This window comes from Thrips palmi, unplaced genomic scaffold (genome assembly GCF_012932325.1).
Source record: "Thrips palmi isolate BJ-2018 unplaced genomic scaffold, TpBJ-2018v1 HiC_scaffold_12, whole genome shotgun sequence".
Lineage (NCBI taxonomy): Eukaryota > Metazoa > Arthropoda > Insecta > Thysanoptera > Thripidae > Thrips > Thrips palmi.
Genome location: NW_023144623.1, coordinates 10,613,105 through 10,851,548, shown reverse-complemented (window position 1 = coordinate 10,851,548; position 238,444 = coordinate 10,613,105). Strand labels below are relative to the sequence as shown.

General features: G+C 53.1%; 28 protein-coding genes across 50 annotated transcripts; 16 read left to right on the top strand and 12 right to left on the bottom strand.

Annotated features, from left to right (window-relative positions):
• The first annotated feature begins 1,694 nt into the window (after nt 1-1,694).
• On the top strand, nt 1,695-12,970 carry LOC117640628 (leucine-rich repeat extensin-like protein 3). Its single transcript, XM_034377321.1, has 8 exons — nt 1,695-2,416; nt 8,290-8,458; nt 8,578-8,711; nt 8,802-9,066; nt 9,194-9,424; nt 9,530-9,751; nt 9,987-10,185; nt 10,281-12,970. The coding sequence occupies exons 1-8, from the start codon at nt 2,085-2,087 to the stop codon at nt 11,615-11,617; spliced, it is 2,889 nt and encodes a 962-aa protein (XP_034233212.1). The 5' UTR covers nt 1,695-2,084; the 3' UTR covers nt 11,618-12,970.
• A 466-nt stretch (nt 12,971-13,436) lies between these two features.
• On the bottom strand, nt 13,437-21,646 carry LOC117640627 (large proline-rich protein BAG6). 2 transcript variants are annotated; one of them, XM_034377320.1, is made up of 17 exons: nt 21,527-21,646; nt 20,703-20,779; nt 20,419-20,536; nt 20,131-20,334; nt 19,699-20,031; nt 19,528-19,627; nt 18,230-19,440; nt 17,722-18,138; nt 17,313-17,630; nt 17,113-17,195; nt 16,952-17,032; nt 16,567-16,855; nt 16,358-16,485; nt 15,983-16,252; nt 15,702-15,899; nt 15,472-15,631; nt 13,437-15,396 (listed from the first exon to the last, which is right to left on the bottom strand). In XM_034377320.1, the coding sequence occupies exons 2-17, from the start codon at nt 20,763-20,765 to the stop codon at nt 15,194-15,196; spliced, it is 4,176 nt and encodes a 1,391-aa protein (XP_034233211.1). In that variant the 5' UTR covers nt 20,766-20,779; nt 21,527-21,646; the 3' UTR covers nt 13,437-15,193. The 2 variants fall into 2 exon arrangements, with proteins under 2 accessions (XP_034233211.1, XP_034233210.1); XM_034377319.1 differs by lacking the exon at nt 21,527-21,646 and adding an exon at nt 21,109-21,501.
• LOC117640631 lies at nt 21,595-35,452 on the top strand. 5 transcript variants are annotated; one of them, XM_034377323.1, is made up of 16 exons: nt 21,595-21,726; nt 24,988-25,037; nt 28,976-29,250; nt 29,317-29,399; nt 29,474-29,569; nt 30,222-30,634; nt 31,428-31,521; nt 31,597-31,869; nt 31,949-32,083; nt 32,173-32,406; nt 33,362-33,463; nt 34,099-34,201; nt 34,290-34,382; nt 34,473-34,702; nt 34,787-34,975; nt 35,087-35,278. In XM_034377323.1, exons 2-16 carry the CDS (start codon nt 25,003-25,005, stop codon nt 35,276-35,278), a joined length of 2,547 nt encoding a protein of 848 aa, XP_034233214.1. In that variant the 5' UTR covers nt 21,595-21,726; nt 24,988-25,002. The 5 variants fall into 5 exon arrangements, with proteins under 5 accessions (XP_034233214.1, XP_034233219.1, XP_034233216.1 ...); XM_034377328.1 differs by lacking the exon at nt 21,595-21,726 and adding an exon at nt 23,061-23,153; XM_034377325.1 differs by lacking the exon at nt 21,595-21,726 and adding an exon at nt 23,083-23,293 and having other exon boundaries at nt 35,087-35,452.
• Nucleotides 35,453-35,510: 58 nt separating this feature from the next.
• LOC117640632 (zinc finger protein 316-like) lies at nt 35,511-39,157 on the bottom strand. Of its 2 annotated transcripts, XM_034377329.1 has the most exons (7): nt 39,022-39,094; nt 38,857-38,923; nt 38,531-38,600; nt 37,503-38,443; nt 37,242-37,416; nt 36,828-37,168; nt 35,511-36,741 (listed from the first exon to the last, which is right to left on the bottom strand). In XM_034377329.1, exons 4-7 carry the CDS (start codon nt 38,415-38,417, stop codon nt 35,980-35,982), a joined length of 2,193 nt encoding a protein of 730 aa, XP_034233220.1. In that variant the 5' UTR covers nt 38,418-38,443; nt 38,531-38,600; nt 38,857-38,923; nt 39,022-39,094; the 3' UTR covers nt 35,511-35,979. The 2 variants fall into 2 exon arrangements, with proteins under 2 accessions (XP_034233220.1, XP_034233221.1); XM_034377330.1 differs by lacking the exon at nt 38,857-38,923 and having other exon boundaries at nt 39,022-39,157.
• A 155-nt stretch (nt 39,158-39,312) lies between these two features.
• Nucleotides 39,313-42,218, top strand: LOC117640637 (DCN1-like protein 1). The gene is made up of 5 exons (XM_034377344.1): nt 39,313-39,491; nt 39,924-40,137; nt 40,216-40,384; nt 40,462-40,675; nt 40,771-42,218. Exons 1-5 carry the CDS (start codon nt 39,489-39,491, stop codon nt 40,960-40,962), a joined length of 792 nt encoding a protein of 263 aa, XP_034233235.1. The 5' UTR covers nt 39,313-39,488; the 3' UTR covers nt 40,963-42,218.
• A 69-nt stretch (nt 42,219-42,287) lies between these two features.
• LOC117640640 (NADH dehydrogenase [ubiquinone] 1 alpha subcomplex subunit 2) lies at nt 42,288-43,176 on the bottom strand. The gene is made up of 3 exons (XM_034377347.1): nt 43,016-43,176; nt 42,562-42,668; nt 42,288-42,484 (listed from the first exon to the last, which is right to left on the bottom strand). The coding sequence occupies exons 1-3, from the start codon at nt 43,102-43,104 to the stop codon at nt 42,396-42,398; spliced, it is 285 nt and encodes a 94-aa protein (XP_034233238.1). The 5' UTR covers nt 43,105-43,176; the 3' UTR covers nt 42,288-42,395.
• Nucleotides 43,177-43,369: 193 nt separating this feature from the next.
• LOC117640626 (condensin complex subunit 3) lies at nt 43,370-50,370 on the top strand. Its single transcript, XM_034377318.1, has 20 exons — nt 43,370-43,643; nt 43,755-43,979; nt 44,058-44,198; nt 44,280-44,367; nt 44,451-44,678; nt 44,796-44,937; nt 45,032-45,250; nt 45,324-45,443; nt 45,525-45,762; nt 45,845-46,024; nt 46,104-46,244; nt 46,328-46,435; nt 46,551-46,647; nt 46,726-46,907; nt 46,999-47,116; nt 47,231-47,451; nt 47,533-47,703; nt 47,821-48,030; nt 48,156-48,292; nt 48,396-50,370. The coding sequence occupies exons 1-20, from the start codon at nt 43,536-43,538 to the stop codon at nt 50,143-50,145; spliced, it is 4,824 nt and encodes a 1,607-aa protein (XP_034233209.1). The 5' UTR covers nt 43,370-43,535; the 3' UTR covers nt 50,146-50,370.
• Nucleotides 50,360-52,651, bottom strand: LOC117640636 (DNA-directed RNA polymerase III subunit RPC6). Of its 3 annotated transcripts, none has more exons than XM_034377343.1 (7): nt 52,633-52,651; nt 51,686-51,836; nt 51,499-51,610; nt 51,180-51,428; nt 50,849-51,100; nt 50,611-50,772; nt 50,360-50,483 (listed from the first exon to the last, which is right to left on the bottom strand). In XM_034377343.1, exons 2-7 carry the CDS (start codon nt 51,781-51,783, stop codon nt 50,409-50,411), a joined length of 948 nt encoding a protein of 315 aa, XP_034233234.1. In that variant the 5' UTR covers nt 51,784-51,836; nt 52,633-52,651; the 3' UTR covers nt 50,360-50,408. The 3 variants fall into 3 exon arrangements, with proteins under 3 accessions (XP_034233234.1, XP_034233232.1, XP_034233233.1); XM_034377341.1 differs by lacking the exon at nt 52,633-52,651 and adding an exon at nt 52,149-52,298; XM_034377342.1 differs by lacking the exon at nt 52,633-52,651 and adding an exon at nt 52,041-52,131.
• On the top strand, nt 52,336-55,173 carry LOC117640634 (pre-mRNA 3'-end-processing factor FIP1). 3 transcript variants are annotated; one of them, XM_034377335.1, is made up of 10 exons: nt 52,336-52,623; nt 52,749-52,839; nt 53,000-53,172; nt 53,271-53,397; nt 53,486-53,587; nt 53,703-53,821; nt 53,938-54,059; nt 54,384-54,510; nt 54,704-54,852; nt 54,942-55,173. In XM_034377335.1, the coding sequence occupies exons 1-10, from the start codon at nt 52,477-52,479 to the stop codon at nt 55,084-55,086; spliced, it is 1,302 nt and encodes a 433-aa protein (XP_034233226.1). In that variant the 5' UTR covers nt 52,336-52,476; the 3' UTR covers nt 55,087-55,173. The 3 variants fall into 3 exon arrangements, with proteins under 3 accessions (XP_034233226.1, XP_034233225.1, XP_034233224.1); XM_034377334.1 differs by having other exon boundaries at nt 53,700-53,821; nt 54,707-54,852; XM_034377333.1 differs by having other exon boundaries at nt 53,700-53,821; nt 54,942-55,166.
• A 144-nt stretch (nt 55,174-55,317) lies between these two features.
• On the top strand, nt 55,318-59,346 carry LOC117640629. The gene is made up of 8 exons (XM_034377322.1): nt 55,318-55,521; nt 55,641-57,322; nt 57,407-57,637; nt 57,725-57,842; nt 57,916-58,028; nt 58,125-58,240; nt 58,337-58,477; nt 58,568-59,346. Exons 1-8 carry the CDS (start codon nt 55,444-55,446, stop codon nt 58,864-58,866), a joined length of 2,778 nt encoding a protein of 925 aa, XP_034233213.1. The 5' UTR covers nt 55,318-55,443; the 3' UTR covers nt 58,867-59,346.
• Nucleotides 59,105-61,279, bottom strand: LOC117640638 (iron-sulfur cluster assembly 1 homolog, mitochondrial). Of its 2 annotated transcripts, none has more exons than XM_034377345.1 (5): nt 61,139-61,279; nt 60,142-60,439; nt 59,889-59,942; nt 59,547-59,652; nt 59,105-59,471 (listed from the first exon to the last, which is right to left on the bottom strand). In XM_034377345.1, exons 2-5 carry the CDS (start codon nt 60,223-60,225, stop codon nt 59,323-59,325), a joined length of 393 nt encoding a protein of 130 aa, XP_034233236.1. In that variant the 5' UTR covers nt 60,226-60,439; nt 61,139-61,279; the 3' UTR covers nt 59,105-59,322. The 2 variants fall into 2 exon arrangements, with proteins under 2 accessions (XP_034233236.1, XP_034233237.1); XM_034377346.1 differs by lacking the exon at nt 61,139-61,279 and adding an exon at nt 60,624-60,755.
• Nucleotides 60,735-65,368, top strand: LOC117640633 (mediator of RNA polymerase II transcription subunit 26-like). Of its 2 annotated transcripts, none has more exons than XM_034377331.1 (3): nt 60,735-60,973; nt 61,854-61,928; nt 62,003-65,368. In XM_034377331.1, the coding sequence occupies exons 1-3, from the start codon at nt 60,911-60,913 to the stop codon at nt 63,590-63,592; spliced, it is 1,728 nt and encodes a 575-aa protein (XP_034233222.1). In that variant the 5' UTR covers nt 60,735-60,910; the 3' UTR covers nt 63,593-65,368. The 2 variants fall into 2 exon arrangements, with proteins under 2 accessions (XP_034233222.1, XP_034233223.1); XM_034377332.1 differs by lacking the exon at nt 60,735-60,973 and adding an exon at nt 61,284-61,527.
• A 932-nt stretch (nt 65,369-66,300) lies between these two features.
• On the bottom strand, nt 66,301-68,878 carry LOC117640635 (probable deoxyhypusine synthase). 4 transcript variants are annotated; one of them, XM_034377338.1, is made up of 9 exons: nt 68,290-68,878; nt 68,067-68,190; nt 67,882-67,991; nt 67,623-67,787; nt 67,297-67,554; nt 67,030-67,222; nt 66,833-66,936; nt 66,631-66,756; nt 66,301-66,549 (listed from the first exon to the last, which is right to left on the bottom strand). In XM_034377338.1, the coding sequence occupies exons 2-9, from the start codon at nt 68,170-68,172 to the stop codon at nt 66,457-66,459; spliced, it is 1,155 nt and encodes a 384-aa protein (XP_034233229.1). In that variant the 5' UTR covers nt 68,173-68,190; nt 68,290-68,878; the 3' UTR covers nt 66,301-66,456. The 4 variants fall into 4 exon arrangements, with proteins under 4 accessions (XP_034233229.1, XP_034233230.1, XP_034233228.1 ...); XM_034377339.1 differs by having other exon boundaries at nt 68,067-68,174; XM_034377337.1 differs by having other exon boundaries at nt 68,067-68,878.
• A 599-nt stretch (nt 68,879-69,477) lies between these two features.
• LOC117639866 lies at nt 69,478-150,644 on the bottom strand. The gene is made up of 23 exons (XM_034375811.1): nt 150,338-150,644; nt 129,960-129,989; nt 98,545-98,785; nt 93,533-93,604; nt 92,821-92,938; nt 92,605-92,719; nt 91,921-92,049; nt 91,229-91,552; nt 90,473-90,663; nt 90,005-90,266; nt 74,906-75,030; nt 74,556-74,829; nt 73,605-74,479; nt 73,333-73,533; nt 73,172-73,247; nt 72,899-73,072; nt 72,718-72,807; nt 72,353-72,631; nt 72,082-72,225; nt 71,779-71,992; nt 71,471-71,587; nt 70,870-71,070; nt 69,478-70,684 (listed from the first exon to the last, which is right to left on the bottom strand). The coding sequence occupies exons 3-23, from the start codon at nt 98,732-98,734 to the stop codon at nt 70,509-70,511; spliced, it is 4,347 nt and encodes a 1,448-aa protein (XP_034231702.1). The 5' UTR covers nt 98,735-98,785; nt 129,960-129,989; nt 150,338-150,644; the 3' UTR covers nt 69,478-70,508.
• An 18,392-nt stretch (nt 150,645-169,036) lies between these two features.
• LOC117640107 (replication factor C subunit 4) lies at nt 169,037-171,723 on the top strand. The gene is made up of 7 exons (XM_034376361.1): nt 169,037-169,254; nt 169,450-169,626; nt 169,720-169,818; nt 170,624-170,820; nt 170,912-171,228; nt 171,323-171,406; nt 171,485-171,723. The coding sequence occupies exons 1-7, from the start codon at nt 169,133-169,135 to the stop codon at nt 171,572-171,574; spliced, it is 1,086 nt and encodes a 361-aa protein (XP_034232252.1). The 5' UTR covers nt 169,037-169,132; the 3' UTR covers nt 171,575-171,723.
• Nucleotides 171,719-174,179, bottom strand: LOC117640106 (major facilitator superfamily domain-containing protein 9-like). The gene is made up of 5 exons (XM_034376360.1): nt 173,994-174,179; nt 173,629-173,760; nt 173,421-173,550; nt 173,127-173,336; nt 171,719-173,049 (listed from the first exon to the last, which is right to left on the bottom strand). The coding sequence occupies exons 1-5, from the start codon at nt 174,045-174,047 to the stop codon at nt 172,346-172,348; spliced, it is 1,230 nt and encodes a 409-aa protein (XP_034232251.1). The 5' UTR covers nt 174,048-174,179; the 3' UTR covers nt 171,719-172,345.
• Nucleotides 174,176-176,765, top strand: LOC117640108 (E3 ubiquitin-protein ligase NRDP1). 3 transcript variants are annotated; one of them, XM_034376362.1, is made up of 7 exons: nt 174,176-174,292; nt 174,666-174,755; nt 174,838-174,980; nt 175,074-175,230; nt 175,310-175,441; nt 175,576-175,731; nt 175,819-176,765. In XM_034376362.1, the coding sequence occupies exons 2-7, from the start codon at nt 174,666-174,668 to the stop codon at nt 176,086-176,088; spliced, it is 948 nt and encodes a 315-aa protein (XP_034232253.1). In that variant the 5' UTR covers nt 174,176-174,292; the 3' UTR covers nt 176,089-176,765. The 3 variants fall into 3 exon arrangements, with proteins under 3 accessions (XP_034232253.1, XP_034232254.1, XP_034232255.1); XM_034376363.1 differs by having other exon boundaries at nt 174,188-174,311; XM_034376364.1 differs by lacking the exon at nt 174,176-174,292 and adding an exon at nt 174,401-174,424.
• Nucleotides 176,766-177,371: 606 nt separating this feature from the next.
• On the top strand, nt 177,372-186,389 carry LOC117640283. Its single transcript, XM_034376645.1, has 3 exons — nt 177,372-177,475; nt 182,757-182,967; nt 185,014-186,389. The coding sequence occupies exons 2-3, from the start codon at nt 182,780-182,782 to the stop codon at nt 185,771-185,773; spliced, it is 948 nt and encodes a 315-aa protein (XP_034232536.1). The 5' UTR covers nt 177,372-177,475; nt 182,757-182,779; the 3' UTR covers nt 185,774-186,389.
• Nucleotides 186,390-189,044: 2,655 nt separating this feature from the next.
• Nucleotides 189,045-191,304, top strand: LOC117639999 (flightin). Its single transcript, XM_034376140.1, has 2 exons — nt 189,045-189,145; nt 189,849-191,304. The coding sequence occupies exon 2, from the start codon at nt 189,854-189,856 to the stop codon at nt 190,481-190,483; it is 630 nt and encodes a 209-aa protein (XP_034232031.1). The 5' UTR covers nt 189,045-189,145; nt 189,849-189,853; the 3' UTR covers nt 190,484-191,304.
• Nucleotides 191,305-191,324: 20 nt separating this feature from the next.
• On the bottom strand, nt 191,325-194,537 carry LOC117639865 (bestrophin-2-like). Its single transcript, XM_034375809.1, has 10 exons — nt 194,351-194,537; nt 194,196-194,279; nt 193,926-194,097; nt 193,492-193,860; nt 193,285-193,410; nt 193,103-193,210; nt 192,832-193,029; nt 191,999-192,219; nt 191,719-191,926; nt 191,325-191,654 (listed from the first exon to the last, which is right to left on the bottom strand). The coding sequence occupies exons 1-10, from the start codon at nt 194,443-194,445 to the stop codon at nt 191,325-191,327; spliced, it is 1,911 nt and encodes a 636-aa protein (XP_034231700.1). The 5' UTR covers nt 194,446-194,537.
• A 165-nt stretch (nt 194,538-194,702) lies between these two features.
• On the top strand, nt 194,703-202,230 carry LOC117640060 (YTH domain-containing family protein 3). Its single transcript, XM_034376285.1, has 5 exons — nt 194,703-195,123; nt 195,279-195,303; nt 195,853-195,923; nt 196,033-197,856; nt 197,943-202,230. The coding sequence occupies exons 1-5, from the start codon at nt 195,100-195,102 to the stop codon at nt 198,006-198,008; spliced, it is 2,010 nt and encodes a 669-aa protein (XP_034232176.1). The 5' UTR covers nt 194,703-195,099; the 3' UTR covers nt 198,009-202,230.
• A 112-nt stretch (nt 202,231-202,342) lies between these two features.
• On the top strand, nt 202,343-207,047 carry LOC117640061 (DDB1- and CUL4-associated factor 11). The gene is made up of 11 exons (XM_034376286.1): nt 202,343-203,364; nt 203,639-203,798; nt 203,873-203,980; nt 204,107-204,266; nt 204,353-204,499; nt 204,581-204,762; nt 204,847-204,939; nt 205,083-205,329; nt 205,407-205,562; nt 205,655-205,761; nt 205,868-207,047. The coding sequence occupies exons 1-11, from the start codon at nt 203,084-203,086 to the stop codon at nt 206,084-206,086; spliced, it is 1,860 nt and encodes a 619-aa protein (XP_034232177.1). The 5' UTR covers nt 202,343-203,083; the 3' UTR covers nt 206,087-207,047.
• LOC117640064 (peroxiredoxin-2-like) lies at nt 207,038-208,472 on the bottom strand. 2 transcript variants are annotated; one of them, XM_034376289.1, is made up of 6 exons: nt 208,454-208,472; nt 208,052-208,368; nt 207,789-207,921; nt 207,436-207,703; nt 207,266-207,359; nt 207,038-207,195 (listed from the first exon to the last, which is right to left on the bottom strand). In XM_034376289.1, exons 3-6 carry the CDS (start codon nt 207,917-207,919, stop codon nt 207,074-207,076), a joined length of 615 nt encoding a protein of 204 aa, XP_034232180.1. In that variant the 5' UTR covers nt 207,920-207,921; nt 208,052-208,368; nt 208,454-208,472; the 3' UTR covers nt 207,038-207,073. The 2 variants fall into 2 exon arrangements, with proteins under 2 accessions (XP_034232180.1, XP_034232181.1); XM_034376290.1 differs by lacking the exon at nt 208,454-208,472 and having other exon boundaries at nt 208,052-208,124; nt 208,212-208,368.
• A 739-nt stretch (nt 208,473-209,211) lies between these two features.
• Nucleotides 209,212-214,849, top strand: LOC117640059 (adhesion G-protein coupled receptor G6-like). Of its 3 annotated transcripts, none has more exons than XM_034376282.1 (14): nt 209,212-209,659; nt 210,237-210,319; nt 210,392-210,523; nt 210,673-210,804; nt 210,891-210,991; nt 211,060-211,203; nt 211,317-211,667; nt 211,744-211,981; nt 212,058-212,277; nt 212,364-212,435; nt 212,789-213,051; nt 213,466-213,719; nt 213,961-214,197; nt 214,290-214,849. In XM_034376282.1, exons 2-14 carry the CDS (start codon nt 210,238-210,240, stop codon nt 214,488-214,490), a joined length of 2,427 nt encoding a protein of 808 aa, XP_034232173.1. In that variant the 5' UTR covers nt 209,212-209,659; nt 210,237; the 3' UTR covers nt 214,491-214,849. The 3 variants fall into 3 exon arrangements, with proteins under 3 accessions (XP_034232173.1, XP_034232172.1, XP_034232174.1); XM_034376281.1 differs by having other exon boundaries at nt 211,057-211,203; XM_034376283.1 differs by lacking the exon at nt 212,364-212,435 and having other exon boundaries at nt 209,213-209,659; nt 211,057-211,203.
• Nucleotides 214,832-216,894, bottom strand: LOC117640062 (eukaryotic translation initiation factor 3 subunit I). The gene is made up of 6 exons (XM_034376287.1): nt 216,742-216,894; nt 216,032-216,278; nt 215,796-215,948; nt 215,571-215,698; nt 215,286-215,486; nt 214,832-215,182 (listed from the first exon to the last, which is right to left on the bottom strand). The coding sequence occupies exons 1-6, from the start codon at nt 216,742-216,744 to the stop codon at nt 214,934-214,936; spliced, it is 981 nt and encodes a 326-aa protein (XP_034232178.1). The 5' UTR covers nt 216,745-216,894; the 3' UTR covers nt 214,832-214,933.
• A 45-nt stretch (nt 216,895-216,939) lies between these two features.
• On the top strand, nt 216,940-221,115 carry LOC117640058 (zinc finger protein 271-like). 2 transcript variants are annotated; one of them, XM_034376279.1, is made up of 11 exons: nt 216,940-217,112; nt 217,263-217,834; nt 217,923-218,051; nt 218,157-218,545; nt 218,642-219,006; nt 219,098-219,263; nt 219,377-219,602; nt 219,677-219,868; nt 219,946-220,167; nt 220,247-220,567; nt 220,659-221,115. In XM_034376279.1, exons 2-11 carry the CDS (start codon nt 217,274-217,276, stop codon nt 220,917-220,919), a joined length of 2,832 nt encoding a protein of 943 aa, XP_034232170.1. In that variant the 5' UTR covers nt 216,940-217,112; nt 217,263-217,273; the 3' UTR covers nt 220,920-221,115. The 2 variants fall into 2 exon arrangements, with proteins under 2 accessions (XP_034232170.1, XP_034232171.1); XM_034376280.1 differs by having other exon boundaries at nt 216,940-217,182.
• Nucleotides 221,107-225,933, bottom strand: LOC117640056 (zinc finger protein 569-like). Of its 2 annotated transcripts, none has more exons than XM_034376276.1 (13): nt 225,697-225,933; nt 225,310-225,578; nt 225,091-225,225; nt 224,524-224,997; nt 224,321-224,451; nt 223,812-224,230; nt 223,453-223,736; nt 223,163-223,356; nt 222,874-223,089; nt 222,525-222,786; nt 222,060-222,440; nt 221,757-221,974; nt 221,107-221,669 (listed from the first exon to the last, which is right to left on the bottom strand). In XM_034376276.1, exons 2-13 carry the CDS (start codon nt 225,502-225,504, stop codon nt 221,204-221,206), a joined length of 3,375 nt encoding a protein of 1,124 aa, XP_034232167.1. In that variant the 5' UTR covers nt 225,505-225,578; nt 225,697-225,933; the 3' UTR covers nt 221,107-221,203. The 2 variants fall into 2 exon arrangements, with proteins under 2 accessions (XP_034232167.1, XP_034232165.1); XM_034376274.1 differs by having other exon boundaries at nt 225,702-225,933.
• A 220-nt stretch (nt 225,934-226,153) lies between these two features.
• LOC117640063 lies at nt 226,154-227,327 on the top strand. Its single transcript, XM_034376288.1, has 5 exons — nt 226,154-226,386; nt 226,507-226,654; nt 226,729-226,861; nt 226,947-227,049; nt 227,138-227,327. Exons 1-5 carry the CDS (start codon nt 226,273-226,275, stop codon nt 227,261-227,263), a joined length of 624 nt encoding a protein of 207 aa, XP_034232179.1. The 5' UTR covers nt 226,154-226,272; the 3' UTR covers nt 227,264-227,327.
• The last annotated feature ends 11,117 nt before the right edge of the window (nt 227,328-238,444 follow it).

Genomic DNA, 238,444 nt, shown 5'->3' with positions numbered 1-238,444 from the left:
CGTGAGGGCGTGAGGGTGTGAGCGAGCCACGTGACGGACACCGCCGCCACATTTAAGAAGCCGCATGGCAGGAGAGCGCACCCAGTCCACCCAGTAGCCGGGGGCAGGGACAAACATTGATAACTGAGGCAAAAGGGTGTGGGTGGAGGGGGGTTGATTTCAATCTAAATTGATACAAAACTAACATTCCCAGCGCCAGGAACTTATTTTAAGCCTCGAGCGGCGTGATCGGGAGTGGCAGGCCGGCTTCGAGGCGCGGGCCGCGAGGCGCGAGGAGCGCGTGTTTTCACATACTGTATGTCGAGTCGCGTCGGGGAGAGTCGGGGCGAGTCGGGACGACTCGGCCGGGGCGATTGAGAATATTGGACCCGGTTTTCTTTGTTTTGGCGTCCTTATCAACGCGGTCGCGTCCGGACGGGGTGCTGGCGGCAGTCCGGCAGTCGTTGGAGGCGTGCAGGAGGTGACGAGGACGCCCTAGGCCTGGGGCCCTGGGCCAGGGGCCGCCAGGGGTCTCCCGGACGCCAGCATGCCCTGCAGGGCCTCGTCGAGGCTACGTCGAGGGCAAAGTGGCCACCGCGTGAACGGCAGCCTGGCTGTGCCCGTTTCAGCGAGCACAGCTCACGAGCTGCAAGCAACAAAGCGGCGCTGAGGGCGGCAAGGGCGGGAAGCGCCGTGCGGGCAGGCAGGCCGCGCGCACCTGAGCACGGCGGTACGGCCTGCTCGCCGGGGGTCTCGGGGCCATGCCGCTCGGCGCACAGCCGAAGTGAGCAGCCGCAACGCCAACTCCGCAGCAGCGGAACTGCGGCGCGTCGTCACGGCCACACGGACACCGCCGGCAACCGCGTCGCCGTCGTCCGCCGCTGGATTCCGACGCCACGCCCCGCCACGCCCGGCCACGCCCCGCCACGCCCGGCAGATGAGCAGCTTCATTTACTCGTCTGGCTTTTTTCTCGACGTGCTTGCTGCGCGCTCATTGCGGCTGTCCGTCCCGGCCGTCCCGTCCCGGCAGCAGCAAGCTCGGCAGCCGACGGCAGCCGACGGCAGCCCGGCCCGGTCCAGCCTTGTGGCGTGCGTCCTTCACGGCGCGGCCGCCGCGGCCCGTGCGGGTGCGTGGCCTGGCCGGCCTGGCGGTCACGAGCGTGGCGGTTTGACGAGCGTGACGAGCGTGACGAGCGTGACGAGCGTGACGTGATGATCGCGACGCCAGTGGTGGCGCCCTGGCCGCCCTGGCCGCCCTGGCGTTGCGCGACGCGGCTCCGCGCTTGCCGTCAGGGGTCATCCACATCAGAACCAATCAAAGAGTTCAAGTGAACGCCACCTGACCTAGGAGGTGAGCCGAGCCGAGTCGAGCCGAGCAGGCCGGCCGAGCCTGGCCGAGCCCAGCCGGGGCAGGCAAATGCAGGCGCCGCGCCGCGCCGAGCCGGTCGAGCTGGGCATGACGGGGGCCTCGAGGGCCTGCCGCAGCAGCCGCAGGCCGCAGCCTGCCGTAGGCAGCCGCAGGCAGCCATAGGGCGGGGGGAGATGCCCGGCCTGCCCGGCCAGCCCGGCCAGCCCACGCTCCATTCTGAGTCTTGTGTCTTGGGCAGAGAAGAGACAGGGCCCGGCGGGGGAGGAGAGGGGGGAGGGGGCGGTCAGGGGCGGGCGGGGCAGAGCGGCGGAGACTGCAAGCTTCAAGTCAAGTCAGTGCGGACTTGACAATACCGAGTGAAGTGCGCTCTCCGCGCCGCCGAAAGCCTTTCCCGACGTCACGCGTGGCGAGTCGACGAGCGTGGCGTGATCGACGCGAGCGTGCGCGCGTGCGTGTGTGTGGTGCGGCAGTGCCAGTGTGTTAGTGTGCAGTGCCGTGTGGTGTGCAGTGTCGACTGGTGTGTGGTCTACAGCTTGACGGCGACGTGCTCGTCGGCCTAGTCGTCGGCCTGGTCCTGCCGGGCGACCCCCGGCCGTGCCCGTCGGCCGTGCCCCGCGAGGCACCCCAAGGCCCCAAGACCGCAAGGTCCGGGGTGCCTCAGTATGTGAGTGAGGCCCCTGTTCGGCCTCCTGGCCTCTAGGCCTGCCACCAGGCCTCTGCCAGGGCCGCCAGGGCCATGTTGCTGCTGTGGGCGGCGCTGCCGCTCTTGGGGGTGGCCGTCGTGGCCCCCCTGGGCGTGCACGGCGTGCGCGGCTCCCTGCACTGTGCGGAGCGGCGGGACATTTCGCCTTGCACGTGCAGCCCCATGATGCGGTCCACCATCGTGGTGCAGTGCGAGCGGATGACGTCCTTCGGCCAGGTGGTGACGGCGCTGCGGGGCCGCTTCCAGCCCGGCGTCAACATCGACCTGTCCGTCTCCTTCTCCAAGCTCGACGACTTCCACGAGCGCAGCTTTGACGAGCTGGGACTGTCCGTGCTCAAGCTCACGCTCAAGGGGAACAACCTCAGGTGGGTGCCGGCCGGGCGCGGCAGGGCTCAAGAAGACTGCAGTCCCTCTGGGTCCCCCTTGGAAAAACCACCTCAGACAAACATCGACATCAAATACTGCAAGCGACTTTCTAATTTTCTGCACGTGCAAGCGAGCCGCGTTAAACCAAACACTGGCCTGGCGTTGCTGAGGCCTCGCCGCCTCGCCTCATCGAGTCTTGGCGACGTTTTCCGTGTCGACCTCTTCGGCGCGAAAGCCGTCCACTCTCGCGAATACGCCGCTTCCTGTACCTTTGGGACGGACGGGCAGGCCCACGGCGGGCAGGGCCGGGGCAGGACCAGGACAGCCTCGCTGCCCCCTGCCCCTCCCACCGCCATGTTGTTGACATCAACTAGCATCTCGCCGTGACGTCAGCCTAGGAGATACCGCGTTGGCGCGAACGATACCTCATGTCGTTTGCCTTTGTCCGTCCATGTACTCTCATGGCCGTTGCCGCCACTGCCGCCGCCACTGCCGCCACCACCGTCACGCGGTGCTCGCTTCCCTGTGACGTGTCACGATTTTCCCCGGTTAAGGAACGCCGGGAGGTCATTCAATTTACGTCAATGGCGCGCGCTGACGGCGTGACGGCGAGACGCGGCACCACGCCGTCAGTGCCGCACCAATGTGATGACCCCGAGGCAGCCTTTGCGACGGCGGTGTCCGCACCGTCACGGTGTGACGGCAAGGTGTCGGCGGCCTCGGGGGCCTAGCGTCGTGACAGCGTAGCATCGCGTGACAATCGTCTAGGCCGGCCGCGGAGTCCAGAGGCACGCCGGAGGCGATGCTGGGGCGACCAGAGAGGGCGCCGTCGACGCGGCGCCGCGACGCCGAGGTGCGGTAGTTAGGTGACCGCGGCGTGGTCGACACCGTCGGCACCAGGAGGCTCTGCAAGCCGGCGCGGACAGCCGGGCCTCGCCGAGCCATCCGCTGCCTTCGAACTGATATCGGATATTATCATACATGACGGGGCGGGGCGGGGCGGGGCGGGGCGGGGCGGGGCGGGGGGGGCGGCCGGCTGTCCGGACGACGTGGCGTGGCCGGGCGGCCGGGCGGCCTGGCCCGGCTCGCGGCTTATCTCCTGCTCGGCCAAACCCAACAGCCGGCCACGGCCGGGCCGGTCCAGACGACCGGAGAGGCCTGCAGACACGCCAGCAGACGACGCTAGCAGACGACGCATCGCTGCTTCATCACAATAAATAATGCATGTCATTTTCGAAAATTGAGTCAGTGCGACGCCCTCTCCACTGCACCTCCGACCCGTTTTGCCGGTGGCGGGAAAAGAGTCTGGGAAGCTCTGCCAGTGGGGCGGCACGGCGGCATCCGCGGGGAGTTCTGTCAACAGCGGCTGGAGCGGGCAGAGCGGACTTGGCCTCGGCCGAAGGGGCAATGAGTCAGCCCAGCGAGTGGTTAAAAGCATCGCGCACTTTCTGCTCTCTGGCTGGAAAGAGGCTGAGCCCAAACCTCCAGCTCCAGTGGGGTTCGCGGTTCACCTAGAGAGCCGCTTGGTCGGGGTCTCAACACTAGAGGCGAGAGGCAGAAGGCGCATAGCAAAAAAAGAAGGGGGGATTTAAAAAAAATCCTCCGACTTTTGGTTTTGGATTTCATTTTGTGTACTTCTCACGAGAGCAGCCAAATTTCCCTCGCCCGGTTTCGGCGCAACTTGGCGAAGCGAGCTCGTCCCGTCCACCCCCTCCCCCTCCCCACTGCCAATCAAGTGCCGTGCGCGGCGGAAAGACGAGAGGGGGAAACAACTCCCGCAAAAAAAAAACAACAACAATCCAATTGTCTTCAAATGGAAGCTTTTCTTTAGTGTAGTCCCAAACTAAATTATAAATTTCCAAAAAAAAATGTGATTTTTGGTTAAGAAAAATCTACTGCTTAGGCTAAAGTGATTGAAATCGCTGAGGCCTGGCCGTCTCATTTGGCGCGGAGTGGCGGGGCGTTGCTGACGGCAGCGCCACGGCAGCGCCACGGCGCGGCGAGCGCAGCACGGCCGTCCCTCAAATTGAGATTAGCCCCTCTCTCTTTCTCTTTCTCCCTCTCCCTGGCCGTCGCCAATCCACCAGTTGGACCAAAACTTGTTTGTAAACTGAGTGAAGGGGCCGTCGCCGAGCCGCGTGCTTGCGCGTGCTCGGGCTGGTCCGGGTCCGGCCAACCTGTGGGCGCCACGACCTGCCGAGCCGCGGAGACTCCGGGACGCACAGTGGGCCAGAAGACCGGTGGAGGCGGACAAGACTCTAGACGCCTTTTGAGCTCCAGAGTCGCTAAATGGGACTCGAGCCGAACGTGTGATCCCACCAATGGATTCCTCGTTCGGAGAGCAATCCATTGGTGGGGTCACACGCTCGGTTCCAGTCTCATTTAGAGACGCTGGAGCTCAAACAATTCTTGAGTTTTGTCCGTCTGCACCGGTCTTCTGGCCCACTGTGGGACGCCCCGTCAGACGTGGAAGCGGCGAGTCGAGCAGCGCCCGTTCTATTCCGCGGGGAATCGATCTGGGACGGAGTCGTTTTGTACTTTGTGTCGTTTGTTTCCACATTCCACACCCCTTCCAACCTTCCGCGTCACAGCCAATCACACAGTATCTAGTGGCGCTTTTCCGAGCCGAGGGAAATCGCTCTGGTGACCGACCAACCTGGGCTTTTTAGTGTACCACAAAGTGAAAGTTTGGAAGCGTGTTTTGGGTGGCGGGCGGTGTTGCTGCTGCTGCTGTTGTTGTTGTCGTTGGGAAGGTGGCAGCCCTTGTCGGCCCTTGTGGCGGAGGGCAATGAGGCCCGGCCGGGGTCGGCGAAGGTTATCAAGCCCGAAGCGCCGCGGAGCGCGGAGCGAGCGACGTCGCTCTGTCTCTCTCGCACTGCTTGGCTAATTCATCCGGCCGCCTGCCATGCGGCTTGCAGCCAGGCCCATCAGGCGCATCAGAGATGAATGGCACAGACATGAGACATGGCAAGTACGTGCGGCACGGTGCGGCACGGTGCGGCACATCGAGGCACATCTCGATAAAGCCAGCCGCCCCGTCTATTTCCTGTTTTAAAGGCGGCCGCGGCATTTTCCAGTTTACGATCTTCTCGGGCCGGGCGGGGCCGGGCATCCTCGGAAGTGGAAGTGGCCCGTGATAAGCACGCCGTCGTGGATGGGGTGGCTCTAGGCCAAGTGCGCGTCGAGCACGGCGTCGTCGGGCACGGCGTCTTCGGCCAGGTGTCGTGGTGGTCGCGGGGCCCAGTCGGCCCAGCGCGCTGCAGCCTCCGCCTCGTATTTTTAATCGGGGACAAACAGATGTCGATCTGGCGAGGAGGTCACTATTTTTGGGCACGCGCTGATAGGCGGGCATAATGCACTCCGTCGGCCCGGCCGGTCCGCTTTTGGAAGAATGCCGAGACTGCGTGCACTGCGAGGACTGCGCCACTGCAGGCTGAGGGCTGGCTGCGGGGCGACCACCGCACCTCCAGAGCAACGGCCGTGACCTAACCTTGTCCTCGATTCTCGGATTCGAGTTCGCGGACTCCGTCAACAACGAGAGGCAGCGGTAGCGGCACAACGGAAACTCGCTTTTCTAAGCGCTTCCATCGCAGGGTCTGCATCGCTTGTCAGCTCGCCAGGTGAAGCAGGGCCTCGGCGACCTTGGCCTTGACTCGTCGGGGTGGCCCGGCGCGCGGCGTTACGGCGCGGCGTCGGCTAGAACCAGAGCCGGCCAGAAACGGGGAACGAGAACGAGAACGAGGGGCAGATAACGGGAACGGGGCCCACACTGCCGGCTCTGCCCCGCTCTGCCCACAGTCCAGTCGGCGGAACACCATACCAGGAACACGGAGCGCGGGGCCGCACTTTTGGCTGAGCGTCATGCCAGCCCGCGGGCCGACGGGCCGAGCCGATGCCGCGAGGTCCGCGATGGCGGTCGACCAATGGGAGCACGCCCACGGGCCGACCGGCCCCGGCACCGCCCCGGCACCGCCCCGGCCGCGGCCATTGGGCCAGGCCGCCAGACCGCCAGGCTGCGCGCCAGGCAGCAGCCTCATTCTCTACAGTGCTTCCGTCGCTCTGTCTCTCTCGCACCCCTACGGGAAGCCGCACGAGTGCGAGAGAGACAGGGCGATGTTTGGGTTCAGCCAGGCACCGCGTGTGGGGGCGCAGGAGGCGTGCCGAACATGGGCCGCGAGGAGGGAAGTCCTTCGCGGCGACGGCGGGATGCTAATGCGAGGCGTCCACACCGTAAGCGAGCGCGTCCTCGCGGCAAGGGAACGGGGTGCCCGGCCCGGGATCCCAGACCCCAGCCACCCCGGCACCGGTAGCCACACCTCCGCCGTTCTGACTGCGGGACCGCGGTGGAGACGGGAGACGGTGAGCTGAGGTGGAGCCGTGGAGCCCCTGTGGTGGGGAGGGCGGGCCGTCCGCTCACCTGCCGTGCGGACGGGTTGCCTACCGGTCGGGCTGGGACGCCGCCGCATGCCTCGCCAGGCTGGCTGCCCGGTGCCCTGCCCACAGTGAACCAGAAGACCGGTGGAGCGGGGCGCTAAATGGGACTCGAACTCAACGTGTGACCCCATCAATAGATTGCTCTCCGAACGAGGAATCCATTGGTGGGGTCACACGTTCAGTTCGAGTCCTGTTTAGCGACTTTGGAGCTCAAAACGCGTCTAGAGTTTTGGCCGCCTCCACCGGTCTTCTGGTCCACTGTGCAGCGGGTGGCGCTATCGCTTGCACCGCGATGCCGCGCCAGGCGCAACCGGTGAATGCGGCGCAGCAGCGAGACAGCAATACAACGATACAGCGATAGGCGGTTGATAACCGCGCGATAGCAAAGGCAAGACACCGCCAGGCACCGCCGGTTCAAGCGGACCCGGGGGCCGGCACCTCCACTGGAAACACTTCCAGCGAATGTCACGATCAAACCGCCATTGTTTTTGTTTTCCAAGGCGCCTGTCATTCAACGAATGTGGCGTCATGTCCAATAGAATGTGAACCATGATGTCAAGTTCGTTTGAATGTGACTTGCATCGGGGATCTGGGCTCGCCGCGAAGCACCGCGAAGCACCGCCAACTCGTCGCGGCGTCCACAGTGCCCGGTGGCGGTGCTGGCGGTGCTGGCGCGGTGCTCGCGGCCTGACCTGCCCTGACGACCCTGCTTCCAGATAAGAGCCCCGGCCGCACCGACTCGCAGTGAATGGGCAATGAGTACCCGTTGAGGCATTGCCCCCTCCCTGCTGCGCCGGCTTGGCCCGGCTTGGCCCGGCTTGGCCCAGGTGACTCATCTGTTGTGCCTTCCTTCCAGTGGGGAGGCATCCGCAACGGCGGCGGCGATGGCAAGCGGAAGGCGCAATAGTTGTTGGAGCTCGTGCGGCTTCTGGCGGCACCATAGAGCACTGGGCCGACGGGCGGCGAGGATGTTCGTGACTTTGGCCGGACGGTCCGGGACCGAGCTGGACGGGGACGACGGGGACGACGGGGACGACGGGGACGGGGACGGCACGGTCCGCCCTCCGCCATTCTCAGATTAGCGGCAAATGGATGATTGGGGCAAGCCCAGGCAAGCCCTAGCAGGCAAGCCGAGATTCAAACGTAATGGCCAAATTGTATGGTTTTGTCTGACGTGCCCGGCGTTGCGCAGCGAGGCGCGGCGGCGAGGCGTTGTTGACGCGCTCCACGGCCGTCCAGTGCCTCAAGGTGTCCGCCAATGTGACGTGTGCCGGACAGCGCGTCGTCGGCCTGCCGCGCCAGGCCTGGCCAGGCCGCGCCCGCGTGACCTTACCTAACCTTAGATAAAAGTGCATAGGTTAGGTTAAACTTGACCTTCCATGACCCCACCAATCGCACCCTCTGCCCGATGTGTGTGTGATCGAGCCGTTTGTTGCAGCCAGCTGCCCGAGGGTGCGTTCTCCGGGTTGAACGGCACCAGCTTCCTCAGCCTGGCCGACAACGTGCTGCCCACCATCCCCACGTCCGTGCTGGCGCATATGCCCAAGGTCCGCTCCCTGGACCTCAGCTCCTCCAAGCTCATCGCCGTCAGATCGCAGGACTTCAAGGTAAGCGAGTCACATCGACGACGCCGCAGTGGGCCAGAAGACCGATGGAGGCGGCCAAAATTCTGGACGCGTTTCGAGCTCCAGAGTCGCTAAATGGCGCCCTCACACGCGTGTTGCAGGTGCTGACGACCCTGGAGCACCTCATCCTGGTGGGGAACTCGCTCAGCATCCTGGAGAAGGACGCCTTCCCCCGGACCCTGAAGCACATCCACTTGGGCCGGAACCAGATCAGGCATCTCAACGGCACTCTCCGGTAAGCTGCGGCGCCTGTGCGGCACCTCGGCCGAGAGGGGCGGTGCTGCAGGGCTCAGGCTGTAATGGCGATCCGTGGTTGGCTGTGCAGGGAGCTGGAGAAGCTGGAGTGGCTGTTCCTCAACGTGAACCAGCTCACGTCGCTGGACGAGCAGCTCCCGGAGAACGGCATGGCGCAGCTGCAGCTCGTCCTGATCGCCAACAACCGCCTGGAGCGGCTGCCGGCCGAGCTGCTCAAGTGCCCGCGCCTGGAGACCATGTACGCCACCAACAACTCCCTCACAAGCCTGCACGGTGTGTTCTCCCGGTCGCGCAAGCTGCAGCTCCTCGACTTGACGCACAACAAGATCAACTCGGTTAGCAGTGACAGTGACGCCCGAGCTGGTCCGGGTTCGAATACTCGCCATTCTCTCTGAAAATAATGAAATGGTGTCGCTTCTGACGGTTCGAGGATTCAACAGAGTGTGTTTCCGACTTGCGCAGCTGGCCGAAGACGAGTTCCTCGAGGCTGAGAACATCGAGCAGCTCAGCATGGGCTTCAACGAGATCGAGTCCCTCAACTCGTCGCTGCTGCGCGTGCGTGCGCTCACGTTCCTCAACCTGACGGCCAACCGCATGACCGTCTTCAGTCTGCAGGAGATCCACGGGCTGCAGCGGCTCAAGATGGTGGACCTGTCGTACAACAGGATTGCCCGGCTGGGCGGCCGCATGGAGGTAGGTACAGCGATGCAACGATGCAACTTTAGACCCTGGCCCAATTCGCGCCCTCCGTGACCACGGCCGCGACCATGCCCTTGACGCTGAGGGATTTGATTGCAGAACGTGGTGGACTCGGAGACGCGCGTGGAGGAGCTCCGCCTGGAGTACAACGCCCTGGTGTCGCTGGACGGCGCTTTGGGCGGCGTGCAGGGCCTGGAGAGGCTCAACCTGAGCCACAACCTGCTGGAAAGCATCTCCCCCGACGACCTCATCGGCCTGGACCAGCTCATGGCCCTGGACATCAGCTACAACCGGCTGCACACGCTCGAGGAGACGTCCAAGGTAGCGTTCGCGGCGTTCGCGCTGTCTCTGGCGCTTTCCTGAGGCCCTTTCGTCCGGTTGAGGAAAGTTTCGTAGACAAAATCGCGCGATATAATCGTTCCTTTGGCCAGATGTATCCTACGGTTCATGTAAAATTGGGTCTCTTACCGACACTTGCGGCCTTAGGGGACTTATAGCTGCCTCTGACTCTGCCCGGCCACGAGAAACTAGACCGGTAATTTTTTTTCCCCTTCAGACGTTCATGCCCGCCCTGGAGGAGCTGGTGGCGTCGCACAACCTGCTGCAGTCGCTGGAGCGCGACTTCCACGGCCTGCCCGCGCTGTGCCGCGCCGACCTGAGCAACAACAACATCAGCCGCATCCACCCGGAGCTGACGACCAAGACACGGTGCAAGGTGCACGGCGTCAACAGCGTGCTGCGCATTGCCCTTCACAGTACGTAGCACAGGGCGCTTCGCGTAGCGGCGTGGCGGCCTCGGTGGCGGCGCAGTCGTGGAGCTGGTGACCGGAGCGCCCTTTTCTGATTGCAGACAACCCGGTGCACTGCGACGAGCAGCTGGCGCGCACCCTCATCGTGTTCCAGACCAACCTGACGGAGCTGCAGGGCGTGCCGGCCTGCACGCTGGCGCTGCCGCAGCTGGTGCTGGTGTCCGTCGGCACGGTGGGCGGCATGCCCGCCATGCCGGCCATGCCCGTCGGATCGCTGTCCGTCGGCGCCGTGCCCGTACAGGTGCCGGTGCAACTGCCCGTGCTGCCCGCGCTGTACACCGGCATGTCCGGCGTCCCCGGCGTCCCCGGTGTGCCCGGCGTGCCCGGCGTCATGGGTGTGGCCGCGCAGGCGCCGGCCCTGGTGCTGGGTGGCTACCCTCTGGCACCGCTCGCACCGCTGCCTCCGAGTACCACGACGACCACCACAACCACCACAACAACGACTACGACCACCACCCCTCCGCCGCCCCCATCCACCCCCGAGCCAGCGCCTACTGAGGTTGAAACCGTCGTCGAAACCACCGAGGTGACTTCTACCACCACTACCACAACGACAGCACCGACGCCCGAACCCGAAGTAGCCGCACCAGAGACGAAGCCCGCGCCGCAGCCGGAGCCGAAGCTGCCACCCAAATCGGACCTGGAACCAGAACGTGGATCCGAACCGGACTCGCAGCCCGAAGGGCCCGAAGCCCAGCCAGAGACCGTGCCGGTGGTGCCGGTAGTGGTGCCGGGCCAAGAGGAGCGCCTGGCCGTCCAGGCCGTGCAGGCCGTGCCGGTCAAGGAGCTGCCACCCGTCATCCAGCTGCTGCAGCCCGAAGTGAGTGTGCAGCCGTCCAAGGACTTGCCTCCGCTCGACGACCCGACGTGGACCATGGTCCTGGCCCGCCCCATGCCCCCCGTCCCGCCCATGGCGGCCCCACTCGCCCCGCCCCCACCTCCCCCAGTACCTGCCCCGACCAGCACCGCGCCGCCCCCGCCGCCCCCGCCAGCGCTGCCGAGCCCAGAGACCCCCGAGGAGACCGAGGAACTGCCGGAGCAGCCTCGGAGTCCGCCAGTGGTTGCGGTCGCCGTTGATGAAGACGCTGCTGTGGTCGCCACCGGCACCGGTCAAGTCGCGGACCTGGTGGCGGACCCCCCGAGCAACGCCGCGCCGCAGGACTCAGCGAGTCCTCCTCCTCCCCCGCCGCCGCCGCCCCTGCTGCAGGGACTGCAGGGACTGCAGGGACTGCAGGGGGAGCCGATGGCGGCGGACGGGCCACCCCCGGCGTCCGAGCTTCCACCTCTCATCCTCATAAAGCTGCTCAACGAAACCAGCCATCCGATGTCTGTCTCGAGGCCCGTTGCTGCACCCTTGGAGAAAGACCCCGAGGACTAGCGGCCTTGCCAGCGGCCACTGCGTGCCTGGAGTGCTTAATGCACCCTACACTGCGTCGTCTACCGTCTGCGCCCCTTGGGAGGCCGTGGGGCCCGGGGGCCGTGGAGCCCGGGGGCCTGGGGGCCTCCCTCTCGCATTCACAGTATTCCCTTCCCACCCCACCCCTCCCCACCGCCCGAGTGATGCTAGCCCACAGGACACACTCCGCTGTGCATGGTCAACCAGTAACTCTCGTGTATAAAGTTGGTTTACTTATGTGTATGTTCCATGATTACCTATCACAACTTATGGTAAAAAATAGTTCACATATATTAATATATACAGTAATATTGAGAAAAAAAAAGCAAGAGAAGGCAACGCTCAGCATAAATTTTGAAGCTAACGTGTGGTGGTTTTGTGCATTGTGATACTCACTCATGACAGATGTATAGTTTGATTAATGGAAATCCTTCATATGATGTACATATATTAAGCAGAATAACATGAAATAACACATGTGGAAATGCTACAATTGTCTTAAGTACAGATTGACGTTTGTCTGCAACCAATCACCTGTAACAATGTAAGAACATTTCCATCCAAATTGTTAAAAAATTATGACATGTATGATGCATACAATTTTGAACTACGATGGTTTCTTTCAGAATTTCTCCAATGATACGACATCCTGGTGAAAAGAATCCTAGAGAACTTATCTTAAATTCACATTTCTTTGGATTGATTATTCAGTGGTTGCTTCAAGTCTGCATTGCTTTTAGCCGTTTTGTGTTATTTATATTTTTTTTCTGTCAGGAGAGTGCATACCACTTTATATTCAAGAAGTACAAAATTTGACTTTTCTTCTGTAAAACCAACAATGGCTTTAGGTTCTCATTTATTTAAAGCTTCTATTGTGTCACATATTAGACTTGTTAAGGTAATTTAAATTTTAGTTTATTATTATTGTTATAAATATTAAATATGGCGTAATCAGCATAAAGTTACTTACCAGTGACTGTTGAGAAGACTTCATGAATCTGACTTGAAATTATGACTTGATTTTGTTGTTGTTGTTGTTGTGTTAAAATTATTTTGATACAAAGTAGCTGTTTTTGAAACCTTTCAAGTTTATCAACTCATTATTTATCTCATAAACCTGCAGCAACCTCCAAAGACTTCAGATGTAGCTTAAATTGCAGAGCCAATTGTTAACATTTATTTGCTTTCACAACATAGTTTGGAGTATTCCATCGCACCATATGTTTTCTTTTCTTTACCTTTTCCCCATAGTTCTATATTGTAAGAGCTTACTCTAGATACAAAGTAGCTTTAAATATATTTGTAATGTATGTAAACACGTCCACATTTTCCTTTTCTGTGCATTCTTGTCCATTCTGCTGACCCATATGACAAGCCACATCATAAATTTCTTCCAGAAGTTCATTGAGTGAACCATAAGATCAGAACAGAACACAAACATATCCAAAAAGTTAGGCTCGACTTTGCTGCCGTTCCCTCGCAGGGGCAGTGTCGCTAGTTTGACTAGTCTGTCAGCATGTGGCTGTACATGTTGCTGATCGTTTCGCGACCAGTCCTTCCCTTGCTGAACTGCGGTCACGCCTGGGAGTCGAACCCATGTCTCCTATTCGAGCAGCCGCTACTTCTCGGAGAGGCAGCCCGGATGTCTCTTATTTCCTAACACCGCGCTGCGACGTGATGAATGAGTGGCCTACCTTCACGGCACCTTTGTTTAGAGGCGTGCTGGGTGCAAAACACTTCTCCTTTGGGAGAGGGGGAATTACTTCAACAAGCAGAATCTACATATGAATCACAGCAAAAATATGAAGATTAATTGTATTTAAAACTCTTTTATGCAAACACAAATACCACTAGTTATACAAATGTACAATATCCATTCTTCATCTTTATTCTTGAGAATCCTTATTAAAGTAAAAGATGGAAATGTACTGATGGGCACAACTCACAAAATCAACAGCTTCAGAACAGAAAGTTAGAATGTTCACATGGGTATCTGATTTGAATATAGAAATTGTTCTGTAAGGCAGAACTAGAACAAATGATTCAGTCTGACATTTAAATAGGCTATCAGAGTTTAAACAACATAATAAAATAATGATGAACTTTGCAGGATGTGTGGTTAGAACAGACCAAATTTTACAATAAACTTAATTACAATCATTTTCTTTCGAACCAAAAGGTGTATAATAATCACACATCAATTTCACTTCCAAACATACTACTTTTCTCACAGATTTTGATTTAAATTACTTTAAAAAGTTGTGTCTTTCTCAGCAGGAGTCTAACTTGGAGGGAAGATAGAAAATATTTAATATTTTCAACTGTTGTGACACTTTTTCTAACAAAAGACACCCTGTACAAATGTTTCTGATAGCCAATGTGAAAACACGCTATCACATCAAAACAACTTAAATCACAAGACCCATCCATAAGAAGGACAAAGATGGCATCTGTAAAAGTCTAGGCTACTTTTGACAGTAATTCTTAACAATTCTTACAAAGTTAGGCTCTAGGTTTTCCGAGATGACATTCCCGCATTAATAAGTAAGATGAAATACACATCATTTGTTAAAGAAAAGCCTGTGTCAAACATTGGGTCCTGAAAAGACATCAGTCATCAACCATAAGAAAGTACAGAAAAACTATTTTGTTCAATATGTACACAATTATTCTCAAATAACACATGATTTCAAATTGTTTCATGTCAGCTTCCAATGACTGTTTATACAAGGAACGTGATTTGAGTAAGGACTAGGTACCGAACAGAATGCAGTAGCCATGAAATAACTGAAGACCAACTATAGTGGAGAAAGGAGAAACAAATAACAACACTATCTCCAGCGCATGGTAAAGAGCAAATCATTAATAACTTAGCAAATAAATGAGGGAAAACACAAAAGAAATTAAGGTATAGGCGTTAAACCCCATCTCAAGCATAAGAATGCTTGTCAGTTTCCTCAATCATCAGAAAGCAGTATGCGAGGAATAAAGCATTTAACAGTCAAAAGAGATAATGCTACAGGTAGCACCATAATCCATATAAAATGTATGAACACACAAAAATACACCCAAAAAAAGACTTATAAGTAAGAAGCACCTGACTGGAGTTTCTAATTAGTTTTTTTTTTTTGTTTTAATTGTTGAAAAGGGACCCTATGCGAAATGCAGAACTATCCCTCTCCTTGAACATGTGGAAACAACATTTGTACTAAGTGTGAAAGCAGTTGAACTTCACCTCACATCAGTGTTAAGCTGAAGGTAAAATTAATGTACAGATGCATGAAATAGTGGTCCAAAAACAAACTCTGATACTAATACCATCACATAACTATCACATATAAGATGGGAGTGCAGAATAGCACTTCGATAAGAGCACATAATCAATTGCACCAATGCTACAATGCCTGAGCTTAGGTTGTGTAGCAAGACAACAAACCTTTCCAGCATATATGGAAAACAAACAAAAAAAAAAAAAGCTCAGAAAACAATTTTAACTATCTAACCCAATAGCAAGATGTGATTTCCTACCTAGAGCTCTGGTTTGAACAAATCAGACCATCATGATTTGCCAAAGTACTGGGCAGCATTTGGAAAGCGTTCAGCAGAAAAGTCAGGATTGTTGGCAAGGTTCGCCCTAACTGTTGCTCGTAATTGTTCACGATATGCTTCACGTAATCGTGGATCACTACCTGCTTCTTCTTGAACAAGTGATAATCCTGCTGTTGACACTCCTGACGATTGGATAGCAGATTCCATGTTTGCTGTGGAACATAAATGACAATAAGGTACATAGTGACAGAATCAGTAGTACTCCTAACTCCAAACAGCTCACTTACCAGCAATTACTTCACTGAGTGATCCTTGTGGCTTGTCGGCTGTGACAACTTTGCGGCGCTTTGGGGGCATTCCAGCTAAGTATGCATCACTAAGGGGTGCTTGTGAATTTGGTCTACGCTGCTGGCGAGTTGCATCTCTGGCGATGATGGGAACCCATTCCTAGTTTATACAAAGAAGTATTTTAGGAGAGGAAACCAGAAACACAGAAACTACATCAAGTGAATCTTACCGGAGGAAGGATTCTGTGCCAGGCCTCAGGTGCAGGTACAGGTAAAGACTGTGATGCTAATTCTCCTATGTCTCCGGATGATGCCTCTCCTGATGGCGCTACAGGGGCAGATTCTTCTGAACTATGACATGGGATGTCCGAAGATGCAACAGCAGATGTTGTTGCAAGAGGTGGAGATTGGGGATCCATATCCATAGGCTACACACAAACACAATTTAGAATAAGTTAAAATGGTTGTAAAAATGATTCAAAACAGAAAAGCTAACTTTTGAATGAATTACCTCAATATTTCCCTGAAGTACCGAACTTGATAATACTTCAGACATTGAATTTGGCTCCTCAGATTTTGCACTTTCTGACGAGCTGGAAGACTCAGAAGTTGAAGGAACTGGAACAGTCCTGTCCTGAGCTCCATTTGCACCACCGCGATAGACAATGTACTTCTCAATCTCTTGAAATGGTACACTTATACTGTCAGTATAAAGGCGTAACTGTCCAAGATACGCTCTTGCTGTCCATGTAGACAATGAACCTTCTTCAGACATTCGGTTCTGCAAAGTGATAATTAATGTATTAAATTTAGTCTGACTTAAACCTCAAAAGCTAAAATTTAAGAGAATTGTCGCGTTCAAAAACACAAAAAAAGTTACACTCACCATGCAAGCAGTAAACACAGCCTCTACAGCTTCATTATTTGCACAACAATATTTAACAATAGCCCATAGGCGACCCAAATACTTATGAACCAAGGCATGAAGATTGCGTCCAAAATTAGGGGCACGATCTGCAAAAATTAGGACAAAATAGTAAAAAACAAGATGGAAAGTATGAAACATGAAAAAGATTGCTGTAAGTGTTTACTTACCATCATCCAAAATTAATTTGAAAAATATAGGGAGGAAAGTCTGATGGTAACGGTACAAAGTAGCAACAGGATCAACATCTTCACGAACTTCCCCCTCAAGTATGATGTTGAAGTAGGGTCTCAGTTCTTCCAACATTTGGTTAACTCCTTGTGCAAAACTCTCTTGAGTTAAAGTACCTTGACACAAACGCTCTATAACAAACTGGCGTAAATCTGTGCGTATATGATTTACAGCATCCCAATTACTATCAATTAAGGCAGCCAAATCTGACACAGTCACACTGCGAACCTGCATTTTAAATTAAGTCAGTGAGCACACCTAAAATTTTAGTACTAACAATCTTGACAAATTTAAAAAATAAAATTAAAAAAATTAAAAACTTACCACTGCAAGCCTTAAATCAGCAAGAAGAGATTCACCTGCTTGTTCATTGGCTCCAGGGAACATCCAATTAATGATTGGCACCTGACAGAAAAGATTGATAGGATAATTAAGGGGAACAGACTTGATTATAGTAAATGAGTGATTAAACTGACAGCAATTACCTCAGCTTGGTCTCCCTGATTGCTTGCAGTAACTAAAGACTCTATCACACTGGTCAAAGCATCATTTCCAGCTGGCATGTCTCCTATAAATTAAAACAAAAAAAATTAGGAACAAAATTTATTTTTTTAACATAAAAACAAGGCACAGAATTTTACCCACCATGCCTGGCATTAGTCTCAAATATGCTGCAGTGACTTACTTCCAAACAGGGACTGAATGAAGTTCAAGAAGGAAGCTCCAGGTGAGCCTTGGGTTGAGGTGGATGCTGATGTGGCAGAGGCTGCAGGCCCACTGGCAGCAGGTGAGGCAGTGCTAGTGCTGGCAGGTCTTCCCGAGTTAGGCTGTGGAGTGGGCGCTGTGGCTTGGGTGCCACTTTGAGAATTGGTGCTTGTTTGGGTTGCACTGTTAGCAGTTGTTGATGTGCCAGTATTGCCACTGGGTCTTGAGCGGCGCCATGGAGCAAAGAAGTGGGAGTGACATGGCAAGAATGGGTCCATGGGATAAGCAACAGAGTACCCTAGAGAAAAAAAAAACAAGCACAATAATTAACTAGTGAAATAAAAAGAACATAATTACGACAGTTGGCTGCAGACAAGCGCCTTCCCTACCAGGGAATTGGGTAGCAGCAATGTGGTGGACGTGGGGACGCGCGGTGGAGCGGGTCTGGGTCGAGGTGGTCGGGTGTGTGGCGGTGTAGCCTCGCGCCTGACTGGTTTGCCCTGCAGCTGTTCCATTCCCAGCAGCATTGCCAGCATTGCCTGCCGAGGCTGAGGCACTGCTGGCTTGAGACTGAGCGCTGTCCAAGCCCTCCGTCTCGGGCGCACTGCCACGCCGCCTCAAGTTGGGGTTCGGGGTGCTCTCCGGAGCGCTGCCGCGGCGCCGCAGGTTGGGGTTGGCGCTTGGCGACCCTGGAGTCCCTGGTGCACCTGGTGCACCCGGAGTCATGAAGCGATTCAGAGCCTGGACAACGCCGTGCAGGAACTCTTGAGGATGTGGGCCTCCCCAGGGAAAATTAACGTTGAGTGCTGAAGCAGAAGAGATGAATACATTCAATCATTTCAGAACAAATGCTTGGATAATGAACAATAATAAATAAATAAAGTAGAAGATACTTACGATTGCCATCAGTGGGGGCACCATTTGTACCAGGAGTAAAGTTGTTGCTGGTGACAACACTAGCCTCAACTGAGTCGATGGTAATGGTGCTTGGACCAACTTCCATAAAAAATTCAACATTGGCATCAATCATCCCAACTGGTAAATGAACGATTCCTGCCCTTGCTTGACCATGTAGTGGAGGTTGAAGGGGAGGTTGTTGAGGTGGTTGTTGGGGTTGGTCAGGTGCTGCCTGCTGTTGTTGCGCTGACTGCTGAGGTTGTTGTGGCTGATTTGGTTGCTGCGACTGCTGCTGTGGTTGTTGCTGATGAGGAGGATGTCCTACTTGGTGTGCAGCAAATCGGTTTGCAATGGCGTAGGCGACATTCAGAGCAGCAGTCAAACCAGGATTACGGCCAGATAAATCAATGGATGCAGTGACAACTGGGGTTCGGTTGGCTGCACCTGCTGCACCTGGGGCCGCAGAAGAGTTGTTTGTTCCTGGAGCTGCTTCGAAGTTGGTTGCTGGCCTGGTGGAGAAAGTGGTTGTGGCCTCACCACCCTCAGCAGGGAAGGTTGTTGTCATGTACGTCATTTCAGGCACACCCGATTGAGCAGCAGCTCCTGGTGATGCCGCTGCCGCAGTGGAAGTGCTTCCAGGCGCTGCAGCTGCTGTGGCAGCTGCTGAGGCAGCAGCACGAGCCGCTACAGCAGCATTAGCGGCGGCCTCGGCAGCAGCAGCACTAGCGGCAAAGAATGCAGCCGCACCAGTCTCTCTTGCAGGCGCCCCTGCAGCCGCCGCGGCAGCTGCACCTACTGTCGATGGCCTTGTGGCACCTGGACCAGTTGTGGCTGAGGCGTTCGATGTAGCTGGCTGGCTTTGCTGGGCAAATAATGCTGCACCGGGAATATTGACGCCCCACGGATTCATCCCTTCAGTAAGCTGCACTAGTTGCTGGATAGCTGGAGCCTGAAGAGGTCGCATCTGGCGAGGGGGAGGCCTGTCCCAGTAAGTAGTTAGGTCACTGACAGCATGGTATGCATGTGAGAGTAAATGAAGAACTTCTGGCACAGCCTGTGACAACTTCTGCCTTCTAGCCAACTGTCGAGCATTGGTAGTGGGAGGATCATTGGTGAATAAATTATGATAGCGAATTAACAGAGGATTCACGCGAGCTTGCACTTCTCTTAATTGAGACAATAATTCAGCCATATTAGCTGCAGTAGGTGTCCTGGAAAAAATAATTAAAATCGATGAATGAAAGATAGCAATTTTTTAAAATCACAAATATTAACAGAATATAACTTTTGCCACATACCCGCTGTGCCTTGGTTGACTTGAGTTCTGGCTGGTCCCATCTGGAGTAGCTGTGCCAGTGCCTGTGCCACTTGTGGTGTTTGAAGAGGCAGTTGAGGAACCTTAAAAACAAGAAGCATTTAATAAAAAGTGCAGACATAGTTAAGAGACGAGGAGGATCACATCAAATTACCTGTTGCTTGGTCTGCATTGCTCACTGTGATATGGGGAGTGGCAGGGGTACTGTCTGTCTCCATTTCTGAATCTCCTCCTTCCACACTACTAGATGTGGATGGTTGAGAACTAGCGCCAGATGGAGCACCTGTCCTTAGCTGAGTAGGATCTGTTGTAGGACTGTGGCTACCACTCGAATCCCTAGAGCTGTTGTATGGTGTCGTCGTGACAGAGGCAGTGGAAGAATCAGATCTTGAAACTGAACTTTCATAATTGTCCAGAACTTCTGTAGCACGGTCAATCATATGATATGCATTTAAAATCAGTCTTGAAGCTCTATGGCGTCCATCCTCTGGAAGAAATTAAAGCAAAATCATGAAACTATAAAGACCTAACGCAAATGAAGATTGACAGAACGTTGGTGTGTCATGGAAAATTCAATTATTCATACCTGGGTCTCCAAGAACAGGAATAACAACAGATCCAAACATGGTGCCACCATCAACACGCCCAAAATAGCGAGGGCCTCCCTGCCTCCCAGAGCCATCAGATGCATTAGTATTATTGGAACCACTAGCATTGCTGTTGGACCCCTGTCTTGCACCAGGCTGAGGTGGCTGCGACTTCACTAAGTGTATTACCATGCCATGGACCTCTGCTCAATTGAATATAAATTCACAAGTTAATTCATAGACACCAACCCGTAAGTAAGATTGAATTTTACTATTTAAAGGCGTACCATATTCTGATAACCGCTTGTCATCTTGCATTACTCTGCCATGGAAAATGAGGCGTTGCCTGCTGGCTGGAATGTTCATAGTTTCCTCTATTTTAGCTTTGAGCTGCTGTACCGAGGCCTGGGAAGAAAATCAAGAAACCTTAGTTGATATCTTTGTACAAAAATAGTAAGATTGCTCCAAAGTATACAACAGTTACTGAATGACAATGTCAAAAGCAAATGCAATCAGCGATGGATTGGCATTATATACTTCTAGCTGAATAATAATACCAAAAAATACTTACATCATCTGGCATGGAAAATGCATGATTGCGTGAATCCAACGTCTTCACTGTGAGGTCAATCATCTTGAAATATGGACCTGAAACAAAGACCTAAATAAGGTACACAATACAACAATGGTTGATAGAAAATTTGAATATAGACCTTCGCTATGAACTGTCTAGGGGGCTATTTAAATATTCAGTACAGGGTTGATTGGCCATATTCTTTCTATTGAACCAACTGATAATACTTGCAGAAAGCAAACTTTAACTTGTGAATGAGAGATTGTCTAAGTGTTAGACAAATGGCATGTCATTGAGTAAAAATATCATTGGTTCTGAAAGGCCTTCAAACAGCACACATCAGCACCATAGAGGTTAGGACGTTCAATTAACAATAACCAGGCGGAGGATCTCATTAATTTACCTCGCAATGCACCAAACCGAAGTCTAATCCTAGGAGTGGAGCACCCTCCCAGGGTATGGATGTCGTCACCAGCACGACAGGCACTCTAAATCAACTCTCGGAATCATACACTGAGGTGGTCCAATGAGTGACTTCAAGTATATTGGAAAGTATTACATTGACACACACAAGTCAGTTCGACGTAATCATCTTCGTTAACGTAACACAAGATATACACAAATAGACAAATAAGATTTTTGGGGACTATGCAACTAGCCAAGATACCTCTACAAAACAAATGCGTCGAAAGAGCTTCTTGAGCACTTCCAGGACGTCCAGGTGTGCCAAAGCCTGGCTACCGCGCCGGTTCCCACTACTGTCGCACCAGCGCTTGCAGTGCGTTGATAAGTCACTGAAAGTTAATTTCGTATGCCCTTACTGTCGGAAGATGGATTTTAGAATGTCTTGGGAATCGAAGCAACGGCAGTTCGACAGCTTTTAGCTGCAGTTCAACCTTCCTGTTGGCCACTCTCACTGCCGCTTCCAAGTTGTACTGTACTAGGGAGGACGCGAGAACCTGGACAACGCTGAGCATCGCTTTTGCTGCTGGGATTTTCTCTATTGTACACTGCCAGCCAGGTAATTTGCGGTGAACCGTTCGTTTTATTGTATAGCGAGGAGCATACTCCTCGTTCTGGCAGGAGGTAGTTCGAAAAACTAGAGGTTATTGGTGGTTGCAAACTATTTTACCCTGGGAGGTCCCTCCTGCATCACCAAGCACACAAGGGCGAGTACTGCATGAAATGTTGACGTTTTGCCTTAAAAGTAAGGTGGTTTGTTAATTTTAACTTCACTTCTGGACTTTTCAATGGAATTTATGATGGAAGCTCTACATGCACCGTAATGTTGGTCCTATCAGCCATTTTATTTTTGTGATAGGCTAACTTAATTATCCTTGATTTTAAGCCTGTTTCAGCTGTTTGGCCAATGTGTTTGATGTCATGCCATGTCAATCATTGATGTCAGGTTCTAAATGTCAAACTATTGGCGTTTAGTGTTCCAAGTTACCAAGAAATCCCACATTTCTTCTTTTATTTTTAAAGTAACTAGTTTTGCAAATTTTACACTTCAATTATCTTTTAAATAGAATTGTTCTTTCATTAATGATTTATCAAACCATATTATCTAATAAGTTTCTTTGAAGGAATGCGTTGCTAATTCAAAAGTCTTAGAGAGGAACGCGTTGCTAATTCAAATGTATTGGAGAGGAACGCGTTGCTAATACAAGAATATTAGAAAGGAACGCGTTGTCAAAACAAAAGTATTGGAGAAGAACGCATTGTTATAAGAAACAAATGCAAAGATACATGTTGTTTAATCAAAAGAACCACAAAGGAACGCGTTGCTAAAATGAATGTACTGTGAAGCAACGCGTTGCTAGAACATCTACATTGCAGATGAACGCGTTGGTCAAACAACTTCATTTGGAAAGCACAACACATTGGTTGTCTGCCTTATTTTTAAAAATGTAATAGGCTAGTTCCATTTTTATTGTATATAGTAAATTCTACTGCTTTAGAAGGCACTCCATAGTCAAGCTATCTTTTGTGAATGCAGCACATTAGCCAATGTGGGGAAAATTTATACTAGCAGTATCAGTGCAAAGCTCTGTATATTCCATTTCTATTGAGTTATGTAAAGATTGATACATTGTCACTAGGATGCAGTGTAGCATTGTTGCTGTAAACAAACAATCTTTTGTGGTAGCTTAGCAACTCTGTTACCCTGGTGTTTACTTTTGCCTTTTCCTGTAGTATTTATGAAACCGGTCTTACAGTATAATGGCAGTTTTGTGCCTATAGCAAAGGCTTGGTTTGGGATTTCAAGAGCTTTTCTCTAAAAGGCTTTTAAAAACAAGTTTTTATTTTTTTTTAAAAAGTAGAACCGGATCTTAACTACTATTTCCGGTAGTCCGAGTCCGTCCCGTCAGTCTTTTGTTGGTCTCGGTGCCCGGTCTGCCCGGTGGTCTTGTTTCGCCGCAAGCCGCACGTAATTTGCTTGTTAAAGTAAGAAGCCTAAAAGCCATCCAAGCTTAAAAACAAGTGGTAGTTTCAGGATATTTACCTGTATACTCTGCACTACTTACAGCTTATGTGTTTTGAATATTGGATGGCATAACGCTAAGCCCTAGTCAGGTTTATGATTGGTGAGACAGGTTTATTACCTAAATTCTACGCCGGTCTGTACACTTTTACTGGTATGTTCGATTATTATTACAATAACTAAAATTAAAAGAGAAGGTAGACTAGCGTTAAGCTTTTATTGTTAGACAATGTGCAGCTTAGTGTAAAGTTTTGTTCCCACGGAAAGTAAGTTTGAGGTTATGGTTTTCCAAGCTTTACTTTAAAGCTGCTTATACGCAAAAAATTCTATCAAAATCCTTGCTTTCTTTTTCAACCAATACTATGTTATTTTTCAAATGTTTTATACGGTTATTACTCAATATAACGTTTTTGTTTTCTCCCGAAAGGTCAGTGAAAATTAGATTTATCAGACGGTCTATGCATGCCCTCCATTTTTTGCAATCAAAGAACGTTTGCCCGCGCTGTTTTACCGGCGACTTTTGCCTATGCCTAGGTTTTATTCACACTGCTTTCTCTTTGTTTTTCTATGCATTGGCACAGGTTGTTTGCCCGTGTGCTGCGTTTGCACCTTGATATGATCACCTCTTGACATTGTCTGATGCATTGGCACCGATTGCTTGCTTTGCAAAATTTAGCAATTGTCAACGCTTTGGTAACGTTCGCCTATGCATAGGCTAGGGTCTTTCTCGTTTCACAATGCCAGAATAATTTTAACATGGGTTCAGTCATGTGGCAAGACAGACGCATACAATTCAAGCAAGCAAAAGAGCAAGTAGCCCAGTGCGCTGAGCAAATGGCCGTATGCAAATGATTTGCCTCAGCCTATGCATTGGCTTTAATTGTAGACGGCTTGGCGACGTTTTCCTACGCATAGAATAGCATATTTCTTAACTTCACAACTCCAGATTTGGTACTGGCTTCGGTTGTCGGCTCGTTGCTAACATTAGCCTATTGAGCGCTTTGGTGACTTTGCCTACGCTAAACCGCTACGTTAATGTTAGTTTTTGTTATAGACTTTAATTGTTGGGTCTCTGCCAACAATCTAGCATTATCAGCCTATGCATTGGCTGTTATTGTCAGCTCTCTAACAATCCATTGGTAGCCTATGCATTGGTAACTTTTGCCTACGCATGGGTTAAATTATTTCTTGTCAAGCGTTGGTAACTTTTGCCTATGCATAGGTTAAATTATTTCTTGTCAACATACTAGCTTTTAATATGGGTTTTGATGGTTAGACTTTTGCAACAATCTAACACTGTTAGCCTATGCATTGGCTTTAATTGCCAATGCATTCGTGACGTTTTTTATACATGGCGTCAAATATTTGTTGCTTTAGCAATGCTTGGCTATGTTCTTAAATCTTTGCAATGTAAGGTTGTGTGTCTGTGCATTTTTAGCACATTGGTGAAGTTTGGCTATGCACCGGATTACTTCTGTACTCCGGTGGCCATGCGTATGCGCAGGTAACGTTTGTCTACGCACGGGCTAGTATATTCTCGTTTTAAAGTAGCAACTGATGTACGTATTCAGTTTAGTACTTTACTTAAACGCAGTTAATGTTAACATCAGCAGTTGGCGCTCCTGGCAAGGGTCTTTGGAAAATGCCAGCAACGTGAGCAGTGGTAACGGGAAAAACCCTCTTTGCTGCCTGGCATCTGTCTTGGAGCGCTCGTGTCTACCTGGGCTTTGTCCGCTTAATTTGTTTGTCCCCGCTATTTTTTTTCTGTCTACAAAATTTGTTTTCCTTTGTCCGCAGGCTAACTATTTCAAAATGAGCTACACAACTACGTCCTACTACAAGCCAAGGTAAGATCAGAACGCATCACGGCTTAAATATCAAGCAATACTAAAAGTTTTTATTCAAGGGCGATGCATTGGTAGAGTCACCTCAATGCATTGGCCCGGACCTTGCAATGCATTGGCCCGGACCTTGCAATGCATTGACTTGGTCATCGCAATGCATTGGCCCGGGCCCGGTCGTTGCAATACATCGGCCTGTCTAGGCAATGCATTGGCCTAGTCCTTGCAATGCATTGGCCTGCTCATTGCAATGCATTGGCCTGCTCATTGCAATGCATTGGCCTGCTCTTCGCAATGCATTGGCCTGCTCTTCGCAATGCATTGGCCTGGTCATCGCAATGCATTGGCCTGGTCATCGCAATGCATTGGCGTGGTCATCGCAATGCATTGGCCTGGTTATTGCAATGCGTTGGCCTGGTCATTGCAATGCATTGGCCTGGTCATTGCAATGCATTGGCCTGGTCATTGCAATGCATTGGCCTGGTCATCGCAATGCATCGGCGTAGTCATCGCAATGCATCGGCGCGGTCATTGCTATGTATTAACCTGTTTGGCACAACGCAGCAGCAATGCCTTTTGGCAAATGCACTCGGTCAGCAACGTGCTTGGGCTTTCCTTGTAATTTTATTCTTAATAAAAAAAACAAAGTGACTATTTTCACCTTTGGTCTCTGAAACAGTTAAGTTTATAGTTGCAATTAAAACATTGGATTACTATAACGAACGTAAACAATTCTTTAGTGTCACAGAAATAGTGTTATGTTTAAAATAACATTCATCAATATACAAGATTTTTTTTGTCAGTCTCTATTGGTGTGTTTTCGCTATGGTATGATTAATTTAATTTATTTTTTGGCATCAATGCATTGCTTTAAAGTACTAGTCTTGATAACCAATCCGTTTAAGCAACCAATGCATAGGCGTTGTTGAGCCAACGCATCGGCCAACGCATCGGCTTTGCCGAGCCAACGCATCGGCTTCGCTGAGCCAACGCATTGGCTTTGCTGAGCCAATGCATAGGCATTGTTGAGCCAATGCATAGGTATTGTTGAGCCAATGCATAGGTATTGTTGAGCCAATGCCTAGGTTTTGCTGAGCCAATGCATAGGTATTGGTGAACTAATGCATAGGCTTTGTCAAACCAATGCAGAGGCCTCACCAAACCAATGCATAGGCTTTACCAAACCAATGCATAGGCTTCGCCAAACCAATGCGTAGGCTTCGGCAAACCAATGCAGTTGCGCAAATGCATTGCACTTAACGGTCTGCTTTTTTGTACTAGTCTGTACAGCATTAACACCATAGTGTTTTTTTTCCTCTTTTAGTTTTGAAATAATTGGGCCACAACAGTGTTTGTTAGCGTAAATCCTTTTAATTGGGTGGGGGAGAAGGGGAAGGGAGAATGTAGGGAGTAAAAGGGGCGGAGGGACGTGTCGAACAGCGGTCGGGTTGCTTCGGCTGGTGAACAAAGCCGACGATGGACCGAACGCAAAGCTGGCCTGCCAGCTTGTCTGTCCGGCTACTCGGGCGCGACGAGTCGCCTGTATTCTCACCTGCCTGCCTGCCTGCCGGCTGGGCAGCCGTGCTTGCCGAGCCGAGTTGAGCCGAGCCTAGCCGCGCCGCCCGCCGAGCCGAAGCCGAGCCGAATTGACACTGACAGTTAGCGCTTGCCCGTCGCAGAGTACGGACATGCAGTCTCAGTCCGATCTCGTGTTGTTTTGTGTTTGTGATTGATTGCCCTCAAACTTTGCCTGTCGGAATTGTTTTGGCTAGTTTGTTGGACTTAAAGATACTATGTTTCAGTAAGTACATCATATTATTGTGAGACTGTTTTATAATATGTGCATAAAATTACTTTCAAAATTGTTGTCCCATCAAAATCCAATTTTCGTAGGAATATTTCGTTTCGATCGTTCACACAAATAGTTGACTGGGTCTAAATGCAAGATATCCTTACTTGATTGTTTCTTGAAGGAGGAAACATTTCGTCTGGGCTTGACTTTAGATTCACCTTGTCCGTTTTTGTCGCATATTGTAAGTAGAGAAAAAGGTGACAGTGACGGGGTTTGGACTCGCGCAATAGTCGGGTCACTCTCTAAGAGGTCGCTAAATAGTTCGCGTATAAGTAGCGTGAGAGCCGAAATTATCAAATTTTTACATGTGATTTGGGGTGTTTTTAGCTAAATCCAGATTATTTTGAGGCGTAATAGTTGCGTCACCGGTTTGGAGAGTGCTCACTTCCTCGTTGGTATATTAGTGCTGTGCGTAATTAATGTGGATAACTAGAGTTTTGTCTGTTTTGTTACTAGTTTGCAACCCTTAATTTTGCATACCGGCCACTAGGTTAGTGTTGGTTTACAGCTGAGTACCAAACGTGCGCTATAACGCTGCACTTGTTGTCTTCTTTATTCGGTCTTCCTAAACTGGTTTTGTTGCAATGGATATTGATGTTTACAAGCTGACTTTTTCAAACAATTTAATTGCCTAAAGATGGAACGTAAAGGGAAAAAGTAATCTTAGGTTGAGAGGGGTAAGTTGCACCTGTGTAAAACTAGCCGGCCTGAGACATTATGTTTTTTTTAAATTGATTTCTGGTTATGTTTTTAAGTTTGTCATTTTTGTGGTGTTAGAACAAAGTTTTCTGCGTAGCTAAGCCGTTAAAAACGATTCCAAGGACGTAGACTGGAGCTACGCGCTGTCAGACGTATTTTGTTTTGGCCATCGCCGTCCGCTAGGCAGTCAAAATTTTCAAGCAAGGCGTAGGAAGCAGGTTTTTTTTAACACGTTTATTAGCCGTTGGAAATTTTAAATATATATATATATTTTTGTTTTGGTCTTGGTTGGGCTTTAATCTATCTACGTGGTGCTTAGTAAACGACAGGTTTGCATGTGGCTGTCTAGGTTGACAGTTCGTCTGGGCTATGCATTTGCTGTGTTTCACCTATGCATTGGTCTTGCCTCGGCTATGCATTGGTCTTGCCTCGGCTATGCATTGGTCTTGCCTCGGCTATGCATTGGTCTTGCCTCGGCTATGCATTGGTCTTGCCTCGGCTATGCATTGGTCTTGCCTCGGCTATGCATTGGTCTTGCCTCGGCTATGCATTGGTTTTGTCTAGGCTATGCATTGGTCTTGTCTAGGCTATGCATTGGTCTTGCCGAGACTGCGTTTGTTTTGTCTAAGGTATGCGTTGGTTTAAGCAATGCATTGGTCTTGCCTAGGCTTGCATTGGCCGTCGCGGCTATGCATTTGTCTTGCTCAGCCTATGCATTGGTCTTGCTCAGCCTATGCATTGGCCATGTTTCGGCTATGCATTGGTTGAGTCAGGTATGCGTTGGTCGTGTTTGGGCTATGCATTTAGTGGTGCCTGAGCTACGCGTTCCTTTCGTGTAGCGTTGGTAAAATCGGCCTCTTAGTCTGCATAAGGCTAGAGAATAAGTGTGCCTAATTTTAGAGTGTTAGTAACGGCTAGACATAAAAACAGATGTAATTTTGAATTTGACTGAGGTTGCTTAACTTGGTCGCCCCAGTCGGTTACAAAATATAGTGCAAATAATATTAACACGCTCTGGTTCTTGGTCTAAGCTGCGCGTCGGCCCTTTTGGTCTAACATTACTGGCAGTTGACGTGTTAGTCTTTCTATAACAATGCATCGGTTAAACCGCAACAATGCATTCGTCTTTCCTGCTTGGCTCTAACCGCAACAATGCCCTTGTCTTCTCTCAGCTATGCATTGGGCTCATTTCAACAATGCCCTTGTCTTCTTTAAGCTATGCATTGGACGCATCGTTACAATGTCCTGGTTTTCTCTGTCCATTAGATGCGGCTCAACAAGGCATTGGTCTTTCAACGAACGTTACAAGGATTTGTGTAGCATTGACGGCAGCACTTCAGTCCCTTCACTTTTTTCTTAATTTTTTTTCAAACGTTGCTTCTTTTTGTTGCAGTGGACCTCCGGGTATGTCCAGGGGTCGAGGCGGCTACTCAGGCCCGCCGAGGGGCGCTCCCCGGGGCGCTCCAAGAGGTCGCGGTTCGTCCGAGGGCGGATGGGTTTCCCGCGGCATGTCTCGAGGCCGTGGCTACCAGGGCGGCTACCAGGGTCGGGGCGGTCCTAGTGGTCCCGGTGGTGGAATGCCATCGTCCAGCGTGGGGCAGTGGCGCGGTCACCAGGACTCGTCCAGTCATCAGGGTGGCTACAGGAACGACCGGTACCCTTCTGCAGGTAACAACAAACTCCTCCATCAAATTTTGTCCGACCTCGGCAAGGTGTCTAATGTTGTGCTTTAAGGCTCGCGCCCAAGTGACTCGCGGTACCCTTCGACACGGGGCGGCGGCACGGTAGACTACAACAACAGGCGGTACACGCCGAGGGTGAGTGTTGTGGATTGTGTAGGTCGTGGCCGTTTGCAATTTTGGCTTATTTTTATTTGTGCTTTTCGGTGCAGGACGGTCCTCCCAGTTACTCGTCTTCAAGGGAACACCACCGGTCTCCAGAGCCAGTACCTAGGAAGCGCATCCGGACCGAGGGCTACCCACCTCCTGTAAGTTTTGTGGTTTAGTGCTTGTGGTGTGCATTCTTTTCTATACATACAGTGGCCTTGAGCCGAAATCGGGTAGGGATCCAAGATAAGCTCACGGCAAGAACAGTAGAGCCCCTGGGGAGAGACAAGCTTAGTTGATGTGAAGAAGATGATCAATCTTTGAATATGCCATTATTAGATGCCCCCATTTTTGAGTGCTTTAAGTTTGTGTTGGTCTGACAATTCCACACAACTACAGCAACTCCGCATTCTTCGGCACAAAATTTACGAAGAGATCTCACCACTGTGGTGTCAAGCCTACAACTGGACATGTCCTCCTTGTTAATCATTATTCTGAATCAAATGGTGAAATTGCTGCGTTTGTGTTTCCTGCCTATAAATTCTGCAAGCTATGGCAGTGTTTGCTAACAAAGGTTTGAACAACAGCTGACAACAAATGGAATCACATATTATTTTTTCCGTCTTGATGAGGGTCTTTGGAAAAAAAAAAAAAAACAATGCCTGTTAATACCTGGCAAAGCCAGACATTGGATCTTTCCCTGAACTAATTTTTTATATTCTTCATATCCACAGATTCAGAAAACTGTCAATTCGATGGATGAATCCTTATATGTTAACTAAAAATGAAGTTGTGGATTGTTTGAACATACAGGCAGCAAGTCGGCGCAGTCATGAAGGTGGCTATGAGTACAGCTCAAGTCGCTACGAATATGGCTCTGAAAAAAGCGGCTACAGCAATGAGGATCGAGGACGTCCAGTGTACAGGGAAGATAGAAGGCCCTCTGCTGATAGGAGAGATGATTACCATTCACCACGAAGCCGTGACCCATCTGGCTCTTCAATGCCTCCTCCAGCTGCTCCAACAAGAGGTGTTGGAAGTTATCGAGGTGTTCGAGGCCGTGGTATTGTTGCCCGTTCTTATCCTGCGAGGAGACCTACTGAAGTATCCTCCTCCCTTGCTGCTCGCAAAAGAACTTTGATTGAATCATATGCTGCCAAGAGGCGTATACTTACTGGAAGAAGTCAGGATTATTACAAGAAGCTGAAGAGCATAAAATTGAGGAGGTAATTGTATGCTAATGTTGTGAGGAGTTTGATAAGAGATGGGAAGAGAGAGAGCAAAGTGTTAAAAGTGGATTCAGCATCATGCGGCATACATTTTTGTGTATGATATGAGATCTGCTTGTAGCACCGTCTTTATTATTTTGTTTGGGATCCATCAGGTGGTTGCTGAAGATTGTGAATTGCCTTGACAGGCTTAATATCTCAGCAGTATGCCATCATTGTGAGGTTTTGAAACGAAGTCAAATTGCAAAGCCATTGAAGTCTCATAATTTAGTGCTGAGTGCTAGTTCCCTCCTCAATTGGAGATATGAATTTAATTGTGTGAGAAATTTTACTTTGACAAAAGCAATGTGTACTATTGAAAAAGTACTCAGCTTATCTCATATGAAGATAATCTCAGAACTTTGCAAGAAGGCAAAGAAGACTTTTCCTTGGAGTTTGGTGACGGTCCCACCTTTTGTTAATGGTGCATCTTCCAGTGGTAGTATGTAGACTGAGGATTAGCTGCTATTAGCTGGAGTCATTTATCTAATTCTTGTAAACAATCTCAATCCTGCTTATTTGTGTTTCCCTTCTCCACTGCATGAGTAATAATTTGTCAATGTCCTCTTGACAGTTACTGAAGCTTTTGCTTCTTGGTGAGAGATTGACATTAATTCTCTTGGAGGTGGTTTTGAATATTCTGGCTGTTATTTTTCATTTATTTTGCGATTTGGTGCTTTAGGGTATTCTTTCATTAAATTTTCATGCTAGAATAATATACTTAGATTGTTCGATGTGATCTGTCTTGCAGTGCTGCTCTCATGTCTGTGAGAAGAGATGGTATAAAATCCGAGCAAGGGGACAGCGAGGATGACCTGGAAAATTGGGATGATGAACCTGACAAGGTATGTAAGTTTTAATTATTCATCCGTCAAATGTTTTAATGTAAATCCTATTTTTATCAGTTGTTTCTGTCTAAGGATGCTGTGAGTGATTCTGAGGAGAAGCACAAAACTGGAGATGAGTGTGATGAAGATGTGGAAAGCGAAGAACCAACCAGGAAAAAGGTAGTCCGCAAGATAGTAAACAAAGTGGTTGTGAAGAAAAAAGTGGTTTCAGCTGAGGATGGTGGTGAAGGGACTGCGACAGTCAAAACAGAAGAGGAGGGAGCTGGTGAAGATGACAATGTGGATGAAGCTGTTGAGGAGGAGATGGAAGCGGATGTTGATGGTGACAAGGAACCAAAAATGCAGGTTGGTTATTTTTATTTTGGTGGGTGAATACATCAGTTGCTTGTAAATTAATTGTTTGTCAATCTCTTATATTTTCCAGGTGACAATCAAACATGATTCAGAGTCTCGTGCTGTCAGTGATGATGGTGTGCGCAAAACGTCTTCGGGCAAGCCAGGCTACAAATTCATCAAGTTATTGTGTCCTCATTGTAAAGAACGTTGTGTCACTTTTAAGGTAATACATTGTATATTTCTACTGTTTCTCTCTTATCTGCTCTTCTTTCTTGAGATTTAACCAATTATTTTCTTTTGTTTCTTTTACAGGAATACCAGAACCATTTAAGAGGCCTTCATCATGTTAATGCAATGCGTAAACTATCCTTCCGGCTGAAGCAGAACCTTGCGAGGATGAGAGTTGAGCAGAGAATTCAACAGCGCTTGGATGAGAAGAATGATGAACTTCGTGGTGTTGCAGCAGGCAGAACCAACTACTGTCACACTTGTAAACTCAATTATCGGCAAGAACGGACGCGGCACAATGAATCAGAGATGCACAAGGTAATTTTCAACCCCTTTAGCTCAGTTACAGCAATGCCCTTTGTCAACTTAGGTACAAAACTTCTAGGCCTTTCAGTTGCCCTACTGTGTCTTTTCTGATTGCATTATAAACTAATCTTTTATTTTAATTTTAAATATAATCTCTTGGAAACTTGGCAGTCACTGCCTTCTAGATCTGATAGTTTAGGCTTTTGCCATTTGTGTGTTTTTGACCCTTTCACTATCCTTTTTTTAATGAGGTTCCTTTGTCTCTTATTTAAAAAAATAATATTTGCAATCTTTTTAAAAGTATCTATCTTGTTATTTTAATCAATCTTATTGCTCTCAGTTTCTTTGCAAGTATGAAGTCTCTAGCTCCTTGGCCTCTTGGTAGCCCCTTCAAATTTTGCCCATTTTCAAAGAGTTTTTTTCTTATAAATATTTTCTTGTCTCTAAGGTGTTTGCCTTATCTTCTCAATTTTTTGATTTTTTGAACATAGTATTTCTTTTTGCTATGTGATCTTATATTTTCTAATTAAATTTGTTTGAGTTTAGTTGGAACTACTTTCTCAACATTAGGGTTTTCTGAAAGCACTTTGCTCTTAATCCAGGATGCTTGCCTCTGATTGGCTGTAGGGACCTAGGCTATCAGCTGGAGAACTCTGGAGGGATGATAGGAGGACCTCTAGACCTCAGTTGAGTCTGCTGCTTGGTAGCCATTAGTTTATTTTTCTGGCTTAGGTCCTTCTGTTGATATGGGTAACTTCAAAAAAGGAGTGTTCAATAATGCTGGTGTTAGGAGTGTTTATTACTATAATAAGAAGACTGGGGTGGTGAAACCTAAATATAAGAAAAAACAACAGGCAATTGTAAGAGCTTATTTGCTTTGTGACAAGGATTATGTCATTTTTTTTGTTTTATCTCTGTAAAAAAGCCTAAGTTTTCTAATTCCTTTTCTCTTTTTGTGCTTTTGCAGAAAATGAAGGAGTTTTTAATGCCGACCTGCGTCATCTGCCGCATCAACTTCAGAAGTCCTATGCTGTTTGAGAACCACATCTGCTCTCTGGAACACATTAAGGTATGTTTTGATGCTATTTTTTGCCCATGAGCTTCTTTATGCTAGCGTGTTCAGTAGTTTTTCACTGCCTATAAATCGGAATGTGGCACTCTTGCCAATTATTCTTGTCCTTGTTATAATAGGGAGATATCTGCTTTTATTTTAGTGTAATGTGATCGTCCGCGGCCTGCCCGTGCCCGGCCAGGGCACCCTGGGTGTGGCTCCGCGATGGACGGGCCTCTTTAACTTTTTAATATAGCCGTCCTTTCGGAAGTTTTGCTCGCTGGTGGCTCTTGCCCGTTAATTTGAAAATATCTTAGGTGCAATTAGGTAGCAGGGCACCCTACTTTCTTTTTTAGTAAAACGGCTGTGCCGATTTGCTGTCTGGCCCCGGCGTGTGCTTAATCCCTAGCCCCGCGTGGTGGCCCGTCAGGCCCGTCGCATCATCTTGCGTTCTTTTTCTAGCGAAGCATGGCTTACTGGTTGTGTTTTTCAAGATTGCCTCTCGGCGCACGCGTTGCTTCGCGCCCATGTCCCGGACAACAGTTTGCTCTTTTTACTGTCGTCAGGGGCTTGCAACGCGTGAAGGGGACGCTGCCCGGCCCACCTTTAAGCCCTTTAACTAATGTTTATTTTGTTCTTTTGTTGTTATGCAGATCGAGGAGCGAGTTATGAGGGGCCGTGACCGGGACCATCCCACAGAGAAAGAAGTGGACATGGACAGCTTACTTGTGTTGGACAGTGTAGGCAGTGCAGATGGTAAACTATGCAAAATTTTCTTCCTTTTCCTCTTTTTGTATATTTTTATGTGATATTCAGTATTAATGTTTCTTTATGCCTTCTGCAGAGTCTGATTCTGATGATGAAGCCATGGATGACAAATCAGAAGGAAAAGATGGTGAAAAAAGAGAAAAAAAGAAAAAAGCTCAAATCAATTTAGGTTAGTGATCTGGACATTATGTCCTCTTTATTTTCTTATTTATTTTAATGGGTCTGTTCAATTCTAATGAATTTTTGTTGACTCCTGCAGGTGCTGATTATGTGAAGAAAGTTGAGGTCATGTACTGTGAGCTGTGTGCTATTTATCTTCCAAGGACAGGTGAGGAAGATGTGGCTCTGGCTAATCACTGCCGCACTCGCAACCATCTTCAAAGATACGTTCGCTACAAGGATGACAGAGCTTTGCGGAAAGAAGCAGAAAGGATTCACCGCAGGGACAAGGCTGAACAGGAGGCACGCAACAAGGCTCAGGAGATCACTGTAAGGCTCAGTTAATTTACCATTCTTTGAACTAGCTCTTGAAGCATGTTCAGTTTATTATTAAACTTGTTTGTTTTCTTATAGAAGGACACAAAGGCTGAGAATTCGTCAAGTGAAACTGAGAAGACCCCTATGAAAGATAATGCACCTGAGGATAAGCAAGATAAGGGTCCTGGAAGCAGTACGGGGAATGAAGGAGCAAATGATAGTGCGGATCTGGATGATAAAATTTGGGCAGATGTTGACAAAGGATTGGACGAGCTCCTACGTGAGGTATGTAAATCTTTTAATGTGTCAAGCTTATGCTGTAATTGGTTTTTTGTGCCCCAAACCTTTTTTTATAGTGCTTAGCACATCCAAGTTAACATGATTATCTATTTTTAGGTCGAGCCTGGAAACAAGTCCAGTGATGATGATGATGAATCGGGTCGCTATGATCGTTTCCGCTACTCTGACAAGAAGGGTGGTAAAGCATCCAGTGAAGACAGGGAGGTAGCAGACACTTCTAGCAACAGTTTGCCATCAACTACAGAGGTCGTACCCAAACAAGAAAATACATCTCCAAAGGAAAATTAGTTAGCCTTTTGTTTAGTAGCTGTTTTTAAACTAGCTTTTAATTCTATACCAAGTCTAAAATTTTGTTACTTTTTTTTTTATTTTCAATTTTATGTAGTGATACGAATCTTCTGTACATATTGCTGTATGAAGTTGAGTCCAAGAGCAATGAATAAATGTGTGACTACTTTCAAATGATTGTTGTCTTTCCTCCCTTATTTGAAATGAAACAGGTGTAATTGAAACACATACAAAACATTAAGGTGTATCTTTTATTGACACATTAATACTGCCACAGCTGCAAATTTGATTGATATTAATCATCTTTACTGAAACAGCTACTTTAAAAAAAGGAAATTGACAAAATTTCACACTGAATTCCTTCACATTAATCAACATGAGCAGTGAAACAAAGGATCATAGCTCTGCCATGTCAATTGACAAAAATTAGATGAGCTTTATAAAACCAGCCAACCAAAACAACTAAGATAAGCTAGATTACAAATATTTCTATCACAATACATCATGTAACAACAATGAGTCTCCAGTAATAATAACAATTAAAAAAAGAAAACAACAACTTAACATACTTTACACTTAACAATCGCATTGACGAATAAAAACAGCTCAGGTCCCATAATTTGACAATCATATTAACATGTTGGTTGCAGTAAGACTAATGGTAACACTTGTGTTTACCATCCCTTTATGAGTGGCTACTCTTAGTATTTTGATTCCCAGCTAAGAAAGTGATTTAATTGCAGTGAATCTGACGCAGTAGAATTTAAATTAACTCCATAAGGTACAGAAATTGGCACAGATACTGAAAAAGGGACAAGAACTGGCAGAGCCTGCCCTGAAGTTGGACCCGTGTCAATATTAACAGGCTCCGTACCAGCCGCTGACAAATTAGCTAATGTTGTAGTGTCAGAGTGATGAGATAAATGGAGAGGTTCTAGGCCATGCATGGAGATAGGGTGGGACTGTTGGGTAACTTGTTGATGAGACTCATGGAGTCCATGCGCCTTGTGTATAGACATTTCAGGCTGAGCCTGTTGTGGTGCTGGAGGCAGAGGCATCACCTGCAAGTGTTGCAGCTGTTGCACTTGTTGCACTTGTTGCACATGCTGTTCATGAATATGTTGTAACTGTTGCACTGTCTGCCTCTGTGGTGTGTCCTGGTGGTGCTGATGTACAAGCTGTGTGGTTTGAGCCTGGCTTGTCTCAGACAATTCTTGATGATGGGACCGATGTTGCTGTGACTGTTCAGCACAATGGGGAGATTCTTGTAAGTGAAGATTGAGGTGAAGCTTGGAGGAAAATAATTCTCCACAGAAAGAACATAGCTTTTCTTCATCATCTTCATGGCATTTTGCATGCCTTCGCAAACCAGCAGAAGTGGTGAAACCCATGTTGCAAACTTCACATACATGCTCTTTCAAAGCAAGATGCATGCGTTCATGTGCTCGTAGGCTGGAGTTAAACTGCAACAAATGGCAAAAATACAATTAAAAATTGATTGTACCAATTAAAGAAGATAGAATATAAGCTTAAGTAAGTTTTCACTTACAGCAAAAGCTCTTCCACAATGCTGACAGTTGTATGGTTTCACTCCAGTATGAGTACGCATGTGCTTAGCCAAGTCATTATGGCGGAAAGCTCTCCCACAAATTTCACACGAGTATGGTGGAACTTCTGAATGTGAACGCTTATGCCGTATCAATTGATATGAATGGACAAAGCCTTTACCACAGTCAGTTTCATCACACCAAAAGCGAAGAACTCCACCATGTTGCAGTATGTGAGCATTAAGGCCTGATCGTCGAGTGAAGATTTTATCACATATGTGGCAACGCAAATCTGGGTTGGGTTCTCTTCTCTTTTCGGTGCGAGTATGAAGGTACATGTGACCTAAACAATAATAGAATAATAATAATAATCAAAGTTTCACCATACATGCAAATAATAAAGTAAAACATCTCACCAGTAAGACCAGATGCACGAGTAAAGGTCTTGTTACAAATATGACACTGATGATGCTTTTTGTTATCTTTACTTTGATTTAATTCCCCCCTTTCTTCAGATTCCTTGTGACTTGCTATGTGACAAGAAAGTTCCTGAGGCTTACTGAAGGTTGAGGTGCAATGCGGACATTGAAACTGTAATGAAGATAATAAAAGAATTAAGGCATACAAGCACCAATGATAATATTTTCAGGAAACAGCCACTGGAAATATGTCCCTACCAAAGATGATGAGGAAGAGCTATGCTGTAAATTGTTAGCATCCAATGCATCTTCAGAACACACACCCAAATCAAGAGAGTTAGTCACATGTTGTTCTTGTAGCAACACAACTTTCTCTCTAGCTTCTGTTTTGGGACCACCTACAAATGCCCTTTGTTGTGGCTGACCTGGAAGCATCTCCTGTTGAGAGAGCTGACATTGAACTATACTTTGCTGGTGTGTTTCATGAGTTGATTGATGAGGAGATTGAGAAACATGTTGCATAGATTGCTCTGCAGTGGGATGAGATCTTTTTTTCTTTCGTACTTGAATGGTGAACTGCACATTATGTCGATTTGGTGCATCAGGATTGGGTACTCCACCCCGATTAGATTTTCTAGGACCACTGTGCCATCTTCTTATATGTTTAGCAACATCATTATGTTTAAATCCTCTGCCACATATATTACAACAGAAATTTGGAACAGCACTATGAGTATTGCTGTGTCTTATTAGCTGAGGCTTATTTTTAAACCCTTTACCACACACACCACAGATGTGGTCTTTCTGTTCAGAATGAGTAACCATATGTGAAACAAGTCGGCTACGTTTATGAAAAACTTTGGTGCAGACTTCACACGGGAAGGAAGGTTTGGAAGTTCTTACTTCACAATCAATATTTGGAATCTCTTCATCAGGATCATCTTCATCAGGATCATCTTCATCAGCACTCTCAGTTTTTTCACATGCAGACATTATTGTGAATCCTCTCTGAAACAACCCAGGGTTTTGTTGAACAGTGAGACTGGGTTGGCTATCATCGTCTGTTGCAGTACTAGGTGTGGACTCTTGGTCCATGGGGCTTCCTTTCATGGCCGTCAAATCTACCTCAAGAGTCATTTCTTCAAATGCCTCCTGAGATGGTTGGTGTGACATAGTAGGCAAGCTTTGCCTTTTATTTCCTGAAACAAAAATATTGAAAGTGGTCAATTTGTATAGCAATAATCCAGACCTAACTTCCAAAAACTGATGGCATGAAATGTACTTACCTCAAATCTTCATTGGCAGAGCAGAATTGTCTCTGCATGACTTATATTCGTCAACACTTTTCACATACACCTGGCAAAGACAACTGAAGATTAGTTACTTTGATAGAAAGCGCTTGTCAGAATGAACAGGGGACAGTAGCGAAACAGGCTTATGCTCAAATTATTAGAAAAAAAAAAAAAAAAAAAACAGCAAACACTTTGGTGGTTAAAGGACATTATCATACAAGTTAAAATGAAACATGAAGGTAAAACATCTAAGCTGAAAAGGAGTGATTTGAAAACTGCATGTAAACAATATTCTGACACAACTGACATTGTATTCTAACCTTGTACGAGGCTTGAACTTCCTATAAATGGTCTTTAGAGAACTGTGCATAGTGGGACTGAGTGTCACTACAAAAAAGATTAATTTGCCAAGGTTCAATGGAAAACGTAAATAATTCAGCAATGTAAAAAGGGATCACTGTCAATAAATAAAAATACAAGTCAACCTCAGCAGAGCAGTACCAGCGACAGCAAAGCGCTCTTGCGGCCAGCGGGAGAACTAGGGAAAATAAGGGGTAGGTAACATTCGTTGTAAAATAAACACTTAAAATGACAGTTTTTTTGTCACCACTTTCTTCTATGTCGTGTGAGAAAACGGAAGGGGTCTTCAGTTTGACCACAGACTTGTGCTTCCAGCTTTTGAAAATACCACGTATTTGAAACTTAAATCGAATAATAAGGATTTCATTTTTATTTTTGTCAACATAAACAATGCTGCCCTGTAAGGACCAACTGTGAAGGGGGTGTGGTGGGGGTAGAAAAACTTGGTGGTCTAGTATTTTTTTTTGGTGTGGTGGCTCCCCGAGCTAATCTTAACGTTTAACATAACATCAGTATTTTAACTAGGATTTTCGTTTCATGTGTTTATATTTTCAATCTCATGTTATTGTCTAGCTGACGAATCGACGGGAAAATGGTGAGGAATGGCCGATCGGAAATAACATTTGTGTGATATCCATGTCATGACGTCTAGTGATAGTCTGTATTTCAAATGAGTGGTAGGGACGTCATTATGTTTGTGAATACGTCTTTTGGTTACGATTATTTTCCTTTCATAAAGTTTATCGAATGTATGGTCTGATCCCTATACTTCTGATACCAAATTTGTCTCGAACGTGTACTCTTAGTTATCAAGTCAGTGCTACTCTGTTTAGGTTAGGTAATTCTAGAGCTATGTTGTACTCTGTGAAGTCACTAGGGACTTTGACAATGCCAACTGGCACTCGTTAACTATGCTCTTGAGGCAGTAGAATTCGGCCCTACTCAAAATTTGTTGTTTCCAACATGAAGACAGCATTTTGGGTTGTACCTTTGATAGAACTTTGTTGATTTTACTTTCTTGTTTCAGCATAAATTAAAGTCTTCTCAAAGGGACAAAGTTAAAAAGTTTATTGCATTCACTCAAACTGGAGAAGCTACTGCTATTTATTGTCTTGCTCAAAATGAGTGGAAGCTGGAACTCGCATCTGACAACTTCTTTCAGAACCCTCAAGTCTATTACAAGGAACCCAAAATTTCAGTCGATAGGAAAAGGCTAGACCTGCTGTTTAACAAATATAGAGGTGAGCTGTCTACTTTCCTTGATGACTTAAAAATTTTCAGTTGAAAACTATTATTGACTTAATTATTTTGTTTTATAGATCCCCAGGAACCAGAGAAAATGACAGCAGATGGTATCGTGAGATTTCTGGATGATTTAAATCTTAGTCCAGATTCTAAATTGGTTCTCATAATTGCATGGAAATTCCGAGCTGCTGCTCAGTGCGAGTTCTCAAGAGAAGAATTTATGACTGGCATGACAGAATTGGGGTAAGTTGCCTCTTGCAACTTTTTGTTACATGTTTCATGACAAGTGCTTCATTAATTTGTGATCTTTGTGTGTGTAGGTCAGATTCAGTAGAGAAGCTGAAGGCTCGATTACCCTCTTTGGATGCTGAACTGAAAGACAATTTAAGGTTTAAGGACTTTTATCAGTTCACCTTCAACTATGCTAAAAATCAAGGTCAGAAAGGTTTAGATCTGGACATGGCAATCACATATTGGAATATAGTTCTTCAGGGAAAATTTCGCTTTTTGGACCTATGGTGCAAATTTCTGCAGGTAAGAACAGTTTATTGCTTTCCTATGGAGCTTCATGTAAGACACCTTCTTCATCATTGTTAATTGTTTGTAATTTCTTTAAATTTATGTTTTAGGATCATCATAAGTGTTCTATTCCAAAGGATACATGGAACCTACTTTTGGATTTTGCTCTGGTTATAAGTGAAGAAATGGATAACCATGATGAAGAGGGTGCATGGCCAGTTTTAATTGATGATTTTGTGGAATGGGCAAGACCATTGGTCAAAACTTCAAATTCCTTACACACTCATAGTACTCAGGTTTAGTGTTAATTAAATTTATTGTCTCATTTGATAGGCCCACTTGTCATTTGTTGCATAGATTGTTTCCTCATCACTTGGCCTTCTCCACAAAATCTTTGTGGAGTTTTGGACCTTCTCAAGAAGTCATGAGTTACTATTTTTAAAGACACAGAAGAAATGTGATGTTGTTATGTTTGTGATACAAAGTATGTTTAAACTGAAACTAGCCTTACCTTTTTTTTTTTTGTTTGTTAAATTGTTTTGTAAAGATCTCTTCACATTCTTTCGTAAAGGCTTACTCAATATATTCATAGTTTTGAATTTCTGGTGACTTTTCCTGGATGAAAGAATAGTATGAAGTGTTTAAAAAAATGGGGTAAAATGCCCCTTTGGTAGAATAACTTGTAACTTTTGTTTCAAGACAAAAACAATTTTAAATGTTGGGTGCAGAAACTTGTTAACTAGTTTGAACATCTTGAATGTTCTAAGGTGCCATAGCTCAAGCACCCTTTGTGTTGGTCTATTAAAATTTCTAGTGAATGTATTGGACTATTTTCATTAGCAGTTTTTTGAGGGTACACGCTTCTATTATAGTTCAATTCAGACAGAAATATTTTTTATTAGTGTTAGGTGCTGGAAAGGAGGTACAGGATGTAGTTTTGATCTTGAGATGGGTCACTTAAGTAATCATCTGTTACACACTCCAATTATGTAGATAGATGCCTGATTGATTGCACTTGATCCAGTTAGTTTCTATTTACTTGCAAGCCTGCTTTCCACTGTTTGCTGGTCCCCATTCCCTCCCTCTTTTCAATTTTAATCGGCTTGTGTGGAGTTGTGGTCAGCTTGGTTTTTACTGTTAGGGTAGTATTTTCTCAACCCAATCTAGTTTTCATCATGGTCTGATTTCTTACTTTCTTTGAAGTATTGAAATCACCCAGTTTCCAAAAACTATCAGAAGGTATATAACATGTTATTTCCTTTGTTTGAATTGCTGTACTATTGTCCCTGGCTCTAAGTTAATAGTTACCTGTCACATCGAATTCCATTTGATACAAAGATTTAATGACCATACTGCCCAAGTTACACATGTTGCTGTTCTCAAAGGTTTTCTTACGTAATTTTCAGAATTGTTTTTCAGGATTCCTGTGCAAACTTGATGTCTTTTAATAGTAGTACAAGGGTGGCGACAAAAGTGCACTTCTATATTAGTACTTTGTGTTGAAATGAGTGTAAATGTCATTCCTCTCAAAACATTGTATTAAACCTCATTTAAAACAGCAGCTTTCTTATTTTTGTACCCTTGAACAAAATTGTCCTTGTCTCCTGGGATCCATAAGAAGAAGAAAAACAACTAACAGTGTTTATTTATTTTTAAAGACACAATGACCAAATTTTTCACATGGTCAATTACAGTTATGTACAAGAGTAAATATTCTGCTCTGAGAGTTTACCAACTAGGCATGTTTGGACACTAAAGACACATTCTGGAGGACTTCGTCAGCTTTTAACTTAGTTAAAGGAATGCTGCTTTCCCGACCACCATCTGAAAAGAAAAGGATACAAAAATAAGGGCATGTCACACTTTCAAGCTGTCATTCAACAAAAGTAGTGGACACACACCATATCGAGCCCAAAGACGTGGCTGCACCCCACTGCATTCACGGATCAGAATGGGAAACTTGGGATTTTGCTGCTTGATGGATACATAGTACTTTTCAATGAAGTCACTGAAATGGTAGATTTACAAGGTATTTGAGTACTGTAAAAAGTGTGCTACACGAAAAAACAGTTGAAATAAGAAAGAAATGAAACAAAGCTTCCCGAAGTAAGTGGTGACGAGTGCTGGGTCTTAAGCTACATGGGGGATGAAATTACGGGGCCCAAGCACAGATTCAATACGCTGGTTCAAAACATTCCAACGCACTAGAAAATTAATTGACAATAAAGGAGAAAACGACAACTTTATAAGAATGCAGCGACATAACCTCTCCTAGTGCATACAAGATGTAAAATGGCAAGATAAGCAAGAGAGGACTTTATAAGATATCATGAGTTTCAAAAATTTATCTCTTACCGAACACCCTGACTAGCCTCTGACTTTTGACACAAATGAATTCGCAATTCTTTCAATGCTGGGGAAAACTTGATTGCCTTCGACGCCATGTTGGAAACTACAGCGTAAAATGAAATTCCCCATATACTCGAGTAGGCAACCCAGCCACACACTGGAGGAGCACTCACACCAACATGTCATGTTGAAAAGATAATTCAAACTGTAAAATAAACTTTCTTTTCTTCCTTGGCGTACTCACTCCAATTTGAAAATCATTAATTTATTATTGCTCAACCGTCAATCCTTCTCATGTCACAGAAAATGAATTTAAAGTCCATTTTTTGGTGGTAGCTCTGCTCCTCTGGTTTGAAAGCCCTCAGGCGCCTCCCGTCCGTTGCCCGCCAAACGCCAAACGCCAAACCGTTGCTCGGCTCTCTCATCCTATTTGAATTTGGGATTGTGTTTTGTGTTGCGTCTCAGTGGTGGATGCCACAATTTTGTTTTCTTGACCGGTGCTAAGACAATATAACCGGACGGGAAAATGAGTGAAGCCACGAAAAAGAGTTTTCGTGATGCTTTTCAAAAGTCTCAATATAGTGTAACCTCTCACGAAAAGCTCTTTAGACACCTCAAGCAACTTTACGCCAAGGTAACCTGTCAATAATGTCTTTTGTTGAAAGTTTTGAGTCGGACTCTGCAGTTTCTGTGTTTTCTTATCTTATTTGTTAAAAATTGGGCCTCCCTTTATTTTGATTTTTAGATGCCTGCTGATGTGTTTCTGGCTGAGTTCATCCGTTGTCTGCAAGTGGCTCTTATTCATGGAGAAAAGCATCGAACGGTAGAGAATTCATTAAATTTTGCTGCTAAATTTATTGCACTTCTTCTTCCAACGAAGCCACTTGATGATGGAGGGAAAATGATGGATGTTGAGGAGGAAGAGGAAATATGTCCTTTTGTTTTAAACGTCCTTAAATTTTTATTTGAGGTGAGTCAATCTTCTTTGTATCCTTTAGTTACATTCTCAATGTTTACTCTGTATTTGAACATGCCTTTCTCTATGCAGAATCACAACTCGGAGCATCAAGGTATTCGCTTCCGAGTCTGCCAATTCATCAATAAAATTTTAAACAGTTTGGGTAATGACGCCTGCCTTGATGATAACTTATGTGATGACATCAGTGAGTGCATGATGGAGAGACTACAGGTAATTTAAATCTATTCTGACTGTAAACTTCCTTCAATAGATATCCATTCTTATCTTAAATTTTTTGTGTCTTTTAAACAGGACAAGGCACCAGCTGTTCGTATGCAAGCAGTCTTGGCTCTTCACAGACTTCAAGACCCAGCTGATGCCAACTGCCCTGTAATGAAAGGTAATCTTAAATTGATGCAACTAGATCTCAGTAATATGTTCAATGCTAAGTTTTAATATACAATTACTTTTGTTCTGTGCCAGCTTTTCTATTCCACATGTCGTCCGATCCCAATGCTGATGTGCGACGAGCAGTTATCACCAATTTGGCTATCACATCCCAATCAGTACGATGCCTTTTGGAACGTACACATGATTGCAAAGATGTAGTGCGTCGCGCCGCTTATGTCAGTCTGTCAAAATTAGGTGTGGCAAGATTTTCTATCATACAGCGAGTGAAACTCCTTACTAATGGCCTTAAAGATCACTCAGGTACTTTAAACTTAATAAGTTTGCAATTTATTATGCTTTTTTAGCTCTCTTGTCTTGCCCTTTTCATTTGTTCTACTTGTTTTTTTTTGTATTGATTTGATTCTATTCCCTCTTTAGCACTTGTTCGTGAGAGTGTCTCAAAAGTGATGCTGCCATCTTGGTTACAATTCTATAAAGGAAGCTTTTTGGCACTTATCCATGCCCTTGATTGTGAAAATTCAACTGAGATATCCATTTTAACCCTGCAGTCTCTCTTCAAGTAGGATTTTCAAACACATGCTGTTCGATATCCTGTATCTCCAGTTTCGTTTATTCCTCTGGTATTTATGGCAATTATTATCTGTTTGTCTTAGGTCTGAGTCCATTAAGTCAGTTTTGGAGGAGTTGACAAAGTTGTTAAATGAAGACAAAGTAATTCCTGTAGGTTCTCTCAACCCAGACAATGCTTTGTACTGGAGAGTTCTTGTTGAGTATTTAGAAGCTCATCCAGAAATTGCGGAAGAACGTCCTGTTGATGAGCCTCTCCCTGAATTGTTACCAGAGCTATCAACATTTTGTAATTACATAAAAGAGTAAGACAGGAATTTTTTCCAACATGATACAGGTGTGTATGGGTGTAGTATTTATTTATTTTGCCTGTTTTAGGTATTATGAAGTTCAATCAGCAAAAGATGAGGAGCATTGGGTAAAATTACAGCATCATTATGTTTTAACTCAGTTGCTTCAGTTATGTAAAAGTTTTGACTTGGCTGATGAAATGGGCAGGTATGTAGCTTTTCCTTTAAATAGACAAACCTTTAGCCACTCTTTATTTCAAACTGTTTGTTATTTTTTCCTACCCTGCAGATCTAATTTGAAGAGTTTGTGTTTGTATCTCTTAACAAATAACACAGTCTCTGAGAATATAGTTCCTGTAGTAATTGAGCTCATGGTTAAAATCCTACCTTCTGTGGAAGATAGGCTACAAGCCTTGGCTGAAGTCATATCTGAAGTGCGGGAGCCAATGATTGAACAAGGAGTTGAAACTGCTATTGTAGCTGTCCCAACCTTGTCAAATGAAGAACTTCGTCAACGGGATCTGAAGGTATGCTTTAGCTCTATTTGATAGTCCCTGGCTTTTATTATAATCCTAATATGCTATATGCAATATTTTTCTTGGGTTTCAGCAATTATCTATTAGAGTAAAAATAAATGAGCTGAAAGAGGAACAGGATGATGCTGTGAGAAATCAGGACTTTGTTAAAGCCCAGGCACTTCAGGAAGATTATAAAAAACTACAACTTGAACTTGAAGCTTTGATGGAAGCACCAGCACCAGCTGTTGTAGTTCCTCCTCCTCAAGTTGAAGTAAGAAAAATCATGTTTTTTTGTGTGTTTTCAAATGTGAGTAGTTTTAGGGTACTTAGAAAAGGTGTTTGGTTGCTAGGTTCGTGATGCAGTGAAAGATGAAATGGCCCTCCGAAAGTGCTTGCGAATTGTGAGGGAAATGGTTCAATCAGATACAGTGAAGACACTCTCTGCCACTTTACGTTCCTTGATGCAAAACTTTGTCGTACCCTGTCTTCAGGTTAGCATATAGCAAATACAATTGTAATCAGTGTGTTGTTTGTTATTACTGCAGTAACCACTAATCCTGACAATCTTTTATAGGAAGACAACTCCAATGTTATTAGAAATAAGGCATTAGAGTGTTTAGGGATTTTTTGCCTCTTGGACAAGCCTTTGGCACAAGAAAATTTCCTCATGTTTTGCTTTCAGGTAACTCATAACATAGCCTAGTAATGAGGGTGTTAGGGTGTTTTTTAAACCCCATATTTTACCTATGGTACAGTTTGCTCTTCTATCCTACTTTAATATATTCTCTCCACTGCAGATTGCTAATGATGATGTATGTGAGGTTGCCTTGAAGGTTACTTTCGATTTACTTCTTCTCTATGGTTTGGAAACTTTCCAAATTCAAGAAGAAAATGGTGGGCTTCTTCATTTTATCTTTTAACCATGTCATACAACAATATTTTTAATGTAATTTAATTTTGACATTTTATCAGGAGAAACTACTGAAAAAAAGAAGTCGAAAAAGAAAAAGAATCTCTTTGTAACTGATATGTATGATGATGGATTTGACACTGAAGAAGAGGAAAGCCAAGAGACTCAAACACACATTTCTAGTGGTTCCAGTGGAAACACATCCAATTTGATATCTATATTGACATCTCTGCTTGACAGTACCGTAAGTTGAAACAAACTCAGTGTATAAAACAAAACATTGAGAATATCCATTTGAATCTTAAATCTAAGAGAGTTCTTTTTCATGGTTTCAGTCTACATCCATGCGCAACTTAGCAATGGAAGGATTGTATAAACTCTTGATGGCTTGTCGCATTACATCCTCAGCTCTCTTAACCCGTCTGATTCTCATGTGGTACAGTCCAGTTACAGGTAGGTGTTAAGTTTTCTTTCTGTAAACGCATAAACTGATCAGATGAAATTTTGAAGTTACTTAATTTTAGAGAATGTTCTTAATTTTTATTATTTCATTTATTTTATTTGCAGAAGGAGATGAGACTCTTCGTCAACCTCTTGGTGTGTTCCTAACAGTGTATGCCTCTCAGTGTCCTAGAAGCCAGGAAACACTCGAACAGGCATTCCTTCCAACTTTAAAAACTTTGATAAATGCTCCAGTCACAAGCCCTTTGACGCAAATTGATTTGGACAGTGTTGCCCGCTTGTTTGTAAGCCTGACTAGGCCGGGGACAAATAAAAACCATTCTAAGGTGAGGAATGTTGATGTCTCTTGCAATTTCATAAATGTTTTTTAGTATTTTGTTAAAAGTTTTGTGCTTTGTTTGTCTTAGACGAGCCATATTCACAATAACATGGCTCTTTCAATTTGCAATGCAATAATGGATTCTGATAATGCCACTTGCATTTCTGTCTTGCTAAGAGCACTGAACTGTCTAGACCTCTGTCTAGATGATCCTGTGTATCGAGAAGAACTGAAGACTCTTACTTTCAAGGTTCGAGAGGTATGTTTTAAGTTTTGTTTTCAGTCTCTTTATCATTTTTTTTAATACTCTTGTAATATGCTAAGTTAAAGTTTTATCCAGTTGAAGTGCTACTTTTAATTGTTCTTATGTTTACAGATTTTCAGGTCATCTAAAGAAAAACAGTTTGTGCGAAGTTTGGATAAGATTATCTCAGCAGTTCAAGCAGCCATGGAAAATGTATCAATGAGAACAAATGAAGTTGATAATACAGCAGCCTCCAGCCAGCTTGAAGGCACTAACACTTTGATTGACAAGACCATTAATTCAGATGTTCAAGAAGCTGAAAAACGCAGCAATAATGCCAGGGTGAGATTCCTTTGTTATTTCACCTCATGCTTACTGTTTACTTTTTAAATAGCTGGAATTCCCTGACACCGTAAGTTAAATTATGATGTTTTGAAGAATACTTTTTGCATTTTATTTTATTGCAGTTGCTGCACCCTAGAATGCATTCTATACTGGCTGAAAATGAATTTAATGAGGAGGAGGAAGAAGAAGATGATAATAGCCAGAAAACACCTACCGCCACCTCAGGTCTTGTTATTCCGCCAAGTCCACCTAGGAGTCTGTAAGTCAAAGTTTTCATTTAAAATTCATTTTTAAAATAAGATTGCGCAGAAAGGTATGTCTATTTGACACTTTTTAAAACATGTGGTGTGTTGTATTTTCAGGCCCAGTGACAGTGAAGAAGAGGAAAATTCCAGTAATTCCAAAACGCAAAAGAATCCTGTTAATTCTACGACCAATGATACATTTAAGAAACCTGCTAAACCTTCAAAAACCAGAACTCGGGAGCAAATCAGAGCTACATCATCCAGTGATGCTGACAACTCACCTGTCCCGAAAAGAAGGAAGGCAGCTAGCAAGGATGAAGAAACAGAATCATCTACTGCTAAACGTCCAATGAGAGGAGCTGCTGAAAAAAATGCAGAGGAAGTGCCAAAGCCGGTCAAAGCCAGAAGCACCACCCTTGCTCAAGAACAGAAGAGCACTCCTGTATCAGTGAAGAGGAATGTTAAAGGAGTCAGTAAGAATGACACTGAAAGACGAAGTAGCCCAAAGAGACAGATTAATCCTACAGAGAAGGGTGCAACTTTGAAAACTTTCCAAAATATTTCTGCTGTATCACCTTCACGAACTCCTCCAGCAAAGAGGGTAAAGAAAGCCGCCAATGTATCAATTTTGACCACTGAAACGGAAATTGACATTAGTACTGATGTACAACCCTCTGAAACTTCAAGTGCTGGCACCTCAAAGATGTCTCCCCGAAGTCGTCCCAGCACAAGACGAAGTATGTCTTTGCCTGACAGAAACTCTGTTGATTCACCCCCAGCATCAGCTGCTGAACTGCAGCGAAACAAAACCAAGAAGGTAGATAAAATTTCTTCCAAGCGTGTATCTGAAGAAGGAAATGATTCTGATAAGCCGTCCCCAACACGCGGTAGGCGTTTAAAACAAGGTCCAAAGCAAGATCAGGGAAAGTCTGTCGCACCTGTGGCGCTCAATTCTGAAGCTGACTCCGATTGTTCTCCTGTTCCAAAGCGTGTTCGTCAACTCACCCAAAAGAGTAAAACTGTTCAAGGAAACATGAAATCTAAGTCACCAAATGATGCATCAAAATCCAGCTCTGATGTTTCCCCAGCTCTGTCCACCAGATCAGGACGGTCTGGAAGAGTACAGGAGTCCCCATCCTGTGGTGCTAAGAGTTCTCAATCTGAAAATACTACAACTGATTCAGACTCTTCTCCTTTACCTGCTTCAAAGCAAAAGCGTGCTAGATCCAAGTCTGCTGCCTCTTCTCCTAAAGTGGTTGTGCTTATGAAAGAGCTTACTCCCTCATCCTTGGGGTCAGGCAAGGTTCCTCAAGTGAAAGGCATTGTTCCATTGAGAAACACACGAAGAAGTATTTCACAGTCTGAGACCTCAGGTGGTCTGTCTGACCAATCGTCACCAAATGTTCGCTCAACGAGGCGAAGCACTGTTCGAAGTGAAGATGAAAGTCAGTCTCCCCTATCTGCTGCTTCACTCAAAGAGAGACCTAAGAAGAACAGCAAAGCCTCTGTCTCCAAAAGACCGGTTGAACTGGCATCCAGCTCTGATGAGTCACCTGCCAGGAGATCATTAAGAGGGTCAGCGGAAAAAGTCTTGAATCCTAAAGGATCAGCTGCCACGAAAACCACTCGAGCAGTGATGTCTCCAAGCTCAGAAAGTCCTGCTTCCATTTCTCCTCAACCTGCTTTCAAAGTGGGTCATACCAATCGGAAAACAGTGCAATCTGATAGTCCAGCCTCAGTCCAACAGAGCAAGAAAATTCGCAAGAAGACTTCAGATATTGAATCTCCTATGTCTGATTCTCCCGGCCGTTTCTTGAGATCTCAGGTTGAAACTCCCTCTCCTAGGACAAGGAGTGGTAAGTTTTAAATTAACTATAAATGTTTGTCTTGAATTTCCTTGTTGGGATGAGCTTTTGAGAAGGTTCAAATGAATTTCCTTGTTGGGATGAGTTCGTGAGAAGATTCAAAAACTATTTTATATTTTTATCTTGTAAATTTTATTATTATCTTAATATTCTGTTGTAAGCATGGCCTGAAACACATTCTGATTTCTGTTTTAAGTATGAATTATAGTTTCAAAAGACCTTTCTGATCACTATGTTTTATTATTTCATTTTCTTAACTACAATCTTATTCAAGCCACTCTGTCATATAAACACATTTCTTTGGATTAATTGATCCTATGTCACTGCACTGCTTCAAAACCTGTAAAAAAACAAAAAAAAAAAAAAAAAAAAAAAAAAAAAAAAAACAATAAAACAAGTGTGACAGCTAAACAGAAATGTTTTTGCTGTGAGTTTGACAGCCAATAAGAAATAAAGTGAATATTTACCGGGCAAACACCGCAAGGTGTTTGAACTATTCCAGGGGGAGGTAGAAGAGACTCAATAGCCCGGTACATATGATTGCCATCAGCTAGAACAGTACGCTCCGCTTTGCCATCATAAACCAGGGTATTCAAGATGGTTTCCATATCTTGAACTGACAGTTTGACCTATTCCAAAAAAGTTTGATTACCCCAAAGCTCATGATCCTTAATTTAACTTAGTAATCCTCATGAAAACTCATACCTTGCTAATACCAAGTTCTGATATGTATTTCCATACATCCGCAGAGGAGGCACTAGCCAAATTCTGAGCAGCAATTGGGCCATCTTTGCAATTTTTCACAGCCTCTTTTTTTTGACGGAGAAAGTGATAACAATATTGATTCAGAACATCAACAAACTCTGACTCAAAATCTTGATCATTGTACCATGCACCCCCAGTTACTGAACTATCAGGCTCTAACCCATAGAGCATGTAGACAACCTTCCTAGGAGCCTGTAAAATATGTTTGAGAAAGATGTTAGAATATAACTATCTTTAAACTACACCCTTAAGCCATTAAAAGTATACTTACATTTACACATTTTACAGTCTTAATTATTTTTTCATTAACAAGCTTCTTGAGGATCTTAGACAGTGTAGTTTGGACCAAACCAGATGCATTCCTCAAATCTTTAGCCCAGACTCCTTCGTTTCCAGCCTTCTCTATGATACTGTAAACTATTTTCTCTTCATTGTCGGCCCCTTTGATTTTTGAAGAGCCTCCAGGGTTCTTATATTTATAAACTAATTTCTCACCTTGATTGAACAATTCAAGACAACCCTGGAAGAAAAGAATTTAATGATCAAAATGTTAACTTGGAAAAATTTTATTTATTTGACTAAGCTGTAACCTTTTGTAAGAGACTGTTAATAATTTTTGCTCTTTCTTGAGGGTCAGGAACTTCATTTTGTATATCTTTATCAGAGATGCCTTTGGAATTTGACTGCAGCAAGGAAAGTATCCTTAAACAAAATCCACAATCAGTATTGGCCCAAAATTTTCAAGTCTGTTAAGAACATACATAGCAAACCAAATACCTTTGCTCACTTTCTGATGTACTTGCAGCATTGGCTGAGGGTGGGGGGCTGCTGTCTTTCCGAGGTGACACAGGTTCCTGTTTAACCCTTGTAGCCATTTCACCCAGTCGTTTGAAGAATTTAATTACGTATGAAACATGAAATCAAGTTGCTGTAGAAGTTAAAAGGATAAATTAGTGAGATATTGCAACAGAGACAGGGAATTCAACAGACCAAAACATTTGTCACAGTGGCGAACAGTTGTGGCAGCAGAAATAAATGCCATCATTTATCTCTGGTGCCTAGGAAGTTATACTATAGACATTTCGCAAGTGACTTATATAGTAAGCGTGCAAGAAAGGTTATATAAATGTACGGTTTTGTTTGGTTTTCTTCAACCACGAAATCTACAGTTCAGCAACCAAACTACTTGTCATATGATAAATAATTTCTCTTTCAATGTCTTAATTAAATCCAAACTCACCGGCTGAAACCGTTTTCAATAAGTCAGATTTCGCGTCTTTCTTTTCCAAACAAACATAAACACTGCGGCAAAAATGAGATTGCGGCCGATGAATTTGCCATATTTATGGCCGGGAATTTCTCATCAAGGCCTCCCCTTTCCCTCCGCACTCCCCTTCCCTCCCTCCCTTTCCCTTTGCGCGGTGCGGCGTTTTTGTTGAGTGTGAGTCAAGAAAAGGATTTCAAGAGGTGGCTTTCGTGGCCGGCAAGATGTGGACGTCGATTTTTGCGTTGCATTGAAGTTGTGGACAATTTACGTAGTATTCCAATCGACTGCCCGAAAGGCATTTATGTCAGACATGGCTGACGAGCCAAATAATGACGATCAGTGGCTGTATGGAGATTCCTTGGGCGATTCTCAGGATGCCAATAACGAAGCTTCTGAGGAGAAAAAGTTGGAGAAACTGACCTCAGGAGGGGACATAAACACATCCATGGTAATGTACCTCCTTGTAAACGGGCTCCAAGATAACTCTTGCTGGAGGGCTGCCTGTTGATGTGTTCCCGATTGTGAGGTTAATGTGTTGGGCCCTGTTACAATACTCATTTGTTTTCATTTAAGGACCAGCCCCTGAGAGAGGAAAATTCAACAGAGCCAGCAGCTGAATCAGAAAGCAACGCTGCCGAAGAACCTCGAGCTTCAGAGGATAATGGTGTGTAGTTATCTTAGAAACTAACGTGTTTATTCGATGCTCTTATTATTGAATTTTCTGAGAAGGCTACACTGCATTTATCTGAGCCTCAGCCTTCTGTCCTGAAATAATTGATGTTGAATTTAATGTCCCTTAATATCCCAATTTCTTCTGTCTGTAGATGATAAAAATGAGGGAGAGATTGATGATGATGATAATGATGACGATGATGACAGTGATGATGATGTCAATGTTGTCATTGGTGATATTAAAACAACCCCAGCCACTTACTCAACTCTCAATATTAAAAGAACTGGCCTCTTAACTTCATCTGGCGGAATTGACAAGTTGAAGGTACACTGCTTGAGCAAACTCTCAGCCGTATATCTTGTTTCCAGCATGCTATCTGAGCCATCAAATAATGTTGAATTTTTCATTTTCTTTTGTAATAGCAACCTGGGAAGTTCTCTATTGAGGAATTTGAACAGATTGGCACCATAAATGGCATGCCCACTCATGAATACAATCTTGATTCTCTGGAGGACAAGCCATGGCGTAAACCTGGTGCTGACATAACAGGTATGATGGTAGCTATTTCAGCCAAGTTCCCTTCTCTGCCAATTATTTACCTATTCCTTGTTACCTTTTCTCTTTTAAATTCTTCCAGATTACTTCAACTATGGGTTTAATGAAGAAACGTGGCGAGCATACTGTGAGCGGCAGAAGAGGATGCGTGTCCATGAATCTGGAGTTGGCTTGGGACCATTAGGTAGCACATCAATAGCTGCAGCCTCTGCCCCCGGCCCAAGACGGCTGTGAAATTCCTTTTTTCATTGTGAATGACAGTTCAAAGTTTAATGCTGCTCTTGGCATTCTTAAAGCAGGTCCCCCTCCTGGTCGCAAGATGGGAGGCAGCATTGATGTCATTGGAAGTGGAGGTGGCACCCTAGCTTCCCGTCGCAACACAGACAGAGACACTCCTCCCAAGGAAAACGTCATTCAGGTGAGATATTGTTGATGTGGTCTTTATGTTCCAAATATGAATTTATAGCATATGAATATTATATTATTTCTTTGACATTATTCACCATAATTGAATGTTCTATCATGACTTTTCAGGTGATGACTGCAGACCGCAGGGAATATAGTCGAAAGAATCCAGGATTCCCTGATATGTCTGTGCCACCTCCGTCAGGGTTGCCTCCAACCTTTGATGTACCTCCACCAATACCAGTAGCTGGGTAAGCTATGTTCATCTCCCTTTGTCTCATGATGAATTTACCATCTTATACCTAGGAATACTGGTGATGCTAATTTTTCCTCTGTCTCGCATTGAATTTGCATTCCTTTTCTCCCAACTACTTATTTGATATTGTTGATTTGTTGCTTTCAGCTATTGAGGAGCTTTTCAAATCTTGTTGACATTAGAATTTTTCAGGTCTTTTTTTTTCTCTCCTGATTTTAGTTATCTTTTAGAAATCAGCCCCTTAGAGATGAAAAAAAAAGTAACCTTTCATTAATTATTATTGAATTTTGTTTGTGATTATGTCATTTTGGGTTTCCAGTCCATTTCCTTCTCAGCCACGAATTCATCCTCCTGCACCGTATGGCCCAGACCAGTTTTACTCTCCTGACACTGATCCATATTACCAGTCCTATGAACCAACTCAAGAGCAGCAGTGGATGGGCCATGTGAGTTCTGAGCCCTGATTGTTCAGTTTGATACAATAGTTTACCTGTTTGTGTTTTCAAACAGCTTTTTTCTTTAGTAGTATTGTTATTAGTATGGAAAAAGGGGGATGCTATCTATTTAACATTTTTCAAAATTATTTAAGGTATCAGTTGTGTTTGCTTTATCATCCTAATTGTAATTTTGTTTCTGTAGCAGGATCCATTTGGACCTAGAGATGAAGCTCTTTCTGGTATACCTGGGCCCACAAGCTCCAGTTTAAAATCAAAGGATGACAAAGATAGTCCGAAGTCGAGTAGGGATAGAGATAGAGATCGATCGGAGAGGGACAAAGAGAAACACAGGTATGAGTTATTTTAATTCAGTTTACAAAGTTAACTGAGTAGCTATCCATACTGAATAAAATTTTGATTGCTTTTCATAACTGTCTTAGATCTCACCGCCATCGTTCGAGAAGCCGAAGTCCATCTGAAAGAAAAAGGAGGCATAAAAGTAGAAGCAGGAGTCCAAGTCATCGTAGTCATCGCAAAAAGAAGTCCAAGAAGTCTGACAAATCCAAAGAGGAAGATAGTGACTGATCTCTTTTGTTTTTTTGTCGTTTATAAATATCTGTGACATTTCCATTCTCTCCGTCTCCAAATAAATTCTGGAAATTCCATTACAAACAAGTTTTGTTGTCCTGTCCATACTTTCCTTTTCCTCTGTCCCGAAAAAGAATATATTAAACTCAATTAATTGGCGATCGAACACTAACAAAGTAACTGCTTCTTTCCGCGCAGTTTTTCACATTTCTTGTACACAATTTCTCATACTGATGAGGTTGGCGTTGTTTTAGGCGCCAAACCGGTCTAACAACAAATCATAGCAGACAAGACAACAGTTTGTTTTTCTGCGGTGAATTACACGGATGTCTCCATCGATCTCATCGTTTCATCATGGATCGTAACAGTGACACGTCCATGCTGTCTGATGAACTCAAACCCAGGCGAACTCCTGTGCCACCATCATTCGGAGTAAGAATATTCTGGCCCTTTACGTTGATAACCTAACTTGACTCAGTATTTTAGGTCTCTTGAAATCGTGTGAATCTGTTCTTTTAAGCCCCGTAACATTACCGTGTTCTGGGTTGCAGGAAACTGTACCCCGCCCTTCAGTTCCAGATCTTTCTATCATAGAGACACCTTCAGGTGGTGCCCCAAGTCAGATCACAACCTCTGTGGGTCATGTACAATCTGCCCTCAGTCACCTTTCTTACAATGACTGGCGTCAGAAAACAGGAGCCAGTGCCATAAACGGCATCAACCTTGGTCGCCGCAGCACTGAAGCATTTCTACCTACAGCTGTCCCTCCTATTCAGAAATCTCCCAGCAATTATGTCCCTGTCAGCACGGGTGGCAACCTTCATAATCAGGAAAATTTGGACTTTAGGAGGGATAGAGTTGAGGAGCGCGCATGGAGCAGGCCCATTCAGTCTGCAGGAAAAACTGTCTCTTACAACGATTTTAAAACTAGACCCACTAGTGCACCTGCTCCAAGAACATTGCCTGTTGATAACGGAGTTGGACGGGATCATCCCCTTGCAAAGAGTGCACCACCAAACAGATCATCTGGGCATGTTCAGAGCCCCGATACGCAAAGAAATTTCTCTCCATCCTCAGATCTTAACCACTATACTCATCAAGTGCAGCCTATGTCTGCCCCTGCATTACAGCCCAATGGGCACGGCTCACTGTCCAATCAACTTGATGAATTGAGCTTGGTGCCAACCACCAATCTCAATTTGCAGCAGACTGAAGCAAGGAGCCTGGTGAGCAATCCCACCACTCACAGGCAACAATATCGTCACAGTGGCAATGGACGTACTTTCAAGAACCAAATGTTAAATCAAGACCACATTGCCTTGAACTTGCAGCAGGCTGAAGAAAGGAGATTGACGGACAAGCCCACTAGTCTCAGGCAACAATACGGCCCCAGTGGCAATGAACATACTTTTAAGAACCAAATGTTGAATCATGGCCACATTGCTTGCAATGAGATTCCTTCTCATCATGCTGTGCCTATGGGGAGAGAAAACATGTGCATGTACCCTGCTTATTGCCATGCTGGGAAACCTCCCAGCCCATGGTCCTGTGCCGAGCATCATTGCCATCCTCCTGTGGCTATGTCTGCAACGGCACCACACCCTGTTAGCCACATGCATTCTATGCCGGACAGCACTCTTCAGCCTCATCCTCCACATTCTCATGTGTCTTTTGATGACCTCTACAAAATAGTTTTGGCTCAGAATGACCAGCTAAAGGCACTCCAATCTCAAGTGGAGCGGCTTCTCCTGACACAAGATCACAAACCAGCAATAGATGCATGCTGCAAATCCAAAGAGGTTGAAAAGCTCCCTGTAGCCATTTGCAAGTCTGATGGTAAAGTGGCTGTAGAAGAAGCAACTCAGACATCTGATAGTGAGGAACAACAAGAGGATTGTCAAAAGATGTCGATTGGTGTGATGACCAGCTTCATTCATGCTGTAACATACAGAGGCAGAGTTGGGCGCCTTGATGCAGTGCACAATGTTTCTGAGCATGAGAGTGCATCTTCCAATGGAAACCTCTCAAAACAAAATAAATCTTCAAGTGACGATTGTAGCTCTTCTTCCGTGAGCCCCACTGCTACATTACCTCAGAAAAATTCAGGCTGCTCAAATTGTTGCAAAGATTGTACTTCACAGGATAGACAAAATGAAAAGTCAAAGAAGCATATTAGCAAGAATGGAAAGTATAAACAAATTCCTATTGAAACTCCCAAAGCAGTAACCAACAGGTGTGCATATATTTGTGTGAGAAAACATGTTACCTTTTTATCCATTTAATCTTCATTATATCTTTTGTTTTGTTTTTTTCACAGTAAAGCAGCTTGCCCCGAGGGTTGTATTTGCAACAACAATCCAGGAGTTTCAGCGGCTATTACTGCTGTTCGAGGATGTCAGGCAGTGTTGGCAAGTAGGGCTGGGATGACAGCGTATGAGTACTCAACCTTTAATGGTGCTGATCTTCCAACTGTCACAGAACAACCAGTCTCTCCTATGTCTTCAATTCATGTGGATTTACATGATTATGGAAGTTCATCTTCTGATGAGTAAGTTCATAACTTGTATTTATTTTAATAAAAATTTCTATGAAAAATGAAATGCATAACTTCCATTTTTTTCATGACTGAGTTTAGGTCAGGGTCTTCAGAGAGTGATGAGAATGGAAGTTCGAATGGGGATGAGATGAGCCCAACAAAGGAGGAGGGGTCTGAACCCAAGCCAAATGGCTGGACATTTTACAATAATGTTCTTGTAAGTCTCATTTTAAACCATCATGTATGAATGTGAGTTTCCTTTTAGCTGATTCACTGTCTTTGTCATCCAGGGACAGGTCAACAGAATACTAGAAGAGAGAGATTCAGGAGAGCAAACATTTGACCCTCATCATTCAAAAGTGATGCAGCATCACAAATCAACTGATGTCAGTGTTTCGAAAAGGTAAGCAACCATAATTGAAGATAGATAGGCTATGCTACTATCATTATTATCATCAAATGCGTCTTGAGTGTGAGTGTCTAAAATATTTCATTACAGAGTGGCATTTGAAGCTAATGATGTAAAAGAAACCCCCAAGCATTTAAAGGAGATGGCTTTGAAATATTTGAGAGAGAACCACCCTGAAGAACTTGCATCCAATATTTCTTCCAAAAGTAATAATAATGAATTTTTCTGGAAGTGCTTTATTGTAGACATTAATTCTTAGTTTTTCATGTATCCCTAACATTTTCATTGCTTACTTCCACTAGGAGGAAAACAACCCCACAGTGCGAAATTACAAGAAATGGCAGTTTATAACATGCCCGCATCCAATATGTCTTTTGCCACATTTCGATACCTAGAACGCTATAATCTTCTACCCGAAAATTTCAACCCACAACAATATTTAGGTAAAATCTGCTTATTTACTGTGATTTAGGTATAAATATTATTACTGTGTAAACTTGTGATGTTGCTTCATTGTGTCCAAAATTTTACAGAGGCTACAACCAGTGTGCCTGGATGTTATCAAAAATCTCAAGAGCCTCACCACAATCCTATGCCAAGTCGAGGAAGTAGGAAGATGACAAAAGTATCGTCAGGAAAGACGAAGATGAAGTCCACTTTTCCCCAAACTTCATCTGAAGATGTTCATTATCAACTTCATCATATGGGTAATCGACAGCCTAATCCAGTTCACCTTCACCGTCCATCCCCAGGGAATCAACCTCAGTTCAATACACCCACTGGCAAGATCCTAGATATTACTACTTTACGGCAACAACCTAAATTGTTGTGAATTTCAATCTTGCAGTTTTATTTACAGTCAATTAATTTTTCAGTTTGTACATTTTTTAATTTATGTGATTCTTTCTAAAACTTTTTTTACCTGTTAGAAATGTATAATTAATTAGTGCTTATTTTTGATACAATAATTTTATTGACCTATTATCTATTGTTTGAGCTCTTTTCAAGTCTGTTTTGTAATTTTACATGCACCAATTGGAAAGGATTGAATAAACTCACAACAAAGTGCATAAGTTTTTCAAAAATATAGAATATATTTATGACTAGATGGCTGAACAATGGTAAAGAACCTGATACAATTATAGAGTTTACATAGTTTTCTCACTCATAGATGCTTCAAAAAATTTGTAGCAATGTGCAAACAGTGATTTGAATGTCAGTTATAGCATCTTTAGATGTATGAATATCCTTTCAAGAGAAGTGTCATGTCACTCTTATGTCTGTTGAATTAAATCGAAAAGCTCTCACCACAGCCACAAGTACCTTTGATGTTAGGATTGTTAAAAACAAATTCACTAGACAGCTGTGTTTCTACATAATCCATTTCAGTACCAAGGAGGGTCAGTTGGGCTTTCTTGTCTATGAAAATTTTAATGCCTAGAAATTTGTAAAAAATGAGTTAGGCCTGAAAAGTTTTAATAAATCTTATAGAAAAGGGAAAGAAGAACTTACCGTCTTGTACTACTTCCTCATCAAGTTTGTCTTTACCCGTGGCATAGTCTAGAGTGTAACTAAGGCCATTACATCCTCGTTGTCTGACGCCAACCTTGAGGCCCACCTAAGACAAAATATAAAGCTTGTGAGTTGTTATGGTGGTAAATGTAGAAACATCTTAACATAATGACCCAAGTACAAGCCCCAATTATTTTTTACTATTAAAAAATTGAGCTCAAATAGAGATTTCTTTCCACATAAGGGTCCTTATATTATGGAGAGGCTTATATTCAGGCCATTGCAATATAATTTGTAACACTGAAAGGCAACTAGTTCGAGTTCCATAAAAGATATACTTACAAATTCAGGTTTACCTTCTAGAATGGATTTCACCTTGGATATAGCACTAGGAGTCTAGAACATAAAAAAATCCAAGCACAAAAGTTGAAATTGAAGTTAAAACAATATTAAGATATGAGGTATGATCTTTGCGCGCAAGTTAACGTGTAGGTTAAGAAATGCTTTGTATCGTTGAGTAGAGAGGACACAGAGAGAAATCAAACAAAACAGTTCATTTGAAAATTATTTTCCATTGATGACATAATTTACTTACCAGAACTAATGCAGCTCGTGTTGGTAAAAGTTTCCTTCCTTTGACAGCTCTTACTGTGGCTGCTGCAGCTATTCGACTTGCCATAATTATTGAAATGAAATTGAATACTGCTTACAAAAGCTTCAGTAAAGTAGGAAAGTGATCGGGAACGGAGAAAAGAGTGTTGACATCAACTAAAATGTATTTAATTTCACAGAAATCCTTGCACTTTTGAGAAGATACCTCCCTATCCCTTGTTGTTTTCTTCCACTAGCAGACGAAACAGACGCCGCTAGTAAAACTAAGGGTTGGAAAAAATCTAGAAAAGAGGCGAAAAAGAAAGTGATCAGCTCAAAAGTAATTCCAAATTTTAGAATTAAATTTTCAACACATTAAAAGAACGAAATTTAGCGTTCTTTTGTTATTTCATAAGATTTTGAAACAGCCTCTGGTCTCTTTTGGTCAGATTGTAAAAATGAGTAGAGAAGCAACCAGCCGCTCACCCTTTCGAGTCCGTTCGAATGCTTGGAAGTTTGATTCTAAATCGTTTCTTTTCTTTATTTCAACTTAAAAGAACCCTAGTGTGCGCATATTTTACGGTCAAAGAATACGTCGTAGAAACCAGGAACACACCCGGTTTGCATACGTGACGTCAGCCTCGGTTACTCTCGGATCCCGTCGCGAACTTTTATTATGCTCCCAGAATTCCTCAACAGTACATGTCCGCCATAAGTGCTGGTGGCTGTACGCTGGTTGAGGAGCTCGTCATTCCGAGACCCAGTGCGGCCTCATGCAGCACTCCCCTACGGAGATTAAGGAAAAGTTATTGAAGGCACTCGACAGTAATTACAATGTAAGGGTTGAATAAGATTTTTATGTCCTGCCGACTTCGAAATGCGTCCAAATCGGGAGCGTTGAAATACACAGCGAAAGTGGCATGCCCACCTCATACTGGGCTCAAGTTTTCGGATTATTTACTGACTAAGTAAACACCGGGAATACTGCGTAACCCTCTTACCACGTTCAGGGGAGTGTACCGAACCCGTGTGAAGCGAGATTTGGTTAAAAATCCGTGTTGGTACTTTGGAATTTGTGAGTGAAAACTGGGTAACGGAGCTCTTGGGACTCAGCTTGCCCCCTGTCCCACCTCTTGGCTCTGATACGCGGCACTGCGCCTGCGCACTGGCCTTTGGAATTGTATCCGGTCTTGGTACAGCCTTGCGTCATAAAGTTTCCGGCTGGGCTACATAACCTAGATTCATACAATGCTGCCCATATTTTGGGCTTCTTTGGGGGCAAATTATATACTTACGCCTCTCATTGGTTTTATTGCACTCGAATAAAAATTCCTCTCCTCGTACCATTCATTCAAACTCCCATTCAATTGTCTGAAAGGAAGCCAATAGGGTTAGGATACATTTGTGTCAGACTTTCTCCTCTCGCTGTCAGAATTTTCTTTTTCTTTGTAATTTTGGAAGTGGTAGCAATTCTGTTTGCCATTTATTTTCTCTCTCCATCATGATGGTGCGTTCGGTTATCCGCTGTCGATCATTTTGATGTACTCCATCCAATAGCTATACTTTTTCTAAATTACACGACATGTTTTAAGCTTTTAACATTTTTATTCTAAGTTAACAAATATTTCTGCCGCTGTTTCAATGTTTAAAGCAGCCAAGATTTTAAAAAAATTGCTTTGGCTGTTTCTCTAATCTTTTGCTGCCTTCATTTCTCAGGTTGTGGACATGGCAGCAGTTGTCGAGGTCATCTCCATCCTGGAAAGGACTCCTATTACAAAAGATGCACTGGAGGTTTGTTGAGTTGTGAATTTCAAGTGTGGTTTTTAGAGTCTTGAAGTGTCTCTATCTATCCATTGTTTTTGCAGTCAACAAGACTCGGCAAATTTATCAATGAACTTCGCCGGAAGACCAAGAATGAAAACTTGGCAAAGAGAGCAAAGGATCTGGTACGCCGTTGGCGTGACATGATTGTACCTAAATCGGAAACAGTACCCCAGGCTGCTGCTCCCGCAGGCCAGCAGTTCAATGGGGCTAGTGTTCACAGTACAGGTCCTGCAAGTACTGTGGCTAACAGAGTCATGTCATCAAGTGGTCATCTGAGTCCAGGTCTTCCTTTGAGAGGGAACATCAGTCCTGGTTTGCCTGCTCATGGTAGACACCTGATCCGAAGTGCTACTGTGTCTCCGGCCATGTCCCTACCCTCCAGTGATCGAAGCAATACCAGTCCCAGACCAACTTCCCGCTCATCAACTCCAAGACCGTTCGACCAAATTTCTACAAAGCCATCTGTCAGTGCGTCAGTTGTAGATCCTGTGCCCAAGACTCATGCCTCAAATAAGAGATTACGGAAAGACAACTCTCCGGTTGATGATAAACCCTCCAAGAAAGTCAAGAGACCTAATGGATTATCAACTGAACCATCTTCTCATGGCATTGCTAATTCTCTAGGGAGAACAGACATTTTATCCAGCAGGGATGGTAGTAGAGATAGTTTCAGTCCTCATAGTGATCATGGATCAAATTCTTGTGAAGTGATAAAAACAGTTGTGCCTTCTGAGCCCATTGTACAAGACTCATCAGAACCCAAGAAAAGAGGGAGAAAAAAGGGTTCGAAGAACAAATCCAAAGGATTGGATTCAGTTTCAGAAATAGGAAGAGAAGATATTGTAAAATCAAAGATGTCATCCATAGGAAGAACACACAGGGTCAAAACTACACAAGAGCTTTTGGCAGATTTACAGGCTCGAAACACAGGAGTGCCTACTGACAATGTGATACCTCCTGTGGCAGATAATAAAGCTAGTCTCACAAATTGTCTTCTTCCTGGTGTAAGAGGTGGTGACAGAGAAAGAGACTTGGAAATGTCTCGGAATAAAACTGAGCATATTGCCAAGTTCCTTCGCTCACAGTCAGATCTTGAGCTTTCTAATCAAGAATTTCCTATCAATAGAGAAATACAAGAAGATATTAAAGACACCCAAGTGTTGTGTCATGATGAACCTGATCCAAGTGATGATGTTTCGATACCCTCTAGACTTTCCAAAGATGTGAAGTCACCAGCTGGTAGTAATTCAAGAGAAGCCCCTTCTGCTGAGAGACCAATTTCTGTTCAAGAATTACAGACAGATAGTCGACAATCGCCTGCACCTCAACCAGTTGGAGGTGATAGAACAGTTGAAGAGATTTTATTAAGGTTACCACCAATTGATGCAGAATCCATTGAATGGGAAGGTTCTGAGAGTCCTCCTAATTCTCCTCCAATCAAGACTGTGACTGAAGATGATGTGTGTAGATTGCATAGTGAACACATAAATGGTGTAAATGGAATAGTGAACCATAGTAGTCAAGAAATTAAAAATGGCGATATTGACTTTAGAGAATGGCATGAAACGGTTTCAAGAACTTCATATCAGGGTGAAATGTTGCATATACTGCCCTATGTGGTTATTGATTAAACGTTGTGTCTTCTAACAGCATGCAAGAGTTGAGTACCCACTTAGATTCTCTTCCATTTGGTTTTTCTTTTATATTGTTAGAAGAGAGTTATTTTTGTTGAATTTAGGAGCACTTCTGCCATGGTTTCGAAGTGAAATGCAGGTCATTAGTCTTGGATGTCACCTTGAAATCTGAACTTTTTTTCCTGTAATTTTGGTCTGAAAAATTAATTCCATGGGAAATGAAGACATTGTCATTGTATTACTTAAGAATATTGCCAGTATTGAGACAGCTAGCTGCTATGATGATAATGGTTGGATGCAGTGGTTGTTTTGTTGGTTTGAATGTGCCTTCTTTATTTCATCCTGTTTTGCACTTGAGTTAGTTTAATCACACTGGAGGACATTAGATTAATCTCAACTTGTATTGATTTTGTTTTGCATAATTTTTTGTTATTAGAACAACTAGGGAAGCATTAGTTTCAGAACCATTTGGGGAGAATTGTTCTAGAGTGTCCTGTCATTGAGCTACTGCCCATACTAATTTGTAGTAGAACAGTGCGCAGGCTGTAAAAGTGGTGTTAAGGGTGTTTTTGTGATGATTGATGGCTTTGAAGTTCCAATTAGCGAGAAAAACTCTGCCTACTCAACAAGGTTCTTGCCTGTTTTGTCTGCAAACTGCTGAGTAGGGGAGCTTTTCTCAAGTCTCGGCCAGGCATAATAATGGAAGTAAATGAATGACATTATTAAAACAGGTGTTAGGTTTTTGTGAAGCAAATTCATATCCTTAAAATATAACTATCCTTTATTTTCATTTAGTCAGTTGAATGAAGTGATGATGAGTTTTATGCCGGCTGGCCGGTAGCTTTCTTGTCTCCCATTTCCATGTTTCACGTGCTTACCCTACTTCCAGCATATTTCATGGCTACTGTCTCGAATCATGGCTGGCAGCTCAATTCTTCATTTTGTCTTGTCACTAAATTGTAAGAAAATTGAGGGGTTTCTATTTCTGAGTCTGGTGTGAGTTGTCCTCCTAAACTCTCCCTATTTTTGTTTTTTTTCTTTTTTGTTGTTTTTTGTGTTAAAGTTTTAGGTCTAGCCCCCCAGATCAAACTTTTCTCTTGTGCCTTTAACATCTTGTGAAAATAGGAAAAGAACATCATCCAGATAGCTGGAGATGAGAACTTTTTATCAATCTGTGATATTTCAACTGATTTGTCTCGTATTAAGCCACAAGCTTATTTCTCTCTGCTACATCTTTAAGTTGATGTACAAGACCAAACCCAACTGAAAGGCATTGAGCTGTTCAGCCTTTGAGTTGCATTGCCTGTGGCAAATGTGCCATTGCATATGGTTAGTGTATATTGGGAATCATTATTTGTTTAACTTTCACATTGTCATTTATAAATGCATGGTACTTCACTTTATCCTGTCTTGATGAACCAGTTCTTGCATTCTTTGTTAAATTAACTCAACCCTGCTTTAGATGGCAGCCTTTTGTATTTTGTTGAATTCGTGTTGTTACTACATGTAGCTTTATTCTTGTCAAATTGGAATGATAATTTTATACTCTTTGATGTTGTATATGTCTTTCTATTTTATTATCCTGAACCCAATTGGCTTTTCACAGATATCAGCAGCATTTTTCTGAAAGTGTAACTGCTTAACTGGTGGCACTGCATCAATACAGAGAGTAATAGCTTCAACAATAATTCCAGCTTACATAAAGTGATCATTATGTTTGTGCTGATCTTTGTTCATTCATTGATAAAGTGGATGTATTTTTCTGCCAAGTAATTTTATCTGTTTGTATGGTCTTTGGTCATTTTTTGGTTTTGTAAATCCAAGTCTATGGGGTAAAAATTGTCATTTTTAAGTTGAGCATTTCTCAGTAACTTCCTTTAATTCATGGCATCCATCCAAAATATTAAATTTGTTACTGAGTTGGATCATTTGTTTAAGAATTGGTGGACTACTTCAAATTTGTTATTGCGGTTTTTATTAACCTCTGAAGACTACCAGCACTATTATGGTGTGATATATCACTTAACCAAATTCTTATCAAATCGCAATTTGATAGGTATGTGTATTTTCATGGCATTCTAAATGCATAATACATCAAAAAATTATAAAATAACCTGAAATAATAAAGTAAAATGGTTCTGTTAACTTTGTAAAAGATCACAGTTGTAAAAAAAATACAAAAAAAAACTTGATTGACATGACTGGTTCATACTATTTTGTAGCATTTAGTCTTTATAAAGACAATACATAAAATTAGACTGAGGAATGTTGGTTCCACTACAAGTTGACAGTGCTACAGAATGGTTCAGTGTTATAGCACGAGAACAACATCTTGCATCTTGTACACAAAGTACATTTTGAGAAAATTTTCCATGCGGTTCTTAATTTTTTTACAAATTGTCTTTCTGAAAGCTGTAAGCTTATCCTATGTGAAATTTAATGTTTTTTAGTTTAGTGAATGGTGCTGGTGCAAACTTGTTCTTTGTCTAATTTCATGCAAGCCCTTACAACAGTTCTAAGGGATTGTGTGTGTATTTAAAAACAAGAATGAAGCTGTGATAATATTCATAGTTGAATGACTGGAGTGATTTTCCTTTTCCTCTTAAACCTTAAAATTACCAGCCTGTCAGATGAATGATCAATATGTATAGAAAGGACATGAAACACTCTGTGAGTGAAAAGTTTTTACAAAGAGAAAGAAAAAGTGAAAATAAATATGAAAATTTATTTGAGTTTTTTTACTATGCAATTGTTTATTATTAACATAGGACCTTGTTGTTCCTTGACACTGCCCTGAATGGGCCAATGATGTATCACAGTCATATGCTACCAGCACAGATGTGTATATTAACTTTTTATTACTAAGGGACATTGGAAGATTGTAGTTTCGAATAATGTTTTGCAAAAGTTTGAGCCACCAAAAGAGGAAACACCAGAGATGCTTCTGCATAAACCTGTAATGAACAACTCACAAATTTAGTTCAAGAAGGAACAAGATTAGAAACTCATTAAGTAATAAGGGCATAAATCTTTACCTTAACAGGCTTTGCATCTTTGCGAATTTTCCCCCAAGAAATAGCCTCATCGGGTCTAGCACCACTGTCACTCCCATCAAACTCAGAGGCAGTATTTATGAAAACTGAGAAGTCTGCTCCATTTCTCTGCAAAATAGTAGACAGTAAGAATTGGCTAATATCAAAAACATTGTACAATGTATGCTTTTAAAAATAACCTTACCATAAGGTTGGCATTGCAGATATGATGCTTCACAACCCCGCCACCAATAATTATCATACCAGAGTGATTTGCCTTTACTGCCATGGAATTTAATCGTTTTAAATCTGCAATGGGTGACAATTTAAATGATAAAGACCTTGTGACACTACCAGATCCAAAAACTGGAGACAAATTATTAAACATAAACTTGTACCCACCACTTACAATGTCCACAACAAGGCCAGGATTTTTATATGAATGGAAAAACATCATGTCCCCCAAACTTCCATCAGTTAGGGCAGGGCTAAATACAGGAATATGATTTTTGGCAGCCCAGTAATAAATAGAATCTGTGTTGTTTATTTCTTCTCCTAGACGGGCTATGACTTTTGAAGGTGTCCAAAGAGTGCCCTAGGATGATGGAAAAATTTATGTTGATGAACATCTTTTCAAAATTGAACACCTACCAAACTATACACCAATACCTTCTCTTTCTGTTCTTGTAACATAGAATCAAGAATAGGCATCACCCAGTCCTCAAATTTGCAGTAGTTGTCATTTGGGACTAAAAGGTTCCCTATACGGTTGATTCCTTTTTCTCGTAAGGTACGCCCGTCAAGATTAAAATCTCCTATGTAAGTTGGAGCAAGACACTTTATAAGGTCTTCTTCAACACCACCTGCTGTTGTAACAATTGCATCAATCTGGACATACAGAAAAGATGCAATAGGCCAGTGAAAATGCTTAATGTTGGAATAAAGACAGATCGAAAATATGCTAAAAAAAAGAAGCAAACGTCTCAAAAAGTCACCATTTTGTTTTGAACAAGATATCTTAGTGTATCTCGGACACCGCAAGAGACCATGTTTGATGTGTACCCTAAAAATATTGTGCAGTTGCTTCGTCTTTTAATAAAGACATCTTCTTCAAAGGCATCCTTTTTATCCTCTGCCAGGGGAATCTCTCTCAGAGATATCTGGAAGTAATTCAGTGGGGGCAAATGAGCACGATTATTGACTAAATTGTCATTACGTCAAATAAACACCTATGTCTTCATCACAGAAGCATACCATTTTATTAATTTCTTCTACCGCTAGTCCAAAGTGAGTTGATTGAAATCCTGAGTATAGATATGTTCGAAGCAATTCATCATAATCTACTCCATTATTGAAATCATACCCTGACGAACAAAAAATGCAACATGAGGCATTCGCTGATCCGTTATGACTAATATGGCAACACTACAAGCAAATACCTTTCACACAAGCTGTAAAGTCTGTACAGTTTGTGGTTTTAACCAGAACAGCATCTTTCACAGTTTCTGGGATTTCAGCCGATTTACTTGAACTTGTGGATGCCATACCTGAGGTTTCAATTAACTAAACGCACGGTACAAATACAACTAATAAAATGACTATTCAGAGAAAATTCGCAATTATTTTCATTTGTTAAAAGAGTAAAACCATGGGATTCCTAACCTCACGTTTGGCGTGCGTGTGCGCTGTACTGTAAACAGCTGTCTGCTGGGGCTGGTTGGGGCCGAGCCGAGGGCCGAGCCGAGGGCCGACCGAACCAGGACTGGACCGAACCGAGCAACTGAGCCGCCGTCACTCGTGCTCGCCAGTTTTCTGAGATTATGGAAGGCATGCAAATAAAATAAACAGCTCACGATTCTCTCCTTAATAGCAGCACTGCTTGCGCTCTTGAAGATGCCAGCGGCAGTTTGGGAAGGGATGGGATGGGATGGCGCCAGCGAAGCCGGCAAGGCAAAGCGCCAAAGCACCTCGACTTCGCGGGCGCTGAGGCGAAGTGGCTTTGCTTGCTTTGCTTGCTTTGCTTGCTTTGCTTGCTTTGCTTGCTTTGCTTGCTTTGCTTGCTTTGCTTGCTTTGCTTGCTGGGCGCGCATGGCCCTACAGTGATGTTCGAAGTCGCTCTGCTGCTGGAATGAGTCGTCCGCGAATCCCCGATGCTGTACGTAATGTACCCCTGAACTGCGCCTCGAGTTATTTTTATTCGTGTGCGGCCCCGAACCCTTCGGGGAAACGAAGAGGACTTGTCGTCTGTCTCGACCCAACCTTCGGCCCAAGGGGAAAGGTGACGCAGCATGTGTTTGTGAGAGCGTGTAAGGGGGGGGGGGGGGGGGGGCTATCGCCGGTCGCGGCTGTGGCGCCTGCGGCTGCGGGGCGGGACTGCAAAATGCGCCTGCTCTGGTGCGCTCTGGCCCTGGCGGCGGCGGCGACGGTGATCGCCGCTCCGGACAACGTGATCGCGAACAAGGCCGACGAATACGTCAACAGCACCGTGACAGCCAGGGGTGAGGAAGGCCTCCCGGAGGATGGCACGCACGGCGACGCACGTTGGACGTCGGCCGGCGTAATCTCTGGTCCCTTTACAGACTTCTCCTGCCGCGCCAAGTGCCCGCTGGTCGTCCAGTGCCTGTGCCGGAACTGCGTCAAGGGGGCCTGCGTGTTCGACACGCCTGACTGCACCAGGTGGTGCTCGTGCGAGTGCGAGAACGAGAAGAAGTTCAGTGGCGGCATCTGAAGCCTGCGGCCTGCGGTGCGGGGTTGGTGTGTGCATTGTGATTTCCCTGGAAGTGGTGCGAGAGCGGCAACCCGTCTCCCACTCCATCATGCTCCTCCCACCGCAAATCAAACCAAGCGTGATACATACATATAAAAATTCTTTATTTGCTTAAAATTGATGTTTAGTCTGTTGAAGTCTACAGTAGGCTCTGTTACGTCTGATTATCTACCAGATCTGACTTAACATTACACTCAGTAAGAAGATAACTACTTCCACACCCAAACGTTGTATCGATGAAGCTACACTGAAGCCTTTACATGGAGCGACTTAATCTACATACGGTTGCGCACACGATAGAAGCTGATATGACAGAGTGACCAATGTACTACTTGGCCAAAGAAAAGCAGAAGGCACAGAAACTGGATAATTCATTATTTCAGACAATTTTATGAGGGGCAAAAAATTTACAGACAGGCTACATTCCTTCACTTTGGCACAGAAACACGTGTAAATGACAAGTACAAAAATCACCTACTGATAACATAGATTACAGAGGTGTTAGTGTATATTTTCAATGTCCTCCTCTCTCTCATTTGACTGATATTTTTACACTGCTTAAGGTTACACAAGCAAAACATTCCATTCAGACTCCAATAGAACAATGCCGGTGCTTGCAAAGGGATTCCACTATAATATAATGTAACAGCCCTTTCAGTTCAGGCTCCAAAAGGTGTAACAGAATCTGGCACTAAACACATTCATAACATCTATGTACACATATTTTAATCCTAATTTACATTTCAAATTGTAAAATAATATGCACACATAATCAGGTAACATACAAATAAATGCAATGAATAATTTAAATGTGAACAATAATACAAGGAGTGTGGCGCGGCTCAGTGGATTTTCTTTTAGGGTGGCCGAGGGCGGCCCGCCCCACCCACCGCCTTGCCGCCTTGCCGCTCTGCAGCGACACGTTCGGCATTCTGCAGGCACTACCGCCTAATCACGTCTGGGTTCACATTCGCATTGAAGGCTGGAAGAGTTGGCAGTGAATTTGAATACTCTTCGCCCGCGATGCGAACAGATGCGACATAGTAAGCAGACATGTACAAGCAAACGCGCAAAGTCACTGGTCCAAATTAAAAAAATCTGTAAATAGAGTCTATTAAAGCTTGATACAAATATCTTCAGTCTCAGAGTTGTGGATGCGCGGCGACAGGGCGAGGTCGCTCCGCTCGCTCCGCTTCGACAAGTTGCTCTCGTTCAGCTCCTCGGCTCTCGCCTCTCGGGAGCCCCAGCGGCTGCTGCCGCCTTCGGACATGTCGGAGATGATGCCGCTCTCTGCGGGAAAACAAAAACAAGGGCGGAATCACGGCGACGTTCTATCAAACGTCCTCCTGACAAAGGAGCGCCAGCAGACAGTGTTTTCTCGCTGCGTCTCTCTCGCACCCATAAGGCCAATGAAGGCGCGAGAGAGACAGAGCGACTCTGCTAGGCACCCGAGTAGCCGGCACGTTGACACGTACCCGCCGAGCAGAGCGACGTGTCGCCGGGGCGCGACCTGGACGAGTTGGAGGAGGACGAGGCGTTGGATGACGAGGACGACGAGGACGTCGACGAGGACGCCCCGCTGCTGCTGCCCACCGAGATGACGGAGTGCGGGCGCCTGGCGCTGGTGCGGTCGCCCTCCGCGGGGGGCACGGAGGGGGAGCCCCGCAGCCGCGGCCCTGCAAACGAACCCCGCGGCACATGAGCGGGGGACGACCGGAACCGCGGCAGGGGCGGGCACGCGGGGCGGCGCCGGGAACACCCGGCAGCGCGGACCCGCGGCTCGCTCCCCGCTCGGCGCTTTCCGAAAACACAAAAGTAACGTGGACTGCGTGACACTGTGACACAGCTCTTCGGGCCGGAGCCGGGGGGCCTACACGGCGGATCGCGGAGGCGCTACTTTGGGAGCTGAAACTCATCGACAATAACACAGGTGAGTGGACGGGCGACCGAATGCTCGCTCTGGCCCGGCGGGTCGAAGTAGTTTTCACCTACGAGATTCGCAAAGCGACCACGATTCACGAAGGCGTAAAAGCAGCACACAGACACATGCACCATCGGACTCGAGCGATGCATTACCTTTACTCAGCTGAGCTATGCTGACCGAGCGATCACTTATCTGATCCGCCGAGGGACGGATGTCGAGGCACGGTTTGTTGCCAATGCCCATTGAAGACATTTCTGCTAGGCGCACCTCTGAAACGGGAAAGGCAATTAAAGTTTCACATTTTATTTTGTCATTTTGACGGGATATTTAGGAAGAACCTGTGGAGAAATTGACAACAGGGCAACCCTTTCCTCCGCAAAACTAGTTCAGCCACAAAATTCTGGCAAAACAGGAGAAATAGCATAAAAAATTAAGTTTTTATTTTTTGGTGAAGAAATACCTCTGTTTTTGAGTGCCTGTTTCCAGAGCAACTGAGAGATGTCCTCAGTCCATGCCTGCTTCACGTCCTGGGTGGCAGCCTGCAGCGTGAAGATGTCGTGCGGCTTTCTCTTTCTGAACCAGATTTCGAACCGCGTCGAGGTGTCGCCCAAACGGGCCGTGAGCCCGATGTCCGTCATCTTGATGCTGTGCTTGTAGATGTACAGGTCTAGGTTCTGCGCGGCGCACACGAAAATATTTAAACATATGCGTCAAGAATAACTAAAGTCGGGTATAACTTTAAATCTAAATGAACCCAACTTACCTTACGGTCGGGGAAACGCCGCGCCTTGCTGAACAGAATGAGTTCCTCGAACAAGAACACGTGCCTCAGGCACTTCTTGCCCTTCCCCTGCCACACTAGGAACTCGTTCTGGCGGAGGAGGCGACCTTGCTCCTTCACGTTCACCTGCAAACGCCAAATGCATTAGGCCCACCGTGCGTGCCCACGCGAGAAGACGTTTCGGTCCCTCCACTCCGCTTAACCTATCCACTCCGCTTAACCTAACCTAACCTAACCTAAGCTCCCCACTTACGTCGCAGTCCCGCAGCGAGTCCATGGCCAGGAGGTCGTTGCCGTGGCGGAGCTGGAAGCGCACCATTTGGTCGGCCTCCGCCAGTTCGGCGAGCTGGCCCAGGTGCTGCAGCTGCCCCTTGGTCTGGGGCACCACCGCGATCTGCTGCGCCAGCTGCTCGTGCGCGCCGGCGGACTTGAGCAGCTGCTGCAGCAACAGGGCGTACTTGCCCATGCGCTGCACGGGCTTGAGCAGGTAGCTGGCCAGGTCCATCCGATCGCCCAGCTCCACTTGCTTCGACTGGACACAGGAGAAAGACGCTGTTTTGAAACTCTGCCAGGTCGAGTGACAAACGACACTGCTGGTCGAAGACTGGGTGACATTACCTTGAAGAAGATTGATCCATACTCTGACATCAGAGCGTCTGACTTTGGTTTGTTTTTGTTGTAAAGTGCATATAAATAGAATTTGCTTTCCTGAAAGTGAACAAGAACAAAACGGCCGTTCAAAAACACAATACAACATGGTTTGACGCAAACAAAAAGCGCAGACAGCGAGCACACTTACGTGTCTGAGGAAGCTTTGACCCACGCTCAGAGGACTTTTCTCACACCTCTCCAGCTCGCGTAAAAAGAGCTGGGAGTGAAATTCGAAGATTTTCTCAATGTTACCGAAAATGACATTTCTCTGTCCGCGGAGTGCCTGCGGTATGTCCTCTCGCACCAGCTCAGGGATGTAATTCTGTGGCAACAAAAAACGTGCATAAGAATATAAGAATAAAAGTGGTTATTATCTTTTTTTATTTTTGAAAAAAGAATGTATGAAAAGTCATGTACGAACCTCAATAACATATTCAAGGGACCTGACGTAATCCCGTTCAGTTTGGATCATTTCCCGCATGATAAGCAGGAGGGTCCTGAGAAGAGAAAAAAAATTGAAAAGCGGAACTGCAGTGTAGGTAGAAGTGTAAACAAGGCCGCGTCCGGTGTTCGGTCGCTTACTTCTGCGTCTTGCGCTGCTGCTCCGCCGCGGGGTTGGCGGGGTTGGCATTGGCGGGCTCGCCGGTGCTGTTGAGGGACAGGTTGGACGCGTGGGTGTGCAGGTGGCTGTTGACGGGCACCGGCGCCGACAGCTTGCCGGGGCCCTTGTCCTCCTCCCGGTCGTTGTCGCCGTGCTCGTCCTGCTCGTCCAGCTCCTCGCCACTGCAAGCATCCAGAAATGACGTCACGACGCTGTCGCGCACAGCCGCTACTTTACGGTTCGTGGGGCGTACCTCTGAGGGCACGCCTCGCTCGGCTCCGTCGTGTGGTCGACTAGGGACGACGAGTAGCCCAGCTTGTGCTCGTCGGCGGTGGAGGAGTCCGCCGAGCCCGAGCCCGACGCCCCCGAGGCCACCGACCGGTTGCAGTCGTCGTCGAAGGGCTCGGCCGCGTACTGCCAGGAGCAGGACCGGCGCAGCACGTGGCGCTCCGGGCCGTCGGCGTCGTGGCCGCCGTGGCCGTCGTCCTGGTGGTGCAGCAGGCCGTGGTGCGCGCCGCCGCCACGCAGCACGCCGCTGCCGCCGCTGCTGACGCTGTTCGGGCCGCGGCCGCTGTCACCGCCGGCCTGCGGTCCCAGCGAGCAAGAGCACCCCGACGGGCTGGCGTCGCCGCTGGCGTCCCCGCCTGAACAGCAGCCGAAACCTGCAGGAAGAGTCTCGTCCCGGTAAACCCATTTCCCCACAGTTAAGCACCGCGGGGCACCGCCATGCTGACCTGAGTCGGTGCTGGGGCTGCCGTTGACGCCATGACTAGCTTGGCTGAGGGCGTGGCCGTCGTCGGGGCCCTGGTCCTCCTCCCGGATGTTGGCGAGGACGTCGCCGCCGAGGCTGGCCGCGCTGCTCGTGGTGCTGGCCGCCGTGCCGGTGCAGGCGGTCGGCGAGCGGCCTTCCCACAGCCCGAGCCCCCCGAGCGCCCCTAGGCCCCCGCAGCCCGGCGTCGAGCCCACGGAGCGGCGGCGGCCCACGGGGAAGTTGGAGGCGGGGGCGGCGCCCAGAGTGCCGGCCGCCGTCTGGAGGGCGGTCGCGGCCACGTCCTGGTCGCTGTCGGCCACGCGGCACTGCAGCGCGCGGATCTGCTCCAGCGTCTCCAGGCAGCGGGAGTGGGCGATCTGGGAGCAGGCAGGCAAGTACCGAGGTGAGCTTCAATTTTACCCTCAAGGTCTCTGTCCTTCTGTCGGCGCGTACCTTGCACTGCTCGAGGAGGCGGTCGTTCCGCAGCTTGCGCGCCAGCTGCAGCATCTCGGCCAGCTGGGCCTGCTCGGGCGGCGGGTGGGCCATCAGGTGGTGCTGCAGCTGCTTCCAGTCCGCCACGGTGGCGTTGGCGCCCTGGGGGCCCTGCGCCTGCGCCGTCCTGGACAGCGTCTTGGCCGTGTCCAGCGCCCAGCCCAGCGCGCGGTCCAGCAGGTGGAAGCAGCGCGACGTGTCCTCCAGCCGCTCGCGCGTGCCCTCCAGGCGGTCGCTACAAACACAATCCAGTGAAGACAACAAAGAAAAACAAATTGAAAGAAATGAGGGTATTTGAACCCGGGGCCTACCTGAACCCTCGCAGAGTGAGGCGCAGCGAGCGCGCCAGGTCAGACAGCGTGCTGCGCCCATCCTGACTGGCGTCGTCCCCGACACCCGCCGCGTCCAGAAGGTCGCTGCCCTTGTCCAGGTGGCGCTGCAACACAAAGCACCGCTGGAGTCCGGGGTTCCAAAACCGGCAGCAGAAATTTTTTTCTGCCTCTTTGTACACACAGCTGCCGCCAAGCTGACGCAAAGTGCGTGGCTTTCGAGGGCGCGGCGAGTCGCCGACCACAGAGAACAATCGTATGAGCGAAGGTCACGAGCGCGTGCACGCTTCAATGACTGAATAAGTGAATGAATGAATGAATGAATGAATGAATGAATGAATGAATGAATGAATGAATGAATGAATGAATGAATGAATGAATAGAAGGTGCACCAAACGTGCTGATAAGACGCTGGCACACGCTGGCGCCAAAATGGGCGTTTACTTCCGTCGCACAATGGCTCAGCCGGCCTGTCCCTTATCTCGCCTATTTCCAGCCGACCAGCAAAGCGAGCAAAGCGCTTTCAATGACGCAGGACTCTATGGCTTCTTTGCTGTGACTCTCGAGGTGAGCCCAAAGACATAGAGATCAGTTTCCGGAGGTTGGAATGACCCGCGCTGGCGCCCGCTCGGCAGGCAACCCAACAGCCGGGCGCGACCGACACGGCGCCGCGGCGCCTGAGGCGAACCAGTCTAGAGCACTGACCGACTTTTCCGCCGAGGGAGGAGAATCGGCGCTCCAAATCTCGTGTCCCACCGCCCCGTCCCACCCCGTGGCAGCTCCGCAGCTACACACAGTGTATGGGCTCCTTCCAGCGGAACTGACTCATGACATAATGGCGACGGGTTCAACACCGGCTGCATGCGGCCGAAATCCATTTTTACGTTAAACAGTTTGGGAGCCTGCTCCGCCCGCCCCGCCCCCCGCGTTAGCAGCAGATCGGAATCTCAATGAGCTCCACGGGGCAGGAAGAGCGGAAGCGGGGCATGGCCGTGGTCACAACACAACACCCTGAATGAATAGAGGGGATTCGAAGATTTCCGCCTGCGGGCTGTGAGGTGACGACGTGCGAAAGGGTTTCAGTTTCACAGTGAGCCGCCCCTCACTCCTTGGCGCCTTGGCGGACTTTGGCCAATCGCTAACCCCATTCCTTCCAAGAAATCAACCCACGCGTCGGAAACTTTTATTGGATTTTTTCCTAGACTTCCGAAAGCTAGCGATGAAATGCGCCGCTGCATCGTGAGGGAACGAAGGGGCGGAGGAACGCGCGGACGAGAGTTTCGCCACGCCACATCACGCCAGGCCAGCCACGCCAGCCACGCAGTGCAGCCTGGAGATACTTCGATACCTCGAACCTCGAATCTCGAACCTCGATACGGGTGCGAGAACAAACGATCCGCACATGCCTGGTGCAGGCCTTGCCGCCTTGCCGAACCCCACTTTCGGCCTCGCGAGGCATCCTGGCCGGCCTGGGCGTAGCGGCGTAGCCTCGCGTGGGGCTTCTTCCGTCTTAATCTCTCTCGCCACTCGACTCGCAGCGCGTCGCGGCGGCCGGCGTAATGGAGAGAGTGAGAGGGAAGGCGAACGTGCAACAGTCGTCGATAATCCACGCGATGCGTCCGGGCCGTCCGGGCCGTCCGGGTGCATCATTCAATTAGCCTCGCCGTTTGCGCGGGAAAAGGAGGGGGCGGCGGCTCCCGCCTTACGAGCACACAGTGTACACCGCGCGCCGCCGAGTGGCGCTGGCGCCGCTTGTCGCGGCCTCGCCTCGCGGTGTTTGCAGTGTGCGATGCGACAACTGTGTGTTGTTGCTGTATCCCGCCATCCCCGCCTAGGGCAGCCCTGGGGCAGCCTAGGGCCGGCTCAACGAACGGCCACCTGCCCGGACGGGCCGGCACGCCCGGCACGCCACGCCACGCCACGCCACGCCACGCCTTCCGGCTGCCCGGGGCCGCGCCAAGCCGCTGCAGGCCGCCACACTCGCCCCGCGGCGAACGGTTCAAAAGACGAAAGGCGGTGACGCAACGTGTTTTGGGACAGCTTACTACTTTCGGTCAGTGCACCGCACGGCGCGCACCGCGCATGCAGGCCGAGGCCCAACACGCGCGCGCTCTCTGTCTCTCTCGCACTCACGGGGCGCGCCGAAGCGAGCCGCAGGGGTGCGAGAGAGAGAGAGAGAGAGAGAGAGAGAGAGAGAGAGAGAGAGAGAGAGAGAGAGAGAGAGAGAGAGAGAGCTGCAAGTGCGAAGATGATGGACGGTCACCGTAAATGCCGCGCCTTGCCGTTTAAGCGAGAAAGCCGAAGTATTCGGCCGGTGGCGATAAACCACCCGCGCCGCGCCAGGACGCGCCAGGCTGCGCTTGCGCGTTGCGTTGCCCAACCGGCACACTACAGTGTGCGCGCGACTTAACGACGATGCACGATGACGGCGTGCCTGGTCCTCAACGACTCCCTCCCCGTTTCAATCGCGCACGTCCGCGTCCAGCAACACACTTTTACCGCCACAAAAGCCGAACCCGAAGTCGCCATTTTCTTTTTGGCGTGTTGAGTCTATCGGAGGTGTCGCGCCGAATGGAAGACGAGCCCCTCTGCTTGACAAGGGGAACGGCCGCCGCCGCGCCCGCCAGGCAGTCAGCACAGTGGTGAAAACGCGTCGTGTGAGCCGCGCCGCGACCAGCAAACCAAGTGCAAGGGAATCTGCCGCTCTGGCGCTCGACCGCTCTCAGTTTGCACATCTCATTGACCAAGAGAGGAAGTCGTGGGAAACCGTCCGGCCGGCCGTCCACCCGTCCACCACCGCGGCGCTGCGTGGCTGGCGGTGGCTGGCCGTGGCTGGCGGTGGCTGGCCGTGGCTGGCGGTGGCTGGCCGTGGCTGGCGGTGGCTGGCCGTGGCTGCGTGGGGCCTGGCCTGCTGCGGGGGCTGGCTGGCTGGCCCGGCCGGCGCGGCGCACCGCAAGGATGCAGGACAGGCCGGCCGCTCTGCAGGTGTTTACACAGGCCGGCCGTGTGAAACCGTTTGCAAAACTAAAGTTTCAACGGCAACAATTTTTTACAAAATCAGTAAATATAGGTTGGCAAAACATGTTATACTGTAGTTTGAAAAAAAAAAAACACGAAAAAAAAACTTGTCAATAAAAATTGAAAAAAAAAAAATACAAAATGCTGTCCCGTTGACAGTGCAGTGCGCTCGCGGCGTGCTGAAGATCGTCGCGGAGGCCGCCGCCATTCACGGCAATTAATCGGAACTCCGAAAAGCGCGACGACGCGACGACGAGGACGGAAGGCGACGCGACGAGTTCCGAAGTAATTCAGGGCCGTGGCGTGGCGTGCCGCGCCGCCCCGTATCCGTCGTCTCGCCGAAGGCCGCGGGGACGCCGAGCGACGACGGGCTGGGGTACCCGACCCGGCGGTACCCTTCGAGAGCACAGCGCGCTCTCGTCGTTCTGTCTCTCCCGCACTCGCCGGGCGTTCCGTGTGGGTGCGAGAGAGACAGACGAGACGCGGCCGGCAAACGGTGTATTAAAAAGAGCGCGCAGTGAATTAGAGGATAGGTAGCGGTGTTTCTGCCTGGCGGGCTGGCGGGCTGGCAGGCGCCTGGCGCGCCGCTAAATGGGCTGAATGGGCTGCCTGCCTCGCTACGCCTTGCTGTGCCAGGCCTTCCGACTGGAGCCTCCAGTGCACTGCTACTCCAGCCGCGCCAGCGCGCTCCAGAAACACAGAGCACACTCTCCGAACGCCAGACTGAGCACTTTTTGTTGAAATTTTCGGCGGAGCAGCAAGCTCTTGAATGGTACAAACCTAACACATCAGGGGAAGTGCTACCCTACGGGCGACCAAAATTTAACGTCAAACAAATTAATGTCTCTTATTCTTTCCTAGGTATATTTTAAGGTAAGTACCAGCTGCTTAAAAAATTGTGGCTCATTTTAGCGGCCTGTTAAGAGCGTGAGGAAATGTGGTCGGCTGTCACGAGTGTAAAGAGACAGCGTGTTAGGCTAGCGCTCTGGCGCGGTCTCACGCGAAAAGTCTGCCGCTGTCCTCGAGCTCGGTCTCGGTGTGGTTCGATCCCCACGAACGGGGTTGTGCAGTGCCTGCTCAGCGTGCCCATCCCCGGGCCGCCACAGACAACCACATAATTTGCCTTGCCTTGCCCTGCGCTTTGCCATGGCTGTGCCACGGCTTTGCCCGCCCTAGTTGCCGCGGCACACACCGCGGTCTGGGGACGCCGCGGGGCGGGGCGGGGTGGGGCGGGGCGTAAGACGGAAGCGAACGGAGCGATCAGTGCGGCGAACCGCAGGCCCACCATCGCAGGGACCTCCTTGGAGGAGAGCCCGGCCGGCGTCGGCGTGGTCGCGTCTTGGTCGGCATGCACCCGCCCGGAAAGGCTTCCTCCTGGCTTAGACTGGCTGGGCTGGGACCTTTCCCTGCATGCAGCCCCGCGCAGCCAAGCCCCAACAGTGTGCCGCGCATCCTGCGGTGGCTCCGTCAACGGCAGCCTTCGGTTCGCGGCGCGCCTGGCGACGCAAGGCAACGCGAAGCGTGCCGCGCCACGGCGGGGGCGGGGCACTCGGCACACAACCGTACAGATTAAAAAAAAGCCATCTAAGCCTGGCGATAAAAGTTGAAACGGCCCGAGGGAGACTCGAACCAGGGTGCTGCACTACGGAAGCGGCCGCACAGCCATCAAGCGGATTCGAGTTCCGGTCCCGGCAGATGGCCAGCGAGTGCCAGTTCGTCGTGCACATTACTGATTCTGCGCTGCTGTTGACAGTGCGGTAATGATGGAAGGATTTCCGCAGTCGAGCGGCGCACCGACGGGTCCATGGTTCAACACCGACCGTCTCCACAGTTTTCGCTCATTGTCCCAGTTTCGTTTTTTTTTTCACTTATAAATTTGCTGACCCCCAAAAAAATATAAAGAAAATAATTTTACATAGCGGCACTCTCGTTGGAGAGCCTTGAGCGTTGCGCGGCGAGGTCTCTTGATAAGCGCCAAGCGCGGGCCGCTTCTCCAGAGGCATTCCAGCCGCGCCGCCCACCCCTGCCGAGGCTCCAGCCCGGCTCCAGCCACTCCAGCGACACGCCATGTACGCGGGCGCGGGGCCAGCAGGGCCAGCACGGCGCGCACCGGCCTCGGCGGCCTTGCGGACGGCCTGGACAAATACGGCAAACCAGAGCACCTTGCCGCGGCATGCCGGCCCGCCGCGAGCAGCCCGTCCTTGTCCTCACGCTGTCGCCAGCGCAGCCAGCGCACAGCGCCAGAAGACCGGCGCAGGCGGACAAAATCCCGGACGCGTTTTGAGCTCCAACCGAACGTGTGACCCCACCAATGGATTCCTCGTTCGGAGAGCAATCCAATGGTGGGGTCACTCGTTCGGTTCGAGTCCCATTTAGCGACTCTGGAGCTCTAAACGCGTCTAGCGTTTTGGCTGCCTCCACCGGTCTTCCGGCCCACTGTGCAGCACGGGCCTCTAGGAGACTTGAACGCGCGAGTGCCTCGGGTTCCTTCCACCACACCCTCTGTGGCGCTCTGTCGTCCATCGCCATGAAGACCAACGCCATTCCGAACCACGGTTTCGACGCTGTCTCTCTCGCACTCATGGGATGTACCGGAGGGGTGCCAGGAGGAGAGGCAGAGCGACGAAGCCACATCGGAATCACCCTCCGGCGAGAGCAAAAAAAAAAGTGTACGCGCCCACCAGTCGACGCGACGGTGTGGTGGTCATTGGCCAGCCCGCCCCGCAGCCCGCCAGCCCCGCCCACCTCGCAAGCCGCAGCCGGCGGCCCGTCTTTGGACACAACCAGAAACAAACGCCTTCGCGCCTCGCGCCTCGGCGTCGATGATCCACGGGCCGGGCTTCGACGGCGTGGTAACAGCGAGGCCGCAGTTATGTTTTTCTATAATTTTATTCAAATGAGGTTTGTGATTGTCTGCCAGCAACAAGGCGGCGTGTGGCTTGTTTGAACGCGTCGTCGCGTTTCCAGCCTGGCACTCAGCACTACTTAAACTAACCGGACGAAAATGTAGGTTCGGAGAGGTACTTGCCCGCTTTTCAAAAAAATACTACAAACATACTCTCATTCATTTAATCATTCATTCATTCATTCATTCATTCATTCATTCATTCATTCATTCATTCATTCATTCATTCATTCATTCATTCATTCATTCATTCGTTCATTCGTCCATTCATTCATTCATTCATTCATTCATTCATTCATTCATTCATTCATTCATTCATTCATTCATTCATTCATTCATTCATTCATTCATTCATTCATCCATGCATCCATCCATCCATCGCCCGGCCTGCGACTCACGTTGAGCGTGGCTGCCCTGTGGGGCCGTGCCTTGGGCCTGTCCGGCCTGCTGGAGGCCGAGGAGGCCCAGCGCATGAGCGCGCGCCGCTCGGACTGCCGCCGCTGGTTCCGGACGCGCCTGTCGTCCGGAGCGTCCCGTCGGTCCTGCCCCCACGACACGGACGCCGACGAGCCCCAGACGCCCGCGCCGCGGTACAGGCGCGGCGCGTCCAGGACATCGCCGTCGAGCGCGGAGGCGGTCCTGGCGAGCGGCCGCACCGACAGCAGCGTGCACTCCGAGTCCGCCACCGACATGGCGACGGCGTGGACGGCCACCGGGACGCGTCACGTCCGCGTCACTCTCGAGGTCACTGTGTCACTGTCCGCGTCACGGAGTCACGGACGCGGGCGATTGTCGCAAAAAAGCACCGCGTCACTGCACTTGCACTTTCACTGCACTGCACTCAGGGCGGCTCGCGGGGCCGCGGCATGGCGGGGCATGGCCCGTGCGGCGTGTCGCCGAGACACGCGGGGACGATGTGGGGACGCGGAGACGACGCGGAGGCACGCGTGCTCGCTGCGCGGGGGCCGACTGCCGACTGCAGGCCGCGTGACGCACGAGTGGTGGCGCGAGGCGGGGTGGGGCGTGGCGGGGCGAGGCGGGGCGGGCGGTGAGGCGGGGCGGGGCGCGGCCCAAGCGGCGCCCGACCACTCCAAACTGCAAACCTGCACCGCCGCGAGGGAAGGGAAGGGGAAGACGCTTGTTGTCCTACAAGGTGCCACGCGCCCAACAACAACAACAATAGCCACTCTCAAATATTTTTCGGCGATTTCTCAGAAATTACTGAGTTCTATAAGAGTTCAAAAGATAAAAACACTGAGTAAACATAGCCGTTAAAAATGCGATTCTTTAACTTTTACTTCAACTGATGCCAGTCACTGAGCATTGACGATTTCCACTTTGGAATGGATCAATTTTTCATCCGTGCGACTCCCATTGTCTGACGCCTGACCCGGCCTGACCTGGGCCTGCCCGCTGTCCGGGTCACCCGTCGGGCCTGGCACTCTGGCACGCGTTGAGCCATCGGCTTCCTTCTCTACTTTTCCTAGAAGGGCGTGGCCGGGAGGGCCGCCGCAACCCAAAACACGTAGGGCTTTGTTCTTCGGGAAAACAAAAACAAAACCGGCAAGGAAAAGCGCGGTAGGCGAAGGCGGCGACAGGTGTGGGGTTGGAATGGATAACTCTCGACCCTGGGAAAGAAAGAGGCCGCCCCGCCCCGCCCCGCCCCGCCCCGCCGCGCGTGTAGGCATGCGCCGTGGGCATCGCCACGCCTCGTCCTCCGACTGCCTCCGTCTCGCTCGCACACCGTAAATAACATAATTCATGCACAGTTTCATTCAAGGCGTCGCACTCTGTAAGACCGACACACACGCACCGGGTGAAATGCGGTGCATACCACCACCACAAACACGCACACAGACTAGACAGGCACGCGCGCACGCACTCACAACATCATTCGGCTCCCCAAAAAATCTTTTCGTTGAAAAACAATACAAATTTTTTTCAGTCTCTACAAAAATGCGTACCGAAGTTGTAAATACACGCAGCAACACCACCAGCAGTTGTGCTAATTGGCTGCGCGCTGCGATTAGTCCGTCTGCACCGCGATTCCGACAGTGCTGCAGTCTCGGGGAGCAGCGTTTCGGCCGCTCGGCGCCGCTCGGCCGGCCGGGGCGCAATCAGAGCGACACGCGTGCAAATTGACTGAGGGTCAGGTAATAACGAAGCCGCGTCCGGCAGCCGGGTGCTTTCGGCCTCGCCGCGCCAATGTACTTGTACTTGCCAGTGTAGTACCGTACTTGCCAGTGTGCTTTGCTTTCCCGCGGCGGCATGATGAAGTCGTTTAGTCGTTGCGTGTGTTTAAGCCGCAGAGGCCGTGGATTAGCGCGGAATGCAAGGAGGACTGGGACTGCGCCCCGGCGCCATCCGTTTCTCGTGGCTCAGTGCCTCCGTGCTGAACTCGCGATCCGGCGACCCGGGTTCGACTCTCACCGCGTGCCGACTTCATTTTTTTTTCATTCGCCGTGCGGCTTTCCTTGGGTGCCCTGGTCCCGGCCCGAGCCGCTCCTCGGACGTCCGTCGCGGCCCTAATTGCATTCACTCGTCCTTTCGTCACCAGCTTGTCGCGCGCGTGACGCGGCGTGACGCGGCGTCGCATCTGCAATGAGTGGCGCGTAACGGACAAAGAGCCGGAAACGTGCGTAACGCGCGACAGTGTGAGTGTGTGTGTGAGTGTGCGCGCGCAAGTGCAAGAAAGGACACGGAAACAAATGGGTCATGGAGCGTTTTTGTCAGGCGGCAATGATGCCAATGCCAGTATGCACGGCGGTGGCCCGCCCCGCCCCGCCCCGCCCCCCGCACTCGATCGGAGCTTTCTCCAGCGCAGCGCGCGGGGCGGCGCAGGCAGGGTGTGTGGCTGGCCGGTGGCGTCGCAGCGCCAGCTCGCCAGCACACTGATTCCGAGAGTCCTCCTCATCGCTCTGTCTCTCTCGCACCTGCACGCGACGCCCCGTGAGTGCGAGAGGGACAGAGCGACGACTCTCGGAGCGAGTCTGCAGCTCGCCAGGTCGGTTCGGTTCGGCTGGACGGAAGTGCGGAAGCGAAGCGACGCGGCCAGTCTAGCCCGGTCTAGTCCGGCCGAGCAGTTAGACCGGCTGCCGGGGGCTGCCGGAGTATGGAGTTGTTTGATTGAGGGGAAGGGGGAGGCAAGGGAAGCTCGCGGCGGCTCGCGGAATCGGACAAATATATAGAGTTGTTAGTTTGAGAGGAAATGGAGCGGCGGTAGCAAACGAGTGGTGTTATGGTTAGGTTAGGTTGGACGTGTCAGCCGCGCGTTTTCGTCCCGCACTGCAACTGCACTGCAAATTGACTACCAAATGGGCGGGAAAAGTCAGCCCAGCCCTGGGAGCGTCTGAACGCCTAGGCCGAAAATAAACACGCATAGTTTGCCGACACCGGCGGTTCGGTTTCTCTGTGTCTTCGGTCTCTGTGTCGCGCAGTGGCGCAGTCGCGCACCGACGGGTGACGCAACGAGGAACTCGCGCCGCGCCCGCCGCCGCTGTGTGTATTTGTCGTCGTCTTCTCCTAACTTCCGAAATGGTTTAGCGGAGAAAGCTATAACTGGACGGGATCACGGGCGGGGACGGAGTCCGACGGACACAGGCCGGAGCGGGACGGACCAGGGACGGACCAGGACCGGACGACGGACGAAAGCGAACCCGAGTAATTAAGCCCCACCGCGCAGCGCCGCGCAGCGCACCGAGCGCAAGCCGCGATGGGACTCTTTGATTCCGAAACCTTGAGTCGGTTTCATCCAGAGTAAAAATTGAAGCTATGACTCAAAAAAATCCTACCAGTTAGAGGTCACAAAATTTTCTGGAGATTTTTTTTTGTTAAAAGAAAACAGACGTACTTGATTTTTTCAAACATATTTTTGTTTTTTGAAAAGTTACAAAATTTTGGAAACGAATGTTGTTTATCGAAATGAACGAAACCCTTAGCGCGGGCGGCATCACTTCGGCCTCGACTTCGGCCGCCGATTCGGCTCCTGATTCCCGCCTCCCCGAGCGGCCGAACCGAACGAGCCGAACGCGTGTGGCCGGCGACCCCGACCGGGCAGCGGGCACCGCGCCGTGGAAGCTGGCCAAACTCACTCACACAGTGACACGCGGCGACACGGGCGGGCGGTTATGAGGCACCGACTACTGCTTCCCCGGGCCGTAACCTGTCTGCCCATCTTCACCGTATCAATCAGGCATCAGAAAAAAAAATGAGGGGAAAAAAAGGCTGCCTCTCGGACGTCGGCCAGATGAAAGAGGCTCTTGGAGTGGAATGGTCACTGGTTGGTTATGTTCGTCCGAAAACTTAAAAAAAAAACACGATCGTTTTTAAATAATGTTTTTTTGCAGTGCGGTAGTTGTGGCAGCAGCCCACATGGCGAATCGCTATTGACAGGTTCGGCTCGACGTGTCCAGGACGTGTCCGGTCGATATAGGCTGTTCGATTACGGCACCTGCTCCCCCCCCCCCTTCCTGCCCTACGCGGCCAGCGTGCGACCAGCAGCCTGCCCTGCTTGCCTTGCTTGCCCTGCTCCCGATCAAATTCGGCATTCTGGCCCCGCGCGCCGCCGCGCCGCCTGCCTCCGTTCGCTGCACCGGAGCAGACGACGCGCGCGCCCGAGAGTGAGTGAGGGAGAGTGAGAGCGAGCGAGCTGGACGCGAACACGTATCGCCGTTTCCGTCATGTCGGAACGCGTCCTCTGGACACGCCCCACACTGCGAAAAGAAGACCGCGCTACCCACCCGACCCGGCTACACCTTAAGGGGGCAAGCGCCTGCTGGGTAGGCCGACCCGCAAGACAGCCGTGTCGCCTGGCACACCTTAAGGGGGCGAGCGCCTGCTGGGTAGGCCGACCCGCAAGACAGCCGTGTCGCCTGGCACACCTAAGGGGCAACGCCTGCTGGGTGGGCCGACCCGCAAGACAGCCGTGTCGCCTGGCACACCTTAAGGGGGCGAACGCCTGCTGGGTAGGCCGACCCGCAAGACAGCCGTGTCGCCTGGCACACCTTAAGGGGGCGAACGCCTGACCCGCAAGCCAGCCGTGTCGCCGGGCTGCCCACCCGCAAGGCGCCCGCCGATGCAGTAAGCTCTGTAAGTCAAGAAAACTTGAGGAACAGGAGAAAGAAAAAGCACACAAAGAAACGGGAAGACGCGACGACGGCGTGCAAGAGGTGCCAGGCTGATATTCCGAACGGTCGCTCGCTCTGTCTCTCTCGCACCCTAGCGGCCAAGCGGGGCGGCCCGCGAGTGCGAGAGAGACAGGCTGCGGCTTCCGGGCCTTAATTGTCCGGCATCGAAGTGGAGGGGCCGGCCGGCCGGTGCATCACAGTGGCGTGTGCCTGATTGCGAGGAAGGCGGCCCAAGGCGTGCAATCGATGCCTTACGTGTGGCTTTCTCCCGTTTCGCGCTTCGCGATGCTTCGCGTTTGGCGCCGCGAGGGAGGCGCCACCTCGGTGCCGCACAGTGGATTCGCCAGAAGACCGGTGGAGGCGGTCAAAACTCCAGACGCGTTTTGAGCTCCAGAGTCGCTAAATGGGACTCGAACCGAGCGTGTGACCCCACCAATGGATTCCTCGTTCGGGGTGCGAGAGAGTGCGAGAGATAGAGCGCGCGGCGAGGCACGCCCTCCCCTCCCCCGCGACGCAATGCAGGCGCCATTACCCACCGCCTTGATGCGCCAAGCGGCGCCAAGCGCCATACAGTGTGCTGGACGGCGAGCCGCGAAAAATGCGACGGAGCGACGCGGAGAAGGCGCCTCGCCTCGCCTCCACTTAAGGGCCGAGCTGCAGCCGCAGCCCCTGGGGCCCGGGGCAGCCCCGGCCAGCACACTGACTCCGCCCTGTCTCTCTCGCACTCGCGGGGCGTCCCGCAGAGGTGCGAGAGAGACAGCACTCGCGGAATCCGTCTACGGCCAGCCTCGGGGCGCTAATGGCGGGGAAGCGTGGATTCGCGGACACTTCCGACAGTCCCAAGTGGGACAAACACAGCCGGAGCGTCTGCCGGCCACCACACCGTCAAAGTTTGCCGTCACTTCGTCACAAAATACCACTTTCTCATTCTTCTCCTAACCATTTTCTCATTATTTTAAAATTTAGAAAAAATACTTTAGTTTTATTGAATCTCTGGTTGACTTGAATTTTTTCGTGCGTGTGATGCAACCGGAGACGGTACAGTAGCCGCGACAGCTTCTCAAACGACGTTTCGTTTCCCGCCATAGAAGCGGCCACTCGCTGAGCTGCCCCCTGCTGCGCTGCCACGCCACTGTCGATGGCTTGGAATGGAAACTGTGCCGATTGTGAGTTGGAAAGTGCGGAAATGGAGCGTACTAGATGGCTGCATTAGCGAGGCGGCCAGCAGACTGATTCCGAGAGTCGTTTTCGTCGCTCCGTCCCTCTCGCACTCATGGGGCGTCCCGTGTAGGTGCGAGAGAGACGGAGCGCGCTGCAGGGCGAGCAAGGCGAAGCAGAGCGGCGGACGGGAGGCGTTGACAGCGCGGGGACCGTCATCATCGTCCTCTCGCGTCGCGTCTCGCGTCGCCCCGCGGCACCAGTCGGCATGCGAACATGTGAGGAATCGCGGTCGGTTTCGAAAAGGGCCACCCGGACCGAGCGGCCGGCCGACCGTCTCCGCGACCTACTTACAGTGTCGCGCACTCAGCGGCTCTGTCAGCGGCAGGGCGAGGCTGACGGCCTGAGTCGCTCTGTGTCTCTTGCACCTAGACGGGACGCCCCACGAGTGCGAGAGAAACAGAGCGACGAAGACGACTCTCGGAATCGGTCAGCTCTGGCGGCCCGACGAGGCCGAGCGCAAACAACGCCATTTTCCGACGATGCGGCCCGAACACATCAGCGACGCTGTTTGACGCGGAAGGGTGGCGGTCGACGGCGAATCTTTTTGGAAGCCTCTCCTTGCGCAAGGCAGGCCCCTAATGTGTCATGCGGCCGCCGACTTTGGCAACAGCGAGGATGCAGGCAGAGGTCGTGGACAAGGCCTGCGGCGTCCTGGCCGGCCTGGAGCCGCTCGCCGGCCGCTGGGCAGTCCTCCGACCGCGCCGACCCCGCGGTGGAGCAGGGCCGACGAGCGAGGCAACCGCCAAAACGGCGAAAACGGCGCAACCGCGCTGCGGTTTCGGGGGAAAAAAGAGAAAAACTTGACGTCGGACACCGCAAACCCGGTTAGCTGAGTCAAACGAAGGCGCTTTGGGAAAACGCAAATCTTCGGAAACTGGCTCAACTTACCAAAGAGCCGCGGTGAGTCAAAAGAAATTGATTCGCCGCGTCTTGTTTTTCTGGGAGTGTGCCTGCAGTTGGCAGCACTGCCTTTGTGCGCCATCTAGCGGGCGGTGCAAGGCGCCGAGTGTGGCTGAGTGGGGCCCGGCCGGCCCTTTCACCGCCTTATTACACACGCCTAATTGATAAAGCCCAAAGCACCATGCCATACGACTCGCCTGCCAGGGCGGCCAGGCCGGCCAGGGTTCGCAACCTTCCTTCCAGCGCTTCCAGCGCGCCTCGACCGCCGCGGAGTTACGTCACAAACCACCGCCTTCCTAATTAGAGGTCCGCTACTGGGGAGGCTGCAGCGCCGGACGGACGGACGGACAGGCAGACAGACAGACAGATAGATAATACGAAGACAAATGGGCGGACGGACGGGCCGCTGGAAACTGAGACGCGGCGAGCACGTGCTCTCATCATTCTCGACAACAAGGGGTTGTCAAATGGAGCGACGCGTTGGGCAAGAGCGATGCGGGGGGGCGGGGCGGGGCGTACCCCTAACGCGTAACACGTCCGATGGTGCAAAGCCGCGGACGTGCCGCCGCAGTGTCACGCCGTGCAGTAGTAGCGACAATGCCGCCTGGAAACAACGTGCCTACAGTGCGGGGTGCAGAGGGTGCAGTGCGCAGCGCAGTCCTGCCAATAGTCGCCCCAGGCCTGGGACCTGGAAAGAACGAAGAGCCGTACTCCGGTTGACTGACCGGCTGACTGGCTGACTGACTGACTGGCTGACTGACACCAGGGGTTGACCCGGATGAAACTCGACTCGGCACTGCCGCGCCTTTCCACGGGGTTGCCTGTCCTGCCCCACTGCTCCACTGCCTGTAACTCTGTAACGCGGCCGCCCCCCGCGTCGGTCGATCCGGCGTGCGGCGTGCCTTACGTCATTTGCGGACGACAGTCCTGCATACGCGATTCGCGAGTCTTGTCTGCAGACTGTCGCTGGCTCCGTCGCACACATGCCGCACGCCGCTTGCCAGTGCGAGAGAGAGAGAGACAGAGCGACTGCGTGCGCCAGGCGCGAACTGAGAAACTTGGAAACGCTTCGTCTGGAGCAGGTCGCGGGTCGGATTGCGGTCGGGTCGTCCAAAGTGAGGCGCTGCAGTGCATGCTGCACGTCCCCGAGCTCGTCGAGCTCGTCGAGTCTGCCTCCGCTGCGGTTAGGCTCGCTCGCCGCCTGGCAGCCTGCTGCAGCGCTGCGGCGAGCGCGGCCTAAAATTGGCGGCGTTGCCCAGAAAAGCGCGCTTTAATTCCGAACAACCCCAAACGAACCCGCCGCGAGGGCACCTGTTGCCCGCTGCGAGTGGCGGGGGTTCGGCCAGGCCCGGCCAGGCCTGGCGCCTCCACTGGCAGAGACCCCTCGACGCTCCAGTAGGCGTGATTGCAGAATAAAATGTACACAAGGAATCATATCCATCGCATTGCTAGAAAAAGCAAGAGTAGAAAATACTCCAGACGATTCTTCCAGAAATTTGAAAACTGATAAACACCCCTTCTGTCGTCCCAGCACTTTTCGAAAAATTTCTATCATTGTTCTTATGTTTTTCCCCGCGGCCGGGCATTTTTAACGTGCGTTTTTAAAGGGCGCGATCCCATGACGCACCCACACTACACAAGGCAGCGCTGTTTGTGTTGGGTACCTCTACCGGGGCAGGGGGCAGCACCTCGCCTCACACTGCAACGACGCGGCAGTTGGGTTGCCTGCCCTCGAGGCGATTGCCAGAAGCGTCCCGCCTACCCGCACGTTGTCTGCCGTCAGTTGGGTTGCCTACCCGCCGGGCTCAGCCAGCACTCCCGGTCCCAGGCCGGCACGCCGGTTGGGTTGCCTGCCCACTGGGCGCGAGGCGGCGCGTAGCCCGGCATGGCTTGCACAGTGCACTCACTCACCATGGAGACGAAGTAGAACTTGTCGAACTCGAGCTCCTGCTGCCGGATGGCGGGCAGGGTGCTGCCCATGTTGGCGTGGCGCTGCAGCGAGTCCTCGCCGGTGTGCGCCACCCAGGACAGGACCTGCGTGGTCTCCTCGCGGAGCGCGCGCAGCCGGGCCGCGTGGCGCAGCCGCTCGCGCCGTGACTCGCCGAGCTGCTCCAGGCGCACGGCCGTGCGGTCCACCTCGGCGTACAGGCGCTCCGCGCGCTCCAGCGACAGCCTGGAAGGACAAGGACCGAGGTTCGAATACCGAGTACAGGACCGTTTTTACGCGGATTATCGCGACCCGGCTCGGTTCGTTAATTACTGGCTGGTCTTTTGCCACTCCCTGGTGCGGGTTCGATTCCCGGCAGCAGCTTCGCCGTTTCCAATGTCATTTTCAAATTTTTAGTGTCTATTTCTATTTTTATCGCGTTGGGTACCAACCTGACGTCCTCGCTGTGGGCCAGCTTGTCCTGGTAGTCGCGCAGCTTGGCCAGCACGCGGGGCCCCTCCCTGCGCAGCCGCAGCAGCGCGGGCTGGGACAGGGCTCGGCACAGGGCGCTCTGCTCCGAGTGCAGCAGCCCCGAGGGCTCCGAGGACTCCGCCTCCTGGACCTGGCCGGCCGGGCAGTCCACCTGGAACAGGCACCACTTCCATTAGATCCCATCGCAGATGCCGTTATAGCCGCGTGGTCAAGGAGGAGGCTCGCGGACAGTGGGGTGCGAGATCGAATCCGCCGTAGAGATGATCCATTCTTGTTGTTGTTGGTTTTCGGACAGTGGAGACGACGAGGCCCTTGCGTTCAAGTCTCCTGGCGCGGACCACTCGGGGCGGTCGGCGTGCGTTTGGTTGCCTACCCTGCGGGCCGCAGGCGCTGGCCGCTCTGGCGGTCTGGCGGTGCGTAGCGCGTAGCGATGCGAGGTTGGCGTTGCGGAGTCCTGTGCCCGGCGGTCAGGGCGGTCAGGGCGGCCAGGGCACATTCGTGACGCCTGGGCCTCTGGGCCGCGGGGGCCGGAGCGGGACTCCGAACGCGCACCTCCACGCCGTGGCGCCGCCCGCGGTGGGCTGCTTCCGAAACGGCGCATCGTCTCTGCCGCACTCGTGGAGCGTCCCGTTGGAGTGCGAGAGAGACGAGGGCTGCCGCGCCGCCGCCCCCGGCTGGAATACCGGAACGGTTTAAGCAAACACCGCAACACTTACCGGCCTCTCCGGCGTGTTGCAGGGCGTGTTGCAGGGCGTGTTGCTGGGCGGGGCGCCGGGCGTGCTGCAGGCGACGGGCCCCGCGGCGGTCTGGACGCCGTGCTGGACGCCGTGCTGGACGCCGGGCTGGGGGTCGGCGAGCTGCCCCATGACGGCGGCCAGGACGCGGCCGCAGCACTGGCAGGCCTCGAGGAACGGCTCCAGGTCCTGGTAGAAGGCCACCCAGGCGGCGTGGTTGTGCCGAAGGGTGCCGCCGCAGCGCGCGGGCAGCGCGCCGTCCGTCAGGAAGTTGCGCTGCGCCACGCTGTCCCCCAGGATGTGGAACTGCAACAAAAACAAAAGCAAAGCGGCCGAGTGAGCTGCTTCCGCGGCAGTGCTGCCCCGGGCACTGCGCGGTCACGCCGCCACCGCCACGCCCAGCCACCCGACTTGGCTTCGCTTTTGACTTTGCTCGCGTGCGAGGAGAAGGCCGAGAGGGCCGAGAGCCACCCCCGCTTCCTCCCTCGTCCTCGATCCTGCCTCGCCTGCCTCACTTCATCTTCGATCGCTCGGAAAGCCGCGCTCATTGGCCGCGACTGCGCGACCGGGCGTTGGACGGCGACCAAGTCGATCTGCCGAGCGATTCCGGGGCGCTCTGTCTCCCTCGCACCCGGACGGCACGCCGCGGCAGTGCGACGGAGAGAGGGACTCACCTGGACGTCGCTGAGCGGCAGCACCCCCTTCCCCCGGGCCGCGCTGGCCGGCCGCGCCCGCGACGGGGACCCCGTGGGGGACCCCGGCCGCGTCTGGCACACCAGCATGCTGGACAGCTTCACGTCCGTCTGGAACAGAGACAGAAACGTTAACGACGCGTCGCATGTTTGCGGCTTGACGAGATCTCGGCGCAGATTCGACCGACAGACAGCTCAATAATTTTACTCCGCGCTCACAACTGTTAACCGTTTTGCAAAATAAAAACAAAATGTCAACAACCAAGTTGTATTTTTTAAAAAATTCGGTTTTTGTTTTCGTGTTTTGAGGGCGACGCGTTTTCCGACGTGCACGCGGCGGGCGGGGCCAGGGCGGGGCCTGGCACGTGCGTTGCCGTATGTTAAACACGCCTCGAGATAGGCAGCGAGGCGGCCTTAACGCCTTAACGCGGTGCGCGGCGGCCGAGGCATTTGACCCGCGCAGTGTCACGTCGCAAAAAAGCAAAACAAAAAAAACTTTCGTTGCCCGTGCGCCACTTTATTTTTAACTTTCGCTGGCGGACGGCACGTGAGGTCTTCCAGTGGAGGCTCCTCGCAACAACGCGGCGGGCAGCTGGCTCCAAGTTGCTGCTTCCCGAATTTCGCTTTCTGTCACCGAGAGTTTGCCGGTTGGACGGTCGGACTCACGGTGAGCAGGCACAGCGCCTCGTCCAGGGCGCGCAGTCGCCGCAGGCCTTGCTCGCAGTCCGGGAGGGTGTCCATCGCGGCCAGCAGCGTCACGCCGTCGCCGCGCATGTCACGCCTACAGACACACAGCAAAAAACAAATAAAAACACAGCGAATTGAAATTTTCGCCATTCAGCGAAAACCGACGACAGCAGACGAGCGGGCTGCACACTGTACCTGACGACGGCCATGAAGTAGAAGAGGGCGGCGGCCAGCTCGGTGGTGGTGACTCTGGCGGCCTCGGCGGCCTCCACGTCGTAGAGCACCAGCGGGCGGCCGGTGACGTCGTGGACACCTGGAGGCAGGACGACATTAAGCATCGGCGGCGGCGCGGCGGCGCCAGAAATTGTCAAGTTAGCTCGCACTGCAATGATCTCGCTGCAGCCGGCCCATCGACCGGCTAAATTGATTTCCTTCCGCGCCGGTGATCGAAAACCGATCATGAGCAATCGAGCTGCACCGGCCGCGATTGGCGCGGGGAGGGGAGGGGAGGGGGCTTTCCGTGGACATTACGTGCCTTGGCCGCCATCATCCAGTTTCACTTTCATGAAAGACGGGTCGCACGGCCGGCAGCGCGACGCGGCCGCCAAGCCGCGGTGTGCAGCGTGGCATAACTGAACCCTTTCATCTCTCGATTGCAAAGGTCAAGCCCGGCCTGCCCGGCCTGCCCGGCCAGCCCACGGCACGGTCTTGTTGTCCGACACGGGGGCGGCCGGGCCCGGCGCCACGACCGTGGGCCACATGGCCGCCAGCGGCCACCGCGGGCCACCGCGGTACAGTGGGCCAGAAGACCTGAGGCGGCCAAAATTCTGGACGCGATTTGAACTCCAAAGTCGCTAAATGGGACTCGAACCGAACGTGTGACCCCACCAATGGATTAGAGACTAACCTGGAAGCTGCACGCCGCCGGACAGTTGGCGGTCCGAGAGCTCGGCGATGCTCTTGGGCGGAACCACGCTCCCTGCAACAGAAGGAAGACACGTGTGAGAATTAGCGCCACTTCCCTGGAACCTCGTTCCAGGACCTCCATCCAGGACCCGCCTCCTCCAGGACCTCCTCCAGGACCTCCTCCGGGCGGGCCAATTTACGGGCCGCCACGCAGTGCAATCACATTACCGGAATAATTTTCACACTTGGTGCACCCTCCGCGGGGCGGCGTGCCGGCAGCGTGTGCGGCCCGGCCAGGGCGAGGCCGTGGCGAGGCCCAGGGCGGCCTTTTCAATTAGGTTCTACAAACTGTTTCGGGGCCCTCCGCCCGCGCTGCCCGCACGCACGAGTTCGTTGACACACCCGTGCTACTTTGCAGTCAAATCGTTTCATCCTGCCGGCCCGCCCCGCCACTCCAGTGGAAGTAGTTGTTTCGGGCGAGTGGGAAAACAACTAGTCAGGGGAATTCATTTGGGCATTCGGTCCGCCCATTAGCCACGCGGTGCCGCCTCCGCTGTACTTCGAGTTTACGCGCCAAGTTTCGCATCCAAGGTTCCGGGCATGACTTTTCCACGTTCGAAGTCTGCCGCCTGGATGCCCGTATGACTCTCCATTGTTTTGCGTGGCGTGGCGTGGCGTGCCGTGGCGTGCCACTGCTCGCCATAAGTCGCGGCCGGCTTCCGCCCTCAGCAGGCTGACTCCGAGCGGTCGCTCCGTCTCTCTCGCACTCACGGGACGCTCCGCGGAGGTGCGAGAGAGACGGAGCAGTGTTCGGCATCAGTCTGCGGCAGCAGCTACTCCACGGCTTTGCCACTGCCCCGCGGGTCACAGGGCAGTGAGATCTCACGACGCCGCGGCCGTGCCGTGCCGTGTCGTGCCGTGCCACGCCACGCGGCGGCGATCGCGAACGGCACCAGCCGCCGTCACACACCGATTGCAATTGCAATAGCAATGTCGGGATGGACATGGCCGCGCGGCGGCGCCGTGTCCGTGCCGTGTCGTGTCCGTGCCGTGTCGCGCGTGACATCGCCATGACGACGAGCGGGGCAGGGCGCGGCACGGCGCGGCACGGCGCGCAGACCGATAGGGCGAAAGGGATGTGTGTGACGATGAAAGTGAAATGGACGTCATAATGTCGCGCAACACAGTTACACACCACCACCACGATGAGCGACTGCTATTACATTGTCACCAACAGGGCCGTGTGCCTGTGCACTGTCAAACTCCAGACGCGTTTTGAGCTCCAGAGTCGCTGAATGGGACTAGAACCGAGCGTGTGACCCCACCAATGGATTCCTCGTTCGCATAGCAATCCATTGGTGGGGTCACACGTTCGGTTCGAGTCCCATTTTGCGACTCTGGAGCTCAAAACGTGTCCGGGATTAGGACCGCCCCCACCGGTCTTCTGGCCCACTGTGCGTCACCGCGAGGAGACCGCTGCTTGCTTCTCTCCCCGGACGGCACGTCGTCTTCACACTCGTCGTTCTTTTACTCTGCTTGCACTTTTGAGTGACAACGTCACACTTCCTCCGGCATTATCACTCGCAGCGAGTCAAGCCGCCGAGGCGGCCAGGCGGCCGGGCCCGGTGCTCTTGTTTTCCTTGTTCTCTGTTGCTGTTGTTGTTGCCGACAAAAAGAGTTGAATGAAGCGGGACGCTGAGGCCGCCCGCCATCAATGGGTGTGTTCCTGCGTGCGTGCGTGCGTGTGTGTGTGTGCGTGTACGCGCTCGACTGTGTGGGTCAATGTCCAGCCCGTTCGGGAGGCATCAAGAAGACGAAAAAAAAAAAAAAAAAAAGGAAAAATGAAAAAAAAGTGAGTTTTCCTCTTATCTCGAGCGCCTCTCGCTGCTCAAACACAAACAGTGCCCAAACGCCGCACGTGTACCGGCTGGAAAGAGCCCCTCCCCTTTCCCCGAACAGCGACACGTGGAGACACGTGGAGAAGCGAGGCAAATAATGCGAGACAACGCGGACGGATCGGCGGCCCGGGCTGGTGCACTGCATCGCGTCGCCCCGCACTAAGTGGGTGCGACGTCGCGCGGAAGGTCCGTCTGTCTCTCTCGCACTCGCGGGGCGTTCCGTAGGGGTGCGAGAGAGACAGCGTTCAGCCTCACGTTCCGTCACTGCGGCCGCTTCATTAGGGGGTCTGGGTGGCTGGTGTGGTGTGGGGCCCGCAGCACACTGCCATGCGCTGCTGGCAAACCGTCGTCCTCCGTCTCTCTCGCACCCCGTGCGGACCCCCACGAGTGCGAGAGAGCCGGAGCGACGTCGACCTCAGTTCGGAATCAGACTAAGTGACTACCAGACGAAGGCCTCGAAGCGAAATGTCGTCTCTCCCAAAAAGGTTCAATTCGGGCCAAGAGGGTTGCTAACCCGCAAAATTACTACAGTGATATTTTTCAGTGGCCCCGCCAGCCCGAGCGCACACACAGCACAGCACTCCCGCGCAGAACGCGCCAGGTATACGCTCCGACTCCAACAACACGCCGCGCCGTTCGCGAGCCTTAAGACCAACAACGCCTTATTAAGATAACACCAGCCCGCTTCTTTTCGGGCGCAGTGTACCGGGCTATCATCACCGCCCGAGTCACCGCCTGTCAAGGAACGTTCCGTCAACGTCAAGCCCGTCCGCGGAGGCCGAGGCGAGGCGGAGGCAAGGCGGAGGCAAGGCCCGCCGCGCGGGGCACCGGGGCACGCTTGTCGCGCTGGCGGCCCCTAGTGCATCGCGTGCGGGGGCAGTCTGTCTGTCTGTCTGTCTGTCTGTCTGTCTGTCTGTCTGTCTGTCTGTCTGTCTGTCTGACTGCCCCAGTGCGAGAGAGACAGTCCCTCGGTGCCGCTGTCATTCGAATTCATGTGCCCCCTCCCTCCCTCCCTCCCCCCGGGGCGCTGCATTGCGGGTGCAAACTATTTTCTGCCCAGGTCGAGGTAAGGCTCCTCCGTGTGTGTGTGTGTGTGTGTGTGTGTGTGTGTGTGTGTGTGTGTGTGTGTGTGTGTGTGTGTGTGTGTGTGTGAGTAGGGGAGCGAGTGCACCCCAGGCGGAAACGTTTTCATACACGGTCGGCGCGGACGGCGCGGACAGCGGAAGGCGCGGAAGGCAGGCCGGCCAGCCGAATTCCGCTCTCTATGGCCCCGCCGCCCCGCTGCCGCGCCGCCGCCCCGCATCGGCAAGGAAAACACTCGGCGTAATAGAAATGAAGTTGCGGCGTGAAAGTGGCCGTGGCTTTAAGCGCGGTGCGCGCGGTGCAGTGCGAGGCGCTCTATGACTCAATGCGTGGCCTGGGCTGCCTGCCCTGCCTTGCGGGGTCCGCGGGAAAGGCTGCGCGCCGCGCGTTTGTAGTCAAATGAGTTAAATCAAGGTGCACTGTCCGCACTGTTCGGTTCGGCAATAGAGGTTCGACGCCCGGCCGGGGCGGGGAGGGTTCGGGGACCAGGGGGTCCCGCCCAGCGGCCGTGAACCGTGAACCGGCCGAAGCAGGCGGAAGCAAGTCGGAAACTGTCGAGCAGCGCCACTGTGAAGAATACTGCCAAAGTCGGCCGAAATCGACAAAACGGCGCTTTCTTTCACAGTGTGCTTCATTCTTCATTACCCAAATCGCCTCGCTCCCCCCACTGGAAGCTGACAGAAGTTCCCTCTCTTTCCTGCAGGCCTGCCCGCCTGCCGTTCCCCCATCATGACGCTATTAATGCGCGGCCACGGCCCACTTACTTACACTCGGAAATGATGTTTCCCACCCCGCCACCTCGCCGGCCGCCGTGACAGGTGGGTGTGTGGGCGCCGGCCAGGCCCGGGCCAGGCCCGCCTCGGAGTGTCGGTGCCCCAAGGGGCCCAAGGGTCCGAATGGACAAGCCAATCATACTCATCGCAATCAGCCCGAATTAAACGGGCTTTCGGGGCGTGGGCGCGCGAGTGGTGCGGGAATCGGGCCGCCCGATCCAAACCACCGTTAGGGTGACACACACACGCGCACACACAAACAAACAAACACACACACAAACGCGCGCGCACGGGAGCGACCACACACCGCGTCATTCAATTTTCCCGCGCCAAAAACGCGCGCGCTGCACTGATTGGGGTGGAATGGCAGTTTTGCAGTGTGGCCCGGTGTGGCCCGCGGCCCGCGCTGTGCTATGCATGGGTGGGGCCGGGCCGGGCCTAGCCAGGCATGGGCCAGGCCCGGCCAGGCCGCGGCCCGGATGGGTCCGCCCACGGTAACCCTTCCGTCCAGTTTTGGCCCTGGGGTCACGGCTCATAAACACCTAGGCGGGCCCTGCCCAGGTAGCGCCGCCCGCCCCGCCCCGCCCCGCCCCGCCCCCCCCCCGCCCCGCCCTGGGCGCTGTGCCCCGCGGCCTGGTGGTACCTGCCACAGCGCGCCACAGCCTTCCTCGGACACAGAAAACTCGTGTCTTTTTGATGCAATCGGGTACTTCAATCAACGGCTTCATTAAGTATTCATACCGGTGCGGGCGGGGCGGGGCGGGGCGGGGTGCAGACCGTCGTGGGTAGGAGTGTCGATAAGATGGGCTGGCCAAGCCGCGCATGGCATGGCCCGGCATGGCCCGGCATGGCCAGGTGAGAACAGGTATTACACCAAGGACTTATTACCCCTGCACCATCGGCTGCACCCACAGCACTAATAACAACCACCAGCTGCGTGGGCTGCGGCGGTACCAGGCCGGACGGCCGAGCGCACCGCGACACTTCACCATCCCCCAAAGTTCCGGAGGCTAAACGCAACGCCTTGTTATTTTTCAAAGCACTGCTAAGTAGGAGCGTCTCAGAGATTTTATCACTTTTTGGGCAACTCTGCGGGGCCGGCGCTCCCCAACTAGCTGAGGTGGGGGCGTTCCCAAGGCGCGGGGCAGGAACGAGTACCAGGACGTCGAGGGAAGCCCTTGGGAAGCCCTGCTAGATGGGACTCTGCCCATTCCGCGACTACCAGAGGTTCAAAATGCTTTCCACTTGGATCCACTTACCCGAGCGCAGGCATTCCCTGTGCGGGGGCCCCGGCGGGCCCGGCGAGGCGCCGCCCTGGGCCGCGGGGAGCGTCTTGCCGGCCAGCCCATCCTCCTCGTCGCTGTCAATGTGGGGGATGGCCGCCAGCGGGTCCAGCGGGTCCAGCGCCCCTAGGGTTGCCACCACGATGCCGGGGCTGGCGAGGGGCATGCTGCTGCCGGCGGGCCGAGCACTGGGGCGGCATCCAGGACGAGTGGCAACCTGGAACAAACGGGAAAGGGGGAAATGTACTGACAGGTCGACAAACAACGGGCAATCACACGCATCGGATCTCCCCGATCGATACATCTTTGGTCGGAATGCCCGCAATAATTAGACAGCCTTCCATCCCATTTTCGAGAACGGGTCCAAAGTGGAGCGACCTCTCTCGCGCCTCATGCCGTATGCGCCACGCGGCTCCACGTATTTGTCCGAGATAAGCAGTGGAACGAACAGTTACTCGACGCGTCGACGCGTCTCGCCGAGGTGGTTCGTCCCTTTGTGTCATTTCCGTGCCATCCGGGCGTGGCGTCCAATCCGTGGCAAATGGTCCCTATTCGCGAAGCCAGACCGTCCCCTCGGTCGGTAACTGTACCGTCCGCACCACTACGCTGATAAGTGGTCGTCGTGGGGGGCAACGTGATCGGAAGAATGACACAACGGCAGTCACACACGAGTGGCTCGCCACCCCACGGTGGGCCAGAAGACCGGTGGAGGCGGACGAAACTCTAGACGCGTTTTGAGCTCCAGAGTCGCTAGACAGGCCTCGAACCGAACGTGGGACCCCACCAATGGATTCCTCGTTCGGAAAGCAATCTGTTGGTGGGGTCACACGATCGGTTTGAGTCCCATTTAGTGACTCTGGAGCTCAAAACGTGTCTTGATTTTTGCCGCCTCCACCGGTCTTCTGGCCCACTGTGCACCCCTGCCACGGTCCAGCACCCTGGTGGTGGCAAGTCACTGGAATCCAGACTTCCAGACGCGGCCGTCGTCGTCGAGGCCCTCATGCACACTCATGCTACGTGTCGCGGCGTCGCGGCCCCCCACGGCCCCGCAAGCCCTGCAAGGCCCTGCGCTGCTAGTGCCGACGCTAGTGGCGACGCTAGTGCCTCGCAGCCTCGCAGCGGGCCATTGTATTGTCACGCCGGCACGTCCGAGGCTCCGCGGCCGGTGCGAGCCGGGCCGGCTGAGAAAAGCACGTGAAAGTGGCATCACCCCGTGCTAAATGAACCACGACATTACCATCCGAGCGCCTTAATCAAGCGATTGACCGATAACCATCTCGCGGCGCCACGCGCCGCCACGCCGGGCGTCGCCGCGTCGCCGCGTCACGCCGTCACGCCGGGGTCGCGTCGCTCTCCGTCTCTCTCGCACTCGCGGGGCGTCCGGGGCGTCCGGAGGGCCGCAGGGTGGGGCGACGCCGGGCGACGCCTGCTGGACCACGAGGAAAGCCGCGCGGCGGCACGCCAAAGGCACGCCAAAGGCACGCCGAAGTCCACCGGCTGATTTCCTCAATTTCACGGCTGGCCGGGTCCCCAGCCCCCCGTCCGCGGCAGCGCGCACGGTGGCTGAGGAGCAGGGCGGCACACAGTGGGCCAGAAGACCGGTGTAGGCGGTCAAAACCCCAGACGCGTTTTGAGCTCCAGAGTCGCTAAATGGGACTCGAACCGAACGTGTGACCCCACCAATGGATTGCTCTCCGAACGAGGAATCCATTGGCGGGGTCACACGTTCAGTTCGAGGCCTGTTTTAGCGAGTCTGGAGCTCAAAACGCGTCTAGAGTTTTGGCCGCGTCCACCGGTCTGCTGGCCCACTGTGCGGCACGTCTCCGCCACACCGTAACTCGGCGAATTTGCCGATTGCGCCAAGGCAAGCCGAGGCATGCCGCGCGACCGCAGCCCGACGCAGTCTCTACGTTCCCGCCTTACATGTGCCGGCCATGTTCGTCCGAGCGGCATAACGCACTACAGCGCCTCGCGCGGGCCTTTGGGGAAACTCAATTAGCTTACAATGAGTGCCGCCCACGGCACGCGGGCCCGGCCCGGCCTACCGTTTTGACGTGCTCCTAGTTTTGCGCCTTTTGTCCTGTCGCACTGCTCATATTGTTCGCAGGCGGTAATTGTTATTTTTTTTATGATTAATGCAACGCACGTCGTCCGTCCACTGTTAGTGAGTACTTGCCGCGAAACGGAAAGTGAACGGACGAGAATTCTTCTACGTTTTAAAAACATCGATGAAGTCATTTTGAGAGAGCAGGTGCCTTTTCGGTCGTGAAAATGAATTGCGTTTGCCGCCAACGTTTGTCTGTCTGGCTGCTCGGTTCGAGGCTCTGTTCCTGGCGTCCCGCCGCCAATACAGCTTGCGCCACCGCTTCGTAATGCTATAAATTAATAAGTCAAATGACCGAGGCGCTTCGAAGCGATACCATCTAGACTGGCCGCGCTCCTCCACCAGGAGTCTGTCGCGCTGTCTCTCTCGCACGCCTACGGAGGGCCCCACGCGTGCGAGCGGGACGGAGCGGCTAAAAGCTTTTTTTCGGAATGGTCCCGAGGCAGGTGCCCGCGCTGCGCCGAGCCGTGGGGGAGGCCAGTCTGGACCAGTTTGGCTCGTGAATGGGCTGCAGTGTTATTCGCAGGAGATGCTCGCTGCCAATAGCGTCGTCGCTCAAGTCGCTGACGGCGCGGTCTGACGGCGACCCCGCCGCGGCAGCGCGGCATGTAGCGGCCAATCAGGCGCTACCGTGTGCCTAGTGTATTGCCAGTGGCTTCGCCGGGCTGCCTGCTCGGCGTGCTTGGCGTGCTCGCCGGCCGTTCGCGTCCCAATCCCATTGCGGTAGGGCAGGGCCGGCAGGGCAGGGCCGCACGCCGTCTCTCTCGCACTCGAGGCGCGGCCCGCGGCCCGCAAGGGTTGCGAGAGGGACCAGGGCGGCGTGGAGCCCACGGCCCACGGGGCGCCCTGCTCCGGCGCGCTCCGCTTTCAGGCAGATTGCACAACGGAGCGTGCCGAGGGCGGCATTTATTTTGCGCGGCTAAATTTACAGTTGTTGTTGTTGTTGTTTGATTTATACGGCACTCGGCGGCGCTGTTTATGGTTTTTAGTGTTTCGCCTCGCCCATTTGCCCTCATGCGGAAGGTGTCTCTACAATGTGTGTGGCACTGCGCCACTGCGCACCGAAGACAGTGAATGGTTTTCGAGTTATTTTCCGTTATTTTCCATACGGCGGCGAGGTGCGACGCCACGGAAGTCAAACAGCTGCATCAGCAAGCAAGGCTGCTCTTATCTGGCGGGGATGGCGCTTCTCGGCTCCAGATAGGGACACGCTGTTCATTATGCAAGCTGCCGCCAGCTTCTTTAAGGGAACAAACAAGCCTAAAATAGCCAGAAAAAACCCCACGGGTTGCAAAACCCAGGGAAAACAAAAATTTTAAACCAGGGTGAGCATGCAGTTCGGGTTTGCCCATCACTCTTTTAAAGTCCGAACACGTTGAATTTTAATCGTTATTAAACGGGGGCCCCGTCTTCGGACAGAAGACAGAGGCGGGGGCCCTTTCTCCCTGGGGGGCCCTCCACTATTTGGGGTGCAGCCCCAGCCGAACAGCGCAATGCTTCCGTCCTCTGCACTTATGGCCCCCGGTCGCGGAGCAAGAAAACGACAACCGACCTTTCTGAGGCAGTTCGGCGGGCGGCGCGTCCTGCGCCAAACTAGATTTGGTGCGCACGCCGGGCCAAAGCCGTGGACAGTCTGCAAGTGAGCCCCAAAGAGTGCAAATGCTGCCAACTTATGCCCCCCTGGATTGCCCAGAACGAGAAGCATTGTTGGTTTGGTTGAGGCCTGTTGGAGGAGCTCAAGGCGCAGGGGCGCCCCCCAAACCAGTCTACTGCCCATGGGTGCGCACCGGGGGTGCTGCCATACCGGCGCCCCAATGCATTTAGACCTTCTCATTTCGTGGGTGAAAAATATCGCGTCCGTCCGTCAGGCCGTCCGTCTGTCTGTCCGTCCGACTGCCGGCCTGTCCGTCTGCGCTTGACAAAGACATAGCAGGCTGTATGCAGCGTGTAGGTACGGTGCCCATTCCACCGAGGGTACCCCAGGTGCCCCGCAGCGCGCATGCACCGCCTGCTGCTCCCCCCACCGGGCCGCGGGGCCCCCCTAGGCCCCTCTGGGCCGCTCTAGGCCCCCCTGGGCCCCCGGGCCCCTCGGGGCGTTGACCCACATCCTTCCGAAGACATCAGTCACACAAACCTGCGCGTCCTGCAGCGGGTGCACCGGGAGGGGTCTGGGGTGCCTCGGCTTTGGCTGCCTTGGCGGACCGCACACTTGGGCTGGGCGAGTCACCTGTTACAAGTCTAGCTCGGCTGGAAAAGTGTGCCGGGCCGCGTTCCATTTTGGCGGGAAAGCCGGCGGTGACATTTTCCGCGCCCATTTCCGTGCACACGCACACATGCCGCTGTCGTGGGGGAGAAAGTGAGGCAAAATCGGAGAAAACGCATAGCGGCGATTGCGCAACGCACCCTCCTTTCTTTGCATCAGTGTTGCCAATCAAACGCGTTCCGGTTGGCACCCCTGCTGCTGGGCTGCGCTCGCCGCGTGCCGCGCTGCCGTGACAATGTTGCCCGGCCTGGCCCGGCCCGGCCTGGGCTGTTTCCGCGCGACCCGGCCTCGCCAGCGTTATCCGCAGGGACCTGCAGGTGCGACAAGGAGGGCGCCACTATTCGCAGGCTGAACTGACGCGCTTACTGGCAGGCACTGGCAGGCAGCGCGCTTTTTCCGGCACGTGGCGGCGGTTGGTGTCAGCGGCCGGCCGGCGTGCCCCAGCATGCGCCACTTGAGCACGACAGATCATTATCGGCAGGTCAGCTTACAGTGTTACAAATTTTTTAAAAAAAATTGTCCAAAAAGGAGCAATTTTTGGTCTTTGAGTTCCGCGAAGGGTCCACGTCCACGGGCCCACGAACGTCAAGCACACGAAAACACAGGCAGGGCATTAACTTTGAAGTACCCAGTACAAGCTCGCCCATGCTAGAAGCGCCCCAGCGCTACCAACACCTTATACGCCGGGCTCTTCGTCAGGGTGGCACTCCTGCTTTTCCGATGCAACGGTCCACCGAGCGTGAGCCTAATCTAGTCCCGCGCACTCACTCTAAACGAAGCTATCACCGCACCAAGTAGCGGTAATTGTCGACAACACAATTCCCAGACAAAAGATAAACACGTCGACTACAGTTACCGAGGGTCGTGCTTCGAGTAATCGAAATTGGACGATAGCAGCTAAACGGCTTTGACTGTCCGGCCGGGCCGCTATCACTGCAGGCCGATCTGTCCGAGTGTGGGGAGCAATTCTATTTCCAGCTTATCTCGTAAACTTGATTTGATGGCGGAAGGCCGGCCGGCCGGTCCCGCAACAAGTCGTGGTGGACGCTGCCAAGCGCTGCCAAGCCAAGCCGAGCCCGGATCGCCCCTTTTTCTTCGCGAGACGCCGCGGACGCCGCCGAGATGCGTGCATGAGATGCACTCCGTCCGCCGCCCGCCCGTCCGTCCGTCCACCGCAGCGCCGCGGGCCGAGAAACCCGTCACGACGGACACGATGCGTCGCGGCGTCGCCCGGCGTCGCCAACAGCCTCATCGAGGTTTTGGCGTCCGGGACGCGACGCCGCAGAGCGCCGTCAAAAAACTCGGCCGCGTTTTACGCGCCGCGGCGGTGCGGGAGTTCCCTTACGCACCGCGGAAAAGTGAGGTTAGGTCAACGCGTTTTGAGCTTCAGAATCGCTAAATGGGGCTCGAACGGAACGTGTGACCCCACCGATGGATTGCTCTCCGAACGAGGAATCCATCGGTGGGGTCGTACGTTCGGTTCTGTTTACCGACTCTGAAGCTCAAAACGCGTCTAGAGTTTTGGCCCGCCTGCGCCGATCTCCTGGCCCACTGTGCGTCCCTCGCGCAGTGTCCCCGCGAACGGCGCGGCCCGGAAACAGCTTTCGGAGCGCGTCCGTCGTCCTGGCCGTCCAGGCCGTCCCGGCCGTCCCGGTCCGCCCGCGGCACTTCCTTATCTTTGTATCTCCGCGAGGCGACGAAGGCCCCGGCGGCGCTGGCGGCCCTGGCGACGTGCCCAGTGACGCGTCCTGAGTAGTGTCCCACCGCGGGCCCTTCCTCACTCCACTTAACGATAAACCAGCCGCCGGGGAGTACCTTTAACCCATTTTCGCGACAAATTAAAGCCAACACCTCGTGCTGGATCACGTTTTTTCGGGCAGTGTAGGCGCGACAACGCCCTGCTCTGCGACCGAGTCTGCGACCCGGCCGGCGCTTGCAGCAAACAATGCACCGAGACCTGGCCGTTCGCCCCCGCAAGGCCGCCCCGCCCCGCCCCGCCCCGCCCCGCCCCGCCCCGCCACGCCTCCCCGTGACACGAGCGGCACGACGCACTAGGCGCCGCTTCACACCTATTAGACCCCCCGCGGGCCGGGTCGTGCGTGGTGGGGCCCCACGGAGCCCCACGGAGCCCCGCGGAGCCCCACGCGGGGTGGGCGGGGGCGTGGTGGAGCCCCACGGAGCCCCACGGAGCCCCACGGAGCCCCACGCGGGGTGGGCGGGGGCGTGGTGGGGCCCCACGGAGCCCCACGCGGGGTGGGCGGGGGCGTGGTGGGGCGGAGCGCGAGGCCCTAGCGAACTAGGCGACACCCCGCCAAAGCCGCCCCTCCCCTGCGACGCCGTCAAGAAAAAAGTAAAGCGACAAGAAAAATAAAACTATGAAAAAAAAGTTGAGCTAATTTAGACGCGTGTCACTAGGCAGCTCACCGGTTAGTCGGGCCTCGTCAAAACAGAAACACACACCTGAACTTGTCAAGCAGATCATCAATCTAGAGCCGCGACTAGTTTTTTTTTCTGACGTCGTCGTATTTTTATTTCTTTTTACGGCTGACTATCAAAGCGTCGCTGCAGACAAAAGCGCCGCGCGCCGTGTGCTATTTTCACACACCGCTGCCGTAAAACACGTGAAACACACGCCGGTCGACCAAATCGCCCGATTTGGACGTCCGGCGTAAAATGCGGCTGTAAAAAAAGGGGTCCCCAAACGGTTCCAATCACAGCCCACTCGGCGACGCCGCATCACAGCGCATCGCAGTGCCGAGGGCGGCGATTGGGTGGCCCCGGCTCGGCCACAGGGCCAGTCCAGCAGTGGAGTGGCTTCGGACGCGTTTTGAGCTCCAGAGTCGCTGAACAGGCCTCGAACCGAGCGTGTGACCCCACCAATGGATTCCACGTTCCGAGAGCAATCCATTGGTGGGGTCACACGTTCGCTTTGAGTCCCGTTCAGCGACTCTGGAGCTCAAAACGCGTCCGGGATTTTGACCGCCTCCACCGGTCTTCTGGCAAATCCGTTGTGCCTAGGCGCCCCTGCATTGGGCCACCCCCACGCGGTGACCCAGAGACCAGCCGTTCCGGCGCGCCCCGCCGAGTCCAACGAAACGGTGCAGCGTCAAACCTGATGCCCGTTCTCGGTAAGGCCATTAATAGATAACCACGCGCGTGCGTGAGTGCGTGTGTGTATGTGTGTGTGTGTGAGTGTTACGGTACCGAGTGGCGCACGACCGGGCGGCGGGTCCGGCCAATCGAGATGGGGGTCCCGATAGATCCGCGCCAAACGCCGCGCGCGACGCGTCGCCACTTTGAGAACTTATCAACGCGCCTTGCCGACGTGGCGGACGTCGTGGACGTCGTGGACGTCGTGGAGCAGCCAATAAGCCGCGGAGAAGAATGACCCGGCGATGCGGCGATACCACGCCGGACGCGCGTTTTTTTATTCCGGCTGTTTTTCTTAACCGCCAAGTAACCTTATTTATGTTTATCAACAATTCTTTCTCCTCGTCAGGCTCGGGCTGGCCAGGGCAGACAGGCCAGAAAATCTGCCGGGGCCTTCGGGTTTGGGACCAGTAACGTCACAAAGTTGGTCAAAGAGTGACTGAATCTCCGAAAATAGCCGTTTTTGCTGACTTTGGGTGGCCACTGTGTCCAATCTAGTCGCCGTAAAAGGCCTCCCTCGACGCCCTAGTATTCTTAAGACCCTACTCTTTCATGCCCTGTATCGGGAAGACGTTGACCACAACGATTTTGGCTTTGACCGCAACGATTTTCCGACCAAGTTGGTCAAAAAGTAGTTGAATCTCGGAAATTTGCTGATTTTGCTGACTTTGGGTGGCCACTGTGTCCAATCTAGTCGCCGTAAAAGGCCTCCCTCGACGCCCTAGTATTCTTAAGACCCTACTCTTTCATGCCCTGTATCGGGAAGACGTTGACCACAACGATTTTGGCTTTGACCGCAACGATTTTCCGACCAAGTTGGTCAAAAAGTAGTTGAATCTCGGAAATTTGCTGATTTTGCTGACTTTGGGTGGCCACTGTGTCCAATCTAGTCGCCGTAAAAGGCCTCCCTCGACGCCCTAGTATTCTTAAGACCCTACTCTTTCATGCCCTGTATCGGGAAGACGTTGACCACAACGATTTTGGCTTTGACCGCAACGATTTTCCGACCAAGTTGGTCAAAAAGTAGTTGAATCTCGCTCTGACGCAAGCGCTGCGATCGCCCACCGCGGCGCACCAATACCGTTCCGATTGATGACCGCTGTCATCGCGGTGTCAATATTTTCTGTGGTGCCGCCACCAAGTGGTCACCGAGTGGTTACCGCAAGAGACAGCGCGCAGTGGAACACTAAGTCATGTTTCCTCGTACAGTGCTCCCCCTCCCCCCTCTCTCCCTCCCCCCTCTCCCTGTCCCCTCCCCTCTCCCTGGACGGAGTAGTGTACATTGCACACACAGAAGGGTCCCCGCGGACACACCTGGACTTTCACTGATGCTGAGTGGTGAAAAGAGGAGCAGGCACTCCACGCCGTGTAAACATTAGCCCAGGCAACTGCAATTAGACAGCTTCGATTTTTTTTCGCGCCTCCGTGTAAGCAGACGACAGGCACGTTTGGTGGTTCTTCGACATTTTGAGACGGTATTGAAGGAAACAGACAGCCACTGGTCAAACCCTGGCATGCAGCCGGAACCATGCAGAGGAACCACAGTGCGGGCGGCCAAGACTGCGTTTTGAGCTCCAGAGTCGCTGAACAGGACTCGAACCGAACGTGTGACCCCACCAATGGATTCCTTGTTCAAAGAGCAATCCATGGGTGCGGTCACACGTTCGGTTCATGTCCCATTTAGCGGCTCTGGAGCTGAAAACGCGTTTGGGATTTTGGCCGCATGCAGCAGTCTTCTGGCCCACTGTGCCACCCTGGCGACAGGAAAGCATGCAGTGAAGTTGGAGACTCGAGACTCCAACAACAGGGTCGCGGAACAGGGTCGCACAACAGGGTGTGCTCGGCGCGGCCTGAGATTTCCTGACTGCTCCTCAAATGTTTGTCCAAGCGGCGGACAAGCAGACACGGCGACAAGGCTCTCGCGGTTGCACAATGGAGGAAGCAGGCCATTGTTCATTCATTCATTACGAACCAATTCGGATTCAGAGACCCGCTCCGCTCCTCACATGACTGCGTCCAAATGCTCCCGGAGGCTTGGTCCACTTGGTCGCGCGTGGCGGGTGGGTCCGCATGGGCCACACCAACCCCCTCCCCCTCAAAACATAAATATTTATTGATGACAAAAATTTGAGACAATCTTCATGCAGGTATTCATTGCTTTTCAAAACTCGATCGCGCGGGAGGGGGGCCAAATGATGACGCATTGTGTCCTTTTCGGCGTTGTTTCTATGCAGTTTCCTCCCCGACTCCTCGCTGATCCGACCAACGGATCCGACGTGTCCGACTTGTCCGGCCGGCAGTTTATCAAAGGGCGTTACAACACCGCGCGAAAGCCGCGCAAGCGACGCAAGCAAGCCTGCATTCTTTAGCAGCATTTTGGAAACGGTGCGTTTCTCTTATCCGATTGTTTGTCGCCTCTAGGCCCATAGAAAGCGATGCAGTGCGGGCACCGCGGGCACGGCGGGCACCGCACCGAAAGCCAGGCTCGCTCCGTCTCTGTCGCTCTCGCGGGGCGTCCGGCTGGGGTGCGAGGGAGACGGGGCGACGAGGGCAGCGTTCGGACTCGGCCAGCCGGGCGCCGCGGCCAGGGCACCTGCTGCCGTATTATGCCACTGGTCGGTATTGTACGTCGAGGCTGGCGCGTCGTGGCGCGGCGCGGCACGGCCACATGGTCCCTGCCTGCCCGCTCGGGTCGAGGCTGCCTGGCCGCAGGCTTCGCAGGCTCGGCGGGCTGCAGCGAGGCGTCCTTGTCGGCACATCTGTTGGTTCCGAGGAAGACTCGCCGGGACTCCCAGTGTCGCGGTGTCTCGCCAGGCTGCGTCAGGCGGGGAAGGGAAAGGGGAACCGCCGCACATCATGCCCTCACATTTTCGCAGTTTCGACAACTTTCCGGGACCGGCTGCACAGTGGGCCAGAAGACCAGCGCAGGCGGCCATAACTCTAGACGCGTTTTCAGCTCCAGAGTCTCGAAACAGGACTCGAACCGAACGCGTGACCCCACCAATGGGTTCCTCGTTCGGAGAGCAATCCATTGATGGGGTCACACGTTCGGTTCGAGTCCCATTCAGCTTAGCGTGAGTGAGGCTGTCCCCGGCTGTCCCCCGAAGGCGCCTGCCCTCAATGGTAATGGTATTGACTGGGTAGGCAGTCCCGCCGCGCCGCTCCGTTCCACGGGACAGCATCGCAGACTCTCCAGGCTGACGCCACGCGCCATCGTGTCACATTCGTTTGTATGCGATCAAGCTTATTTATGGCTGATTCGTGTTCAAACGAATGTGACACGATGCTCAAAGGAACGTGACACATTTTGTCACATTCGTTTCATCGTGATGTCACGTTCCTGGAATGAGAGTGCCGGTCTGACGCAGAAGAGCGGGCGGCTTCGCCCCGGCTTGCTGCGCCGGGCTGCGCCAGGCCAGGCCAGGCTTTGCGCTTCGCGGCAGGCTTCTACGAACGGGACCCAGGCCGCCTGCCGCTTGCAGGTTTGCAAACGAGCGGACGGAGAAAAGCTCGCACACACACAGGGCCTATGGCTGCCTTTGGCTGCCTTTGGCACGTCGAGACGAGAAGGCCAAGACACACAGCACGTCACCGCGGATTGAGGCAGTCCCACTGGCCGGCGGACGGACGGACGGACAGACAGACAGACGACAGACGGACAGACGGACAGACGGATGCGAATGTCCCGCAAGAATATGACAATTGGAGACGCGCGATGGCGCGACGGAGGTCCGACGGCACGGACGGACCGCGCGATCATCACCGCGCACTTTCACTGGCAACACATTCAACAAATAAAACGGCGTGGGTGTGAGTGTGTGTGTGTAATTGCGCGTGTGTCTGTGTAGTGCGTGTGCGAGCTCTTAGGATGCTCACTTTCATTGCCAGGATTATGGGCGAGGTGATCGTGACCCGATGTTTCAGTGTTTCACTGCCGGCTCGGCTCGGTCCGGCCGCGGGGCCCGGACGCTGCCCGGACGCGGCGCGGCTCCACTCGGCGCGGCCAAGCACCGCACGTCCGCGTCTTCTGTGATGGACCAGCTGATAGGGCGCCGGTCCCGCCGGGACGCCACGCCGCTTTGAAGCCTCCTCGTGCTTCGCCGTGCAGTGCATCACACCGAGCCTCGCTGGCGAAGGTCTCGGGTTCGAGTACCCGGCGGCGGCGCGGCCGAGGCGGGGCGGCCACAAAAGGTGTACGACAGGTGCTTCGACGCTCCGCACCGCTCCGCAACGCTCCGCACGCGATGCGCGATCGGCCGCCAACGAGGCGAGGGGTCGACGCCCGGCCGAACCCGATTTGCCAGAATTCCGAGCCAAATTCCCAACTTTGAATGATGAATCTGTCCCCGACGGCCCGCCGCCGCCCTGTCGTCGCCCGGTCCCCTCTCTCTCGCACTCTGGGGCGTGCCGGCGTGCCGCGGCGGTGCGAGAGAGACAGACATAGCGGGAAACGAAAAGCGCCAATCAAGCCGGCCGTAACATAAAGCCGCCAATTTCATGCTAATCGATGAATCGCGCGGGACGGCTTGGCTTGGCCGGGTTCGCCTCCCGGACGGTCCCGACGGTCAGCGCGTCAGTGCTAGGTACTCCGTCCACTCCGTACGGTCACGCTAATTGCTAACTGGCCTAATAACTCCCGGGAAGGCGCTCCCGTTGCGTGCTTGCTGCCCAGGCTGGCCACACTGAGGCCCAAAGTGACTGAAAGCGGCCCGATTCGGCAACAATGTAGCTAATAATGCATTCCCACGGGCCTGGTTGGCAGGCCTGGCACCGCGGCACCCCGGCCGGCGGCACTGCGCGCACGGGCCCAGCCTGCCTGCAGTGCTGCCGTGCCCGTGCATGCCCAGGCCGCCGCATGGGTGGCCAGCCTGCATGCCAGCGCCAGCGCGCCAGCGCGCCCTGGCCAGGGTCGGTTACCAACTTAACGACGCTGCATATTTCATCGAAATCACACGCGAGCGCAGGCAGGCAGGCGGCCGGGGCACGGAGGTCTCGGCCGGCGACTCGTCGGCAAAACAACGACGCCGGCCTTTACGGTTGGGGGATGCGGTGTGAGTGAGCAAACAATTGAATCGGTCATAGCGCTAGGTTGGCAGCGGTTGATTTATCTGGTCCGGGTCCGTGGCCCCTGGCGGCGTGGTGGCAGCCCTGCGCCCCGCCCTGCCCGCCCTGCCTGCATTGCGGCGCCGCACCGCGCTGCCGGTAGCAAGCAGCACGCCGCGCAAGCTCCAAAAGTGAAAACTTGGAATTAACAGCAATAAGCGGGCAATGCAGCGCCATGCAGCGCGCTGGAAAAGTTGTTGTCGCGGCTAACTAGCTGTCTGCTCCGGCTGCTCAGGCCGCTCCGTCCGGCGGTCGTGACGGCGAGGCCCTGCCCTGCCCTGTGGGTGGCGCGGCGCACTGCACTGGCAAATTGCTTTTCCCACCCGCACGCGGGGGTGGAAGTCTGCAAGAAGGAGGCACTTTCAATTTGGGCGGTTTGATGAGCAGTTCGATCATCGCGAGACATCCACCGCATCGACGCGGTAGGCCCGGCAGTGGGGTGGGTGGGTGGGTGCGACCGGAGATGCCTACTCAGCCCCTGGCAGTGCCACCAGTCAGAGTGGGGGTTAAAAAAAGCAAAACCCTACCAAAAAAATTTTCAATGGCAGTTTTCGAAATTTTGAATGTGTTTAAGTTCACTTAAAAAAAAAATACTTTTCAAAAACTTTAAAAAAAAAAATTAATGTTTAATTTGTTGAGCGTTAGATAATTTGCCTACCGCTGTTCGCGCGTACACACACCACCCTGTTACCTCACGCCGAACAAACACTGGTCCGCCACCTTTCATCGGCGAGTCGGGCTGCCCCGCCGCGAGACCCCGCCGCCTCTTCCCTTTGCCAGCCGCGTTTCGCGTTTCCTGTACGCGAATCGAATCGGCGAAACTCTCCGATGCAAAGCAAACGGCGACCCCGGCGACCTCGCCCGCGATGAAGCCATCGGCACGAGCCGGCCGCTGATTGGCCAAGCCAATAACACAATCCGCCAATCCGCGCGCCGGCCTATCCCTTACACATCACTTTACTTTCCAGAGTGCCGTGCGCCGCTCGCGTGCGTTGGCCACTCACTTTGTCGCTCTTTCTCTCTCGCACCCCTGCGGCACGCTCCGTGAGAGCGAGGCAGACAGAGCGACGGCGATAAGCGCTGTTCGGAGCGAGCCTGCAGTGCAGGAGATGGCCCCGCCGCGCCGCCGCCACACGCATCTAATGGCCTCCTCCAGTAATTATTGCGTAATTTCCCGCCAAAACCGGCGGACTCAAATCGATACGAAACACGCGCCTCAAGACTTAAGAAACCGAAAAAAGTAAAAATAAACATAATAAAGTGAAAAGTTAACACGCTCAGAAAAAAATCTGTCAAGTATAGTGTCAACCATGTCTGATGGGTCTGAGAAGATTTGTAAGAAGCATGTTGGTTCCTCCAGGGATCACCACTGTCGATGCATTTCTGAGGGTGGTTGGCGGGGCAACAGTTCCTCATCCTCCCCCGCAACAAGCAAGTCGCGGTCGGTACGACAAATTGAATATTTGGCCGCTTCCGGCTGCTCGGCGCTGCTCGGCGCTGCGCGGAATACCTAATGCGTGTTTGCTCGCACGACCAGGCGCGCCAGGCCACGCCAGGCGGGCTGGCTGGCTGGTTCGGCCCGACGCGGCGCGGCGCGTGCAGCAACCCGACTCGTTCGCACATTCACGGCGGCTACAACCTCCGGGAAAAACGACACCTGGCTGATCTTAAATAGTTTCTGCCGCCTTTTCCACGGGCGTGATCGCGGCGTCACCGTTTGTCCCTTCGATCGGATTAGAAAGCTCGGACGATCCGCCCCACGGCCCCACACGCCTCGCTCTGCCTCGATTCGGACGGACAAGGGTTTTCCCAGTTACCTGTCTACCTCCGCGGAGGGCCCAAAGCCTTCCCTTGACCTAGGACGATTTACAGCCTCTTCGATAAATCCTCGAGTGTAAATGTCATGATTTGAGTGTGTAGTGCGTTATTGGCAGAGCAACATACGCGAGTGACTGTGTGTGTGTGCGCGCGCGCGTCCACGCAGGAAAGCTTGTGCGCGTGATCTCATATTATTTCCCAGTCAGCTGGGCTTCGATCCGTTGCCCTTGTTCCCCTTGTTCGCGGAGTGTTTTACTGCCACACTGTTAAAACATACGTATTTTCTTCTTACTGCTCTAATCCACCACTTCTAGGCTTTCTTTTTCCGTTTTTTTTTTCGTTTTGGATGCACTGGCTGATTGGCCAAGGGCGCGGCTGTTCGCAGAGCGCACTGCATTTAGTGGCGCCATTGTCTATCGGCAGACACGAACAGCGCGCTCTTCAAGGACAACGCGGACCCTCACGAGAGCGGTCGGAAGGAAGAACCGGCGCAATCACGAAGGCGCGAAGAACACTAGTGCACTCTCCACCAAACTCAAGGGACATAACCTAACAGGAACTATTCTAACAGAACCTAACCTAACAGGACCTAACATAACAGGGACCTAACCTAACAGGATCTAACATAACGGGACCTAACCTAACAGGGACCTTGCCTAACAGGATCTAACCTAACAGGACCTAACCTAATAGGGACCTAACCTAGCAGAATCTAACCTAACAGAACCGAACCTAAAGTGCTTTTCTTCGCGTCTTTCGGCGGGCAGTGTATGGCTTTGCCGGATGCCTCGCGTCGCAAACCGCACTCTGACTGGGTGACGTCACTCCGCGCGGCCCTGATAATGACATAACGCCCGTGAAATAATGCTCCTGCGACGAGTAGCCGGTATATCGTATGCCCGCCGCGTCGCCGCGTCGTCGCCGGGTTGCCACAGTCATTCAAGAAGCCGCTTCAATGAAGCTCTTGCAAAAAGTTGGAAAGAGCAGGCAGGCCGCTAACGACCGAGGCGTCGAGGACGCACCGCGAATGCTCGTCCAGCACACTGTGGGAGTCAAAGGTTGCGTCGGAAGTCCCCCGGGATGACAAGGTGGAAAAATCATATTTCTCCGGAACCGCCAACTTCGAAATCTGTCGCCAACAACATGACGGTGGAGGAAAATTTCGAGTGGCTCATGTTGAACCCGCGAAGGAGAGTCCAGCAGCTACTCGGCTAACAAGGCCTCCCAAAATTCTTGGCAAGTCGGAAATCTCGAGAATGTCACGTGACTTGACAGGGATGGTCCATTCATTGCCCTGCCTCGCCATAATCTCCCACCGGCGCGTGCATTCAAAGACGGGGATACGGAGAGGTGGGTTGGGCCCGGTGCGGCCAGACGCGGCCCGACGCTGCTGCAGCTACTCTTGACCAACTTTGCTTGTGAAAGCTTTTGTCGCGCAGTTCATCACTTCGACCTACACACCTACACTACAAGGGTCAGGGTGGCTTTCGCGACGGGCATTCGGCCCAGTCATTCCCAAAGTGGGCCAATAAGAGTGACTCCTCGTGTCACAATCGGACGAAATTGGAGAAGATTTACGGGCAATTGTCAAAGCCCGGCCTTTTTCGCGTCGGCGTCCTCGTGTCGCAAGATCTTCAGTAATTTGCTTTTCAGGGGAATGCAACGCCGTAGAGGGTTTTTGGCGGACAAAAGCCGATTTCAAAATAAAAATCCGATTTCAATATTCATTTTGAACGTCGAGCCAGGAAATGACTGGCGATCCATTTACCCGAACTACTCGATTTACTTTCCCTTAGCTGGGCGCCCCGCCTTACCTTGTACCAAAGTACACCGGCGGCAGGTACACCGGGAAGTCTTACCTGCGAAACAAAAACAAGAATAATAATTAGCCGCTGTACAGAGTGCAACTGTCAGCGGGACAAGCCACCACCTGTGGAGCGAGCCCATTGCACACACTCACACACACACAGGCCTCGACTCGGGCAAGGACTGAAATCTGTCCAATGATTCAGAACAGCGCTCTGTGTGGACAAACATCAGACCCAACCACACTTTTTCCGCTGAGAAAAATAAAGAAAAGCAAAACAAGAAACGCTGGAAGCGGAAAAGAAAGAGAACGTGTCTGATGTATGGCGACGCTTCGGACGAGTTTGAAGGAGATCGCGCCTGCGATGCGGTGCGATGCAGTGGGGGGAATGACCCTGCGACCCCAGCTGCGCTGGCGGGCCGAGCGGTGGGGCGTGGCGGAGCGGGGTGGGGCGGGGCGCGGTGGGGCCGCCTGAGGTGGGGCGGGGCGAGGTGGGGCCTGCAGTCTGATGCAGCCCGGGCCGTGTTAAACGTTCCTAATATAGCAGCAGGTGGTTCTTTTGTTAGACGAGACACTCGGATGGGTGCGAGCGGGACCCGCGGGGGCCCAGGGGGGGCCACGGGGCCGGGGCACTGCGGGGGCGACTGCAGTGTAGGCAGCACTACGTAGTCAATACGGACGGCGCGTCGTTTCCCTCCGGTCAGTGACTGTCTTTGTCTTTTCGTCCTGAATTCTGTCCAGCCAGCTCTCCCTGGCCCACCAGTGGCCCGCCAGTGGCCCGCCCTCCGCGAGGCGTTTGGGCCTTCCCCGCCCCTCCCCCCGGAGCCGGTCCCATCACTGCAATATCGTACTTCGGGCCGCGGGCGGCAGCGGGCGCCTCCGCCATTAGCCAGTGCTGCGTCTGGAAGCTGCACACACCTCGTGTCTCGGGTTCGATCCCCGGCGAGGCGGTTTCCTTTTTCTTTTCCCCTGCTGCTCCTTCCGAACGCAGTCCTTGCTCGTTGCGCAACGCCGCTAATCGCCCAGCGGGCCGCGCGGCCTTCGAGGCGTAATCAAGTACACTGGGGCAGGGCAGGGAGAGTCCTTGTAGTGCCACGGTGGCCGTGCGCACTAACGCACCGGTCAGCCCGAACGACAAAGTACCGTGTTCGAAACCACCCTACTCATACTTTCATTTCGACGCCGTGGTGCACCCCTACCCCTCGCACTGAGGCGTCGTCGTGAGAACCAGCCTTCTGCCGTCGCCGCACGGCCAGGAAATGCACTGGCGGAGTATTGTGCACTTTGAAGAGGCCCCTTGGCGGGTTGCCCAATTTCATTCTGCTTTTCTTATTTTCATTTCTTCTTTTCACAGACGTCGCGACGTTGCAGTCGACTTGCAGCCGTGGGGGCTGCCGAGTCCCTGTTCCGACTTCCGAGGCCTTCCGACACCCTAACGGTTGTAACTCCCACCGCCTTGCTGCTTTGCTGCGCTTTGCGGGAGATGACGACTCCTAAAAATCCATAATCTTGTCAAAGTTGCGGCCCGGCCCACTGGCAGCCCACGGTGTAAATTCCTGTCGGATCAGCGCGGTGCGGCGCGGTGTTGGCACCCCTGCAGCGGCCACTCGGGGACTCGGTGACTCGCGGGGCGAGGGTGGGCGCGGCCGAAACGCGATACCCCGGGATACAAACAATTTCCGAAATTGGGAGGTTGAATTTGATATGAGGTCGTCAGCAGTAATCCCGCACGCAAAAAAATAAAACAAAGAAAAAAAGGCAATGAAAAAAAAATTGGATCGAAGTGAAATGTAGAGGACAGGACGGCCTCCTTAATTATTCCACGAACTAAACTGTCGATCAGTTTAAGTTGTGATCCATCACCCCAGTGTGCGTGTGTGCTTCAAAAAAAAAAAAAAAGAGAAAGAGAATCCGATCTTCGGGACGTGGATGCGGAAATATTTTGAGCGAACGCCGCGCCATCTTTCGGCACGATGATTAATCTCTGTCAACACCGCTTGGCATCATCAGCATGGGAGAAACTAGAGTAAGACAGGTGTATACACAGCAAAAAGCAAAACGCCTCGTTTTCGTTAAATGGAGCACGATTGAAACGGCGAACCGGGCAACACCATTACCCCGTCACTTTAACAACAAGAGATATAATGCCCCATGTAGAACAGCCTCCGGAGTTGAAACGACCACAGTAGTATCAAGTCACCCGACTACTGCAGCGGGTCTGATTCGACGAAATAAATAAAATGGAGCGCAATGAAAATGAAACCAGTGCGACCGTTGCCGACTGCATACGGCCCGAGCAGAGCACAGCGGCAGAGACGATGCCTTACATTCCCTGTAATGTCAGTGTGTTTACCTGCTGTTTGCACAGCCATCAACAAAAATGTCATGTCGCGTCGCCAAACCCACAGACACACACACACAAACACACACAGGCGGCCCGAAATGGAAATGGATCACTCATGCGGCGGCGCACTGTGTAAACCAATACGGCGCTGTGACATTCAGTGAGATTACTCCACCCAATGGATGACTGCCGCCGCTGCCAGGACTGCCAGGTAGTGAGGACACGTGCGCGACTGCTCCGACTGTGTGTGTGTGTCTTATGCGACGTCGTGCCGTCGAGCCGCCCGCCAGAATTTGGATGCATATTGGGCTGGGTGCCAACCACGATGCCACTGGGCAGGCTGGGCAGGCCGGGCAGGGCGGCGACGGTACCACAGCCAGCCGCCCGCCAAACGCACACACACACGTGTTCCATAGGCCATTCGTCTGCCCCCTTCTCTCTCACACACATTCACATACACTCCCTGCACACATTCATAATACATGCACACTCACTCGCACACACACATTCTCCGTCGCATGCACACGTGTACATTCACTCACACACACATGCACGTACGTGCACACACGTGGACGCGAACGAGGGCAGCGCACTCTTTTTGGTGCGGTTGTGTGTGTCCAAACTCTCCCTCGGCAACACGTGTCCAACATCCACTCGCGGCTCCTGGCGAGCGCGGCATCCCATGCACACCTTGCCGCCTATTAGAAAGAAAACACAAAACAGCAACAACAATATTTTTCAACTTTTTTTTGCAAAGCTCTGCGGCACCTGTTCTCTTGGCCTGCATCGGAGCGGTGCACTCGCGGCCTCTCAAGGGGTCCATTTGTTGTGGTGGCGAGACTGGCAAGAGGAGGAAACCGCGAATCAGGACGGGTAACCCGACAAAAAAAATAAATCACAAAACAGGCGGGACGTGATCTTGGGCGGTACCGGGGCATATTCTGGACCAGTGTGCGTGCACGAGTGAGTGTGTGTTAGTTCTGTGTGTGTGAGCGTGTGTCTGTGTGTGTGCGCGCTCAGAAGATTCCCCGGCCATATACAGGCTGAACTGGGTCTGCAAACAAAGCTGCTGGGACAACGGCTTCTCTCTATGCGTCTAATCTCTAGGCGTGCTCAGCCCGTTTTAGAATCAGTGCACAGTTAGCTTGAGAGGAAACAGGACCAAACGGGAGCGAGCGTCCGTATATTACGTCACAGGTTAGGTTAGTCGCCGTACAAGGGAGGTGCGAGGTGCTGGGCCACCCGCACCGTCTGTCTGTCCGTCCGTCTGCCGCCTGTCCGCCCGCCTGTCCGCCCGCCCGGCAAAACGCACGGCCCAGCGGCCCTTGCCATGATCTCCAAACAATTAAAACCGAAAGTGGCCGAGGCGAGAGTTCCCATTACCATATCGGCGATCGAATATAACTCCTTTCAGAGAAAGTGCATCTAGCGGTGCGTAAGCAATCACCACAATCAACCGATCGGACACTAGTTATTCCGCCTCGGATTTCCTGATGTCATAACTCGGAGGGACACTTGCAACAAACGCCGCCTGTGCAGCTGGCACCGCCGTAGTGCTCCGGACAACGCCGAGACAAACCGCGACGTCCGAAGATTGCCCCATCGAACGCGTCTCGCTCGAATTTGAATGGACTCGCCGAAGGACTGGTGACGTCATTTCGTCGTCTGAGCGCCCGAAGGCCGGCCGAAAGGGACCCAGACGCGTCCCACCGGCGTGTGACAACTCGTTTTCGGGAATCGAATTTCAAATGGGCGAGGAATGGACGCCGGCTCGTTTATCGCCTCCCAAGCCGCGCCTCGGCTAACCTTGCTCTCCCTGGGACTCGGGCAGCGTCGGGGACCCACTCGGGGACCAACTCGGGACTCCGGCTCCGACGCAGGATGCGAAAGGAAGAGGTCTCTATTCATCCTCGCTGACAAAGATGGTGGACTATATGCAGAGCCGTGTGACCCCGGGGGGAGGGGGGCGGAGAAAGCCGTAGTCGAATCATGGAACCCGATCCACTTTATGGGATGACCACCGAAAGGCAGCAGCCAAAGGCAGCAGGCGAAGGCAGCAGGCCCACGGCTCAAAGCGCAATCAAAATGTTGCCGCCTTATTTTTATTGGGAGCTTCGCTGCTTGGCTGCTCGGCTGACTGGCCGAAGCTCAGGCCGCGGTCGGGTCTTGTTGTTTCTCCACGAAAGGGGGGATTAGAGGCCCCGGGTCGTATCGGAGGTGCGAACACATCACTGCAAGGGTGGGATAAATCAAGGGAATCAGGGAAAGTGCGCGTGCAAGGCCTGGCCGGGGCTCGGCCGGTCCGTATACGGCCAATTTTACTCTCTTTCCGGCGGTGCCAGGCGGCGTCGTGCTTCCAAGTGCGAGTCGGCGAACTCTTTATGGGGGCAATATGAGTGCCAAGGACGAGTGAACCCGTCCCGACGGACCTGGCAGACCTGGCTCTTGGCGCGGCTAGCCTTGTCTAACCTAGACCCCAGCCAGCTTTATTCCCATGCCACATCGTCGTAATTGTCAAGCACTTCCAAGACACTTTTTTCTCTCAACATTATACTCATTTTTTCCAGCCCTGTGAAAGCCTAGCCATGGCAAGCGAGAAATAATGGCACCCATGCTGGTTTAGCAGAATTGTTGAACTCTTTTCAGGGTTGCAATAAATTACAGGCTGCTTAGTAGGAATAAAGCTACAGAAACTTTTTCTTCCTTTTTAGCCGTTTTCCGCAGCGGGCGGGCAGGGGCAGGCTCCGGGCTGCGGCTTTTCGAGTCCCTGCAAAGCAATTCCACGGGGTTATGGCCGCGATGATGCATCTTAATTGATTGGCCCGGCCAAAGTAAAAGTCGTCCACTAAACGACGCGCACGTATTCAGATTCACTTTCAGGGAAATGCAATGTTGCCGAAAACGTGACGCGGGCGCGGCATTCCGTTCCAGTCCGGTCGTGATTGACAAGGAGGTCCGAAACGGGCCCAGTCCTCATCGACAGACTCGACCATCGGGCTGAGCTGCAGGATGCCAACACATGTACGTGAAACCTGACCAAATGCGTTATCTTATCTCATTCACCAGAATTGAATCATCAAAACCTTTACAAGAGAATGACACAACACAGCCGAGCCGGGGCATTTTCGTATCAAAATATGACATCAAGTTGTAACCAAATCAAGATTGCGGACCATTTTATCATCACGATGAGTGAAATGGACATGAAACGACCAGAAAGTGACCTGCGTTCATCTCTTGTGTGACACCACACAGCTGAGCCGAGTCCTAACGACGATGGAAGCGTCATTTTCGAATGATAATATGACATCGACTTGGAACCAAATCAAGATTAGGGACCATTTTGACATCACGACGGACATGAAGCGACATGAAAGTGACCAGTGTTCCTCTCTTATGTCAGACGCGGCCAGACCGCCTCAACTCATTAAACTCCTCTCCGTCTTACCTCGCCTTTTCGGGACTCAGTGACATTACTCCGTCAAACGGCCGCTCCCACAGGATACTCCTCATTCCCTGATATCTCACAATCGGAAAAAGGAAAGCAATTTAAATAATGACCGTCGGACCGCGTGGCCGCGCACTGTGGCCGCGCACTGTGGGGCGCACTGTGGGGCGCACGGTGGGGCGCACGGCAATGAAGCACTAGAGAGTGAGCGCGAGAACTGCCCAAACTACGCGCGGCTACGCGGGACTACGCCGGAAACGCGCGTGTCTTTTCGGCATTACACAGTTTCACTTTCTACGCTCCGAATTGCAGGGCCGGGCCAAGGCGGGCCAAGGCGGGCCAAGGATGGCCAAGGCCAGGGCGTTCATCCTCCGTCCAGCCGTCCGACAGTCCGTCCGGCACGCCGGGGAAACTCAGCGCGCCTGGGCACGTGCCATTGGCTCAAAGAAAAGGAAAAGGCTATTATTTTTCTCCCGAAAATTTGGGCGTGCGAGACGCAGTGTGGCTGCTTTGTCCGCGCTCGGCTCACCGCCCTCTTGCAGGGAAACGGGTTCGTGACCTTTAATGGGCACAATGGCCAAAGCCCTTTGTTGTAGTGGATTGGGGAGACAAAATGGACTCGCTCGTGGCGGGCTCAGAGGAGAGGGCCTGCCTGCACAAAACAACAAGCAAGGCCGCACACTCTGTCCCATCCCCTTCCCCTTCCGAGAAGGGACGTCTAGGGTTCCGCTTGGGCAACATGCGGCCCTCAGCTCCCTCCCCAGTTCGCTTCGCACACAAACGGACATTTTTAAGGACGGCGAAAAGGAGTTGGGGGTTCATTTTTTTGTTTCCTTTCCTTTTCAGAAAATGAGAGATGAAGCAGAATCGATGACAAATTATAATGATGACAAAAAATCGAATTGTTTGACGACTTCTGCTTTGGTGAAAAGTTGAGACCGGTTAGGTTCCTCTGGTTTCCAGAAATGAAAAATGATTTGCGAAACTTCACTCAACGACGACAAAACCACAAAGTCACTTCAGCACTTTTGTTTCCTTGACCAGCTCTCGCGCGATCTTCGCTGTGTAGTACACGATCAAAATGAAGAGCCCACGCCGATCGTCGCCGTGGCTTTTTAACGGCTCGTCCTTCAAGGACCCCGAAGGACTCCCGTCGCAATGGCGCGCGCGTCCTCACGGATGGATCCTTTACGGTATTTCAGGGAAAGTGGCGGGAAAGTGCTCGTTGCAGTGCCGCGTCGTTAAATTAACAGCGTCAACTTTACGGCCCTCCGCCCTTCCGGCCGTGACAGTGCTAAGAGTGCACCTTCAATTGTTTTGTGCGCGTGTGCGTGAGTGTGTTTGCGGTGTCGGTGCCGGTTTACGCCCAAGTTCAAGGTGGCGCCCCGTCCGCCCCGTCCGCACGCCTCACAGACTCGCAGACTCACAGGACTCGTTAAAAGGCGGAGCCATGGCGGAGCCGCCGGAAACTTTTATGCTCCTCGACGGCAGAGTTTATAATTTCGTCATCCCGTTTTTCTTCGGGGAGCGGAGTCTTCTTCTTTGTTCTCGAGTAAATTTACCGCCGCGACCTAAAAACACGACCGAGCAAATCCCAACCAATGCCTGCGATGCGAAGGAACCCGGGAGATTAATTCGAGTTGTTTTGGGGTTAATTCATCCTCCAATTCCATCAATCCAGCTCACGTCGCGTCCGTGACCCTCCACACCGACGGCCCGATCTGATCCACCTGAATTTGCTGCCTCGGTTCGGTTCCTCTCCTTTTGTTTCAATAAACTCCCCGACCGAGTGGCCTGGCAGGTGCCTCTGACGGGACCTCCCGTTCACTTTCCTCCGCTCTGCTGGGCTCGCCGGGCTCGCGGGGGATCGGGTCGAAGGGTGTGGAGTCCACACCGTCCAACACACGCGACAAAATGTTGGGCTCGAATAGTCGCCCAGAAGAGGCACTCAATTATGCGGTGAATGCGAGGCATTGTCACACGGCAAATAGAAAGTAACACGTGGCCACTGTAAACACTTTCTACTTCCGAAGAGGCTCGCCCCGCCGGCGAAATATTGTTTTTAAGGAATGAAAGATGGCCTCAGTTTACGAGGGTGACGTATGAATCTTTTCGTTTTTGACGCCCCGCTGCACCTTCTAATCCGGCCGAGTCGTCCTTTACTACTCCAGTCCGGGGAAATGATGCATTATTTATATTCCCTTCTCGGCCGTTTGGCGGCAGGCCGGCAGGCCGCGGCATGACGGAACGTAATCAAAACCGACTAAGATAAAGTCCGGCGCTCTGTCCGGCCGGAAAGCCCAAAGCCTCCCAAAGCGGGGTAGGCATAAAGATGTTGTCCGGGGACGTTTATGGGCAAACATCGAGTGAAACCGAGTCGCCACTTTAAAAGGCATCGGATTATTATATCTGTCCCGGCCTGACCTTTTCATCGAGAAGTTGTGACCACGACCGGGGATCAATCACTGCGATGAGGGAAGTGAGTCATTTAGCCTCGTCACGACCGAGTTCGAGGCTCATTGAAACAGAGTCCTGTGGGAAGAAGACCGTCCCGACCTTCTCGCGTTGCGGTTCACGTACGCGCCAGATTCAGATTCAAATTCAAACTGTCCGCTTTCTTCTTGCAAAGAAGTCTCCTGCTACGTTCAGGAACATTTGCTTTTCACTTTCCTCCAAGGACATTTGCGACTTGTGACTTTTACAGGACGGCCCCTCGGTGCGCCTAGATGTGTCGAGTAGAGGAGGCAGCCGGCAACAAGAACTCGGAGAAATGTAACAATATTCTGGAAAAATAAATCAACCAACGTTGCACGGCGTTTTAAAAGGAACAGGCCCTGCATGCTAAAAACCTGTCACGATGTGTGATTGCAGAGGCCAGGGTCAGCCAGCCCGTCACATTGTTTTCGACAGTGAACTTGACGAACGCCGTAATATACATGTGAGTGAAAGTCAGAAAGAGAGAGAGAGAGATGGGTGTCTCAATTTCACCGGCGTTTACAACAGTTGGCACCACGCAGCCACTAACAGGAATTCGGGCACACGGGCGGCGAGTTCGCAGCGAAGTGCCACTCTGTGCAGACGGACGGACAGACAGACAGACAGACAGACAGACAGACAGACGGACAGAAAGCAGCTGAGGATCAAGTGCGAGGGCCAGTGCATGCCCGCCGCGGGTCACGGGCGCGGCGTGGCGCGTTGGACTTAATTTGCGCCCAAATCATCATCATTTGGGCGGGGCGGGGCGGGGCGGGGTGGGCCGGCCGGGCTGCGGTCAGGGCCGCAAGGCGTGCCAACCTGCCGCGCCAAAAGTGCACCGAGGCCAACCGCAGGCTCGCAGGCTGCCGGCACCCGCATCCAAGGGACTCAAAGAGCGCCTGGCGGGTTGGCAACCCTGCGCTCGGAAGACGCCCGTGCGTTGCGGGGCGGCCTGCCCGCCAGTCCGCAGGCGTTCGCCGGCCGGAGTCCCGGCGGGGTTGGTGGGATTGGGGGGGGGGGGGGAGGACAGTAGCGCTCGTAGCGCACACCGACGACCGACGGCTGGTCAGTGCGCGGCTGCGGACTACGATTCCGAACTCGTCGCTTCGTCGCTCTGTCCCACGCGCGCACGCGGCCAACGCGGCGCCCAGCGTTCACGCGCGAGCGAGACAGAGAGCACTGTTCGGAACGCTGGTCAGCGACGCCGCGGTGCGCGCGGTGCGCGCGGTGCGGTGAGGTGCAGTCCCAGCAATGATGGGCCAAATCCGTATTAAATAGAAAGCGAGGCGAAAGTGAGGAACGGTAGCGCGGTGCGCGCGGCCGGGCCGGCCTTGCCTCCCTCTGCTCATCACAGGCGACGACCGCCACGGCGCGGCCACGCCGCCACAACACACCGCAGGCGGCAGTGCGGCGGCGCGGCCCTAGACACGCCCGCCTCGCCTCGCCCGCCGCGCAGCAAAATTCCGCGTTTCAGCAAACGGACGAGGAAAGTGGTCGCCCTGCCGCCCTGCCCCGTTTTAGTGCCGCGTGCCGCGCCCCGCGCCTCGCCGTCACGTGAGCGAAGTTTCGTCTTTATTGGACGACTGCGGCTCGGCAGTGCTCGGCAGCCGCCCCTGCCGCGCGTTGCAGAGCTTGCAGAGCTTGCAGAGCCCAGCGCGGCATGCGCCAGGCAGGAAGACATTCCCGCGGTGTCACCCGCGCCCTCTGCGCGGGGGGCAGGTCCACTGTATGACCAAAACGGAGAACCGGCAGGCAGGCGCCGGGACTCGAACCCGGCTCCAGAACTGCAACGCCATGCTGCAACTCGCTCCGCTGCGGAGACTGCCCGGTGTCCTCCCTCGCGACCCTCTTGGCGGTGCACCCGGCTGAACCGGGGGGCGGCCCTGGTGGTCGGACTTGGCTCAATAAAGCTTCTGGCGCGAGGTGACTTTTCACAAACACTCGATAAATTCTTTTCGGCAACGGGCTCGCCCTTGCGGGCTGCGGGCCTCGCGACTGGCCGGCCAGTCCGGTCCGACAGGTGCAGGGCAGAGCAGGGCCAGCCTCCGCGCTCCGCAAGTCTCAGGGCTGCTGCCGCAGTGCTGCGTGCCGTAACCTTCGAGGGTCCGAATCAAAAGGGCTTCCATAACTCTCCTTTTCTTTCCCGCAGGCCAGTTCGGCCCTTTGAGGGTCCGCCAGCACGCCGGGCCCGAACACTGACCCTCCGTCTCGCTCGCGCCCGCTCGGGACGCCTCACGAGCGCGAGAGAGACAGGCGTCACACACGTCATGCGCATCTCGTGTTGAGTGAGGTCCGGTCCGCGACAGGTGCCTCGGCCGCCCTGGCCGCCTTGGGCCGCAGGGGCGTTGCTCACTTTCGGCTTTCGTTTGATTATGCACCTCTCTGCACCTCTGCTTTTCCCGTCGATACAAAAGGAACAAAACACGCGCACGCTATTTCTTGTTTCTTCTTCTTTTATTCACTGTTTTTTGTCGCTCTCCCTTTTTTCGAGTGAAAAGAGACTTTGCCGCCATAGCCAACAGCGGCAGCTGGCTCGAGGGGCACAAAAGCCGCACCGTCGAGTTTATTTTCCTCTCCGTCTTCCCCCAATAGATTAGTCGGCTGTTTGGAATACGTTCGCGGAAATGCGTCTGCAAATAAGACGGCTCCAGACCGCCTCGCTCGCCCCGCTCGCAGAACACGCCGAGGAAAGTGACATGGTTTGCCTATTCAGCGCCCCCACCTCGCGCCGAGCCGAGCCACGGCACCGCCACGGCACCGCCACGCCAACAACAAGCAACACACTGTGCGACACGTCGCAGGCAGGCGAAGTAGGTCCTTCACGCTTCAAAGTCCCGCCACAAAGCGGTTGCAGCGCGCCTCTGTAAGTGTGTGTGTGTGTGTGTGTGTGTGTGTGTGTGTGTGTGTGTGTGTGTGTGTGTGTGTGTGTGTGTGAGCGTGTGTGTGTGGGAGAGGCAGCTGCTGCTCCTCGCCGCAAACCCCTTCCCATACGGTCCGAACAGGGTCCCCGACCCCCGTAGAGGGCCACAGGCAGGCCTCCACAGGCCGCCACAGGCAGGCTGCCACCGCCACAGGGCCGCGGCGGGGAGGGCCGCCTCCACCCATGACTCATGCCGGGAGAGGAGCAAGTAGACAGGCACCGCCAGGGCACCGCGCCCCGTCCTCGGGCCTGCAGACTGAGAGTCGTTTCCGTCGCTCTGTCTTTCTCGCGCGCACGTGGGGCGTCCCCTGCGAGCGCGAGGGAGACAGAGCGACGGAAAGGACTCTCGGACTCAGGCTGCTGCCCGGGGCCCCGGGCCCATATGCGCGCGGCAACGCCAAGCTCTGACCCTCAGGACGAGGACGACGGCGAGGAGGCCCGGCAAGTCGACTTGCAGCTTCCAGCGCGTTCGTCGCCGTATTTGCTATGACAGTGACGTCGAACATTTCTCGTCCTATCCGCGGCACACCTCGACAAACAAAAAAAGTCTTTGTTTTTGTTTTTAATCTCCGTCCGCTGCGCTGTGCGACGTGACGCCGTTTTTTTTCGGTGCGTATAGCGGGCGGGCCGCGCGCTGTCCGCCTGCCTTATTATTTGCCGAGCCGGGCCGTGCGCCGTCTCTCTCGCACTCGAGGGCGTGCCGTACGGGGTGCGAGAGAGACAGAGCGACAGAGCGAGGCAGAGCCGCGGGCGGTTCATGTCCCGGCGGCGTGACGCGGCGACGCGATTGGTCCAACTTCGCGCGGCCGCAGGGCACCACAGGGCACCGCAGCCTCTTCAAGTGAGAGTGGCAAAGTGAAGCGGCACACACACACGGACACTCACTGACTCACACACGTCACACACGCGGGCACGTACACGTCACACGGCGCGCCGTGGCGGCGGCGGCGGCGGCTCCGAGGCTCTGACTCGGTCCCTGTTGGCGGCTCGGTTCATTTTTCAAGTGGACCCACCCGAGTCAGTCAGGCGGCACACTCTCCCTCTCGAGCCAATCAGCGACGAGTATTTTTTTTTCGCATCACTGGCGGCGGCGGTTTGCGCGACGGCCAGTCCAAATTATCAAAAGTATACGTGAAAAATACCGACAAAAAAAAATTGAGGGTGACGTGAAGGGGAGTTGAACCTCGGCCGGAGGGCAGTGGAAGCCTTCGTAGTCGGCGTCGGAACCAACTGAGCCACCGAGCCGGCGCACAGAAGTGCGAACGGCTGACCGGTCCCGTGCGGTAGTTGGGCCGGTAATGCCGCAAGCTCCGCGGCGTTTGCGCGTTCAGGGTTTCGAGTGCAGGGCGGCCAGCGGCCGAGGGTGGCGGTGATCGCATACCGACTGCGTCGAACCGCGTAATCGCGTCCCGAAGCTCCGAGCGTAACAAGAAAAATGGCGCGGTGGACGTGTTGCTAATAACAAAACGTTTCTCCTCGTTACCTCCACCCACGTGTCGTTAGAAAGCAGCGTGACTAACGCCGGACGGACCAGCGGACAAGCCAACGGACGAAAGGCAATACCGGCCAGTTTACCGAATCCAATCGCCGGTACAGTTTCACGCGCACGGTACGCGGCTGTGCGATATCACGATGTATCGAAGTCGATACGATATCATGCAACAACAAAAGTGAATTTTGCTAATTTAAAGAAAAATGACTTTTACTTTGCAGAGCCAGTTTTTTTGCGGTGCCCTCGCTGGCGGCGTGTGCGCTCTGGAGCAGCGCGTCGATTCCTTGATGGAGCGGCACGACACGGACGCACGGCACGGAGGCCGACGGAGGCACAGAGACATACCGCGCGGCAGCGGCCGAAGGCCTGAAGGCCCGAAGGCCTGACACTGGGCGCGGCCGCTACCGTTAGCATTACATCACATGGCACGGCCGTCCTGCCCGGCTTGATGCCACGGCCTGCCCGGCCTGCCCGGCCTGCCACGGCCGGCAGACAAAGGACGAAAATGACCGTCATTACTGTAATGAGGATCCCGAGGATGGTAACGGAACGGAGCTCCCGATGACCGCCTAGGCCTCGTTCGAGTTCGACAGGTGTCTGGGTCAGCGCGGCGTCACGGCGTCACACAGTGGGCCAGGGAGGCGGCCAAAACTCTAGACGCGTTTTGAGCCCCGCAGAGTCGCTGCGCAGAACGCGAACCGAGCGTGTGACCCCACCAACGGATTCCTCGTGCGGAGAGCAATCGATTGGTGAGGTTACACGTTCGGTTCGAGTCCCGTTTAGCGACTTTGGAGCTCAAAACGCGTCTAGAGTTTTGGCCGCTTGCACCGGCCTTCCCCTCGGTGCAAGGCCCAAGGTCCGGGACGCGCTGACGGCCTGCCGGCCTGGCGGGCCGCCGCTTCTTCGTCGGGCAGGACGCGGAATAAACGAGTCTAATTGCGACGCGGAAGGGCGAGCCGTTTCGAAAGGCGACAGCGCGACGCCGCGACGTGTGGCGGTGGCAGTTAGTTTCCTTGCAAGGGATTACACATCAGGGAGCTAACTCGGACCCGGGGGGACCTGGCGGGGACGGCCCTGCCTAGGGTCCGTCCCGCAGCCCGCGGCCTGCAGCCTGCACTGCGGCCTGCACTGCATAGGGCGGCACCAGCGGCACCATGCAAAAGCAAGCCTTGCCCAGGGAAAGTTAAGAGGATTACGGCGGTGCTGCTGCACACAGTTCCGCGGTGGCGGACGCAGACGACGACGTGGACGACGTGGACGCTGAAGGCCTGCTCCGAGCTTTCAGCCGCCCTACTTCAGACGCTGCCAGGCATCTGCCGTGTGGTTTGGCACTGCCCCGCTGCGGCCGCTTGAACGGGGCAGTCAACCACCGCAGCCACGTGCACTAATGCGCCACTCCGCGATAGCCAGGTCCTTGGTTCAAACCCGCGTGCTGGTTTATTTTTCTTCGTTCAAATTGCGTTCGTAACTATTGCCGACTTGATAAGAGGTGCCAGGCGGAGCGCCTGCGAACCTCAGGGTAGGCCGACCCGCCGAACACGCGTGCGTCGGTTGCCTACACTGGCAGGCGCTTCCTCCTCTACGGAGTCATTGCTGCGCGCTGCGCCACACGGTGAGTTGGCATGCGGGATGCACACAATAAAAATGGAGCAACGCCGTCGGTCTCCCCTTTTCGGGGTCCTTGTGCCACGCCGTGCCGTGCCGTGCCGTGCCACGCCAGGCGCGGGACCAGCCCACCGTTGCAGCAGCCTTGCGTCAAGAGGCTGCCCATCTGGCCGCGCCTGCACCGCCAGCACCGCCAGCACAGCACCGCCCTGCTCGTCCATAAAATGAGGCTAGTTTCGGACCGCCGCGCGCCGCCGCGTGTGACAGTGAACTCGAGTGCCCCGCCCGCCCCGCTCCGCCCCGCTCCGCCCCGCCCCGCCCCACCCCACCCCGCCCCGTCCCGACCGTAACGAGGCAATACAATGGGAGTACCGCAATGCAATATGACGAACATGCAAAGTGCGGTGGGAATCGGAGACATGCGACGCCTACGCCAATCAGAGCGCAGAGCGGCGCAGAGCGGCGCGGAGCGGTGCCGAGAAAACGACCCTGACTGCACAGGACTGCACAGGACTCGCTCCCCCCGCGGTGGAGCCTCTCGAGAACGCTTTCCGAAGCGCGGCGCGCGCAGCGCACAGTGACTCCGAACTGTACACGCTCTGTCTCCCTCGCACCCGCACAGGCCGGCCCGCGGGTGCGAGGGAGAGACACGCAGAGGAAACGGAAGTGGCGTCGTTAGCGATACAGGTGCATCGCGGATAACGGCCGGCTGTTAACAAGTACACTGTACACCGCGGAGGGCCACAGGGCCACAGGGCCGGCTGGTCGAGCAAGGTCGAACGCCAAACGGCCCGTCCAAGGGCTGCTTACTAGCGTCAATTACCCCCGCGCCGTAAAAACGGGTAATTGTGTCTCGGCTTACCTCGGGTTGAACGCGTGAACAGCAACCGCCCTGCAAACAGAAAGAAGAGGTAAACTTAGTGGCCGGCCGACGATCTGTGCATTAGAGGGCGACGACGCACAGTGGGTCAGAAGACCGGTGGAGGCGGCCAAAACTCTAGACGCGTTTTGAGCTCCAGAGTCGCTAAATGGGACTCGAACCGAGCGTGTGACCCCACCAATGGGTTGCTCTCCGAACGAGGAATCCATTGGTGGGGTCACTCGTTCAGTTCGAGTCCTGTATAGCGACTCTGGAGCTTAAAACGCCTCTAGAGTTTTGGCCGCCTCCCTTCTGGCCCACTGTGCGACGCGCGCGCCGGCGTGGTTGGTTGGCGACAAAGGACCCGTGACGACGGAGACCTCAACGCGAGGTAGTACGAGAACCGGCCCGCTTGGAGTGCGCCTCGACGGAGTGCACGGAGTGTCCCGGGGACGGCGTCTCGAGGGCAGTGTCCCGAGGACGGCGTCCTGCACTGTCGCGGGGCCGCGGTGCCCTCGGCGGTGCCCGCAGACCACCCAGCCGGGTTCATTACGTTTTCACGGCCAGCCCAGCCCAGGCCATGCAGTGCGTCTTTGTCGCCGTCGAGTCCTTCCAGTCCTCGCAGTGGCGTGGCGTGGCGGCGCACGGTGCGCTGTCAGACCGTGTAAAACCGCAGGGCAAGGGGAGAAGAGAATGGATTTGGAGTCCCGGGCCGGACCGACCTCAACGACCTGAAGGCAAGCGCGGGAACGTAGCCACCACGACGGGCATGACAGCGAAACTGTACACACGGTCGCGATAGCCGAGCGGTTATAGTTTCGTGAACCTCGCCCGTGCGACGCGGGTTCGATCCCGGATCGCTTCCTCTTATTTTTTTTTATTCCCACAGTGGACTCTTGCCTCGGTCGCGCTCCACTTTTCGCAGTGTAGTCCGGACGCCACCGCCCAAGTCGCAGCGGGTTCAGCTTATGAGTCAATCCCTGCGCATAACCTTACAATAATCCGCCCACTCGAGGCGGGCGGGGCGGGGCGGGGCGGGCCGCCTTTGGACCGCCGTTGGCTTGCATCCATTCGCACGCAGCATTTCGTCTCTCCGTCCTTCTCTCTCGCACCTCCACGGCCCACCCCACGCGTGCGAGAGAGACGGAGACACGAAAACGCTGTGCGTGGCCGCGTGGCCGCGTCGCCCTGCTGCAGCCCGGCCCGCAGGGATTAGCGGCCGGGCCGTGCCGAGCCGCGCGTTCCCACGGACCGAACGCCAATCGCAATACGAATGCGTTCCGTTTGACAGTCACTCGTCGTTCGCCGCGATCCCGAACGGCGCCCGACCGTTTAGCAGTGCGTCGGCGAAACGAAAATAGAACCGAGAAGCACGGCGCCACGCCGCGTTGGTGCTCCGCCAGCGCCGCCAGCGCGTTAACGTTTTTATCGCCGAATTTGGCCGCGCATCGACGGAGTGGACGCCAGAGCGCTCCGTCTCCCTCGCACCGACACGGCACGACCCATGAGTGCGAGAGAGACGGAGCGACACGACTCCTCGGAATCGGTCCGCTAGGCTGTCCATTGGCTGGCAGGCCGCTGCACGGTCATTTGCATACTCAGCAAACGTCACACACGACAACGTGGCGGCCGGGATAGCACATCAAACAAATTGCATCCACGCCGAGTGCTCTAGTGCTTCGATGGCGAGCGCCGCGCCAGTGTGTGTGTTGTGTGTGTGTGTGTGTGTGTGGTGTGTGTGTGTGTGTGTGTGTGTGTGTGTGTGTGTGTGTGAGGAAGAGCAGGCCGATGGACGCGACGGCGGCGGGAGAGCGGCAAAAGAAAGAAATGGATGAAAAAAGAAAAAGAAACACACAATGTAAAAACAAACAAGCCAGCCAGCCATTCATCGATGAGGGCGATATGGCGAAGGGAGCCAATTACAAACATTAGCGCCCCTTCTCGCAACTCATTAAAGTCCGCCGAAAATAAGAAGGAGGATCACTCCTCCAAGGCGGTGATTATGGTGAGCAGGCCGCCGCGGCCCAGAGGCTGCCAAAGGGTTGAGCCGAGTTGCACTGCCCGGGCCACGTTCCATGTGCCAGTGTGTGTGTGTGTGTGTGTGTCTTTCAGTGTGAGAGCATGTGTGTGTGAGAGAGAAAGAGTGCTGCAGGCAAAAGGGGGCGATGACGCGGTACGAAACCGAGCATCGCCGGAGAACAGTCATTTCGAGCAATGCATCACCATCGGCCCCATCGGTCGTCATTGCGTGAGGTAAGAAGGGCGGGGGCCGTGACGCCATCGTGAATAATAAACAGTACAAGTTTTTTTAGGGCTTCTTTTTTTTGTAAATACGAGGCGGCATGCGTTCATTATGGGGCCTGGGCGCCAGAATGCATGAGAATTTCCCACTCACGTTTAGATCTCCACAGTGAAAGAGAAGGACTCTGGTTCACTTCACCCCTTCGGCCCTGCCTGCTTTAATTACAGGTTCAACTCATCGAAGCGAGGCAAGGGTTCCGGCCGCCACGTCGCTCCGTCTCTGTCGCACTCCCGGCGCGTCCCGCGGGGGCGCGAGAGAGACAGACAGAAGCCTTTCGCTCGGCAGGGCTGCACCGGGCCGCTCGTAACCACCACGTGCCTGCACCGTGCCTGCACTGCACCGTGATTGCTTCAAATCGGCGTGTCACAGACCGACCGGCCGGCCGGTGCGTTCAACTGTTCAATAGTTGCGTCACGTTCACTGGAAGTCCAGGCGCGGAAACGGCGGCGCTGGAAACCGGAAGGGAGATGGCCGATAGGCGGGGTCGTTAGCTCAAAATTGGGAGCGAGAGGAAAGTTTCGATGAATACATAAAAGCGTTTGCGGCAGGTGATTGCGGCGGGTAAGTGTTGATAACGCACTGGCCGCACAATCCTCCCACGCGAAAAAAAGAAGAACAACAGAATGGGCTCAACAAAATGAGTGAATATGTTTACACGCGCACAGATTTTCGCCCAATGACGTGCGCATCCCAGAAATAAATTTACTAATTCTGCTCAATTTTCATCCCGTTTTCAACTTTCAGATATTTAAACAAATCGACTTTGGCACGAGCCAGAAGCACGCGGCCCCATCTCGAGTGGAGGCTTTTCGTTCCGAGTGTACCACCACGGTCATCACAGGGTCGCGTCTGGGCGTGCTGGGCGCTGGCGGCGGGTCATCGCTCGCTGCGTCAGCTGCCTCAGCCAAGTCGGCCTGCCCGTCGCGGCCAGCGCGGCCGGCTCACACCACGCCTTGCACCACGCCCTCCGCGACGTCATCAAGTTTTCATTATTTCAGCGCAATAACACGCCGCTGCGAACCGCAATGTGTAATCCGCGGAGCCGCGAGGCCGCTGCACCCCACCAGGGGTGACCTATACTGTACAGCCCTATACTTGTATAATACCAATACTATAATCCAAATACAAAAAATGCCGCACGTTTAGTGCAGTTCCGGTTTTAAATGGAAATTGTAAAATGTGGTGAATAAGCGTTCAGCGATTCCCAGACGAAACGTTAAAGTGGAATGGCGCTAAGACTGATGGACTAGGTGCTGAGCTCTAAGATGCGCGGTAGTATTTGAGTCTCAGAGCGCAAGCCGGACCGTGATTTCAACTAACTTCCGTATTTTGTAAACCCCTTGGTACACGAAAACACTTAAACGACACAATTATCCAAATATAATTTCGGAATAATACCTATAATACTCTATAATGCCTATAATATTTAATACTTCGTACCCGGTTCGGAGAGTCAGCCCCCCTTGCCGACACCTTGGCTCCGCGTCCGCGACGGCTCGGGCCTGGAAGTGACGCCGGACAAACAAATCCGGGAGGTATTAGCGAAGGATCTCCCCTTCCCTGAGGTAGACTACGCGGCGAACTTACGCACGCACACACACTCACTGAGAGGTTCACGACGGCGTTGCACGCAAGGCGCATATCCAGTGCATCGGGGAGATCCACCGACCCACCCGGCGGCGGCAGTGCCAAGGCGCCAAGGCAGTGCGATCTTTATCCTGAAATAGTGCGCCGGGCAGAACAAAACAGGCCTTAAGTCCCATTATGCAGATCGGGCAGCGTTTTGACGACGACCGTTAGGCGAGGACAGCACGCACCCCGACAGTGTGCCCGACAGCGGGGCGTTAACAATCACACCGGATTGCTCGAATAACAATGAGAGACGAGTGCGCTCGGCGGGCCGCTTGGGTGTCAGTTCGGTGCAGTTCGGCCTGGGGGTACACTGTAAAAAGAACCACGCACCATGTCCCCCCCCCTTTTTTGTCGCGGTGTACCGAACAATATGCAGAGCGCCGCCGCCGCCCTTTTCCCTTTTTTCCGCGAGACGAGTTACTGTTTAAAGAGGAGCCAGCAGGGAATGCTGCCTGCACCGCCTTCCGTTCGAACGCAAACAATACCGAAGCACGCTGCGACCTAGCCCTTGGCCTAGCCCATGCCTTCTTCTTCTGCGCCATGCATAACTACTTTTTAAAAAAAGGAGTTTCTAAAAGCTGTTAAAAAAATAAATAAAATAAGGTGGTTGATGAGGTGAACGTCCCCGTGGTGCCGGCGCTGCGTACAGAGCGGCTGGCTCCTCTAATATAAATCAGGGGAGCAACGGGAACGCGCAGGACACCGTCAGGACACACACACACAAACACACACACACTGGAAGGACGGCCGGCACCATGGCACAAAGCGGACACCATGGTGGGCACCACGGCGGCCACCACGGCCACCAACCACGGGGCGGTAATTAGAGTGCCGTTGTGTGTCCCTTTGAAGCGGGGCGGAGCGGCGAAGCGGCCGGGGAACAGGTTCGAATCCCGGACGCGTCGTGTCATTTTCATCGCTCCGAGTTTTGCTTTTTTTAACGTTTTACTACTAGTATATCTAAAAAAAAAAGCCGCTTTGACTATCTTAAATTTTTGTCATGTTGATTGGAAAAAAAAACTTAAAATTTACTTCAAAAAAGCGCTGAAGCTCTGAAGCCCTCTGAAGCCCTGATGCGCTGCCGAGGCGCCAAACGGCGTCGGCTCCCTTTCAGCTAGGAGCCTCATTCTCGGAAACACAGAGATTATGCAGCAGTTCCTATCCAATTAGGAGACAAAGCGCAATTCCGCACCCTTTGCCTCTTTTTTCCCCGACTCCCTTTTGAACACAATTATTTGGCGAGTGCATTTCCCTGATGGACGCGGCGCCGCGGCACGCATTGTGCGCCCGCCACTGTAAAGAGTGCAGCAGTGGATGGCAGTGGATGCGGGAAGGAGGGGAAAAATAAAAACAAAGCGCGTGGAATTTCACCCCGCGATAACAAGAATGGCTTGCTCATTTTGATAGCGGTCAACTAGTTGAGATGCGGTCACTACACCACTTTCCGTCTTTTGAAAACTGCAACCGCATGGATTTTTTTCGTCGTTCCTCTCGCAAAGACAATGATGTTGTCCTCGCGTTTGCGCGGCGCGCGGGTTCTAAATGACAGATGCGCCTAAAACGCAGCTTCCGGCCGCAGCGCCGCAGTCACGAGGACAGTAAGCGCAGCAAGTGCAGCCAGTACAGCCAGAGAAGCGTCAGATGACTCACTTGTCGCCAAGGCTCTGCTGTGCTTTCGTCGCTCTGTCTCTCTCGCACTCGTGGGGCGTGCCGGCCGGGTGCGAGAGAGACAGAGCAGCAACACCGTTCCACACCAGCCCGCCAGCCATTATGGACCAAATCGAGCGGCACAGCGCGTCTCTCTCTCTCTCTCTCTCTCTCACTCATTAGACCTGCGACCTCCCTCGCAGCACGGCCTGCTCTCAGAGCGTGATGATTGGCGGCAGCAAAGGCCGGGCCAAAACAACGGACGCAGTGCCTCTGTCTCTGTCGCACCCGTGGGGCGTTGCGCACGGCCGTAGGGGCACTGCTGCGACGCGGCGACGGACATTGTAACAGGCTGAGCGAAGACTGTCCGGCGTGATTTAAAGCCAAAAGGTCACACGGCAGCGGTCCGCGTGCCCCGGCCCGGCTTGTTTACAATTCTTTTTACAAGTTTTATGATTGGACGGGGCGAGATAGCGGGTCCCTGACCCACGCGTTTACGAGCGCGATTACAGCACCCCGACAAAAGTCCGCCTCCTCTGCGAATAGCGGCCAGCTTCCTGCAAATAGTGCCCCGTGCATCCCCCTTTCTTGCAAACAGTATCCCCCCAACCTGCATCCCTTTTTCTGCAAACAGTGTCCCCGCAACCTGCATCCCCCTTCCTGCGAATAGCGCGCTCTTTTATTCCTTCCATCAGGCGTTCATTCTCCTGCGAATAGCGTCCATTTCCCGGCGAATGACGCCCGCCGGTGATGCAATTTGTGCGTCCCCCAGATCGTCCATTCGCTGAACTAACTGTCCGCCCAGCTGAGGCTGCCGCCGCGCTGCCGCCGGTCGGCCGGCGAGCCGCCGCGCGAGTCCTGCAAGTTCAATGCCACGCGCGGGGCTCTGTGTGTGTGCGTGTGTGCGTGTGTGTGTGAGAGAGTGCGTGTTAGCCCATACGCCGCGGCGTGTTGTGTGTGGGTTGTGTGCGGCACTGCTGTTTGAACGTGCGATGGTATGTGCCGCGCGCTTCTGAGTTTCCGGGCACCGGCGGCGGCACCGGTATGAGAAAGTGTGAGGCCTACCACTGTCAAAAAAAATAAATATTCAAAAAAAAATCTTGAAAAACTTGAAAAATTTTAGTAAAAGAAATCTTTTAAGTGTCTTAAAAGTCCTTAAAGCTGAAAGCAGACGCGCTGCAGTTTTGACGCCCCTCCACCCGAAATCGCCGCCACTTCCTGCCTCCGCACTGCTCCGCTCGTCCTCACTCGTCGGGGGCGTAAAGGCGGCAATACGTGTAACTCTATCCTCGGTGCACTTGCCGCCTTGCTCGCTGCCGCACTGTACTGTACTCGGGCCGCACCGCACAGGCCGCGCAGGCCGCGCGCACGGCAGGGCATCAAAGGCTGCCTTGACTAGTGCACGGATGCTCTTTACTGCCCATACGGTTTACGCTTCGGAAACTCACACACACACAACACACACACACACACACACACACACACACACACACACACTGTACAGTACAGTGCACCGCAAAGAGCGGCGGCGAGGGCGTTTCACAGTGGAGGTGCGCCTCGCACCCAAAGAGTGAGAGATCTTTCGGGTGGATGGGGCGGAAGGCAGAGGAGCGGCCAGACCGGCCGAAGAACGAAAAAGCGTGATTCTGGAAACGCGTGCTGCTTCCGTGCGAGCGTGCGTGTGTGTAAGTGTGTGTGTGCGTGCGTGGCAAGTGGGCCGGGAAATTAGCGTGCCACGCATCGAGGAGTAGCGAATGAATTAAGAACGCACAAAGAGCTTGCCGAGTGGACGGGCCCACACTGTACTGCAGGGCCGCCTTGCGCGAAGCAAGGGACGACGCGCCCACACTGTGTGGAGTCCCCCCACGAAAAAATAAAACTCTTTTCCCGTCTCATTTAGGTCCCACGCGATGCAGCGGCGGCGGCAACAACAACAAGAGCGACGCCAAAAATGCGCGCCCCCTCTCCGCGTGACGTGTTGCGTGACAACGCGTGACACTGCGTGACACGCGGGGCGACTCGGTGACAAGCCCCGCCTGGCTAGCAGTGCCGCGACGGCTGCCAGAAGCCCCAAAAGAGGAGCCCATTCGGACATGTTAATTTGCTTGCTTTCCACGCGCGTCTGTCACGCGGCCCACAACTTTCCACCCTTCTCCACCACGACCGCGCGGTGGGCCAGAGGGCCGGCGCAGGCGGCCAAAACTCTAGACGCGTTTTGAACTCCAGAGTCGCTAAGGGACTCAAACCGAACGTGTGACCCCACCGACGGATTGCTGGGGTCACACGCTCGGTTTGAGTCCTCTTTGGCGACTCTGGAGCTCAAAACGCGTCTAGAGTTTTGGCCGCCTCCACCGGTGGCAAATCTACTGTGCGTGTGGCACGGCCGTCCGTGGGGACAATGCCGGGCGGGGAGAAAATGCACCGGCTGGACTGGTGCACCCTACACCCGAAAACGCAGAGACTAGAACAGCGGTTCTCAACCTTTCTCGGCTCGCGACCCCAAATTTGGAGCCAAAAATTTCCGCGACCCCCAGGAAAAGTTTCACGACCCCACGGGACCCCTCCTTTAGCATGCCACTGCGTCTGATCCGAGGCGGGCATTTTGCTCCCTCAACGGGCAATTGGTCTTTGGACTTTCCTTTAGCATGCCTCTGTTACGGAGTGCGATTATCAGTCTTAGTTTGGGGGCAGTATTGTCTCAAAGTTGGCCAAAACGCTCAGAAATGTCTTTGAAAAATCATGTTTTGGGTCGATTTTAAGCAGCCACTGCGTCTGATCCGAGCCGGGCATTTTGCTCCCTCAACGGGCAATTGTTCTTTGGACCTTCCTTTAGCATGCCTCTGTTACGGAATGCGATTATCAGTCTTAGTTTGGGAGCAGTATTGTCTCAAAGTTGGCCAAAACAGTCACAACGGTTTTTCAAAGACATTTCTGAGCGTTTCGGCCAACTTTGAGACAATACTGCTCCCAAACTAAGACCGATAATCACACTCCGTAACAAAGGCATGCTAAAGGAAGGTCCAAAGAACAATTGCCCGTTGAAGGAGGACGAAATACCGCCTCGGGTCAGACGCAGTGGCTGCTTAAAATCGGCCCAAAACACGATTTTTCAAAGACATTTCTGACCGTTTTGGTAAACTTTGAGACAATACTGCTCCCAAACTAAGACTGATAATCACACTCCGTAACAAAGGCATGCTAAAGGAAGGTTCAAAGACCAATTGCCCGTTGAGGGAGCAAAATGCCCGCCTCGGATCAGACGCAGTGGCTGCTTAAAATCGGCCCAAAACACGACCCCAGCTACCTCGCCGCGACCCCTTAAAATTTTTTCGCGACCCCACTTGGGGTCGCGACCCTAAGGTTGAGAACCACTGGACTAGAACGACCTTCTGCGGCGCTTCTGAGAAGGCGGTGGCGTCGCCGCTGCGCTTCTCCAAACCGCGCCGCGTTTTCGCCGACGCCGCGCTGACTCCACCGCCGTCAGCACCCGTCCCTCTCTCTCGCACTCGCGCGGCGTCGCCTGCGGGTGCGAGAGAGACAGGGCGAGTGAAGCAGCGCGCAGCGGCGAACAGTGCGACGCAGACCGCCTCGCCAAAATAAAGAGACTCCCTCGGCGGACTTTGCAGTCGGTCTCCTTTGTGGCGGACGATTGCTTCCGCGTGAGACTCCGTCTCTCTCGCACTCACGGCGCGGCCCGCGCCGTGCGAGAGAGACAGAGAGCGAGCCGCGTGAGGAGATTGACAGGCGGTCGGCAAAGGCAGAAAAGGGAAGCGCGCCGCTCTATTTGATTTGCATATCGTCCGGTGATCTGGCGCCGCGGACCAGGGCACTGCAGGGGGCTTCCGTGCCCAGCCGAACCTGCTGCCGGAAGCGGGCCTGGCCAGTCGATCAGAGAGACACAGAGGTAGGCAGCCCGGCGCTGCACTGGAGCGAGCGAATTTCGAAGAAACAGTCCCTCAGTCCATCGATCAGATTCCAAACTTAGAGGAGATGCATGGAAATGAAGCAGCGGAGCGCCGACAAGACGGCGTCCATCAACGCGCGCTCTGCCCCCCCCCCCTCCCCGAGGTGTCCCTCCCTCCCACGCAAGACCGCGTGCAAGACTATGAATAGCGGCGGTGGCGGCGCACGCAGACTGTCGCGGACTTGGGGACGATTCTCGCTTAATTTCGGACAGCGAGGGGCGAGGCGTGGGGGCGGGGCGTGGGGGCGGGGCGTGGGGGCGGGGCGTTCCCTCTGACGCCCTGATGCGTCCATCAAAGCACGACAGGAACAAAAGCACTACGTTTCTCACAAAAATTTTGACTGGGGTAGAAATGGAGTGTTTCGAACCCCGTTTCTTTGATCTTACTGTCTGAGACGGATACCCCAGTGAGCGCGGTTACGAAAGATCGAAAGATGTGGTGGCCGGCGTTCATACACGACTGCCGCCGGCGAAAAAAAAAACCCGCCGTTGCCGGGACTCGAATCCGGGCCACTGCGTGCGCGGTCGGCATGCCGCTGGCTGAGAGAGATACAGAGATTCCGCGGATTTGTCTGGCAGTGGACGGAAGAGAGCGCGCACCAGAGAGGGGCTCGCATTCTACCGCTGTGCGAGCGAGAAAAGTGGTGCCCCTGAGACGCGCAACGCGACGCAATGCCGAGGCGATGCCGAGGGGGGTGACAGCACAGCGGCACACCACTGCAAAGCGGTGCACGGCACGGCACGGCACTGCACTGCAGGGTCACGCAATCCGAGGAGGAGAAGCAGTGCACGGAGGACGAGGAGGAACCGCCCGGCCAAAGAGAGCGACACACACACCACACACACACACACACAGCCTCGTCCAACCCACGCATCTCGGCGTCGCTTCCACGGCACTTACGGCCACCCCGCTCCGCTTGGCTCCGCTTTGTTGACGCGACCAAAGAGCGACGCAATCGATATCTCGATCCGGCCGTCCAGTCATGGCAACCACACTCTCACACACACTCACACACTCTTACATCATTTCGAGTCCCACCCTATGGCCGTCTCCAATGAGCCCACGCGCCTACAGTGTACCGAGGCGAAATGGCCGGACAGGCCAGTCCGGTGTCGCTCGACCGATCGGAGGGCATTACGTCTGCCGATCGCTTTAAAAGGGCTTTAAGGGCACCAACACCTGTGAGGGCACACTGCGCGACGCAACGCAAGCGGCGCTCCATTACCAGGGCCGAAATCGGAGCCCCGGATTACAGCGTGTCGTCAAATCCGGCCCAGTTTTCTCTGTTCCGTGTAACCTTGCCCCTGGACCACCGGCAGCCACACGCATCGCCAGCAGACCGTCTCTCTCCCTCTGGCGAGGGACGAGCGAGAGAGACAGCAGGCACTGTCCAGCACCAGCCGCGCAGGTCGCATGTCTGTCTGCTCCTGACTCGGCTGCTGCTTCCACACTCCGTCTCCTACACTGGGACCCCACATTCCCCGCTCTTCCGTGTCGACGTCATGGTCGCGTCGAATAAGGATTTTCGGAGCCGCACGCACAGCACACTGGGAAACGATGAAAACGGCGAACGGCACGCGCGTTTCAATGGAAATCCCGGTCTCATTTTCTCGCTCGATTTCCATACCATTTGCATATTGATATGGATAACTGTGCAGTACGCTCCACCGCGCAATGTGTGTCTAGTGTCGCGCGCGCGCGTGTGTGTGTATGTGTGTGTGTGAGAGAGAGAGAGAGAGAGAGAGAGAGAGAGAGAGAGAGAGAGAGAGAGAGAGAGAGAGAGAGAGAGAGAGTTGTGTGTGTGTGTGTGTGTGTGTCCGGCCGTGTCGGCGTGGGCGCTTAGCAGTGCACCGCGCCGCCTGGTAGTCAGACCGCCTCGGCCGCCTCCTGCTATTTGCAGCTCTGCGCACTGCAGCCACGTTAGAGCTACCTGCACTGCAGTGTAGTGAAGTGCGCTCGCAGCCTGACGCGCCGCCAAGGACGGGCCGGCAATTTTCCGCCGCGCGATGAATGAATGAATACATTGTCAGACAGAATGAATAGTCACGCAGCGGTAAATATGGCGCGCGGTGTACTCAGGGGCATAAATCCTCGTCAGGGGGGATTTGGGAATGAATGAGTCAGTCGGCAAATGACTCACTAACTGATTGACTGACTGCCTGACGAACTGACTGATCAAAACGAATGAATGAATGAATGAATGAATGAATGAATGAATGAATGAATGAATGAATGAATGAATGAATGAATGAATGAATGAATGAATGAATGAATGAATGAATGAATGAATGGGCTGAAGCACTTGACACGGTTTTGCAAGGCCGTGGTGCTCGTTACTGTAACAACGTGAGACAATGACGGGGAAGTGCGCAAGTCGGCCTGATGTTGGTTTTCATTTTCATTTTCATCCCGACGCCGTCATCGCGCTGCCCTGTCCCCGACGGCGTTTTTAATCCGTATCATCATCATTCCAGGTCCGTTCCTTTCCACCTTTTTCTTATCCGCTCTTATTTTCCCGCGCGAATCTCATTCCCCCTGTCCCTTTCGCGGCTGCAGGCTGCAGGGCTGCGGGCCTGCTGCTCGCGTAACGTGATGAAATGCACACAGTAGTTGCAATCCGATGCACCGCGAGGCGGCGCGGCGGTGCAGCGCTCTCACCGGCCGCAGCGCGCCGTGCCGCGGTGCCGCGGTGGTGCCCACTCCACCGGTCGACATGTTGGATGGCCGTCTGCCTGCCTGCCTGCCTGACCGCCTGCCCACTCCGAAAACATTCGCAAGCCTCGCGCTAATGCGACACGATAAATTTGACAGACGACGTTGGCGCCCGCGGTCGGTGCGCCCAGCCGCGTCCGCCGCCTGCACTGCACAGCGCCTCTGCCTCTCTCGCACCCCCGCGGAGCCTGCGGGCCGCCCCGTGAGTGCGAGCGAGACGCCTCGGGGAATCTCCGTTCCAAGGGCGTCCCAATAAAAGCACGATAGAGTCGTAATTATAGAGACGAGGATGTGATGGACAAGGAAACGAACGGCGTTTTGGGGCCCCGGCCCGGACTCGGCCCGGACTCGGCCCGGACGGACGACGCGTCTCTCTGTCGCTCCGCGGCCGGCGCCGGGCCGGTGGCGCGACAGAGACGGCGAGCCGCGGCGAGCTCTGTTGCCCCAGCAGGCCCCGCAACGGGCCCTACGCCCTGCCCCGCCCTGCCCCGCCCTGTAGGTCACACGGCCAGGAAGGCCCTCCGCGGCCCTCGGCCCTCGCCGGGCCAAACAGAGTCGGACCAGTAGGAGTAATATGTCTTGGAGGAGATGCAGCCGGTCGGGCCTGCGAGCCAGCGGGGCCAGCGCAGCCAGCGGAGCCCGGGACATGAATGTGCCAGCGCGATCGCATCACTCACAGCCCACACACACAGACACACACACACACACACACACACACACACACGCGCTGCAGCGGCATCGTGGCAGTGACCTAGTCGCATCCGGAGGAAAAGTCCGCCTGCGGTAAAATTTTAAGAGTTATTTCCCTGCCTCCACGCGGAGAATGGGAGACGAACAACAACAACAACAACAACAAGGGTGAGGGGGGTGGGGAGGCAGGCGGCGACCACCATATCGAGTGAGCCAGAGATCGAGGCGGTGAAGATCGGTGGAGATAGCGGCCGGGCTGCGCGGCGGGGCTGCCTACCCTTGCCGACGCAGCGCCGCCTTGGCTCGCCGCACCGCGGTGGGGGGCGCCGCTCCAGCCCTCCGGCCGACCGGGGTGAGCGAGGTTAACAATATGCAATCAGATCGGTCAGGAATGGGACGCGGAGGGGCGTGGCGGGGCGTGGCGGGGCGGGACCGGGGCTGTCCGGCGTGGGCACTGCATCCATTGCAGCAACATCCAGCCAGACCCGGCCAACGTCTTCGGTGCGAAATTAATAATACTCGACTACCGTTACGGTAGCGCTGCCGCGGTGCAGGCACGGTGCAGCCGCGGTGCAGGCAAGAGCGGCGCGGCCTGCCTGACGGGCTGGCGGCCTGGCGAGTGGCGGTGCGACGTGTCAGTTTATTCCCCTTTGAGGCCACCGAGCCGCCCCGCGATCTGCATCCATCTCAGACATCCCAGAGAAAAGGAGAGAGGAAACTGCCAACACTTCCAACCTTTCCCTACTAAATGGCTTTGTAAAGGGAAATAAAAATGAAATTAAAAAGTGGGTATTCGAACCATGATAATCGACGTCAGAATCGACCCGTTTACCCACGCGGCTACGCAGAGGCTGCCAGACCCCGGCCCCGCGAGTGCCAGCGAGAGTTTCGCCGGGCCCTGCAAATGGCCGCGAGAGTTTCGCAGGGCAACGCGAGGGCCCGCGAGCGACCCCGGCGCGTGCGTTCGTCATCGCCGTTCTGGTCCGGCTTTTTTCTCGGGCAGAAAGGAGACGCGCTTGTCATCGCGTTTGTCTGTCGGGCCGAAACGGAGCGACAGGTTAGAAACTGACAATTTGCCGACACGGCCCGGCAACATGGAACATCAGTCGGTCGTGTTCGCGAGCCGCAGTAAACACGCATTCGAACGGATGCGCGGCAAACGCGGGGCGGCGCGGTGCGGCCGGCACACACACACACAGACACACAGACACGCCGCACTGACTCTCACTAGTGACAGGCCGACATGCAGAATGGGTTGCAGCGCAGTGCCGCGCGGTGCGACTGTCGATCCGTAAATGTTATGAGTCCGCGGCTAGGCTTGGGGCTGAGCGACCTACTGGCGGACTGGCAAAGTGAAGCGAAGTGGGGCGTCGCGAAAAAATGGCCGCGAATGAAAACAATAACGCGCGAGAAAGCGGACCGGAAAAAACAAAGTCAACCCTCGAGCCGAATGCACCGCACCGCGGCAGACTTCGTCGCTGTCTCTCCGGCACTCACGGGGCGTGCGTCAGGGTGCGAGAGAGACAGAGCGACGACTCTCGGAATCAGTCTGCAAGCCTTTGGACTGCGATCCACCGGCGAACGAACCACTCTGCGACCCAGCAGCGGGCCGCGGTGCTCCGGGCCTGCGCCGCCGCGCCCACCCACGCACATCCTGTGTGCTCCGAAACCGGGTGAGTGTCATCGTGTTGCTCCATCGGGGTGGTCTGCTCCAGGGTGACAGACGCGGAGATGACACGACTGCGTGCGTGTGCGTGTGCGTGTGTGTGTGCGTGTGTGTGTGTGTGCGTGTGTGTGTGCGTGCTGTGTGTGTGTGTGTGTGTGTGTGTGTGTGTGTGTGTGTGTGTGTGCGGCCTGCGCAATGAGGCCCGCAATGCGCGGCGGGGCGCCGAATGCCGTGGCGACACCTTGGAACAGCGCGTGGAACAGCTGCACGGCGTCTGGGCTGAGGCTGGCTGAGGCCTCATTGGCTGCCAGCCTCGGCTGGGCCGCCCGGCCGCCAGCATGACACAGCGGTCCTACAGTGTGGCGAGCAGGTCGCGGCTTCGCGGCGCTGGAGCGGCCGGCCGTTGGCGTTCCCACTGCAGTACGAAAACGGCCCGCACGGCACACTGGCAAAAGGCCCAGGGCGGCCCGGCCGAGGCCCAGATTAACGTGTCATGCAACTCCCTCAAAAAGGTGCCACGCCCCGCCCGCCCCGTTCTAGCGTCGGCCCGGCCGGGCTGCGTGCGGGGCGGCCGCGGGGCGTTCATCACGGCGTCCATCACGGCATCACCGCAGCCGTGTGAAAAGGGGAGCGGCGCCGGGATTCGAACCACGAACCTCGAACGCACGCCCAGGTCCGGGCCCTTGAACGTGCCCCGCAGCGACTGCAGCGACGGGCGGCAACCGGGCCGACTGCCGCTGCCCAAGCCGCTGCCCTTCCCACCCTGACGTGCGTCACTCCGTCTCCCTCGCACTCACGGGCCGGGCTGGCGGTGTGCTGGCAGTGTGCTGGCCCCCTTGGGGTGCGAGAGAGGCAGAGCAGGCAAAGCGACGAGGCTGGCCCCCGTGCCCGCCACAGCGTGCCGTTCTCACGGGATCCACGGAGCGCCTTGCTGGCGGGGCGCCGCGCCGGGGGAGGGGGAGGGGGAATTCAAATTGCCACCGGAAGGAGCAGCCAGTCGTGTCAATGGAAGCAAATTGAACGAATCAGCGAGCAGGCTGCACTCGCTGGCCGCGCTCTGGAAATAATGGAACTCGTTATCGTTACCCTGCCCAGTGTCCGAGTCGGTAACGCACTCGACTGCGGCGGCGAGGGTCGTGGGTTCGCCTCCGGACGTTTCCATTTAGTTTTCGTTGTTCCTGTTTTTCGACTAAGATTCTTTCATCCCGCGGAACTGGCCGCTTGCCCGCCACTCTCCCGAGACAACGCTTTGGACGAGAAGGGCGCCCGTAATCGCGCGCGGACGTCAAACTGTTGCATTTCCATTTGTTGTTGTTGTTGTTGTTGTTGTTGTTGCCGCGCCAAAGCCATCGCGCACGCGTGCAGAGCTGCAGAGCAGTCCCACCCAGCCTCAGCCAGTGATAAATGTCCTCCGGTCCGTTTGAAGTGGAGCGAGAGTGAGAGGACCGAGGTGTGGAGGGGGAGAGGGGGTCGTCGCCTTGACCGCACGGCACGGCGAGGCACGACACGGCACGGTCTCAAAGGAAACCGATTGGCGCTCGACCCAAACGCAAGACCACTCCACTACCCACAACAAGGAGTGACACAGCACCGGCATTCAGCACACGAAAAAAAAGGGTTAAGAAGTTGGAGGAGTCTTGTTTTGAAACGCAGAAAAAAGTACACCAAATATGTACCTGCGTGGAATGATGGCGTAAATCCGCGGTCTGCATCCGGTTGGATGCATGGCTGCATTGCATGGCTGCATTGCATGGCGTGGCCTGGCAAGCAGGTGCAGGCCAAAACTATCAATTCGCCCCTTCCCTTTCCGTCCCCCTTTCACTGGCATTAAACGCGACTATGAAGTTCGCTAATTGAAAGAGACTCGATAAGGTGGATAAAAAAGGGCCGGGAAACGGAATGGAAGTTAGGTTAGGTGCGGCCGTGCCGCCAATGGCGCGCAATTAAACCGGGCTAGCGACAGGCTGGCCACACGCGCGCCGGCAAAAAAGCGCACAACTCATATAAGCCGGAGGGGACACGACAAAGCGAAGGGTCACTGTCAAACCAATAATGGGTACCCCTGACATAAATACAAATGGGCTGGCTGAGAGAGAGAGCGCGCACGTTGATGGAAGTTGAAATCGCGCCGCAGTTTTGTGCCCTCTTTTTTCGCAGTGTACTTTTGTACACCTTTGTCTTACTTGGAGTCCTATTACGAGAGCGCAGAGCGGCGCAGAGCAGCACCGCCAGGTGGCGCGTCACAAGGCTGCGTCTGAACCGCAAATCGGCACCCACTATTTACATTGTTCCCTCCCTCTCTCTCGCCCTGGCAGTCCGAGCCGTCTGAGCCCCTCCACGCGGGCCAGGCCACAGGCCAGGGCATTGCCGGCCGAGCCCGCTGCAATTCAAATGAGGAAACGCGATACTCGTGCCAAAGCGTGGGCGAACCAAGCATAATAAAGAAAACACAAAAACAAACAGAAATTTTATACATGCGAAAAAGAGGGGAAAAGTGGCGCGGTGACAGCATCGGGTAATGCAGCCTTCCTGAGTGCGTGTGTGTGTGTTTTTGCGCGTGCGTGTTGACGTACAAGCCGCGCCGCTTGCATTTCTTTCATAAAAGTGAAAAGTCAAATTAACCGTTGCATTAATCGCTGGCGGCGCGCAAGGCGGTGGAGACTGCACGGCCTTTCGTAATTTTCTCTGTACAGTCGCGCACCGCATTACTAAGCCACACGTCCAGTCCATCCTTTCTCTCGGCGCGATGCAGCGAAAAAAGCTACACAAAGCCAATCAAACTCTGCTTTCTTCTGGCGCAAAACTGTCCGTCCGTGCGTCCGTCCGTCCGTCCGTCCGTCCGTCCGCGCGGCCCCGCGCTTTTCCAAGAACTTATCAGGACGGAACGCACCCAGTGAGTGATAATCGCTATTAGCGCAACACGCGTCGCAAATGAAAGGCCGAGCTCTGTTCGGCAGAGTCCGTGTCTTCGACGACTTCGACGACTTCGCCGTCCGCCCCGAGGGCCCCGTCCCCTTTTCGAACGGCCCGGCCGTCGGCAGCCTGGCGGTCTGGCCGAGGGATTTTGAACGTGACCTGCCAATAATGGCCGGCGCTTGATTTAAGCCCCAATTATTTCTCTGATTTGACCCTTGGCGGCGCTTGGCGGCGCTTGGCGGCGGGCTTTATCGTGCAGCCGCAGGCTTGGCCGCTCGGCTTCGCGCTTCGCAACACACCGCTGGAAAAGATTGAAATCGGACCGTCGAAATCGAAGCCCCAGAGGGAGGCCCTCGAGACAACCTCCTTGCCGGGGCCGTCGCACAGTGGACCAGAAGACTGGTGGAGGCGGACAAAATCCCGGACGGATTTTCAGCCCCGGAGTCGCTGAATGGGGCTCAAACCAAACGTGTGACCCCACCAATGGACTGCTCTACGGACGAGGAATCCATTGGTGGGGTCACTCGTTCGGTTCGAGTCCTGTTCAGCGCCTCTGGAGCTCAAAACGCGTTTGGAGTTTTGGCCGCCGGCGCCGGTCTTCTGGCCCACTGGGCGTCGGGGCTGGACTCAGCCCTTAAATACCGGCACCTGCAAATAATGGCTTCTGGCGCCAGTGTCGCGGCGTATCGAGGGCAGTGGACCGGCGCGCAGTGTAGTGCACGCACTGGGCCCCTGTAAATAAGGCGCGGGGTTGGCGCCTTTCGCCGAGGGCTGCGTGCGCATAGCGACGCATGGCGTGCGAATAAGGCGACGCGGAGTGACCACCCCGAGACCACCCGCACCGCGAGGACGGCGACCTGGACGGCGACCCGCTGCCCTATGCTGGGCTCAAAGTCCGCGCGCGCCGTTTCCTCCGTTCAACATTGTCAAACTTAGTAACATTTTCTCGGTGGTTCAGAAACAAATCTCGCTTGAAAACACGTAGGGCTACCATGCTCCGGTGCCGCGCGATGTCCCACGTCGTGAGAGCAAAAGTTGAGTCGCGGGAGGGACAGACAGCGTTGTTTCGTCGTTCCGTCTCCCTCCCACCTGCACGGGGCGCACCGTGAGTGCGAGAGAGACGGAGCGAACTGGTTCGAAGGGGTCCCGAAGTGCGGCAATTGATTCGCTCATCAGGGCGCTGGCGCGCTGCGGGCTGAAGACAGGCAGGCCAACCTCCCCTCCCCTCCCCTATCAAAATCCATCCCCCCGCATCGGCTTATTCCCGCCGGATATCCTCTGCGTGTGTGCGTGTGTGTGTGAGTGCGGCCGGTGGGATGGGGGCGGCGGGGCGGCCGGTTGGCAGGGGGAAGACGTTGCTGCCCTCATCCTCGACGGCCTCCTCTCGGCGCGGCTGGCGCGGCTGGCACGGACGCCAACAACAACGTCGCCGTGCTCTCGGCTGCGTCCCGCGCCGTCCCGCCGTCCCGCCGTCCCGCGAGCGAGCGCCTGGGTTCGAATACCGATGACTCTCGTTTGGCGGTTGTCGTTCTGCCGCCAAGCTGAGGGTCCAAATTTGTATGTCTGTCCCTCGCTGTGTAGTATCTGTCTCGGCCGCGTGTGTGCGAGAGTGTGTGAGTGTGCCCGCGCAACAGGAACACATTCTTGTTGGCCGTCCTCAACGAGCGCAGCGCGGCCAGCGGACTGGAAGGTCCGTCATTTGGGGCCAATCAGGAAGGACCCTTCATTATCAAGACGTGTCCTGCCGTGCCGTGGGGCCGTGGGGGCCGAGGTGGGGGCCGTGCCAGGCGAGGGCCGGGAGGGCAGAGGGCCGGCCGCCGTTTCGCAGCCTCCCAATCGCGCTTAATTGCGGCTAATCGTGTCTCCAATTACAAAATGAGAATAATGTGCGAGAAAACGTGTGTGCAGAACGCGGCGTAATTCGTAATTTAATGAGACCCGTCATCCGACAGACAATGGGGAATGGGGGTTAGAAAGTAACGTTTTTCCAACCGGTGTCGGTCACTCGGCGACGACGTGGCGGACAGTTATCGAATTAAACGAGGACGGGGCGCGGCCAGGTCACACCGGCGGCGCCACACAACAAAGAACAGCGATAGCCGGGTGGTTTAAGGCGTGGACTGTCGCCCCAAGGCCCTGGGTTCGAGCCCCGACGGGTTCCTTGGTTTCCTCCGGCAAAAAGAAGATATTACTCAACCTGTCTACGGACAGTCATCCTTGTTTATTCCTCGGGTCGGGCAGGTCGGTACTCTTGTTTTTAATTTCGTGTCTCGGTCTTTTTGTTCCGTCTCGTTGTATTTGGCGGCTAAAAGCCTTTCCGAATACCGGGCCGTCCATCCCGTCTAATTAGAAGCGCTTCCTCCAGGCGAAGGAGGTGCAGCCGTGCCGCAGCCGTGGCGCCCTAGGTGTACTTTGTATACTTTGTAGGCGGGCCCGGCCTGGGCCCGGCGTCCGCGTTATCAGGGGTGTCGCCGCGTCGCTCTGTCTCTCTCCCACTCGCGGGGCGTGCAGCGAGGGGTGCGAGAGAGAGGGCGCGGCACTGTCCGGATAAGCCCATTGACAACGCGGAGGCGTCCCGGTGATAGCGACAGAAAATAAACAAACGATACACGACAGGTGCCCCGCATGGGCCGCATGCCGCAGCAATGCCGTGGGCGGCCGTCCAGCGAGAGCAACAAGGACAGACGGCGAGTTTGAAACGCAAAGCTGGAGAGGCGATCGGCATTCCGCTAGGCTGGCTGCGCAGGCTGCGCGCTGCGTGTGTGGAGTGCACGGCGGTGCGGGCCGCGGTGCAGGCCGCGGTGCGGGGGTGCGGGCCTCCTGCTGAATAATGTGAGATATTACACCGTACCGAGCATTGACCGTGGCACTCCAAGGTTATATCCTGGCCGGGCTGGGCCGGGCCGGCGGGCGGGGGCCGCGCTGTTGCCGGTAGCCGTACTGCACCGCAAGAGCAGCAGGAGCAACACCAGGAGCAAGAAGCAGGCGCCGTCAATCCAACCAAGAGTATCACTAGGCTGCGGGCACCAGCCGGTCGCACTGCACTCACACAGACACGCACTCACACACGCGCACGCGTGACGGTCACGGCACTGGGCGGCACGGCGCCGCGGCGCGATGTATGCGGAGACGCGGTGGGCGCGGCATGCGCGGAGCGTCGCGACGTCCCTCCTCGGCCTGCTCCGGCAGAGCACTGAACGCCGCGCCGCCGCGCCCCGAGGCTCGCAGCTCGCACCGCGGCACCGCGGCAGGCACGGCCAGACGGACGCCCCGGCCCGCTCCGCTCCGCCCCTCCCCGGCCATGCGGCAGGCCATGCCCCTCACGACGGAGCCACTTCGGGACGCGTCCGAGGCGTGGCGGCGTCGCCGCGGCGGCCCCGGTGGGCGGGCAGCGCGACGCAGAGGAGCGACCCTCTCGGACGCAGCCAGCCAGCCAGCCAGCCAGCCAGCAGCCAGCCACCACACGGCCGGCCGGCGCGGCGGTGGCGGGGCGTAGCGGCCCATACGGCAGGCGGAACGGAAAGGGTTACGGGGAAGGGCGGAGGCCGCGGCGGACGGACGGGCGGGCGGACAGGCAGACGGACAGACAGACGGACGGACGGACAGGAGGGCAGTGAGCCCACATGCTGTTGGATCTGCGAGGCGCTGCCCCGGTGCGTCATGGACGACGCCAGAAAAAAGGTGTAGCCTGTGGGTGTTTGAACCCGCAACCCGCGGCATTGACTTTGAGTACCTGTCCGTTCCAGAGATCCAGACAGCACCGCCACGCCGACGCACCGCCCCGTGTGGGAGGGCTGTTGTGCAAACGGGGAGCACGCCGTACTCAGTCGCAGCGTCGTCGCTACTCCAGCCGCGAGGGTCCGTCTTCTTGGACGCGCTGAGAGCGTGGAGTAGCGCCGGTGTCATTTCTTTCTTTCCGTGACGGATAGTTGGCGCGCGTTGCCGCGCTGGCGATACCCGGTAATCAGTGCGAGCTCGCCTCGTGTTGTGCAAGTTACCCTCGGCAATTATCCAACCCGGCACGGCCGGCACCCGTACCGGTCCGTCCTGGTCCGTCCTCGCGGCGTTCGCGGCCCAGCTGGGGTCCGGGATGAGTCCGGGGCCAGCGTCGCTCCGTCTCGCTCGCGGTCCTGCGGCGCCCCGGCACGCGAGCGAGAGAGACAGAGCGACGGCCGCGCCACGGGCCGGGCCCCGGAGCGCTCCGGGCGCCGCGTCTTCCGAGTGCCGAGAAGTGCGCGTGCGCGAAAGATGATAAATGAGATTATGATGTGTGATTCGGAAGATGCGGCCCTCTCGCGTGCAGCGCCGTGCAGCGCCGCGAGGAAGGGAAGGGGAGTCTCCTATCAACCGTGCAGCCCAGGCCAGCCCGGCCGTCACAGGTCAACTCTATCTTGTGTTTCCTCTTCCTCCTGAGGCTCATTCCGAAGAGTGCCGTCTCTCTCGCACCGCCACGGGCCGCTCCACGAGTGCGAGAGAGACGGCGACGGATGCACTGTCCGGAATCAGCCTCCTGGTCCTGCAGGCCCTTCACCGTGGAGACAAAGACGTCAGTCGGAGCGCTGCTGCTGGAGTCCTTTTCCGAACCGCCTTCGCTCTCTGTCTCTCTCGCACCCCTGCCGCGCGGCCCGGATGGGGGCGAGAGAGACAGAGCGACGAGCCGGCTGGCGCTGTCCGGCTGTCCGCTCCCAAAGACGCCGTTCAATCACTAAGCTACCCTCTCGATCCTATCAGAAGATGGATACGGCGCCGCTGTGCTGCAGCGCTGCTGCGTCACCCGTCGCGCCGCCAACAAGAGCGGGGTCCTCCAGGAGTGGAGAGTCATACCGGCGGCGTGCTGGCGCGGCGCTGTAGGCTGACTCCGAGAGTCGTCTTCGTCGCTGTCTCTTTCGCACCTAAACCGAACGCCCCATGAGTGCGAGAGACACAGAGCGACGAAAACTACTCTCGGAATCAGTCTGCTGGCGCGGTGCTGGCGCGGTGCTGGCGCGGTGCTAGCACAGCGCAGGCGCAGTGTTCCACTTCATTGAGACGACTGGCACACCAGGCAGCAGCAGGCAGATGCAGGGGTGTCATCAGGTGGCGCTTAATTGCGGCGTGTTTCTGTGCCAGTAGGCTGACGCGAACCGCCGTCTCTCTCGCACGCACGGCGCGCCCCGTGCGGGCCCGTGAGGGTGCGAGAGAGACAGAGCAGCGAAATGCCCGTACAGCCGGCAGAAGCGTGTCACGGCCCGCTAGGATAAGATAGGCGCGGCCTCGATTCGGCGCCGAAAAGGCCGAAAACCGAGCGGCGGAGCGACGTGACGCACCAAGAAGGCGAAAACGACTGCGCTGCCTCAAGTCCCTCAAGTCCGTCATGTTGACCGCCATGCTCGCGTTCGTCAGCCTGCTGGTGGGCGTGCACTCGTGTGCCGCGTCCCTACCCTTGCGTCGCGCCGCGCGCCGTGACGCCGTGGCGTCCGAGGCGGCGGAATGCTCCACATCGCCGCCGACGACGCAGCCCGCCGCAGCGCCGCGACGCACTTACAACTGTGACCTTACTTTACTTGTTCAGCGCGGCCTCAACCGCCTTCTCGCCGGGCGTGGCGGCGAGGCGGCGTGGTTCAGCGCGCGGACGTGAGGCGGGTGTGACGCCAACGTGACGACGCCGCGGGAAAAATAAAAGTCGAACCGGACAGGGAATCGAACTTGGGTTCTGCTCCGCCACCCACTCACTCAGCGACTCCTGATTTGCTGGACAACTCCGCGACACCTCTGAGTGCGCGCTCGCGCCTCGCGCCCGGCCGTCGGAGACGCGCACGGACCCTTCACCGAGGCCATGACAGAGCTCTGAGAGGCCTTCCAGGATAATGGTGAGGCGGGCGGGGCTCTGGCGGGGCTGGCGGGGCTGGCGGGGCCCTCCACCTGCGCTGAGCTCCCCGACAGCCAGACCCTCCCAGCCAGCGCCGCCAGTCGGCATGTGATTTAATTTATGAATAAGGCGACGGGGCCCTAGCGGCGCGGCGGCGGCGTGGCGGCGGCGTGGCGCGTCCAGCACGAAAAAACGAGTAGTACTTGGCGAGCATTGTGGCCACCTCCAGACACTGTGCGGCACTCACTCGGCCTAGGCTGACCCTGGACAAAGTCAGACGCAGTTACCGCGTTTATGGCGCCTATGACACGTTTGGCATTTATGCACTGTACACCACGACAAGCCCTGCGCGCCCTGCGCGTACCGGCCGCGCGTTTTCTGCAATCGTTGAATTGTCCCGGCGGTGTGGCCGTCGCTGCGGGCCCTGCGGACCTACGGACGGCCCCTGGTCCCTGCGGTGCGGCTAGACGCTGCATTGCCGATCCGTCCGTCCGTTGTTGCAAACCATAATCAGTGGGAGATGAGAAAGCGCACCTCTTGCATCGCGGGTCGCCGCGCCCCGCCACGCCCCGCCACGCCCCGCCACGCCCCGCCCCGCCACGCCACGCCACGCCGCGCTTCTTCGACCCCAGTTCACTGCACCATACCGTGGCCACGATCAACACCCTGCAATGATACATTCCTGCGCTCATCGCGGAGTGCCGAGTGGCGTTCCGAACGTATCATTCGAGCCCTTGCCTGTGGCACGCCTTTTGGCACGCCTTTTGGCGCGCCTGTGGCACGCCGGCCGAGTCGGTGTGTTTTTTGTTCCTGTCTGCTCGGAAGAACGAACGTTTTAACGCCCAAACGACCCCGCGGTCACTGCCGTCACTACTTCGTGCGCGAGAGACTCCCGAACCTTGCACGTGGAGTATCGACGGCGTCGTCTCGTTTTCTGGCGGTCGACGGCGACCTTAACGCACGACGCCTTCCGTCCGTCCACGGCCACCGTGAAGAACATTTCCAGGGAAACAGCTTTGGCCAGGGCTTTGGCCAACCCGCTAGCAGCGTTGCCGTGTGCCCAGCAGTGCAGTGCAGTGCAACGGATGGCTCAACAGATAGTTTGCGGTTCAACATGCAGGGCCCTGCCGTGGCCCTGCTGTCCCTGTGACCTGGTCCACAAAGAACGCCTTCAATGGGACGGCCCCTCTCTATCGCACCGACAGAACGATTGCGTACGCGAACCTGTGAAGAGGCTCCGAAATGAATAGAAGAAAGGCTGTGGGGCATTGAGTTTCTCAGATCCGACTTCACTTGTAGCAGTGCAGTGTCGGTTGCATGGTGGTCCCAGGAAATGATCGGCGTCACGACCGGTCACGACTAGGTTGCCTATCTGCGCCCGTCGGCCGCGACACGTGGCCGTCCATCCCGAATTGGACAAATCGTGCATGCGCGCGCCACTAGAAGTATTCCCCCCACCCTGCCTGGCTACCGACAGTGTGGCGTTTCGGCGTGGCCGCGTGGGTAGAGGCGCGCAACGTCAAACCGTAGGCGTGCGTTCGAATCCAATCTGCGCCAGCAAAGTTTTCCAGCGGGTACAACGTTGTTAGTTTGAAATCCAAACCCGCCGCTCTCAACGCAATCGAACATGGAACACCGAGGCCGCGGGCGCAGCACCCTTGGCAACGCCGTCGACCGGCAACCTTGAGGAGAGACGTTCAAATACCCACATTCTGTTAACACGTGCAAATCATGTTTTCCCAAGATGGTTCCGCGAAAATGCATTTAGACAGTCCGGAATTCCCCGCAAGTTTCGAGGAGTGCCCCTAGTAATTTTTCAGCGCACTCCGCCTTAAGACTAGAAATCAATTTTCATTATGGCGCCCGCGCGTGACAAATCTCTGCCGATTTTTCCCGCGCCTTTTTTTTCTCCTTTTTTCTTCTTTTTCCGAATTTAATTCCGTGGCTACCGCTGGTGCCTGCACTGCCGGACAGCCGGCCGGGCGGCCATACATCACTGCGGGTACGTGACTTCTCCCACCTGCAAACCGGCACGGCCTGCACGGCCTGCACGGCCTGCACACCGAGACGGCGGCCGGGGCGGCGACCATCGACGACCATAAAACTGCAGCACCGGCGGCGAGGCGCGCAAGGCCTTGGGCGTCCTGGTCCGCGTCGCGCCGCGTCGCACCCGGACCGCCCCACCGGCACCGCCCGCACCGCCAGCACCGCCGTGGCGCGCCGCAAAGCCGAGCGGAAACAATCACGCGATATGTTTGGGCTGTAAAGAGTGCGTGGCGATGTAACCAAGGTGGAGGGGCGGAGGGCGCTCACTCCCACGCCGACGGGGGCGATTGGCGACCGAGGGGCACCAACGGGGGCGGGGAAGCGGCAATGGACAAAGCACTCCCTAACCAAACCTCCAGAGTAGATCGAAGCGGTCGGAGATTTCGCCAGCCGATGTCAAATCGGGAAGACGAACTTGTGGCACTCGTGGTCGAAGCCCTCCCACAGACTCCACTCTTTCGTGGCCCAGCTCAATAACTTTCCGACAGTCTCATTCTGGCTGATTATTCGGGCAACTGCGCGAAATTTCCAAGCAAATTTATGGAATACATTGCCACCGCGAGACTGCCTGTTGCGCTTTTCACCCGCCGTCTGCGGACCGAGCTCGTCGTCCTCGGCCGAAAAAAAAGAAAAGAGAAAAAAGTCCGCATTGTACATTCACATTGCCTGTAAATACGCCTTCCTTTCCCCCAAATTGTGCGCGCGCTTTTCGAAAGCGATTTCAATTTCGCGCGCATTCCGATGCCCAACACGGCGCGCATGCAAAAACAAGCGAACAAGTTGGGCCGAGCTGCTGGAGCCTTGCTGGAGCCTTGTGCCGGAGCGGCCAAGTAAATCGAAAGGGCGGACTGCGGCGGCGACTTCTTAACTTTCGGGAAAGTGCCGCGACATTATTGTGTCCACGTTATAAATGTTCTCCTCCACCTCGGGCGGCTGGAGTCTGCCGGGTGGAAGGCGGCTGGGCCTGCCGGGGGCCCTGCAATGTCCAGTGCATGTAAGCAGCCCCGGCCGCGCGCTCCGGGAGCGCTCCAGGATGCGATAAGCCGGAATCACGCCGTTTCGGGATAATTTGCTGCAATAGGCCGAACAAAAAGGGTTCTGCCTGAAGTGGCGGTTGCTGGAGGCACGCTGGAGGGGGAGGCGTGGTCCGGAAGTGCCACCGCCGCTTCGTCACCACCAATATTGTCTTTGGCTGGCGGTGACGTGGACGATTCGGCTCCGGTCCGACTCCACTCGGAAGACAAGAGGGGTTCACAAAGCTGGATGAAACAGGGGTGGTCGTCTCCATTTTCGTCGGCTAGCTTATCGGCAGGGAAGCTGCTCCAGGAAATCCAGGAAGGGAAGCTGGGAGCGGAGAGGAGAGGTCACAGACCCTCACCTGTGCCTTACAGCGGGCAGGCCGGGCCTGTAGGCCGGGCCCCACAAAGGAGGGACACTCTGTAAATAAAGGTGAGGTGTAAAACCACTCTGCGTGAGATAGGTCGGAAAAACACTTGTCATGCTAATGGGCGTGGACGGAGCGCGTGGATCCCGAAGGACCCAAAGGACCCCGAAAGGGCCCGAAAGGCACCAAAGGCCCCGAAAGGAAAGGAGTAATAAAAGGAACAACGCCAGCACCAACGCGCCACGTCAAATTCACTTTTTAAAGCTCTCCACGGGGGTGTCCGTCCCTATGGAGCCAGCCGCCCAGATGCCTCTCATGACCACTCGGCCGCAGAGGTCATACCTACCCTAAGTCCCCTATTTGTCATACCTCAATTTTCAAAAGAGCCGAAAATTCGACACCTAAGTTCCACGGTTTCCGATTTGTCAACTTCGTTATTGTCTCAAAAATAATTGCCCAAAGGAAATGTGCCAACGCACTAAAAATCTTGAAATTGATTTGCTGTTTTTCTCGTCGCTTCATTGTCCCCGTGACGTCGGCGATCGGGGAAGCTCTTGCCATGCAGAACGCATTGTGGTAATCAAGGCGCTCTCGGCTTTCGTCGTATTTGCCTTTCAAGGCGCCAAGCATTCAAACCGTGCGCCGCCGCCCCCGGCCGCCCCGCTGCTCCCATTCATATTTCAAAGAAATGAGCGTCCGGCGCGAGGCCCGACGCGAGGCTAGTCTCATCCTACTCACGCGGCCGGTTCGTTTGAGCGCATAATACGGGCTATGCGAGGAGTGCATGCGGGTCGGTCGGGCCCGTGCCAAGCCACACACACACGCACACATACACACATACACACACACACACACATATATATATATATATATACGCACACCGCACACACACATACGCACATACCCGCACACACACACACACTTACACACACAAAAACGCACGCACGCTTGCGGAGATCCCAATATTATTATCATTGCCCCCGTTTGAAACGTATCGCTTCTCGATATGAGTCTCGTTCGTTGCGGAGCATCTTGTGCAAACACCATCCATCAGTGGGACAAAAAGCGCAGCCATGGAACTGGATACACCGCCGAGCCCGGCGCCGGGACTCTCCCCCTTCCTTCCCTCACACATACACACACACACACACTAACGCACACACACACAAACGTGGGTAAAGCACACTTGGGCATGCGGTCGGGGGCAAAGGGTCATCCTAGGACATCCCTCGGCTTTTAATAATTGCCGAATCTCGGTGGGCAGGCCCCGGCAAGCCCATTGATTTGTTTGTTTAGACACACCGAGCGTTTGGGCTTCGGTTGGTGCACTGTGAGACTGGCCGGCAGCGCGGACTGCACCGGCCTGGAGGAATCGACTTGGGAATCGATAGCCAGTCTAACGGGCCTTCCATGTCCGAGGACTCGAAATCATCAAACGCTATCACGAACTTGTTTAAGTGTCTCGGAATAGTACTTTACTTCAGTGACTTGTTTTTCCACGCTCCCTACACTCTTTCGTGTTTTGGCTTTTTGAATATACTCACGAGTATGAATACTGCATTGCAGTCATTGCCTATGAAAGGCCGCGCCGGTAGCAGTACCGAGCCCCTGGCTCGAACGGGACCGGACAAATGGATCGGCAGTGCGACAAGTTTCTCCTCCTCACAATAATGTTTCTTGGCTTTTCACTGGGCGAGGTCTTAACGCCGAGACGGTCAAGCGGTCAAGACTGCAGGAGCATCCCGCACCCAGTGACCGTGCCGCCGTCGGGCCGCCGCCGTGCCGCCAGCTACAGTGTACAGGCCGCGGCTCCCCGCGGGGTCGCCCGAAAGCGGTCTGACCACACCATTATTTGGATCCGGCTGCTAAATTTCAGCTTTGCGAAAAAGTCATTGGCGCCGCCGCGGCGGCGGTACTTGTGGGCAGGGCGGCGGCTGCTTTGCACTTCTGCTAAAAAGAAGTTATCGAGAAAATAATTTTGAGGCGATTTGACGGGCTGGCGTCTTGAACCTCTTCGTTCGCGCCCCATGTTTGTCTGGCTCAGGGAGCATCTGCTGCGTCGGGTTGGTCGGCCGGGCAGCTGTCCAAGGGGTTGATATGATCGGGCGTCGGCTCCCTCCCCTCGGATCCCCCCCCCTCCTCCCCCGCGGAGCTCTAATGAAAGCCCTGGCTGTGAAAACAAGCCCAGAAACTCATTGTCCTTCCCCAATCAATAATAGTAACGCGTGCTGTATGATGCTAGTCTCCCCAGAAGCCGCGACCGCACCCCGCCTCCTATTTCCGTCTGTTTACTTCGGTTTTCTTCCCACCACACCTACCACACCACGAAAAGAAAACCGGAGACGGGGTAAGTACGCTGCACGCGCTCGTGCTTTGGACCAAGTCAGAACGAAATAGCTCGGTTGCCGATTCGTCCTTCCGAATGGATTTTTGAACTGTCTCGTTTTGGCCGCGCGGGACGGCCCGAAAAGTTTCTCACGGGCCGCACACTCGTTTTTCCCAGTGTACTCCGTCCCTCCCTTATCTCGTCACGCGATAAATGAGCAGGGATAATAATGGAATTGGTCACACCACTTGAACGGGAGGGTGGGGCGTGGCACGTGGTTCATCAGGGCCCATCACCGCCCAGCCACCAGCCAGCCAGCCACCCCAGCGAGTTCCCACCGAGTGCACAAATGTCACGTAACAGCCGCGGTTCCGGAGTGCTTCGACAAGGCCCTCAGTTAGGATGGCCCATTGGGGCAGCTTCAGCATGACGTGATTCCGATTTTCGCTTCACTCGTCGTTCAAAACCGACACGCCGCATGCGAAACCAACCGGTGGCCAGGCGGCGGCGGCGGCGGCTCGGCGAGTTACGAGGCCGTTAAAGGAACCGCCTGGTTCCTCCCGACGACCCCCCGGTCCCGGGTTCGACTCCCGACGGTAGCGACCGCACTCTCCCTTTTATTCATTGGCCGCGCGCTCTTACCGGACGTTCATTACCGATTGCTGTTTTTGAAGACAGACGCGGTGCAACGTAAACATGTTGATCCCCCCTTCGGGACCCCGAGGGAACGCAATGTGTGATGAGCGACGCAGGGGGTGGCATGTAGCAGGCACAGTCCGACCGCGCACCGCGCGTGCGGAGGGTGGGGCGGGTGGGGTGGGGAGCGACTGTGAGAACGCATCCAGGTACAATGCGCTTGTGTGCATAGGATGTGCATGTGTGTGTGTGCGTGTGTGTGTTTGCAGAGAGGCGATTGGACACGGAAGGGGTCAGGGATAGAGAAAGATAGTGAATTAGGACAGGGTGCGAGGGAAGGGGAAAGAGAGGGAAGGACCAAGGTGGGCTAGGGGAGAAGATAAAATGAAGGAAGAGGCGGCACGTGTTCGCCTGAGCGATGCCGCCCCGCTTGCTCATTACCCACGATTCTGTTCGATTTCACGACTAGTCAACGATATTGAAGAATCGGCTTTCCTCTTTTTTTTCCCCCTTCTCTGATACGAAACGGTTGTAGTTTGACATGACGGCACCACTCCCAGACACAATGCCAATGCTATGCAGAGGTGAGTCAGCCTCGGCCGTGGTAGCCCCGTCTCGCTCCCACCAGGGGCGTCCATAGGGCGCTAGGGTCTGCGTCACACACACACACACACACACACACACACACACACACACACACACACACACACAGTCACACCGTGCCACACCCCACATTAATCACCCCGATCGACTCCAGAGGTAGCTGCTCGAGCCCTGGCGGCCCGATAGCCCGGAGAACAAATACCATTTAATGTGTCGACGCGACAAAAAGGAAGTGCGCTACGACGCCGCGACAAACGGGAAATAAAAAAAAGAGGGAAAAAATGTCCCGTAATTTTTGACTGTCGGGCAACGTGTTCTCTGTGCGCCGTAGCGGCCGTAGTCAAGAGCACGACACTGCTCGCACAAAACTCGGTCTTTCCAAAAGCAAAAGTGACTCCGCGCTCCCGAAAGGCGTAAGACACACCCGGGAGCCAGAGAAAGGCACCCCTCCCCTCTTCCCAACTCAACCGCCGACGACAGCGCAAAGACGCGCGGAAAGTAAAAGTTTACGAGGAAACGAACCTCGAGAAACAACAAAGTGTTTTGCACAAGAATGAAGGAAACGATAAGATTAGGCGCAAAGTGGGGCGGTAATGCTCGTGTGCGTGTTGCGGGTCACGGGGCCGGGTGACACAACGTGAAGCAAAGCCAGCAAAGCCCGCCACGTAACGTTTTTATCAATTTTAGGAGCCCTTTGGCTGCTTTTGCTGCCTTCCAGCAGCGAGCAAGCAGCAGCAAGCAGCCCGCCCTCGCGGATGGCCATCCATCAGACTCGTCAGACGGGACCACACACACACACACACACACACACACACACGCACACAGCCCGTGCTTCACGGCGGGTGGCTGTACACGGGGAAGGGGCTCGGCCGTGCGACACCAGAAGGCAATCGCCGGCCGCATAAAACGGAATTATAGACTGGGAGTTGTGAGGCCAGGAAAAGAACAGGAAAAAAAAACAGTGGCTGCTGGGTGGGATCGAACCCCGAACCTCGGGTGCCGCAGGCCGATGCGCGAGAGCGCTCGGCCACGAGCAACGCAGCACTGTAAATGAGCCGAGCGTTGCGCTGGTGGCTTCTTGTTTCTTGACCTGTACTGCAGTGAACGCCGGTGCGCCGCATTTGTTATGTCTGGCTCTCTTCTTTTTGGTTTCTTTGGCATCGCGCAGCGAGAGCCAAGCCAGCGCCGCCTGGGTGGACGTGACACCCCCGCCTTTATTCGGGGACCGTCCATAACTAAAATTTGACCCGAAAAAGAATAAATAAGAAAAGCTCTTGGCCGTCTATGTGCCCGTAAGAAGGAGAGAGAGGGAGAGACTACAGATGGCCGCGAACCACATGTTTCATTTCGCTGAATCCGTCGGCAACAACAACAACAGCAAATAGGATGCAATGATCTGCGGAGCCATTTGCATTACCTGCATTATCCATGCAAATCATCGCCAATAACCCGTGCGCCACGCTGCGGGTTGTTATTGTTGTTGTTTTTTGTTGTTGTTGAACCGAGACAGAGAACACCCCCGCCCCCCTGCTGAAGGTGAAGGTCTGGAACACACTCCGATTGTACTTGGGCTGGGCGTGGCGCGGCGTGGCGCGGCGTGGCGGGGTTCCGGCGAGGGAGCGGGGAGTGAGATTATGCAAGAAATATTGCTCGCATGACCGCCACGACCGCCCCGTCGCCCCGTTCGGCTTCGGCTCTCACTCGAGGTGGGGCTGATTGAATACTGAAAGGGCCTGTCCATCCGGCACGGCCCGGCAGCCTAGGGAATCTCGAGCTACGCCGGACCTTGCCGCCGCGGCGCATTTTCCCCGAGTGATTTCCAAACATTAACGATCCGAATCTTGTCGGATGTGTTGGGAGCAATGATGGCAGCCATAACGAAGAGGCGAGGACGACCGAGCATCGCGCGGCATCGCGATAGAGCGCCGATGGTTGCGCGGCGCGCCGCCGGGCCGCCGGGGCGCATCGGACCTCTCCGGCACGGCGAGGCCATCGCCTAAATCAACGCCAAATCAAAGCAGGCGGAAGGCTCCACGCCTACAAAGGGGCTGTGTCTGGGCCAGCTTCGCGTGGCCGTGCTGAGGCAGGGCGTCGTCAAAGGCCCAGAGGGGGCTCGAGCAACCCCAGCGTGGCAGCACTGCCGCCACCCAGTCACCCAGTCCACCCAGTCCGATCTGCAGGCCGCACGTAACGCCGGACGGCTGGACGACTCGGCAGTGATCCTGGCCGCTTGATAGTCTCGATAGTGGCGCCGTTTCCCCGAGCGGCGCGGTGGCTTCCGGCCAAAACGGCAATGGGGTTGGCCTGCCCGCCTGCCCGCTCCGCTTAGCCGCCGGCCACGCAGCGCGCAGCGCTTTCCAGATCATCGCTATCACTTACGTAAACAAGTAGTTCCCTTACTCACCTTCTCGCCGGCCTTCTTGAGCTGCGCGGTGACGGCGCGCGTGCGGTAGCGCCTCTCGCCGGGCGTTGTCGACGGCGTCCTGGCCGCGGCATGCCCCGCGGGTGGCCGTCGGGGCCTCCTCTCCGCGCTGGCCGGCCGCGACCTCGGCCGGGGGCTGCAGGTCCTGGGTCGGACCAGCGTCAGCGTCCTCGCCGTCCTCGAGGACGCCGTCGTCGCGCCGCCCACTTCCCTGGTGGTGTCCAAGCCTGCCCGCGGCCGCGGCACCATGGGGCTGGCTCCCCGCCGCCTCGCCGGCCTCGGCGCGCGGACGGCCCCGTTGGTCGTCGTCGTCGCCCTGCTGGGGCTGCTGGAGGCCCGCTTGGCCCAGGGGCTCGCCGCGCGGCGCGCTGTCCGCGGGCTGCCCGTCCTGGCCCTGGCCGCCCTCATCTCCGCCGTGCGGGTGCTGTGCACTTTGGGCTGGCGGCCCTGGCGGCGCTCGGGCCTGACGGGGGGCGCCGCGGGAGGCTCTCCTCCAGGAGGTCCAGGAGGGCCTGCCACAGGTGCCGGGGGAGGGGGACTCCGCGGGCGCGGCCGCCTCGACGTGGTGCTCTGCTGCACGGGGACGTGCTGGCACTGCTGGCACTGCTGGCAGTCGGTGCAGCACACGGCGTCCTGGTACCGGCTGCAGATGGACGGGGAAGACGACGGCGAGGGTAGAGGCGGCGGGGGCGGCGGGGGCGGCGGGACGAGCGACGAACACGATGACGTGGTTGCTGCATCTTCGCCGTCGTTGTCGTCGCCTTCCAGCGTGTCGACATACCAGGCGGACCCACCCAGCGACCCTTGAGACACCTGGAGACAAAACAACGCAAGGTCAGTGTTTGGTCCCGGGTTCGAGTACCGGGCGGTGCGAGACAGCGCGAGGCGCGAACCCGTTTTATTATTTGTTCGCTGTGACGCAGTCAAGTCGCAATGTTGGCAGACATGGCAAAGGTCAACGCGTTTCCGGCCGTCGTATCACGACCGCAGCAAGAGTTGTGTCTCTGAGTCCCTCTGTCCCTGTGGCTGCTGTGGCGCACCCCAGCTCCGAATTTGAATGGAGGATCGCAGGCATTCCTCGCGAATGCTTTATCCCGCCTGTGAAAAAAAACACTGGAATTTTTGAAAAATGGTTGAAGTTTTTTTTTCTGCGATTTCCATCTGTGAGCCGTTCCCTTGTGGTACCTGGCTGGCGGCCTGGTGAAGAAGCATAAATTGGAGAGAGGTCATTGTGTCTAGCGCTGCATGCAGGCTTGCGGGCTGCAGGCAACCGGCTGGCGCGCTGCACCGCACTGCCATGGCACTGCACTGCACGCCACCGCCGAGCTGCGCTGCTGCGCTGAGCCACGGACCCCGACGGACCCACTCGGCTGATTCGCGACCGTAGTAAATCAATGCAAGCCGTTCTGCTGACACACTGCCCTTTTCGCCCCCTTCCCGTCCTTAGCACACACACACACACACACACACACACACTCACTCACACACGCGCGCGCGCCGGGCGGACAGGTCACAAATGCGATGTTTCCGGAACGTCAAGGCGGCCTGCGCGCACAGTCGTCGTCCAATCCAAAGCGACGACTGACACCTTATAAACTCACACACACACTCACACATGCACTCGGCCCAAATCGTCCGCATTTCTCCGCGGCCGAGGCGCGATCGCGGTGATTTATCCCCAGCTCGTTAACAAGGGGGCCATGGCATGGCTGCGGCACGGCTTGGCCAGGGCTTTCCCCGCCCTCAAAAGGGCCCAACTCCCAAAGGGCCCGCATGCGTGTCATCCTTCGCGCGCCCTTTCCACACATCCCGAAGCCCCCCCCCCCTTTTCCCCTCGCCGCGCTACAGGCGCCGCTTTCGCCAGGCGCCGGGCGGCTGGGCCGCGCCGCCGGCAATGATGTCGGAAGGGTTGCCAACCTCCGGGCGCTCGCTGCCGCCGGCCGCGCCGCGCGCCCCCCGCCGATCCGACGCCTTTTGCCGCAGAGTTGGCAACCGTATCGAACCCCGCGCCGCGCGTTCGAAATCCAGCAGGACGAGCACGAGCACGCTGAACAGGAACGGGCGTGCCGACGACGGGGCGGGGGCGGAGAAGGCAGAGGGGCAGCCTGTTGGTCCTCCTCGAAAAGGGAAGAAAGGGAGATGGGAAACAATTACGAGGTAGTGGCGCGTTACAAAGTGTTACGAAATGCGGGGCGCCCTGCTCTGCCCTGCTCAGTGTGTACTGTGTAATCGGCCGCATCGGAAGGCATCATCGCGTCCAAACTCATTCCGAACACGCTAGTACGCGCTACGGGCCGGCCGAGCCCGGCCGAGCCTCGAACCCGGGACGAGCTGGCCGGCCGGCGGGACGCTCCGTCGCTCTGTCTCCCTCGCACCCCTGACGCGACGCCCACCAGTGCGAGAGAGGCGGAGCGACGAAAGCCCAGGCTGCACAGCAGGTCGCTCGCTGGCCGGCCGGGCTGCACTTCAATTACCATAATTACATTAGAAAGTGATTCCCGTGTCTTTTAATTGATCAAACACTCGGCGGGCAGGCCGAGGCGGGCAGGCCGAGCCGACCGGGGCTCGCCGTGCAGATCTTGTCGTGCTAATCCGTCACTGATTACGTGGATTATCATCTCGCAGATTGGGTCAGCGGAGAGGGAAGTGCCCGACCGTCACGCCGTCGAAACAAGACCAAGACGGCGAATCGAGTGAAAAAGGGCCGCGTGCGTACCCACGTGGCCAGGGGTTTGAATTCGGATGTGCGTTAGTAGTGTGGCGCCGGCAAGTTCATCAGACCTGCCCAACAAGGTTTGGGAGCAGTAGCGCCGCGAAGTTGGCCAAAATGCAAACGCAGATGGTCTAGATGTAGGCGGGCGTCCCGTTTTTGGGACCGCGTCCAGTCTCCTCGAGCGTGCGGGTGGCGGAGAGTCCCACGATGCCCGCTCGGTGCCCATGGCGTGGCTGCGCCGCGCCGCCGCCGTAAACGCGCCCAGAGTAGTTAGTTATTCCGTAAAGAATTCCTCCTCTCGGCCGTTTGTCAAATGCGTGGAAACTCAAATCGGTTGCGTAAGACGGAGCGGATGGGGCGCTCGGTGTGGGCGAGCTGCTGCGTTTTGATGAACGCGCTTTTCACCTTTTCAAATCGATAATTGTTGGGCCACCACGGCTCATTAGGCAATCCGGCGCATTTCACGCTTGTCCGCGCGCGGCGCGCCGAGAGGCGCCCCTCTCTCTCGCACTCGCGGGGCGCGCCGTGTGGGTGCGAGGGAGACAGACGGACCGCCCGGCCAGCCGCTTGCCCGCAGGGCGGATAGGGCGGATAGGGCGGCCCTCGGAACTAGTCTGGCATGTAAACGGAGTATGGGCACCGCCAGGCCGTCGGACCGCCATGCCAGACCGCCAGGGAGCATCCGGGCTTGCACCTCCTCGCCGACACCGTACACTTAAGCGCGCTTACAATCTCAAATTCCTCGGTCCCTTGTCTCGATTCTCGATTCCAGTGACGTAACTCGCTCCGTGCATTTTAGACCCGGGGCTGCTGCTGCACGCCGCACGGGCATCGGTCGCAGCTCTGCGCTCCTCCTCGCACCGCCACACTGTTTTCGGAACTAATCAACGAGGCCGGGGAAAGGCATGAAAGGGAACGGTTCGCTTTGACAGTGCACCGCTCCGCGTGTAGCCGTGTGCCCACACTGTGCCCACACTCACACCCGCATCGGGTCCAGGCAATGGCGGGGCTTCTCCGGGCTTGGCGTCGCGGCGCAGCAGCGCAGCGCGGCTCCTAGTTTTCTGACGCCCCTCCGATTCCCACGACGCGGACCGGGCCGGGCCGGGCCGGGCAGCCCGCGCAGCCCCGGGCCGACGGACGCCCGGCCGAGCATTCTGCACTAACGACGTCCACGTCGGCCATCCGGAGACTTCACCTCCCCGAACCGCCGCACCTTGCGCTGCACAGTGAAGGCCCGAGGAGGCGGTCACAATCCCGGACGCGTTTTCAGCTCCAGAGTCACTAAATGGGACTCGAACCGAACGTGTGACCCCAACAATTGCTCTCCGAACGAAGAATCCATTGTTGGGGTAACACGCTCGTGGCACTCCATCGGCCCGCAACCCTCGGCGGCGACATCCCCTATACCGCGAAGGCCCAGCCGACCTAGCCTTGGATTCACATTCACGTTCACAAGCCACAACGAGGGCGGCGGAACAAAAGCGGGCAGGTTTCCAAAAGCAGTATATGGACGCGTTTGAGTGAAAGGCCTTCGCTGCGTGCTTTGCGCCTCGCGAGAGCGCCAAGCCAGGCCAAGCCAGGCCAGCCGGGCGAGCGGCAACCCTGTCATTACACTGACTCACGTTGAGGTTGGTCCTGGACAGCGTGTGCAGCACCTTGAAGCACTTGCTGCGAAAGCTCCGCCACACCGTGTCCGCCATGGCCGCGGACCGCGGACCACGGCCAGGCCGGTCAGGTCCGCCTTACGCTGCACAGCCTGCGCCGCCTGCGCCACATCGTCCTTGTAGTCCTTCGGGGCCTTCGCGGCCTTCCGGGCGAGGCCGGCCCTCGCGGCGTGTCCCTCCGTCCGCCATGGTGGCCCCGGTCCACCACGGGGCGAGCTTGGCCTGCACCACTTCACAACGCGGACGCCTCTCGGTCGCACTGCACTGTCACTGTCCTCCTCGGCGCCCTTCTTGTCCGGGACGAACGCAGGCACTCGCGAGCCGGCCCGGCCCGGGCAAGCAGAAGCGCGCAGGTCGGCGAAGGCTGCTCGACTACGCGGCAGAGTCCCGACCGAGTCCTGGACGCGAGGTGAGCGGGGCAGGGCGGCCAGGGCGCGGTGGGTGTGCCTTGGCGTGCCCCGGCGTGCCCTGGCCTGCCAGTTTTCCCAAGCTCACTCAACACAAAAGCCGCCCTGCCGGTGTCAAGAGTCGGTCGGCCGGGAAGCAGCGCGGCAGCGCGGCAACGTATAACCCTTCCCGTGTGTGTTTTCCTCCGTTTCCTCCACTTGTCCTCGTCGTAAAGGGCTGCTCTCCGCCCTGCCCGCCCTGCCAGAGAGTGATGCGTCCTCCGTCCCTCCGTCTCATCCTCGGCCCGCTAAAACTGCAACGGGCCTCTGCTTCCGGCTTCCGGCCGCGCCGTTATGGTCGTTTCGATGGAAGGCCGACGCACGCCCAGCGATCAATCGAAAAATTATCGACTCGCCATTCATGCGGCTCCGCGCTTCGCATATCCACCTTACGGCTGCGCGCTGCGCGGCGCTGCGCCGTTTCGGGGCTGGCCATTGTTAAAGTCTACTCGTGGCAAAGTTGTGGGCCTCCTGAATACCGCAAGAACATGACCAGCACGTCCGGGCCAGAGAGGCGCAGGCGGCCCCGCGCACTTCACAGTGGACCAAAAGACCGGTGGAGGCGGCCAACACGCCAGACGCGTTTTGAGCTCCAGAGTCGCTAAACGGGACTCGAACCGAACGTGTGACCCCACCAATGGATTCCTCGTTCGGAGAGCAATCCATTGGTGGGGTCACACGTTCGTTTCGAGTGCTGCTTAGCGACTCTAGAGCTCAAAACGCGTCCGGAGTTTCGGCCGCCTCCACCGGTCGTCTGGCCCACTGTGCACTGTTAGCGTGCGCCCCAAGTCCGGTCCGGCCGGTCTGGTCTTCCCTGGCCTGCCTCCGGGATCCTCCGGGATCCTCCGGGACCCGGCTCCGGATGCGTCCGAGTGGCCGCGATGCGCGTTCGCGCTTTTGCATACTGGACCCTTTCTTCGCTCGCTCGGCCGGCTCAACGCAACGGCGAGGTGTTGCGTCGGGTGCGTGGCAGTGGCGTGGCACACAGTGGCGTGGCACACAGTGGCGCAGCAGCGCGCTCCGCGGCGTGGGGAATGTTTACATTGTTTCCCGAAGCGCGCGCGCGCGCCTTCTTTTCCCAGAACATTTTTTACCAGCCGTCCCTCTTCCTTTCATCAAAAGGAAGCCCCACGGCCCACGAGTGATTGCGGTGCCGAGTGCAGTCCTTGCTCCGTGGCTCCGTCTCGTCACTGTCACCGTGTCACTTAGACCGCGTTGCTCGCTGATCAGTGCACCCAAAATCGACGCTCAGCCACCCAAATCCATTCATATTTTTTAAAAATATCGGAATTTTTTCTACATTTGAAGGAGTGGCGAGCTAGCTTTCCAGTCTCGAAGAAGCTTTTCATTTTGTCAGTCAGCACAAGTGGAAACTCGGCACATCGTAAAGCGCGCCTCCAACACGCTGCCGGCTCACTATTCGCAGTTCGTCTCCGCTCCGCGCAGGAAAGGACGGCACTATTCGCAGCGCTTGTTTGTGGCGCGCTTCGCTTTGCTTTGGCGGCGCGAAGTCTCGTCGCGTTTCCTCAGTCCATAACCTTTTGTGCGGACTGACAAAATGCAGAGTTTCCTCAAGACTGGGAAATTGGGGTCGAGCAGTGGCGCCGGTCCTTCGGGGGAGAAGTCATCCGCCAAGGGGCAAAAGAGGACCAACAGGCCCACGCCTTGGGTCGAAAAATAGTGAGTGCTTGAACAAAGGTTCATTCGCTCCCTTCTCTTTCCTTTATCGACTGTTATTTTCTTTAAGTTAGCATGTCACATTAATTTTGAAGCGAGATTTTATTCTGTACTCTGCTTTGAAATGGATGTGTCGAGTTCGTTAAGTATGGCGCATGTAGATTTAACCCGTTCCTTAACCTGTTGATTGTTCCACAGCCGGCCCAAGACCGTTGACGATGTTGTCGAGCAAGGTGATGTGGTTGCCGTCCTCCGGCAGTGCCTATCGGGGGCAGATTTGCCTAACTTGCTCCTCTACGGACCCCCTGGTACTGGTAAGACCAGCACCATTCTTGCTGCAGCAAGGCAGTTGTTTGGGGACATTTATCGTGACAGGTAACACACTGATTCCACTATTCAGCCTTTTATTAAGACGAGACGTTCTTGTGCTTTTCGTCTTTGCTTATGATCTGTACATGTTGCTTGCAGGATCCTTGAGCTGAACGCATCTGATGAGCGAGGCATTCAGGTCATTCGAGATAAGGTGAAATCGTTTGCACAGTTATCGGCTAGCGGAGTGCGTCCTGAGTAAGTGTAGTTTTATTTGAATTTCCTTGGTTTCTCTAGCCTATGATGATAGCTGCTTACTGAAGCTGGTGGAAGATATTTGCCTCTTGCCCTGGCTAAGATACTCCTTTCTTTTATAAGTTCCTAAAGCAAGGATTAACGGCCAGAAATTCTGAAAGGCCCTGCTTACCAGCTGTTTGGCTTGAGATTCTGTCAAAACTCTATTATCGGGGCTACATTACCTGATCCCTTTTTTCCCTTTCTTTGGTAATGCATCAATCACCCTCCAGTTCAATGATATAAGGTTGCAGCTACCCTGATATAGCTTTCTGAGGCTGTCTGAATTTATTAAATGTTCTTGACATGAAACTTCAAGTTGTGCTCATGATGATATAAAGTAAAAGGTTTGACGCTGGATGTGTCGCCATGAGTGCTGCATTCTAGTTACTGCTGCTCTTAAATTTCCTACATTGACCGTCTTTTAATGGGTCAGTGTCTCTAAAGAGCAGACAGTGTTGCCGATTTACAGGGTGTTGCTCTAGGATATCCAACAATCCCTTTTTCTAAGGCGAACAGACGGCCTGAAGCGTCTATTTCTTTTGGAATTGGTGCCTCACATGGTTTTTCTTTGACAAACTGTTGTGACAAACTAATTTTGAATATCCGATACTTCATGCACTGTAATAGTTTCTAGCTGCTGCATTCATGGAAAGGCTGCCTGTGGACTGATAACAAAATAAATCTGAAGCACAACTCGTTTAGAGCTAGATTAACTGCCTTACTGGTTGAGCAAATTCCAGTTTTTAATGCCACTGAATTTTTGCAGCGGTAAACCATGCCCAGCATTTAAGATAGTCATTCTTGATGAAGCTGATTCCATGACTCATGCTGCCCAAGCTGCCTTACGAAGAACAATGGAAAAGCAGACTAGAACAACTCGGTTTTGCTTGGTTTGTAATTATGTCAGTCGCATAATTGAACCACTTACCTCAAGGTGCACAAAATTTCGCTTCAAGCCTTTAGGTAATGTTTAATTACAACTCTTCAAAATTATATCTTTGTTTGTCCACATTTCGTTCTAATTTTTTATGTTTTATTTTTCTGAACCATTTAGGTGAAGCTAAGGTGGTTGAAAGACTCCAATTTATTTCTGAAGAGGAAAATGTCCACATTGAGAAAGATGCTCTGCATTCATTGATTGATGCTGCTGGAGGAGATTTGCGTAGAGCTATAACTTGTCTACAGTCATGTGCCCGGCTGAAGGGCAAAGACAGTTCATCACCAATCACTGGTGAAGATGTGGTGGAGGTGATGGGAATAGTTCCCAACAGGTGGCTTGATGGATTGATGAGTGTATGTGAAGAGTATGATTACTTCAAGCTTACCAAATATGTGGATGAGTTCATTATGGAAGGATATTCTGCAGGCCAGGTAAACAAAGATTAAATTCTCTTCCCATTTAAAAGAGTTTGAGCGGAATTCCATTTTTTTTCTGGTGTTTCTAATTCTATTTCTTATTTTGTAGTTACTGGAACAACTTCATCTTAAAATTGTGTTGTCTCCAACAATTGGTGACAAACAAAAAGCTATCATTTGTGAAAAGCTAGCTGTGAGTTACAAACACTTTAAAGTCCTTTCAATTGAAGCATTGTCAAAACTTTTCTTTACATTCTTTGTTTTCTTTCAGGTCTGCAGCCACAGATTACAACAAGGAGCCAGTGAATACCTTCAAATGGCAGATCTTTGCTGTACCATTATGTTGTGCTTGCGACAGTGAGTTAAGTTAACAAGTTCTTTGTGTCCCAATATTCATTTGTATTCTTTTTATATGTTTGTGTTTCTTTCATGGTGTTAAGTTTTCTCTCTTCTTTGTCCATTCTGTGATACTGAGCTGTTTTCAATTAAATAAGAGAACTACTTGCACAATTCTAAAACTATTTATTTTGGACCCTGTTAGTATGTATAAAATACTATAAAATATAAACCATGATATGTCAAGTCACATACTGAAGTTTCATTCAGGTACATATGATTCTCAAGAACAAGTTCGTTAAAAGCTGTGGTCTGTTATCAAAGTATTTTGAGTTAATAATTAAATGTTAAATAATGATCACTTAACAACATTCATGCCAAATGGTGATTTATGTAGAATATTAAAGTAAGCCTTGCCCCACTACAGTAGGACTGAACCTGTCAATTCGTTCATGACTTACTATTTTCAAAATTTTGTAGAAAAAAGCTCGAAATGAAAAATATCCTTAACTTGGACAAATGTGAAGATATTTCAAAATCCTCTTAGCTATAGCAACAGAGTAATGGTTGAGCTCATTTTGGTCCAATAACTTCTCACTAGTATTGTCATTTTTTACCCTTAATTGTCATCTTTGATATCTATACCAGCGGTTGCTAACTTACAATTACGTTGTTACTTTATGTGAGCAATCCTGGCCACTGCAGACCCACTAGTCTATAGTAAATTAAAATTATAATACTCAATTATGCAAATCATGTACCTCTTACATTCATTTTATCAAAATTGGTTGACAGTTCAAGATACATAGTGCTGCAAATACTCTCCTTTTAAAATAAAGTGAGCTGAGAATGCACCTACAGTTGCCATGATTTGACTCAGTAGAGAGACAGCTGAAGAACCATACAAATCTGTTGCAATTCCTGAAATGAGAGGTGTGCACAATCTAGACATTGCAGAAAAACTGTGTGCTGCACCGAGCAGTGATCCTCTCTCTTGAGGAGAAGCCTTTTGAACTAAAAGTTCTGTCAGTAAGGTACGCATGAGTGCTGCCCCTGATGCCAATGGAATCAACCAAAGCAGAAGACCTACAATAGACTCAGCATAGCCAATGCCTATCAGACCAGCAGCCATGGCGGTAAAGCAATGAACTATCTGGACTGCTGAGGCATGTTGTGGGGGATACTGCCATTCGTATAAATGTTGGATTTGTCCTGAAAGCAAACTAGTTGCCGAGCCTATAATAGACTGGAATGAAATAATGTATCCAACAGACTTTGGTGTCATTCCATATTTCTCTTGTAGCAGTAGAGAATAGTTACTGAAGTAAAATGACAGAGTAAATACAAGTATTAACTTAAGTATTAATAGGCTTTGATGTTTACTCCAGTTAACACTTTTGAGGTGGGTGATGACACGAAAAAATTCTTCTTGAATGCCAGCATTGCTTCTTGCTGCTCTGTTCCTTGGTTGATGTGATGCTGGCAAAGTCCGGGCAACAGCTGTTAAAAGGATATTTAAATTGAGAAGGGCCTTTTTAAATTAAAAGAATACATATTGCCAAACTAGCATCCCATACCAATATTGATCCAGAAGCATACTAGAATGATGATTGTGATGAAGGAAAATCCATGCTCATGATCAGCAATGTGTCCTCCAACAACTGGCCCCACTATGAAGCCCACACCAGAAATAGCTGCAAGTTTACCATAGGCTCCAGCTTGCTCATATGGTGGAACCTCATCAGCAATAATAGACTTGCATAAACTCTGAGTGTGCTTAAAAGACCCTGTAAAGAATAGCAAGCGCATGATAGTATTTAGATCAAGGTGCAGTCCACTGTACTCCTTATTAATGGAATATTTGCATTTACCTAATAGTAAGCGCATCAGAAGAATTAAAAACATGGAGCTGGTCTGGCCAAGCAAGAAGTAGCAGAGAGAGCATGCAGCCAAAGATAGACATAAAACAGAAACCCTTCCTCGGCGATCGCTCCAGCTTCCCTGAATAAAGGAAATAAGCAAAATAGTTCTCATGCCATGACACTATTAATGCAGGATGTCGTCACCGAAATGTCTTACCACGAGAGGGCTAGAGATCAGCTGTGCTGCCCCATACAATGACGTGCTCAAACCAATGACGAGATGAGATGCACCCAAAGACCTCAGATAAGGTGAAAGCAGTGGAATTGCCAAGCCTACAGAAAAAATGTCCTACGAAAGCAGAGAACATGTCCTGTAATTTATACTTCAGAGAGAGGTAAAACATTTTGGCACTTTCTCAGGAACCTTCATCACTAAAACAAATACAAATCATAAAAATAGATAAGCTATTCAACTGAAACAAAAGTATTCCTGAATTCAGTGAAAAGGAAAATAGTAAATATTTACTCGTGGGCGACATAACCTGGTATCTGACAGATTAGAGTGCCCATGAGTTTCCTCACCATGGCTGACATGAAGTAAACGCATTTTAAATTGAAATCTGAAAACCCTGCCATCTCATTAGAAGCTTGCGGCACGCTTCTCGTGCTTTCCGTCAGTTGTTAAAGCCTCAATATCCTGATCTAAGGCACACCGCACCCACTTCAGACGACACTCCACTCCACTCGACGGAGATTTGGCAACACCGCCTTGCGCACAGCACAGCTGCAAGCTGCATCCTGTCCCTGTCGTCGCAGTTGCGTGTTGCGGTCAAGAACTACTTGTTACAAGAAGAAAGGAGTTAGATTTTGTGAAATCTGAGGTATTTCTTATTTTCTAAGGTGCGCATGATGTCGGAGAGACGTTGGTGTGACGAGGGTCACCACCTTTCCTAGTCCTGCTTCGATTTTATTACTTTTGTTTTCACGCGTCGCTTGCACTTGCAAACCAAGGGGTTTGTTTACTTTCTTTTTGAGCACTTTCTGTGCCCCAAAGTGTAAAATATTCTGTTGAATTTATTTTAAAATAGCTTCAGTGATCTCGTATCAGACTTATGCCGCCCATTTATTTGTAGAAGTGCAGTATGTGTGACCTGTTGTGGTCCTAACCTACATAGGGACTGTTTTGTCATATTGCTTTTTGTTTGTTTTCATGGTAATCTCATGGTTGATTTTATTTGCTTTTTCTGCTTCTAGATGGGTTTCGACCTAGCAAGGTTTCAAGGCACTGTCGACGAGGAGTTGATTTGCTCCATTTGCTCTGGTGTGTTGGAGCATCCTGTTCAGGTGATTTACTTTGGCAATTATTTCAACAAGCTTGCAATCGCCAGTCTTTGTTTCAGTGTCAATTGTTTGTTTTGTTTTTCAGGCTCCCTCTTGTGAACATGCTTTCTGTTCAGCATGTATCAATGAGTGGCTGTCACGACAGCCAACATGCCCTGTAGACAGAACGCCTATAACATCAAGTGAACTACAGCCAGTTCCAAGAATTCTGAAAAACCTTCTTGCCAGGTATTTTATTTAAGTGAAATATTTCTTAAATGTGAATTTACTTGCCAGTTTACCTTATTTTAATTTTGTTTTTTTCTTTCTTCACATGAACAGACTTACCATCTCATGTGACAACGCTCATTGCGGATGTACAGAATTGATGAAACTTGAAGTATTAAGTTCACATGTAGATTTTTGTGAGCACAATCCTAAGAGACCAGTTTTGTGTGAGCTAGGGTGTGGTCTAGTGATCCCTAAAGATGATTTAAAGGTTAGTTGTGTTGTGAAGTACACAATGTCATCAGTTAGCTAAACAAGCTTCTAATAAGATATTTTTTTGTTTTAACCAGGAACACAACTGTGTCAAAGAACTGAGAGCATATGTTACAACTCAGGAAAAAAAACTGTCTGAATTCCATGATGAACTTATTGAGCAGCAAATAACATTAAGTGAAGTGAGGAGAGAACTTAGCTTCGTAAAGGTATGGAATTCCATTCTTCCAAAGTATCATCTCCATTATAGTTGTCTATTTTGGACCTCAGTGAAGATGTGTGGATTTTCAGTAAGGTCCGAAAAAGTCTGTATTTTAAACAACTGTGTAAATTTTTACTACAGGAGTTCCTGAGAGCCATGCGTTCCTCTCACCCCGCGATGCGGGCCATCGCAGAGCAGTTTGAGAAGGATGAAGTGAAGAGGTGGGCAAATACATTGACAAAAGCCCGGGTTTCTCGGTGGGGAGCTATGATAAGTACTCCGGATGATGTTCTACAGGTATGTAGCGTATTTCATGATCACTTGTCGTATGTCTTGATTTTGGTTTATGTCACCCATGATGCTTTAACTTTAATTCTTTTTCAGTCCCTGATCAAAAGATCCTTATCTGAGTCTGGGTGTCCTGTTCACATCATGGAAGAGTTAATGCGAAACTGTCATGAGCGCAAGTGGCCAGCTGGTCTTGCGTCCCTGCAGACCAGACAGAGGCAAAGAAGAGAATACGATAATTATGTGTGTCGCAGAATCCCTGGGAAGCAAGCTGTGCTTGCTCTTGCATGTGACAATCCCCATATGGCTGAGGACCTTATGACTGAACCTGGTCTTGTTATGATCTTTGCCCTTGGCATTGAATGATATTTTGAATACTGTTACCTTATGTTAAGGAAATTTGTTATTTTTATTTTTTTAAAAGTTAGTTAGGCTGTTGGAGGACCCCTCATTGTTGTGGACCATACTTCCTTCAAGATGCGTGGAACATTGACTGTTGATCTCTAAAAGTATTTTATATGATTATGTTATGTGTAGACCAAACTCCACTTCACTGGCTATCCGCATTTAATGAAATTTCCTCTAGAAGCTATTTAAGTTCCAATTTTGTACATCTTCATACTTTTTCTTGTTGTATGCAGAGTCAAAGAATGCATAGTTACATTTCGTTTAATTTCCTTTTGTAACTTTCTCAATCATGTTATGCTGATTTCTGTGATGAGGTCCTTATCTTAATTTAAACATTGTGCGGTAGTTATAATGTTGTTATAGTAGTGCAATAAAGCAAGATGGGCCAAAGTAAATTGAGTGAGTTTTACATGTGATAGATAAAATCTTTTTTAGTTGAAATTTTATAGTAAGTTTTTATCTTGCCTTGTCTTCATTTGTATATTGATTAGTTTTAGGTATCAGTTAACACAACACTGATAACTGACCATCCCAGTGTCTTGACCTTGTTCATTGTTCTATTTGTAAATTTTCTCATTAATTGTATTGACTCTGAATCATATTGACTTGATTCTCAAGTAAAGAACTCAAAAACATTTGGGTGGTTCTCTTTTTACACCCCAATCTTATCCCATTTTTCACCATTAGAACCACTTTAATTAAACATCTGGCATTGCCACTGGAACATTCAAAGCCAATATATCGAAACGCCGGGCTGTCAGTAGCTGAGTGAGCCGGCGATACACAAGCGAGGCAGGGCGGGGCGCGGCGGAGCGGGGCGTAGTGGGGCGTCCCGTCGCGACAGAGACGGCGAGAGGCGAGAGCGTCTAATTCGAACGCCGCACTGCGTGACTGCGTGGGGAATGTGGCTCCCCCTCCCAGCTCACGGTTTGTGCGTCGCGGCCATGGCGCTGCCATGGTTTCGCATCTTTTTCATTTTTCATATTTTTTTCAACCAGTAGCCGGCCTCTTGCCGAAAATGGTATTATTTCCATTTTGAAGCAGTGGCCGGCCTCACGGTGGGAAGGGTATTTGGTCCGCGTTGCTGGGCGCTGCTCTGCTCGGGGCGTGCAGGGGTGGAGCGCTGTCTCCGTCGTATACGCGCTGTCCGCGGCGCAGGGCGGCCCAGGGCGGCCCAGGGGCCCTGGGGTGCGACGGAGAGAATTCGCGCACGGCGAGGACGTGCGGGGGGCGGGGCAGGGGCCCACGGCTCGGCCTCTCCGACCCCTGAGGGGGCCACGCCAGTCGTACCGGGACCTCGCAGCGCGCCACAGCCCCGCACTCCGCCACCTTAGTCTCGTCACAGGTATCGTTACCGCCGCCGCCCTGCCGCCCCTCCCCTCCCCTGTCCAGCCTGGTCCAGCCTCCAGCTGCCTCTGCCCAGTCCACGACGCCTCTCCCATCCGCTTCCTCCGGACAGCGTGGCAGCGTCCAGCACCTCCAGGCCGACGGGGTGCCCCACGGGGTGCAAGCAGGTGCAGCGAGGCAACCTTGACACGCGCGAGGAACGCTCCGTGACAGCATAGCGCACGGCACCCTGAGTGGCTGACCGGTTGTGCTCAGCACACCCCACGATGGTTCAAGTTCTTCCTGGCGTGCGGTGCGACGTGTGCCACGACACTGTATCCGTTCGGCCCTCGTATCGCTCTGCGTGAAACCCGAATACCTGGACTGCTCGCCTTCGCCATCCGGAAAGGCAAATTCACGAGATCGGCCGGCCTGCATTGCAATGCGTCGTGGGGCTGGTTCCGTCGTTTTGCCTCGAAGGTGCGATTGCGTTCCTCTTGTCCGCCCGGCCGGCCCGCCGCGGGCCCTCCGCCCCCCGCATGCAGGTCGCCGTCCTGTCCTTCTCCCACCCGCTGCAGAGGCGCGGCGCGATGACAAAGACGCCGCGCCTTTTTCTCCTCTTGTCCGCGCGAACGCAGCTTCGCAGTGCTTCGCAGTGCTTCGCGGCCCGAAATACTTTTACTACCCCTCCCCTCCGCCGGCCTCCCCCCCCCCCCGCCCGCTGCCCGCACGCCTCGCTAGGCTGGGCTAGGTGCCGCGGCGCCGCGGTGCCGGTCGCCGGCCGGGCCCTTATGGTGGCGAGGCGGCGAGGCAGCGAGGCGCCAGGGGGCTTCTCGCTCTCGTTCTCACCTACATCTCGCGGGCCGGCCGCCCATCTTCCGTCCACCACCCTCCCTCTCTCCCCCCACACTGCGAAACGCGACTTGACGCGAAGACGGGGTCGCGCGTTGAGGCGCCGTCGGTTCCCGCTCGGGTCCGCGCTCCAGCCGTTCCAGGCTCGACTCCAGGCGGCGAGACGCCGGCGAGGTAGGCAGCCGGCTGGCGGTCGCGCGCGCCTGCCGAGCGCGTTGCCTACCCGCCGGACGTCGGGCGCTTGGTCGCTCCGTCTCTCTCGCTCCCCCTGCGGCCTGCGGGGCGACCCACGAGTGCGACAGAGACAGCGACAGCGGCGAAACGACTCTCGAGAAGCCGACTCGCGGTGACCGACAACTTTTCCGCGGCGGGGAATTAAGCCGTGAGAGAGGGAGAGGGGGGCCGTACCTCCGCCCGTCGCAGTCCCACGCCAAGCATTAAAAATAGCGTTTGTATTTTTACGGACCGCCCCGCCCCGGCGCGTGGTGCCGCCGTGCCGCGGTGCCGCGGTGCGCCGCATGAGGGATGACTCTATGCCGGCCGCGCGGCACGGCGGGCACGGCGCCGAGGTGTGCATCATGCACTGCAAGGCCTGCAAGGCTGCAAGGTGCGCGTCAGGCCGTCCGTGTTGTTGTTGACGACGACGGTGTTGTTGTTGTCGCCGGCCACACTTAACCCACGAGACTAATTCGCGTGTGTGCGTCAAAGGCGTGACGCGATTTATGAAGGGTCGGGATTGGGAGTGGAGTGGTCCGGGTCTATCTTTACCGCGGCATCGCGGCATTGCGGCGTCAGTTTGAATCAGCGTGCCGTGCCGTGCCGTGCCGTGCCGTGCCGCGTGTCCGTGCCGGACCACGTGCGACCAATCAGCAGCCCCCATCGCGGCGGCCAAAGTCATCATCGCGCTAGCAGAGCGTGGCGGCGGCGAGATGGCCCATTCCCTGTCTCTCTCGCACTCGTGGGGCATCCCCTGAGTCGGCGATAGAGACAAAATCAGCCGGCCGGCCGACCATTTCGTCGCCCTGAGCGAGCGGACACAGGGCGTTGTCACTGACGGCGTGGTGCGGAAGTGCGCACGCCGCGGCACGCCGTCACGCCGTGTTGTGGGTTTGCCTGAAGCGGCTTGGCGGATCCCCTTTTTTCAAGGCGGACTTGACCCTGGCCCGTTATTTTCGATGGTCGTTGGCGGCGACACTGTAAACGTGGGCCTCTCCTCTAGACAAAGGGGAGGGGGAGGGACAGCATGGTAGAGGTCGACCTAGTTGTCCCGCCGCTAACGCGACGGCCGAGTGACTTTGCCAGCGCGCGAGCCTCATCACTGTCACTCAGCGGCACCTGCTCTGTCTCCCTCGCACTCAGGGGTGTGTCGCAGAGGCTGGAGAGAGACAGAGCGGAATCGTGCTGCAAGGTGCCCGACTGACGGGGGGGTCTGGAAGCAGGACACTTATTTGTTTCCTTTGAGAAACACGGCCATGAAACAGCGACCATCGTGAGTGGTGCGTAAGGTTTCACTTGTCTCTCCGGAAAACTGTGAAACCTTCCGGAAAATTACTTTAGTCGAATGGGAATCGGGGGTGCATGACTATCGCTATGGCCGGCGCGCGGTGCGCGTTAATCACTCAGTCAAATGGGGATCGAGTTTCCCCGGGCGCGCGGCCAAAGCGTTATCAATGCGGCGAGGCGGCGCTCCGTCTCTCTCCCACTCGCGGGTTTTCAAGTGTAGGTGCGAGAGAGACAGCGCGCCGGGGCGTGAACGCGCCAGCAGCGCCAGCGCGACCTCCCCCACCCCCGCCTGTCTCGGCCGGCCGCGTCCGTCAAGGTGTGCTGCTTGCTTGCCTGTCCAGAGGCCGCAGGCCCTCGAAGAGCCCAGCCAGAACATTTTCTTCCTCTGCGACGGTCCTATCGTGTCCTCTTTGCGCTCGGGATGGCGCTCGATGGGGCCTCGCGTCGGTGGCACCACTTGGCAAGCCCCTCGCCGTGCCCACACTGTGCCTCACACTCTACGCCCCCGCCTTCCCCAGCGTCTCATTCCCGATGTCGCGCGATAGCATTGTACGCGCCTACCAGTGCCCACCGGCCCCGATTGTCTCTTTTTATAAAACCGGCGTCGGCGGCGCGGCGGGATCCCACCACAAGAGACACGCGCTCGCACACACACCCGCAGTGCGCCGATCCCACTCCATGACGTCACACTCGCACACCGCAAGTGGTGCCAACCCCCGCAGGCGTGTTTGCGCGATAAATGGCTCCGCTTGGCGTTCCTTGAAGACTGAATCGCTCTGTCTCTCTCGCACTCATACGGCCTGCCATGTAGGTGCGAGAGAGACAGCGAATCAGTGTACTGGGCGTTGCGTTGGCGTTCAATGAGACCCACCCCGCCGGCTGGCCGCGTGTGGACGTGTGGCCGTGTGGCCCTGACCTTGGCGGCGTTCGCGGCTCGCTTTCCAATAACACGGTTAGGGGCCGCGCGAAAACCACCTGTCTAATATTAGGCCGGCACCACCCTCGTGCTTGGCCTGTCGAACCTGCCCTGAGGTTCAAGGCGGCCAACCTCTTTACTCGGATTCCACTACACCAGCGGTTCCTGTCGAGAAGCCCTCCTCCGCGCAGCGCGGCGAAGCGCGGCGACGCCGCCAGCCAAGCCACTTCATTAAGAAAATATGATGTTGATGTTTTGCTGCTCGGGAAGGCGGTGACTCATGGTGACTGGCACTGGCGACTGCAGGCTTGGTTCCGAACAGCGCTCTGTCTCTCTCGCACGTCAACAAGACCCCCCGCGAGTGCGAGAGAGACAGAGCGCTGTTCGGGATGAGGGACTCCCGCGCGCAGTGCTGCACGACGTCCACGCCCCCCGGCACGCGGCACGCGGCACGCGGCACGCGCGGCTCGCCGATCAAAGCGCCTTCTATTTCCTTTGCGTTCCCTTTACCTTGCCCTCGGACTCGCGGAGCCGCGGGGCGCGGTGCGTCGGCGGCGCGGCGTGCCTCCTCACGCAGGCCGACGCAGGCCGCACCAAGAATAGCGGCCGTGCACCGGCTCCACCCGCCCTGGCACACACTCATTCCGAGAGTCGTTTTCGTCGCTCTGTCTCTCTCGCACTCGCGGGGCGTACCGCATGAGCGCGAGAGAGAGACAGAGCGACGGAAACGACTCTCGGAATCGGCCCCGTTCCGGCGTGATGGCGCGACCCTCCGCGGCGGCCACGGCCACGCCGTCGGCCACCGCCGTGGAGGCAGGCAGCGCGCGCGCACGGGTGGCGTGCGGGACTGCCTACCCGCCGCTCCGCAGGCGGCGTCCAGTACCGTGCGTCCTGGACCGGAACTTGAAGCGGCCGAGACTCTCGGCCCGAGAGTCGCTGTCGTCCATCGCTCTATCTCCGCCGCACTCATGGGGCATCGCGCAGGAGTGCGAGAGAGACAGAGCGAACATGGCTCTTCGGATTCGCTCGGCTGCACGCTGCACTGCAACACTCGGCACGCCGAGGCAACAGGCGGGGTGGAGTGGAGCGCGCGGCAGGTGCAGTGCCTTGGATTTTATCACACCGCGGCCGGCTGGGCTTCGCGATTCAGAATAGATCTGATGGAAAGGAGAGCGATCCCGGACAGTCGCTCCGTCTCTCTCACTTGCCTGCGGGACGCCCCTTGCGTGCGAGAGAGACAGCGCCACAGCTCAGGGCGCGGCGAGGACGGCGAGGACGGCGCGCTCTAGTTCCGCGAGGTCACGGTAAAGCCAGGCTAAAGCCAGGCAAACGCCCTGCCAAGTGGCAGCCGTGACCCGCGGTCGCTACCCCGCGCGAGAGAGACTCTGTGCCTGCGTCACGCTGCGCACGCGGCGCGCGGGGTATTGACAGTGACGGCGTGACCTGACCTAGGTTTAGCCGTTACGACCGCCACGTTCGCGTTGACAAAGCACCGCGTCGCCGCCGCGGAGTCTGTCAGTGCCTCTGCCATGACGCAAGTCGCCTCACCGCCTCCGTTTTCTTCATTTTTCTTGGCAGTCCGCGAGCTCGTTCCTCGTTATTCGACTCTTGAGTGACACCGCAGGCTACTCGAGAAAAAGTAAAGTCACACCTTCATCCTCGGGCACGGCATCTTTACCGTGCCCACCGACTTCTATTGTTAACTTGTCATGAGACCAGCGGCCAAATGATTCCCACATGATACGCCGCAGCGGGGCCATGACCGAAAGGCAACATTTTGTCATTCGATCCCGTTCCTACAGAAATACCTGACGGGCGGGTCGAGGGCTGAGGGTGGCTGAGGGGCCTGAGCGATGAGGGCAAGAGCCTCTGGGCATCGGGGTGCAACGTGCATCGCGCTCGACGGGCACAATGGTGCATTAGCTCACCTCTGCAGGGCGTGGCGGGGCGTGGCGGGGCCTGGCAGGGTGGAGCGCCCCCTTTTCTGTCTGTCTGTCTGACTGTGTCTGTAACGTTGTTGCACTTGCAGGCCTGGTACCGCCACACGCCACCATGTCTTCCCGCACCATCCTGAGCCGGCCCCGCACCCGCCTGTACGACTGCAACTACAACATCGGCCAGAGCTACTACAAGCCCATGGTGGACCACCTGGACCGCAAGTACTCCGGCAGGCCCACAGAGATGCCCAGCGCCTACCCGGCGACCCGCCCCACCAACCAGGAGGAGCAGGACCTCTTCAGGTGAGCATCCCTCCCTCCCAGTTTCGCGGTTTCAAACACGCCCCTCGCCAAAGAGTCGGACATGTCGCACTAGACAGCGAAACGCTTGTTTCGTCGCTGTCTCTCTCGGGCAGCCACTACCCGAACCAGGCTCTGTCCACTCTCCTAAGACTATGACTGTCCCACTCTTTGATTTGCAGAGGAGGCTCACCCACCCCCACTCGTGTGGTACACACGCAGCCCTTGTGTTTTCATGTTTCAATGTTTCAATTTGCTTGTTGTTGTTCTCTTCCTTCTTCATCCTTCTTCGACGACTATCTTCGTCTCGGGCCGCACGACTGCACACTGTGTACTGCACGTTGTACATATCAATGTATTTGTGAGCAAATGTTTGTTGTAAATAGACGCGCACGCGCACTCACTCGTCCTGAATGTAGGTACACTACACCCTGGCACGGAAATGTTGTGAAAAAAAAGGGTTGAAAGTTAGCGGGTGAAGACACAGGCCAACGCCATATGTCAGGCGCGCCGCCACCCCCTCCACTTGGCGACTTGGCGCGCTGCCAGGCCCGCGACTGAGGAGGCGCAGCTTGTTAAGTCGGCATTCGGCTGCGAGTACGAAAAATCAGCCAGTTGGCCAGTGCAGCGGCAGCTGCTTCTGGTGCAATCCGTCGAATGGAAACACAACACGGATTGCTGCACGAAGCCTTGGCCCACCGACTGGCGTGGACTTACGTCGAATTGTGTGCCACTTTCCCGCGTCCGCAGAGCCACACGCCAAAAACTTTTGGGGACACTTTACTGGACTGCGTGCCGAAGAGTAAATTTATCCGCCCGACACGTGGGTAAATTAAAGCCCGACTTTTTTACAGTAAGGGGACTGTGCCAGGGTGCATACCATACCAGGCGAGTGAGTGCCAGCGTGCATGTACGCGTGTGCAGGGTCAAGCGGGAGCCGGGCACTCATTGTACATCCAACCATCTAACTTTGTCACTCCGTCACCTCATCTCTATCCACCTTCCACTATTTTCATACAGACACTAATCTCGTTTTTATCTTTAATTTTTTCATGTAGCACTCCAGCACGCAAGGCAAAACGGTTCCCCCACTGTCATGAAATAAGCAGCCGCCTGTATCACTTTGTCTTGTTCGGGGGCGGCTCCGAAAATGCACGCGACTTGCCCTATTCAAGCACTGATGAGTCGTTTGGCGCTCGGGCCCGTTGTGTGATTCCAGGTCTTTCCCCTTCCTGCCCCTGTCGAGCCCGGTCAGCGGTTGGCTTAGATTCTGAGCCCGTAGTGCTTCTTGTAACGGCTTCCTAGACCCATCCCGACACAACACCATACATACTGTTTGATTCATTCTTTTGTCTTTCTCTGAGAAAAAAAATGTGTAAAATAATTATGATGATGATCGGCTCAAAAATACATCCCTCTTTTTTATTGGAACTCTGTTGCCTTGAATAATTAATTTCCCATTGCACCATGCACTGCATTGCACTCCTTGGAGGCCACCACCCATAGCTTGCAACGTCCACCCCAGCATGTCGAACGCCGTCTCCATACAAAAGCACGCTTAAGTAGTAGACAGAAGTCTGCAAACCGCAATCACTAACCCGCATCCACTTATTTATATCTTTTTTTGTTTTTGTTTTTACATTTTTTGTTGCTCTATGTTGAAAATATCTTAGACTAACCTCTGCGAAGAGCGTCGCCCATTCGCGAGGCAACTGCCGCCTCGCTCTTAACCCTTTCCGAGTCAAAACAGTTTTTTTTTTTCGAATACAGTTTTTGCCTTATTTGTGCGTAATAATGTGGCCTCCTCTTAGATTCAGCACAAAGTCAGTAAACAGCTCGCAAAAAAAATTACATCCTAACAAAGTACCAACTTACTATTAAATGTTGTTTTTTTTTTAAATGAGAGTTGGTACTGGCTAGCCAGCTATGCGCGTGCACTGCGAGAGCGAGGCGGAGAGGGTTAAGAGGCGCGGCAGCGCGGCAGGGTTGGCGGCCCCGGCGCACCCCGGCGTGGTTTGACGGCAAGACCCGTGCTGCCTCTGTGTCCAGGCCGAGGCGGGCTGGCTCCGCACTGCCCGACTTCCCCGAGGACCCCATCATCTCCGAGGTGGGCCGCAAGCCCCTGTCGGGCGCGGCCTCCGCGGCGCTGCGGGAGTTCGACGAGATCTTCGAGAACCGGCCGTCCGCGCGCGGTGAGCGCGAGCGCGGCGGCGCGGGCCTGCGCGCGTCCTCGCTGGCCAACGGCGCCTCCAACGGCTACGACATCGACGACGCCATCGAGGAGGTGCGGCGCGCGCGCGCCCGCCGCCTGGAGGAGGCCGACGACGACGTCGCGGAGAGCGTGGCGACGCGCCGCCGCAACCTGGTGGCCATGAAGAACGAGCGGGAGCAGTCGCTGGCGGAGCGCGCGCTGGAGACGGTCGGGCTGCGCAAGCTGGACCTGGACAGCGACGCGGCCTCTACCCTCATCAAGAAGCGCACGCTGCGCATCACGCAGGACGTGGAGCAGGCCGCGGCCCAGGGCGGCGAGCTCACCCGGTGGACCAAGGTGGGCGCCGGCTCCCCGCTCGCGCTCGAGAGCGCCTCCGAGGCCGCCGCCATCAACCGCGCGCGCCAGACGCGCAACCGGCTGCAGGACCTCGAGAACGAGATGGAGGAGCTGGCTGAGAGGTCGGCCTTCCGGGACCGGCGCGCCGCCCAGCTGCGCTCCCTCGTCGCCGAGAACGCCGAGCGCGCCGCCGAGGAGGACTCGTCCAGCCTGCGCGTCAAGTCCAGCCTCCGCTCCGAGAAGAAGACCGTCACTTTCTAGGCTGTCCGCGGGGCTGCCCGTGGGCCACTGCCGCCCATGGCGGTGGATGATGGAACGGACTAGAACGGCCAGCCGGCCGTGGAGGCCGTGGACACGCGGCAGCCCCACCAACATCAAACCGTGCTTTTATATCGTTCGCTTCGCGGCATGCCGGGGCATGCCGTCACTGGCCCGGCCGCCAGCCGCCAGGCACTGCATGGCTGTGTGAAGCTCCCGTCGAGGACTCGTGCTGGTACGCCCTGGTACGCCCTGGTACGCCCTGGCTGCGCGCTGCGGCTAGCGAGGCTCCAGGCGACTCCAGCCTCGGCCCCGCTCCACCGCGATGCCTGCCGGCTTCTCGCTGGAGGCTCCGCTGGGGGCGAGGGGGCGGAACTTGACGAATCGTCCGATTTCTGTCCGCCCTATCACACACACGGCGACAGTTGCAGACGTGACAGGGACTTCAAAAATACGGACTTTCGTCAAGTTTCGCAGGTGCATTTCGATTCGTGACGCCTGTGGAGGTGGAGGCCGCGATTGACGTGGGGACTAGTGTCTATGTATATATTTAACCTCTTTTGTACGTTATGTGTAAGCGATGTACATGTGAATAAAAAAAGATGAGACCATGGTAAAACGTGCTACACTGTGCTTACCCTTTTTAAATCAAAGATGCTTGTGCGGAGGCAGCCAACAGGAAAGGTAAAAAGTATGTATGGTAGGCCATTTTGACTGTTTTGTTGAGTAAATGAGTGAGAGTGCTGAGGTGCCAACCTAAGGACCATAAGTGCAAACTTACAAAGCTGACATGAAGCTTGCTGCTTTCAGTGTTGTGCGTGCCGCCGAAAGTGAATTCCTACCAAGTCCCTGTAGAAAGGTGCTCAGAATAACTTGTTGTGACAATCCTATGTTTAGATCTCGTTACAGTAGCGCAGACGGTGTGACGTTTTTGGGTGTGTTAGTGAGAGAGAGAGAGAGAGAGAGAGAGAGAAGAGAGAAACAGGGAGATAGAGAGCGAGAGTGTGCATTTTTTTGTTTTGTTTTGTCGTTTATTAAATATCAAATTTCAAATAAAAGTTGTTGTTTTGTAAGCTTTGTTTTTCAATTATTTTTTTTTGTTTTCACGCCTAACTCCTAACTCGCATGAAAGCTGAAAATACTCACTGTTATAAAAGAGCTCTAGAAGCAGCTGAAGAACACCCAACGTAACGAGACATAATATTCAAGTTCAACTGCTGTCCTGAGTCAGCGGAGCCGCACCAAAGTAGCGACTGCAGCGGTAGGGTACTCCCCCGTTCTCTGAGATGCAGACCCCACGCATCGATACCTTAGGCCTTCACGGCCTTCACCACCTTCACCTGGAGGAACGCGGCGGCGCGGCGCGGGCTTCTGAGGCGGAGGGGGAGGCGGGGAAGAGGCGGGGATGGTCAGACAAGACACAGTGCAGCGCCCGTTTAAAATAGAGCCGTCGCGGGGGAGGTGGCGCAGGGGTGGGGGTATCTGGCCGCATTACGCGAATGCCACACACACACACACACACCGACGCCGCGACGCGAGACTCCTCGCTTGTGGCAGAGAGCCCACGGCGATACTCCGCGCGCGATGCCGCGTGGCCGCGTGGCGCACGCACCCTGCCGTCGAGACGCCACGCCAGCCCTCTAGCCAGGGTGGGCCGCTAGGGATAGTCTGCAGCACCATGCAGCTGCCTGGACGCCTTCGCAATCAAGAGGAGCGGCTGAAGAAGAAGATTCATTACTTTCGCAGCCAATGGGAATTTAACCAAAACGACAAGCCCGAGTGGCGATGGCAAAAACAGTGGCGGAGTTTCCTGGCAACCTCTGGACAAATGACTTCTTTTCCCACGGTGGGCCACTAAGGACACTGTTTTAACCGTGACCGTGAACGTCGCATTCAGAGACACACAAAAGTCTAAGAGAGAAAGAAAGACCTGTCTTTTTTTAAACGAAACGGCCCTATATAAAGGGTCCAGCCAGCTTAGGGACAACCCCTACACCGCGGGCTGAGTGCCCTAAAGTTAACTCCTCTTCCTCCTCCCCGCGGCCCCGCCGCCCCGGCGTGCAGCCCTGCCGTGCGGTGTCGCTGTGTCACCGGGCCGCAGAGGCCACTAGGACGACGGCCACTAAAGATAACTGTCATGCAGGCGACTGCAGGCAACCCGGCGACAGCAGAGCGCAGCGACAGCCGCCGAGTCGCGGCGAGAGGAGAGAGACATGCAACGGAATCGACCGCACTGCGACACTCGGAAATAAAGCTTCCTTTGCGAAACGCTTTATTTACATTACACGCTCTTCACTTCTGGCGGTTCAGTTCCAGTCGTGCACTTCCGGGGGACTTCGTCGAGACGCTCAGCTCAGCCCGAGGCGCCGGTCTTCTGCCGTCGGCCCCAGGTCGGCCCCGCAGAGCCCCCAACGGGAGCTGAACCGGCCCCGCAGTACCGCAAAATGCGGAGGTCGGTATGGGGTCGGTCCGTGTTTTGGCGTTAGGAAAGAGCCTTACAACACCCGACAGTGGCGTGGCTGCGTGGGGCGGGCGCGGGGAAGTGTGAGGCCTTCGCAGGAGGCCATCGGGGCAGCTTGTCGCATGCCGGGCGGTCCTCGCCTGGTGGCGGTGCCGCCACGCCGCCCCGTCGCCGCCCCGTCGCCGCCCCGTCGCCGCCGTGCAGTACTGCGGTACCCGCAGCAAACAAGTTGCAGCAGCTCGAGCCGCGGTTGAACAACTGGCCAGCACGTGCTGGGCCAGCCAGGCTTGCGTGAGTGTACACTGTACACTGCAAAGCCGAACGGGTTGTCGTCGGCCCGCGCGTTCAGATTCCCCGCGCTGGACCGGGACACCCGGGAACAACCGACGGCACAAGAACGGCGGCTTTATTCAAAAGCAGCGGCATTGTTGCGTTCGGGATGTATTCGCCACCCGGTGGTGGGATAAAAAACGAGAAGAAAACTCAACACTGCATTTTTGCTCGGGTTCTTTTTCGACTCCTTAAACTATCAGAGCGTTTCATCGTGTTCCACCCCAACACGTTGAAGTTCACCCAGACCCACGTCGTTTTGATCCGATTCCGATCCAGTTTCATGATGATAATCTTTTTTTTTCCTCGCCTGATTCACAACACGCTTGGTGCAGGGTACGGCGAGGTCGGGCGCGGCGGGGCGCGGCGGTGTCGACAGCCGTCGAAATTGGCAGTGGTGGGGGTGGGGGAGGGAAATCGGCGAGATCAGGGGGTGGGTTTGGTGGGGCCTGGTGGGGGCAGGCGAGGGAGGCGTCAGGCGGAAGCAGCACATTAGTCGAGATCGGTTAGGCGTTCGGATTGGATCGGGCAGTGCACCTGCAGCAGCACCCCAGCCCGCCCTCGTCCTTTTGCTGAACAGTCAGGTAAGCCCCGCCCCGCCCGGAAACGGGGGCCGCCGCGTCGACGTGGCCGTGGCCCCTTTCCAGCGCGCCGTCGCCGGCACTGTGAGCTCCGAAATTCAGAGGAAATCGGCCTGGTTCGCAGGAGCTTCGTGTCACTGCGAGACTCCTGCCTAAGCCCATCGAAAAATATCCCAATCAAAACATAATATTCTTTCATTAATTTTTAAAATTTTATTTTATTTTTTGCGGGAGTGGTACGAGCTTCTGTCTTTTTCTTATGCAAGCTACCAGATCAGGTAAAGTTCTGGAAACGCATAGAAAAGGATTTATTTATTTGTGCGAGCGTTGTTCCGACGCCGCCAGTGCGCGGCGACCAGCTCGTTAAACGATAGGCCGACCAGACCCGCGGCGCACATTGCGACTTGCGACCCTCCCTCGCCATTCCTCGCCGCCAAGACCCTTCCAATTAACTTCGACAGTTTGATGGGGCCGGCTGGTTTTGCGCCAAACGCACAATGGGCTCGAAGGCCCCGACCACGAGCTGCATTGCCTGTTGCCTGCGGGTGCGGGGTGCACAGTCCCGATGCATCTCTGTCTGCTGCCATTGCTATTGTTGGCTGGACCGGGGATCCAACGGACCGGGTTCCCGGCCCCTGCGACGGGGTTCTGCTAGTCTTGCCACGAAGGAGTGTCGTTCTGTAGACTGACCCAGTGACTGTTGCAGCTGCCATGGCGGACCCGGACTCAGACTGGCTGGCGGGCGGCGACGACGCCGGCGACGACTGGCTGTCGAGCGCCACCGAGGACACCAGCGCGGCGACGCCCGCCGCCGCCGGAGGTGCCGCCCCCGCGGCGGCCGGGGCGGCCGGAGAGGAGCCACCGCCAAGGCCGCGCGTGGACGAGTGGGCGTGGCCCAAGGGGCAGCCCTTCCTGGCGCTGCCGCCCTACCGCACCCGCCGCGTGCAGCCCCGCAAGCTGGACAAGTTCATCCCCTTCACGCACTGGAGCCGGCCCACCTCGCTCAACTACGAGTACATCTACCTGTACCGCAAGAACTACTACGACGACGTGATCGACTACCTGGACCAGAAGTCCCGGGGCGTGAGCCGGGAGCGGCCCAAGCCGCAGACGTGGGCGGAACGCGCGCTGCGCACCTACCCCAGCTCGGCGCCGCCAGACCGCCACCAGAAGACCATGCAGGTGGAGGACTCGCTGAAGAACGTGGGCACGGTGGCGGGGCTGACGCACACCAACGCCATCAGGCACCACCTGTCCAACAACGTGGTGCGCACGCGCTACTACGACGCGCTGTACCAGCCGCTGCCGGGCCCGCAGTTCCCCGTCGACGAGGACGTGTGATGGCGGCGGCCGTCAAGTGAAGCCCGGACCCAGGGCCAGGCCCAGGGCCGCGGTCCCGGAACATCCGCGGGCGCGCTCTAGCCTCGCCACCCGACGACGACGCGGGGGCCACGGCGACGTCCCCGCCACCCTGACCCCCCCGTCCCAGTTTGGCAGGCCTTGGCCTCGCGCTCGTTGGTGTTCCCCGGACCTGAGGCGGTGGCTGTGGCGGCTGCTGCGGTGCCAAGTGGATCGAGTGGACCGAGGAGGCCAGCCCCGCCCGGACATGCCCGGCCAAGCAAAGTGCATGCGCTGCGTCGGCTACTGGCGGGTCGCGTTCCTTCGACAGGGCGTTGTGGTTTTAGTTCAGTTTATGTCAAGTTAGTAAAACACGGAACCGACCCTCCAGTAGCCGGCACTTGTGCATTTGGCTCGCCTTTACGTATGGCCGCATGGCCGCGCTCCTGTCGCCTCCCCATGTTTTGCTCTGCGGGAGCTGCGGGAGGGAGAGCGACGGTCCGGACGAGCGCGTCGTTTGTGTTGTGTCGTTTTTGTGTCAGGCAAAACTGTTCATTGTGATCGTAAGCTAGTGAGTGAATGCCGGTGGATGCCTCTTCCCGGAACACGGGCTGCTGAGGGAGACGAAGGAAAAGGACAACCAAAATTACCTCAATCTTCTCTTCTTTTTTTTCAATAACAGATTTTAATGAATACAGTTCGATACCGTACCTCATATGCATGCGATTCCCCACATGATCAACATGATAATAACATTCTGTACAGAATAAGTCACATTATAAAATAAACTGTTTTGATATAAAAATAAAACCGTATCTGCTAAAGTGGCCCTCTTCTTCAACCCCTACGCGTCCATGTCCACGGCAACGAGGGTGCGGCTGGTGTCGGCACCCGGACCGCCCGTCGGCGTCGCGGAGGCCGACGAGGTCGCCGTGGGGGCGGCCGTCTCGGTGGCAGATCCGCACCCGGACGGCGATTCGGGGGCGGACCCGGGGGCGGACCCGGGGGCGGACCCGGGGGCGGACCCGGGGGCGGACCCGGGGGCGGACCCGGGGGCAGAACCGGGGGCGGAGGCGGGGCACGAGCCCGAGGCGTGCTCCTCCACGTGCTCCAGGATGGGCTCCAGCTGCGCAAAGCCCCGCCGCACGGAGCCCAGTGCAGCGCCGTCCGCGGCCTGCAAGCGAACAAGTGCGAGACGCTGGCGGTGAGGAGGGTGAAGGCCGGCGGCCGCAGCCCACCTCCAAACGCTTCAAGTGCCGCACCGTGAACGCCGGCGGCAAGGCCGGCAAGGCCGCGTCGCAGGGCGACTCCATCTCGGGGGCGATGTCAGGCAGCGGCAGCGCGACGTCCCCGTCAGAGGGCAGCACCGGGGAGGGCGCGTCCTCGCTGACGGCGGCGGGCGCCAGGATGGTGATGAAATCCTCCGGAGAGGAGCAGCCGCCAGGTCTGGCAGCACGCCGGGGAAGCACTCTAACTGGCGCCCTCTGGCTGCCTCGGCACGCATGCCGACACACATACCTGGCGTCCTGGCCCACGGTGGCCTCCACGTCGCGCAGCTCCGCGGCCTCTACGGCGGAGATGAACCGCGCGACCAGGGCGCTACGCCGCGGCGGGCAGTCCTGCAGGGTCTGCTGGCCGGTCTGCCAGGGCGCCGTGTTGAGATGCGCATTCTCCTCCGCGCCGGCCGAGCCCTCCGGGTACGGGCTGAGGGCATGCGGGCCCGCCACCGCACCGGAAAACTGGCGCAAAGGTAAGACCACGTCGTTGGCCACGTCGGTGACGTTGGCTGGCGACGAAGCGCCTGGCGCGTAGGCAGTCCCAGGGCACGGGCGCGCCGCGGGCCGGCCTACAGAGCAGGCTGACGAACCTGCACCCTGGCGCCGCCGCCGCCGCCGTCGGTGGTCACGAGGGCCGAGCCTTGCGTCGCCAAGGACGCGTCGGAGAGGCGGAAGACGTCCTCCTGTCGACCGCAGGTACCGCGGCTGTCACAGGCCGCTGACGGCGAGGGCGTGCCACCACTTCAAGAGGCAGGAACTTACTTGAAAGTCGCTGCCTACGAGGGTCGCCCTGCTGGAGGCCTGCGACGCCGACACTCTCCCCGGCGCGATGGTGGCCGTCGCGCGACTCAGCAGGGACACCCCGCTGCTGCGGCCGCTCGCCTCCAGGTCCCTGGCGCTGTCCTCGCGGTGGAAGGCCCGCGCCAGCACGCTCAGCACCGACGTCCTGCTCCTGCGGTGGCCGCCGTCCGGGCCGGACTGCCCGGAGTGCACGGAGGCGCTGGAGCAGCGGCGCATGCGCACCGGCACTCCCGGCACGTCGCCCACCGCGGCCTCCTTCTCGGCGTCGTCCGCCAGCGCCGCGTCCTTGACGAAGTCCGCCATGTGCATCGGCACCTCCACGTTCTTGGTGGAGCCCTGCGGCGGCTCCGTCTGGAACTGCTTGGTGGCGGCGGTGTACGGCAGCTCGGCGGGGAACACCTCGTCCCAGTAGGCGTCGCGCAGCATCTCGGGGTGCTCCTCGTGCATCTCGTCCACGATCACGTACGACATCTGCTCGAACAACGTCTTTTAATTTGTCGTAGTCATTATTGGGCCGGTTCTATTGACGGTGCGTCGCAAGAACCTGAAGGTTTCGGTCGATGAGCCACATCACTTCGAAGTCGTCGTCATCCTCCCCGAACGGGTTGACCAGGGACTCGGCCACCTTGAGCCAGCCCATGTAGAAAAAGAACTGGAAGGGGTGCAGGGTAAAGCATCAACAAGTGCCATACGCACTCAAACTCGCTGCGTTTTTTTGTTACCCACCTCCAGGAACGTAAAGAAGGGCACGACTAAGTCGATCTGGTGCTTCGGGTAGCCCTTGCTGACGTCCAGGTACTGGTTGCCCATCAAGGTGGCCATGAAGTACACGTGCACCGCCAGCGTCACAACCTAGATGACAAGGGGGAGGGAATAACCAAAGGAACTCCTTTTGTCGATGTGTCCTGGGCCGTCCTGGGCCCACCGGCCCACCTGCGTGTAGACGAGGGGTATGCTGATCCAGTCGTAGCTGAGCAGCTTGCCGCAGCCCGTGCGGAAAATGTTGAGCTCGTCGATGAGGGTCTTGAGGGAGAAGTCGTTGGTGATGCGGTTCTCCTTGCGCGCGCGCGTCAGCACGCCGCTCGCCCACACCAGCGGCAGCCAGTACTTGGGGTGGTTCGTCTTGCGCTCCAGGTCGCCGAAGATCTTCATCTCGGTGGGCTGCAGGAAGCCGGCCTCCACGAGGTGCTCCATGGTGGGGAAGCGCATCTTGACGCGCGGGCTGACCATGCGCAGCGTCAGCACGAGGGAGAGGTTCACGTAGCGCATCACGGTGCGCCGCATCAGCCGGCCGCGCTCGTCCTGCAACGGGGAGGGCTAAGCGCCGAGGGCTAGGCGCGGCTTGGCGCCACCCGCCAGACACCCACCTGGCCGTGCACCAGGGCGCTGACGAAGACGGCCAGGTTGTCGGGCCACGGGATGCTGACGTACTGGTCCCACCATCGCTTGATGACGAGCGACACGTAGAAGCCGAGGACGAACGACACGGGGATGAGGTTGCCGTACGTTTGGCAGTGGATCGACAGTCGCTCGAACCATCTGCGGCGCAGAGAGACTCCTTGACGGCGCCGTGCTTTGTGCTTATGGTTTACTTTCGCCAAGGTACCCACTCTTTGTCTGCCGGGCTCAAAACAAACCGGTAGTACAGACTGAGGCTGAAGTAAAGGATGGAATACAGAACAAGGTTCGGCCACAGCAGCTTGTAAATACTACCCCTCCACCTGAAATAAAGTTAGGGTGATCTGGCAGGCGTGTGTCGGCAAGCCCAAAACATCGTGTCATTGTTGCTAACCTAAAGAGAAGTTTAGGGAAACATCCCAGCCCGCTGGACGTCGCCACCTCCGCAGTGTAGGTTACAGTCATGGTGGCGAAGATCAACAGCCACATTTTCTGCAAGCCGCGGTCGCTGCCCGACACATGGCGCGGAGTGCGCACTTTCGTCGTTTGGAGGCAACAAGACGAAGCGATGGACGCGATGCCGTGGCTTTCCCTGGCTTTCCCCGCGTCTGTCCGTACGCTCGCGCCCCTCGCGCCTCGCGCCACACCGGCGACGACGGCGGCCCTCGCGACAAAAGACCATCGCGATAGCAGAAGGCAGAAGGCCGTGCATGACAGGCAGGAGCACCACGTACACCATCTTCAAATGTGACCGAGCACGCCGCTCTATTCTCCCCGGCCACGTCCGCAGGAACGTTGGGAAAGGCCGCTGTCTGGTCTCAAATTGATCAGCGGGTTCCATACAACATTCTGAACAGCCTGCGCCTCGTTGACGTTTTGAATTTGACAGGAAATAGGAAAGAGTAGCAAACCCCTTGCCCGCTTTTGACCCCGGAAGACCTCTCATCTAGAACACACCCGTGAGAGCAAAGTTGTGTTGTCCGCCGCCATTGTCCGTGTTAAGTGTAATGTGCCTGAACTTTTTAGAAATATATGAACTTGAAAAATTAGGAAAGTGCCCCGCAATCTGTGCTCAAGAAACTTGGGTGTATTTTAAGACGCAAGACTTTACACAACATTTGAAGCAAAGTGTGAAAATAGGTGATGTCCGCAGGCGTATCAGATCAGGTAGGCTAACGAGGTTCCGCTGTCTGTATCTCCGTCTTCGGCTTTAATCGACACTCCATTCGAAATTGTGTTTATTGCTCCTGCCTCTTCATTTCCTCGAAATATTAATGCCTTTGGTGCCTGTTCTGTTTCCATGACATCTTCGGTACTTCCAGCGGATGAAAGGACAAGGGAACCAAGGTACAGTGGATTATTTTGGTTGACATTCTCCCTCGTATTTATTGTGTAGTTTGCTGTCTTATTATTTTTTTTCTGCCAATTTCCTTGTTTGAAATCTTTAGTTGTCTTTTGGGAAGGTCCATCTGTGACCCATGACCCTTATAGTTGTCTTATCATGGCGTATTCTGAATGACAAACACACAGAGGTTATGTGGACTGATTTTTTCTGGTTGACGTCGGCTGCTTAGCGGCTGCACCACTTTCGGTTTTCGTTTTCAGTTGACACTTTTTCGCTCTCAATTCCTCACAGTTTCTTTTAAACTTCTATCTGTTTGTCACTGAAATTTTTTACTCCAGATAGTTTAGTGCAGTCAGGGCAGTGTCAATTCTGTCATGTTGAGTGAACCTTTCCTTTGCCTTTGGTACATTACAAATATTTGTCTTATCTCTTTTTGGTCTCTTATTAGTCAATCTATTCTTGCAGAATAGTATATCGAGACTTCTCAGGTTTAGCTATTTTCTTTGAGTTGAAAGCTGTATGTCAATCTTCAAATATTTTGTTAATTTCAGTTGCAAATGGGCCTAAGGAGCACGTGAATGAACATGAAGACTTTGATTCATGGAGGCCTCAACATCATCAGGTATAATTTTGTTTCTTCCATTCCATTGTACTTACCATTTTTTTTTTTAAATCTCATTTGCATTTTTGAATTTGTCTTCTGAAATTATTATGTGTGAATTTTGTTTCAGGGATACAACTCAAACCCCATTTCAACTACTTCAATGGGCTCAGACCCCTATTCTATACCAAATTTCTATGGCACCTCAACGTTTGCGTATCAGGCTTATGGAGTAGGAGATGGAACTTGGTCAAATGGAGACGCTCCAATGCCCTATATGGGGGGTTACACAGGACATATGGGGCAGGATTCATATGGAATGGAGGGCATGTTTAGCACCGGAGGAACGGGTTTTAACACAACATTTGGTCAACCAGGATTTAATTATTTCCATAGTAATGGGGACTTTTCAACCTGGGGCAACTCTCCTGGAGGAGCGATGCCCCGAAAGGCTCAATATGATGAATACTATCGTGCCAGCGAGATAGCAGCGTATGGAGGAGGTGTGGATGTGAAAGCAGTAGAACATGGAATGCAAGGACTGGGCTTGAGTGATGTCAAGGTACCTGATGCCAAAGACCACTTAAAGTCGCAACCTCAAGATTTAATTCAAAAAGAAAGTCAACCTCAACAGTCAGCTCCAAAGAAAATGACGTGGGCATCCATTGCAAGTCAGCCTGCTAAACCACAGCCTCCTGTGCCAACTGGTGGCCTGAAGAAAAAGGGCCCAGGAATGCCGCCGCCACCAATGATTCCGGGTAAACACAACATGGACATCGGGACATGGGAGGGCAAGAATGGCAGCGGAGCTCCTCCAAAAGCTCCTGTAGCTCCTCCCCCGGCAGCAGTACGACCATCATGGGGTGGGCCTGGTGGACCTGCCGGGCCTGGGGGGCCTGTCCGCGGTGGGCCCCCAAGGCCACCCCCTGGCCCTGCAACGTATGGACACGCCCATCCGCACCCAGTGGCCATCCTGCACCATCCCATCCCCCAGCAAGGACCCCATGCTCCACAGCACCATATGCCTCCACAACAGGCTTCAATGCCGAATATGCCGCAACACCCTCACCCCTCTGCGCCCACCCCCAACCACCCTGTGCTTGATGAACTTCGAGTCAAAAACAATTATAATCCTCCGGACTATGATCTGTCGGCCAAAGGTGCAAGGTTCTTTGTCATAAAATCTTATTCTGAAGATGATATTCATCGGTCAATTAAGTATGAAATTTGGTGTTCTACTGAACATGGCAATAAACGCTTGGATGAAGCTTATCGAGAAAGGGAAATGGAGGGGGGCGTAGTGTTACTGTTCTTCTCGGTGAATGGCTCTGGTCATTTCTGTGGTATGGCACAGATGATCTCGCCTCTGGACTACAACTCTTCCAGCTCTGTTTGGTCTCAGGACAAGTGGAAAGGACAGTTCGGGGTCCGTTGGATCTATGTAAAAGACGTACCTAATGTCCAGCTGCGCCACATTCGTCTTGAAAATAATGAGAACAAGCCAGTGACCAACTCCCGTGATACCCAGGAAGTGCCGTTTGAAAAAGGAAAGCTTGTCTTAAGAATTATGCACACCTATCGGCATTCAACGTCCATCTTTGATGACTTTGTGCATTATGAGAAAAGGCAGGAGGAGGAGGACTCTCGTAAAGTTATGCCTCCTAACTCTGGTGGTTCTCCTCAAGGTCATGGTCATGGCCACGGACATGGCCACGGGCATGATCATGCTCACCATGGTCATGGACATGGTCATGGACATGGGCATGGCCAAGGCAGGGAACGGGACCATGGCCGTGACAGAGATCGCGGAGACCGAGACGATCGTGGAGATCGTGGTGACCGCGGCGAACGCGGTGGCCGTGGCGACCGCGGCGACCGTGGGCGTGACAGGGACGACCGAGACCGCCATGGAGACAGAGACCGTGATGGCAGAGGACCACCACATCATCACAAGGTAAAACCATTTTTATTGTTAACTACTTGCTGGGATTTTCTTGTAGCTTGAAAATTTACTGAACCTACTTTACTTGTCTGTCTCAGGATCGTGGTGGAGATCATCATGGTGGCAGGGGCCGTGGAGGCAGTGGTAGATCGGGAAGAAATTAAATTCAGGACTGGTATTGCAGTGTGTTTGCTGTTCTGAATGAGCCAGCTAGTGAAAATATCCCATCTCCACATTAGCATGCTTTTAATCATGAATTAATCCACGATGAATATACCTGTCGGTCTAATAACAATAATTATTATAACTATTAGTTTTAATAAATTTAATTATGTTGTGTAAAATGAAAAAAAAAATGGGTGGAAAATCAGTTTGTTTTTATATTATTAGTTTAACAAGTGTTGACCTTTAAAGGCTATTGTGGAAGGAATTGGTTTTTGTGCACCTAGTGCCATGTCACTTCATGGTGTATCAGCAGTTACAGTAAGCTGCAACTGCTTTTAACTTTTGTTGGGCTATGGAAGCCTCAGCAGCGCCCACAGTCTAGTTTGATCCATGTTTAAAGTTACTGCTACTATAATTATTACAAGAAAATGTTTTGGTTTAGAGTTTAGAAACATTCAGAGTCTATTTTAATTGCCCTGTACCTTAAATGACCTCTGTATTTTGTTTTTAAAAATAATTTTGTCACAGTTTTCATTTACATTTCATGGTGTAGCAATGACTCTAAACTAGTCTATGATAATGTCTTCATTATTGTGATCTGCAGGATACATTTTGTTGCATTTAGTCTTTGCAGCAAAGATTTGTGAATCACTGTCAGTGGCATAGTAATGGGACATGAACTGGTCTGTACTACCATTGTTAACTCAGATGGTAGCGTTTTCATTTGAGCAAGTCTCAATTTGAGAGATAATGGTATGGTTTTTTGTGATATAGCTCATGAGTGAGGCTGGAGAAAGGTACACTGTCACATTTGAATTTTAATTAAAGAGCATGTTTAAATCAATTATCTTTATGTGTCCAACTGAAATCTGTTTGCTTTGGATTTAGCTGGGATATCAATCGACTATAGTTTTCTTGTGATCCCCCTCAAAATTTTCCTGAGATTTGCTCTTTTTGTGTAGTGTTTTCAAAAAATACTCTGGAGCTGGTCTATTGGTGACCTGGATAAAGAGATAACAGTTGTCATTTGTTTTGAAATTGTTTGTCTTTATCAGTCATTAGACTAAACGAAAATCTGCCCCCACCCTTTGAAGATGACTCGAACTCTAGTGGCAAGTTATCAAACTTGTTAATCGTGGGATATTTTAGCAGATTGTTTCTATTTATACTATTACTATTGATGATAATACCAAAAATTTGTAACTTTCTTAAATGCCCAAAGAGTTTCTTATACTATGTGTCCATTTAATGTTCCAATTCATCTGAATTAATTTACTTTCAGTCATGTTTGAAGCTCCAGAACCAGCCTACTCAAACTGATTTTGAACACTTATTTTCTGAAAAGATCTTGTGGTGTCAGAGCCATGAAGTTGTAACATCACTATGAGCTTGATGAGTGAGATGTGGCTTCTCATCTCAAAGCAGCTTTACCTGAGTTCTGCAGATTTTCATTTTAAGTTAAGTACTTGGAAAGTGCTTATGGAAAAGGGTTTTTGGCACTGGTTTTCTTTGCGTCTTACAATTAAGTTAAATTGATGGATTGTTTTTTTTTTCTTTTTGTAGGATTTGTATTTGTTTTCTTTTTATTGAGTTGGTGATTAGTTCAATAGGTACATCTACCTGTCTCTTTTTCAATTGCTTGTTTGAAGAGCAACAACCTGTCAGTCTTTAACCTTGAACATGAAAGAAAATTACATTATTTTTTCAAGCTTTAATTTCCTTCTATCAAGTTTGTATGCTGCTGGTGTCAGAATTAAACCACTAATTTTTTTAAGTTCTTAGTAACAAGAATTTAATAGAAAAATGTTCTTATGTGGTCTGTATTTAACCTTTTTTTTTATTACTATGATTTCCTTTGTAAGACTTTTAAACTTGTAGTGAGAGGTGTATGGCATCATGTGCAACATTTATTACTCAAACAAATTAATACTGATGAAAAAAATGCAAATGTCACTGCTGACATTCATCTATGTAAATGAGACATTTATACATGTATACATATAATATATATTAGATGGCTTTATCTCTAGTTATGTTGAAGAGTGAAATGATGCGATTGAATTATGCTTTCATGAACAAGGAAATGGAAAAGCCACAATGAGCTCAGTGTTTCATCTGTCTTTTTCCTTTCTTTCTTGTTACCTTGGTTTCAAAGCCATCAAATTAGGAGTTCCCCTTTAACAACATCCATTATTGGTACTCAAGTAGAGCTCTGGGTCATCTGTCCTAATTTTTGGCAGATGACCACTTTTTATCACTAACCCTTCTCTTCCAATATATGTCACCCACTTTTCGGATCTTTGTCATAGGACTGAGTGTTGACTGAACTGTTGAGGGTAAGATTTAAGATTATGTGAAAAAAATATTTTGGAACAGTGTCTTTCCTCTTCTCTGCCATTATGTGACTTCAAAGTGAAAGAGAAGATTTTAATATTATTTTAAGTGACTAAGCAAAGACTTCTTATGAAAGGAACTAAAAAAATGACCGTGGTGAAGACCTTAGCTGAGTTGGAAGAATGTAGAACAGCGCAATGAAGCATGGTGTGCTGGTTTCAGACCATGCACCTCTGAGACTGAAGAGGATGGTGTGATTTGAGTGCATCGGTAGCGTTCAATAGTGAATTCAAGAAGAACAGATGGTTGTTGCTAGTGGTGCACCAAACTTCTGTGTTGCCCCACTCTTCAAAGTGAAGCTATTTGGATTACAATATGTTTGAAATATTTTTGCAATTGGACATATTTTAAAATCTGGACTGAAGAATGTAGGTGTGGTTGTGTCCGCACCTCTTCAAAGCTCTCCTATAAACTGCTGGGTGGCTTAAGTTATATTAAGTTGACCAACAACATTTTTTTCCTTCTGAAGGTTCTTTAGTTCCCAATCAGAGTCAAGTGGGAAAACCAATAGGCTTTGAATAGATTGGACAATTTGTTAATTCAAGTAATCTTTCTCTGTGCATTTTATTCAGCTATTATTTGTACTAGTAATCTCAAAGCAGTAACTTTGTTTCATTTTCATAGTTTACCTGTTGAATAAATTGATACAATGTTTGGAGAAACATCACAATTGTGTTTATCTGTAGATTGTGAAAGACAATTACAAAACATCATCAGAAGCTTTTCCATGACCTAACACAGCCCTTCAAAACTGACTTGCCATGAAAGTTTCATTTTGTTCAAAATTATCAACACACCATAGGTAGTTGACGAGACCTTTAGCAAGATTCTAAGCAATATTGCCATCTATTTGCGTGTAAATAAGGATTGAAATGTTGTTAATTTATTTATTTGAATTTTGTAATTAAATCAGTTCTTAATATTTTTTTGAACGCTTTGCAGGTTTTTATTGACATTGTATATTAACTTACAATACAACTGCAAAAGATTATAGGCTGTAATGAAATTGTCTACGAAGATCTGCCATGAAGATTTATGTCCCTGATTTTTATTTTTGAGACACCCACCGTTTGTGCATGAATGAACTTACTGCAGTGGAACTGCTCTTTTATGCAATTTGTAGTCAAAATATTCATATAGGCTGGAGGTACTTTTACGAAAAAAATTGTAATTTTTATGTGTATTGCAACTTTGATCTACGTATGTCTTGTTAAGAGTTTGCACATTTGTTTACAATACACAGGCACTGTTATTCTTTTCAGTTTTGCAAAATAATGTGTTGTATCATGTACTTATTTTGTGTAACCCAACTACAGCTCAAGTTTTTGGGGATTTGGAAAGTGCATTCTCTGAGTTTTTCTTATTGCTTTCTCTCTAGAGGGAATATTCGAGAACCTCCAGATCTAACAGTGATTTCTAAATTCTTCTACACATGTTGTGTTGGGCCCAGAAACCTGTGACAAGGCATTGTAAATCTAAAGCACTATTTTATTTAGTAGTTGTGTGCAACAAATCCAATTTTCTATGATTTAAATATAGGTACTGTAAAAAGAAATAAAATGTTGGGGTGATGTGTTTGATGTAAGTTTTGTTTTTGGAAAGAAGGTGATGTTACACAAAGTGTATTGATGTTTCTTTTCCTTTGTTTGTATTTGTTTCAAATTTGCAATGATCATAGTCTTTATGAATTATTCTGTGTCATTGTTTGGTGTCATATTCATTGGAAATTATTCTCTGATCCGAATAGTGGGGAGTTTGTTGATAGCTAAAATTGATGAAAGAGATAAAGAGAAATATCTGAAGAAAAAAAGTAAAAATTCAATGTTATTCCTGTGTCATTTCATTGTTTATTGACCTTGTGGACCCCAACATCAAAGCCGACCCCATTGGTTGGGCTTTGTAGGGCCTCTCCTGGACATCTCCAAAACGTTACATGACATTCTGTGTAGCTCTCAAAAGGAACTATGATATCGTTATAGATCGACTGCAGTCTTGGTGAGAATTTGTCACCCCGTGTCATGCAACTACGATCAAGAAATACTCTTCGCGAAAAGCGAGGCTTATATGCTTGTTTCGTTTGAACACATTTTCAAAAAAAAACGCGCTAATAACAGGAAGGTGCAACACACGTTGATTCGTAAAATCTTCTCTTAGAGGTAATCTGTTAGTTACATTTCACGACTTATCAGCGAGAGAACAATTAAAATGTCTTTTCCCTAGAGCCTTACTGGTGAAAAGAAAGTCTAAAACTAACGAATCAGCTGTGGTTCCAATCAGTGGTCGTGAGCGTACGTTGGCAGCTCCGTCGGAAACAACAACACTAGCAAACAGATGTTTTTTTTGGGACGTCAAGTTGTCAGCAAAATAACGTCTGCTATTTGTTATCAAACTGAACTCGTTCAATGTCGTCGGTCCCCGTTTGAAGCTAGGTGACTTTTTCCACGCCTTGTCCTGCAAGTGTCGTCCTTCAGCGGAGCGGAGAGTCGGTGTGAAGTGTGAATTGGCCGCGTCTCGCACATGCGCACATACAGGCCAGTCGGATCCGTGCGTATCGTGCCGTGCACCCTCGAGACTCAAGCGCAGCGCCCATTATCTGTTGTGCAACGCGACGCGCCGCCGTTGTTGTGCGTTGTGCCGCAGCGCAGAGTAAGGACCCTCGGGCTCGGCGCGAGCGCCCCGCATGGGGACGTCAAACTCGCAGCCGCAGCACAGCATGGACGGAGACAGCTCTTCCTCCAGCGGCCCGCTGAGCGCTGACGGCGGCTCCAACTCCAACGCCAACTCGTCCAGCCAGTCGCAGTCGCAGTCCCAGTCCAGCCGCTCCGAGCGCCTGGGCCGCAGTCTGCGCAGCCTGGTGGAGGGCTACAGCACCCCGCGGCCCTTGCAGCCCCTGCAGCCACTCATTGACATGATGATGCTGTCCGCGGCCCGCGAGACTGACCGTGCCCACTTCGTTGTCAGGTAGGGGACGTAGACGTAGTTGGCCAGGCCAGCTCCCCTCTGGCTGAGGCTCACTGTCATTGTTACGATTGCCTGGACTGTTGAGGTCCATTAGCTCATGATGGGTCAGTGTCAGCGACAACAGAATGAAAGGAACTTGACCCTAGTACTCGCTGTACTCTCTTTTCTCGACTGTTTTTTCTCTGATGTGGGCCGACTTAATGCACCGATGCACCAACTTCCTCGTTGTGCAGCTTGTCAACAATTTTTCTAATAATTTGAAATTTTCCTGCAGGAGGAGGGGGCGAAGGCTTTTGCTTGGTGATGACGAAGATGATGATGATGACGATGATGATGACGACGACGATGATGATTATGATGAAGATGATGATGAATTTGAAGAGGAATTCTCTAAAATTAAAAGTATTAATAATCCAGAGACCAAAGTTTTGGACGTAAGTAAAGATTACATGTTTCTTCACTTATCGGTTCATGTTCCCATAGTTAATTTATTTTACTCATTGAACAGGAAAGTGAGTTTAGTCTGATGACTAAAATGAACTGTGGGCTCAAGGCCGAAAGATATTCCCAGCATGATAAACCCCCATCTGTTATGAAGATGATTGCCCAACGAGAGGTAAGGATAAAATGTCCATGTGGCATGTTTATTCTCAAGCTGGGATTTGTAGGAGAAAAACTGGAGCCAGAAATCTCTGTTAAAAATGTTGTTTAAGTTTAAAATCTTTGGCTCTTTTCTTTGCAGGAGGGGATGCGAGGTGGGTCAGGATTCACATCTCATGACTTTTCTACTGCTATACACCAATTCCTTCCAAATGATATGACTGTGGAGGACAGGTATCACCATAAAGCATTTTGTGGGACATACTCACAGGATGGCAACTGGTTTTTGACTGCATGTCAAGGTAACCCTTGTGATTTCCTTCGTCATTCTTAATATTCCTTTTGATAAAGTACTTTTGCTTCAGTTTTAACTCCTTTCATTTCACAGATCGTAAATTACGTTTATATCGTACGTCTGGTAAAAAATTCACTTTACTCCGCAAGATTTCTGCACGTGATGTTGGCTGGAGTATATTAGACACTGCTTTTAGTCCTGATGGCAGTAGTTGTGTCTATTCTAGCTGGTCAGATAGTGGTAAATTATAATAATGATATGTTGTTAAGTGCTGTTGGTATTATTCTGAGCGCAATTTAATAATATTCTGCCTGTTCGCAGTATACCATGTCCGACTATTTGGTGATTCAGAGTCTCAAGATGCCCTACAACTTAACCCAGACTTGAGCAGGTTCTGCGTGTTTTCATTGGTCTTCTCTCAAGACGGACAAGAAATTCTCTGTGGAGCAAATGAGGGTACCTTGTATATATATGACAGGTTTTCAAATCAACGGATCCTTAAAGTTAGTATCAAATTTAATTTTATTTTGGACTTACATAGAAGAGCTTGGATATAAGACCTCTGTAACTTTTTCCCCACTCTATAGATTGATGGTCATTATGGTGATGTGAACACAGTAGCTTATGCAGACAATACATCTCATATCCTGTACAGTGGAAGTGATGATGGTCTCTGTAAGGTAAGAGCTGTGTAAAGTTAAATTTTAACAGCAAACCGGGCCGGAGCGGTTAGACCGGACCCTAACCGGCGAACGGGCTCTAACCATAACACATACAATATGCTTTTGGATTAAATGTGTTTATCATTGGCAACATTTTCCAGGTGTGGGACAGGCGTACCCTTTCAGAAACCGATCCCAAGCCTGTAGGAATCTTGGCTGGACACATGGATGGTATCACCTACATTGAACCTAGAGGAGATGGCAGGCATTTTCTTTCCAATAGCAAAGATCAGACTATCAAGTTATGGGATGTGAGATCATTTTCGAGTGAGGATGGTCAAGAAGAAACAAGAAAGGCAGTTGGAAGTAATCATTGGGACTACCGATGGCAGAAGGTGCCTGCCAAGTGTAAGTATTAGCTGCATGCTCAGCCTGTGCAGCTAGAAAAGGCAGAGTTACTTATTGATTTTCTATTCCCAATCTAGTTAGAAATCCTCCACCAAAACTGAAAGGTGATACGTCTGTGATGACATACAGAGGACACTCTGTACTGCAGACTCTCATTAGGTGTCATTTCTCACCAATTGCCTCTACTGGTCAACGGTATATTTACACTGGCTGTGCTCAAGGCAGAATCTTCAGTAAGTAGCTACACTAGCAATTTTTGTTTTGACTCCAGCAATATTTTTTCATGTACAAGCCAGTACAATGCTGTTGATTTTATTTTTTTCAGTCTTTGATGCATTAACGGGTCAACCTGCAAAAATTTTGTTTGGTCACAAAGCATGTGTGAGAGATGTGTCATGGCACCCATACAAACCAGAAATAACAAGCACCTCAGTAAGTCACCCATTACTACCATTTTCATAAAATGCATGAACTTGCAAATTCCATTTTTGCTCTCCAACCTGTCAGATTACATAATTATAATTATTTTTCTGTGCAGTGGGACACAATTGTAGCTCGGTGGCACCACAGAGGTTGGTACGAAGGAGACGATGATGATGATTATGATGATGAGGATAGTCTTCGTGTAATGGAGTCCTCTGATAGTTCTGGTGGATCACAATCAATGTGGGTCAGAAGAAACCCAAGGAGAGAGGAAGGGGAAAGGAGATGCACTGCACGTCTGAAAAGAAGAAGGGACAACCGTGGGGATAACTAACTATCTCTAGTTCCATCACAATTTTAATGCTATGAAAATCTTTTTGACTGTTTGTAGTGGCAACTAAATACTTCCTGTGATTTGATGTTTTAGATGTCTTTTATCATTGTTCATGATGGGGAAAGAAAATCAGTTTCATTTCCACATCTAAGGTTTGTCATGTCAAAGTCAGGGCTATGGGATATAGTTAATATATCAGTTACACAGGGCCATTTTGTTTCACTAGTTTTCATATGATACCCTCTAAGAAAAACTTGTACCGAAGGATTATAATTTTTGTAATTGTTTTTCTGGATGACATGTGTCAATGCTGAAGTAGTCAACAAATTATTTTTTACGTTGGTTATTGTTTTACCTTATATCTTTGTTATTTTGGCCTGTTGAGAATTGATTCATTGTTGGTATACTTATTGTTGTTTATTTCTAGTTATAAGAATTAATTCCATTAATGTTTGGGGTTGATATGTGAGATTGTTGCATCTTTGAAGAGGTCCTACGTCATGGGCTGTCTTCGTTCTTCCTCTCAAAACACCCATGATCATGACATTTAATTGTCAAAATTTAGACCAAAAAAGAAAGGAAGGAGCGCCGGTGTTCTTTGGATCTCCATGAAAATTACCTACCCTTATTGTTTTATAAATTGGTTTTTAAAAACGATGTTACTTTTGACTTTGCCCAGTAAGTTGATCAAGGTTAAGATAAAATAGGTACTGAAAGAAGGATTGAGAGAAGAGTACAAAAAGACTTGCTCAATGCATTATCCATGCCAGTACATAAGCTTGGCTAGTGACTGGGAAAATCTTTGAATTATGAAGAAAGAAAAGTTAATTTCATTTTCATTTGGTCTAGCTATCAGAAAGCATTATTTTTGTATATTGATCTCTTAGGTAACTAATTTTTCTTGTCATGTAAATTATTGTGGGACCCTTTCATCACACATTAAAGCAATTGTTTCTTTCAATAGTTTACTCAATATTAAAATAGCATTCAATTCAACATTGCCCCCTCCCCTTCTGATAACGTCAAGGCCTTTTTCATGGGGGCTTCATTGCCTCCTTCTTCAGAAACACGACGTTTCAATCCTCGAGTCATTGGAACATTCATCTCATCTGAAAGAATAAAAAATAGTAAGCGGTTGCTATCTTGATATTTTCTGGTCAAAATTTTCTAGTGCCGCACCTTTATTCTCACATTGAAGCACATCAAGAAGTCTGAGTATCTCTTCCACTGATCGCTCAACTGGTCTATCATTTATTGAGATAAAGCGAACCACCTGTAAACCAAAACTGCCTATTACGCTTCTTGTGGTAAAATAAGTAACTCAAATAACTACTAAACAAGAAAAGGACCTGCTCATGATCTATGAGGAAAAATGCCCTGTTGGAGACTCCTTGGTCTTCATTGTAAATTCCATACTCTCTGGCAATTCTACCAGATTTATCGGCCACAAGAGGTATATTTATATCAACTAATTCCTTTTCAGTTGCGAGTTGCTTGATCCAAGCCAAATGAGAGAATTCACTGTCACAAGACACTCCAATAAATTTGCAATTTCTTTGTTTAAACTCGTCAATTTTTTCTGAAATCCTGACAATTTCTGAAGAACACACCCTTGAGCTAGGAGAAGAGATGAACATGCAATGTTTATTACTGGGCAATACATCAAAACTCTAGATAAAATGAAACAAAACGAACTGCTTACAAGTCCATTGGGTAGAAAAAGAGCACAACGAATCTGCCACAAGAATCCTTCAATGATACTTTACTGAATTCTTGCCTGATCACTGCAGTGGCAACAAAGTTTGGGGCGGGCTTTCCTATGAGTTCAGCCATAGCTGCAAAAATAGTAAAATCATTTAAGAATTTTTTGTCTGGTATAGGTAGGAAGTACACAGCATAATTACATTATCAAACAAATTCATATATAATTACTGACAGTACTGTAAAAGATACGCCGAATCTCACCTGACAGTTTAGCCTTCGAATTGAACTATGTATCGGACAAAGACTTGTTGAAAACTTCGGAGACACGCAATTGCTAAAACGTGCAAATGAACCAATGCGGTCCGGCAAATCACAAACAAAAACAACAACAACACAAGCGGGCTGCTTGAGTGCACTCAACTATTCGCACGCTGGAGCCTCGCTGGAGCTGGAGATAAGCGCGACCGGAAACCGGAAGTCGACCGAACCTGTCGATGACCCGGTGACTTGCGAACGACCCCGGAGCAATGCGATGCGGTCAAGACAAAGCAAGGCACACTCACCGAGCTGCCTGCTCACTGCAAAGGAAAGGGACTTGGCTTCTTTGTGGGGAGGAAGGAGTCAGGGGGGAGACGGGGAAGGGGGAGAAGGGAGGGGGGTCACCTGTCGACCTCGTCGGGCTGCCCGGCCGGCCGGCCGGCGAGGGGCAAGTAAAACGAAAACAATCACGATCCACTGGCGGCCGTCTTGATTATACGCCTTCGGAGTGAACGCTCCTTCCATGGCCCCCCAGCGAAGGCGTCTACAGGAAAAGGGTAGCCTAGCCCAGTGTGAATGGGGCAAAGGCACCGTCCTGAGAGGATGTCTGGGGCTCTCCCTCGTCAAAATACTTGGACTAGGGGCTGCCCTTTGTTTCTACTACCCAGGCCTTTGAAACGCGCTGCCAGTCGGCAGTGAGCAGGTTGCCTATGCTCGACTCGGCGGGCGCTGGCGCCACGCTAGACCCTCGACGGACCCCCACTGCGGCTTGCTCTGCGTACCTCTGCGGGCCTCTCGAGGGCTGAGGCAGCTGAGGCGACGCGCCCAGAGAGTAAACAAGACTTGTTCCAATATCTGAGGTGCTCATTGGCCGGGTGGGGCGGCGGGGCCGAGGCGGGGCACTGGCGCCTACTTCCTGCATGCAGTGCCCTGGCCTACGGCATGGCCAGGCCGACTCGACTCGACTCGACATGGGATGGGAGGGACCGCCGACGGGACCGCGGGACGGGACCGCGGGGACCGCGCGACCGCAGTGCAGGATTTTGGCCGCTCTGTATTGCCTTAGAGATAGCGCGGCAGATTACTCGACCGGCCGATGCGCGGCGCGCGACGCAGCCATGGCGTGTAGCGCGTCCCTTCCCGCGACCGCGCGACAGTTCTGGGAGTGGATCTCCGCGACGGGGCGCCGCACGGACGGACTTGGCGGACTGCTCAGTGTCGTGGTCCGCGTCCGCGTCTGCACCCTGCGATCGCCGCTTGGCGCCTGGCCTGCCCGCGACGCGTCCACGCTCCGTCCGTCCTGCATCCTGCCGCACTGAAGGGCGGTCCGCCGAAGTCGTTTTCGCTGTCCGCTGGTCGCGAACACCTTTCCGGCCCCCACTCACTGGGCTCGGGGATGGCCTGAGGGCCCCGCTCGGGCGCCGAGGCCGACGACACATCGCCGCCCCCCGCGAGGAGGCCGACCACAGCGCCATGGCGGTGGGCGTCCCGGCCCGTCGGCCCGCCCGTGTCGTCGAGGTGCACCACACCGCGGACCCCGCGGACCAATAGCGAGCTGCTGCTGGGACTTCCCCCTTCCGAACGGCAGGTTCAACCGCGAGCGACTTCAAGGTAGGCCCCGGATGGCGGGTGGCCGGCCGCGAGCCTCCGCTGACGTCTCGGCGGCCCTCAGAGTGCGCTCTACGCCGGCTGGCGCGCTGCGCTGACTGCGCTCACGATTGACGTCACCAAGACGAGACGCGTTCCGAATCAATCCCGTCATTCCCTACATTTTGTTGCTGGGATATGACAGTCAATAATTTCGGACTGTCCTGCGATACGGCTCGACACTGCCAAAATGCTATCGGATTGGAAGCTTTTTGTTGTTGCTGTTTTTGTTTGAGTGACAGATGGGCTCGACCTGCACTCCTGTGCTGTACGCGTACGCGAGCTGGATTATGATAGGAGTCCACAGATTTATTCGTTTATTATTTAATGAATAGAGAGGCCAATCTCTTGGAACCCGTTTGCTTGCATTTTTTGCTGTCAACGAACTGCACCTGCAATCCACTGCCACCGAAAAAAACGGGCCTTCCCTCTGGATGTACTTTGCTCGAATGCCTTCTTCTTGACTCACTCCGAGAGAAGGCACACTGATAACAGTTTATGTTGTCGTTTTCTTTGCTAATTATCTTGGTTCGCATTGCAGTATGGCAGCGGCCGAGCGGGGAGCCTATCTGGGATGCCTTTTCCTGGTTTTCATTCACGCCGTCAACTCCTTCGGCTATCATGGTAAGTCCTGGAGCGTCCAGAGCAGGTCCGAGTTACAAAGGGGAGGTAAAAGCGATTGGATTTTCCCCTTAGGTCGCCCTATCCGCATCAACAGCACGGCGACCTCGTCGGGAACCTCGACGGAGACCGACGTGTACTACCCCTACGCGAGCTGCGGCAACGTACCCTGGGGCGATGGTGACGGCCACGGCGCCGGCGTCAACAGTAAGCCCTCCAGGCGTGTGTGGAGCAGTTTGCCGCTCTGTCTCTCTCGCACCCTGAAAGAACGCCTCAAAGGTGCGACAGAGACAGAGCGACGAATCTCCCTGCTTGCGCTTGCCCGCGGTGTAACGTCGCGCTCTGTTTCGTCCCAGAATTCCCCGTGAGAGAGTTCTGCTGCCCCGAGGCGGAGTTGACCGACTACGGCCCCGTTGACTGGCCCATGACGCGGGTCAACCAGTGGGTCGTGCAAGCGTGTCCGTACGGCGCCAGCCCCGACACGCCGGGTAAGCATTGTGCCCTGTAGCCACCACTGCGGCCATGGCTGCGCGAAGCAGAGTCACCGGGAGGTCTCTCTCTTTCTCTGTCTCAGGGGCGGACTTCGGCGTCCCCAAGGCGTCGCGGCGGTGTGCCTTCAGCCGCTCGATGGGCCCCGTGTGGCGCCAGAGCGACTACAGCCAGTGCCGGACCAAGGTAGAGCAGCGCCGACACGTCGACAACTGCCTCACTGTCCTGTCATTCTAAAGCGCGTTTTGAAGCAGGGAGCCTCGGAGCGGGACGCCGCCGAGGCGGCGAGCAACGCAGAGAACATGACGTCCGACCCCTCCAAGATCGACAGCGCGGCGTTCCAGGAGGCCACGGACCTCATCTTCGCGGCGCACCAGCTCGCCAAGACGAACCGGACGGTATGGAACGAGCTCACATCGCCTTCTCCTCTCGTCTCTCTCGCGCTTACGAGGCGTTCAGATTGAGTGCGAGAGAGACAGAGCGGTCACAGCTGCCCCTCACACGCACGCAGGTGGCGCGCTCCATGCTCAAGGCCTTGAGCAACCTGGTGGCGACGTCGCCGTCGGTGCAGGAGGCCAGCGACGCGAACGGCACGCAGCGCCTCGAGTTGTTCCGGCTCATGGAGGAGCACGGGCGCGGGGTGCGGCTGAGCGACGACGAGTACCCGTACGAGCACCGGATGCCCAACCTGCACCTCGCCGTGTACAAGCTGGACATCCTGCCGGACGGCAGGCCCGACCTCCCGCAGGACATGCAGTTCCGGGTCAACTACGACGGCCAGGACGGCGACGTGTCCGTCACGATGTCGCCCGAGGCCATCCAGCAGGCGGTGACGGCGGCCAGCTCCACGCGCCAGCAGGGGGTAAGCGAGCGAAGATCCAAGGTCCCTGGTTCGACTCCCGCCGCCGCCGATTTTTATTCCCGTTGTCCGGTCGTAGCTCCGGGTACGCTTCATGGCGGTGCGCAAGGCCGAGCTGCTGGTGCCGCCGGGCGCGCTGTCGGGCAGCCAGCAGGTGGTGACGGCCGCGCTGAGCCGCGGCCCGCAGGTGGACGAGACCGAGGACCAGGAGCTCGACCTGCCCGTGTCGGGGCTGCAGCAGCCCGTGCGCATCACCATGCCGCTGGGCGCCAACTCCATCGGCACCACGCACGTCTGCGCCTACTTCGACGACAACGGTGAGCTTACCCGGCAGAGGGATCCGATGTCGGTTCCGTTTCGAAAGGAAACTGAGCGCGCGCGGTGTGTCCGCAGACGGCGTGTGGCGCACGGACGGAGTCCAGAGCAGCCTGGACGGCATGACCGTGGTGTGCGAGGCGACGCACTTGACGCCCTTCACGCTGCTGCTGGACCCCTATCCGCGCAGCGACCTGGCCGACATGGCGGTGCCCCTCACCATCCTGGGCTCCATCGGCAGCACCCTCAGCGTCCTGGGGCTCGCCCTCACCATCCTCACGTACAGGTTCTTCAGCAGGTGAGTGAACCGGTCTGGGGGTAGCACTGCCTCAGGGATTTGCCCGTTCTGTATAGCTCCACATCCTCATCTTCCTTCTTCCCCAGGGTCTCCGCCGCGAAGGTGTCTATTAAACGGGCTGCTCCGGCGCGGTCCTCGCTGCAGTGTCCCCATAATGGGTTAGTCGGGAGGCCAGGCAGTCGGCAGCGTGTTCTTTTTTACAGTGGACCGACAAAGTACGCGCCAGCGAGCCGACAATGATACGGTGCGCAAACGCAGGACAGAGAGCACACCGGACGTGCCGTGCCGCCCGGCATGGCCCGGCCGCGTCATAGTCGGTTCTTCGTTATCGTGCAAGGGCAGCCTGGGGCAGCCCAGCCACTCGTTGAATCGCTCCACGCACCTGTCGGGGTGGCATGCCGCCGCTAGCCCCGCATGCCGGCCTGTCCTGTCCTGCTCCAAGGCCGAAAAGCGAAAAGCGCCCCGACGTACGGATCTTTGAAGCCCGTTTGCTCCGCCGTCTGCTCCGCAGGTTCAGCCAGGACCGGTGGGGCCGTGTGCTGGTGCAGCTGTGCCTGTCGCTGCTGCTGCTGCACCTGGCCTACCTCGCCTCCAACCTCAAGGGCTCGCTGCCGCCGCCGGGCTGCGTGGCCGTGGCCGTGCTCGTCCACGTGTCCCTGCTCGCCTCCTTCAGCTGGATGTTCATCGAGGGCCTGCTCCTGTACCAGATCCTCGTGACCGTCTTCAAGACGGCCGACACCAAGTTCATCCTCAAGCGGCTGGTCTTCGGATGGGGTACTTACCAACCACACTCACGGCAGCGTTCGGTCTGCGTGTGCTTTGTGCGCGGTTCGCGTTGGGTGCCTTGCTCTTTCCGCAAAACCGCGCGGGAAACCCCCCAAAGAGGCATGTCTAAGAAAAATTTCGCGAGCCCGCTTGCCTGGACGCTACCGACTTGTCCAAAAGGCGCACAGCTGTGGACCGCGGGGCCGCGACACTGGTTGAGGATGTCTTAATCGGCTTATCGATAAGGATCCTCGCCCACACTGTCAAGCGCTGACAAGCGTGATGCAAGCCAGGCCCGGAGGGCCATAAACCCTGACCCAGGAGAAGGTCACTATCACTTGCCGACGAGGCCCACGTGAAATTCTTTTAAAAACCCTCTCGGGTCTTATTTGCGAGCGCTAAGTCCGATAACCCTTGGTCCAGGCGTGCCGATCCTCTTCGTGGCGGTGAACGGCGCGGTGCGGCCCAACTACTACCTGGACACGCACCCCGACTACTGCGTCGTCTCGGGGGCCAACGAGCTGCAGCACATGCTGGCCACCATCGCGCCCTGCGGCCTCGTCATGCTCGCCAACCTCGCCATCTTCGTCCGCGTGTGCGTCGTCCTGCTGCGCCAGCGACAGCTGCCCGGCGTGCGCCAGGACGCCGACGACCGCCCCAAGGTGTCCTGGGCGCAGGTAAGGGGGCTGGCCGATTGGCCGTGCGTTTCCACTCCTCAGTCGAGGTGGGGAGCTAACCGACCGGCGAGCGAGGAGCGCGGCGGCGAGGCCAAGCGCGGCCAAGCGCCTGCGATGCCGAGGGTAGGCCGTGCCGCACAACACGCGTGCGCGAGGGTTGCCTACCCTGCAGGCTGACCGCGCTGCATCTTGCCCTGGACCATCTATCGAAAGAATCCCTCTCTACTTGTTCCCGTTCTAGGTACGCGGCGTCATCGGCGTGGCCTTCCTGCTGGGCGTCACGTGGCCGCTGTCGCCCCTCGCCGCCAGGGACACCACCATGGGGGTGGTGTCCACCGTGCTCAACGCGTTCCAGGGCGTGGCCATCTTCGTGTCGAGGGTGCTGACCCACCCAGAGGCCCGCCGCTGCTGGCTGCAGCGCTTCTTCTCCAGCACGCCGGACTTCGGCAGCAGCGCCTCCTATTCCCTCAACGAGAAGGTGGGGCATGGCAGGGCACGGCACACGGCACGGCACGCCAGTACAAGTCTCCTCCTATCCATTCTCATTCTACTACTCGTCTAATTTCCCAGGGCTCGCAGTGGTTCTGTTTGCGCTGGATTTCATCGAAACAGGACATCGCCTCCGTTCCCAAAGATCGGCGGTCGATCTTCAATGGAGCCAGACCATGGAGCCGAGGAGACTCGTCCACCAACATCAGCAGCAGTAGCAGCAGCAGCAGCAGCGGTGTCATTTTGTCAAAGAGTACCTCGGACACAGACATCCTGTATTAGTCTCGCCCGAGGCCTCTCGAGGGTTCATGGGTCATTTCACTACATCATACGGCTTACAAATAATAATGGTTACGACCTGTGTGAAACGAATCTCTTAATCAAGTGAGCAACAAATATAATTCAGTTCCAAGGAAATTAATTAGATCATTATTCTTTTTTTTTGTTTCATTTTACTTCTGTTTTATCTGGTACTATCACACACATTTCTTGGTATTACAGCCTGACTTTGTGAAGACATCTCATCTTATTACTGATAATTTAGTTACAATTTTTACAGATGCAAACAGATGTATGTAATGCCTGGGTTTTGCAGGACATCCCAGAAAATTATGAAAAAGCAATACAATGATAAAAAAGTACTTTAATTGAGAATTTATTTAACAAATACTTCAGCAGTTGACCTTTTCCACAAATACCTTATATTAAATGTAGCAAAAATGATTTCAATAATCAAACTGATATTCAAAATATGAAGGGTCGAAAGTATGAACTCTTGTGAAACCATCCTCACCACCACTAGCATAACTCTTGCCATCAGGATGAAATGCTAAGGAGTTAATGGGACCGAAATGACCTTTGACACGTCCAAATTCTTCTTCAAATACTAAATGGAAGAACCGAGCATCGAACTTTCCAACGCGTGTGGATGTAGTTGTGACTTCCATAGCTTCTTGACCACCACCCAACACAACCTGAAAAAAGGAGGAAATCAGTGACGCAATCATGTCATCCATGATGAAATATGAACTTCTCAGGCCAAATGTTCAGCCCTCGGCAGATCAGTGCAGTACTTACATGGTCCATGATGGGTGAAAGAGCTGCACTGTTAACAGGTCGTTCAGTTTTGTAGGTTTTCAAACACTCCAAAGTATCAGTGTCAAACAGTTTGGCGGTACAGTCCTTCGAAGCTGACACAAAGTGAGTACCATCTTTGTTGAACTGTAAGTCATTGATGGAGGCAGCATGGTCATGAACAGAGTGCACTTCTTTTCCCATCTGAAATAAACAACCAAATGTTAGTCATGGAGCCATGGTTGAAAATTTGACATGTTTAAAAAAGATTTTAAAAAGACCACAAACCTTGAGGTCCCACATGGTGATCTTTCCATCTTCATGACCTGAGATTACAGTTTCATCTAAAGGCCCCCACAAAATAGAGGTAACTTTAGATCCATCAACAGGTATCCTCATGATTGGGTCTTGATTTACTGCAAACAATAAGTAAATTAATAGCATTGCAATCGAAATGAAGTATTTAATTTCACATAGCTAAATTATTAGCAATTAATCTAATGAAAAACTTACCAAGTGATGCATCAGCGTTTCTAACATCAATTATGTGAATTTCACAATTAGTGTTCATTCGTTTATCAGTGGAAAAGACGGCTGTGTTGGAAGAGTAGCTGAACATACATGTTCGAACAGAAGTACCGGTCTCCACTTTACCAATCTCTTTGCCTGAAAGAAACCAACAATTATATTGTTTCCACCTTGTCACCACAAATTACATTTAAAAAATTCAATTGGAAAACATCTAATACCATTGCTAACATCCCACAGTCGAAGAGAATTGTCACCAGCTCCAGTCAAAAACCTAGTTGTTTCCCAATTGACATCAAAGCACCAGACGACACCTTGATGTCCCATGTATGAGCCCAAGCGCTCTCCATTGAGAGCAAACCATACATTAGGGGCATTATCCTTGGCAGATGAGAAAAGAAGATCTCCTTCGCGGTTATACTTGATTTGTGTGATGGCCCTCTCGTGGCCTTGAAGCATCAAAGGTTTCTGGAAATGAATGACAGAGACATTAGGAAAATATACATTTCACAATTCATTTACAGTAATCAAACATTAAATAACTCTGCACTGAGAGCACTGGTGGTCTCTTAAACAAAAACTCAATATTAAACAGAACGAGAAGATGGTTGAAAATAAGGCTTTCCATCGAATTAGAGACAGAAAAACCATAAACTAATATGAGATTTCGCAGTCAAGATCACAGATGGACCCAGTAGGTGACTTAACCCCAAAACGGCTGCAAAGAAACTGGTTCATCGTCCTCTGTTCAGAACGAATTGCATGGTTTCGAAGGAGGCATTCAAAATACAAAACTAAAGCTTGAGTTAAAATGAGCATCACTTAAATTTATTTATCAATCGAAATAACATAACTTACTAACCTAAAAACAGCCGACGCAAAGAAAAGTGGGAATAAAAATTTAAAAGGCTTAATTAAGTGGATAGCTCACCATGATGAAATGTAGAAAATGAAGCCCTCTGAAGATTAATGAATCATAAACCAATCTAAGGAGTAGTTAAATGTCCGTCTTAACGTTCAAAATCCTGGAAAACGTCACAAGCGAACCGACATGTGTTGCCGTGCGGTCGCCAAGATCGATCCTGCGCCATTTTGAGATTCGAGAGAGACTATCGAAATGAAAATCGAACTTCTTCGATGTGTCAAAGGCGTTTGACAGTGTTGTTTGTTGTTGAAACTTACAAAACTCCCTCTTATTTACGTAATGTAGATTTGAGGGGGGCGGGAAGTAATACTGTAATTCAGCTTGACATTCGATTTAGAAGTCATGAAAAACATTAGATATTGTAAATCAAGGACTAGGTATGTTTTGATTCCAGGAGATACTTCTGGAGTTAGGTTAACGAGATGTATGGGATGGTTTCACTAAAATGTAAACAATAAATTTCTTCAATGATGTCATCATCTGAAACAGAAGCCAGACTTACCTTTAAACTTTATCACTTTTTTCAGGATATCCGACTATGGAGCCCAAGGATTCACTTCAATCGTTGATTATGGAGAACGATATCACCGAGTCTAATGCAGTGGTTGGCGTAACTCATAAACCCATCATGAAGGGTGGCCCAAGTTTGTCCCAGGAGCCAACAATTTTTAGCAGGGACTTAAAAAATGATAGCTGTTCTATTGTCGCCTTTGAAATGCAAAACTATGGCAACTCAAATATTGCAGAGGGCTCGTCATTAAAAGTTATTAATTTATCAGACTTCATACCAACTGTATGTGAGGATGGCTCTTATCAGACAGTGCTTGTGTCTCAATCAAATTCGAATCTCATTGAAACAAGTCAAACTGCACCTCAGCAGTCTCAAATATTGCTTCTGGCTTCTGAGCCTGTGCTAAGCAGTCCTGTTCAAGATGGTTTGCGCACTGAGACAATACAGGAAAAGATTTTAGAGAATCAGAAATATTTTGGCATTTGTAGAATATGTGCAAATGAAATACTGGAGGGCCTTCCACTGTTCCATAACCAGGGGTTGACTTTGGAAATTATCGAGAAAATTCATCGCTGTCTTCCTATAAAGGTGCTTCGGCTGTTTTTGTGTTGAGTATTAAAATTAAACCTTTGAGGGCTATAAAATCTAATATGAATTTATGCTTCAACTCTTCAAGGTTTCAGTCAATGATGGCTTTCCACAGCATGTTTGTGATGAGTGTGTCTCAAAACTTGATATAGCTGATGATCTGTTCAAACTGAGTATTGTAGGAAATGCTAAACTTCAAGCTATGAACAACAGTTGGGTGAGTAAGGTTGCTCTCAGGGGCAATATTATGAACAAAAGGTATTTTTTAAGGTCATACACATCTTTTTATTGCTTTCTTCAAATTTTGGGTTAAAATTTGCAGACTCAGCATGTCAAGAAAGAAAACATCCCCAATGAAATGGGTGACAAAAACCCTGATGGAATAGTTTCAAGTGAAGAGATGGTAGTACAGGGAACAGAACAAACAAGCACTGAAATTGTACCACAAGAAAATGCAGAAATATCGAATGTGGAAATAATGCCACAGAGAGATACTGATATACCCCAAAGCATTGAAATGATCCAAGAAAGTTTAGTCTTGAGCAAAAATATTAAAATAATATCTCAAGGAAATTCTGAAGCATCACAAAGTTTTGAAATGGGTCCTCCGAAAGAAGAACAAATGGAAGAGCCTTTTGAGGCTGTAGTTGATGTTGATGATCAGAGTATGATTGATTCTCCTCAGTTGCCAAACACAAATCGTGAAAAAAGGTACTGTTTCAAATGTCCAGCCAATATCTTGATGGTTTCAAATCATTGTAGCCATGTTGTACCATAAAATTTCCATCATAATATATTTTTTTTTAGGGAGTGGCATTGTAATGATTGTGGCTTTGTAGCTTTGAGTCAGTCCTCACTAAAGCTACACATTGAAGCCCAACACAATGAATGCTCAAGTGAAGTAAAGCACAAGCATCCATCAGAAGAAAAGTTGTTTTCATGTGAATTTTGTGATAAAAACTTTCAGACTGAAGTAAAATGGAAGAGGCATGTTCTGTCTCATACCAAGTTACCAATGCAGGAGAGAGACAGTGGTGAAAAATGTACTAAGTGTGGTGAAGAATTTTTTAGTGTGAAAGAATTACAGAGACATTTAAAAGATGTCCATAATCTGAAACCAGATCGTAAATATGAATGTGACATATGTGGTAGATGCTATGGTAATGCAAGTGGTAAGTTTATTATTAATACAGAAATAAAAGAAATAAATGTTTGAGCAGCTAACCACAGATTTGCATAAAGTAACTTCTTGATAATTATCAGGCCTTAATATACATCGAGCAACTCATTCAAATGAAACTCCTTACCTATGTGATATTTGTGGGAAAAGTTTCAAGCATAGAGCAAATTTGCGATGCCACAAAAGATCTCATGGCAATGAAACACATCGCCATGCCTGTGATATCTGCCCCAAATTGTTCCCTTCTAAGTAAGTACTTCTGTCAGTGCCCCAATTGTGATTTCATTTGTGGTTTTCTGACCTAATCTCCACTTTTAGTTCTTTATCTTCTTATTTTTCTTTCTAATCTCATTGATTTCCAGGTTTCATTTAAATGAGCATAGAAATGTACATTTAAATATTACTCCATATTCTTGTACAGTCTGTGATAAAAAGTTCCACCGTCGAATACAGTTAAGACAGCACAAAACCGTGCACAATAGCGGTAGTACATTCGAATGCCCCCAATGTGGAGCAGGCTTTAATCGCAGGGGTAACATGACACAACATATGAAGCGCCACTCAAATGAGCGAAAATTTTCTTGCAAGGTATTAATACTTTCTGTTTTATGAATATTCTAATCTATTACCTTCCCTAATATATTTGTTTTTAACTTTGATAGGTTTGTAAACAGTCATTTGAAACTTTAAGTGAGGTGGTGCAACACCGTCGCGAGCACACAGTTCAAGAAATCAAAGATAACTCTGAGGAGAAGAAACAGTTAACGTGCAGTCAGTGCCCCAAAATATTTTCAACCTCCAAGGGCCTAGAGGAGCATACAAAAACACATTCAAATATTAGCTTCGAATGTGAAGTAAGTTAAATTACAAAATGGTCGAAGATTTCTAATGAAACTGAATGATTGATTGATTCTTTTCCTTCTTTTCCTAGCTTTGCAACAAGCAATTATCAAACCGCAGGACTTTAGAATATCACATTCGCTCTTTTCATACTCAGGAGCGCCCATTCTCATGTCAATTTTGCTCTATGTCATTTCTATCCCGTGAGGCTTGTACCGTTCATGAACGGCTCCACACTGGAGAGAAGCCTTATACTTGTCGGGAGTGCAACATGAGCTTCCGCTGCTCTAGCAATTTAGCTCAACATTTGGGGGTAAGGAAATATAGTCTGGTACAATGTACTTGCTTCAGTTCTTTATCACCCTTGTCTAATGCACATTCATTTTTCACAGACTCACAATGATGATCGTCCTTGGGCCTGTGATCAATGCCCCAAACGCTTCAAGAGAAATGGTATTTTACTAGTGCATATGCGCACTCACACTGGGGAAAAACCCTTCTGCTGTGACATTTGTGGTCGCAGGTTTACCCAAAAGAATGACATGCTAAAACACCAACAGACTCACACAACCAATCAAAATTTTGTATGTGGTGAATGTCATTGGCCTTTCTACACTCGCAAAGAATTAAATAAACATAGACGAACGCACCACGTAATATCTAGAGCTGTGAAAACTACAAATAGTGAACCAAAACTTCCATCCCAATCTCAGGTAAATATTTTAACAGTCTGCCTTTATAACTGCTAAGGTCATTTTCTGTGTTTGAAAATTTACTGAATTTATTCTCAATTAATTTTTACAGGCTCTTGTGATCTCTGATAATATGATCAATTTTCCAATCACAATCCTGGAAGGAAGTGATGTAGTTGTTCACCAGATTGAAGATTTAAGGCACGCTCAAATACTGGAAATTGATCCTCTGCTCCAAGGTGTTGTTCCAGATTCCCAGATTCTCACAATTCAGTCAGCAAGTAATTCAACAGACCCTCAATTAACTTCATTTGCCAGTGGGAGTGGGACCACTTTGTCTGTAATTCCCTCATGTTCTCAGCAGAACTGGTAGGAAAGTTATAGTTCTAGCTTAAACTCCTTTGGTTTGTTTATTTGTCATTTCAAGCTCATTCTCAACCATTGAAAATTCAGTTCTTTAAAATTTAGGTGTAGGGATGCTGCAAAAACTGTATGTAGTGTATACCCATTTACTTTTCTTTTTTCTTTGTAGGGTGGGTTGTTAATAAAATGAATTCATGTTTCTACTATATTGGTCTCAAGTGTTTATTATTATGTTTTACCATGCAATATCACAAAGTTCACAAATCACAGATTTTGTCAGTCAACTTTTCAATATTAATTTCTAGATGCTAGTACTCCAGTGTTCAGTACAACCACTGAGGGAGTAGCAACAAAGTTGCCATATGTTTCAACAGGCACATTATACTCTGGCACAGTTGACACTGAGGCCACTGAAGAATGCTGCCCTGTAAGTAAAATAAGTTGTTCTCTGGGTGCATGTGTTTCCGAGATGGCGCCAGAAGAAAGTAGTGCATTTTGTGATGGAGCAGATTGCAATGAACCGGCTGGATGATGCTTAGCTTGATGCCGAGTTAGATCCCGTTTAACCCGGAAGGCCACACCACAGTGACATGCATATGCCTTGTCATTTGAATGTGTTAGACGATGTTTGTGCAGATCATTGCTTTGTGCAAAGCCCCGAGAACAAATGTTGCATACATATGGTTTTTCTCCAGTGTGAGTGCGAAGATGTGGTACAAGATGTGCGCGTCGTTTAAACTGCTTATCACAATAGGTACATCTGCAGGAAAAAATAATTTGGGGAATTAAGTGGTTTAATTAAATACTTTCAAATTTAAACAAAAAACAAGAATACTAATGTACTTACTTGTGGGGGCGGTCTTCACTATGAATCAATCGATGAATATGAAGATTCGAAAGGGATGTAAATGATTTGTTGCAAATGCTGCATGTATAAGGACGCTCTCCTGTGTGTGACCGCCTATGGTCATCACGAGCAACCTTTGTGGAATATTCTTTGTCGCAAATGTCACATTTGAAAGCCTTCACACCTCCATGAGTTATTTTCATGTGTCTTAAAAGACCCTACAGTATAAATTCAAATGCAGGTATGTTACTCAAAATTAAAACCTACAACAAAAGTTAAAATTTGGAAAATGTTTGTTCTTACCCCTGCATTAGACAGCACTTTCCCGCAAATGGAACAAATTGTTGACTTAATTTGTTTGCCTTCTCCATCACTGTGAATGTTAGCCATGTGCTGTCGCAAACTACTTTTAGTGGACAGCTGTTTTCCACATATTTCACATTGGCAAGGTTGCTGGCTTGGCTTCAACTTAACTGTATTCTCTGAAGAACAAGGAGTTTTCTCTGAAGAGCAAGGAGTTTTCTCTGAAGAACAAGGAGTTTTCTCTGAAGATTTGCCTGTACTAATGTGCACAAAAGTATGCTGGCGGAGATTCTTACTCCACTTAAATGCCTTGCCGCAAATATCACACATATATGGTCTTCTTTCAGTATGACTCACTTCATGAGTGTGCAAAGCAGTTATCTGAAAAGAAACATGTAAAAAAAATACATAATTGTATGAAGTTCAATGCATGAGTAGCAACCAAGGAAAATCATTCTGGTGTACCTTGTGGAAACATTTTCCACAAGTACTGCACTTGTAAGGTTTGTCGCCATTGTGAAGTCTGAGATGATCTCGAAGTCTTGACTTGATTTTAAAAATTTTACCACATAATTGACAAGGGTATGTTGGCAGACAACTTGGATCTTGATGAGTTCTCATATGCTGAATCAATGAGTTTCTCATTTTGAAACATTTTCCACATTGATTGCACACATGACTTTTCACATTAGTATGAGACAGGTGATGAATTTGGAGGGTGTGGTTTCTGTTAGGAAAAAGGAGAATGATACATTAGAAGTAAAACCAAGAACAAAAAGTAGATTATGAAAATATAATTCCACTTATGGCTGACCTGGCAAATGATTTACCACAAAAGGTGCATTGGAAAGGCCTTGCCAGTTCTTCCTCAGAATGAGTTGACCGATGCTTCCCTAAGAGAGTATTATTTCCAAATGCCATACCACAAATCACACATTTAAAAGCTCGAGATCTCTCCTCGTCTGTATGTTTTAAGCGGTGCTCCATAACTGCAGATTTTGTCACAAAGCCTTTGCCACAAATGTGACACCTGAAACGATACAATGTACACAACTTTATTGATTTTAAATTGTGAATGGAAGATAAAGAGGAAGTTCACTTACTTAAAAGTTTTTAATGATGGCTTTAATGCATGACTCCAAAGGTGCACACTCAACTTGCTTCTAGTATTGAACTGCTGTCCACAAGTTTTACATTCATGCCTGAAAGGCTCTACTCCTTCTGCATGCAATCGTTGATGCATAGATAAACGTTCTTCTGTAGTGCACATAATCCCACATTGCTTACAAAGATGGGCCTGGTACAAATTTTAAATGTAAAGCAAGACACAATCAAAGAATTTCATATTTTTGGCATCTATTTTAATTTTTTTAAATGTCAATTGAGCACTTACTTTTCTATTACTCTGATTTCTTTGCAGTCTCTCAACTTCAGTTTCATGTGAAGCGTAATGCGAATGTAGGCTGCTGATTGAAACTTCAGGTATTGAACAAAATTTGCAAATGAATGTTGTCGGCGGATTTGAATCAGACATATGAGATTTTTCATGAGAAAGCAGCAAAATTGGATTGGCAATGAACTTCTTGCAGTGAAAACAAACTTGAGATGGATCTCCAATTTTGTTTTGTTCTTCCAGAGTGCTCAAAGATGGTGGATCCAGAAACTCAGGATGCACATCTGACAAATAAATGAATTTGAATAAAATCCCATACCCTACAATAAATTAGTTTACAACTAGGGGCATGTCATTACCTTCAAAATCATCTCCATGACAAGGTGCTGAATCATAGTAGTCCCTTTCTTCCATTGGATATGATGTTGCTGCACATTGATTAATATCCTTGACACCTACTTGAATCTCAGGCTCTTTGAAGGTAGTTTCAATAACACCAATTTTAGTTGGAGCTCTTCTGAGACATGTTGGACGAAGGACTGATACCATAGTGCTTTTACTAGGTTCTTTTAATACTTCTGAATGTCGATGTTCTCTAATAACTCCAGATTCTACAATTTCTATTTTAGAATTTACTAAATGAGGCCTATCTGTGTTGTCTGATGATAATACAGATGGCCGTACGGATTCATTCCTTACTAACACACTTTTTAACCTGGTGCAATTTGTTTCTTGGTATGTGGTGTCATTTCTGCTACCAACTGATTGAATGGCAGATCTAAAAATAAACCAAATTGTCATTGTCATGCCAGGAATACATATATAGTGCAATTTTTTCCATGGATAAAATGCAATTTCAAGGACTTACACTCGGTGTGGAGCTTCTGAGATGGAGTTTTCTCTCTCAGCTGGTAAAGGCGGAGGCCTTCCTGAATCCATGTCAAATGATGCATCTTTCTTTCCTTTGAGAGTAGAACCTTGTCTGAATATCTTTTTACCCTATAAGAGATTTAACAAGGCATTTAGAATTTTAATTATTAAAATATGTCTTATTATTGCAATAGCACTTACAATGACACTCTTCTTGCTGTTGAACTTTGTCTCATCCTGGGAGGACTTGTCATCACCATCATTCTCTGTCTGTGTGCTCACATGCGCAACATGCTGTTCACTGTGTGTATGTATGGGGGAAGATGAAAATTTCTCATGTACAATGTGAGAAATCACATTATTGGTGAATTCTGTTGGAACACTAGATGCTAAGCCTGAACTGATCGAACTATTAAATGTTTGTTCAAATGTCTCCTCTTGAGGCAAAGAGTAGTGACGCATCCCATTCAACAGTTCTGTTGATGGCTGCAGTTCCTGAATGCACGAAGTTGAAGTTGATTGATCTAAATGAGCATGAGGTATAGTAGTAGTGACCTCCAAGTACGGTGGGTTTTGTGAAATTTTTGGGAAAGTCAAAGTAGCATGATGGCTGGGTAAGGAATGTGCGTGAGCAGAGTTTGGTGAGATGAGGACTGAGCTGTGCCTGTTTGGTACCTGAAAAATCACAAAACAGTCAGAGGAGAATGTCTTAACTGCTAGTTGCAACCATTTGATGAGAATGGTACATAATTTTATGAATTACTCAACCTGATTTTTAGTGCCAAGCATGGTCTGAAATTTGAGATCTGCCTCTTGGCATGCCAGAAATAGGTTGTGCCATGACTGAATTGTTGTGACACAGTTGAAACAGGATTGCACCGGCAAAATATCATTCCTATCAACCTGGTAATATTTTGTTCGAATTATAATAATGCTTATACTTACAATTTGGCAGATCCTCAAAAAAATTTAAACCAATTAGCAAACCTGTATGGGAAGATGCATGTGAATCTTGAGGTCAAGACGATCGTGGCTTTCACCATCAAATATAGGCATCAGAAAATCACTGGGGGCTCCACAGATCCTGCACAGCTGTCCCAAGTTAATGTAGTCATCAGTCCAGCTATTTCGTTCCTCTTCATACCGATAAGTCGTAGGGACTCTAGAATCCACAGGTTCCATGTTCCACTTTCTAGAGAGGGGTGTTAAAAATATGCAGATCTGTCGCAATTTTAAGGTTGTCAGTGAGCCATTACCTGATAGAGAAAACGAAGAAACAGCCAAAAAAATTACGACGACAGATTTAACTAAATGCGAAAAAAGTAAATATACATTTTCTGGATTTATATATAACATGTAAACAAAGCATATAACCTTACAATGGCAGACGATATTGGGTATAGCAAGAGGATGTAAATTAGCATCACTCTTGATCTAAGCTACTGTTCAATACGTAATAAGCTTCAATTCCAAAAAAAACCTATCCGTTCACCGAAGACCTCACTTAACAAGGGTTTTACTAGGTAAATGAGTAATATGGTGCTTAAAGTTCTTTTTGACAGCCCCACTCTCTTCCCCCTCTCTCTTCTCTCCCCCACTTCCTGTTTTCTGTAAATAGTAGTAGGCTGCAACGCTGCAACGTAACGTTGTGAATTTCCCAATGGGCTTACGACTAAAAATATTTTCGGCCATGGACCTTTATTTTATTGTTTGCTAATTTATATTTTTTTTGTCCAGAAATTCAATCTATGCGAAGGGGAAATCAGCCCCAGGAAATCTTCACGTCCGAATATGTATGTTTAGGTTTCTAGTGTTGGCACTTTTGAAGCTCCCGGTTTTTCTCTCCAGTTCAAATTTTGTTGTTGTCAAAAATCGTTTCACCGACCGTGCGTGCTGCGTGCAGTTTTTATTTTTTTACTGTTTGGTTGCGAAGCCAACAATTGAGAAAACATGGACGTTGATTCTTGGAATCGAATGCGTAATAATTTAGCTCACCTGTTTATTCGTGATGGTGATTCAAACGCCAATCATGAAACGAATGGATCAGACATGGAGGATTCAGAGGTTAGTCTTTTTATGATTCGTTTTAATTGTCGAGAACACCTGTTGATCTGTTTTAAATTTCATTCAGAAAATGGAGTGATCAAGTCTGTGATTTTAATTCCTGAATTCTCGCACCCTCAGGACTCAGTTCCCTCCTCATTATTGAGTCTTCCAACGTTCCGTGCACTGAAGGAAATCAGTGATAGAAAGCAGGAAATTGTAACTCTTGAGAATGAGCTGCATCTTAAACGTTTTATCAAAGGATTTGATAAAGTTCAGACTGTTGTGTGTGAGTATTGTTTTGTTGAAGACATGTTGCTGCCTCCTCTTCCATTTGGAATCTAATATGTATTTTTTCCGCAGATGATGGATTGGAGCTATGGAATCAGGTTGCGACATGTTTAGAGTTCTTGCACTCTTCTAGTCTTACTATACAGCAAGCGTTGAAGGACCCCATGGCTGAAGATGCTCTGCCTCTGCCTCACCACTTGCACAGGTGCTAGTCACAACTTTAATACCAGACTTACAAAATTGCAGCAATATGCAAATTTCATCATAACTTTATGTTTTTGACTCTCCAGTAAAGCAATTCAAACTGTAGAAGACTGTCTTTGGATAATCCAGCAACGAGGATGGCAACCTATGGCTTTCGAAGTTGATTGGGACAATCTAGTCATGAAATTGGTGAGTAGTGTTGTTTCACGTTTTAGATTTAGATATCTCATTTTTAGGGAATATATATTATATTATAACCGTTTTTAAATCTTTACAGCAACAAGAAGTGAGCAACATAACAATATCATCTAAAATGTCAGAAAAGCATCTGAATGAAGTCATATCTTTAAAAAGTAAACTGGATACATTCCTGAGAAATCTTCCTTCTTTTAAAAGGATTTAAGGTACTTTGCTATTAACATTATTTTGTAAGATGTTTATTAAATTTTATATGGTGTATAAGCTTACAGTATTGTTTGGCATCTCCAAATTCCCCTTTGTCGGGTCATCTCACTCTACCGTTGAAATCAGATGGCACTGGTTTGTGTGCGCTTGTGATCTTGCAAGACTTGCCTGAGTCTGAACTCAAGGCTTAGAGGGAGGGGGTAGCATTTACGGTATTTACCGCCTCTCTCGTCCACCCTCCACCCCTGCACTGCCTGAAACATTTATGCCCCGCCTGCACCCCAACCCGTTCGTCTTTTCAGCCGTGACGCTCCCACGGGGATCGGAACCCGGGCAGGTCCACCCGCAGCCGGCTGCTGTACGATGCAGTACCAGCAGTACGCTGCTGCTGCTGCCAGTGCTGCCGGCCCGGCGCCGCGGCGCCGCCCCCTCGGCAGGCCCACGAGGCTACGAGGTAGGTGTAGGCCCACGCACCAAGACCCGCTGAGTGCTGCGGTGCTGTGTGCGGCTGTGCGGCGGCAAGTCCGGCCCGGCCGCGCCATGAGGCCGTGCGGGCGCCGCCCCCTCCCCCTGCGCCGCCTCCCCGTCCGCCCCCAGCCCCTAGCCCCCAGCAGGGCCCGGCCCGGCCACGCCCCCCGCCGTCCCTGCTACGCGCCGCCGCCGCGCCGCCTCCCATCTCGTGGTGCCTCGCCGCACCGCGCCGCCGCGCCGCGCCTCCTCAGTGCGGCTCTGACCGTGGCGCCGAGGGTACGGTCGCGTTGCGTCGCGTCGCGCCGCGTCGTTCCGCGCCGCTCGCCGAGTGGCTGCTTGGCCTGGCGTAGCCTGGCGGCGCCGCGCCGCTCTGCTAACCCTTTGGGAGGCCGCGCGCGCCTGCCCGCGTGCGCGCGTGAGTGCGTTTGTGAGATTGCGTGCAGTGGTGCCAGTGCAGTGCACAAAATTTGGATACCTCTCTTCAGTCGGCGCCGCCTCAGCCGCTGCTGGTTAGTTTAGTCAACTCAGCTCCCCCCTGTTCGGCTGGCCGCTCTTGGCCCAGCCCCCCGAGCAGCGGACTCGAAATTGTGTGTGTGTGAGCGCGCGCGTCTGTGTGAGAGTGTTGGGGGGTCCTTGTCACCCCCTCTCTCGGGGCGCTGCTGGGGCTGCTGGGCGCGGAGGACCAGTGGTCTCGACGGCCCCGGCATGGGCCCGGCCTGGGCCCGGCCCGTCGCAGAGGCAGAGCATCGAGCATCGCAGAGCCTCCTCGCCAGGCCCGCAGCCGCCACGCTCCGCCACGCTGCGGAGTAAACAATCTGTGTTTAGGCCCCGGCAACTTGGACCGTCCGCCGTCCGCCCTCGCCTCCTCCCGTCCCGTCCCCCCGCCGCGTGCTGGCCGTGCTGGCCGGCGTGCTGCACCCACGGACGAGGCCCGGCGCGGCCGGCGTTCAGCGAGCAGCATCACGTCCAAACGAGGAGCCGGCCCGCCAGGCCCCGCCCGGCGCCTAGGCCGCGACCCTTGCCGGCTGGCTGCCGGCGAGCAGCCGACAGGCCGCAGAAGCAATTAGAAATTTTAACGAACTTGTCGGAAGGATTCAAGTGGAGGTTCGCCTGGTCGGCCTCATTTTGCCGGACTTGGGCCACTGACGGCCAGGCCAGGCCGAGGAGGCGGAGGACCCTTTGATGCTGGAGAAGTGCAGTCTGGCCGAGCCCTGCAGTGTCAGGCAATTAGGAAGTCGACTAACTTGCACGCGGTCGCCCAGCACGGCCTCCAGTCCGCGACCCTCGTCGCCTCCCTCGCACCCCCGCGGTCCGCCCCGAGAGTGCGAGGGAGACGCGGGAACGAAGCGCGGCTCGGAATCGGCCAGCCGAGCGGCGACTCTAGTTATAATTGAATAAGTCGATGCGACACGACGGGGCCCCACGCGGCCACGGCGCAGCTAGGGTGTCCGCCCGTCCGTCCGGCGTCGGACTGAATGGACTCGCTTTACTTGACGAGCCGCAGCGCGGCGGCGCGGCGGACAGGTAGCGTACGTGCGCTGTGGCCGTGGTGGGGCGCAGCGGGGCACAGAGCGAAGCGAGCAACTCAGGCGTGCATCTGCACCCACCCCTAGGCCGCCCTAGGCCCTACACCTGAGCGAACCCCAGCGAGCGACACGACGCCGAGGGTGGGGTGGGGTGGGGGTCGGACGAGGACGAGGGTCGTCGGTCTGGTCTAGGGGGCGCACCCCGAGCACCCTGTCGCCCTGCCGCCCTGCCGGCCGGAGGGAAATTGGAAGCCCGAACCCGTTTAAGTGATATCGCCAACGGCGCCGAGCCGCGCCTCACTCAATTTGCACCCGGCACCGGGATACCCACTGCGCCAGACGCGGCCAAGGGGCAACGCCAACGATAGATAAAAAACTAATTTTAATTACAAAGGATGAAGGGGATGAGCGGCCGTTCGGGCCTTTGGGGCTGGGCGGTGGTGGCGGCGGCGGTTAAGCCCGCAGCAGCAGAGCGAGCAGAGCACCCCCTATCGCGCGATAACATCTCAATTCGGCGGCGCCCCTTGGCCCGCCGCAGCGCGCTGTCCGAAGTGCCCCCGCCACCCCGGCGGGCGGAGCCAGGCCTTCACCGGCTGCCCAGGGTGGCGATGAACGCCATGAATCACGGGGCACGTAAATTGCCTCCTCTTCGGCAGCCTCTGGCAGTCCCCCGCCACGCCGCCCCGCCCCCACATGTCCCCCGAAATTTGCTCCGGCTCGCCCCCATTAAGTGGGAGCCTTTGACCCCGTTCCGTTCCGGTCCGTTCCGGGACGGCGCGTAAATCACGACCCTGCCAGCAGGACACTGCAAAAAATGGCGTCGGGAAACATGACGCTGCCCGTTGACGGCCGCCCCCTGTCGTGCCGGCCGCGGCTCGCGCGGCTGGAACTATGCCACTGGAGCTCGAGTGGTGCTTTGATGTGAACACACGCGATTACTGCCGTGGAGGGCGCTGAGGGCTGCAGCGAGGAAGCGAGGAGACAAAGCGAAGGGAGAGACAGCAAGACAGCCCTGGGCGGGCTAGCTCACCAGATGATATCGACCTTCCCGCCGCTGCCGCCCCGCTGCCGCCCCCGCTGCCGCCCCCTGCCGCCGCCCCCCGCCGCCGCCCCCGCGGGCCCGCCCCGCTGCCCCAAAACACGGCGCCCACGTGCTCGGCGGCATCGCCGGCGGTGGGGGTAGGGGCCTTTCCCCGCCTGCGCCTGCCGCCCTCCCCGTCGCCGCACTGCCACACGTCTCACTCTGCACTCTGCACTGCGCCCTTATCGGGCCAAGGGGCGCGGCGGGGCACGCGCAGCCAGGGTCAAGTGGCTGTCGCGCACCGCGCACTGTACCCTGAAGAAGCACCCTGTCTTCGGGTTTCAGCGGGTTTCATTCAGGGTTTCTGGCGGTAGCGCGCCTGGGAGCTAGGCTGTCCCGTTGCACAGCCGTGTGTGACGGGACTGCCTACCCACGAGGCGGTAGCGCGCCTTGGAGGTAGGCAGTCCCGCCGCACAGCCCTGTGTAACGGGACAGCCTAGCTCCCAGGCGCGCTACCGCCTTGCGGGTAGGCAGTCCCGCCACACAGCCCTGTGTAACGGGACAGCCTAGCTCCCAGGCGCGCTACCGCCTTGCGGGTAGGCAGTCCCGCCGCACAGCCCTGCGTGACGGGACTGCCTTTGCCTGCCTCGCAGGCGGCGGCCGGTCTGGCTTGCGCACCTTCAGTCGCCTGTGGCAGTGCTGCGACTCCCGCCTGCTCCCGCCTGCTCCCGCCTGCTCCGGGACGCTTGAGGGCGGTGAATAAACCGTTGCGGCCTGAATTTTTCATGACGCGAATGGTGCGGACAAAACGGCGTGCGTCGTCGTGGGCACCGCAGCCGCCGCCCCGCCCTGGGCGCGCCCTGCCCTGCCCTGCCCTGCCCTGCCGGCCCGGCCCGGCCATTGCCAATGCATGAGTCTCCTCCCCGGGCTGCGCGCTGCGCGACTCGGCCGGCGAGCGGCGCGCCGGCGTGCCAAGACACTCTGGCGTGTGTAGCGTCGTTCCAGGCGTTCCAGCCGGGACGGCTCGTCCGGTAATCTCTCAGGATGCGCGCCAAATAATGCACAGCTTTGCATCCCTCCCCCCTCTACTCCGTGCACTCCCTGCCATCGGGCTGCCTCGGCCGGAACGGCGCACAGTGGACCAGAAGACGGGCGCAGGCGGCCAAAACTCCAGACGCGTTTTGAGCTCCGGAGTCGCTAAACTGGACTCGAACCGAACGTGTGACCCCACCAATGGGCTCCTCGTCCGTGGAGCAATCCATTGTTCGGCTCGAGTTGTTTAGCGACTCTGGAGCTCGAAACGCGTCCAGCTGTCTTCTGGCCCACTGTGCGGCCTCGCTGACGGCGGTGCGAGGGAGACAGAGCGCCGCTGCACTGAAGGGAGCTTCGCCGTAACCGAGAGTGGCGGCGCGCGGCGTCGCGACAGGTGGCGCGGCGTCGTCGGCGAGCTGCGCGTTGCGCGGAACCATGGCAAATTAAAATGAAACGCCGTGCTAGTGAAAGGGTTTGGCGCGGCCAGTGCGCTTCCTGGTGCCGGCAGTGAAAGCCAAGCGTGGCCAAGCCTGGCCAAGCCGGACGACCTAACCTCACTCGGTGCATCGCATGCATCGCATGCAGCGGCATGCCGTGCCAAGTGTTGCAGCCACGCCACTGCCTGGTGGGCTTCGGGTCCAGGCCGTCCAGGCCTCCGCCGGCCGACGCTATCAGCCCGGGATTTAACCGGTCCATATCATTGGACGGCTTCCTGGGCCCGAGTCCTGAGTGGAGGAGACAGAGTGAGTCCGCCGCACAGTGGGCCAGAAGACCGGTCAAAGGCCAAAACTCTAGACGCGTCTTGAGCTCCAGAGTCGCTGAATGGGACTCGAACCGAACGTGTGACCCCACCAATGGATTGCTCTTCGAACGAGGAATCCATTGGTGGGGTCACACGTTCGGTTCGAGCCCCATTCAGCGGCTCTAGAGCTCAAAACGAGTCTCGAATTTTGGCCGCCTCCACCGGTCGTCTGGCCCACTGTGCGGTGCCGGTTGCAGGGTGTAGCGAGCAGGCGAGCGTCCAGGGATATCTGGATTAGAGTGTGTCCCTGCTGCTGCCGGCTGATTTCGAACGGCGCTCTGTCTCTCTCTGGCGCTGCTCGGGTGCGAGAGAGACGCACGGAGCCAGACTACTGGCCGTCACTGCGCCTAGCTGCGCGGCTGCGCCTCCGTGGCTCCGATTAGCCAAGCGAGTCGCTACAATGAAAGTCGATATCGAGTCTTGGCTAATCACCGGGATAAGGCGCGTAACGACTCCAGCCTGCTCCAGCCTGCTCCAGCGTGACCCCCGCCCGCCCTTCCCTGCGGTCTGTCTCTCTCGCACCCGCTGCGGGGCTCGCCGTGAGTGGGAGAGGGACGACGACACTGGAATGCCCCCGCTGGCGGAAGGAAGCGGGGACTTCCCTCTGTCGTCTGCCGCGGCTCATTGCGCGCCGCGCCTCGGGGGCCGCCCCTCAACGCGGCTTGGCGTCCTCGTGACCGAACGGGGGACCGAGCCTAAACGCGGAATGCTGTTTCAGGCCCGGGAGGCCGCTTAGGCCCTCTGGGTTGCTCGTTGTCGGCTGCTTGGTGACCTCACAGTGTCGCACCCGATGGTCCGGCGGTCGTCCCGTCCAGAACCCGCTGGTCTGCCGAGCTGTCGGCCGCAGGAGGCTCACTCTGAGAGGCGTCCCGTCGGCCTGTCTCTCTCGCACCCTTGCGGCACGCCGCACGAGTGCGAGGGACAGAGAGACCTCTGCTGGACGGCGACGGCCTGACATGAATAGGGGTCTGCACGGCCTCGGCCAGGGCCAGGGCGTCGCGGCGGCACCATGGCGGCACTGAGCAGGGCGGTGGCTTTGTCGAGGGCCAGGCCGCCAGGCCGCCCAGCCCCAGCAGGGCCCAGGAAAGGTCACGTCGCCGTGTCGCTGAAATGTCAGTCCTCCGGGCGTGACTGTTTGGAGGGGACGGGCCAGGCAGAGGCGAGGCGAGGTGACAGACAGTGTGCCGTAATGAAATCTGGCGGGGCGGGGCGGGGCGGGGCGCGAAGCCTTTGGCGGCGGGCCGGGCCTGCCGGCGGGGTGCGCCGTGTGACGCTGCCGGTGGCGGTGTGGCGGTCCCTCTGCTGCCTGCTGCCTGCACAAGTTTGGATTGCCAACAACGAAGGACAAAGCGCAGCGCGGCAACGCCACGGCAACGCCACGGCAACGCGGTCTCTGCCAATTCGGCCGCGTTCGCGTCGCGTCCGCGCCACGTCTGCAGAGCGTGGCGGCGCGCGGCGTTTTGCGACGCGGCAGAAAATACACGCCCGCATTAGCAAGCTTTCGGTCGGTCGTTCGCTGTCCTGCACTCAGAGAAAAGCACTGATCTAAGTAAACTTGCCTTATTTTCAGTAAAATTCTCTTGTCTTTCAAAAGGTTTTCTTTTTTTCTGAGTGGGGGGGAATAACACCGCCGGACTCGTAAAAGTGTTTGCTGGTCCAGTATGCGTTGAGGTAGGGTGGGGCCCCGCCCCGCCCCGCCCCGCCCCGCCCCGCCCCGCCCCGCCCCCCCGCCCCGCCCCGCCCGCCCGCCCCGCCCCGCCCAATCCGAGCCAACGGGACTCGCTGCATGACACTCTGTGGCCTCGTAAAGCGGGGACTGCCCCGTCGTTATCTTAATGCCATTTCATCGATGCCTGTTTATTTGGAGCGGCAAGTGACATCTCGGAACGGGGCACGGGGACCCGGACGGGCCGGGGTAGGCCCAGCCCAGCCCAACGCCCAGCCAACGGCCCGGTCTATGAAACATTCAAAACGGGCCTTTAATGAAATCGGACCAGATCATTTATTCACGAACCGCTTTCAATGGATTCGTTCGTTATTGTTGTTTCCTCCGCCTTCGAGTCTGACCCCCGCAGCTGATCCCAAATTGGATTCCGTCGGCTGCATAGCGCCGCGTAGTCCGATAAAAACAAGGACAACAATACAGCAAGGACAAGAGCAACAACAATAGAGACATTGGGACCGCGGTCCTCCAGTGTAATGGGCCACAAAAGGCCGCGGCGTGGCGCCTGGCCTGGCCTGGACACGGACATGGTAGCAGTGGGACAAGACACAAGGCAGGGCGTGAATTACAGTCCAGTCCGCGCGGCCCTGCCGCCCCGCCCCGCCCCGCCCCGCCTCGACTTTCGATTAGAAAACCGACGCGCTAAAGCAGCTAAAGCTAAAGCCGCTTAAGCGCGCGCGGCCCAAAGTTAGATGGGGGTATCGATAGGTCGATAGCCGCGGAGTGAGTGGCGCTGGCGCGCTGGCGGTGTGCACCGAGTCAAACTTTTGAAATGACCCGCCACGCCACGCCCCCGAGGTAGCCAAGGCAACCCGAGGGACAGGCTTAAGGCTTATCCGACTGGATCTCGGCCGCGTTGTGCTTGGTGCACGCCAAGTGCGCGCTGTCTGTCTCTCTCGCACTCGCGGGGGCGTGCGGCAGGGCCCGCGGGGGTGCGAGGGAGGGCTTAATGAAGGGAACGAGAGGCCGCCCTCCTCGCTGTTGACGCGTGTGGCCTAGTGCCCCGGGCTGCCCCGGGCTGCCCTGCGCTGCCCTGGGCGCAAGTGAGCCCACCGCAAGCGGCCGGCCGGCCGGCTGGCCTGAGTCATGACGGTGTGTCCGAGGACGCGGCTCGGCTCGGCTCGGCTCCCTGGCCGGTCCGGCTCGGCTCGGCACTCGTCCGCTCGGCTCGTCACCACGTGAGTCAACGTCCTGCCCGTGGCCTGCACAGCCTGCACGGCCCGCCTGCAGCCTGCACTGACGACCTGCAGCAGAATAAAAGGAAGCGTTCTGCCGGCCTCGCCAGCCTCACAGCCTCGCGGTCCACGCGGCCTGGACCTTGCTGGACCCCACTCCTCGTTTCGCGCTCGCGCGGGGTATTGGCTCCGCTCGGCTCCGCTCGGCTCCACCGTATCGCCAAAAGCGACAACAACAAATATCAATAAACCCAACTGGCATTTTTATCGAGTTTGAAAAAAGGTGTATTTCAGGATATTGTTTCGGTTTTTTCCTGCGCGGCGTTAGCGGACGTTTGTTCCCGTGATGATGGAGCGTCTGGTCTCGTCTGGAAGTAAGTGATAGTCCCTTGGGACCGGTCGCCGCGTCGCCGCGGGTCGCTGGGCTGCTGTGGGCCGAGCCCCGCCTGCTCGCACAGTGGGCCAGAAGACCGGTGGAGGCGACCTAAACTCCAGACGCGTTTTTAGATCCAGAGTCGCGAAATGGGACTCGAACCGAGTGTGTGACCCCACCAATGGATTCCTCGTTTGAAGAGCAATCCAATGGTGGGGTCACACGCTCGGTTCGAGTCCTGGTTAGCGACTCTGGAGCTCAAAGCGCGTCTAGAGTTTTGGCCTCCTCCTCCGGTCTTCTGGCCCACTGTGGCTCGGAGGCCTTGGCTTGGCCAGCCTTGGCGCTGTCTCCGGCCTTTGGCGGCCTTTGGCTCCGGCCTCTGGCTGGGGCCTTTCCTCCGCGGAAGCCGTCCTGGTTCGCATGTTGACACAAATCGACCAATTTAGACGCGCCACCTTTGCTGGCAGCGGCCGGCCGCGCGGCGGGAGGCCTGCCGTCCCGGAGGAACATTCTTGACTACTCTTGCGGTCTCTCTCGCACCTCCGCGGGACGCCGCACGAGTGCGAGAGAGACGGAGCGACGAGGGCAGTGTGCTGGTCGAGGTGCAGCGCCGCGCGGCCTTGCCTGTGCCTCGCCTCGCCGCGGACTTTGACAGTGACATTGCCTTCCCCGCCTCCACGTATGGGCTGCCCCGGCGCGGCTCGGCGGACGTCGGGCGGCCCGGGTTCGAATCCCCCCGCCGCGCCGCCGTGCCCCTTTTGCGTTTTCTCCGCGCTGGCGGACTGGCCGGCCGGAGGCATGATGCAATTTACGAATGTGGCCGCGGCGCTGCGGCAATGGATTGATCGGCAGGAATGCGGCACAATGCTGCCTGGACACTCGCTCGCTCCGTCTCCCTCCGCGAGTGCGAGAGAGACGGCGGCCAGCCCGCGGGACGCCGGGACGGGCCTAGTTCCAGTGATTCATTGGCACGGACGTGGCACTGCCGCGGCACTGCCGAGTGGAGCGGGGCCGCCGCTTCGCCGCTCCGTGTCTTCGTGCTCGCAATCCGCCACTGTGGATGCACTGCCTCGCACTGCGTTCCGCTTCTCGCATGCCGACCAAAGTCAATGGCCAGCCTTAACCTTTTTCATTCACTACATTTTTTTGGTTTTCACGATTTTAAACGTATTTCTATTTCTTCGAATTTTCCACGAGTCAAAAGTTTTCTTTTTCTCGCTGGTCTCCTCCTCTTTGGCTCGCCGCCGCCCGCGCCTAAAGAGCCCGGGGCGGGGAGAGCGCGGCGCTGCTTGCTGGCTGCCACTGCACTGCACATGGCACCGCCATCGGGCTGACGACGCGGCGCCGTCTCTCTCGCACTCGCGGCGCCTCGGAGGGGTGCGAGAGAGACGGAGCGACTCGGTCCGGAGCCAGCCCAGTCATTGGCAGGACGTGTCTGGCCGGCCAATCGCCGCGCCGTCGCGCGCGTCGTCGCGGTAGCTTTCCTGCCGCGACAAGCTCGCAAACAGAGCGAGAGAGACGGAGAGAGTCCTGCTGGAGAGGTGCCCTGGACAGGCCGCTGGAGTGGCCCTGGGCCACAATGGGTGTCGCGAAACGGAACCGAACGCGACGTGCCCAAGGCGAAGGAGCAGGCGGCTCGAACGGCTCGAACCCGGGCTGCTTTAAATGCCGCAGCACGCTTCTTTGGAGTTTTAAAACGTGCGTGCGGACACGAGCGAAAACGGTGCGCTGTCTGCGTGGCCGTGCGGCCGCCGCGCCGCCGCGCCCCGAGCGTAGGTGGCACACTGCGGGTCACCGAGCTTGGCGCGGCGCGCAGCGAGGGGCTTGCCGCCTGGAGGGTAGGCAGTCCCGTCACGCACGAGTGGCCGCCGGCGCTGCCCACCCACTCTCCGCAACTACTCGGAAAAACAGTCTGACGCCGCGCGCCGTTTCTTCGCCGTCTCTCTCGCGCCCCTCCGCGGCGCCCCTCGAGTGCGACGGCGACAGAGCGACGTCTCCAGAGACAGTCTGCCCGGGCACGTCGGCCGCTAGACAGTGTCGAACCTTTCTTTCCGGTCTGGCAGACGGTCAAGGGGAGTGTCAACCCGAGAGCGCGCCTGCGTGCGTTTGGTATTGTCGGCACGACGGACATCCACTGTGAAAGCAGCTCATATCGGTGTGGGTCCCTCGGCTGGGGCTCGCTGTGGGTGCGGGCCGAGCGGGTCACCGCCTTTGTCATTGTCATTCCGCGGAGCGCGGAGGTTGGCAGCGCCGTTCGCCGTTTGTCGCTTTATTGGCTGGCCTGGCCGGCCTGGCCGCGTCGCTCCGCCCACGCGTGGGCCAGGCCGGCCGCCACAAGCCAACCTAAAAAATCACAAATTCACAAAAAAATCACAGAATTTGTACTTTGGTTGTAACATACTACTTGAACTTTGGTCAGTGAAAAGCGGCCATGGGATTGAGATGAGAAACGAAATGGAGGAAAACTCATGCTAAATACGACGGCGGTTGTTTGCGTTTCCGCGCGTGCCGGCACACACCTGGGGTCCCCGAAGAGGAGGCCCTGGACGGAAGCCGCTGGCTGCGCGCTAACGCCACAGAAACAAGCCCGCCGTGTTTGAGTGCGCAGCCAATCGCTAGAGGTGTGTGTGTGTGTGTGTGTGTGTGTCTGTGTGTCTGTGTGTGTGTGAGTGAGTGTGTGTGCTGCACATGGGTCGGGCTCTTTGCGCACACCACACTGTGCAGCTGGCGAAGTCCTAAACGGCTCTTCTCACGCAGAGAGCAAGCGAGGCGCCAAGCGACAACACTATCGCCAACATTGTAGTGTGCGTGCATGCGTGTGTGTGTGTGTGCCTCACCGTGGTAATTGCATTCTCTTCCATATTTTACTACCCGCGGGCTGCCTTTCGATTAAACTTAAGTGGCCGTCTTTTCGTCGCTGGAGGTCTGTTATTTGGTTATTTCGCGCGGCGCGACCGCACGGCGACGCACCCGTTTCTCCCGTTCGAAAACCAACCCGCTCAGCAGCATAGCGAGTGACGCAATGGTTATTTGAACTTTCCCGCGCGACCCCGCCC

Bases quoted from the DNA above. Each gene is read 5' to 3' on its own strand.
- LOC117640629 (XM_034377322.1), top strand. From the start codon at position 55,444: ATGGATCGTAACAGTGACACGTCCATGCTGTCTGATGAACTCAAACCC. The intron at 57,638-57,724 runs GTAAGTTCATAA...GACTGAGTTTAG, and splicing joins GGAAGTTCATCTTCTGATGA to GTCAGGGTCTTCAGAGAGTG. The intron at 57,843-57,915 runs GTAAGTCTCATT...TTTGTCATCCAG, and splicing joins CATTTTACAATAATGTTCTT to GGACAGGTCAACAGAATACT.
- LOC117640628 (XM_034377321.1), top strand. From the start codon at position 2,085: ATGTTGCTGCTGTGGGCGGCGCTGCCGCTCTTGGGGGTGGCCGTCGTG. The intron at 8,712-8,801 runs GTAAGCTGCGGC...TTGGCTGTGCAG, and splicing joins CATCTCAACGGCACTCTCCG to GGAGCTGGAGAAGCTGGAGT. The intron at 10,186-10,280 runs GTACGTAGCACA...TTCTGATTGCAG, and splicing joins GCTGCGCATTGCCCTTCACA to ACAACCCGGTGCACTGCGAC.
- LOC117640632 (XM_034377330.1), bottom strand. From the start codon at position 38,417: ATGTCACACCAACCATCTCAGGAGGCATTTGAAGAAATGACTCTTGAG. The intron at 37,417-37,502 runs GTAGGGACATAT...TCTTCATTACAG, and splicing joins GCTCTTCCTCATCATCTTTG to TTTCAATGTCCGCATTGCAC. The intron at 36,742-36,827 runs GTAAGTGAAAAC...CATTTGTTGCAG, and splicing joins ATTGTGGAAGAGCTTTTGCT to TTTAACTCCAGCCTACGAGC.
- LOC117640106 (XM_034376360.1), bottom strand. From the start codon at position 174,047: ATGGCAGGGTTTTCAGATTTCAATTTAAAATGCGTTTACTTCATGTCA. The intron at 173,551-173,628 runs GTAAGACATTTC...TCCTTTATTCAG, and splicing joins TGATCTCTAGCCCTCTCGTG to GGAAGCTGGAGCGATCGCCG. The intron at 173,337-173,420 runs GTAAATGCAAAT...TATTCTTTACAG, and splicing joins TCTGATGCGCTTACTATTAG to GGTCTTTTAAGCACACTCAG.
- LOC117640058 (XM_034376279.1), top strand. From the start codon at position 217,274: ATGGAGCCCAAGGATTCACTTCAATCGTTGATTATGGAGAACGATATC. The intron at 219,869-219,945 runs GTAAGTTAAATT...TTCTTTTCCTAG, and splicing joins ATATTAGCTTCGAATGTGAA to CTTTGCAACAAGCAATTATC. The intron at 220,568-220,658 runs GTAAATATTTTA...TAATTTTTACAG, and splicing joins AACTTCCATCCCAATCTCAG to GCTCTTGTGATCTCTGATAA.
- LOC117640108 (XM_034376362.1), top strand. From the start codon at position 174,666: ATGGGTTTCGACCTAGCAAGGTTTCAAGGCACTGTCGACGAGGAGTTG. The intron at 174,756-174,837 runs GTGATTTACTTT...TTTGTTTTTCAG, and splicing joins TGTTGGAGCATCCTGTTCAG to GCTCCCTCTTGTGAACATGC. The intron at 175,231-175,309 runs GTTAGTTGTGTT...TGTTTTAACCAG, and splicing joins TCCCTAAAGATGATTTAAAG to GAACACAACTGTGTCAAAGA.
- LOC117640626 (XM_034377318.1), top strand. From the start codon at position 43,536: ATGAGTGAAGCCACGAAAAAGAGTTTTCGTGATGCTTTTCAAAAGTCT. The intron at 43,644-43,754 runs GTAACCTGTCAA...TTTGATTTTTAG, and splicing joins TCAAGCAACTTTACGCCAAG to ATGCCTGCTGATGTGTTTCT. The intron at 46,908-46,998 runs GTAAGTTGAAAC...TCATGGTTTCAG, and splicing joins CATCTCTGCTTGACAGTACC to TCTACATCCATGCGCAACTT.
- LOC117640637 (XM_034377344.1), top strand. The intron at 40,385-40,461 runs GTAAGTTGCCTC...TTGTGTGTGTAG, and splicing joins ACTGGCATGACAGAATTGGG to GTCAGATTCAGTAGAGAAGC. The intron at 40,676-40,770 runs GTAAGAACAGTT...TTTATGTTTTAG, and splicing joins TATGGTGCAAATTTCTGCAG to GATCATCATAAGTGTTCTAT.
- LOC117640640 (XM_034377347.1), bottom strand. From the start codon at position 43,104: ATGGCGTCGAAGGCAATCAAGTTTTCCCCAGCATTGAAAGAATTGCGA. The intron at 42,669-43,015 runs GTAAGAGATAAA...CTACCATTTCAG, and splicing joins GAGGCTAGTCAGGGTGTTCG to TGACTTCATTGAAAAGTACT. The intron at 42,485-42,561 runs GTGTGTGTCCAC...TTTTCTTTTCAG, and splicing joins ACGTCTTTGGGCTCGATATG to ATGGTGGTCGGGAAAGCAGC.
- LOC117640633 (XM_034377331.1), top strand. From the start codon at position 60,911: ATGCAGCACTCCCCTACGGAGATTAAGGAAAAGTTATTGAAGGCACTC. The intron at 60,974-61,853 runs GTAAGGGTTGAA...TTCATTTCTCAG, and splicing joins CACTCGACAGTAATTACAAT to GTTGTGGACATGGCAGCAGT. The intron at 61,929-62,002 runs GTTTGTTGAGTT...TTGTTTTTGCAG, and splicing joins TTACAAAAGATGCACTGGAG to TCAACAAGACTCGGCAAATT.
- LOC117640283 (XM_034376645.1), top strand. From the start codon at position 182,780: ATGTCTTCCCGCACCATCCTGAGCCGGCCCCGCACCCGCCTGTACGAC. The intron at 182,968-185,013 runs GTGAGCATCCCT...CTCTGTGTCCAG, and splicing joins GAGGAGCAGGACCTCTTCAG to GCCGAGGCGGGCTGGCTCCG.
- LOC117639999 (XM_034376140.1), top strand. From the start codon at position 189,854: ATGGCGGACCCGGACTCAGACTGGCTGGCGGGCGGCGACGACGCCGGC.
- LOC117640634 (XM_034377333.1), top strand. From the start codon at position 52,477: ATGTCAGACATGGCTGACGAGCCAAATAATGACGATCAGTGGCTGTAT. The intron at 54,511-54,703 runs GTGAGTTCTGAG...TTGTTTCTGTAG, and splicing joins AGCAGCAGTGGATGGGCCAT to CAGGATCCATTTGGACCTAG. The intron at 54,853-54,941 runs GTATGAGTTATT...TAACTGTCTTAG, and splicing joins AGGGACAAAGAGAAACACAG to ATCTCACCGCCATCGTTCGA.
- LOC117640638 (XM_034377345.1), bottom strand. From the start codon at position 60,225: ATGGCAAGTCGAATAGCTGCAGCAGCCACAGTAAGAGCTGTCAAAGGA. The intron at 59,943-60,141 runs GTAAGTAAATTA...TTTATGTTCTAG, and splicing joins CACGAGCTGCATTAGTTCTG to ACTCCTAGTGCTATATCCAA. The intron at 59,653-59,888 runs GTAAGTATATCT...ATTTTGTCTTAG, and splicing joins TAGAAGGTAAACCTGAATTT to GTGGGCCTCAAGGTTGGCGT.
- LOC117640062 (XM_034376287.1), bottom strand. The intron at 215,487-215,570 runs GTTTGTGGTCTT...TGTTTATTTCAG, and splicing joins TCACCATGTGGGACCTCAAG to ATGGGAAAAGAAGTGCACTC. The intron at 215,183-215,285 runs GTAAGTACTGCA...TCCTTTTTTCAG, and splicing joins TTTCACCCATCATGGACCAT to GTTGTGTTGGGTGGTGGTCA.
- LOC117640631 (XM_034377325.1), top strand. From the start codon at position 25,003: ATGAGCTACACAACTACGTCCTACTACAAGCCAAG. The intron at 29,400-29,473 runs GTGAGTGTTGTG...TTTTCGGTGCAG, and splicing joins ACAGGCGGTACACGCCGAGG to GACGGTCCTCCCAGTTACTC. The intron at 30,635-31,427 runs GTAATTGTATGC...TCTGTCTTGCAG, and splicing joins AAGAGCATAAAATTGAGGAG to TGCTGCTCTCATGTCTGTGA.
- LOC117640059 (XM_034376281.1), top strand. From the start codon at position 210,238: ATGGCAGCGGCCGAGCGGGGAGCCTATCTGGGATGCCTTTTCCTGGTT. The intron at 211,204-211,316 runs GTATGGAACGAG...ACACGCACGCAG, and splicing joins TCGCCAAGACGAACCGGACG to GTGGCGCGCTCCATGCTCAA. The intron at 213,052-213,465 runs GTACTTACCAAC...CCCTTGGTCCAG, and splicing joins GCGGCTGGTCTTCGGATGGG to GCGTGCCGATCCTCTTCGTG.
- LOC117640107 (XM_034376361.1), top strand. From the start codon at position 169,133: ATGCAGAGTTTCCTCAAGACTGGGAAATTGGGGTCGAGCAGTGGCGCC. The intron at 169,819-170,623 runs GTAAGTGTAGTT...GAATTTTTGCAG, and splicing joins GCTAGCGGAGTGCGTCCTGA to CGGTAAACCATGCCCAGCAT. The intron at 171,407-171,484 runs GTGAGTTACAAA...GTTTTCTTTCAG, and splicing joins TCATTTGTGAAAAGCTAGCT to GTCTGCAGCCACAGATTACA.
- LOC117640627 (XM_034377320.1), bottom strand. From the start codon at position 20,765: ATGATTGACCTCACAGTGAAGACGTTGGATTCACGCAATCATGCATTT. The intron at 16,856-16,951 runs GTAAGTTTTTAA...TTTAAAATGCAG, and splicing joins CTGATTTAAGGCTTGCAGTG to GTTCGCAGTGTGACTGTGTC. The intron at 15,900-15,982 runs GTAATTCATTCA...GTTTGTGTGTAG, and splicing joins TACTTCAGGGAAATATTGAG to CCTATGGATATGGATCCCCA.
- LOC117640063 (XM_034376288.1), top strand. From the start codon at position 226,273: ATGGACGTTGATTCTTGGAATCGAATGCGTAATAATTTAGCTCACCTG. The intron at 226,387-226,506 runs GTTAGTCTTTTT...TCGCACCCTCAG, and splicing joins CAGACATGGAGGATTCAGAG to GACTCAGTTCCCTCCTCATT. The intron at 226,862-226,946 runs GTGCTAGTCACA...TTGACTCTCCAG, and splicing joins CTGCCTCACCACTTGCACAG to TAAAGCAATTCAAACTGTAG.
- LOC117639866 (XM_034375811.1), bottom strand. From the start codon at position 98,734: ATGCCCCTCGCCAGCCCCGGCATCGTGGTGGCAACCCTAGGGGCGCTG. The intron at 93,605-98,544 runs GTAAGTGGATCC...CTTCTGTTGCAG, and splicing joins CAGGGAATGCCTGCGCTCGG to GGAGCGTGGTTCCGCCCAAG. The intron at 73,248-73,332 runs GTAAGCGACCGA...TTCTCTTCTCAG, and splicing joins CAGCAGCGCAAGACGCAGAA to GACCCTCCTGCTTATCATGC.
- LOC117640635 (XM_034377337.1), bottom strand. From the start codon at position 68,172: ATGGCATCCACAAGTTCAAGTAAATCGGCTGAAATCCCAGAAACTGTG. The intron at 67,788-67,881 runs GTATGCTTCTGT...AATTACTTCCAG, and splicing joins TAGAAGAAATTAATAAAATG to ATATCTCTGAGAGAGATTCC. The intron at 67,223-67,296 runs GTATTGGTGTAT...CCATCATCCTAG, and splicing joins TACAAGAACAGAAAGAGAAG to GGCACTCTTTGGACACCTTC.
- LOC117640060 (XM_034376285.1), top strand. From the start codon at position 195,100: ATGTCCGCAGGCGTATCAGATCAG. The intron at 195,124-195,278 runs GTAGGCTAACGA...CGGTACTTCCAG, and splicing joins CCGCAGGCGTATCAGATCAG to CGGATGAAAGGACAAGGGAA. The intron at 195,924-196,032 runs GTATAATTTTGT...ATTTTGTTTCAG, and splicing joins GGAGGCCTCAACATCATCAG to GGATACAACTCAAACCCCAT.
- LOC117640061 (XM_034376286.1), top strand. From the start codon at position 203,084: ATGGGGACGTCAAACTCGCAGCCGCAGCACAGCATGGACGGAGACAGC. The intron at 205,563-205,654 runs GTAAGTAGCTAC...TATTTTTTTCAG, and splicing joins TGCTCAAGGCAGAATCTTCA to TCTTTGATGCATTAACGGGT. The intron at 205,762-205,867 runs GTAAGTCACCCA...TTTTCTGTGCAG, and splicing joins CAGAAATAACAAGCACCTCA to TGGGACACAATTGTAGCTCG.
- LOC117640056 (XM_034376276.1), bottom strand. From the start codon at position 225,504: ATGGAACCTGTGGATTCTAGAGTCCCTACGACTTATCGGTATGAAGAG. The intron at 224,998-225,090 runs GTTGAGTAATTC...GTGATTTTTCAG, and splicing joins TGCTTGGCACTAAAAATCAG to GTACCAAACAGGCACAGCTC. The intron at 221,975-222,059 runs GTAAGAACAAAC...TTTATACTGTAG, and splicing joins AAGTGCTGTCTAATGCAGGG to GGTCTTTTAAGACACATGAA.
- LOC117640636 (XM_034377343.1), bottom strand. From the start codon at position 51,783: ATGGCTACAAGGGTTAAACAGGAACCTGTGTCACCTCGGAAAGACAGC. The intron at 51,611-51,685 runs GTATTTGGTTTG...ATTTTGTTTAAG, and splicing joins ACATCAGAAAGTGAGCAAAG to GATACTTTCCTTGCTGCAGT. The intron at 50,773-50,848 runs GTATGAGTTTTC...TTTTTGGAATAG, and splicing joins CAGAACTTGGTATTAGCAAG to GTCAAACTGTCAGTTCAAGA.
- LOC117640064 (XM_034376289.1), bottom strand. From the start codon at position 207,919: ATGGCTGAACTCATAGGAAAGCCCGCCCCAAACTTTGTTGCCACTGCA. The intron at 207,704-207,788 runs GTAAGCAGTTCG...CTCTTCTCCTAG, and splicing joins TTTTTCTACCCAATGGACTT to CTCAAGGGTGTGTTCTTCAG. The intron at 207,360-207,435 runs GTCCTTTTCTTG...TTTGGTTTACAG, and splicing joins TCCTCATAGATCATGAGCAG to GTGGTTCGCTTTATCTCAAT.
- LOC117639865 (XM_034375809.1), bottom strand. From the start codon at position 194,445: ATGTGGCTGTTGATCTTCGCCACCATGACTGTAACCTACACTGCGGAG. The intron at 194,098-194,195 runs GTTTGTTTTGAG...TCTGCGCCGCAG, and splicing joins AGCCTCAGTCTGTACTACCG to ATGGTTCGAGCGACTGTCGA. The intron at 191,655-191,718 runs GTGGGCTGCGGC...GTTCGCTTGCAG, and splicing joins GGCACTTGAAGCGTTTGGAG to GCCGCGGACGGCGCTGCACT.